At 28.8% G+C, this 243,427-nt stretch overlaps 1 protein-coding gene and 1 pseudogene across 2 annotated transcripts; one reads left to right on the top strand and one right to left on the bottom strand.

Moving 5' to 3' along the window:
* Positions 1-13,282: 13,282 nt before the first annotated feature.
* On the bottom strand, positions 13,283-13,463 carry LOC121121141 (U2 spliceosomal RNA; annotated as a pseudogene).
* Positions 13,464-28,675: 15,212 nt separating this feature from the next.
* LOC121120525 (acetylcholine receptor subunit alpha-like) lies at positions 28,676-242,648 on the top strand. Of its 2 annotated transcripts, none has more exons than XM_071889689.1 (10): positions 28,676-29,554; positions 142,304-142,458; positions 156,913-157,093; positions 160,035-160,150; positions 160,976-161,144; positions 161,552-161,688; positions 170,775-170,921; positions 172,022-172,225; positions 191,230-191,566; positions 241,474-242,648. In XM_071889689.1, the coding sequence occupies exons 1-10, from the start codon at positions 29,279-29,281 to the stop codon at positions 241,717-241,719; spliced, it is 1,968 nt and encodes a 655-aa protein (XP_071745790.1). In that variant the 5' UTR covers positions 28,676-29,278; the 3' UTR covers positions 241,720-242,648. The 2 variants fall into 2 exon arrangements, with proteins under 2 accessions (XP_071745790.1, XP_040571340.1); XM_040715406.2 differs by lacking the exon at positions 28,676-29,554 and adding an exon at positions 105,193-105,390.
* Positions 242,649-243,427: the final 779 nt, after the last annotated feature.

Below are 243,427 nucleotides of genomic sequence, written 5' to 3'. Positions count from 1 at the left end.
CCTCATATGATGATGGCATGATGCTAACTGAACTACGTATCGTCAGCTAACGAGAATAGCTTTCCTATTTGGTAAGTTATCAAGGTTTAAAGTAGGCGACAATTTGATCCCCGCTCTCTGTAGAATAACACTGGGAAACTATTTTGTTCTTTTTCACTCTGATGTCTGGAGAAATTATTGATAGCATATCCCACCTCCTCTCTCCATTTTAAATTTAGAAAGGGATTTATACCCTCTTTCTGCTATCTACACCACCCATATAACTTCCATTAAGTTTTAACATTAAGTATACCTATACCTAACAATTCATTTGAAAAGGTATGTATGTTATTTGATTCATGACATTTCCGCAGAACATTTGGTTATCTTTAAATATTTTATTAGTCTTTCATGATATACTATAATGAACTATTCAGTAACAATCTTAGGTATTCAAAATTTAGAATAGATTAATTATCATAATATATAGTTATGTGAGACATTTATTAGGTTTTGTATCAAAAGAGCTACATTTTTACGAGTTGTATATACATTTTATGGGAGTTTATCGGGTATCCATTAATCGTCTTTTTTGGTTTTCTTTAAAGGACGTATTTCTTTATAATGTGAACTAGGTAGTACCATTGCCATTCATTCGAGATACAATGTGTTGACAACTTATCATATGTTATTGTCTATACTAATACATCATTTTACATTGAATGGTAGCAATTTTGTATATTTTAGCCTAAAATTTAAATTATTTTACTCATTTTTTTATGTGGTGGGTCAACATAAAAACAATGTTGCATAAAAGTAAAGAAAAAAAGGTAAATCCAATTTATTTTGTTATTTTGTTTATATAAAAATTAGGGTAATCAAGAAAAACGTTAATAGTAAGATGATTTTTGAAATGTTTACAATTTTCTGTAAAATATAAAATTTCATTCAAAATAACCTACACAGTTGCCACCAAACGACGAGAAAAATCCTTTACAGCTGCATAGACAACTTCATGACCGATTTGGTTCCATGCTATTCTTCCTTTGACAAAGAGCTTGGAAAATTCCTTGTAAGCAAGTCTTGCATGAACTTGAAGGTATGCCAGAGGGGCTCCATCTTGCTGGAAGGTCAAACTCGTGCTTGAACCAGAGCTTGACATGAGCCTTGACAACATTCTCCAGATAGCTATTGACACATTGCTTTGTCCCTCTTTCCAAATACCTGTCCAGATCATGACAAACGCAGGTTTTTGTGATCTGTACACTCGTCATTGCTGGTATTGCTGTTACCATCCTTTCTCATAACATGGTCATTCTGGAATGTTGAAAACTATATCTACAGTAAAATTCTTCTCGTCCGTGAAAACAAGGGTAGGTAGTGTGCCTAATTTATCTTTTTTGAATAACTCGTGAGCTCAATCCAACCTTTTTTTCATTTTAGCCATAGATAACATACAGTGGTGCTGTTTTTTTTTTGGTTTTTTTTTGTAAAGAAAAACAATTTGGTCCTTCTTCAAAAGCTCCTGATTGGTGGCTTTGTTATGTTGTGGTCCTTGGGCAAGCATGGGGTACACCTCTTGCCATTTCTTCAAATTTTCACAGCCTTGATGATCTTTGTTGTCCTTGTTCATCGCGGGTGACCATTTCGAGGGGCCATTTTGAATCCTCCTTTCTCTTGAAACTTCTTCCAGCCTCTCAAAAGGTAACTGTACTAACTTTAATGAGCTTGGAAACGGCACTGTGGAATTTTCCGCCTTCAATTAACTGTACGATCACTTTTGAATGATTTTTCAGTGAGGTACCTTGATGAGCTAGAGACAAATCTATTTACAATTAAGTTAATTTGTGGACATCCTTTATGCAAGCCAATACTTCATAGACGTATTATAAGCTCTTTATTCAAACTTTTGGGATGAGTTAAGATACCCAAGGATATAATCTATAGTTTTTAACATTTACTTGGCTAACCATTAAAGAATGAGTTTGTAACTTAATATTGGTGAACTTCAACAACAAAATTTTTTTTTTGGGGTACAACGTACTCCAATATTGCATTGTTGCATTAAAACTGTTGAAATGATTTGCAATAAGGCAAGTGTGAGCTGGGTCTAAACTTTAAATAAGCAAATGAAAGGATTTGATTCCTATTGAAAGCATTCCTGTAGTAATTTGAAGATAGAAAACTTTTAAAAAGTTTGATTTTTACGGGTTTTGTAAAAATGTAAATGACTTCATCATAAAAAATCTATAAAATATATTTTATTATTACATTTGTACAATAATTAGATAATATATGTAATCTGCGTGGAATAATTAAACTTTAAAACTTATATTTACCTTCTAAATCCAATTCTTTAATGACGTATGAAAAAAAAAAAGTTGGTGAAATTAAAAAAAAATCAATGCAATTCGTTTAGGCATATGGCTAGAATGAATTTTTTCATCTGGAATCCCAAAACTATGGAAATTTAATGAATACAAACAAATTTTATAGGGGCTTGTTTCGAACCTATTTCTGTTTTTTCCACAAAAATGAAGAAATACAACTCATAGAAACTTGTTATACAATGGAAATGTGTCAACTTGCCCTATTTCCCCTCTCCTAACAATAAATAGATGCATAAACTATTAAGTTTTCCATATGATGAAGACTGTGCACTGTAAAACCTATTTTCTTTTTTGTATATGGTTTAATAAACCATATTAAAATTTGAAGTATTCAAATATATGTATTTAGGGCATAAATTGTATATTACCTGTATATCAAAATCTTAACTATTATTGAATTAGTGATTTATGAAATCTCTTTCTCGATTACAAAACTCATCAAGGATCATTTAAAAACACAGGCATAAAAAAAAAGCTTTAACGCAATATATATTTTTTTGCATATATTGATTGAGCAAACATAATGAGTTAAGTAGTGAGTACTATATGTGTATCTGCATATAACATAGTTTTATTCCATAGTTTGCTTGAATTTGTATTATAGTAACATGACTGCAATATCCGTCCATGTATATAATTTTGTTTCTTAGCACTCATAATATTTACTACAAATCTATAGTATGTCAAAAATCTTTCTAATGTGTTTTGCGTAGTACATTACTTTTTATCAAATAGGTTAAATTTAATGTGTACATGTTTAAATTGCTAATGAGGCTATGACAACGATTTAAAGTTTTTGAATTTCTTCATTTTTTAAAATTGAGTTAAAAAAACAATTCAATAACGCGGTCAATTACTCAGGAAAGTAATACCTTGTCAATCCACCTCAAATATTGCTGTTTTTAAAGGAAAATAAATCGTGCTTGAAATATACTTATATTCTTTTTTCATTTACTTACTTACATCTAACTTGCCAATTTAGTTAACACTTGTCTAAACACGAATGATTTGTTTCAAGGTTGAAAGACAACAAGGTTGTACATTAGGGTGGTTTGTTTTTCGACATTTTTCGAATTTTGATTATCGCTCGTTCATAAAAGTTGGAAGTTGGTAAGGGAATAACCTATAAAAACTTTCACATACCTACAATGTCATCTCTAAGTAGCACATCTAGTTCAAATTTTGACAGAAGCCAAAAGTTCTTAACTTCGTCAATAAAGATTAAAATACATGCCTCCTTATTTTTTATAAATTAATGATGATAGACAGTAATCAAACCTATAAAAAATAATAAAAAGTTTTTTTTCTATAGCTACCCTATAGAACAAAATATAATATTGCTAAATTAAATTTAAAAAAAAAAAATGAAGATGAAAATCGAACTGCTCTATTGTACATCAAGTATATATACCTACAAGTAATTAAATATTTTGTTAATATAATAGAATATTAGTTGTACCTCTCCCATATTTGCCATCAATCACTTTTTTGTTACAGGTTTCAACAAAACAATTAAACATTGAAGTTTGCAAGTGATTAAAATATACAAAATATTTCATTAGATAGAAGTATAAAAATGAATTAAATAAACGATAAAATAATATTTAATATTTTGATTTCGTTACTTGTCAAATGAAGTAAAAAAACAAAACTTTAAGAAACGACCTGTAGGAGCATGTTCACTCAATATGGCCGCTCTCAGCAGCAATCACAGCCTCCACACGGCCGCGGAAAGCCTTGCAGGAGTTGATATTGAACTAAGAACACATAGTTGTCCTCTGGGTAGGTGGCCTTGAGCCATGTCATTATGGTGAACCTCAGCACCTTGTCGTAAGCCTCCTGGCCGATTTTCTCTCCAGCCTGAAAAAAGAAGGAAGGCATTTTCTTGCCGTCGGACGACACGATCCCCAGGACCATTGTTTGGGCGGATGTTTTTTTAAGAACACCCCCTTGACCCAATCTGGTGATCTTTCAAGATAACTGTCGTTCCGACGGTTGTAAACCTGGTCCACAGTGAAAATCTTCTTGTCAGAGAAATTTTTTACGGTAGATCCATTTGTCTTAATCCATGCACGAACTTTTTTGTTCCTCTGCAATCTCCTTTCCTTCAGACTGTCCGTCAACAGGTGGCGTGGGGTCCTTGTGTAAGAGTACAACCCCAAGTCCTCCTTCATGGCCCTCCTGATTGCCCCCTCATTCACGTCAAACTCGTTAGAGAGGCGATTCATGGATTTTGTGGGGTCCCCCCTGATCTTTTTTTTTCAGGTCCCCCAGAAACTCAGAATCCCCTTTCAAGCTGTGTCCCCCACTTCTTTCTTTGCTTGAGAGGTCTTCTCCATCCTTTTTCATCTTGGCCACCTGGAAAATGAGGCTCCTGGAGCAAAATCCACTCCAAACCTCTTGAATTTCTTCATAACCAGATCTCCAAGATATTTTAGTGCAGCGACGGATAATAGGGGGATGAAGGACAACCTTGACGGCAACTCTTTCTTAAAGTATTTGGGTCACTTTCTCCATCTCCCATCGAGATAGTTGACGTGTTATGATATCAAATACCTATAAAATCCGACGCTATGTACAATTATATTACTTTACAATTTCGATTAAATGAATGTATTAAAAACAAACAATATTTTTTTTTTCAATAAGGTGTATTTATTTCATTAGATAGGTAGAAAATGTTAAATATAAGGCTATTGTAAATATTTCATATTATGTTAATATTTGCTTGATCATAATTATTATAAAAATTGTCCAGCTACTACGAAAAGCTATAAAAGACTAATATTAAGACACCCACAAGGGGATATATAAAAAATAAAATTAAACTCTTCAATCAATAAAGAAAATATACTAGGAAATCCTCTACTAGTTTTATATTGACTACGTTAATCAACAATTTTCTTTTTTTAATATGATATATTTTTTCTCCCCTCCTTCTATTCCCCTCTAAAAAGAGGAGCAAGTCCCGCACATTCTCTATACAGGATTAAAGGATAAAATGGTCATGGTATTGTGGGTTATGAAAACAAAAGAGAGAGAAAAAACACTGATCAATTTATTAGCTTAGCTTTGGTTGAATGAGAGCATTCAAGATCTAACAAGTAGATACATACTCTCTGAGACCCATTGGGAGAGGACGGATATTGTTTTTGAAGCAACGCAATATCCCTTAAACTTTATAAATGAGGTATTTTATTTTCAGACACTCATTGTGCCGGGTGTAGAAAAAGTACTGAGGCCTTCCCCTAAGTAGTCATTAAAATACTCATAATTGATCAGGATGATGTTGTACATATAAATTTTATATAATAATATGTTTACTATAAAAATACACATTAATTATGAATCTAGCTACCATCAGCCTGAATGACAGCCCCCAAAATCCCTTAAACCCATTGGCAACGTAGTCCTTTTTCATGATCAGGGGGTTAACGAAAGTTTTCAGGGCCTCAATATTTGGGTGGTTTTCTTCTCAATTTGCCACCAAATAGAGTAATTAATTGGATTCAGATATGGGCTTTGAAAAGGCCAAAGTTTCTTGAATCAGAATTTCATGTTGCTACCCATCCACTCTTGTACAATATTATCAGGATGGGCCGGAGCCCGTCCTGCTAAAATACGTACATGGCATTGTTGGACTTCTTCATGGTCTTGGTGATCTATGGGCCACATTTTCCTATGAAGTTGTTAAATAAATATTTTTTAGCGTATTTCTGTAGAATGGACTGTGAACGATAAATATTTACTAAAAAAATCAATATTTTCTATATTTCTACTTGAATATACGTAAATGATGAAATTAAATATATATATAGCAGTGGCTCAAAAAAAATACTGACCGTCTATGCACTGATACAAATGCTGGTAATCGCGGATATACAGAAACAACAAGGTATCATATAACACTGGTTCATGGTTGCTGGCTGAGTGGGAATGGTAATTCTAAAGATGATATTTTTTATTTACAATTTGAAGCTCGATAAGTTTTAGTAGTTTGAAATTTAGTATCTTTTAATTATCATATTATAAAGCATACTGCTGATTATTACTTTGGCTCAAACTTTTCTAAGTCAGACCATAATTTACCCTACGAAAAGCCTATTTTTATTGTTCAAGTCGATCAACCAATCATTTTTATCATTACATAGTGTGATATTAGATATGTATCGAGCTAGTTTATCTAAGATGTATTATCTTCAGGTTAATATAAAGTATTGGGTGATGTACATATGTATTATTCTAGAATAAAGTTAGTTGTATTATGAGAGCTCTTGTGTTCAATTCAATTTAGGTGATCGGAACATAATATGGCGCAGTCAAATGCGAACTAAAAATACGTGGAACCCTTCAGAAAGAAAGCAAATGCAATTAAGTAATTATTTATTTAAAAGTGACGATCATAAATTGCGTGGAAAAGTATAACGCAAGATATCCACTAGAAACGAATTAGAACTAGAAAACGAAGCATTAAAAGAAGAAGAATCGAGGAAAATGTTGGAACAGATGTCGAACGTCAACAGGAAGATTCAATAATGATATTGGGGGGATATATATATTTTCAATAGAGCTCCAATGGGGTTTATTGCGACAGGTTATGCTTATTACCTACGAGAGGAGGAATCTTTAGAAGAACCATGAAATTGCAGATGCGTTGTCAAGAGCACCCGTATTATTACCAGAAGAGGAGGATGAATTAGATCAAGAAATAGGCCATCATAGAGATAAAATAATCCGATAAGCAGTGCCAAAGATTTCCGATTTTGAAGAGGATGAGAGATTAGTGGAAGAAATTCGTACAGAAATTTGTCGAGACCGAGAATATATTAATTCCATTAATGCAATTGAAACAGCTGTGATAAAATACACAATTGAATCATTTTTGAAAATATGACATGAATTGAGCATAGAAGATGGTCTTATTCTTTATAAGGATAGGCATGTAATTCCAAGAAATAAGTAGTGTGACGTTCTTCAGAGGTTACATTGTGCACATCAAGGAATCGAGAGAACAAAGAGAAGAGCTAGGTAGATGGTATATTGGCCTGGAATGAATAAAGATATTGAAGGAATAGTACAATCATGTAAAAAATGTATTGAGAAGTTAAAAAGTATTGGAGGGGAAAGAATGATTAGAGATCCAATTCCGATGAGATCTTTCGAAAATACATCAGCAGATCTGTTTGAGTATCAAGAGAAACATTAATTGGTGTATGGAGACAGATTATCTGGATACCCTTACGTGGAGGAATTTAAAAGAGTCACGAATCAGGAGAAGTTATAGTGGTGCTGAGGAAAATATTATCAGAAACAGGTATTCCTGTCAAATTAAGGTCTGATCAAGACTTCTTAACTAAGTGGGGTGTAACATGGGGACCATCATCACCTCATTATCCACAAAGTAATGGCCACGTGGATTCTATGGTGAAGGCAATGAAAACCCTTCTTGATAAGGTTGGAGGAAGATTCAAGTCCGACGAGTTTATCCATGGAATCCTAGAATTCAGAAATACGCCGAGACCGGACAGAAAGTCACCTAATGATATTTTATATGGTCGTCAAGTATGATCATGCATACCTATCCATTGGAAATGTTACGTTCCCAAGTCACAGCACAGGGAAGAAGAATATAGAACTAATTTAAAAATGATGCGTAGAAGAGAGAAGGAGAAGATTAGCTATAATAAGAATAGAAGAGATTTACCGGAAATTAGTGTTGGAGAGAGTGAGATCGTTCAAAATTATAGGAATAAACGATGGTCAGATTAGGGAAAAATGATTGCTAAAGGAAATAATAAAACATATTAAGTCAAATTTGATTCAGGACAAAGGTTATGGAGAAATAGACGTTTCCTAAGAATTAAAAAGGCGGAAATGTAATGTGGAAGTGAAGATTAAAATGAAAATGAGCTTGGAGTAAGAAAATCTGGAAGAATTCGAAAGAGTTTTGAAATGAGGCAGGAGATGTTGTGATATTAGATATGTATCGAGCTAGTTTATCTAAGATGTATTATCTGCATGTAAATATAAAGTATTGTGTGATGTACATATGTATTATTCTAGAATAAAGTTAGTTGTATAATGAGGGCTCTTGGGGTCAGTTCATTGTGGGTGATCGGAACATAATACTGATATTGATAAATCAGCTATAGTTTAATACGAACAAGATTCAATTTCTAACAGCTAACATCCCTAAATAATTTTACACGATTGACCATATACTAAAAGCAGAACTTATTGATGGACAACGTGCTCGGGAAAACTATTTTATTGAACTCAATGTGTGTAGGTTCGAGGTTCGGTGGTTCCAAGAGAAGGATATATGCATATACTTCAAAGACAATTCCTAGATATAATAGAGCAATTGTGATATTATAATGTTATACTTAGTCGGTGCAACTAAATCTGACCTCTTAAACGATTTTTTTTTAAAGTTTTTGGATTAACATTGGGATTATTTATTCAATGTAACTGACTTACTGTTGTTAATTATTCCCATAAAAATTAATGACTTTCTCCATACAACACCTCCAAAATTGGATTTGTAAACTTTAAAAAATACACATGGTTTTAGCCCTTTTTCTCTGAGGCAATAGATTTGGAACACTGGAAATCCATATGCAATAAATTTTGGTATTTTCTTTTTAATAATTCATTGATAATATATTTGCAATTGCATCCATGAAGTTATTTTTCGAAAAATTGTCAAACTGCTCAAATTTTGAATTATAAAAATCATTTTATTACATATATTACGTATATGCAAGTTAAATTATATAACTTTGCTAGTCCTTACATGACTATTCTAATATTCAACTGCCCTGAAGAAACACACTCTCGACAACAAGCTTCTTCTCATCTCTATTTATCATGGGTTTTTATAATGCATATTATCATAAAATTAAGAGATAATGCGAAAATAAATATTATCCTTCTCAATGATTGCCAGCCATCCTTTTTATATTGCTTTGAAATATTTTCTTAAACCAAAAAATACATTGAAAAACAACAAAAAAGGAACCTACACAAATTCGCTACAAATAAAAACACAACCTAAAGAATATTAATAATAAAAAAGACTCGACATGCATTTTTCTATCATTTCTTAGATTTCCCGAATCTATCAACTATGATCTTTATTTAGTGATAATGTCTAAATAACCAAAAATGAAAAATCAAATCAAATCTATGGCAGAGTCCCAATCCAAGGAATTTTCCCTTGGAATACGCAAAGAAAATGTCGGTATCTTGTTGTAGATGCTATGATTACCTTCATAATTTTCTAAATCACAATTCATTGTAAGTCTACTTGCTTTAAGTCGCAAACCTCATTTTGCGATGGTCGTTTTTACTTCCCTGTAAAAAGAGTAACAAAAGATCTATTATTCGTGACATCTTAAAACGACTTTTATTAAATCATAAGACGAAGCTCAAGCTATTTGTGATTACTATTAAAATTTTTTAGGACTTCAATAAAATTGGAGAAAAATAATTTTATCTTTCCTGATATGTATTTCGGATGGTAGGAAATTTCTTGCACAATTTTAGATCTCTTCCAATTGTATCAAATTTTATTAACAATGCAAAGATTGTGGGGAATTTTTGGACAATATTCTACATACCTTTGTGGATTGCAGGGCTGAAAAAATTATTCACTATCAATATCAAGAATCTGGAAAATAAACTTTGAATTTAATCAAAGCTACTATACTCTAAGGATTATCTCAAAGATAAAAACAGCCTCGACAGAAGCCATTGATTTTGCTTTATTTAACTTTAAGGCATTAATTGCTGGAAAGCTATAATTTGAGCCAATATACCCTTACGAACTTAGAGCAATTTTTATGCCATCCGCTGCTAGATATACCACCCTTACCTTATAAATCCCCTATGCTGATGACACATCCTGGATTTCGGTGGCAAAAAAAGTGAAATTCTATCAATAGGTGTCACTCCAAAATAAGAAGGTACTAAAGTTAATCCTCAGAAGTTTATTTTGGTTTTAATCATTTTTATATACTAAACAATTAAAGATGTGTTATATTAATGATGTTTCGTTTTATTTTATTATTATGGATGTGCTTCATTTAACAAAATTTTTAAATCAATGACACTTAACTTCCCCCACTAGAATATACTGTTTCCATGAAATAGGCTATTTTGTGTTTTTATTTTTCAACTGGCCTTTTTGATATAAATTTTTGAAAGTTCTTAGAGGAAGCAAAAACTTTAAACTATAATGTTTATTTATGTATGTTTACGTAATTGCTTTATACATATGAAAGGAACGGCGAATAATAATAATACAAATTGTCTATGGCTTAATATATCCAAATATAATCAATTTCAATCACTCAACCTTTATTAATTATTGAATTAGTAAGTGGTTAGTTTTCAATTCACCACCCAGCATTGTAGAGCTCGAAATTTTTTGACAAGTCCTCCACAATGCACATAATGCAGGATTCGATAAATCTGTTTCAATCATGAGATAGAACTGATAAACTATAAACTGAGATAATACAGATCACTGTGCGACACTCTTTTTGTGGGTTGTAGGGCAAATAAATCAAAACGGTGCTATATATGATAGGCAATACGATACCTAACTAAATAAGGGTAGCACCTAATTTACTTCTTGGTTTCTTGAGTGCCATAATATTTGCAATGGAACAAAATTCAGGGAATTTCATTCTTTCGACATTGACAACAGTTTTGTATCTGCTCTCAACTCAATATTCTTATCTAATTGTAAGTATATTGATTATTTAAATATTTAAGCATCTTTAGACAAGGAAACAAGCACCAAGAGCTCCTTAGAGAGTACCAACATAATAAAAAGAATGTATTGAATACATAACTCATTTGTTTTGAGAGTTAAATCATTATCATTAATTTTGTTGTGTCTTATTAATTATCAAGCAGCTGATCAACCATATTGAATATTAGAGTGTTTGTCTTTATGTTTTTTTTAATGGAATCCTTAGTGGAGCTGATTAATTGAGGAAGCCCTTTAATTATTATGGTTTGTTATGATGCTATATTGTGTACTTTTAAGAAAAAAAAATTAAAATAAGTTGCAACTTGTACCAAGAAGATTGTACGAGTAGGATTATAAAGTAAACAACAATAAGGATGAGTAGAGAAGACAAGGGTCTCAAATTTTGAACTTGGTTTAAAAATATTTGATGACATCATCGTAGAACAAAGCTTATGGTACGAATATAATATACACCATTGTATTGTTTGTTAAACTTGATATAAAATATTTTTAATTTATTAAATTAAAAATGTATTAATCTGCCTTTTTTATTGTACATGGTAGTCGCTTTTTTAAAATTATTGATAATTGTGTCGTAAAATTCATTTTAATGATAAAATTAGAATCAGTAATTGTGATTAAAAATTACTGTTTGACGTATAATCTAAATGCGTGAGGTATACAATGTGTAGTGTGGGAGCTTGATAAAATGTTATAATGCGTTAGTCTTACGCCAATTGTGCACTATACCTGTTGAAATTTTTACTTTTTTTTCAAACTTTTTAATATCTGACTATTTCCCATTTTCCAAGATTTATAGAAACTAAATATACCAGTCAGTTGGATTTTGGACAGCAGCTAAGCTTGTTGTATGGGCCTTGAAAATTTAATGTTAGTGGCTGTAAAAAGAGGAAAAAGAAAGGTGATTGATTGTATTCTTTTGACTATAGTTTCGTAATTGCTCATCGTATAGCATTCATATGGGTAATAAATCAAAGCTAATAAATTATGCTTCAACTTGTCCAATCATGTTATTAACTCTCTATTTGCACCAATTGGTAAATTTTAACCCAGATATTAAAAAATACTTATGTGAACAAAGGCAAGATATAATCTCAACACAAGTGCCCCCACATCAACAGAGCTTGAGAAAATATAAAGGGATGAAGATCCAGTAAACTGTGAAGGTTCTTTTTCTTGTGAGAATTCGATGATAACAAAAGGATTCTCACCAAAGTCTGAAACAATAGATCTAAATTTTCCACGATCAGTTCTTGGATTGAAAAGTGTCTGGCTTATTACACCATTGATACTTGGGAAAATAGTGAAACTATAGAGCAGCATGGGAGTTAGTGAAGTCAGTAAAAGTGACCAATTATGTTGCTGAAATAGGTGTTATACTCATGAGTGACTTTGAAACTAGGATTACCACTGACAAAGAACGGAGAAACTGTTTACTGCAAGTTGTAGAATACCACAGAAATAAATATATTAGTTTCAAAAAATCTAATTTAAACCATTAAGAATCAATGTATTTATAGTATGTTATATTGTATTGTTTTTACTATAGAGTTATTAGCTTGTTCAAGGGAAAACTTTATTTTATTCTATTGTATTCTATCTTTGTATGCATATACGTCAATATGATTATAACTCAAGAGAATACTTAAAAATACAAGAAAAATCTAAAATACAAGCATTTTTTAATATCTGGGGAAAATTTACCAATGGGCACAAATAAAGGGTTAATAAGATAATTAAACAAATTGAAGCACAATTTATTGACTTTAATTTGATACACATATCAATGCTATAAGATAAGCCATAGGGATGCTTTTGTCAGAAGAATACAAATAATCACGTTTTTTGCCTATTTTAAGAGCCAACAACAATAAATTTTCAAGACCCAAACGGCAGGCATAATTGCCGTCCAAAATCCAAATGACTGGTATATTTAGTTTCTATAGACCTTGGAAAACAGAAAAAAGTCACATTTAAAAGGTTTATAACTGAATACATATTATGACTTACAAAAAAATATGTCACATCATGTCTGAGTTCCTCCAGTGAAGGCCATACGAGAGGCCGATAAAGATGTAAATTTTAAAATGATTAATATACTTGAATATTTGGATTCTGTTTATTATTTCTGGGGCAGTGGACCACTCCCGGAGGGACTTCAATACGAGGCCGACCGCGACATAACATCCATACTCTCATATAAATAAGTTATAAATATATACCATATAAAAAAACGCATGGCCTCGTATCAAAATTAAGCTAATAAGCACAAATACTACATTTTGATCTATGCTAAAAGGCCGAGAAGTGATAAGATTATTTGCTACATAAATTTGCTTATCTATGTACAAAAACTACATACTCCTACAAATTGCAATATTTATTACTTTATTATGAATTCTTATACTTTTTCAGGACTAGGTACTTTTGTTTAATAGAGAAGAAATTTGCTGATTTTAAGGTATTTTAGATATTTTATATTTTAATAGCCATATTTCTAGACATAATTATATAATATCATTTATTACAGAGCTATTTTAATTATCACACAAAAAATAATTGGAAATTAAGTTTTGAATTTTACTACTCCTTAAAGATTCAATTAAAATATAATGAGCTTATTATAATATACAAATCACCCAGTAACAACATTAGTGTATAATCACACTTAGTAAGAATACACTCATATATCAATACGTTTTTATGACAAATGAATTTATAATTTATAGACTTTCTTAGCCTCCAACTCTCTGCCTAAAAAAATTTTCATCGCAAACTTTATCTATTATTTTCTTTCTAAATTTAAATAGATATATTTTTAGTGAAATATTATTTGACTTAATTTAAAAGATTATGTTGGCGCTTCACATTCAAGCAAGACTTGTTATTGTACATTATTTTAAAATATGTTTGAATACTTATATAAAAAGTATATCATACAATCTAAAATGACTTTTTTATATAGTTATATCAATGATTGCCAAATTTTTGCTCTTTTTTAAGTATGCTCTTATCATGAACGAGATACGATTAAAATCATGGACCCATCACCAAATAATCTCTGTTTCAAGTAAATTTATTTCTTCTTATTAATAATTTTTGTAATAAATTAACTTTTTTTGGCTTAGATATGGTTACAATATATCGTAGCCAAGTGATCGAAATCTATCTATATATATATAATATATTTTTTGCTCCCCCCTCCAAACACTAAAAAAATGCATGAAAGAAATATTAAGAATGATGGTCGTCCAGATAAAATTAATTTAAATTTGAGGAAAAAAAGTTGCATAATATTAACTTTAAAAAATCTATTAGTCATTTGCATAAAAGGAAGATTTATATAAATTCTGAGGATAAGATCAACTTTTTATATATTGATTTTCTAAAAATATTAAGATAAAATATATATACATTTTATACCATCCGTAGACGTTGAATCTATAATTTTACTATTGTGCAGTGTAGAAAAAGTATTAAACTTTTTTATTAAAAATAAAGTAAAAATACAGATTTAATATTAAGACTAAATATGTCAAAAATTTTATTATGGAATTTAATAAATAAATATCTATGTTAGGACATTTTATTAACTATGAAATTTTAAATATATGTACTTAAAATAAAGAACAACATTTTGATTTGATCTTATTAAAGGTTGAGTGTATTTTAAAATATACGTTGACAGAAGAAATATTCTTGGCATATTATCAGTAGATCCGACTTTTCAAGAATAATTAATTAATAATACTTTTTGCAAATGTATATCTAAATATATATTGTGTTCCAATTACAACTTGTATAAGAAGATTGTACAAGTTACGATTTGTATATCTTAAAACACCTTATTTAGTTAAAATATCAGTTATTTTAATTAGCAAATATATTAATTGATGCTATCATTTCCTTTAGAAATATTAAGACTACTTTTTTAAAAGAAAATAAATGTAGGCGTCTGCACTCTATGCACAGGATACATTTCAATAAGTAATTTACACAAATTTAACACTTAATACTCATTAAAATTTATTTTGTAGCCTTCAAAGAAATTTCCATTGAGTGCAATACACATATGCCAATGTTTTTTCCAGTTCTCAAAACATTTTTATTAGCACTTTTTTACATGACCTTAGTTCCTTCCACAAATTTTGTTTTATGGATTGAATAGACTCAAAACAGGTTCCATGGAGTGGCAGTTTAAGTTTGGGGAACATTAAAAAGTCACAAGGAGCTAAATCAGGGGAATGTGGTGATTGATCGATGGTATTTATTGCGTGTTTGGGCTTGAATTCGCTCACAATAGTGGCGCGTTGTCGTAAAATCCACGAATTGTAAGATCCATAAATCTGGGTGTTTTTGACAGATATTCTCACGCAAAAGCTTTATTACGCCAAATAGTAGTCCTTATTGACCGTTTGTCCCTTTAGAACGAATTTATGATGCACCAGACCGCGGATATAAGAAAAAAACGCAGCATGTCTTCTACGATCTCACGGCCCTCCTTGAACGCTTTGTACTACTCATATTCACAGATTTTTGATAAAACTGATTTACCAAAAGCCTTTTCTAACATTTTCAACGCGTTTTGTACAATAATTTCCTTAATTGTATAAATCGTGGATTACTAGTGAGGTAAACTGACTTATCCAGCTGTTGCATGGAAACTAGTTTACAGATCGCGCTCAAAATTGGCATCTTAATGAATGACAGTGCTGCCGACCTACTTTTTTTTAAATCTCTTCAACGTGGGCAATTTAAATTAGCCTTTCCCGGTACTTTTTTTGACAGAATATAGTCAAATATCCCACCCTTAATAGAAGAATTGGCAAAGAAATAATTCACTTTGCAGTATCCTTACCTAAAGGACTGTCAATTTTCTATCTCACTTATTGGTTGTAACTAGTACAAGTTACACTTTTACAAATTGCAACTTGTACACAATATATATACTTATATTGTATATCAACATTAACAATAATATATAATTTGAAACGAAACGTGTTTTTGTCATATTATATGATGACATTTAAAAGATTTGTAGTTATATTTAATTAGCTCTTAACTAGAAGGAAATTCATCTTACAATATTATTTGATAAATAGAGGGTTCAGTTGTAAAGGTCATTTATGACATATAATTTGATAATGGAGCCTTTGTACATATATTGAAACAAAATTACATCATGGTTAAGTTAAATGAAACGTCATAAGTCACATATAAACCGATCGATGATCTCATATGTAGTTATCTATTAATATTATTATTATATAATTCATATCGTGTACAAGAGTGTATTTATTCATAAATAGATACTGTCATTTTCAGTCTTTTCTTTAGTTCCTTTTGGAGGGTGAAAATGATTAGATATTCATATTGCATATGTTAATGAATTAAGACTAACAATTGTAGTGTACTCGTATATTGATATTATGTGCCTTTGTATATAAATAATATTGCTGTATATGTTTTGTAAAATTTGTAAGTTGTATATATAAGCAAATTGTACAAGTTGTAATAAGAAATAATTTATTGTACTTGGGATAAGTATAAAACAATAATTCAATTTTCAGTAGATGGATAATACAATAGTTTGACTTTACGGATGAATATTCTGTGGTATATTAAAGGGTATTTAAACGAATAACGCTTATCCGACTGATATTGAACTTCCACCACGCTTTCTAATAGTGACGCCGAAGAGTATAACTGTTGAAAAGAGTCGTTATATATCGCCTTATGGGACGGTTACTGTTAGAGATCTGTTGTTATAATCTATATCGTCATATCCATCAGTTGTTCCCAGCCGTCGGTACAATTCATCTAATTGATTCACTAACCTTTAATTTCTATTAACCTTGATCTAGACGAATATTTTGGTGCAAAGTGCGGTCTCAAAAAAAACCAGACAGTTATACCGATATTTTTTGCAGACCAAGTTGAACTACAAGACTGGTTAAGATCAAATATGGATATAATTGATTCGGACATTTAAAAATTACAATAGTTTTACACCGGCTCAGAATTTCCAAACCGGTACCCGACACATGTAAATATATTACATGTAATATGTAAACTTAGAATTTGTATGTATTCGCTTCATCGCTCAAAAATTGCTCCCTTTGATATTTTTTGGAAAACTGCTCATTTTGCCCTTTTTTAATGAAAATAGCTCAATTTTCTAAGCTGCTATGAAATAAATATAGAAAGTTTGAGTTTTAGTAAAATTATACAACAGCTTTTGATGAAATTTATCGAGGGAAAATCTACAAGCCGAAACCCTCATTCATTAAGCTCTCTTTTTGGAGATAACATATGCATATAGTGAAATCAGGGTTATTATTACATGATCGGATATGTAAAGTAGCCAGATTTCGACAACAGGCAAGTAGAGGAAGTATACATTTTACGCCAAATTGACTGTTGAATAATTCCCATTGAATCTTCCAACAAATGATAAATACTTTTGCACCAAACCTGCCAAATCCTGATCTTCCATTTATGCAGAAGGATTGCACGGAATATCAGTGGTAGTGATGAGGAGATGCCTCTTTCTAACAAGACTCCTGAAGACAACTTCAATTTTTTTAAAACTACTTATGTGGACGTCTTTAAGTACCAATACTGATCGAAGGCAAAAATTGACGAAAGAAAATCTTTCTAAAATCTGGATTTGTCAATATAATAAAGCAAAATTTATGAATAAGTTATGATAAATATAAAACATCCCTAATTACTTTAAATAAAAACTATATTGTTCTTTAAATAAAAATGGTTTAATTTGATATTTTGGATTCTCATTTTTTAAAAAGCGTTTTTTTGCTCATTTAATCATTTAATTTAAAAGTCAGGTAATAAGTAATTTCAATCGAACAAAATTAAATTATAGAACTTACTAAAAGTTGGTAATTAAATAGCTGATGTTTCAAGATAAATTTTTACAATTTGCAACATGTACACGGCATATACAATAAGAAGAAATGTTTTACTATTTAATACATTTAGAGCACACATATATATATATACATATATTTGTATAAGAAAACTGCGACATTTTGATATATATACCTATAATGAAAATAATAAAATATAATATATTGAAAAAACAAGTTACTTCATATATGAATCCTTAGTGGATATTACCTACAACAAAAGTATATAATATTTTATCTCTGCATTTCATATAAAGGCATAAAACACACAACTGAAACCCTTTTAAAAGTCTTCATTTAGAAAAATGTTTAATGATACAAACGGTAATAAATTAGTCTAGGATTTATACGTATTTAACTGTTAAAAAAATAAAAGAATTATATATATATTTATGACTATTTATAATTTCATCCTTTTATTCTTACATTTTTTCAGGCTTTGATATTATGACTTGTACTATAATGTGTTTTTTGTATGGATATAAAACAGATGTTTTAAACTATATTTACTATCTTAATATATACTTAACTTGTAAAAAACTTTTTTTATGAGCAACTTTTAATGAAAAATATAGATTAATTTTAGGAAGATCCTTCAGGAAAAAAAAAGATTTTCTTAAAAATATATGTAAACACTTGTGCTAAACCCACAGTTCAGTACAAAACGCTGTATACCCTTCCCAGTACGCAGTTTATGGTAAAATGTTTTTTTAATAGAATTAACATAGTTTTTCAATTTTTTTTTAGATATTTTATTCTTTAATAATTTACTTTCGGTACGAACAAATTGTTCTTAAATATACTTATCTTCTCAAAAAAAGTTGATGTAAAATATACACAGTTTATATATGTAATACTATTATTTATGATTTCTTTTGTTTTTTGAAAATTGATGAGCCTTTTATATTTTCCGGTATTAAACAAGACCAACTAGCATCACAATACCACCAGCTGTCGAAAAATATTTGTCTTGGCAAATGAGAAGACATGTATGATTTACTTTCACTCGCATAAACGATTCCTGTAGAAATATACTTGCAGAATACTGCAGACATGTAAATACAAAGGTATATCATCTCCAAATCAAATTTGTTATGCACAACTATTTGTTGGTCGAGGATGTTTAAATGTAATCTTATTATAAAATACAGATTAGTTCAAAGTAACTAAGGAAAAAAAAAGCCAAATAATTATTTAATAGTGTTTACCTAAATATTTAAGAAACATATATTTTTAATACGCAAAATGTTCAATTTTGTAAAAAAGAACAGCCAACGCATTTGCTCTCGTTTTTTATGTAAAAAATATAAACCAAATAAGGAATGATAAAAACCAAATTTAATATCAAAATAATTTATATTTGATTATAAATATACGTACCGAACCTAAGGTAAAAACGTATCAAACCGTAAGAATCGTACAAGACGGAACCGCGGTTGTACCGTTCCAGTCCTAGTAAACACCAAAAAAAACCTTGAAATGTGAAAGTCGTACAATTTGAAAAAAAAATATGGTTAAAACATTCATTTTTCTTTTTTTTTGTTAGTCAAAGGAGCTCATAAGCAGCATAAATAATAGTCCTTCATTTACAAAATATAATTTGATGTTAAGACGTCTGGCTCAGCAGCATTATAAATTTGTTTCAATTCTATTGAACCAAAAATAACTAAAGACTGATATATATTAATAAACATACTTAATTTTTTACCAATTTATATTTGAACTTCTTTATTTACATTTTTAATACAATTTAATTCATTACCACGGAATTAAAAAAAAAATGGTTAAAAAAAATCAAAATCAAATCAATATTTTTGATGAGCATAGACCTCTAAGGAAAAAAATATATATATTTTTTTTAAATATTTATTTTTATTTACGCTTCAATGAGTTACTTCAGACTGAAACCCCCTCTCTCCCCAAAATTAAGAAAGTATTTCTTTTTGAAGAAAAACTCTTAAATAATTTTTTTTGCCTTGAAAATACTTTTTCTCAGGTTTAAATAAAATATAAACCCATCCATTTTTGCAAATAATTTGGCTTATGCTCGTATGTATTACTCAATTCTTTCCTTATTCAAAAGTTGTTTCAAACTTATAAAAAAAAAAATACTCAAAAGTTCAAGTAGGAAATTCTTGGAAATTAGGTTTTATATGATACATTTTATTAAAGATTCGTAATCTGCAAATTATACAGTACTTTTACGTAATAAGATATTAAATGATTTTTGAAAAATTAAGATTTTGTTACTATATGTTTTTAGTTTAACACTTTTATTCGATTAACTTCACTTGTATTTATAATATTTCTTTAAAAATTGACGAATAAACATTATAATTACTTTACTCAAAGTGTTATACAAAATTATCAATAGTACATTTACGAAAATGATGGTCCCAAAACTTAAGGAAGTAATACCTGAGCTGCGAACGATATTTATGTCAAGTAGAAAAATCGTCAGTTGGTGGACCTTCTACGTTAATTCTAAATTAATTTACTCGATTAGTGTGGATTGACAAATTTAAAAAAAAGTTTTACAGGATGTTATATACTTAAAAATACTCCCGTTTCCGAAGGATAGTATGATAAACTTAGAAGTACCAAGGTCAATGCAATATTTTGGATTAAACTCCCAGACGAAATTATTACAATTTTTTTTTCCAAATTTCTAATAAGAATCATAAATGAAAACAAACCATTGATATGAACAGACAACGATTTTTTGGTGGCACTATACCTATACATCCAAAATATTTTGAAAATGGACCTGATGAAGAATAAGCGACTGAAAACATGAGTCAAAAATATAAATTTAGTAAAAAACAAAGACATTACTAGCATGCATTTAGGGTGTTTCTTTTTTTTTTTTGTTAAATGTCCAAGTCGCCGATTCAAAATATGTTCCTTTCCAATTAAAAAGATATAATTGGCAAAGTTTGAGAAAAAATAGAAGTGACTCAACGACCTTAAATTTTTAAAAATTGAAAAAAAAAAATCTTCTTTCTCGATTATCGTGGAAACAGTTGATGATGAATCTTTTTATGTTTTTTAACTTTTTACAGATGACTTCATTTGCTCTAAGAAATATAACTGTTGTTCTGAGAAAAAACATGTACAATGTGAATTACAGTTCAAAATAGTTGAAGATAAAACTAGAACATGCATAACGTGTTGTGCGCAGTGTTTTTATAGTTTCCCATTTTTTACTACAAAACATGATTTTTTTAATGTAATATTATCATTATTTGGAATTTTTAAGGTCTTAGAGTGATAATTAGTTCTTTTTGATTAAAATAATACATTTGTTAAATTGAATGACAAAATGAGCTAAGTTTAGAGGTAGGTAAACGGATCAAAAATATGTTAATATTTCATCAATGATACTTCATAGTGGGCAATTTGAAATTTAAGACACCTATGTAGGAACAATAAATGAGGCTGATTTGACATTCCAAACTGAAGACCAATACCAAAGAAGGAAAAGAGTCTGGTTTTGTAAGAGGAAAATGCATGCAATACGTTCTAGATGTATTAGTTTTCTCTTCAACTATTTTGCATTGTAATCTACATTGGGAAGGTGTTTGTGGCTCTAAATTTAAAAAAAGCAGAAAATATATATGGATTAGCATCATTCACGCCCTATAATAAATCATTGGATTATGCTTTAAATATATAGTTATAAAGGCTATCCAAAGTTCCACTGTAGGTCAGAAATTTCTTTAGAAGTAAAAATATAAATAGAAAAAACATATCGATATGGACAAACTATACCCTTTGGGATCCAAATAAATTAATAAGCTTCTACATATATTTACAGCGAGTGAAAAATTGTTTAAATCAAGAAAACAAGCGAAAAATTACTTGTTGGTTTTATGATAAAATAAGCGTGAAAGTTATTGTTCGGTACACCTGGAGTGACAAAGGAAGACATACATTGCCTAAATATATTACCAAATATAAAATTAACTCTTATAAAAGCAAAACTACAAGTTGGGAAAGACTACATGGATCAAATGAATGACAAGTTATATATACGACCAGCAAAGGCGTTAATAACATTTATTTTAACAACGTAAATGATAATTTTCGCTTTCGAGGAGTATGGAAATTTTAAATCTTTATCATAATGCTTTAAATGTTTAATTGTTTCCATCTATTCGTTCATTTTAACAAGTAATTACGTTTTTAATTAACTTATATATCAGAGAGAGAGTGTTAAGACCTCTATTTTCTTTGTTTCTAATCTTACTATTATTAAACCGTAATTTATTTAAATTGATAATACTCTAAACGAGTGGATTAATTTCTATGACTATAAATAATTTTTTCTAAAATTATATATGAATATAAATATATTTTAATTTACTTAGATTTTTTTTTTAATATTTTTGTAAAGTGACATCTAACATAGGACCTGATTCATGTTTTCCATTTACCTATATGTTGCATTTTTTAAGATGGTTAATGTTACAATGAAATAATTTTCTTTTTTGTTCTTATTTTTTTATTTTGAATAGGGTCGATATTTGAAGCTGGTAGCTGGTTATACTGGTAGACTTGTAGTTAGTAAAAATACTATATAAAAATATGATTGTTAATAAAGTAATATATATAAGGTAACAATGTTAAGATTAAAAAACCAAAAAAAAAACCCGTAAAAGTTAAAAACAATTATAAAGTGTAAACAGTATAGTTATAAATATGTCATATAAAAAAATAATTAAATAGAAATCATTTTATGTCAGCCTCACTTCCCTGATACAAGCATGGAGGTATGGAATTCCGGAGAGTAACCGATAATAAAAATATTACTTGAAAATGTCTTTATTTGATATTTGATGTTTTGAACAGAGAGTCCTTTCATGGAAGAGGTAGATTTGTTTAGTATCCAGGGTGGATGTAATGGGCTGCATTTTTGTTTAAAATTCTGTTGAGTGTATGAATAACTTTAATGGTGCGTCTATGGTATAAAGTGATGAGGATTATTCTTTTGATTTTTCAAGGATAGTTGTCGTTATTTTCTAATCAAGGAAACATCGGCATAAATCTGACTTATACCTGATCCAAGGACTTAATAAAATAGTTTTTGGAAGAATTCTTGATATCAAATCCGTACATTAAGATTGGGAGGACAACCGGGCCATCAAAAAATTTAGGAAAATGATTTTAATTGCGTTCTTAGTGGTTTTGGTCAATTTTATGCAAAAGTTCGGTTAAAAAAAAGAACGTTACCTTTTATAAGTTTATTAACCAAGTCTCTAGGAGAAATACTAATAATGGAGCAAAAAATGCATGAAGTAGCTCGTTTAGTCCGCTCCGGATTTAGCAATTCTGATATTATAAAGACCTTAATATCTGCAGAACCACCGTTTGGAGGGTGAAAGTTAAGTTCAACAATGGCAAAGAGATCATTGATCGTCATAGAAGTGGAAAGTCTATCAAATTAAAGCCAATAAAAAACACTTTTTTGAAAAATCTGAAGATGACGATAACAGACTTGGCGAAGAAGCGGTAGGTGAGCCGTTCCACAGTGCCCAATGTCGTTAAAAAGCTGTTGGCAAGTCTCTGACATATTGAAATACTTTTGCTCATTCAATAGTAAAAACAATTACGATTTTATCGGTGCAAAAAGCTTTATAATGACCTGAAGTATCACCATAACCGAACTTGTACTTCTCGGACTTAAAGACATTTACAGTGGATCCCATGTAATAGACAAAATAGTTGGGTCGTATGTTTTGTAAAAGTAAATCACAACCTCTGTGAAGTGTCCACCACCAAAAATCCGGCATCAGTAATCATGTTTCTTATTGTTTCATCTAAAGATCATAAAATGAAGCCAAATATGGGTCTCTATTGGATACAGATTGGCTAGCAAGGAATTCTTGAGTATTTTGATACAAAAGTGCTTCTCTAGGTTCACACGATCACAAATCAATCAAAGAAAGCAGATTATTGCTTTCAACATGACGGGGCTCCTGTACATATGGCAAAAATTGTGCCGGATTAGATGGCCGATAAAATGAAGTTCTGGCCGTAGAACTTCTGCCCACTGCAGAGTCCCGATCTGATCACCTTGATTACAGCATCTGGTCACGAAGTGAAAGAGAGGAATGTAGACAACAGTATTGAGTTACTAAAGAAATCGGTTGAGAATGAGTGTCGATCGATGTCGAAACATTACGTTGCCAAACTATGCAAAGCGTTCCGGGGTCACGTTGAGCGTGTGATTGAGGCCAAATGTGCTCAAATTCATAAATAGTGCTCTTGAATACATAATAAACAAGTTCTGATTTAATAAAATCTCTAAAAATGGATTTTAAGCCGCTAGGGGTAATGAATTGTTCAACAATAATTATGTTCCGAAACTTTCTGACAACACCCGGTAAAGTTTGTAAAGCTTCTTTCCCATGAACAAAGGTTATGTTTTCTAAAATTCTTTTAATGATTTCCAAGTTCCGATGGGCCTTCCTCATAATACATAGTATATAGTTTTTAATTCTCAGATCACGAGAGATATAAATTTCTTAGTCTAACTAATCATCTACCACTTTAAGACTTTGGTGGATGAACTTTTTTTTTTAGAAAAAGGAAGTAGAACTTATTTACTAGTATTTATCAACATTCTCCATGTAACATTCCAGTTCAGAAATTCAGTGTAAACAGCAGTGTCAGAGTTAAATCTGGGCATATGGTATGTACTGATGAATTCTATATATAAATAAAAGGTAAGACATGAAGATTTCATTAAAGCAAAAGTTAGACTAATCAAATCTGGACCAAACAGGGAAATACTCTATATTTTCTCAAAGTCCAGAAATTAATAAATGTTTTTCCCACTGAATATAGTTAAATTGATACTTTAGACCATTATAAAAATAGCTTGGAGATCCTGTTCTAAACCAATATTTTGGTTGATGGATGATTGGTTTTTAGACCGTGGATTGAATTGCATCAATATAATGTCATCAAATGTTCATTAAAATATCAATCAAGATGAAAGTTTTAAATATCAAAATAACTTTCTCCGGTTCAGATCAGCCTGAAGACCAAATAAGACAATTTTAATAAAAGTAAATTTATTTTGGAACGATAAAAAACCCCTATGGAATTAAAATACAAGTACATACCTATATGTACATCTAGTGAAAGCAACTGATTTAAAATAATAAACTTTTTTCCACTTGAGCTTCTTCACCAAAACTTCAAAAAAATGATGATGATTCCACTTTTCTTGTGCTCAAATTACATTGCTTCCTGAAATCAAGAGATTCTTATTTCCACGGCATATATATATATATCCGATATTTCTTATTATAATAATGTTTATAATGTATTATATTTCAGCTTTCTAACCAATAATATACTATTATAGCTATATAAATACATATTTATAAAAAGGTATGTATTTTTCGAAAGAAACAAAATTGAACTTTTGATACATAAATTTTATGGTCATATATACAAATTTATCCAACCATATATTCCAAAATAATAATTCCGAATGATTATGTTTATGTAAGAAAGATTGAGAGGGGTAAGAGGGAGGTTAAATCTTTTAAAAACGCAAATCTTGACACAAATAATTTTATAAATCACATTTAAAGAAAAACAAAAAATCCAATAATGTATAACGTTGAATATATATGGTGTGTAAATATAAAAAACAATATTTAACTAAAATAAAGAAAATGAGAATGTCCCAATATATTTTTCTATATGTACATTCAACCCAATATTTTATTGACATGTTTGAGTCAATTATAGCCTATTTATTTAAATTTGTGGGATGAGTTAAAATACCCAAAACTTTTAAATATGGTTTTATAATATTTTTTAAATGTTCCTTTAATTAATTAGATAGAGTTGCACTGATTAAGTATAAGTAACATTATAGTATTACATTTACTCTATCGAAACTAGGCATTTTGGTAAAATCCATATATATTAAGTATATTTCTTTCTCTAGGAATCATCTGAGCACAAACGTATACACATTGAATTCGGGAGAATAACTTCTCCCAACTACGTTGTCCATGAGCTATGGGGATTCCATTTGGTTTTAAGATATTATATTGGCCATGATAAAAATTCTAAATTCCAAATAAAACCTATTGTTCTCTCATTCTTTTTTTTTTTTGACCATCCACTTTCAGTTTTTTTTAATGTTCCTTTAATTGGTTAGATGGAGTTGGACTGATTAAGTATAAGTAAACATTCTAAGATTACAATAACTCCGTCAAACCTAGGATTTTTTTTTGTGAAATCCATGTACATACATAAAGTATTATATATTTCAGTTACTTTATGTGTAATTTGCAATGTATCCAAAGAGTTAATATAGTGTTGGATCGGTTCTAGGTGGGATTTCCTAATCAGTCTATTTTTTTATCTGTCCTATCTTTTATTACCATTCCACGATCCCGATAACTTCAATCCTATCTATCTTTTTATTTTCTTCACTCCTAGATGGAATTGAACAATACAAAAAGGAAGAAAATAATGAATGATATCAAGAATGTTTAATAATAGGTTCTAGCCATACACACCCTAATTTAAACATAAGATACTTTGTCTCTTTGAAAGAATTTATGTTAACACTTCAACAACTAAAATGACGTAGTCATAAGTACTAGCTCTAGGCCTGACGAATTTTATTAGGAACCGAATGATAGGACTGCAGTCTCTTTCTTTTCTTAGACTGATCCAGCATTGGATTAATATAAGAATATTTTGTATTCATAGCCCATATACCTACAAGGGTGTCTGAAAAGATTCTGACATCAATGTGAAGATGGTAGCACAAGTAAAAGAAAGCTAATCCTATCTATCCAGCATGTGTTCACAGTTACTTACCAAAGTTTTTAGAATTTTAGGCACGCAGTTGTTATGTAACAGTTGTCAATTTATTCGTTGATGTGAGTGTTTTTGTGTAACATTTTTTGGAATTCTTTATTTTATTTTTCAACATTATCTCTCTTAAATTCTACAAACTTTTTTTAGGGATGCTCCCATTTCTGTAACCCGTCCGTATATAACCTTGCAAGTAGAAGAGTGTAGAGTTACAGGGAGACAAGGTTAAAAAACAAAAATAAAACTCATCATTTTTTTTCACAAAAAAAAACCGCTTCAACTTACTCAAACGACTATTGCATAACAGCTACGCAGCAAAATCTGTGAAACTTTTTGTGAGTAACTGTCAACAGATGATAAGTAGATGTGACTAGCTTTTATTTATGAATGCTGTCTTCTTCATGTTGATGTAGGAAACTTTTAAGACCACCCTAGTATGTGTTATATAGATCATAGTAGCTTTAATATGTATCTATTGAAGGGTTTATAAAAAGGAGAATGAATTAAAAGACGTTAAATTATCGTTTTTGGTTGTTCTGCATGTATATATATGAGACTCTAAACTACAAATAAGAAAAAAAAACAAAGTTATTTGTTCGTTAACTCGCTTATTTTAATTTTAATATATCTTCTATGTTGAAAAATGAAGGTAAAAATGTATTTTGTAGATGATAAGAAAAGCAAATATAATCCTTATTCTATGTATATATTTACCCTTTATATAGCTAAATATAAAATTAAGTTAACAAAAAAAAAAAAAAAACACACAATTTTTTTTAATGGTCAATTACATATAATAATAATAAAAAAATAAGCTTAACTTTAGCTGTTCATTTAACTTTACAAATAGTTTTATCATAAATATAATAATTCAATATTTAGTTTTTACATGAGGAAAATACGGCAAATGATATCCTACCTTTTTTTTGACAAATTATTTAAAATATTAAAAGAATCAAATTAATAGGTTTGTAAACTCTTTCTCTATCTCTCTACACCAGATACAAACTTTCAAAGGGTTAAATTATGAATAACTATTATGTGTGCTTTCTAACAATATGATAAAAGTTATAAGTAAAAAAAAAAAATTAAAAGAAAAATGTTTGTATACATGTGATTTTTTTTCTTATATTTAATTAATAACTTTTTAAATATTACTAAAATATACTTCTGAAGTAGATAATATGCCCTTAAAAATACCATAACTATACCGAGAAATGTAATAAATTTGGTTTTAAGGAGTTACACACTATGTAAATATTTAATGCTAATTTTTGAAGATATTTTAATCAATGTTCATTTATCTAGATATATGAGAGGGAAAGCCTAACTCTATCAAATAAAAATAAATTTTGTTAAAGATTGCATTTTGTCTTATTGTTTATTCTTTTTCCATATTTCTGAGGTTTATTATTATAAACATACACACGTCATTGGTAGGAGTCTTTTTTGAATAATTCGATTTGGAGAAATTCATTTGTTTTTTTCTTTTTCTTAAAAGCGTTTATAGAATATATATGTACTGTTGGAAGTAAAAAATAAGTGAAGCATCATACATAAGGCGTGCGATCGTAAAGAGAAATTTTAGAAGAAGAAGGGAAAAAGCTAGCCCGTTGAGTGTGTGTTTCGGGCCTTGGAAAAAGTGAAAGGAGAGCAGCTTTTGGATGCTTTTTAAAAAAGAAATACTATATGAAACAAAAAAAAAGAAAAGAAAAGAAGGGATGTTGGAAGCCTTCTTTATTGCCTTAGAAGGCCGGCGACCCGCGTCGTTAAAATCTTTCTCTCGTGAATTTTTGTTGGTTTTTTCTCACATCAGCCAAAGTTAACCCCAGTTGAAAATTTGTGTCCCTTTCTGAATCATCTAAATTTTTTTCATCTTTTTTTTTAATAATCAAGTTTTTAGTTTTTCATAATTATTTTTTTGTTAGTATTTGACGAATTATGAGGATTAAAATGAGAAAGAAAAAGTCATAGGGAAATTTTGTCGTTTTTATCATCTCCATTTAATTAGAGTATAGATACATTTTAAAAAGCAACACACTCTCCCTTTTCTCTCAATCATAACATCATGCTCAATCCTACATTTTATTCCATAATACTGTGTTTTCCGCACAAATAGAAAACACCCTGACCCTTCCTCTGCCCATAAAGATATGCCCATTTCATAGTGTCATTAGTTTTTAGTTTTACATATGTGTATAAGCTACAACCAAAGTGATCCACGGCGTTTGCCCTGAGAGGGAGTGTCATGTTTATTAGTGATCCCATAGTGAACAAAAAATTTACATAATACCCATACAAAAATGAAATCCTAAATAATCCATACACAAAATAGTGATAGCACCATGAAACACGTTCATTATTCCCATCGACGTCATCGTCTCCTCCTTCGACCCCGATCCTCTTGGGTCTGCACCTTTTTCCCCTTTATAAGCTTCATCTTACTAGCTTGCATTGCACCACAGCAAGCACGAACTGTTCTCAATGCTGGAAATCCAGATGCGAAAAGACTCTATGATGACTTACTTTCTAATTATAATAAACTCGTTAGACCTGTTATTAATACAACGGACCCTTTACTCGTTCGGATTAAATTGAAATTGTCTCAACTAATTGACGTGGTAAGGACGGCTTTTTAAATTGTACTTTTAGATTATATGCATTAGTTTGGCGTTTGTGTTTTAAACGAAAGAGATTATATAGGATTTTATATTTAATTGTATATGAAAAGGAAAACTACTAATTTATATAATTATTTTTTATCAAATGTTACGTATAAAAACTATTTTATTATATACAAACAGAGTTGAATTAATTTCTGTTTCTAGGCTTTTTATCGTAGTTTTAATCCTTTGATATTGTATTTATTTATATATTTTATACAAATTTGTGAAAAAACAATGCTTTCTATAAATGTATTGCTTGCAAATTAATGAAACAATATAAATGAATAAATGTACTTGGGTTATTCCATTTCTTTCTTTCTTCTCCATATATATATACTTTTTAATCTAACTACTTACCTACCTTCAAAAGTTGTTTAAATTGATACTTCAATGAATCAATTAACTTAATATGAACAAACATTTCAAAAACTACTAACTTTGAAGTGGAAGTGAAATTTAAGAAAAAAAAAAAAAGAAGAGCAACATAAAAAGTTATTAGAAAAAGCCATAATATTTTCTTGTGTTTTTTGAGTAGAAAGGGGATTCATTCCAGGAATGTCATTTTTCTCCTATATGTTGTACTTTTTTTAACACAAATATTTAAGAAATTTCCTAATAAAAATCAGTTTGTAAAGTTTTGTTGATTTTTGCGTAATTTAAGGTCTCACTACAATAAACATATGTATGGTCACAAACCACTAAAAGTTAATTCTATTTATATAGATACATATTGCAACAATAATACATTCTCTGAAGTATGACAAAAAATTTCAAATTTCACAATTCCCAACATTGTCTACTTCTCACTACTTTTAAAATTTGACATTTCAGCTCACTCTGAAGTACTATAATAATTAATTTTGGAAAAAACTCAATGTGTTCATGGCTAAAAAGACAATACCGACTTTGTATTCCAAGGATCAAGTCCGAAGGGTATCCGAAACTAAAAACCAAGATTTTAGATATTTAAAAAAGTTTTTGGTTGAGTAGAAAAGATCAGGGACGGTAGAAAAACTATTTGTTTTGGGCTCAATTATCAACTTTGTCCTTCGCAATAGACAGTTGTTACAGTTTAAACAATAAAATTTGACCTATAAATTTAAATAAAATGGATCCCATTTTTTTTTAACAAATAAATGAAATTTAATACATCAATACCTTGAAAAGTCAATCTATTAAAGAAGATTAATACATATTTACATATTATAGGTCACTCATCAGTATTACGAATAAGATATATTAACTCTTACAAACCTCTTCAGAGCTTGCTTTGGCTAATAAACATGTTATCCGTGAAGTGTGATCTACAAAACAATAAAGACAAAAAAAAAAAAAAAAAAAAAAAAACAGTTACAAGCAATTGTTACATTTTTTTCTTTTGTTCAAAGCGTTACAATATCTCAAACATTTTCTCAATAAAATACCTATATTAAAATTAAATCAACTGATGGTAAAATAATAAATAATTACTATCATACGGGGTGAGGACTCAAAAGTTAGAATCCTCTTCGAGGCCGTCTAGGTCTAGCCTCAGTTATAAAAGTATGACTATTTTGTACTTGGCGCCATTCGAAAATACTGACAAAAAGTTACTATTTGATGTTTTTTTTTGTGCGATCACAAATATCCGAGCAACAAGCAAAATGTTAGAGGGTGTAAGATCTCCTCCATGCACAAGTCGATCTCCGATAAGAAGATCTTCACAGTGGACGTGTTCTGAAGAGGAGAAATGATTTTTTCTTTGGTGAATCAAAAGCTCAGGTTGAGGGAACCTTTCCGATCAAATATTCAGCTCAGGTCATGTTTCTCGGTGTCGTTGTATCCGATAGCAGTTAGATGCCTCTTTACTTCTTCAAGGCCGACGAGAAAGTCGATACAGATGTTACGACAAGGTCCCCTGATACTATGTCTTGCAATGGTTGAAGAGCTCATTCTCCAAGAACAACTATATGTTTACCCAAGACGGTGCTCAATGACACGCGTCAAAGAAAGTTCAACATTTCTGCGGGGAGAACATGGCTGCTTTCTGTCCGTAGACTTTTTCGACTTCGTCATCACCCAACGTGAACCCCTGGTCTTTGCTATTTGATGCTTATTTTAGGGCAAAATGAACAAAACTTCTCATCCAAATGTCGATGCCCTGAAGGCCGTGATCACTTAGGAATAGACCAACTTGCCGTCAGACTTCATCAAGACCAGCTGTGTTTCCATGGGTTGCCGTATTGAAGCCATCATTCAGAATGGAAGGGGACAAATTGAATAAAAAGTGGATAAAATTGTTGAATTTTCAAAATTTACTTCAGAAGTTAGCATTAGAAATGGTACGAAATAAAAATATAAAGAAGTGAAAACAGCTTTTAAAATTTTCTAATTTTTAGTTCTTACCCTGTAAAAGTTAAAGCATTAAAAAATAAAAATAAAAACTGTAATATTGCAGAAATGTAGCAGTTCAAAAAATAATAACAATTCCACCTCCTCAATAAATAGAAAAAACATTAACAAAGATTATGGATTTTCTGCCACAATCATTTGCATTATACTATACAACTCTAATGTAAATTTTGTGATTATAGCTTTTTTTATGTTGGAGAAATAAAATCTGTTGTAACTACCCTAAGTCACTCTTATAATTTCAAAAATGAAGATTTTTTAATCAAAGAAGCAGAAGTGACTGGTTAACATCAAGCAATATCAAATATTTGCAAACAACAAACAAATACGAATTGTATCATTGATTTTCATAATTAACAAAAATAATATAAATACTCATCAGATACAAAAATATGAACAGTGAAGCCATGATTTTAGTGGATACCTTTGCTATCCATTTCAACATTATTTGCTGAGAAGGCTTCAATTAAATAATGTTACCACAGAAAAAAATAATTAAATATGAGAAGATCAATGTTTTCTAAGGATTATTTTTATGTTATAGTTACACATATTAAGGGTTGAAGGGTATTGAAATTGAATTAATAATCAGTGAGAAATTCTTAATTATGAATGCAAATATTTATTTTAATGTTGTAGGTATTATAATCAATTACAATTATCACAAATATTTATTCAAGTGTCTATTAACGTAATAAGGGAAAGGAATAATGAGATGCTTTTATTTAAATAATATATTTATTAGAACATTACTAAATTCGTTGTCAATTATATAATTATGGAAATAAATTTATGCAATGTTTTTAAAAGTAATCCCTAATTGTAGTTCTAAGCAAAGAATGCAAAGTATAAATGAATTATAATGAATGGTGCTTCAGGATAACAACCATTTTTAATGACCACTCCTAAAAATGAGTATTACATAAATGTTCAAAATAAAAGATTGAAAGAATGGATCCGGAATTTTTTATTATTCAACATTTGCTCCCTAATAATATGGATATCTTTATTAATCTATCATATTTCAAAAAAGATGGATAAAATATATATAATTTTTTGGCAAAATTTATATAATTATAACATCTTTTGATTTGATTTTCAAATATAAACTCGGAAAAGAGTTAATGTGATTATCAACATAAAAAAATTACTAAGTTTAAACTTTAATAGTACTTGGTGCACTGATTACAAATCTGCAATTAATTTTTTCGTGCCAAATTTTATTTTCGATTTGAATTTGTTAGTATATTTACCCTTTTTCTGTAGTAGTTAAAAAAATTTTGAATAAAAAATATAGATTTAATCCACATGAAAATGAACTCATTCTCTTTAAAATTATGTTCTAATTTTAAAAATAGGTTTATATTTCATATGGAGTCATTCAATCCTGATAAAATGGATTTAAATATAAAATACTACATATATTTTGACTTTTGTTTGAAAAAATATAACGCCTTGAACTTTCATTTGTGTTTTAAATAAAAAAGCTCATTTCCATTTTAAGTATATAGAGTTTGTTATAATAAAGAGTATTTGCTTCTAAAAGTCAATTTATGCTAAAACATTTAATTCATTTAATATTTTTTTGAAATATAAATTGTATTAACTTGTGTTTTGAGTAATTCTATTACCAAAACAAGACAAAAAAATTAAACCATCAATCCTTTGAACTCGATTGTAAAATATAAGCAACATCCTATGAAAGTTTCGAATTCCCTTTATGCTTTTTTTTTTAAATAAAAGGATTGTCAAACTCATTAGATTTGACTGATGTTTGACAGGATATCTATCGTGGAACAAGTTCAATTTGTTACAAGAAATGAAGGCAGTATGTCTCAAAATTTATAATGAGGGATGCACAGCAAGTTCAAGCGTTTGTATAAATATTTTCAACAGGTTAATTTTCTACTTAAAAAATTCCTTAAGTAACAAAATAGAAAGTTATATTTTTTAGAATGGGGTTGGGAACAGAGAACATTATCTAAGGCCATACACGTATAACAATCATTCTAGATATAACTATGCTTATATGTAAATTGATTTCAATGAAGAGGGAATTCTCATATGTTTTTTTGTGTATTTTTTCTTCAAAAATGGACAAATAAATGACATATTTTTTTTTTCTAAAAAATGTTAGGTACTTTATCAATTCCATTGAAACCTTGATGTATATATCATTATCATTTAGATAAGGAGGGAGGGAAAGATATTATTAATTCATATGTAGATGCATGGCTTCAAATATATTTATTAATGATCTAAGACTTTCGTAAAATGATATATTACTCCCATTATGTAAATTTCCAAATTCGAAAAAATTATTCAATAAAAATATATACTTTTTACTTACTTTATGAGGTAAAACTTGCTAATTTGCCATATAAAATAATCCCAACATGAATGCATCAAATTCTTCCCAAATTATATGCAATGTATGAAAAAGAAAGTTGATATGTTTGATAAACCCAAAGATTGTTGATGTTAATAAAATGCTAAAACATTCTATATTTTGTAAAACACAAATATTTGTTAGGGAATTTTTTTTTTTCATATTGCGCTTCTAATATTTCTTCAGATAAAAAATTAAATTTGTATAAGTATGTATAATGTTTTTGTTATTGAGAATAAATTCTAAACAACTACGATTCCGTCACGAATAAAAATATTTCAACAGCACATATCCATAAATTTTCCTTCCCCCCTCTCTAAATGTCCATTTAAACAGGTGTAATCAAATTTTTTATGTTTTATTTCAAAATGTTCTAAGTAGATAAAAAATATTCTTATGTTATTTGCAATTATATTTATCGTTTTTCTTTCTTCCTATAATTTTCAAGAATTTGAAGTAATTCTATAAAAGTATCTCAAAAAGTGTCTTTAAATATCAAACAAAATAGTTATAGAGTTTCTTTTAGAAAGTGAAAGCAAATAAACGTGTTAATAATTGTTTAATTAATTATCCTCAGTAATTAGGTTATAAAAAAACAATCTTATATTTCATTTATAATTTTTTTGTAATTAAAAAGCGAGCTTGAATTACATATTTAAATATTTGTTTCCATATTATCAGTAAAAACTATAATTTAATTTTTTTTCTGTAGTTTCCTAATGTAACTTTTATTTTCCAGATTTCAGGTAAATAAATAGTGTGTATATCTAAAGTTGTAAATCCTAGGCAATATTTCGGATTCGTGTTATGTTGCTGTTGAGAACAAAATTGTATATTTTTTTTCAAAAGCTGAGACCACCATTATTTAATTCTTAAGGAGAAAACATATAATCAATCATATCTGTCAAGATATAACAAACGATCATGTGAATTTCTTACTGGAGTCTTATAATTTCGTAAATCCTACATGGTAATAAAATAATTTATTGATGTACGTCCTGCTTAGAAAAACAATGATAAAAGCACATATATTTCAAAAAACGGAGACAGATACAGACTTTAGACATATATTAAAAGTTGCTCTGAATTTGGAGCTACAAATGTAATTAACATGTTTAATTCGGATCAAACCCGATTCCTGGGCTCTAAAATGTAAGTTTGGGTTGGATAAAAGTTGATTTTTTCATAAAAAAAGATGTATTCCCCGTGTTTCAATCTTTTTTATGGTACGGATTGTCGTTTCAAAAATGTACCATCAAAAATTAGAATCTAAAAAACGAATTATTGTACAAACAGAACGTTTGTTAAATTTAAATTAAAAAAGGGAATTAGGAAAAGGATGAGCGAGTTAATCTTAGTATGTATCTTCAATCTTCATTATGGTTGAAGAAGGAACAAGACAGGTTAGTAATAGCAATGACAATAAAAAAATCACAGGGTCAAATTGCTTTATATTTACCAAAAATCAGTATTTTCACATGGTCAGATGTTTTCATTATACGTTCCATTTTCAAGAATATCAAACGGGGTTGGAAGTTTGATTATATTTACATCAAATGGACAGAAACAACAAGGAGGTTTTACAATAGAAATTTACCTATTATAAAATTATAGTTTATGGTCTTTAAAATATTAAAAAATCGTTATTGGCTTCGGGATTTTTTATCGTTCCATCACTGATTATAAGTGTTAGACCCAGTAAGAGACAGAAAAGAAATAATGATATATATGTGAGTAATTCTGACTTATGTCCTCGCTTGATACAGATTGGGACTTGTGTTTATTTTATTGTACTACCCTCTCATAACTATTTGTAGCTAATTTAGCCAACGTCAAGACTAGTTAAGTGAAAATGCAGCAATTTTTAAGCATATAAAGATACAATCTACTTGTAGAATTTATAACTTGTCAAAGCAAATTGCAAATAGATTCTACAATGCACTTCTCCAAAACATTATTCATTTTTTCCACTCTTCTTTGTTAACTTTCGATTGATTTAACATTTTTTAACATATCAACAATGTTTACACTATACAATTCTACTCATAAGTCTCGTTGCGGAATACATATTATCATCTCGGAGATATTTTATCAGGAGTATGTATAATAATTAAACACATAAAAGTATTATTCAACTACTTTGAATCTATATTAAGTTTTATATCAAAATATAGATATTGTGTATGATTGAAAGAAAAATATATACATATTTACGAAATTTGACATAACCATACATATATTTCTATATTCTCAGATCCTTACACAAGAATATACACAAGCGATGTTGTATATATAGGTATAAAAATTGTACATACATCTTAAAAATTGAGACATCTTTGTTTAAATAGTAAATAACATGAGGGTATAGTTCTTTTCAGTGTATAAATGTCAAAACATTTATAATTAAAAACCTGCTTATTATAATAATTATTAAAAAGAATATTTTGCTTCATATCCAATTCCATAAATATTTAACTAAGTACTACTCATACATATGAATAGGTTTCTCAGCATTTTTGATTTTGATATTTAAGTATTTTTATACCTTTTCGAGATTTGAGGCAAATTTTGACAATGAAAAAAAGTCAAATGTCTATATCAAAATATGTATTTCTTTTGATATTTTATGTTAGTTTGAAAAATTTCTAATTATTCATTTGAAGAGCTCATTCATCATTTTATAAAAAGAGTATACAGTATTTTGAGGGAAAATTCACTTGAGTAGTTTAAAAATGGTTAAATATATATTTACATAATATATTCGGTCATAAAAAGTTTGTTGTATTGAAGAATTTAATTAGAAATTTAATATTTCAGTTGAGTTTTTACGTTGTTTTCTTAATTAATCTTAATATTTTTTTCGCAATAAAAACTCTTTCAAGTATAAATTTACCCTCATAGCCTAACAACATTTTATAGATGATAAAAAGTTAAAAATTAAAAAAAAAGCAATCATATCTATGCTTATATGAAGATTTCCACTCGAATAACTACAACGTATGCAAATTCTTAATTTGACGTATCTTCAAATATAAAATTTCTTATAATTTTTATATACAGAGTCAGCAATAGTGAACATATATATTTCTATAAAAAAGTAATATTATTAATTTCATAAACCGTATATTTGTAGATAGAACAGCTGATAAAGGAAATTTAATCATGATTTTTAAATAAAAAAATTCGGTTAATTTAAATACGAGTCGAATCCGCACATACTTATTAATTATTTATATTTCAATATGCCTATCTGTTGCACTGACGTGTTAAAGTATACTCATTAACCCAAAGCGACGCCATGTTGAAAGCTCCTTATAATCTAACAAGTTGTTATTAATTTATTTATATTTTCATATTAAAAATGAATTGATAAAACTAATGATTGTTTACAAATATAAGGGTTTTTAAATTTTTATGTGATTCTATGTAAAAATTAAAGTAATTATTTGTTTTATCATTTAATATATATCCTACATATTCATACTCCAGGGAGTAATATCTAACCATCTAACCCAACTTGTTACATCCAAAGTGGTAAAACGTGCTAGTTAGCCTGAATATATTCCCTGTTTAATGAAACACTTCTTTCTTCACAAGATGTCGTTTTTGAGATACACTACAGAGTGTGTACCCAAAACTTGTACTAGCTTCGATTGTATTCTTTTATTTTTAATAACAAGATTTCATTATGGAACCGAACGACAACTGCAACAAAATAAACAATTTGTTTTTTAATTACATGTCTTAAAGTATGAAAATCTCTGATTTTCCATAAAAAGGTCACTTGTGTGCACTCTCCTCCGCGCCGGTGACAATGTCAAGAAGGCATCTCCATCTACACTGCATACAGTATCAAGTAGTCAATTATAGCCCTATACAGTAAAGAAGAACCAAAACTTAAGAAGCAACAATATATCTGACTTTTAGCCTGCATCCATGTGGCCCCTCCAGATTTGACCTCAATTCTATGGACTTTGCTATTAGGGCGACTTGGTGAAAAATCCTGCTATCTGTCATCATTACAGGGTTGTAGGGAATGGATACAAACTTCAAATTCAAGAGCTGTCAATCTGTTCGGCGGCGTGTCGATACTGTTATTAGTTGTAAAGGAATATTGAATAAAAAAATAGCTAAATATACTATTTAAACATATAAAAAATTATTTTTGACTTGTATGTATAGTCTTTATTTGATAAAAATCAGGTTTTTGTAATTTATTCATGTTACTGCAAGTTTTTGGGTCCCCACTTTGCAGATTACGTTACTTTGCCTTTTTCCTCGTGAGATATGCAATTTTTTCTTACCTTTGTAGAATTCTTGATTCACTTAAAATGAGGGAATTCAATGTATAGTTTAGTTGGTATATAGCAAATAATATTATAATATATTCAACGCACCCTAGAGGGCAGAAAAGTTTTGATAGAGATAATATATTTGAACAAATACTAATCACAATTTTGCCATTTAGTTTATAGCTTTGGTTAGATCATGCAGAGTTTCTTTTAATACAGCTTTCATAATGGAGAAATGAAATCAAAACTAAATTACCATGTAGGCTGTACATACGATTAGTCTAGGAGAAAAGGTTTTTATTCGATCTCATATAACTTGGTTCTATATGCATTCATGTTGATAACGTCATAATATCTAAACACTCTTTTAGATTCAGTAATTGAATAGTTACAGATTACACATACTTTACAAAGAATGAATCTATTAAGGGAAAATTCCTTCATTTTTTTATTACATGAGTCTCATAAATTCGCACAAATGTCATATTAAGTGCTTAATGAGATAAATAGGGCGTGGACATGGCGCCAAGACATGTCACACTCAAACTCAGTATGTCGCCTATATATATTATTATGTTATTATTCAATTTTTGTTAGGCGTGTATGTAAGGGTGGAATGCTTTGTACATAAGTCTATGAAGATGTTTATTTAATAGAGGGGGAAATTTTTTCAAAACTATATCTGTATATTTATATATTTGTTTTTCCAACAATATCCTTTTCCTATATATATTATAAGAAAATAAAAATAAAACTTAGCAAAGGTTTCTACATATATAGGGTATATAAAAATATATAAGATCCATTTTCTTCTTTAACTTGTTGCATTAAATAAATATATACATACATATATATCTTCTAAGTATCTATTTATCTATATATAATCAATGATGTCAAACTCTCCCCTCCCTCTTCAACATGCAAGTCCTTAATGATTTACACAAGTCAACAAAAATGTTACATGCTCAAAGACCTTTCAATATCAAACAACGTTGAAAATATATATTTAAGAGCTACAAACAAATTACAGTGATATATTTTTTTCACTTAAAAACAGTTATTTCTTTTATTAATATTAATACCCTTGTAGGTTTGAGTAATTTTTGACTGTAACAAAATAGAAACATGGTTGATGTACTAAACCCTCTCAAATAGTGGTTCTTAAGACTTTTACCTTGCGTAGCACATAAAAAATTATAAAAATCTCAAAGAAACAACATTCTATCATATATTTAATATGTTTGACATATTAATATCCAAGATTTTCGATGATCTTTTTTTATAATATTGATATTTAATAATCTTTTTTTTATGGCACAGTTTTTCGGGTGAACTATTTTTATAACAGGCATCGTGATCTGTTTTGACAGATTTTAAAAGTGTATATATTTCCTATTTTTACAACAAAGTTTTAATTTAGAGGATCGTATTTTCCTCCTATTCAAACCTTCACGCACCACTAAAGGGCGAAGAACGACCTGCAATTTGAGAAATACTGCTTATAAACATTGTTTCCCCCCCCCCACTTTTGGTGTAATTTACCCCATTCGATTGCTTTTTAATTCAGATTAACTCCTTCAATAAAATATCAATCATTGAGTAACTACTTCATCAAAGATAATTTATCTCTTTATATATTGTATATTTTAATTAACTGATTAATTTGAATCATATTTTGCAATAAATCCATAATGAATGTTTAAAGAACGGAATTACATTTACTTTCTACGTGACGTTATATGTGTTGACTTCTAGAGGGTAGGTTAGAGAATGTCTAAGAATTCTGATGTTGAGTAATACAACCATCTTACATATATCAGACAAGTACGTTCTCGTTGATCTACTATTTCTTTTAAAAGCTTCAGGTGGGAGTACTGGCTCAAAATTAAGCATGATTTTCTTTCGATTACTATTGAGCTACAATATAATTGACATACATAGGATTTTATAAATTGTTATACACATTATTTATAGAATATTTTGCCCATATTTACCCCTAAAGGAGGGTTCACACAATTGCTAGTGAGGTAAGTTTCTTCGGGAAGAACCTTCTCCATTTTTTATAAGAATAACAAAAGGATTGACATAAAAATTAACTTAGGGTCGCAATTGTATAAACCCTCCATAAATAGCAAAATTTACCAGTTATGTTTTCTCCTCTCAAACATACTTTAACTTACACTCGTTAATTTTTGGTTTCTTTAATTTTTACAAACAAAAAGTGCATACACTATACCATCTTAATTTACTCTTTAAATATAATTAAATATTAATTTGTGAAATAAGTCTGTTTTACTCATAAAAAGATGAAAAAATCTAGTTTTATATTTGTGAGTAAAAAGAAAAAAAGATTTTGGCCTTCTTTCTGAATTGAATTGTCTCACTTAACACATTTATAAGGTTGACAATATATTTTAAAATGAAAATTAGTATTATTCTCATGTAGATTTGATTTTTTCGCACCTCCAAAGTTAGCTTAAACTATATATATAGAATAAATATACTTAACAAATTAAAATAAAATATTCTGCTGAACCTCACCGCATGAAATGAGTTCAAAGTATAAATTACTACTAACAACATCGAATCAACTATCAACAAACAAAAATCCTTAATTAAGTATAATTTCAATTACTCGAATGAAACAAAAAAAAATGTTAGAGAACTTTTTTACTTTTTAATATATCTAAATAAACTTTTTAATAATCTATGTCCAAGAAAAAAAGATTAATATTTTGATTATAAAGTTTAAAGAGTTAGTTTGCCCTCCTTGAATTTTTTCTTTCATATAAAGAAACAAACAAAATAAAAATATGTAATATACTAAAAGGCCTAGTCTTAAAATCTACATTTATTAAGTATCTAACTCCTTTTATTTATATAGAGAGGGAAAAATAAATATTATTTTTGTTAAAATCTAATATAATTGAATTTTCTAAAAAAATTAGTTATTCATAGATTCCCTTTGAGTCGATGTTGATCTAAGTATATATATATTATGTTCATAAATTCAAATCCTCATGAGTTTACTAAATATATGCTCATAAATTGTATACTATTTTGTTTCTGAAATCAATGTCACCTATTTCAAAATACACAATAACGACTTTATAATGACTAAAAAACATCGTTCTATTTTATACAATAAATATCAAAACTATAGTTGTGACTGGAATTTAATCTATTAACGAACTAAAATATTTATAAAATCGACTACAAATATACACCTAGACAAGTAAATAAAGAATTCTTCTTAAAAGTAAATATACATTAATTGGTTGCAATTTCATAATACCCTTGGATTTCTTTTTTTTGCATTTTCTTTGTTCCATACTTTTTTTTCTCTCCAAAATATCCTCATAAAATTGGTTTTTTCTACGTTTTTCACGTTCGACGTTATGTCTGAGCACCATCTTGGAAATTTTTTCATTTAATACTAAGGATATTTACCTAGCAATACTAGAATATAACTTAACAGCTGAAAAAAATACATTGGAATGGTTGATGATTTAGGAATATTCATATGGGATCACACTGAAATATTTTTTATGATTTGAAGTGTTACCTTCTAGTTTGTATTTTTAATGCAAAATACATACACAATTACTTACTAAGGTGTATATTTACGATCCATAACAACTAATGTAGACAAAGTTATTATCTCCTTTTATTAGAAGACGCTCTTAATATACCATCTTTCGCATATCGGGGCAACGCAAATGACATTATAATGATGAGAAATTCGAGAAAAGCTAGGGATGAAAAAGCAATAACCAACAAAAACACTCAATATTTTTTAATTAGTTATTATTCTAGTATTGGGTATGAATGAGTCTGAGCAATGTTTACTTATTCACAATTTCTTGGATTTCTTATTCGTTTGTTTGCTTATTTGTGGATAAATAAAGCTTAGTATATCTGATCCTTCTTGTTTTTCAAATCTGTATTGACATTTCGGCAACCAGACTTTTTTTTACACACATTTCATATAATTAATACTTGATAAAAATTCCCTTTGCATGAAGTAATTTTTAAATATTTATTCTCTGAGGAGCTCAAATATATATGTTCCAGCAATAATCGAGGATTGAAAACACATAAGGGGCATTAAAAACTATTAATGCTTTCTTCGTTGCTATTTATTTATTATTTTATCCAATTATAATTATGTTATATTAAAAGCTAATAGAGAAAAAAAATTGGTTTTGTTTTACCTCTCTATTTTTTTACTTAGTTCGTAACATTAAAACTTCTTATTTTCTGTTGATAAAAGAAAAATGTCATATTTATATATGTTATATACACTCGTATGTTGATATAGCAAAGTGATTTAAATTGTAAGAAATACAACAATAATGAGTAAATTATTATATGCATTACAAGTCGAGTCATATTAAGTGAAAAAATTGCACATAATAATATAACATGAATTACAACTTAACACGCATGTCAATTGAATCCTTGCAAAAATAATAAAATTTATTATTAATATATGGACTTTCATACATCAAAGGGGAGGTTTTTTGTAAGTACGAGTACGTTGAAACATTCTTTCAATTTGTGGCAAAGTAGGGGGGAGGAAGAGCATTTGGTCTAAAAAAATAGAGGAAGTTTTTCCTTATAATTTAATTTTATATTTTTATTTTCTTAATTAAAATAAATGTGTTTAAAAAGTAGTTTTTATCAACAATAGAATTGTTCTAATTGGTTCATCTATTTAAAATTATGTTATTAAAAAAAGTAAAAGTATATTTATGTCCATTTTTTAGTTTTTCCCTTTGTTTGTACTTTTTATTTTAAAATTTATCAAAAAAATATCATTTTGCATGATATTTATGCGCGGAAGTACGTTCAAGACATGCATTACACTTTAAATTATAAGTTTAAAAAAATCCTTTACTAAAAATACTGCTAAAACAGTAATTATTATCTTATAAATACAGCAATTACCATGTTGTTATGTTTAGGTAGGGATTTGATTTACAGTGCAAATTGTTGAGCATTACTTCATAGGTACATAATTTACTCTATTAAGTCATTTTAATATTGCAAAATTATATTAAAATTAATTTATATTTTAGGTTTATATTATAACTCTTTAGAAAATAAATATTAACTCTACTTGAATTCGGAACATTCAAAATTACACTACAACACACTAGTATAAGCAATTTAGTAATACATATAGGTCATATAACACATACAATCAATCATGTCGTAACTAGGCCCTTGATTATATACTATTTAGGGAGCTCATGCCTAGGATCTACGTCAATATGTCAAAAACATATTGTGTACTGAATGATATAATTGATTTTTTTCAACAAATTCTTGATTTTTCAATGTAATTGGGTAAACTTTTGCTAAAAGAGATACCTTAAAGTTCCATAAAACATTCACATGAAACAACTAAGAGGATTGTCAAAGCAGTTTAATAAATTTTGTCTCCTAAATTTTTTTTTCAATCATTCATTGGCCAAATATTTGTATTTGGAGTATGGGAGCGGGAAAGGTGGATAAAAACACTGTTTATTCTTTACAGAAAGACCATTGCTACCATTAATTTTGACGATCAGGCCAAAATTATTTACGATCTAAAATAATTTAAATGTTCATGTACTTTTTTTTTATTATGCGCAAAATATTTGTTTGTCTCATGTATGTGACAACCTAATTTTTAAGATTTGCTGTGGAGGATTTTTGTAATTTAATTTTTTATCACTTAACCCGGTAACATCGTATGTATTTTATTTTATTAATGACTCCTCGATTTGAATATTTTTACATTTTTTGTTCCAAAATATTATAAATATTTAATCATGGATCATTAAACAGAAAAAATGCAAATTCTTTACCTTATCACAAAAAGTGCTAAAATTACAAATATAATTTTAGAAGTTTTATATGGAAAAAATAAATCATTTTTATGAACATCTGCAAATACAGTCAGTCGTTTATTTTAGATTTTAAAAATTTCAGAATTATAAACTCAAAATTCCAAAACCTTTTTTTTTTAAATATCGATAATCTAGTATAAAAATAATACATTTAAGTGTTAAGTTGGAGTTGTGTTAGTCCTTAATATGGGGCTTAAAATTAGACCCGTACTGTTCAATCTAGTCCCTGTTATCGTTAGTTGAAAAATATTCAAATTTTAGGCCTTCCTCTACATAGTATCCTTTTCACTAATACTATAATAAATTACTTAAATTGACCCACAGGACATGAACCTTGGTTTGTAAATAAGGCATACGAGAGTTGGGTCGTGTTGCGTCAAAATAATTCAACTCTGTGAAAGTTTTCCTCACTAAGTGCATTTTTTAGAAATCAGTGGGGGGACATGACAGTTGACGTTATCTTACACCGCACTAGCGCCCTCAAACAATCTATGCTTATATTTTTCCAGGGTACAGACTGTTACACAACCTTGCAGATGATATAGATATTTTTTTAGTTGGGGCATAACATTTTTTGAATTAGTTTAGTACAACTCTAAGTGTATTTTATATACAAGAAAAGTTAGCCATTTGTTAAATTTATACCTCTAATAAAGTTTTTATTATTCTTATATGTATTGGATCCTCGATGGTTGAGGATTATTGATGACTATGTCATTTAATAATGTCAATTTAAATACAATTACTTTTGTGTTCAATTCGGACATCTCCTTAAGATTTAGGGATGAAAGTCAAATCCTTGTTAACGATACAACCCTAGGTTATGCATTTTTGGTCAGCAGGTGAATTCAATGACTATAATATCTATATATTTTTCTTTTACCATGATATTATGCAAAAGCCACGAAATGAAACCCTTCTTTACAAACAATACATACACCATTTAGGTATAAGTTGTTTTCCTTTTCTTTCAAAATACAAAAACAAACTGTTTTTATGAAATTTATGTTTATATTTTTTATGAATGTATATCTCTAAGTTGATCTTGTTAGAATAATAATACTAATAATAATAACAATAATGTGTGTATGTCTGTATGTACTTTTGTCGTTTGTCCTAAGGGAACTTGCGAAGAAAAATAAAAAAAGTTTTTATTATCTTAAAATTCTTATACACAAATACATATATACAGATTATAAAAATGTTGTAGAAGAAACGACGCTGCTTATAAAGAGAAAAAAATAAATAAAAAATTAAAGAAAGAAAAAAGATTTTTCAAATAAATATATATTTATAAGTTTATATAAAAGACAACAATGAAAAAAATAAATTATATATAATTTCGGGACTTTAATGAATCGTTATTCTTACAATACATTACTTTGACATAAATGTATATTTGTTTTTTAACTACATATATATACAAAGTAGGAATTGGAAGCCATACATACATTATTGTAACTATAGGGTTCCAAAAACTTTTTATTTAATGCTGGTCTTTCCTCTTCAAAGTATTTAATATAGGCAAAGTTTTTCTTTCTCTTGTAAATAATGTGTAGGACCTGGTAAAGCAAGGAATCCAGTGGTGGATTTAATTAGTTATTGGTATTATGAAATAATAAATATATGTATACATGTATAAAAGAGTAGGGTATTTTTCGTTACATTAGCATTTTAAAAGTCAGCCATCTTGGAGGAAGTACTAACACACAATTTTTTTGAAATATAAATCCTTGCTTTTTATCCACAATTTAGTCTTAACCATTTTGATAGGCATGAGATGAAGTTTTATTGGTATTTTAATCAAATTTCTCCGTTTTGTTTCATAACTACAATAGCATCATCACCTATAAATCCAACATGGGGTCGCTTTTGATTTATTATCTGTGATTTTCGTAAAAATGTTTTCTATCTATCCAAAAATGAATATTTGTTAGAATTACCTAAATATATAAGTTTCACGATCTGAAAATTTAAGCTAAGTATGTTTTAAAAAAATAAAATAATAATCTTATGGGTTCAACTCCTTTTAGATACAATGTATACAATTTAAAGTGGAGTATTGTTAACAATACTCTACTTTAAATTGTATTTGTATGATAATACATGTTAAATTTGTAGAGTAATCAATTATATAATTTAAAAAAAACTAGTATCTTATTTATTCAATTTCTAATTCTTCTTGTTTATTATTGAGACGCTAGTCATAAATATACATTTGGTTATTTTTGTTTTTTTAGATTATGAAATCTTGTTTTAGGGCGTTTTTCTATTAAAATAAAATATGTATACAACTTCCACAGATTGATCCAACTTTTGAGCGATTAGAAATCCACGTGAATTGATAATTTTAATAATCTGTTAATGTACCGGGTGTCCGGAAAGTCCTGACTGATTTCTAACTTCCAACTTCATTCAGATCTACAAGGACTAAAAGTAGAGATACAGAGATATGTTTTTTATAAAAAAACTTCGCTTGGTTACAATCTATAATATGTTATTAACAATTTGACCTTTAGCTTCCATAACAGCCACAACACGGGGACGGAAGGAGGAGCAGGTGTTCTTGATGTAGGTGGGGTCCATCTTGGCCCAGGCCTTGGTGATACTGGCATTGAGGGCTTTGGTACTGCTGTGGCGTTTTTTGCAAGCCTGCCTCTCAATGTGCGCCCAGATGCTGAAATCCAAGGGGGTCAGGTCCGGAGAGGAGGGGGGGGGCCAGAAGTCCTTCGGCCAGAATTCCACATTCTCCTTCAACCACTTCTAGGTGTTCTTGGCTGTGTGTGCGGGTGCCTCATCCTGCTGGAAACACACCCTCTTGCCAGGATACTCCTTCCTGATCCATGGGACCACCTTGGTCTTGAGCACCTTGATGTAGTCCTCCGAGGTGAGCCTGTAGCCCTCTCGGAAGAAGACTGGAGGCATGGCTTTACCATCTGAGCCAACAACTCCAAGCATCATGATGCTGGCTGGGTGCTTGGTTATGGACACATATTCCTCAGATCCCACATAACCATTAAGACTAATGTAGCGATCATTTTTGCGGTTGAAGACTGGATCCACTGTAAAAGTTTTCTCATCGGAAAAAAAGAGAATTCTGTTCCCATTACTTTTCATGTTGTTCAAAACCTTCTTGCATCGGATGTATCTGGCCACCATATTGGCCATGGAAAACATGGGACGGGTGGTGCGGACCAAGGACTTGCCCCCAATATCCTTGACAATGTTGAAAGCAGTAGTCTTACCCATGTTGTTCTTCTTGGCAATTGTTCTGATGCTCAGAAGAGGGTTTATCTTGATCTGGGCCCTGATTTTATTCTTAGTGACCTTGGTGGCCTTTAAGACAGGTCTCCTACTTCGAGGATTGTCTTCAAGGCCTTCCCCCTTGTTTATCCTCCTCTTGATCCTGCCAATGGTGCTAGCGGACATGCTGGTGGCCTCAGAGATCTCCTTGTGGCTGATTCCTGCACGAAGCAGAGGAGCTACTTCATGTCTTTTAGCCTCCATGTCAAAAACAATTATGAATTTCGAACTGTTATTGAAACAGAAATTGTTAATCTGAAAACGGTTTTTAACTTTTATTAACGCAACATTTACGTAAAAAGTCTCTGAAACCTCAAAAAAGCCATTGAAGGTACCGGTCAAGACTTTCGGGACACACGGTATACTTCGTATGTGACTATTCAATCCAGAAAAAAAGAGCATTTATGTATGTCAAAACACTATTTTTTTATATTTATTTGGGGATTAGTGACACCTTTGTGTTTCATCAGTTTTAAAGCAAAAATAACTTAGAAGTAATTGATATTTCATTAAAGCAAAATAGTATATGCTAATGTTGTCTTGTTCCTTATTTAGCACCGAAGAATGGAGTCCCTTCTAGTTCAGTCTCGATCTGTTACAGTTCAGTCCTCTTTATCAGTCCTAAGACTGATCAAGTTCGATCTGTTAGGACGTCACTCATCTTTATTTCTTTTTTAAAAATCTGTTCTATTATTGCCAGCCCGAAGGATCGGTTTTAAGTCTGGACTGGGCCGAATGAATAAGGCCTAATACCCCTCTAGTATAAATTTCTAATTGTTGGGTAGGAACATGTATTTTTGAAAATATTTTAGAGGTAAAAATCACTCTAGGATAAAAGCTAAAATTTTTAATATTCTATGAAACCTTATCCTCCCTCCCCGAAAAATAAAATGTAATTCAATTATTTATTAAGATATTTATTATAATTGGATATACCATAGAGTAATCCGATTAATTTTCATGGTTTGATTTCGCTCATTCTATCAAAAAAAAAAAAAAAAAAAAAATCCATTTATCTATCTAATTTCCTTGCAATTTATTGCATATTTGAATGAATGAGGGTACATAACTTGGCTATGTAGACCATGGAAGAATATTATGTACAAAAGTTTCTCTTTTGATATATACCTATACATGTGTGAATGTAAATAAATCAAGACTGGGCGGGAGCAATGCAATGGGTGGACTAATACAAAATAATTGTTAAATGATCAATTTTTTATAATAAAGGTTTTCTGGAAGTTCATGAATTCTAATCATTACAAAGGAACTGTAGTAAATTAAATTTTCAATGGAGTCACAAATTGTATTATAAAGTTAAAGAGGCATGATTGTTGATTTAGTTATTAAAAATTATTGACAAATTTTGATAATTAAATAAAATCGCATGATCTAATAGCCTTAAAAATGTAATACACTTACCTGGCTAGGAGATCAACCACCGAGATTAGGTATAAAGGACCTTCCCTTGCAGATTGGTAGGTTTGATCTCAGCCATTATTCCAAAATGACAATAACTGAATAGCTTTGTTAGTGGAGATCTGCATAAGCGCTTATCTCCTCAATTATAAAAATAAAAGATTTGAGTCTTTTATACGTTAATAAATTGTTATTTTTTACATCTTCAAAAATGGGTTACTTCAATAATGATACATAATTCTACATAATATTTTGTATACATAAACTTTCGAAAAAAATAAATAAATAATATCTATGTACTTTCATTTCTTAGCTGGAATTTTTATATACGAAACTGTTACTTATATTTTGATGCTTATATATATATGGTAAGAGGGCCAATAATACTAATTTCTTAATTTTTTGATGTATGGATGTACAAACATCATATCATTTTTGAATTGCTCAATATTGAACTTCTCCCTCAATCAATGAGAAAATGATTTATGTTTCAAAACTTTTTAAATGGTTTTTAATCCCCCTAAATGCTGTTAAAATAAATCGATTGCCTTTTTTTATACATGCTAAAAAATAGGTATTTATAAAAAAAGATTTATATCTGAAGAAGAAAGAAAAAAAAACAATAAGATAATTTATTTTTATTTTTAAATTAAAAAGTTCATTTGCTATTTGATTTTTACAGCAGATTTACAAATTGATCAGAAGATGAATGAATAACTTTAATCTTTAAAATATATATATTCATAAAATCTATACCTTTCTTCTCCATCGACATTATTACAAAAATGTGTATAAGTGTCTATATATACATTTAAAGGTAAATGCACCTGTGGAACTAGTTCTTCCTTTTCTACTTAGTTATATGCCTAGAGATGTTGTGTTGTGAAGCGTCATTTTCTACTGGAAATAGGTGGAAACCACCTACTTAGTCTCTTTCAAATATGCATTTGTTATTTTCTCCTTTTCAACTATACATAGATTTAGCATTCATTTTTCTACGGTATTATATAAAGATATCGTTTTATATATGCATAGAATTTATAATATAGTATTACTCACAAAATAAATAGAAACGTTACTAAAATTCATAAAAATAGACTATAAAATTTGAGTAAGCACATTTTATTTTACGACAATTCTAGATTATAGTTTCATACGTATATGCAGCATTTGCAATGAGAGTTAGAAGTATTTATGTTGGTTAGCCAATAGTAAACGTTGAAAGCTGCTTGAGAAGGTACTTTCCACAAGACTGTTCCATATTTTAATCATTATGAAATTTTTACAGAATAATTATGAAAATTTCATAAATCTATGTTCGAAGTTATAAGTTTTGAAATCTTAAAACCTTTTTTTTTCTAAAATTTATTTTGTGGGGAATATAATTTCTTTGTAGAGCTATCTTACACAATTAAGAGTTAGAATATCTACACAAAATAACCTTAAGAGTTATATACGGATTTTTTTAAAGAAATAACCTAAATGTACCGAGTGGTCCATTAAAATATGAACACTTATAATTTTAAACTTTAACAAGATATAATATTTTAATGAACAATATAAGTTCAACAAAATTAATACTATAAATAGATGTGTTTCTTAGCCCTCTTAATCATTACTGTAGCTGCCCTTGGCGGCAATTATAGTATCCAGGTGGCTGGCTAACAGTGGCTTTGAGGGCCTCGGTGTTTAAATGACGAACACTGCAGTCCTTCCCCTCACAATATATACTCAGGTTCAAATGTCATTTTCTCGAGTTGTGCGTAAGCTAGAGAGCTCAAATTTGTTTGCTTTTGTAACTAGTTGCTTATGCTTTAATATATTTAAGTATGAATTCATGTTAATCAATCAACCTTCATTAAATATTGAATTAGTAAGTGGTCAGATTTCAATGGACCACCTGCTATGAAAATAATATCAGGGGAAATATTTTTCCTCCTAAATATATAACATCCTATAAAGGACTTGATCGCTAGTACTTTGACACACCTTACGAATATGAGTGTTTCTCAACAAAATCTTGAATCTGTGAATTATCTAAAAAGATGAGATATCAGGATAAACTGAATTTTTATTAATCTCAAGAAAGAATATTCTTTATGAACATAACTGAAAGACAATTTAAATAAGTGGAGTCGTAATAACTATTGCAAAATATGGCCCTTCTTCCAAACTGATAATTATCACACTTCCGTTATTTTTCGAGTAATTAAATGAGCCTATTTAATTCCATTTTTTTTAGTTGTTGATATTATTTAACGTTTAAAACATTGACATAAACAAAAGCGGTAGTTTTACAAAAGAAAGAAAAATAGTATTTTTCCTACGACCGTTTTCACCATGATAGCCTTCCATTCTTGCTAATCTTAATACATTTTATTTTTCCATTACTGAGAAAAAATAGTAACATTTTATAAACTTTGGCTTAGTATTAATTCAAAAAAATTTGTAGTTTTAATAGTAAGAAAACATGGTCACTTTTAATGACCTTCACAGTAATATATATATATATATATAATTGTCCTTTAAGTACCTTTAAAAAGATATCGAGATTAAACAAGGGCAGACACGACATTACTTTTGTTGCACCGTCATGTTGAATCAATGCATAATCAAATTAGCGCCTATTCATAAGTTAACTATTATAATAAATATATAAGTCCGATGATTATTAGGCATTAGTTAAATTACAAAACGATTCACCTTTATAGTACATACAATTATCAGATCTTCATACGCAGAAATAAAGAAACCACCTACTACCAAATAATATGAATGAAGAAGGACCATGAAAAAGGAGTCATCCATCAACTAGTTAATTGACATAAAACCTTTGTTATAATGTGAAAATGAAAAGGAGTGGACGAGCCAAATCGGTTCTTAAGGGGTAAAAAAAGAAGTTTTTTTCTCTTCCTTTTATTTCTTTATTTTCCAAACATCTCTTCTCTTTGTATATGAGTACTTAGTAGCATTTTTAGGATCATTGCACCAGTAAATAATAATAGAGTCATGTCTTCAGATGAAGGGAAGTTCCTACTCCCTCTATTAGGTATGTATAGACGGTAGGATATGTACATACAATATATAAGTATTGTATAATGTTCGTAGCTTCAATACATACAATCATGAAGACGAAAGATCACCGCGTTGGACAAACATAAGCAAAGGGATAGATAAACATAAAAGAGAAAGGTTGCGTGGTTTGTTATTGTAATACATAAATAGACGTGTGTTCATATTTCTAGAATTACTTATGTACATATATATTAAACAACCGCTCCTTAAAAAAAGATACATAACTATGAATGCTGAAGAATTTTGCCAAACGGTATGTATGAATATACCTCAAGAGATGGAGATATACAACGATTGGCAGCAGGAACGAACCTTCTGCTTATACATACATACCTTAAATACCTTAATTCTATTGTAACTACTTCTTTTACCGGGTGGTCCATTAAAATCTGAACACTTACTAATTCGATAATTAATAAAGTTTGAGTCATTGAAATTAATTCATATTAAAGCATAAACATTTAGTTACAAAACAAAACAATTTTGAGTTCTCTAGCTTACGTACAAGTTGAGGAAATTACACTTGAACGTTATCGACGAATTTCCATTCGTGCACTCCAACCAGTTGGGCTTCTCCAGGACCACCGACTACGCCGTCAGCAGGTCTGAAACGTTGGAGAGGAGGAAGGGCTCTGTCAAAAAGGGCAAACTGGACTCGGAAAGTTAAAGAAAAGGGATCAAGCCAACCCCCTCATGTCCATGAGGGCCCTGCAAGAGATCTCGGGGGTTTGCACCAAACTTTCGAGATAGCTATAAAGAATGAGGGGTAAGAGCCTTGTGAGGGGGGAGAGACAACTTTTTGCACCAACAGTAAAATAATCCCATCTCCTCCGTTGCAAGAATCTTTTGAGCTCTTTTGAACTGTTTTTTTTGGCACTTTTGGCCCCCTACAGCGCTGATACCAACCTTTTGTGTGTATATCGAGGGAAGACCTGCAGTGTCCGTCATCTAAAAACACCAAGGCCCCCAAAGCCACTGTAAGCCAGAACTGGGACGCCATCCCAGTAGACTACAGAGCTACCAGGCCTTCCGCCACAACTTGGAAGCCATGGTTGTCGCTAAGGGCTCTTAAACTAATGATTAAGAGAGCCCAGACACACATCTATTTATAGTATTTATTTTTGAAATTCTATTGCCCATTAATAAATTATATCTTATTGAAGTTTAAAATACACAGTGTTTACATTTTAACGGGCCACTCGGTCTATACTTAATTACAATTTGTCCTATTTCAAATTAGACTATGTATAATAATGTTTTTTCACACACCTACTAAATGATTTTATTTGAGGAATAATAATTATTTACATGTTACTATCATTCCACAAAATTCAAATCTTTATTATATATTAACAAATAATATAATATTCATATTTAAAATAAAAAAGACTTTATTCGATAATGTTAAAAGTTCTTAGCATCTCAAAGATTAAGAAGCATTCTTGGATAAATGGGGACAAAATAATTTTTTCACCAAAAAAACATTGTTTTCCCTACCAATGGAAAATTTTAAAGGTTTCTTAGAAAAATCCTTGCTAGAAAAGACTTGAGAATAAATGTTGTTATATGAATTGCAAGCTATTTCTAAGCCAGCGATTCCCTATTAAAAATATAAAATATTCTGAAAATAGATTTATAGGCATATAACTGTTAAAGGAAATTTTATAGCTCATTGCGTTGTTGCCTCATTGTTCTGAGTCCATAATTTGGTTTATGAAAAGAGGATCAGAGTCAGTTTTAAGAGGATGGGACTAAATATATCTTAGTTTTTTAAAAAAGGATTAGAATATTGCTTTATTTTAGAACAGACATTTATGTAAAAATATTTAAAATATTGATAAAACTCATTCCATAGAAATAAATACAAAAATCTAAAGCCTTAAAACTGTAAAAAGAGGAAATTTCCTGCCAAATATAAAAGTTTTATTGAAAACTATTGGGAAGATTTGTTCTAAAAATAATAAATAGTGTTGTTGTTGGTTTTTTAATTCTAAGATTAGACATCATGTAGTGATAGAAGATATAAACGGACCAATCAGTAATGCATTTTTTCGATTTTCGTAAAAAGTGCAATCGACATCATTTAAGCATTTTGAAGATCAGCATTGATTTTAATAAGCAATTTGCATGTTCAATTCTTTATCTTTATTATGTAAATCTTATATTTTTGCTCAATAAAGGGCATATGGTTTTATGCATGCCTCACAAATAAATTGTGATCAAATTTTCTTTGTAAGGAGGGAGTTACACTAAAAAAACCATGTTACTTTTAAAAATATTTACATATCTTTGCAGCTTTTTGTACACATAATTTATGCTATACACACACATTCCATGCCATTTATATACAGTACTTACAGTAGGAAATAACTCATCGTTCTATCGGATTAAGAGCAGGGAAACTATTTGTATGTGGTACACTATCATACGTCAGTCTTATTATACAGATACTTAATAATAAGAAAATGAGATTTTTATATTCTATTAGGTACATATTATCTAACAAATATAACTTCCTTGAAGGAGGGATATTTTCTATAAGCTAATAAAAATGGTTCTTGTACATACGTGATGTCACTCATCTCAAGGTCAATGCGTGACGTAATGTAACTCTTCATACTTTAAAACCCAGCCAAAAAACTGTGATTTTTATATGCTTTTCGTTGCTATCGTGATTGCTCAGATAAACATATGCATGTAATCAGCCTTCATAGTTAGACAAATTTTATAATTGACTATAGGAAGTTGATAATTACGGCCAAAAAAGTATGTATTATTCATCATAATTACATATTAAGGTTAAATATTAAGCTATGCTAATTCATTGTCATATGCCTCCTATAACTCTTTATGTCCTTAAGGAGAATAAGTTACCCTTATAATGAGGTCATTAGATATTGTAATGTCTTTAACCCTTTTATTAATTGCCTTCATTTAAAGGGTCAAAATTGTTTGGTGATGACAATCACTTATTTTTTGTTGTTGCTTTATATAATATACTGTTTATATATTATATATATGTACATATACCCATAAAGGACCCCCTCCCTAACTTTAAAAAGTATAATAAACAACACATAACTGCCTTGAAGCTATTTTTAAAAGAAAATTTACTTTTGTAAATATTCTCTTTATAAATTATGTCATAATAAAAAGAAAGTTTGGTAATTTATATAAATTATTTATAAAATATTCAAGGGAGGAATTTCATTTACAAATATATAAAGTATAAATTATTTTATAATTTTTCAAGTTCTTGAAGTAGCTAATCCCAGTATATATTTCTAATTGTACATCATCTCTCTCTCTTTCTCAAGCTGTAAAAACTCATCATCTTGTTTTTCTAAGCTTCCCCATAGTTTTCCTACCATTTATAAATTCTTATCTTATTGAAAAAAAAAAAAAAATTCAGTAATGATATAATGAGGGTGAAAATATGAGAAAAATCCTTTAAGGGAAATTTTGTTGAAGGAGATTTTTTGTGTATGTATAATTTATATTTTCTTAGTATAAAGTATGGCATAATATTGTATTTTTCTATATGTAAAAAGGTTTGGATAAATCAGTTTAAGCCCCCTTCAGAAAAAATATACTGCACATATAAAATTCAATAGAGTGCTTTAATAATAGTAATAGTAGTCTTACTTTGCTTTAAAAGTATCCTACAAGGGGACATACTTGTACAACACATTTCCACGTGAAAATAGGTGGGCAGGCAAGGTACTCATCAAATATAATATCAAAAATAAAGTTGTAGATATTAACATCTGTAGGTAAAATTTAAAAAAAAGGTAGAAACTATATCTCTATGTGTATGTATACAAACGCAAAAGTATATTTCAAGGTCAAAATAACTATTTGATAAACATTCTACATTATGAGATAATTTGATAATTAATATATGTATATTTCTATCTGAAAATGTATTAATTTTCAGATTTCTATTAAAAAATCGTTAAAAGACATGTTTTTTAAAGGTACACGTATGTATTTACTTATATTATCTCAATTGTTATTTAAATTTGGTGAAATATAAAAAAAAGTAAATAACTTAAATATATAGTATAGAGCAACGTAGCTCAGTCGACGTTGAGATCAGGAGAAATTATTCTCTTAAACTAAATGGCGGTACACGGTCGTTCCTAAAGAAGGAAATATGTATGGGTTGACTCTATAACTTCATTTTTTTACAATGCACTGTAATAAGGCTGTTGTCCTAGTATTATTCTAGTGGCGAGATTCTACAGTTTCTTGGAAATATGTTTAGTTGCTACCATGTGTTGAAGTAGTTATGTCGTCGAAAATAAATATTGGCAAAAATTGTTTTGACAGAATATGCTATGAAATTAAACTCATTGCAATTTGGATCGTAAGTTTTTATTGGAACAATTTATGAGAATCAAATATTAGTATCAATTTTAAATTTACAAAAATGATTTTTTCAATTTCTTTGCAAAATCGACAATAACTAATTAATTTTTGTATTTTTTGAAGGAAACAATTTCCCTTATAACATATGTTAACGAAAAGTTATTTAAAAAGAAAAAAAATTCACCATTTTTTAAATTACCGAAGTTCAAATGTATTCAGTATATGGTCAATGGGGAACGTTACCTATCTTATATGTTGGTCAAAATATTATAAAACAATACTTACTAAAATAAAACTTCTTTTGACCAATTAAAATTACATGAAAAAAATTTAGATATTCCCCAAATAACCAAAAAAAAAATAAATACTTTTTTGTAAAATGTTGATTTATATACTAATCCTCTTTATTAGTGTTCTATACGTTGATATACTAAAAACATAGATTATACTTGCAATCCTAAAAATATATCATCTATTAAATTTATAATTGTTCACCAGCTGGACAAAATGACATAGTTGGCTAAATATATTTTGAGCCTTCTGTTTCGTATTAGATAAAAGGTTGGGTGACACTATGAAGATTGCTATTTGAAAAAAAGCATAAATTTTATATGGCGACTGTAATAATTCCCCAAGTTCCTATGTGAATTGATATAAGGATTAATGAAACTTTTATTAACTCATTTTGGCACTAGATTTAATGGCCAGAAACGTTAATTTTTTTTATTTGATGAGAGGCCATATTTTTTAACAAAGAAAAAAAAATATTTTTCTTCTTATTTTTAATATTTCCCATCTCTCTCTAAAGCTTATGCAATTAAAAACCTAGTAAAAAGGGCTGCATATGTACTTCTGTCTATTCATGTTTACTTTGCAAAACAAATCTATTTTATGTATTTATTCGTTATGTAATATCACTTTTGGCAGACTAGATATAATGTGTTTTTATACAACCAAAAAAACTGTACCTTACTTTTTTCCTAATTATTTATCAAAAATGAAGTAGTTCTCTCAATTTCCGATAAGGAAACCATTTGTCTTTTTTAAATTCATATTTTCTCATCATTTTATACTCGTACAATATAATTGTAATTAACCTTATAAAATATATATATACATTCATCAGCACTCTTTAAAAAACAATACCAACATAAAAATACAACATATTATAAGGTAAAAACTAATTTCAATTATAAAATGTTCTATTTTTTTACGAAATACATCTTTGCCAAAATAAATAATACATATTTAAAAATAGATAGAATAAAATTGGCAATTTCTGTTTTTTTCTTATGCATCCTTTGCTAAAAAACTTCATATACCCTTAATTTGGATAGACCACAAAAATAATAATAATAAAAACAGGTCATTTATGTATATATTTTTGCATAGAAAAAGTGCAATAATTATACTAATGGTATTTAGAACTTGCGAAATATATACAAATGTATGTATAAGATAACTTTTTCCCATAATAATAGGTTGAAGAAAAAGTAATTTCGTACTTTTGACCTTTTTTTAAACTAAGTATATCTTGCTCATTATTGGTCACATCTGATCGTACGACAAAGTGTTGTAAAGGTGTGAGTGTGTACTACAAACACTTTGGAACAGTATTGTACTTTACTGTTTCAATCGTGAATTATCAAGCGTCGAGTACGGAGGTCTCAAAGGAAAAAAATCGCCGTATTTTACAATATAATTACCTGAAAGGGAAAACTCTTCGCAAACAACCAAGAAATTTGCTATGTATACATTGCCTGTCGTCGAAAATGTCGATACAACATTGAAAATATCGAGCTATATCATGTTATCAGTCTTAGTATCCTTCAAGAGCTAGTCATCGATCATAAAAACATTTTGAACCAATTGTAGAAGTCTGGATACACAAAGAAACTTGAATAGAGATGAATTGGTTATCATCAAGACAATGCCAAGGCGCATACATCTTTCATGACGCGCCTGAAGCTCTGCGAGTTCAGATGGGAAGTTCTTTTGCAGTTCAGACCTGGCAAAAGTGACTACTACTTGTTCTGGTCTAAATTGGTTGTCCGAGTTTTTTTTGCCAATATTGACAAGGGCTTCAACGAGAAGTGTGTAATGAATTTAAATTCTCGTTGGCGACAAGTTATTAAACAGAATGGGGCATACATAGCTTTAATCAGATGATTATAATACTTCCTATGAATATTTGAACTATTAATTAATCTTATCAAAATCTAGAAATGGTTGGAAACAAGTTTTTGTATAAATCTTGTTTGAAGTTAGTTTTTCATAAAATAAAACAAAGCTTCAAATTTTTTTATATACTTATATGTATATTAATTAAAAATTACTTAATAAAAACTTTTTTTCTTTTATTAATAAATCTAATATTTTACATAGGATGCCAATTTTTTTTCTTTAATTATAAGACACAAATATATTTATATTTTTAATGTTTGAGTCATGTCTTGCTTTTATTAAAAGCTAAACCCAAGTTACTCATTTGTTTTAGTGTGTACTTAATATCTTATTATTTAGATAATAATTTTTATTAGTTTTATACTCTCTATTATAACAACACGGGAATTATTTTACCTAAATATACCTCGATAAATAGAACTCACAGGTGAATATAAAGTTTGGATAATTAAATAACTACCCAAAATAGTTAGAATAAAATTTTTTTTATCAAACTCTAACTTTTTGTGTATTTAAAAAAAAATCAATTGTCAAAATAAACAAACTCTCTCAATCAATCAACATTTTCGTATATTTACAAAAAAAAAGGAAGTTCTTTAAACGAGGCTCCACTGTATGTAGGTAGATCAAAGAGCCTCAATGAATGCTAAATAAAGAGGAGTGTCTATCTATTAAGATTCATACTCTCCCATAGTTATATAAAAAACTTTAGATCCATCATTTCTTGCTTTAAATTTAACACTATGAAGAATCATATATCTACCCATAAAGTAATTGATGGTGGATATGTTTCAGCCATGGTTTTAACAAATGGAAGGCTTTGGGGACTAACCCTTTCTATCCTCTTATCTCATAGTATGATCATTTTAAAATCCCTCAAAATGACAAAATATTGATATTCTATTAAATAAAAGCTTTTTCCCTAATAATCAAGGTATTCGCTTGTAGATATAGACTCTTTGAGAGTTTTTTCTTGTTTTTTAAAGGCAATTTTGTATTTATTATATATACCCTATCAAATTAGAAAATAGTTTTAACTTACAATATTAAAATAAAAATTAACTTTGATAACGTCTTCAAAAATTATCATTAAAAAATATGTATACATATCCCGAGCATAAAAATTAATCATTTTTTACAAAGAAGTAGCACATTAAAAATCGTCAACTAATATATATCAAATGATAAAATCATTTGCAAATATTATGTATGTTAATATTTGGCTAAAAAAACAATGAAGAAATACTAAATATATATACATGTAAATATATACAAATAACGTAGGTTTATAAGATATATACTACCATAAAATAGAACAAAGGTCACAAAAACTTAAGAGATTTTATGGTTACAGGTATCAATTCCCAATTTACAGAAAAAAAGTATTTGCGATTCAACAGTACTAATTAGCACACGGGCAACATAAGGTGTGTGCAAATACTAAAATGTCATCAAAAAAACATATGCGTACGTCATTTGGATAATAATTGAATTTAAGTCCATCTTTTTGCAGAATTTATGAGTAAATTAACATACAAATTACTTATATATTTTTTAAATAAAGTATCGCAATGGATAAAATATTTATTTAGGCACATATATAAGATGTCTGTATACTGTATGTGTATTTGACTCTCCGTTATTAAATGTAGTTAATAAAATGGGTAACATGTTTCCCCAAAAGTAAAACAAATTGTATTACACGATACAAAGTTGATATAGATTCAAAATTATAATAATTAATTTTGTATAATATTTTCTTTGCTGTTTTATTCCTTTAAAATCTTTTAAACATCAATTAAAATGCCAAAATTATTTGTAAATTGATTGTAATAGTATTAAATTGGGGCCTTATCAAAATATTATTATCATAGATGAAACAATTAAATTCCATTTTTAAAATTAAAATTTATAAGAAATATTCATAGATCTTAAGTTATTTGGTGTACAAAAATAAATGCTCCTCTATTTTGATGAAGTTCTATATGATTAATAAAATATCAGTCTATATTACTTTTGTAGCAACGTGTACACCTTATATAAAAAAGGAAGAAAAGAAAAACCAATAAAAAATACAAAGCAAACAGTTTAATTTAAATCACCAAACCTTGATTAAAAGTAGCAAAATATTTCTTAGGTAATACTTTATTACTAAAACAATAAAATTTGACATATATTCTGCCTATATCTTTCAGGAGCATATTAAAACGTTCTATCTATAAATGCTGTTTAAACAGAATAAAATCCCAGTTCACTATTGAAGAATTGAAGATATTGTTACTTGATTCTTAAATCAATCAAATATATAATTCACTTATAGTATGTTGTTGAGTAATTGAGGATTTGAAACCCATGTAAAACCTACTTGCAATAATAAAAAATACTATTCTACACATCACTAAACTTTATTAAATCCATTTTGTTTAATGGGTATTAAATGTATACAAAAAAACAAACAAAAAACAGAATGTTTATATTTACGCCATTAGACTCTATAATAAATATATAATCTTTTGCCCTTTATCTATTAAATAGAGGGGAATCAATTCATTCCTGGTAGAAAAAACCAATCAACTGATCTTTAAATATAAAAATATTTGTCTGTCTTTTTAAAAAAGCGATCAAATATATATTTTTTCATTCTTCAAAAAACTCGTTAAATGATATTTTAAAAAAGGTTATTTTTAGCACATGCCAGGTAGATGTGCTGAATTGTTACGCCGGCATTGCAGTACAGACTCTAAAATTACTAAAGCATATAAAAACATTGCTGTATTTATTAATTAAAGATAATAATAATATTTTTTTAATTTTTGGCTTCAATTGATTTTGAATTTAATTGCCTTATTCATCATTGATTTTTTTATTTTTCCATAAAGTTTTGCAAATAATTTCTATAAACAGATTGTTTTTAAAAAGACAACATAGATGAATATATATATATATATATATTTCAACGTATCTCAGTAAGCCAAAAGCCAAACTTGTTGGAGGAGAAAAATTCAATAAACTTTAATATTTGTTTTTGAAGTTATAATTTTATTTTAGTTATGATCTTAAAAATAAAAAACAAACTACAAGTTATATTTAACAAAAAAAAATTAATTAAAGATAATATTCTATCGTTACTGTTTTTAAATCTGTGATTATTCAATCTGTGAAATTAGTGTTTTTGTAGTTGCAACCAGGAGAGTGTTTTTATTTTTAAAAGTGTTAACATTATTCTTTAATTATTGAAGAGGGAATATTTGAGTATGCATATAGTTCGTGTATTTATAAACGACTGTTAGTAATACTGATCTATTTATTTGAGACTGAGGAGTGTAAGGCCTTATTTGAATCAGACTAGAATTAAGATCGTCATCGAAGTAATTAAGTCTATGTCCTTGCTAAATAAAGGAATGCAATTTGCGTTTATTTTTTGTTCCTCTCATAGCTGCCCGCAGATAATTTAATAGAATGTCATCACAGCTAATCTACTCTTTTCTCAAACATACTTCAAATTATTAGGGATATTATGCTAATTTAATATTCAATTTATTTTAAAATACCGGCTCGTAATATTATACACAACTATAAAATACCACAAACATATTTTAGTATCAAATAAATGATTCCAAAACCATTTTGGAGCTTTTTTATTTAGATAAATAGATTTTGAATATTTTCTTTAGTCACTAATCTTTACAATAACATTAACCTTTTTTTGAAATTATTAAATTTTTTTTGTGGGTATTTGACGATTAGAAATTGTTAATTTCTTTTCCATATAAGTTTGTTCATTTTTATGAAATTGGTATAAAAAGGTTTTTTTTGAAGCAATGTTTATGGAATGAGATTTTAATTTATTTTGTAGGTTAGAAACACTTCAAATCTAATTACCCTTGGAGTAGTACTTCCTTCTATATATATATATATAAAGAATCATTCTGCATTTTTTTTTTGAGATATTTGCAGGTAGTTATTACTGGAAAAAATAACTATTTCTCAATTGTCATTTTTACTACGTTTCACAAGGGAGTAACTTCTATGCTTTTTTTCCCCTCACCATTTCAGAAATGAAACTATGTTAAAAAGGATCAAAAAAAGATTTACAATCCAATCTTGAGAATTTTAATAAGTATTTGTGTATTAGTAGAATAATCATACCTCATTCCTTCTCTCTTGCAACTTACATACTTACTTATAAGTAAATGATCCAACATACTCGTATATTTATATTTTGTGTTCCTTTTTCGTAAGGTGGAATATCTACACCATTAATAACAATCATAGAAATGATATGAAAAATATTTTTTTCCTATATATGTTTAGAATATTCCCATGGTGAATAAGTTAAATCTTATATCATGAAAAATATGTTATGTTATTATTTATTAAAAAAAGGTTGTTGAATGCTCCACAGTAAAAAAAAAAAACAAAGCTACAAAAATAATATACCTATGTATAATGTATCTTAGCAGTAGGTTTGGCAATTATCTTAGGCGTCATAATATGAAAAATTGTATTTTGATTGAACAAACAATATAAGTTTTACTGACAAAAATAACAACAAACAAAAAAATAACATGTGTCTTCTTGTGGTTTTTATTATATAGCTTGTATGACGAACATAATATCCTTTAATCGAAGCAACCAATTATGATTGAAGAGCTAATCGATACATACAAACACAAAAGAAAGTCTAAATCAGCCAGAAATATATCTGTAGGTACATATAATTTAGACTAATACATAACCTTCCATTTTAAAGGAATGGAACCGAACACTGTGAAGAAAAGTAAAAATACGTCCATATATATGTATCTCTAATAGGGAAAATCAATGTCAATCAATGATGTATTTATTTGCAGTTTCCCTGTATTATCCCAAATAATGTTCTTCTGTTATTTACAACATCTATCAATTGAACTTGAGTTACAATACATTTTATTAACTTACTTGCAAATTACAAAGTACGTATTAGACCCCATAAATAATTCAAAACAAGATGCACAATATGTTTGATTGATAAACCAAATATTAATCCATATAAAATGAAGAATTTTTGAATCATACCAGCATGTTTAAGAGAGTTTAAAAGGCCTAAATGTAATCATTTTTTTGTCTAAATATCATATTTTTTATATTAAAATGATCTGTACTACGCTAAAAAGGACCTAATAGTCTCTCACACATTGCAAAAGACAGTTTTTGATTACCTTCAGTATAAATGTATTCGTACAGGAGGAAAAAATACTACCCTAAAAACAGGACAATCAAGTTCACATACATACAAAAAAACAGTTTATACACGAAGTATGAGTAATGAGAATATTCCAACACATTATGTTAAATAATGTATTTATTTTTTTAAACTCAAGCCTGATGCATTGAGTAAACGATGTTTTTTTAAATACATAAATTATAACATAGCCTAATCATGCAATTTTAGATATATGGAATAAAGACAATATTTTTCCTTTTACCATATGAGTAAATTTTTCTTTCATGTATACAATAATAAATAAGATTAAAATATGTGCTAAATATACGGTGTTTAACATTTATAAAATATAAAGTATACAAATGTCAACAAAGATTGGTCTGTTTCATATTTTTTTTTACAAATTTTAATCTTAAATATCTTTTCTGACAATTTTTTTAAGTAAAAACTCATTAGCTACCACAAAAATCGTTAAATGTGTTTACTCCTATATAATTTTTAGCGAAAAATGTATCTAAATATAAATTATGCATGAAGAACTGTAAGTGTATGTAAGATTGGAATTTTTTTTTTTTCGTATTGTTGGCTTTATTTTTATGCTCTGTAAGAAGTGTTACAATCATCGGATTTAAGTCAAGTATGGCCCGTCGTGTTTGATAGCTTGTTGCAACCGAGAATCCAACTTCATAACGCCCTACTCGTAGAAGCCCTTGCCCCTATCGGCAAAAGCTTGGACAACCCTTTTTTACAGTATTCTATTTAGGCCAAAAAATTTCCCCCTAAGCGCGTTGTCCATAGATAGGAACAGATGGAAGTAACTTGATGATAGCTCTAGACTGCAGCGTGGATGTATAAGAACTTCCATCCGAGGTCATGGAGCTTCTGGCTCATCATCAAAGATGTGTCCTGATAAAACACGATTCTTCTAGTACTCAAAATTCTTTTTGTATCCTTCCTTTTGCAAATAGTTCAAAATGGTTTCATGAACGATATTGAGTCCGTGAGCGATGCTACAACTGGTAACGTTACGGTCTATATTCATATTTTCCATGACTTTATTGACATTTTCGACTTCAGGCCTGCCAGTGCTTGGTGCAGCATTCGCCTCCACTACACCAGAGCTATTGTTATGCTACACCAACCAAAACAGAATCATTTCCGTATATATCGCAAATTTGCTTGGTAGCTTTCGACGCAATTTTCCCTTTTAGGTAGTAAAAATGTAAAATTTAAAATATTCATTTTACACCTCCATATTCAATGCACAATAAGTTACGTCTGAACTAGCCAATTGCGATATTTTCAAATAAGTGTTTGTAGTATACATTCCCACCTTTACAATTCCGTATCGTATGATCCGATGTGACTAATAATCAACAATTTATTTGTAGTTAAAAAAGAGAAGGAAATACGAAATTACTTTTCCCCCAACCTATGAAGGACTAGGACTCAAATGGGGAAAAATAACGTAGATACATTTCCATGCATCTATGTAGAACTCCATGGTCCAATAAACATATGTATATATTCGTTATACCACCTGATGGAGTATTTATTAAATCAACCTTCCTTTCGTTTTTTAATACACTTTAAAGAGTAAAAGTTTTGATTTTTTTGTTTTGTGTTCAAAATAATATATTAACCTGTTTCTCTACGGTCTGCACACTTGTTTTTTTTTTTCATTTTCCTCATCGCTTTTTTTAAACACTACAATTTATGTACAAACATAGTTCTGTGCATACTTTAGAAAAACTTAAACTTATCATGTTCCCATTGAACGAATTGATGAAAGATCAATCATTCAAACACATACTCGTAGTTATGAACATATCTAAAAAATGCCTCATCTCTCTAAAATATATTTATAATATACACCTTAAATCCATTCAATCATATAGCCTCATACAAAAATTAACGTTACTTCAATCATGGTCGAATACAATGGCTACAAAAAATATCATCACATGAATTTTGCAATAGTATATTATATATGTTGTTGTTTAAATGATAGTCGTTCTGCGTGCACACTTGTTTAGCGATGACTGGGAGTATGTATGTACAATCATGCCTTGAGTCAAGGACGTTCAATTATCGTATATTTCATATATATATATATATTGTTTGACGTAGTAATATACATATATTATTTAAAATGATTACAAAAATTGAGCTGATTACGTAATCATATAAATGTGAAAATGAATTCTTGTTAGTACTTTATATATGTATATAATTAAACGATATAAATGAATATTTCTTTATATAAACATAGTTGAGGTTGACTAAGTATGAAGTGTAACGATACTACACTCCATAAATATATATTCCAAGATCTACAAAAGTATTAATTTTGTTTCAAATATAAACAAAAATATCATTTTTTTTTAAAAAAAAAGAGTATTTGACATAAATTGTACATAGATACCTATATATTATTCAAAATAAGTAAAACACATAATGCAAATCATGTATAGTTGTGTAGGTGGAATACTTTGATCTTTCATGTTAATTTATTACATCTCTTCACCAAATATCCTTGGATGTGGTTGTTGCAAATAAAAAAAAAAAAAAATTTGCAAATATATTTCATGATAAAACTACTTTTGTGTATATTATAGTTTTTATGTTATGTAGTAAATAAAACTATGTACTATTCATAATATGTCAGAAGCAATAACCCTTTTTGACTATATCTGTCAAATCGTATATATAAAAGAGCAAGAAAGGGTGACATCTCATTTACATGTAACTAAATTCAATGACAAAGTCATTAAAAATGATTCCTCACATGTAAAAATAAAACGAAAAATAAAATATATAACGTGTTATACATAAGGTGTCATGAACAAAGATTTATTTTCAACACTTTTGATGTTGTAGTATCTATCTAACAGCCTATTTTAAGTAAATTATTTATTTTCGAGGCTGACTTGAGGGTAAGTAGTAATACAGTTTGTGTAGCGTATGTAAGTATGTTACAACCCACCTTGTCTTGAAGCAATGAAATAGTCTTGTTGACTCATTCAAAACCATGTTACGTAACGTTTCACGAGTTGTACTATTGTTGTTGTCTTTTTAGTACCTCAAAAATTACAGAAGTATTCAATATACTATTGTACAGATAATTCCTTGGCCTTAAGTTATATAATAGGTACACATAGGTAGAAGAACTACCTACAAAGGAAGTTCATTGCGTTTCCTCCTTCATCAAGGTCTTTATCAAAAAGTGCATTCCTTTTTTTAATGATACATGTTCAATCCATTAGCAAAACTACTTTTATGTTTGTACATTGCATTGGAATATAAAGGTCTTATTTTTATGCCTAAAAAATCCTTTTCCTTCTTCATTTAATTTGAATTGGGCTAAGTACATTTTGAGTAGTTATGTTCTGAAATAAAACATTCACTTTCAATAAATACAGGGTGTCCACGATAAATTGGAACTACTTTAAACTTCATCCAGATCCATATTGTGGATATTCGGAGTTAAATCATCCTAATATAAACGGTTGCGTGAACGATACACTATAAATTCCACCACAATTGTTTTGACAACAAACAATAGTCATTATGGAACAAGCAAGGAGAGACACCATCCTCGAAATGGCTCGCACCTCTGCTATCTACAAGTTTCTTAACTACCCCAAGACCACGGTATACCGGGTCTTCAATGCCTGGGAGGTTGAGGGGAAGGTCTGCCTCAAGGCCCAGAACATGAGAAGTGACCGAATCCGTACTCCCCGCTTCCTGGAAGGCCTGCGGAAGTCCATCAAGGCTTCACCGGGGACTTCCTTGTCCAGGTTGGGTTGTCCGTGGAGTGAGCAAGCAGCTGGTCTTAAAGGATCTCGGGTACAGGTCATACCGAATGGCCAAACAACACATTCTCACAGCATCCATGAAGGCCACTAGGCTCACCAACGGTAAGCATCTCCTCAATGACCTGAAGAGCCATGGAGGAAGAATCATCTTTTTCTCCGACGAGAAGAACTGGACTGTCGACAGAAGCTACAACGTTCAGAATGACAGGTGGCTTGCCAAGGAGAGAGAGGAGGTCCCTGCGGTCTTTACCACAAAGTTCTCGGGCTCCATTACGAGGGATTGGAATGCTGTTGATTACGCGGAAGTCATCAGGGCATGCAAATCCTTTAGGGGCAGGATGGAGAAGATTGTGGCTGCTGAGGGAGGACATGTTGAATAAATTTATTGTTTAATGTAATGTCTAACTTTTTCATATTAACAATTACACTCCTAACTCCATTTTTATCAAGCAGGTTGAATTTTAAGATAGTTACAATTTATCTTGAACACCCTGTATGTATATAAAAATTCATGCACAAAAATGTCCCAATTAAATTATTTTGTAAAAAATGTGAGTAAGCAAAAAGAAAAACGCGCACTTGGGTCAAAAAGTACTCCCAAGATTATTGGATTGAATGCTTGTTGTGTGATTACAACCTTACTAAAATGTTGTATTTGGAACTCAGAGGTTACCATTACGAAAGGTGGGAAAGTTCCTTCTATTCCAAGTCTAAGTTGAGTTTCATGGCATTGCTGAAAAGTCCAAGTCCTTTTTCATTTATTTATTTTATATTGTCGATCTCATTAACTGAAATATACACAGGCTCCGTCTAAAATAACAAAAACTTTCCGAAAATTACTAAAATGGTTATATTTCCAAAACAATTCAAATCAAATTTGCAAAATGTAATTCATGAATACAGCCAAGGAGATTTACATTCTCAATTAATATTTAATAACCTTTTCCCGTAACAACCAATTCCAGCCTGGTGCAGAACTTTGGCAGCAATTATTTACAAAGCTCAGGCCCAGGTTGGCTAAAGCAAAAAAGGATGGCGTTGTTCAGTTTGTTCTTCGTTGTGTTTGCAACTCCCGAAAGATTTCCCTTGAAGTCCCCAAAGATACCAAAGTTCAGGGGGAACAGACGGTGCTTTGGGAGATGCCAAGAGGTTTCTTCTTCAGCCTGTGGAGGAGGATTTTGGCCTGGCTCACACGCTTTACTCTTTCCAAAGGCTTCAAACCTTGACGAGTTGTTCTCTTGTAGGCATTAAGGTTTAAGTCTTGCTCCTCCAAGCAGTGCATGGTCTTTTGGCTGCTGTCCAATTCACAAGCAAGGCAAATGATGTTCACTTTGCTCTTCTGTCTTGAAGGGTGCCTTAAAATACCTCAACTAATTCTTTTGACCATACTGGACATGATTTGGGCCTTGTGGAAGCTTTTGATGTGCCTCCTATGGTCATTTTGTACACTGGATGGTGATTTTTCCACGCACGAATAACTCCACCATTTCTGTTCTGTGTTGTTCCATGTTGTTGGTTATGTCACTCTTATTTCTTGGATCACCTTACTTATTTTTTGTTTAAAGTTTCTATAGACAATTGTATAAAATAAGTAATTAGGCTTAAATTTCAAATATAAAAAATACTACAAAGGCTTGTCATGCAAAAAAAATTGTTCTATTTTTGAAAGGATGAGTATGTACAAGTCCTTTAATATTTGCATCAAGTATACTTCAAGTCCTTAGAAAACAAAATATCATAAAGAGTATTTTACATCCATTAAAAATTACCTTCGGGTTCAAGTCATGTTGAATATTGTAACTTTTGAGTTTTATTGGAGACGCGAGTCTTTGATTCTGCGATCAAATTGAGGTACAAGTCTTTAAAATATGCACTCGAGTCCAAGTCCTCACCTCTCTCCATTACCTTGGAGTTGATCAAATATCCCGAGACTGGCTTGTAACATGTTTAGACCCCAAGTTGAAGCTGTTATCAAGCTTAGTTGAAGATATAGGTATAATAAGTTTTTTATTTTAAATTGATCAACTCTACTGTCTTTCAAATTTCGTTGTGGTAGATATACCTATGAAAATAAAAGTTAGATTATCAAACCTGAGATGTTTACATACGCACAGTGTATTTAATATTTTGAAAGAGATCAACTATCTATTCCTTTGATACAAAATGTTTTATTAGTTTTGATATTACATAGAGATGAATCAACTTTAATATGAGTTGCCCTTTAGTCTTTAAGGCCATTTGTTGAAATATTACGTAATGGGCGGTGTTGTTATTTATTATCATTATGATTATAGGAGTCATATATGGAGGCATTTTTTACTTATCATGTTTTATTTAGTTAATGTAAACTATGATTTTATATTTGACGTGTCAATGTTTAAATTGAAGTATTATGAGAAAATATTTTATATACGTTTTTTGTATATTTTGTTCCTTTAAAAAGATAAAATGGATGTTGTCACATCATTTAAATATGAAAAAAAATATTTACATAATATTTACAATTTTCCCTGTCCAAGTTGTTGATAGTATTATTGTGTTTTTGAGATCTATGCTTCTCATTAGCCTTCCCAACACCTGGTCTCCAAATTGTACCTTGATATACGTACCTAATTAGATGTTTTTACTTACATGTATATAATATAATAAATAGATATCCTTAGGAATAACTTGATCCATTAAAAGCCTTTAATGTACCGATGTATGAAAATGCCCTTATAGTGTTTGTTTAATCTTTTTTCTTCACAACTACAATAACTCCTTGCCAAAAAATTATATTATATGAGAATGAAAAATACATGCCAAAAAATGGGTTTAAGTATATCTACATATATGAATATGTACATGGGCAATAAATCTTGGTAATCATTCAAAAATATATACATACAATAATAAAAACGATCATGATAAAGTCAAAAAATACTTTATACAGGGTGTCTAATTTTGATTTATTTTATTCAACCAAATCACCTCCAGTCTCAAATTTTAGTCTTTATACGAGCCAAAAAGTGCAAAAAGCCTTCCCCATAGTGTCCATTAGCAAATTCTGGAATTCCTTCATGATTCAACTGATAAGTTTGGGTTTGGTGTTGCAGGGGGGTTGGTTGATTTGTTGTTCGATGGTGCTAATCACAAAAAAATCCATCAGATTCAGATCTGGCGAGTTTGGAGGGCAATAGTCCAGGGAGATGAAATTGTCAAAATTGTCTTTGAGCCATTTGATACTTTTTTTTCTAGCTGAGTTCTGCTGCCACATGTAAGGCCTCTTATTGGAAACCACGGGGATCCACAGCTTCACTTTGGTATCTAACACGTAAAAAGTAGGCATCAGTGTTGAGATACCACTTCGTAGTTAACCATGCCAATGCTCAGTCCGTAGTGCTGTTGCGTTGAAATGATATTAAGAAGCATCAAATTCCCTCCTTACCTTGCGAATGAGCGTCTCACAGAGTTCGAGCAATTGTTACGTTGTCGCTCCCAGTGCGGATTCCAAGAATATATATATATTTTCATAAAACTGTGAAATTTAAAACTTGAAACTACTTTTGAACCAATACGGCTCAAATTATCTCTCTCTCCCTATTTTTTTGGACCATATCTGACTAACATTTCGAAAACAAAGAACCAGTCTAGTAAACTTCCATAATACATGCAGTAACCAACTTTTAAGGAATTAAAATATTTTTTGGGTCGATCTATATACTTAATGTAATCAGATTAATAATTGACGAAAAAGTTTTTGTAATTCCTAAAGACATTCATTAGAGACTGGTTGTAATTCAATTTTCTCTTTTATTTCATAACTACTGTACTTTGAAAATATATCCTTTAGTTGCTCAAAAAAGGGAAAGGACCTAAATAAGTACTCGTTTCCTGTATAGAGTAGTTTTGTCCGATAAACCGGTACTATAGTGGGATCGGGTTACTGACGCATTCAAAATGGTACTATACTAAACTGATATTGAAACCGGTAATTACTGTTCCACTATGCGATAAAAAATCGGTATGACATGAAAAAAATCCTAAAACTTTCTGACATCTCCCCCTCACTCCATCAGAAACAAAAAATTTTCGTATCGATTTTTTATTTATTAAAAAGTTCTTATATTTTTGGGAGATAGTCCTTTTCAATTTCTTTCGCATAGCTCTCTTAAGCCATTAAAGCAATATTTCTAGATTTTTAACCATGTATTTCTTACAAACTAAAATTCAAACAACATATTTTCAGTGATTTGCAAGTTAATAATATAATATTAAACACATGCCGGAAAAAACCAAGCATGAATGTGTTTTTTGCTTGCAATTGTAATATAACCATATACAACAAAATATTCTCATTTCAAAATGCTTAATGTGGGCCCGGTAAAAATATTTGAATTTAAACATATTATATATGATGGGTTTTTATTATAGGTAGAATATTTTTATCATATTGGTAAGGTAATATTTTTTACTTGGGGGTCTGATGCACCCTACGGTACAGTGTACAATATATGAAAATATTGATATCACGAAAAGACTAGTATAGAAAATTCCTTATATAAGTTTATAGAATACATACCTGCTATGTGTTTTTCAAGCATAATTAACAAAGATGTCTGCCACATATCTATGTATATGTATTATACTACTATATTATTATTATGTACAATATAGATAAAAGCAGCGGACATTAAGTAGTAGGATGTATGACATTATCCCTCCATCATATAGTTTCATTCATACCGAGTGGTCCTATGAAAAGGGAACAATTTGAATTTTAAACTTCAACAAGATATAATTTACTAATTAAGAATAGCATTTCAACAAAATTAGCACAATAAATAGATGTGTATATAAGCTCTATTAATTAGTAATGTACCCGCCATTAGCAGCAATGATTAATTCCAGGCGGTGGCGAAAGGCCTATTTTATGGCGTCCCAGTGCTGAGTGACAGTGGTTTTGAGGGCCTCGGTGTTTGAATGATGGACAATGCAGACATTCCCCTTGACATGTACACAAAATGTGTTGTTGAGGGGGTTGGCATCAGGGCTGTAAGAGGCCTAAAAGTGTTATAAAGGAATTCACAAGAACGCAACCGACTCATTTTAAAGAGTCTTGCATTAGTTTCTTTCATTTTTGATATCAAAAGTGGTCTCTACACCATCAGAAGGCTCTTTCCACCTTTGATACATCTCTGGATAGTCTGGTGTGAAACCCCAAAATCTCTTGTAGAATCACTCGTAGACTTGAGGGTAATGACCTGGGCTGTTTTCTTTTACGCCTCTGGGTCCAAGTTAGCCTTTTTGAGAGAGCCATCTTCCTTTCCAACGTTTAAAACTCGCTGACGACGTAGACCGTGGTCTTGGAGAAGCCCAACTGCTTGGAGTTCGTAAATAGAAATTCGTCGATAACGTTCAAGTTTCATCATTTTCTCGATTTGTACGTAAACTAAAGAGATCAGGTTTGTTATGTTTCGTAACTAATTGTTTATGCTTTAATTAATCGAAATATGAATTAATTTCAATAAATCACCCTTAATTAATTATTGAATTAGTAAGTGCTCAGATTTCTACAGACCAGCCGGTACCTATTTTATGCAGCTTAATAATTCATATGTATGTAGTACCATGACCTCCCTTGGGGACTCAAATGTTATTATACAGAAATAAATATTTCTACCTAAAACACGTTATCTCGTCTAAAAATATGTTATAGATAGCTACTACATTACAATAAAGTTTGAACAAAATTTCATTGCATACTATCTAGTAAATTTTGATTGTTAACAATTTCTAAAGTATTAAATAGATTGTTTAATTGATAGAACCATGCTTTATTTGAAAATTTTAGTATTTATTTGTACATATTTTAATAAAAGTAAACCCAAAATGTAATTGATGATTAGGCAATCCAAGGTTTATTTTTCCTTATTCATTATTATTGATACAAGATACAGAATTAGATACAAGAATGTCTTACATTTTTTTCTCGTAAATGGGATATAATAAGTCGAATTCCTGAATATATCTGATTGCTTTGTTAAAGAGATTCCTCATGGACCAATTAATATTGATTAAAAATGAATATTTACTTTATGTTTAATGTATTCAAGATCGGATAATTATTTATCTTTGTATGACACCTTGTAATGTAACATCTGGCTGACTCTTCTAAATTAAAAAAGTTCAAAATTTACACGCCTAGATATATCTAGATATTTTTAATTTTGCCATAATTTTATGGGGTTCAAGTGGTTTGAAACCAAAATAGCTAGAAATGATTATTGTGGCTTCAGTACAAATACAAGAACACACAAAAGATTTATTTCTATATTGGTGATTATATTATTTCTTACTTAGTATATTGTTAATTGATGACAAAATGTGATCATTTGATTCGTAAAATTGACACCAAAAGGTGACCTCTTAGCAATCTTCATTATAAGATTTATTCACTATTTCAAAACTTTTTAGGTATCAAAATTTTCAGATATAATAGATTAGGTGAAGATAATATGTTTAAAGAAGTATTTTTTTCAGACAAATCATAATCATTTTATCAATTACGACATAAACTTTTTTGTTAGGAGATGGGACTTTTTGTGACAAAAGTATATGTTAAATAATTTGTTTCGAAAAAAATTTCAAAACTCTTTAAGAAAGGCAAAATGTAATATTTTGTCTATAAAATATATTTTACATATAGTAAACAAATATTAGATTGGACAGATTATTATATTGATAAAAGCCATACTAATAGGAGCAATAAAAAAATCAACTTAACATTCTGTTCAAGTAAACCTGAGTGAAAACTCCATTTTCATAATTTGAACTGGATATGACTGTTTAATGCATGCAGTTATAAGATAAATTATAAGTTTTATAATATAAGTTATAAATTTCTTAAACAGTAAAGATTTGCTTATTTGCTAAAAACCCTAAAAAATTTAGAAATATTTCGACTCGAAATACGATTGTACATAACGATTAATTGTTCATTTTTGTCCCTTTTAAACGTTTTTTGTGTATGGTTTGCTCCTCCTACAAGAATTGTGATTTTCAAACTATTTGATTTATTTGATTCCTTTCAATTGACATTTAAGCTTAATATATCTTAATGGAATTTTTAATATTTTTTTAAAATACAGAGTCGTTCAAAATGTATGTATCGGTTGGGGGAGGGAGGCGGTTGGCCATTTTTTTGATAAATCGTTACACATATTGAGATACGTAGTGGAAGCGAAGGGGTTAGGTGTCAAATTCTTTATTTTTCCATTATTTACTTTTTAAAGAGCCTTGTTAAATCCTTTCAAGCCACTATTTTGTACATATTATCTCCCCTTGAAAAGGCTCAATAATACTAAAAAACCACTGCGTTAGATATTGCAGACCATATCATATCCATAAAAGGAAATAAGTAACTATATTTTTAACTAAACTTTGCAATAAAATATTTAAAGAATTTAATGATATACTCATCAATTTCGGAAATTATTCATTTTACTGGATACTCTTAAATATTTACTCTATTTTTCATATTTAAAAATTGATTCACCGTTTAAAAAACCTACAAAAACCCGTACACGTAGTAAAAATGCCCAAACGATGATGCCTAACCTTTTTTAATGCAGTGTTGCAAAAAAAAAAATGGATGATTTTTTTTTTTTTTTTTTTTTTTGCTCTCATTAAAGTTATTATCTCATACAAGAACTATATATTATCATTTGAAGAATTATCAATGATGGAAGATGCCTTGTATGCCATTTCCGTACTTTTCTTAAAATGGATACATAATTGTATTAGTAAAAATAAATTTACCTACGTACATAATATGTCTGCTTGTCAAACCTACTGCATCTTTTACAAAAATAATAATGAAGGAACAGGAAGGACATTTTTTTTAGGAAGAACAATTTATCTTCTGATGGAACGTTGATTTGGAGGAGGGGGATTGAATACAAAAACAAAAATACAAGATATGAATCAAAGTACTTTTTTTTGTGGGATATAAAATATAGATGCATATTAGTGTGAGAACTTTGTTGATATCTTTCTCGCATTTTTTAAAGGAAAAGACTTCCTAAATTTGAAAACACTATGTAAATAAAAGTTTGTCAAACTATTTTATATGTACAATTTATATGAAAAACTTTGTGAAAATTGAAAGACAAATACCTACATTTTTTAACAAGTGTATTTTAAATAAATCTAAGGTACAATGTACGATAGCCGATAGGGTACATCGAATGATCTATGATTTCAATTTTTAATAGATTTTCTTAGTTGTTCTCTCAAAAGCGATATTTGGTAATAAAAATATGTATTCAAAAAATCAACAAAGTCAGAGGTGGACCTAAGTGGCCACCGAGCACATACATATATATGTACTCGGGCCCATGTCATAAAAATCATTCACTTTGCATTCATCCTTAAAGCTGGTCATGTTGTGTATTCTTGCATATTAAAATTATATTTGTGTTATTCACATCAAGAGCTATAATTTCAAAAAATAAGGAAGTTAAGAACAATTTGTTCATCCCTAGAACTAAAAAGACCTTTAGGAAAGAAACAACCTGCCAAATAAAATAATAATGAATTTAAGAATGTATAGCTTAAATATGATCACACAATCTGCATCAAAAAATGATTAGGAATAGTACATATTTGTAGAAAGGGAGGAAAAAAACTCTAATATTTATCTACGAAAATCCTATCCCTAAAATTTAAGCTAATCAAAAGATGTTCAATGCACAAATATAAAATTTTATTCCTATTCAAGGTGATCAAGCAAATGACATAAACTTCAACCAAGCCTACTCAATGGGTGCATCGACAGCAAATAGATGACATATATTTATAAATATTAATTGTAATATATGTAGATTCCAATCGCTTTCGATACGTGACATCATTGGTAAATACAAATTACGTATTTTTAAGAATAATGCAGGTTTCATCTATGTTTAATTTGTATTGTTTCACTCAACTTTTCCTAGAAAAAAAATATGCAAATTTAGAAACAGCTGAAAGAGAAAATATAGTGTAACTTTCAAGTTATATTATTGGGACAACGTTGTGTTAGTAAGCTAAAGCAATAGGTCAAAAATTGTACTTTATGTCACGTATATGGCAAGTCTTGGAAGCGATTGGACAACCTATTGATAAAACACCTTGTTGATTCTAAAACTGTATACTTTTTTTCCTCGGCTTGAATAACGATTTGAGTGAATTATTAATACGTTAATCATAGATATTGGTATCTAATATAATTTTCTTTATGTTGATGGCTTGATCTTGTGTTAGAAAGAGAAAGAAAAGAGAGAAGACAAAAGAAGAAAAGTGAGTGAGAGAGAGAGAGAGGCAGGAGGAGGGAGGGGGGAGGAGAAGATGGTAGAAAGACTATTATGTTCATAAATTTATTAATTTATTGTATATCCTATATATAATAAAAAATATATTATAAATTTGGAGCACGTTTCAATCACAATGGGAAAAGTTTGAAGTATCATTTTCTGTTTCTTTCTCATTTTTATGAATTATACTACATGTGTATATCTATAGTGCACTTATGCACTAATTAAACGCCCCAGACTTGATTTATAACTTTTATGGAAGAGTTATTTGTTAAATATGAATTTATCTTTAATATTATAAAAAAAAAAAACACAACTCTTTTTAAGATATGATTTTCGGCCTTCATTTGATTGTTAAGAATATGGATATTATTCTTTTTCACTTATAAACAAAAGAAAAAATCTTACAAAATCACATATGTTTTTTTTCTTTGCCTATTTAATTTTTTGTCCCACAATCGATCAAAACAAAGTCTTCAATCAAAACTGTATGAAGCTTGAATTAAAATCTTGAGGGATTTACAATGGTGAAAAAATATATAAATATAATCTATGTTAGCTTTTGTTATATATTGTACTATTTATATAAAAAAACCAAAAAAACAAGGCCTGGTGAGCCGTAGAGTTTGCAAGTTTCTATATAAAGCAATAAATATGTTGTTGTTTTTGTAATATTGTCAAGGTTAATTGATTCGTATTTAATGACGTAGCATTGATGAATGTTCCCAGTATTACATATGTACAGATTGCAACAGGGAAATTTTCCGCGTAATTATTTATTTTATTGCAATAATTAAGATTTCAGGTGACATCTCAGAGCAATACTCTAATACATGTGTTGTTTTTCTTCCGCATTGTTTTAACTTGATCAAAATCGGATAAAAAATAAGTGAACAGGAATAAAAAAGGCAAAGTGTTTCAGATCTTCTCGACGCAGATGTTGATTCGAAAAGAATTTCACACGTTGTCGGCGTGACCATGAGGACAGTCTAGAACGTCAGGGTTACCACGGAAAATGGGAAATGAGTCAAAAGGAAGTGGATGAAATGGATTGAATTTAGATAAAACGTTTATCAAGTTCCTGGAAGCCAAGATCAAGAATGATTCAACAGTATCAATACACGGCTTATCTGAGAAGTTCAACTTAGACAAGATCACCGTCGGGAGGGCAGTTCATGATGACTTAGACCTTAAAAGCTTTATCAGAACTACAAGACATTTCCTTGCCGAAGGGATAAAGGCCTTAAGGCTTGAGAGAAGACATCACAAGAAATGTGCAGGAGCTCAAGGTCAGCATCAAGAAGCAATGGACCAACATGCCCGCCGATTATATTGTGACAACCTGCACAAAGTTCCAACTTCGTGCAAGGCTGTGATAGAGGCTGGAGGCAGCCATATTGAATAATTCTTGCCAAGATTGATTGCTAAAAGTTTTTTAAATAACATTTTTCATTATAATTTTACAAAAAGTTATTGGGGTTTTGGTTTTGCTTCTTGATCGCGCAAAAATTTCCCTGTTGCACTCGGTATGTTGACGTGTATATATTTCGAGGTGTTAAGCACGAGAATTTAGAATGTGATCATAATTCTGCATTTTTATTATAAAAGTAGAAATGGAATATATATACATATATATCTCAGTTGGGGGACACGTCGCCAAATGCTCACCTGTAGTTACGGCACAGTCTTTGTGTATCAAGACCGAATGAAAAACGTGATTCGATAAAAGTTTAGATGCTTTTACTCCCACAACATGGGTCTTGATTTAAAAAAAAAATTATATATACATTTTTTAATTGTTGAAACTTAATTCTGGTATCTCAATATTTGAATTTAATTCGTTAGAGAGTGCTAATTTATTGGTAGATAGCTTTAATATAGATAATATTAAACAAATATAATTTGTTCTAGTGTCTGAAACATTCTTGTTTGATAAAAAAATGTGGTGAAAACAAATAAATATGTAAATCAAAAATTTTTAAGATTCCGTACCTTCTGAGAAAACATGAAAATCTGTAAATATGTAATACCATTATTTTATGCTTAAAAATTTTATAGTTTTGAAATTAATATGATGAAAAATTATGCTTTTCATAATAGGCGAGACATATTTAAGAATGTTCTTCTGATATAAATGTAGAGCTTCTTTTAAATTTAATTGATCGGGTTTTCTCTCAAATCTCTGCATACCTCAAAAAGGGGATTTTTCATACTACAGTTCGAGTACCGTTGAATGAGAAAATACAAAATTTATGATTTTACTCATTGGAATTGAAGGCTGGTAATGGCTATTCCCGAATAAGTTGAAAATTGAATGAATGACGTCATTTGTAATTAATAACAACTAATCTCCACTTGTACTTTTTATTAACCCAAAACACTACGGAGAGTCCTGATTTGCATACAACGAGACAAATAATATTTATTTTCGGCTTTCGTCTCTCTTTTTTTTTAAACATCTCAACAACATACACCATGTACAAGTAGACATCCGGTAATTACTGAATAAAAAACCCTACTACAATGGGTATTTAATATTGAATCATCTATTATTTCAACTTCCTCCTATCCAAATATGTTGTTCATTGTTCCAAACGGGTTACGAGATCACTAAGGAATTATATTTAAAAAAAAAAAAATTAAAACATTTAAGGTAGAGCTAATATTGCTTTCAGTACATGTACACATTACAAACTATTTAACTCATAAAGACAATTATAACATGAATCAAAGTGCATATTATATATGCATCATATATTGAGTTCCTCTGTTTTGAGTTGCTAATGACGACTTTTAATAGAATTTATTTTTTTAATTATTGGAATACAATAGGAACTTTAGCTTCAAAGAATATATCAGGGTATTTTTTCGTTGAAGATACATACATATATAAATACTATAATTCTGAGCTCGACTTTTCTCTTTTTGATTTTGTTAATATGAACCATAGCTTACATATAGATCAAAGTAAAAAAAAAAATTAAATAGAAAAATCAAGTAAAAGAGACATAAAACTATGCTTTTGATATAAGTAGATCATATAATCCATGCATATGTACATATATATATATAAAGATTCTTGTAATATTATATTGTTGGGGAAAAAGTATTTTTTTATTTTTTACTTTATTTTAATGCTTTATAATAAGTTTTACAATCATCCAATTTAAGTCAAGTATGCCCCATTGTGTTTGATAACATTTTGTCAACGACAATTCAACTTCATAATGCCCTTTTCGTAGAAGTCCTTGTTCCCATTGGCAAAAAACTTGAGCAACTAATTTTTAAATGTCTCTATTGTAGCCAAATGCTTACCCCCAAGCGCGTTAGTCATACTCAGGAATATGTATTAGTCACTTAGTTACAGGTCCGGACTGCAGTTTAGATGCAAAGGAACTCTTCATCTGATCTCTTAGAGCTTCCGGTGCGCCATCAAAGATGTGAGCTGCCTGACATTTCTGGATGAAATACGATTCCTCTCTTATTCGAATTTTATTTAGTATCCTGCCTTCTCCAAATGATTCAGAATGGTTTTGTGATCAATGTTCAGCTCCTGGACGATGCTGCTAATAATAACAAATGGAATATCTCGATTTTTCCAATGATTGCATCTATATTTTCGACGACAGGCCTGTCAGTGCACGGTTCAGTTCCACTACACCAGAACGAAATTGCACAAACAACAGTAGTGCAACACGAACCTAAAGAATATTGCCCCCGTATACATTACACATTTTCCTGGTCGTTGTTGGCTTTTTTTCTTTTCAGTTATTAAAATATAGGGAATGTCTTCCTTTGACATCTCCATACTCGATCCACGATAAGTCACGACTGTACCTACCAAGTCCAATACTGTCCGAAAAATGTTTGAAGTATACACTCTTGCCTTTACAATGCATTATCGTATGATCCGATGTGATCAATAATGAACAATATATTCTAAGATAAAAGAAATGGCGGGAAATACGAAATTACCTTTTCCCTAACCTATTATTTATAAGAAATTACCTAAAATATTAGAAAAAAAATATATACCAATAAGAATATAGTGAAAATTCAATTTTCAAAAGAATGAAGTACCTATTCTAATTTTTCTCATGTATGGCGTTCAAACTATTATTATTATTATTTTATTATTACTTCAACCAAAATGTTATTGGAAAAACCATTAAGGAAACGAGAGCATTTAAAATAAATATATGTTATATATATATATGTAACTAGTAAATAGTTTCTTCAAATAACCAAATAAATAACAAAAACTTCAACACATCTTTATAGTGATAAATAAATTTGTCAAAATATATTATTATTTTTTGAAAAAAAAAAATACTTATAACATTTAGTACAATTTACAAGGAGTGGGGGATTTTATATTAAATATAAATATTTAATAAGCTTAAATGTATATTTATTAATATTAATAAAATGAGGCCTTGTCCTTGGAATGGAAAATAAAAAAAGGCTTTGACATTTGAAGGAGTGTTTATACTTATTAGTGTTAGATTTGAATAAATATTATCGAGTTTGAGTTTTTGAGCATTTAGTCATGTCGAGTTAGAGAAAAGGCAGCAGCCAAAGAAAAATGTTTATTCATTGAAGTAAACAAATATAAGCTCAACAATTAAGTATGTTTAACTAACTCAATAACAAGGTTAACAATTATTAATCAAATAATGTAGATAATTTTAAGAAATATTTATTTGCAGAAAAGGGAATTAAAGTTGTAGCTATACAAATCAAACTTCAAATCATAAACTTGATTAATTTTGGTTATCATATTCATATAGTTATGAACATGTCAGCTACAAAAATTCCAATGGCCAGGTGGTCCATTGAAATCTGAACACTTACTTATTAAATAACCAATGAAAGTTGAGTGATTGAAATTAATTCATATTTTGATATACTAAAACATTAACAATTATTACAAAAAAACAAAACTTGAGGTTTCTAGCCTACGTACAGGAGGAGAAAATTACACTCGAACGTGATATTGAATTTCAATTCACGCACTACAAGCAGTTGAACGTCTCCAGGACCAACGTCTACGCAAGTCCGAAATGTTGGAAAGGAAGGAAGGCTCTGTCAAAAAGGACAAACTGGACCCGGAGGAGTTAAAGAAAACAGCCCATGCCAATCCCCTCATGTGTATGAGGGACCATGCAAGAGATCTTGTGGTTTCACACACACCAGACTGTCCACAGAGAATAAAAAAAGTGGTGGTAAAAATCTTGTGTGGGTGGAGAAGCCAATTTTGACACTAGCAAGGAAAGAAACCCATCTCCTCCTACGTTGCAAGGCTCTTTTGAATGAGCCTTTTGAGTTCTATTGAACTATTTTTTGACACTTTTGCCCCCCCCCCCTGCTGCCAGCACCACGACTTCATATTTTGGGTGTATATCGATGGGAAGGCCTGCAGTGTCCGTCATCCAAACACCAAGGTCCTCAAAGCCACGTCCAGCCAGCAATGGGACGCCATGACAGATGAATACTTATGCAGAGGCTGCTAGGCCTTTTAACTCTCACTGGAAGCCATAATTGCTGTGAAGGGCTTCAACATTAATGATAAAGAGATTTGAGACACACGTCTATTTATAGTATCCATTTTGTTCAAATTCTATTCTTAATAAATAAGTTATATCTTGTGTTGTGACCTTAATGAACCACTCGCTATCAAAAAATTATGAATAAATATTGGTTTTTGTAAACAACCCTTACTTATAAGAAATACGTACTCGTAGGTTGAAAATAATTTTTATGTTCATACGTTTGTTATATGTCATAACCATTTTTGAGTCACTTTTATGCACAAGTAGTGGTGATATGAAGTGAATAGAATGAAATATTAATTATTTTAAGCTCATTATTATGAGTCTTTAGTCATATATATATATATATGTGTACGTAACGGGTAATTCAGTTATAATTAAAAATATGAAAAGGAGATAAATCAATTTTATTTTTCTTAGTTATCTGTCCTTCTTTAGGGGATCAAGAAAAATAAAAATTTTGTCTCTCTAAAAGTCCAAATATAATCTACGGCCTTTTATGAGTCAACTTTCTTGAATAAATTACTTTTGTAAAACAGCCACAATGTCCTCTCAATTGACTTCATTCTATTGTAAATATTTCGAGAAGACTGGGCATTGTAATGATAATTATATCGAAACACCAATAACGGCTGTAAAGAGAGGATTAATTTAAATATTTTTGTAATAAAAATTGTAGATCAGTAATGTTACATTTTCTTATGAGATTGAAGTTTTCAAAAGTTTTTTAATATGTAATTTTGATTTTTTTTTTTTTTTTGAATAGGCCATTCATAAATTTATTCATATTTTTCAAACTGTTATTCTTTTATAAAAGTAAACATTCTTATGGAAATTAAAAAATAATTTAATTCTACCAATATTATGCAGTTTACAAATTTATATTTTATTTTGAAATTTACGTTCATGAGGATTTCTAAAAGTAGCACATCTCTAAATTGAGATGAACTGTGATGGGAACCATTTTTTAGAAAATTCATTTTGAAATTTGACAAATATTGCTTAGGATTACATTTTGTTTTTGTAAGTTAAAAAATAAAAATTGTAGACAGACTATATTTAATTGAAATATTAATTTGGTAAATGACAACAAACGTTGTCCTTATGAAGAAAATATTTTGTCATATTCCTATTTCTTCATGGTTGAGATTATAGTTGATCTCAATTCGGAGAACAAAAGTAGTGATTAGTAATGACTATAAATGTGAAACTTGTCCAAATCTTCATGAGTGTGAATTAAAAAAGAACTTATAAGTTGGTAACTTGCATGATGTTAGTCTCTAATTAATTATTACTCCTCGCTTTAAAAGCATCAAATGCGTTAACAAGCAAGAATCACTAAATATATAAGTATATATTTACATATGTATATAGAGATCTCTGTCAGGAGGTACTAGTGATAAAAGTTGTTTGTATAATGGGCATGTTAAAAAAAACTGAGAATCATCATGGTAACCCGGACAATTTGAAGAATGTTTTGGAGGAGATCAGCGTCAATCAGCTGCGATAAGAGAGGAGGGGGAGAAGGAAATATATAAGCACATAGGAAAGAATTACTCCGATGGTGATCCCCAATTCTACTATGAGCCATCAAGGATTTATAATAATAACTCTGCACCAAATCATCAAGGTTACTCTCCATCTTTTATTAACACACACGAATTTTCAATCCGGTTTTGAATATTATTCAATCTATTTAGGGAAGGAAGTTTACTATTATGTATATTAAAGAAACGGGCCAGCTAAAAAATACACAGGATTTACATTACTATGTATAACTTATCTCAAAGTTAAGGTTTTACATTTTTCATCTACACTCCCGAGGATTTCTACAATTTTTATATGTCTAGTGATTACTGATTGATATTTGTCCTTTTTTCTTCTGTATTGTCAACTAGATGGCGCACTAAACGAAGGAAAGTAACATAATAAACATACGAGTCTGAATAATTAAGCACACAGTTGCTCTCCCATCTGCTATGCTATGTTATTTTGATAAACTAAGGAGAGTTGTTATTATATTATATGCATATATATATAGAAAAGGAGAAGCAATCTACGTGTAACATTGTAAACAACGTCACATATTGATTATTTCTCTAAAATAAAAATGCATATGTCAATTGCTCGAGTCTTTAACCCCATGGTCATCATAATTATCTCTCTATCCTTATTACCTACATAAATGAATGCCAGGACTACATATGTAACCAACCTCTTACTTACTAACGATGACTAACGCCAATAGACTCAAGGATTTTTATTCTTTTTGGTCATATTCCTACTCATACATAGGAAAACCTGTTTGTAGTGCCTCCCCTTAGTTAGTTAAAAGAAGCATACTTCCTTTGACCTGATTATACTAGCACTTTTTTTTTATTTTTTACAAAGATGAGTTTTTATTAAATGTAGATATATTTATTTTAATATTGCATATATCATTTACAAATTATTATGTTATATAAATTACTCTGCGTATAAAGATCTTTTTTTTTTGGTGGTGGTATAAAAAAAGATATATTTTTTTTATCTATTTGTGTTACAAAGTAGGTGATAAAAATGGCTACCATTCTTTTTTCCATTGTGGGAAAATCTTTTTTCCTCTTTCTTTTGTTTATGGACACCATCATTTCTTTACATTTCTTATACCATATAAGATAAGATGAGACTTTCATTTAATATGATGTATAGAAACTGTTGATTGAGCTACACATTTTATAATAGATATAATTGGGTTATTCATATAATTTATATGTTATGAGGTTTTGTTCCCTTAAAAATGCATGTATGATATTTACTATCCGTAGAAAGATAATGTCATCTTTTATCATACCGCGTCACTTGTAAGTAGTTAACTTTAGAAGAGTTCTTGTCTTATTAACATCTTTTCCCCCACACAAGACGTCACTATTAATGATGCCACCGACTACGTCATTTATCATTTTTCATCATGACGTATACAACTTTATGTTTCTTTTGCTGAACACACCTTGTCCATTCAGTTTAAAGATTGAATTCATGGAGGCTGTTTGGTTAGTTATAAAATAACATTCACTTATATTAAATGCCCCTACCGGGAAAAAGAGTTATTGCTAAGCCAACATATTTGGGAAAATATTGAGCATGTGAATTCGTCACTTGCTTTATAGCTTTAGTAAATAAAAAATAGCCAGCCCTTAAAGACAGTAATTTTCAACAAAAAATCTCCTTCGAATTCTGTAGAAAGTTTTCATTGACGACACAGATTACATAATAAACTAAAAGTGAGACAATAGTGGAAGTTGTTAATATTGTAGTAATAAAACAAAATTATCCATTTAATTAACAAATCCTTAGAAAAAACTTTTGAATTGTTTTTTGAAACAGACATGCTAAAAAAAAATCTTTATTTGAATACTTCATATTCAAATATTATTTAGTAAAAATCCATATGAAAAAGTGCCCTTTGGCACAACTTAAGTCTTTGAATAAAAAGACTTCAATGTGTTCTCTCTTCGGCTGTTACGACCGTTGAGTCTTTGTGAATTAAAGCAGCTGACTTAACGTAATTACGAATGTGAAATTATATTTTTACATATTTACTTGTCTGACGTAAGCTTAAAATACAAAAACTTCGCACAGCTGTTATATGTTTTTGTTTGATATTCTATTTATTTTTGAAAACTGGGATTGCGAGTATTGAAGCACTCAACATTTTAATGTAGATAGTTTTAAGTAAACGGTAAAATTTTTTGTTTGTCCTTTAATTAAATTAATAATTAATTAATTATGCCAATATTACCATACTAGAGACCAAAACAAGACAATTGGAGGAATCGAGACAAAGTAATGACGAAGAGAAAATGATCTTAATTATTCTTCAGAAAAGAAAAATGGCAATCTAGTTGCTTTGGTCTTAGTCTTGACAAATAGAAAAGGGGTCTAAAGCCAAGCAAGTTCAGGGCTTGTAAAATCCTTAGACTAACGTTGCTGGTTTATGCTCTTTTAATTCGGGAAACTATAATATTATACTACCTACCTGACGGGCAACCTAAAAATATACTTAATACCTTGGCTGGCTGAAGATGAGAGGTACTGCCCTTGTGTTTTTATGTGTACAGCCCGGCACCATCTCGCTCACAATACTGTGACATCAGACACAATGCCTGAATATTTATACAGATATAAATAAATATTTTACTTTATCTCTGAGATGAAGAGATTGTTCCATCAACAACAGCCGGCATTTTCTAATTTGCTAGAATAATAATATTTTTATACTTTTCTTTGTTAATAAAGTTCCAAATTTGTTAATAAGGTTACATGTGATTGCTTGCAATAAAACAAAAATGTGCAAGCTTGGTTCATTTTGGACTACCTGAGTGTCTACCCGTACACAAAGGATTTTAAATTTTTGCAAGCCTTTCAGACACATACTTGATTCTTCCAAAGTTAACCAATCTAGAGAACCACATACCACTAGTATTTATTAAATAAATTAATTGTGTATTACAATTCCAAGATTGTAGACATAAGAACAAAAACATCGGGTGAAAACATTCCATAACAAACTTAATAAATGAATAAGCAAACACTAATTCCATGCAGAATACTCAAAGTTATAAATAGTATATAGGTATTAAATTATGAGGTACTTAAATGATTCAAAGTTATGGTTCTACCTAATTATGTCTCTTTGTGTGGTTAGAATTTATAATATAGCTGGACAATTTACTCATGAACCAATGTGTACCTTGAATCATTATACAGCATGAAATGCACTCATATTTTGTCAATTATTGTTTAATTCCAATAATTCATGACTTTTGGATGTAACTTCCATTGAAAAAAGAAAAAAAAAGACGACTATTTATTAACTTGTATCTACTTTAATCAAAAATTCCTTGAGAAAAGGAAAAAAAGGATTTATAAATGTCTATAAAAATAAAAACTGTTCCTGGATAAACAAAGGTATGTTTAATGAAAATGATTCATGTACGGCGAAGATACCGCTTTAATATCAAATACCCATCAGTGTAATACATTTATAAAAACACATATTTAAGCATCCATCATTGGGAGAACAATCTCTATGCAAAGGGTATTTCTATTTCTCCTTCTTATATAATTCTTTTTAAAAAACTGCATTGTGATTCATCGAATGTTCTAGCCCACGCAATTTGTGTTTAATAAAAAAATATATGGCTATCCCCTCAAAAAAAGGTTGTTGACTCATCAAGAAGGATAGCACTCACAGATAGGTAGAAAAACCTTTTTAAAAAAACGATATGATATTATGTATTTTCAAAAAAAGGGTACATATACATAACAAGATGAGGTTACGTAAGACGATGAGAGCAACAGGAGGACAGGGGATGTATATCTTCAGGTATAAAGTGCCAAGGTAATCTGCTGGAAATATACTAATATGAATATAATATACAATGAAGAATTTTTGGGTTGTATACATTAAATATAAAGCTGTATAATATAAAGTATATGGAGACTCGATTTAATTTTACATATAAGTTAAAATATCGTTTGAATGAGGGTTACAAATATGGGCTCATCCATGTTTGTATCAACATATACCACCTCCACAAAATTGAATTTAAGATTAGGAATTTTATATGATATATTATAAATCATTGGGATACATTTTTAACAATTACCCTTTCAGATATAATAACGAGGTGTATCTATTAAAGTATTATGAGTGATAACGAAAGGGTAAATGGGTATGCATTCGAAAGGAACATGAACAAACTAGTTATTATCCGCAAGATGGTGTGGCAGTATGTAGTTGCGGGGACAATATAATAAAATTAGATAGGGGATTAGTTTTTAATATTTTTTTGCACCCCAAATACAATTATGTATACTTTTGTATATACATACATATTGGTAGTTAAAGCAGATTTAAATATATTTGTATACAGTCACTGAGTGAAACAAAATCAAAAGTAGATATTTATATTATTAGTGTCTATTAACATTTTTTGTTGGTCATAAAAACCTGAAGTTTACATCCATAAAAGCATAGAACCTATGATTTATATGATATTGACGCATTCTTTAAACAATTCTTCTTCTTCAAAAAAGGTGATATTCACCAATTTGAGAAACAAAGGGTGTATAAAGTCTACCAATTTGAAAGGTTCACTTTTCTTAACCTTTCCACTATGATAAAAAAATTAAATACTGTATTTATTCAACGTATTATATTTACACATTGTCCTTGTTTTCACAAAAAATATGTCAAAATATTGGAATGATATTATTTACATTTATTTAAGAACATATTTTATTCTTGATGTATTTTTTTGTGTTCCGTCAGTTGGTCTAAAGAAGATAAACCATAAAAAATATTATTGAAAATATCTTATATTAATTGGTTTTACGAACATTCATGGTTAATCCATTACATCAAACTCATTCATCAATACAAAACGCAATAGTAGTACAGGGGTTAACAACAGAATTGCATAACACAATGTTATATATAAAATATGTTTTCACCTTTGGCTTGAAAATAAGAAGAAAAAAAGACAAAATCAATTGGTAGTAGAGAGCCACTTCTTTCTTTCTTTGGAATTATTCTTGAATAATTAAAATAATTAACTATATCGATGAGTTCTATTAATATCTTAAGTAAATCAAGGGTCAATCACTTAACCTCATGTAGGGGGATGTGTATTTTTTATGGTTAATAATGAAATGGCAAAACCTAATTGAGTTTGTAGAATATTACTCCATTTTTATTTCAGCAATATCAGAAAATCTATGTGAATTCACGTGCTATAATTAATATGACTTCCGTCAAGACAATATTTTTGACCTGAAATAAAAATATTTTTGATTACAAAAACTTGCGTAGATTAAGTATTTCAATGTGGGTGTGATACAGATATTACCCTTAATTTTTTTCTCCTAGTCAATTACAAAAAAAAAAAAAAAGTAAAGTTTAGATCAAACATTTTATCTATTAAAGTTAGGAGTAATCCTTTTTGGCGAAGGATGTACATTAAACGTAAATCTTTAAAATATCATTAAGAAAGAGAGGACCGAAGGGTTGAATGATGATTAAAGGATTGATAATATCTACTTTATTATTAATTAATTAATTTTTTCCACAAAATTTTATTTTTTTGATTTATTTATTTAAAAAAATCCAAAAAACAAGCCCACCCCCTCCCAAGAAAAAAATATAAATATATAATCTTGTGTATACCCCTAATAGGAAATGGTATTTTTTAATTATTATTTAAAATATTAAAAAATCGCCATCGGGAATGTTTACTAGAATTTAAATGGATATTTAAAAAAAATCGTTCTATCACTATTAATTATAGCAAATTTGACATTACCTTCTTAACAATGTAGCTAGGTATTGACTAAAATATTGGTAAACCGATTAAATATATTGGTTTTTAGTATTTTTTGATTTATCAGTAATCTACCGCAATTGTTCATTATTACAATATTTTATTTCCCTGAACACACATTCAAATTTTTTCTATAAAAAACAAAAAAAACATAATTTTTCTTATTAATTGATTTTCAACTCACAATTATTCTACCCCCTCCCCCTTATCAGTGTCATAAACGTTGATTTGTCGAATTTGTAATTACTGTTAGTAGGCTGTGAATATTTTTTTTTCAAAAAGCTAACAGATGAGAAGATTTTAAAAATTACTAACTTGTTCAAAAAAATTTTGCTACTTCATTTTTATGTAAGGCTTGATATTGTACCCGACAAGACATGTGTGGTAGAAAAATCACCAGTCGACAAGGAAGTAAATAATAAATTATTATGTTGTTCGAATAAACCAACACTTATTTATTTATTATTAAATAAATAGGATGTTATGACTTTTTGCTTCGATGATATTATATTTTAACAGCTGATGATCTAAAATATAAACATGATTTAAAATATTTATACAATTTACCGTCTAAAATAGAAAAAATAGCAAATTTTATCACTCAACCTAATAATATTACATATATTCAAAATAAAGGTATGTATGAATGCACAAATATGAGGGTTTTTTGGCAAATCAGATTTTGGTAAATACTATTAATAAATATTAAAAAGTTAAAGAGTTTGCAGAAAAAGCTTCCATTATAGGCGGTCAGACTATACTTATAATTATATTTACTTTCTCTTTTTTAAAGAATATAAGTTTGTTGACATGATATTCACTTTTGGTTTAGAGAATAAACGTTCATAGTAGTCAAATACAAACCATTGAACATAAATAAATATATGATATATATTATAAACCTATATTTAAATATAATATGTATTTTATTTTAAAAGTGTGAAGTGGGAAAGACTTCCAATATTCTTAGGGATGAAGCCAATTTCTTAATATTTTTATTATTATTTTATACTTTATCTAAATTTATCGGAAATCTATTCAAAACAAATTCATTAGAAAATGGTTGTATCGATATATATTTTCTAAAAAGCCGGATATTTTTTTTACTACACATAAATATGTTTAAGTAATGTAAGTACAAAAAATAATATTAAAAAAAGTTGGGCAATGCGTAAAAGTCTTTTTTAAATTTTTGTACTGAAGTACTTTTAACAAAATTGTACATATATATATAACAAAATAAAACAAATGTACATACACTTACATGAGTAATGTTTGGATCTGCCTTGAAGAATACTTATCTTGTATCAAATGTTAGTGTCAAAGAATGGTAACTTAATGTCGTGTGTTTTGTTCCATATATTGAACAAAATGAAGAGAAAATTCATCTTCGAAGGTAAAATATTTAGCCTGATATCATAGACTAGCCTTCATCAAAAAAGTTCTTTTGGTAGTCTTGGACTAATAGAAATAAAGAAACGCTCTATTATGACTTCAGAAATCTTAGTAGATTGATTGGGAGTCGATGTATATAGGAGAAGTATATGGTTATGATATCCATGGCCAACTAGATTATGAGCCGACAGACCTTATCCAACTATTTCAAATTAAGGATAGCTTATGTAGTGGTATAGGTGCTACATGTTTGTAACTACTTGAGAATGCTTTATTGAGTACGAAATTTATTGAGCCTCTTGTTCAAAACCCAAGAGTATTAGGGATAATTGGGGAACAGACCCAAAAGGGATGGATATGGGTACGTGATATAAAATTGGAAGAGTTAGAAAATGAGGATCTCATTTTCATAAATGTATGCGTATTTTTAAAAAAAGACGTTGTTGATTTATCCCTAAAAACCTTTCAATTAATTTTTCCATATTGTAAAAATTATGTTTAAAGAGAAAATCAGAACAATATAACTCCATCTACCTCATTTGGTTTGATGCTTATCAATAAATGCAGGAAGATGTATATGAATACTAAAAAAGAAAATTAAATTTTAAAAAGTATTCAAAGCCCCCAGATTTCCCATTATACCACGTGGGTAAACTATGGGCTCGTTACAAAATTCGTTACCTTCAAATAAATGGGTGAAAAAATGGTATAATTACTATTTTCTATGAATGGATCTTGCTAATGTATGAAAATATTTTAGATTTGTAAATATTTTTATCTCAGAATTTTAACACTTATGTGGTATTTAAAGGCTTATACGTTTTCTTCTAAAGAATAATTATTTTGCAATTACTTTTGTGTGTTTAATTTGTGGAGAATAATCTGTCCAAATTCGTGGCCATGAAAAAAAAAGAAGAAAAACTGTCGTAATTAAATTAGCTTAAACATTTCAAACATGATGTTATACGTCTAAGCAATATACGTATATTCATCCTAAAGTTTGAGTGTAACTTTATAAGAGCCATTTAAGCATGAATAATGCTTCTATAAATAGGAAAAAAAATGTTCCATTCTAACTTGTTGAATTGTTCATCAAAGTTACATAAAATTATAATATAATACTACCCAGTGAGAAGTTAAAATAACTATACGCAAGAATTCGTAATGATTGGATGAAATTCCTTCAAGTTAAGTATGTAGCAACCCTCATTGGTCCTATGTCTACCTGCTTCCCTCTCTCTTTCCTTCTAAGATTTCAAGGAAGCTTGATCTTTTTGTATCATTGTAAATATTTTATACCTACCTAAATATGTACCTCTCAAACCATCAAAGTATTTATTTTTTTTGTAGCGAATTAATCTGTCAAAATGTCTTCTTCCTATACTTATAAAAAATTCTTTTACCTTAATTAACATGTTAAGAATATCTTTTTAACTGTTTCGCATATTGCATTATTTTGTATGATAGTAATATTGTACATGGTATTCATAAATACTGTTCATATTCAGTAAAGTATATCGTATATGTATTATTTGTATCAATTATGCTGTGAGATGATTTTTATACATATTTTGCTTGATATCTTTCCTTTACAATTTATCCAATCATACGCTTAGTGGATTTTCTCTTCATATACCTTGAATATTTTTCTTATGCCTACATATTATACATACCTTGAAGTAGAAGAAGTACACATATGATACAAATATATGTATGCTTATAAGCAAGTAAGCAATTTGGTTACTTTATGAAGTATATCTCTCTCAAAGTTTTAATGCTTTTTATTAACAATTCCATTGTTTAATAGATTTTCGGGTAGATATAAATTAATTTTCAACGCCTACACATTTTACCCCAAAATCTTTGCTCTACAGGCTAATTATATTCTCTTGTTAACTTTAAAATTGCTTTACAAACTAGTTTTTGTGAGATGAAAAGTGGATGGTGTTTAAAAAACATAACTATGAAGGCTCTGTTATTTTCTTTCAAATCTTTATGCAAGTACATCCCTGGACTATTTAGCTATTCCAAAATTAAGCTTTATTTGCCGTTCGTATATTTACATATGATATGCTAAGTAGTGTTGTGTTAGTCTCAATTTCTTTCGTGCGGTCCAGTCATCAGATTGGACCCTATCGACGTTTTCAACTATTTGTCCTTGAGTTTTTGCTAGTGAATCAAGCTAAATAAGAAATATTCATATGCATTAAGAGTATTGTACGTATTTTACAATGAAAATATTCCTGTTTTCAGGATAATGCAATAAAATATCGACTTATTTAAAATTACTTAATGATATATTTTAAATAAATATAAAACGAGAAACACATGCAATGACGTCACAAAGATCGCTTTGACATTCTTTAAGGAGCAAAAAGTGATATTGGACTAAATTGGACCAGACTGTGGTTCTAGATAAAGAAAAACACACTAGCTATAAGCATGAGTAGACAAAATTAAGACTTTTTTCCATTGAATTTTATACCTGCGAATTATAACAATAGATGTTTGAGGAAGAAATATTGAAAGTTGTAGACTATAATGAATAGACTATTCTAAATTCAATAAACTATTATCAAACAATGCATGTTATTTATAGAAGGAGACATTCCCCACTCCTCTTATATCCCATTTTTGCATTTTCATTGTTGGAGTATAGAAAAATATGAATGCATTCTTTGAAACCTAAAAAATTAATTCCAGAATTTGTGTATAAATGCAAAATTATTAAAGTACTATCTAAAATAATTTGTATTGAGGAAGTATATGATAAATTATAAATTTACAAAGAAGATGACGTAAAAATACGATACACAGAAGAAATCAAAAAAGGCACTTTCTGTAGAGTGAATAAAACTTCAGGAATGCTTTATAAAATTTGTCATCACGTCAGTTACAAACATTTTTCTAAATTTGTTTGTAAAACTTAACGGTGCTTATATTTTTTTTCTTGCTCTTCAGTGAATGTTTTTACCATTAGATAATAAAACAGTTGCAAATAATCACGACATAGAGCAGCTATCAATTAATTTTGGGTATTTTTTCTTTTTTAAGAAATGCAATAATATTAAAGATACTCAAATTTGCTTCTTTTGAGAATTTTCTTTCAGAAATAATGGATAACTTGTATAACATTTTTAAAAGAAAGGATAATGGAAATAAATGTAGAATCCCTTCAAATCATGACACTATGAATATTCTAAAAAAATATGAAGATTAGGGGAAACAAGCCTTAACATTAATGTTATTACTTGAGGATTTCCATTATGCTTGGTCGTACTTTTCATTTTTTCGAAAATCAAAAACCTGTGCTGTTTTTTTTTTTATTATATTTTTTCACGTAAATTTCAAAAATGTAATTTTCAAAACAATAGGATAGCCCTAAACTACATCAATTTCTCTTTAAAAATAAGAGAAAATGCAGTTATTTTGATATTGATCTGGCTTTCTTTATGTAATTTATAGATATTCATATTTAGGGAATGTATATTTATTTTTCTTGATTTAAAGAGTTCAAATATGAATAAATTTTAATTTGACTTAACATTAAGTTAATAAGTTTATGATTTGATGATATTTGGTGTAGATATGAAAATCATGATTGAGTCAATTGGTAGTTTAAGTTAACTTTTAAATATTTTATAGATCCATACCCAAAACCTATTTCAACATTTTTCCATATGCTTTATATTAGTTAACACAAATAATAATGGATTCATGAATTAATTTAATAAAACTTTAACGATAATCATTGACAATAATAAGATTACCAGAACGCAGGAGAAGTACACTAATTAACAAGAATCGGCCATGATCTGTGTAGGCTTGAACAAGTATGTTCATGTTTTGACGCGGAAGTTTTGGCAATTTTTTGTTTTGGTTTCTTCAACATGTTATGTGTATGTTTCATTCTTTGATCTTCCCTGTACCTGTTGCATCAAAGTTCGAAAAAGAAGTCACCCACTATCTTCTTTATGTATCTAGGAGGCGCTCCAACGCACAAATGATTTTGACTTTCAGTACCACTTTTGAACGTCTGAAAATTCGTTTCCTGAAATATCTGAATGACCTCTGCACCAATTGAGATATATGTTTATTCACATTTTCCGATGTTTAATATTTCTTTACACTTCTTAACTGTATCCCTTTTTGTAAACGGATTTATAATAGCAGCAATTTTTGTTACGTTTTTTGAAGGCTTGTCTTGGTTAAGAACACCACTGATTGTGAGATGGCGATGATTTCTGCTTGGGAGACCGATGCTTCGTTATTTAGTGATGCTAATGATTGATTAATTGACATCTAATCTCAAGTGAAAGCCTATTCCGTACCTGTGTTGCCTTCTCATCTTTGTATCCGTTTATATATATATATGTATCAGGGTGTTTAACTTGACACTTGTCAACTCAGATACGATTGCTGGTTATAAAGTAACCCACTTTATTCAATTCAGCTTGATCAAGTATTATAGAAAAGGAAACGATGCTCACGACACCTTGGAAGATCACCGACGCCATCCCAGATGCCATGGAGAAAATGCCTTGTTCTCTATCTGGACTTTGTTGCTGGTACTTATATGTAGAGGTTGAGGGGAGTGATACCCAACACTACTACTATTCTTGTTGTTGGTGTTGATCGGAGTGTAAGAATCATGCCCAAAACTGTTTTTCTCTGAATGGTGGTTAATTTATTATTCTACCTTCCTTTGCAATAACGGTGTGCCCCATACAATACACCCATAGGTGATAATGTGTCTGATTATGGCTTCGTAGAGCCAAATAACTTTATTTTAGATTAGACCTCACTTTTACCCTACGACTGCCTTTACCATATTCCATATACAGGAAAACTTCACAGTTTTTTCTTCCAGGTGTTGCTGGTCTCAAAAGTAGCCTCTCTACTCTCACAAGATTCTTTCCTAACACTTTTTTGATAGCTCTGGTGTAAAACCCCAAGATAGCTTGCATTGGCCTTCATGGACTTGAGGTGATTGGCTTGGCCTATTTTCTTTAACTCCTCCGGGTCCAGTTTGGCCTTTTCACATACCCCTTCTTCCTCTCCAACGTTTCGGACTTGTTGACTACTAATTGCTTATGCTTTAATATATCGAAGCATAAATTAATTTCAATAATTCAACCTTCATTAATTTATTATTGAACCAGTAAGTGTTCGGATTTTAATGCACCACCTGGTATATATGCATTATGTATAAAATATAACCTTCATAAGTGCGAGTTAGAGTATTTTTTATTTCCAATGCTGTTATAATTTTTCTTTAATTGTTGATGAGAGAACCTCTAAATATAAAGTAGTCATTAGTATATGTACTCATGAAAGAGAGAAATTAATACTGATGATTTATTGGGAGTGCATGTAGGACTCAGATTAGAAATTACTCAGATATTGACTTGGGAGTAAGTTCTGTCTATACCATTTAGTCAGTGTAAATCAGATTTGTGATTTTATCCTTCCTGTCATAGCTGCTCGCAGCTAATCCGACAAAAATTCTTGACAGCAAAGCTCCTCTTTTTCATATTGTCACGATTACCCATGTTAATTTTCGGTTTCTTTTATTGTTACAAATTGGTTGATCATATTGTATCAAACTCTTATTACTTACATATATTCAGGGGTGTCCGCAGGATTATATATATATATATATATTTTTTTTTTTTTTTTTGGGGGGCTTGGTTTTGAAACTTTTAGAGATTAAATTTTGGATAAAAAATTGAAACATTAATAGGTATTAAAAAAAAGTTTTTGGTAAAAAAATTTCAATTTTTTTGGATAAAAATTTCAAATATTAAATTTTTTGGAAAAAAAAAAAATTCAAAAATTAAATTTTTGTAATAAAAAATTTACAGCAATTCACAAAACTTCGACAAATCCATACCTATTGACGAAAAATAAAAAATTTAATTATTCAGACAAAATTAAATTTGTTGAAAAAATTTCAAAAATTATATTAAAAAAAAAGAAACTCAAAAATCTACAGCAATTGACATAGTATTAAATTTTTTTTAAACAAATTTCAGATATCAAATTATTCGAAAAAATTTCAAAAATCCATAGCTACTCACAAAAAGCTAAATTTTTGGAAAAAAGCTTCAAAAGTTAAATTTCAAATATAACATATTTTGGATTTGTTTTTCAATGAGGAAAAAAATTGTGAAAATATGCCTTGTGAATTTAGTGGTATTCATTTTTTTTTTTGGGTAGAATATATTTGCCAATTTTAATTGAGTTTTGTTTTTTCAACGTCAATTTTTATTCATTTTTATCATAAGTTATTTTAAATGTAAAATAAATTGGTCATATTGGAAATATGATGCTAATATGATAACTTTAATTGCATCTGAAAATATATATATTTTTTGAAATATTGGGGAACGGATATAGTCCAAAAACAATATTTTATTAAAAAATGAAGCAATATCAAAATTAGGTCATATTGATCAACATTTAGAGGTTTTGTATAGGCATTAAAGTTTTAAAATTTCAGCAGCTTTACCTAAATATAATCAATATAAGTCTATATATATATAAATAATTATATTAGATAAATAAACAATCTTTCAAAAGTGGTCGTACTTTTCGCCTAAAATACTTATTTCTACTAAAAAAATAATAACTAAAGTATTTCTGTACAGCGCAAACTTTTTTGTGTTTTATGTATAAGATAAGATACAAACTTTTCTTGTGAGCGTTTTTAGGAACCAGCCTAATGATCCATATATAAAAAGTATAAGCACTCATTCTGATAACTTTTTCTCTTTTTGCTAAATGCTTAAATTTCATGCTCATGACTAAGTATATACATAAAATAATTTTTTGTTAAAATATTACATTACTATCATAAAATATTCCTTGTTTAATTAAACAGATTATATTAGTAAATATAATCAATTTTATACTTTTAATCTAAAAATTTATTGATTTGAACTAAATATTACATATTTTATGTAGATTTATAAATATATGTAGGTTTTTTAAAATAATTTTTGGTTTGTTTAATAAATAAACACATATTACTTATAAAATCGGCTTGTGTAAGGAATAATGAGTCATATACCGCTCCAATCATTATGGAGTAGTCAAAGCAATAAAGGGGGGAGAGGAGGGAGAACCTGTATTAATCCATTAAATTTAATCCTTATATATGAAGAACAACATATGTCATACTCATAACTTTAACGTATTAAAGGTTGAGAAAAACCTATTTACACAGTAGATGGGGCTGTATACTTATGCTGCGCGTGTGTGTATAGAGAAGGCAGGAGAAGGAAGAAAATGGCGACTATTACCGGTTTTTAGCAATTATATAAGCAACTTTGTTTACCGGATGATCACATGGAGTACATTTTTAGCTATTTCCATGAAAATTACAACTATTTGAGACATAAGATCATTAAATTTGCAATATTAACTCTCAAAAAAGTATATATTTTAACTTTTTTTACATTAAAAAACATATTTCAAGAGTAGGTATCAAGGCTCTACGGAGTTAGTATTTTTTTTTATATAAGTCACAAAAGAGCGTGCAAATTTACATTTTACATAATATGTGTATGCTAAAAAGAAAAATAAGGATTGGCTGATTGGCAGTACTGGCGTTTCAAATATACTAGAGCAAGCATACATTAACAGAAAACTCACTAAAGATTGATTCCCATAAACTTAATACTTAATATGGATACAGCCCGTACATAAAACAATTCATTGTACTACGACACAAACCCTACGGTAAAGAATTTCCATTAATCATTAAACGCGTGAGGAAGGTCTCGTATAAAGTCCCCTTGTTTATTCTCGACACAACGTACTTGCAACTTCCCTTTGAAAAAAAGCGACCTCTAGGATGTAGGATAGTCATTTTTATATAATTAAATTGTTTTATTAACAGCATTTAAACAAAGTTACATCCTCTAAATAATAACTTTTCATTGGATATCATCCCTTCAACGTTAATTTTGATTGCAGATGCTCTTGAAATGACTACACGGAATTCGCAATGTATAAAAATATACACACACTCAAGAAGAAGATATCTTTACATAAAAGTTTTTGATTACAAAATAAAAAACTAGTTTTATACTTTGTGACTATTTTTGCTTATATTTTTAAATTGTAACACTTTTTCGCAAGATTTTACTTTTTAAATACTGCATATGTTAAGAAGTAAACTTATTGAAGATCTATTTTATAAATTCATGCCCTTGTGTACATACATATATAAATAGCTTTTTTAGATAAAGGGCCTATATGAGTCATCTGCAAAAAAAAAGAGCCCCGACGAGATAGGGAGATATTATTCCAAATTAAATTTTACTATTAATAAAGTAAATTACGGTATTAAAACTTTTTTTCTAAGCTAATAATATTGTTTTTTATTTAGCAAATTATACGTTTATATGTATATTTGTAAACCACGTATTATATCATATATATATATATATATATATACATATATTAGAGACAAATATTTAAATTTTGATAAGAGGGAAAAATGTTTTACTGAAAAAACAGATTTGGATTTAAAAAAATATGACATCATATTTTTCAGTAGCTAAATCTAGTTATATGATCAAGTCATAACACTTATCGTAAAAAAGTTGACTCACTCTGAACATTTTCATCTCTAGCAAAGGAGTAAAGAAGAAGAACTTGTTTTTCTTTTTCATTAAAAAAAATTATTTTTCTATCCTTCCTACTTTAAAGAAATTTGCAATCTTCTAGAAGCCTCTATGGTCATAAATACGTGCTGGATACGATCCCTTAATAGGTTATCATGTGTGTATGTATGACTCAAAGCCTTTTTGACGAAGATAGATAAAAATATACACGTTTAAATAATATTTAAAAAATACTCTTATTTGATTGGCTGTAATTAAAAACTCATTTTTTTCGATGAAGTGCTTACAATTATTGGACTATAGTCTATACTTCATTTCCCTTTCAATATATGCTGTGTACAAGTTGCAATATCTATACGTAGAAACGCTTATAACCTGACTGTACAATGTACATGTTACAATTTGTACGTCTCAAACCTAATTACTTACTTTATTAACCCATCAGTAATTTTAATTACTAGTGATTAATTGGTACCATCATTTCTATTGAAATTACATATTTATGATATATTAGCAAAAGTACCCGGCTTTGCCCAGGATTATTAGGTATCTACGAACAGATAAACTTTGCTATAATAATATGGAAAATAACTCTTCATCAAGTCTACATTATTACTGTTCCTTCTTCATGAGTACATTCACAAATAGCTACTCAATACTTAGATGTTCTCTCCTCAAGAGTGAAATAATAACAATAACAGCTTGAAATGAAAAAATAATGATGAGCCAGAGAGTACTTTAGTCTCTTGAGTGCGCTCTAGCAGAGCTATCACTACACACGCTCCTTGCTAAACACTGGTTAAACTCTAAAGTAGAAACTTCTTTTCTGTTTTTTAATTTGAGCTTAAGTTACATATGCACGCTCTTAAAAATGAGTCGTCAACTCAAATTTTATTGTACAGAGTTTTATAAAATATGAGTTGTTCCCAACACCTATGAAATTCCATTCATCTTTACATAACGTTCTTTTAAAATGTTTTATTGTATGATATTTATATCATACAAATTCTTGCCCAATCCTTAAGATATAAATAGTAATTTTTATAATACACAAATGAAAATTGTTCTTTGATTCAATTGAATGAATCCGGGCAATACATAAATACATATGAAGTCTACTATATATGTATAAAAAGATAATCTATTTCTAAGTGATGTGAATAGCTGACAATGATTGATTCAAATTTGCTTTTTCCACCATCACCACTACTGTTACTAGATAGACGTAAATACAGGGTCCTCTCCACATCAAGAGATTGTTTCATAGAAAAAAAAACTGGTTTTTAGTATTTTTCTATATATTTATAGATACAGACTATATAAGTATTGGGTTGGAGAAAAAGTAATTTCGTATTTCTTCCCTTTTTTGACGAAGTATATCTTGTTCATTATTGGTCACATCGGATCATAAAATAAAATGTTATAAAGGTGTGAGTGAGTAATAAAAACACTTTTTTGACAGTATTGCGCTTGGTTGGTTAAGTCGTGAATTATCTTGCGTCAAGTATGGAGGTCTCAAACGAAAAAAATCGTTATATTTTACATTTTTATTACCTGCAATGTAAAAGCGCTTTGTGCGGTGCTTGTCGTCAAAAATGTCGTTAAATAATTGAAATTATCGAGAAAGACCGTCATGTTAGCCGTTGCAGTATCCCTCAGGAGCTGCACATTGATCACAAAACCATTTTGAACGATTTGTAGAAGGCTGGATATAAAAATGAACTTAAATAGGAGAGGAATCGAGTTTTATGACAACAACGCCTGGTAGCACATATCTTTGCTGGCGCGCCAGAAGCTCTGGGAGCTCGGATGGGAAGTTCTTATGTATCCACCTTACAATCTGGACCTGGCAAAAAGCGACTAAGACCTGTTTTTTTCTACGGCTAACGCAATTGTGGGTACAAATTTGGCATTTGAAAATTGTTCATCCGAGTTTTTTGCCAATAGGGACAATGGCTTCTATGAAAAGGGCTTTATAAAGTTGTATTCTTGTTAGCAGTAAGCTATTAAATAGAACATGGCATACTTGGCTTAAATAGGATGAATCTAATAAAGCATTGATATAAAGCCAAAAATACGAAATTACTTTTTCACCAACCTACTATATATATATATATATGTACACAACTGGCTACTCCACAACATATATAAGTCTAATCATTGTGACCCGAAATGCTCCTTAAGCAGGTTAAAATAAGTAATAACTTGTGATGGAATGTACAGTCCTCTCTTTACGCTCTATGGACAAATATTTAAAAATAAGAACTGGAATGAGCCTAACATGTTTTAAATTAGGCTGATACAAAAAAACATATAGAAGAGTTTTTGTTGTAGTTTTTTTTTTTTTTAATAAACATTGATATATATGTTACGTAATAGCAAATTCATCAACACGAACAGAATTATAAACAAAAATAAAGAGTTTTTCTACCGCTTATACAATTATTCTTGCTTGTCTAGGGACGGGGGGGTTTGAAGAGAAAAAACAAACTCAAGTGAATAGGAAATGAAAAACTGTAGTTACGTTTTCTCTCTTTTTTGTCCATTTTTTAATAAGTCGTCGTGGTGTTAACGTTTCTCTCTCTGAAAGAAAAATTCTCGCTTATCTTTGTTGTAAATAAATAAAATAATTAAAATTTATATATATGCATTTAAATATAATAAGAATATTTTCCTGCACTAATACTTTTTAAAATGTAAAAGATTCTCTTCTTTACAGCCTTAATTCATTTTCTCCCCCCAAATCATATAACAGGCATCTGACATGAACAAAAGTCTTCACTCGGTAATGTTATATGTATTGCCTTCTCCTTGCACTCTTACACAAATCCTATCTTTAGTCATTCATAACCAGTAAAGAAAAGCTTGTGGATAATGGGTATGGTAAAAAAGGAAAAAAAAAAAGAAACTGGAAATCAAAATGAATATTAACAATTTGATGGAATGTCTGGTGGAGATGAGCTACAATGAGCCATAACAAGAGAAGAGAAGGACAAAGAAATAAACAAGGACATTGACAAGAATTTCTTCCATATCAATCCCCAATTATACTTTGAGTCCCAAAAGGACTTTTAATTATAACTTTGCAATTAATCCTCAGGGTTACATTCCGTCTTTTATGAGCACAGACGAATGTTTAATAAGGTTTTGAATATTATTGAATCTGTTTAGAAAAGGATCACTTCTACTCAAAAATTAAATAATAATGACAACTGTGAAGGAAAATAAAATTAATACTTCATATTACCAATTAAAAAAAAAACGGACCAACTAAAAAATTCACAGCATTATAAATATAAATCACCAACTAAAAAGGAGATGTGTGTAAAGAAAAAACTAATTATAACGATTAGAAAACAAACAATGGTTGATGCGTGTGCTCTTTCTTCTTTTTTGTTCATTATTTAATACATTTTTGATTTGCATTATAATTACAAAGTTTCCCTGTGGTATTGTAATTTCAAACGTTAAGGGTCTCCTCTTTCCATATTATAACTATTTATCCCCTTTCATTCCAAAATCATCAATCATCATATAACAGGAAATTAATTTTAACGAATGTCTTAATTTAGTGATACCATACATATCAAAAATCCCATCCTTAATTATAACACATACATGCATCGAGGTAGGACTATTCCCAAATGAATATGGAATACAAGTCATTTTATGTTCGTTCCTCAAGGACATAAGAAAATTAGCTGAATGTAAATAGAATATTTATTAATAATTTGATTTAATCTTTTCGATTTTTTTATTCACATCAATTGACCTTAAGTAAGTGAAAATTATTTCTTCAGATTTTATTTTAGTGTTGTGTCCACTGAAACAATTATCCACTCGTTTTGACACAACTTGAATGGATTCCATTTTGACTGAACTCACAGGCTGTGTAGATTTTAAAATTTAAAATAACTCAAGTACACTTCATATTTTTATTGAGTAGTGTTGATTTTCATGAATAAACCACATCAAATGTTTTGAATTTCCTGTTGTTGTCTCCAAAAATAAATTACTACAATTATTTGAAAAACATATGTTTTTGAGAAATTTTATATTCTTATTTTCGTGTAAAATTTTTTCATCCTGACTATAACAAAAATCTGGTGAAAAGAAAAAGTTCCTTAATTCGGAGGGGATACAATCCCTCTAGTGGACCCCCTGTGAAAGCTCCTAATGTCATACCTCACCTTAAGTTATTTTCTATTTAATCTATTTTTTAGGCCGAAATAAAATCTATAGATTTTTTAGGCCGAAATAAAATCTATAGATTTTTTAAGAAGAAGAATTATAATTTATGTTCTAACAACCTTATGGATTCCAACGAATAAGCGTAGTAGTTATTATGAAATTAGAGTAAATATGGTCAAGCAAGATCAGTCGTTAAAAGATGCAACTTATTTGATGTATAAAAAATATTATAGTGATGCGACTTTCTGCGATTTCATAACCTTTATAGCCATCAGGAAACAACTTCTTGAACCCTTTTTTTGTAAATACTTATTTTCCGCCTATTAAAAAGGTTATCTTCCAATAAAACGATAAAAGAATCAAGATTCAACATATAATTTTCAAAATTCAAGTTGAAACAACATTATTTTATTTTTGACAAATCAATAGTCCCTAAAATATATTCTTATGTATTAATTATTAAAAAATATATTCTTTTTATACTTTTAAATATCTTATTCATGCAGAAAAATCTCTTAAATTTTGAATCTCTTTAAATGCCTGCTTATAAAATCCATGAATGAACCTCACCTCTTTTTTGCATATTTAAATTCAAATACCAAATATTACAGGGAAATACACTGGTATTCCTAGAAGGACTGAAAACTACCAACTATGTAAAAAGTAATGTGTATATGTATTTTAAATAACCTGGAACATTGTGGAAAATGTATATATACGTATATTATGTGTATATAAAATAGAAATATATACAGTATTCGCAAATTACAACCGTTCTATTTTTAGAATGATTTGATATGAACACAGGTAGAAAAAAAAGATTATACATAATATCTACACTGGAGTAATACACCGGGAAGAGTGAGTGAGTGAGTAAGCAAGACTGGAATGAAAGAAGCATGATGAGGGCATAGATGTGTACAATTGAATAATATATTAAACAAAATGATAAGCCAGCAAAAGTATATATCTGCAGGTAACGCAACCTCTTTCTTATATTTTATTATTGTTTGTCAAATAATTATTATTGACAAACACTCATAAGATAAAAATTTATATTAGAGATCCATGGGTCCCTAAATGTTAGCCTCAAGTGTTGTTTCGGTCCTTAATTAGAACCAAAGACCAGGGTGCAGTCCAGTATGGCCCCATCCAATCCAGTTAAATCCCAATTGTCAGTCCTTAAAGAAGGTAAAATCGATCCCTTATGACGTCATTGAGGGTGTTCATCCTATTTCTTAGTTATTCTTTTATATAATAAAATAAGTTATATAAGTAAGTGGAAGTATAATATGTTCGTATTATATTGTATTATAATAAAAATAAGAATCTTTTTTTTTTGCAAAATATGTCCAATGATCATAGTATCTTATATGAAGAAGGGGTATTTGGATTAATACACCCCAAACAATTTCATGAAAAGTTCAAACGACCGACAGTTAAGGACCGCCCCTAAGACTGGACTGGACCAAAAATAAGGACTAACACAACACTATTAACCTCTAATCTGACACAGTCTACAACCTGAAGGAAGTGTCCAATTTGGGCGCAAAAAATATACTCTCATAGAAGAATCTTTGTCATATATATTATCCAGTAACGCTATCATCAATATGTTGCAGGCTATTAAGACTCTACGAATTTTATTATAATAAAACTAGTCAGTACCGATTTTTAGTTCTCAGAGAAAATTTACTAGAATAGGGATGACGTCATTGGGACCCCAAATACAGGAGTATAACGATGGAGAATAATTGCAAAACTTAAATATATTAAATAAGGAATAAAAGGAAACGACAAATTGAAATTACTATATTTATTAATTTATTCAAACAATTGCACCCAATGGCATCACCAGAAAGAGAAGGAGTTATTTAACAAATTTCCTGTGTTTACTCTACGATTTTCTTGTTGCTTACCTTTGCTCTTATAATATTGGGTGCTACCTCATTTCAATTAAAATATAAACTGTATTTTTAAGTCAGCTGTCGGTTTTTATCCTTCTTTCCCCCATACCAATATTCTGTTCTTGTTGAGTAGCGATACGATTTCAAACAATTATTTAAAAATAATTCCAAAGTTGGGAATAATTGGCTTACTACAAACTGATTTTGACCTTTTTTTTAAAAGTGAAGGTTGCGAGTAAAAATATTAACATCTACTTAATTTATGATAAATATTTTGATTAACTCTTAATTAACAAATAGTTCATGATAGATATTATACGTTTGACTGAATAAATTCAATTGGTAAACTCACGTAATAGGTACTTAAATCTAATATTTGTGATAATTAAACTATGTAGAGGGCGTTTTAAAATATAGTATGTTTTTCAAGAACGGATAATAGAAACAGAACAGGATCAATCCCAATTTAAGGAGTGCTAAAACCCTAATATTGGTTTTAAAAAGTCATCACGTTATTCAAGCACCAGTAGGAAAATTTACTGTGTAATAATTTTTAAATTACCCTTGTCCCTCATTCGTGTTCTGAACCGTTGTTTTGTTGAACTCCAATTAATTCTTGTCCAATTGTTTAAAAAACCTCATTTTTTATATAGTAAAAATAGTACCAATGTTGGATGAATTTACTTAAAAGAAATTGTGTGAATAAATTGCCTTTTTGATAATTATATTTATCGATCTAACTATATATATGCACAAAATAGTTTCCCTAGAATATGAACAACTTTCATGTAACTTTTTGTCAGCTGTTAATGAACATTTTAACTCTTCTCATTTATGTGTGAATCAATTCAAACTCAAGTTATCCCTTGTTAAGTTACGAACTCTTCCTTACAATTAAAGGATAAATTATTGTATTGCGTTTCATTTGTGACAAAGCCACTGGTCCCTTCATCCATCGGAGTGGCGAAACAAAGACCTCTTCATTGATACATTGTACACAGTAATGGCCCATCCGACACTTATCTTCTCCGCTAGGAGCGTTGAGTTTGTTATACTATAACTAATAAATAATTACACAATCTCCACCTTTATAATTGAAGTAATAAGGTGGATTCTATGAATGGAAGAAAAAATTGCATACGTCATGAAGAAATATGATGAAGTATCTTCATCTGTAGTATCATAAAAAACAACTTCCTGCGGGGAAAGGTATATTTCCTGTAGACAAAGTATATTTTAATGCTAATGTACATGTATTGCTACTTGTTTTAGGACTTTGCATAGTCCTACAGTTAAGAAGACTGGCTAACTACTACCAATTGATTTGGGGTCTTCTGTTTTCTATTTTTTTTTCGTAAGAAAGGTTGCGAGAGTCAATAATGATCAAATTGTGTCAAAGTAAATTATTTTCTATTGAGAAAATAAAATTTTAATAACATTTATTGAGTATTTTATGTGTTTGGGACTTTTTATAAATCTTACGATGCCATTAATCTAATTGTAAAAAGAAAAGGAAAAAAAGAAGCACATTTAGCAGAGAAATAGAAAAAAGAGAAAAATCACATTATACTCAGGTACTTATAATGTCCAAGACATTGATTCAATAATAACAAATATAATGAACGTCAGGCTCAGAGAATGAGTGAAATTTATGAGTCAAGATAAATAAGAACAAGAAGAAGAAAGGGCGAGTTTCTTCAATGTTCATACACTCTCTCCCTATGCCCATTTATCCTTAAATTGCTGAAGGGGAGCTACAGATAGTAACCTGTGAAAGTATGTGGGAGAGATGAGTCAGAGAAGACTTGTTTATAGGCATATATATATATTTAGGGTTGTAAATCTGAAGTATTTTTTGAATGACGCAGAGTAACACTGATGATTGGTTACGTACTCATAAGTAAATATAAGATGGCCTTGGATCCGGGTTCGGTATGAGTCTTAAAAATTGATACAGGGATTTTCAGAATCTTCAAATGCTTATCATATTCCTTAATAAAGATAGAACTTGTTTTGGATCAGATTCCGATGTACTCGGGTACGTCATAATTAAATTTATGTTATCCGTTATCTGAACAGGCTTTGTATACTGGAACATTTACGGATCTGACAAAAGATTCGTGGGATGTTTCGGATCTTAAAAATTGCTACTTAATGGTTTGACAGCTTTTTTGATTATTTGTTTAATACCATACTGTACCATTGTTACTTTATGTATCATTCTATTGATATATACAAATCAGGTGTTGATTTTATAAACATGAATGGAGGTATAATACTTACACATGCATAATAAAGGTCTAAAATATAAAAATATACAAAGCAAATATAATGGATACACAAATAGAAATTTGTATTTGGGTATGCACATAAATAATATACCTATATATAATATGTGGGTATATATGCTTGATGTTCAAATACCTCTTTGTTAAAGGAAAGGCAGCCTTCAATCTCTTAAGTAAATATATAATCCATCAGAAATTTTAAATTAAAATTAGCATTTTTTTGAAGAAGTAAAAATATTGACTTAGAATTATGTAAATGGATTTGATGAAAAGGTCGAAACCAATTTGAAAATCGCCAAAATGGGAAGGACGTTCTATTTTTCAGTAAAAACCCTGCAATTTTAGCGATCTTTAAAATATATACGAAACTTTTCATTTGATTAATGCAAGTGTTTGGCTTATATTTGAAAAATATATTGCGGTCTAATACCGTTATAATTTATTTTGGACAATATAATTTGGTTCTTTAAAGAAGTGCAGTTTAGATTTTATGAATTTTATGAAACTCCAGGACGATATGGACAGAATATAAAACGAAAACATGCTTGGGCAAATAAGTACAGTTGGTACCCTACATATAGCAATGGAAATTAAAAGAATAACAGTTATTGGCCCTCCATTTAGAAAAACTGTGCACAGAGCCTGAAATAAGACTTTGTTTGAAACCAGTGTCACGCCATTTTGTAAAACCATACTGTTTGAACCTCAGACATCCCTATTCCAATTTACAACTGTTATTGCTTATACACACGTAGAGATCGTAAAAAAAATGATTCACTTTATTAGCTACAGACATAATTCCCCATTTGTATAAGAGTCTGTGCTTAGAATGCATTCGTTGTAGACTCTTTAAAGTATTGTGAGTTCCTGTGTACGAGGTTAGTTAGATGAGAGTTGCATTACTGCATCACATCACTCGAAACAATTTTTTTCTATATTACAGTAAACTTTTTTGCAAACTGTACATACATGTTATTCAAATAATTCCTTACGCGTGAGCCATGTATAAAAACATATTTACCGGGTTGGTGAAAAAATATTTACACTTTAAATCTAGAATTTTATCAGGATGTATTTCAGCAACCTTTTATAATAAGGTATGTCTAGAAAATAAAAATAACTAATATGATGTTTGGGCTAACTTTATCATCGATGTAGTCCCGTTGGCAGCAATGATGGCTTCCAGGTGACCATGGAAGCCCTTGACCCTTTGCAAATGTAGTGCTTAGACATGACATCCCAGTGCTAATTGACGTTGTCCTTGTGGTTGTTGATATTTGGTTGAGGGACAATGCACACAAAAATTAAAGTCTAATGTCTTGGCATCTGGTTAGTAAAGGGCACATTTTCTTTGGCCAGAAAGGCAAGTTGTCCTCCAAACACTTCTGGGACTTTTTGGACATGCATGCAGGTGCACCATACTGTTGGAACACCACGTTTATGTTTGGGTAGTTGGGCCTTTGAGCCTGTAGCCGACCGGAAGGCGGGTGAGGGGAATGGTCTTGCCATCTGGGGCCATAAAGCCTAGGGACATGACAGATGCAGGTTTCGTAGTGAGAGTCCAGAAGGACTCATCAACTACCCCAAAGGATAAATACCACGGGGCCCGCTGTCCAAAAGTGCGAGTACCGAAATTCGTTGGTAATGTTCCGATGGCATTTTCTCGGCTTCTAATTTTTTTTTAAATTAAATTTATATTTTATTTTTAGTATTTGTCTGGAACAATTTTACTACATTAACAAAAACCTTGATTTATGTAGCAAAAACGAAGTGTAATGGTTTTTTCGACACATCCGATACTTTTAGAGACAAATGTGTGTTAAAAACACGATTCATCCATCTAGTTACATATTCGCTAACTATTTCTCCCACATATATGAAATATATTTTATAAAAAAACTTACGTCACCTGAAACTATTATTTACGGTATTTGTTACTTTTAGAAACTTGTAGCGTCTTGGAAACAGTATCATAATCATAGTTCTTAATGCAAGGACATGAAATTGAGTGGGCATATATATGTAGGTGTCTGGCTGGATTAAACGAAATACTGTACTTAATATTGCTACTGTTTTTATCCTTATTATTTGTTTTTCAAGACATGAGTCAATCACGGAAGTCCTCTCTTCATCATTTTTCTCCTCTATAGATACATATTTACAATTAATATTGCAAGATATTTCAATTATAGTATTATCTTTCTTCTGTATGTCAAAACATGCCCAAAAAATATATCTTAAGCAATATTTAATTTGGCAATAAATATCTTTGGATCATACCTAATCATCTTAAATACTTTTAACCAAAAATACAAAATAATTGGATCTCCATATATAACTCTGTTAATGCAGGTACATTATAACCAGTTCAACGTATGGAGAGCAACAAAAAGAAGGAAGCTAATTTTAATCTTTACAACACACATCTGATCCCTGCGACGTCACTAAATAGTGCTGGAGTCTATCATATATACTTTGAACTTTTTTTATACATACATATCAATGTAGTAGAGGAATATAACATCCTTGCAAGAAGGCAAAACAAAAAAAAAAAAAAACTCTAAAAATTAGTTTTGTCCAGTACTTTAAATATAGACATGGCATCTACATTTGCTTTTGACGTCATGAACTATATCCTCGAACCACTTGATAGTCTTCATATTTTCATGATACATACATATGAGGTGCGTCAACAAAAAACAAGTCTTGAACTAAAATTAATAATAGGAGAAAATCTCAAATATAATTTGACTTCATAAATATATACTGCCAAATATTCTATAGACATATTTGAGTCAATGATAGGCTTTATATTCCCATTTTTGGGATAAGTAAAGATATTCAAGAATTTAAACTAAAATTTAGAGCCTTTGTTTGTTTTAAGAGACTTATATATGCCCTTTCAAAAACAATCTATAAATTTCTCATTCTTTGAATTTAGACAACTTTAAGAGCCCTTTCAGCTGGCCTAAATGGTTAATATGAATACTTTTTTGATATTTACTTCTTTTAGTTTGTTAACGAATACATTCAATGAAATCCACGCTCAATTTTGAGAAAAAAATAATGTTTCTTAATTTTTTTTACGGGCCACATGCAGGATGGGAATATAAATGAAGAACAGCCATAGACCTCAATATCTTGGCAACCCTCATATCTATTTTTATGAAATTGTTCCCATCAAACTAAGATGACAAAAATGTATAAGAAAAAGTACAAAATCCTTGAGATGTGCTTCGAATGCGAACGTCACGCGGCTATTATTGTATATCTCCTATGTGTGATGAATCTTGGAAAGATAATCCATTTAACGTGAGCATATCCCTGTTGACTCCTTACAGCTTCCATTCTTAAGGCAGTGCCCACATGGACACATAGTTCTTCATAAAGGTATGTGTCAGGTTCAGGGCCAGATTGGAGGCGGGGGTTGCAGATTGAGGGGGGTTAGTTTAAGCAATTGACTTCACGAGGGACCCCTAAATATTAGAGCAAATGATTTGTGAATTTTGAATTAATTTTTAAAAATAAATTGAAAATACATTATCCTTATCTTTTCCGGATTTAAAATCCCTGCCCTCTAAATATTTATATGGAATCGCGCTTAAGTATTTTACCGCAATGCATACATTATGACATAAAAAGTGTACTATTATATAATATAAAAACCACATACTAAACATTTTGATAAGGCTTTTTAGATATACGAATCAATATATGTATATATTATGTACATTCATATACAATATATTTGCTATAGTATTGAAAAACACTATTAGCATAATACATAGAAAGAAAAGAGCTTCTGGTTACTAGAAAATGAGAGAAAAACATTTTTTTATATCTCTAGTAATAACAAACACTTCATATATCGGGATATTGTTAATAATATTTATATAATATAACACACTATCAATTTGACTTAGGAAAAAAATCATTAAACAAACTTGCGAAAAGGAATATTATATAAATGATCAAACTTTACTTAATTGGTTATATAACCAACCAGGAAATGGTTATAGGTTTATATATACATTTAATATACTTATAAAATACCATTTAATTGTATTTGTAAATTCATACGCATACATATGTAGTTTTTTTCTAAATATTTTAGTTTCCCCTATGAAAGTAAAAAGTTGTAATTTTCTTTTTACTCTATAAACATTTTTAAAACATTTTTTTTGTGTGTTAATTTTTTTCATATCAAGTCAATAATTATTACTTTGGATATTATACATACTTATTTTACTGTAAGTTTCCTTATTATTTTTATTTAATATTGAATGTTATGGGTGTAGTTGTAAATAAGGTCAATTTACAAAAATACATTTGACAAACTATCAATAAATATGTTTTTATGAAACGTTGTAAACATGTTTTATGGTCACAATTTAGTCCATATTGTTACATTGTGTGAATTTTCCCCTGATAATGATTTGATATGTTTAGGAACTGTGGTAGTGTAGACTTAAATAAAACTTATATAATAAAAAATATTATACAAAAAATATAGTTTTTGTAAATAATTTCTTCCAAAAATACAATTTAAATTAAAAAGTCATACAAAAATCTTATGAAAATGCCTTCCCAAAAATTTAGTTTTTATAAAAAGGTTATCAAAATAATGTAGTTAAAAAAAAAAGTCCTCTAATTTTATATTTTTTGTGAAAAAAAAAACCAAAAAATCTTTTCAAGATATATATTGATAAAATGTTATTTAAATTTTTTTATAAAATTATGTCCAAAATTACTAAAGTTTAAAAATTATGATAAAAATTACAGAATTATATTAACCACTAGCATATGATGTAGGTATTTCACAAAATTAATGCATTTTTAAAGATTTTAGTTTCTATATTTTTTGTAAAAAAAAAATTTTAAAATTAGACGTATAGAGAAATAGGGATGGAAATATATACAAAATTGGAAAGAATTGGTTTTTATATAACCGTAAAATATGTGGTACAAATAATATTAATTGATAATTTTTTTTAAATAAAAATAAATGTATCTATAGATATTATGTTATTACATAAATGCATTTATATGTTAGAAAGTTATTTAGTATTTTATCAAATTTTAGCCTTTATTTTTTAATAGATGTTTAATCATCTATTTTAGTAAGGTATAGAATTTATTAAACCCTACTTTCTTATAATCACTCATTCTTTTTAAATTTCAAAATATATAAATCATTAATGGACAGTTGCAAATTGACGTGTTTCTAGACAGAGATACTTGTACTAAAACAGCTTGAAATTTAATACAACATAGGTCTGCGATTGTTTAAATTTATATGGAAGTTATACCGGTTAGTAACTTGTACAGAAGTTATTTTTAAATATGACACGTTAAATGTAATAGTTGTTCCGTTGTGGCAACAATTTAAAAAAAAAAGTCTAAACTAAAAGTCACGATAATTAAACAAAATCATATTTTTTGTCATGAATAAGGATACTTTTTATGTTATTGAATGATTAAATTTCAGTATTTTATTGCAGTAATTTTATATTATATATTACTTATCAACATTATATGAATGTATGAAGGAGTATATAGAATAAATTCACTCTCATTAACCTCTCAAAAGTCATATATATAATTATAAAAAAGAACAAATAATACGTAGACCATTATACAAATGAGCTCATTATACTGGACGGTGTATTATCTCAAATTGCTCCTTAAAAAATTACTATTACAAATCCATATCCGTTTTTGTCGAACAATTGATTTTTTTTCACAACAATCAGTTGTATATTATACAATTGTAATTTAAAGTTTCTGACATTAGCTTTTTTGGTATTGGGTTAAAGGACCTCTTTTAACCGTTCCCAGTCCCCTTTACATTAGACAATAGTGAAAAACAAAACAAAAAATAGATTTTAAACAATTTGTTGCACTTTTGAAGTATTATTTGTATGGTTTCTACAAACATATGCATCAAATCCTGTCACATATTGACATACAATTAAATAATCATAATAGTTAAATAAGAAAAAAAATAATAATGTGTTTTTATCCCATAAACGGCTCTTTTTGATAACTAAAATTTAACAAGCATTGATTTGTCATAAGTAAGACCTATTGCATCAAAAAATATCTATTAGGTGAATTTTTTGTGTAGACTTAATTTCAATCTATCAGCTTCAAATTTGGCAGGAAGTGTTTAATATGTATATTAAGAAATAATTCCTGAAAAGTTGAGTATTGAATTTCATTTTTACAATACCTTTTTGTAAATATCCTTGTGGATTTTCAGGAAGGGTTTTTAACACATTTCAAAAATTAAATATCATTGATTTGTTTGATAAATGCTACATAAATCTGCTAACCGATGACTTACGTATTTGAATTTCCTAAAAAACTTTATTTAATCAATGTTACTTTTGTCCTCGTATTATATTTATAGAAAATCTGTCTCCTTAAAAATTATACATACATGTAGTTAGGTACAAGTGTACATAGAAAAACAAGACGATACACTTGTGACACCCTGATCTGTGTGTGGCAGTTTTATAATTATTTCAAGAAATTTGTCAATCATGTCTACGTCACAACGATTATTATAAATCATTACTGATTTTGTATCATAATTTCCATTATTTTAACTTACTTATAGTCAATGTAAATAAATATTTAAATAGATGAAGTCGTTCTCCTTATCGTTTTCATTCTAATACTTTCCTAATTACGTCATATGTATCACGACTTCATGTCCGTGTTTTTTTGCAAATATGTTATACATTATAAATAAATTCATGCCTTTATTTAAACATATGTAAGTACATGAATCATTTTTTTATAGATATCAAAGGGTGAATAATTTTTTATATTTTTATAAATGATTTTTATCTGAAAATGCTTTGTATATATTTACAAATGGAGATAGAGATTAATGGCGGTATATTTATATATATGAATTAATTTTACATTGCTTAATATATCTATGGAAACTATACATATGAAGGCTCCGACTTTGAGCTTCATAAATAATAAAAATATCCTTAATTGTGTCATGAAAATAAAACTTTGTCAAATATATATTTTTCTTTTATGTTCTAAGTATGAGAGGTTTTATGAATAAAAAACCTCCTTTATACTTATATAAGCATATTGATTATAGATGGATCCGAATAATACTCGTATGAGGAACACCAATGAAAAAAGTAACCTCATAATACCCCCCCCCCCCAAAAAAAAAAAAAAAAAAAAAAAAAGAAGATCCCTCTTTGTGGTTGGGTATAATTTAATAACAAAATATTCGAATATTTATTTATTAACGGATATCGTTTTTATAAAGGTATTTATAATATATATCACTATTTCACAGATAATTTTGAGCATGTATCGTTTTCATGAGTACTTAACTAAAAATGATGAAAGGGCAGAATAAGTAGTTCATAGTTTTTTATGACGTATTTTTGAAAAATTACCATATGTTCGAATGATTGCGTCACATGTAAGTATATTCAGTTTGCTTTCCGTACACTCACTCAGCATTTTCAGATCAAAATCGTTTATAAAAAAAATAATCCTATGATATATATAAAAAGGATGATGCATATACTTACATATATTTAAAGAAATACATAACTCTTTGTTTAGAGTGTCATCCGTAAATAAAATAGTATAATAAAATAAATTTTATGAACTTAATATTTATTTTTCTCAGTGATGAGTAAGACACCCAGAATCCTTTTATCATCATTAGCATGGTTTTATTTTTTTGTGGAATAAAACAATCAAAAGGTTTTAATAATGATAAAAGAAAACTACTATTGGTAAAAAGCCAGTTCTACTTCGGACGAAATTGAACCTTTTATGTCTACTTAATTTTAAAAAACACCCACAAAAACTACACTTAATGATGATACAAGGATTGACTTATTTGTTTGATAAAATGATACTTTTTTCTAATGTATATATATAAATAAGACTTTGGACATTTTGCAAATCCATCAAAAAATTATTTGATCTTTAAAAAAAAGAGAATTTGATTTATTTTTCGTTATTCTGAAAAGTATACATTAAATAGTTTTTGAATAAAAAAATTTATAAAATTACATTTTAATCATCATAAGATTTTATAAACCCTATTATATGCTAGCTTTGTAACGAGGATTAAGTTGGCTCCTATGATAGTTATAAAAAAAGATTTAGGAAAAAAAAATTAAATATATATAAAAATAATCATAGGATTGTTCAAATGATTTAATGTTACCCGTCAGTCCATTTTATGAAATTACATACTACTTAACATAAAAATATATAATAGTTTTACATAGTTTTTCCAAGAAAAAAGTACAACAGGGTGTCTGAATATAATATTTTACAAAAAAGAAAAAGAAAATCATTTTTTCTTGGTAAAAACTACAAAATTAAATTGGTAAATCTGATAAAGTTGAAAATATGCACAGCTCTTTATAGTTACGGTTGAATTTTTTGCTAATATGTCTACTATATTCAACTCTATGAATAAAACAGATAGACATGATTAATAAATTATTCTGCTCTGATTCCAATCCTTTTCATCACTGACGTAGGATTTTTATGTTTGTGTGTGTGCGGGGGTAGGGGGGTTAGGAAGGAACAACTAATTTTAAAATAAATAAAAATACATTTATTAATTTTTATCTTGATAACCTTGCAGAGCCTTATACTATCCAAAGTAGAGCCCCAGTTGGGAGTTGCTGCCTTCAATAATAAACTCTAAGCTTCTTCCTTATGATGAGATATCATTAGAATAGATAATGATCCAAAAAGCATTGAAAGAGTCATGATCCTATTCCTACTCCATGGATGATGATGATTAAATAATATCAAAGGTGTATTGTGTTAGTCCATATTTAGTACTGAAGAATGTAGTCCCGTCCAGTTCAAGTATGGACAGTTCGAAGAACTGACAGTGTTAAAGACCAGTCTCAAGGACTGATAGGATTAGACCAAATATATAAGGACTGGCACAATACACCTTTGATATTATTTAATCATAATCCATGGAGTAGAAATGGGTTTCTTCCCCCTTTTTTTCTAATGATGTCTTTTTTTCTCATTGCATCCATTCAATTTAAAATTTAATGGTGTCTATAATATCAAGATAAAAAGATCAACTATGATGTATTAGAAAGATTTATTAAATTTTTTATGTATATAGATATATATATAATAAATAGCAAAAAATAAAACCAACCGACATTCCAATTTTTGATTTATAGTGGATAATTTATTTTTGGCACTTGATAAAAAAAAATGTACATAGATATATTTTTTATATAAAAATAGTCATTTTACATTAGTACTTACTTTGTATGTATAAATGAATTCTATACAAATCATATCTTGAGATATATAAATGAAGAATCATAATAAAGAAAGCGGGGAAAAATTGTGAAAGATATGGCCAAAGAAAGAGAAAGCATCCATATTAAAAAGGATTTATATAATAATAATAGTCTTAAGTTCATCAGAGTTTTTGTTTGCCAATTTTATAAAAAGTTTTCCTTTCTACAACTCTTTTTTTAAATCGTAAAATACACACTTTAACAAAAAACTTTTAAATTTTTTCTACAACATTTTTTTCATATCTGGATATTATCAATTTTATTATTATCTATTTAGGGTTGTTTTCTTTATTTTTCTATTAAGTCTTTATTTTTTTCATACTTATTTTTACATACTGCGTATGAATTTAAACACAATGTATTTATAATTTAATTATTAAAAGTTGTAACCTCAAATATAGGAGAAAGAAATTTTTTTAACTCAACAAAAGCGAACATTTTGTTATTTCTGTATGTTTTCAATATATGGAATATGAAGTAAAAACTATTTGCTACTTTTTACTGTTTGTGCATACAATAAAGGTACATACATAAATATCTACAAGCAATGCTCTCCTTCTTCTGACATTATTATTTTAGTATAAAAAGATTAATGAATAGATTAGAGATATATTCTCATAGTCTATTTGTAAACAAAATGATTAATAGAATAACTACGAGTACATACACTTCGGTATGATGTTGATAATAAATATATAAACGTTGTTTTATTGTTACAGCTGAAACTTGTTTGTATGTTGGCATCATCTATTTAGATACGTAATGAAAGAGAAGGCACAGGGGGAGAGGGGTCTGTAGAAAGGAGTGTCTCCATGATGTCCAAAGTAGTAGTCATGTTAAATAATCCGTCGGAAAAGAATAAATAGAAAATCGTAATTTTTCAAGTTTTGTTGAACGATAATTAATCAAATCCATATCTAAAAACAAACAATTTTTTCAAGTGAGTTTTTTTTATGGGAACATGATATTTGGATGACATTTTTTACCAAAGTCTTTTTTGTAATTTTTTAAAATTTCATATGTTCGGACTGAATAGAATAAATTTAGTGCCTAGTCCAATGTCCTAATTTTTAATTTGGAAGATTTTCTTTATTTTAAAAAACATGACACGATGGAAAATTATTTAAATAATATTCAAATTATATACAAGAACAAAGATGACTAATACTAAAAATGTAAACTTTACTTTTCAAACGCAAAAATAAAAACTAACCCAACAAACATTTACTTGCCACAGAGTGAGCTAGTCTGTTTACACCGCATTTTACAGCTATATAGCAGGGTTATTTAGCTATAATTTTATTCCGATTTGAATTTTTAAATTCAGTTAGCATTCAATTGTGAGAATATAGTTAGTATTTTTGTACACAGTGATTTAGAGCAAGTAAATGTGAATTAAATAGCTTTACTGTAGTTTTCTATATTCTAGCGTTGATCATATATATGTTTTTTAGGGAAATCCATGAGTTTAATTCTTCTGACAATGCGCCTGTTACGGTTTTATAACGTCCCTTAAAGTTTTTAAGTACTTGTTTTAGAAAGGGAAACTATTTAATATAAATAAGTAGAAAACATAGTATCACAAAGAGCCTTTAAATTTGGTGATCCCTAAGGAAAGATAAGTATCAGATAGCAGCATCAAATATCATATATCACCGCTCATATCTCCTTAACTAACTTTTTCTTATGTACATCATGTCGAGTGGTCCATTAAAATCTCAACATTTGAATTTTAAACTTCTACAAGATATAATTAATTAATTAATAATACAATTTCAATAAATTGTGCAAAATCCTGAGATCCCTGGTATGGGTACTTATGAACTTGAAGGGATTGGCCTAATCTGTTTTTCTTTAAATCCTCTGGGTCTAGTTGGGCCTTTTTGAAAGAACCCTTCTTCCTATACAACGCTTGGGACTTGTTGACAGTTTAGACTTTAGTACTGGAGACATCCAAATGCTTGGAGTGAGCGAATGGAAATTTGTCTATAACGTTCAAGTGTCATTTTCTCGACTGGTACGTAAGCTGGAGAGCTCAAATTTGTCTAAATACGGATAATTTTCATTCACTCAACTGTAATTAATTATGGAATTAGTAAGTTTTCAGATTTCAATGGACCACCCGGTATATATAAATATGAGTACATCTTCAACATTGAGCACCTCTCTCTGCATTTCACGACCTTGAGATTGGCGACTCTTACATAGAGTCTTTCGGTAAAATAGAGTAAATTTGTGTGTCTAAGAATGAGTTTGTATTTGATATATGTAAGTAAATATTAGATATGCAAATGATATTATCATAAGAGGAAAATAATTTCACCGATTTGTTTCGCTTCTTTTTCTGTTTAATGTAAAAAACAAACCAAAAAAAAACATTATCAAATGAAAATTTATTTATTCATTGAACCTAGTGGTTGATTAGGTCTATCTACAACTTTAAGTACCTACATTTTGTTGCTAAGAGGAGGAGCAAATATTATTGCAATGCAGGGAGAGACAGTTTCCTTTAATCTGTATATTTATATAAATTAAAATATAGATTAACTATTTGGAGCTTTATATATTTCCTCCCATTTTTAAAGTCCTTAACAACATTGTTTGAAAGTATATACATGAGCTATTTAAATACACTCCATTTATTTAAGGACTAGAATTTTGACTTCCCTCCTTTCTGTTCAGAAATAATAAAAAAAAAAAAACAAATGTTTCAAGTGTAATTTAAATAAAATTTTCTTCACCATTGAATTTTACAGACATTTCATATTCAAGCATATATATATAAAATTTACAAGCACATTACACTTATCAAAGATAAGAGAAAAAAAACTAAACAAATAAAAAACTCTTTTATAAGTATTTATAACTCCTCAACCGCTTTTTCAATATCTTTGCAAAAAAAGTAATCTTATCCGTTATTAAGCACAATGCATAATGGTGGCAAAGAATGTTTACAAGTAGCATGTAATGATACACACAGCTTCTCTAAGAACATACACGCATGTAGATATATAAGTAACACTAAATGTCTATAAAATATTATGAATGAGAATAGAAGAAAGTTAAAAACTGTTGATTTAATCATAACAGTTTTGTTTTGTTTTTGTAAAAAAATAAAACCACAAATATGTTGATGGCATGCAAAAATTTACATTTGTATTTTAATCTAATATAGTTTATGATCATTTTTTAAATATATAGTAAATGTATGTAATTGATTTAGGCACAATTGTTGTTTAAAAATGTTGATTTTAATTATTCATAAAATACCAATAATTTATTTATGTTAGTATTTGATAGTTTTTTAATTTCATTTTAAAAAGAGTGGTACATATATGTATTTATGTACATTGTATTAATATATAAGCATAATTTTCTAGAACACGCATTTATGTATATACAAAGAAATGAAGCAAATGCTTTCACTCGTAAAACAGGGGGAAAAGGAAAGCCCTTTTGAGAATGAGTCCAAACCATGTACTCTCTTGAAATGTAACTTTCCAAAAGATTAATTTATAAATAAAGGAAATTCTTGTCATTATTTGAATTTAATCATTGTTGAAACGTTGCATATTTAAGGTCCCGACCATTTTGTTCATTTTATTTTAAGCCATTAGCTATGGTCAATTTGGCTGATATACATATATATACACTATACATACGCCTCAATATAAAAATAGATTAAAAACGTATACATGTACTAGTGGAGAGATCAGTTAATTGATGGACTTCAATTTTCCAACATGGCTCAATGATTTAAACTCCAACACTTTCGTAGAAAAACCAATTATTAATTTTGCTTTATCAACGGCTCTTTAAGGATGGCGAATTCACCCAATTATGAGATATGATACATATTTTAAATTTATGCTATATAAGTAATTTTTTAATGTTGAGTAACTTTTTTTTTTGCAATTAAACCCAAAGGCTTACATCTTTAAACACATTTTATTTTTTGAATGTTTAATTATTTTTGCTTATTTAAAAGCTAAATAGAGTTATCTGTTTACTGAAGGATTTGTGCTTCAACTCAAAGAAAAGCTTAGAGGAAAGTTGATAGATATTACTTGGACAACTTTAGACATGTAAACAATTAAAAGAAAAATTATTATATTATTCTAATTGGTTACGTTTAAAAAGGAGTAACTGAGTTTTATTTGTGAGAGGGTTGTATATTATAAAGGAAATATATATCAGAAAATAAATCCCTTTTTTTTCCAATTATTAAAATTGATATTACAGCTTAAATATAATTAACAATGATATTAAATTTGTGGCAAAATTTGCTAAAAACCACATCTCAATAACAGCTCTACAATCTCATTAATATGTCATAAGTGAGTTTTTGATTCAATTACACCTACCCCAAAGAGAGATCATTGATCAAATAAGTTTGGCTATACGAAAATAAAATTTAATATTATTAATCTATGTAATTCCAGTTTTTCTTATACACCTATAATTTTTGGGTTGAATCATCAAGTTATTTTAAAGAATATATATTGTATATGCATATATATATCTTCAATTGCCAATTTCTACCATTCTTAGGTTTGATAAAACAGTATTTAAATGTGCTAAAATTATGAATTCCTTCATTTCATATCATTTTGAAAATGATAGATTGAAAGTTGCTACACTATCATAAATTTAAAAGGCAGGAGCGACGATTTATATGTGATTCATTCCATGTCAAATCAGCCAAGGTTTTAGACCAAGTATGTCAGATTTTCTTCATTTATATATATATTTTACTCCTTATTAAAAAAAAACTCCCCTGCCCGAAATTGAAGTCATTAGGATGAGGTGTTCCCAAGTTATTGATATTTTTCTTAATGCCCCATTTTCCAAATTTAGATTGGTTCTCATAAGGAACCGAAAACTAAATTAAGTAAAAATAGTGCCATTTGTGAACATATTTTGTTTTAAAAAAAAAAAAAAAAAACATACATTACATATATGGGGACATATCTTTCAAAAATTACTATTTATATTTCAGTGACCGCACTCTCCTCTCCTGTTCATATCTAAATACAACCCTAATTTGTATTTAACAAATTTATTTTTTATATACTCAAAACTAACAATATGGAAAGTTTGGTTTGTTGGAAATGTCTATTAAATGCAATATTAACAATTTTAGATCAGGTTAAAATCTACTCAAAATTTTCACTTCAAGAAAAAAAAAAGGAAATAATTTCTGCAAGAGATTTTTGAAAAAAAATTATCCGTTTCAGAATAAATTTGTTTTAAATTATATATTTAAGTTGTAACATATGATAAAAGTTGTTTGTCATAACACTAAAGTCACAAACATTCAAACTTTGCACCAAATAAATTATGTACATTTAAAAAAAAAAAAAAAAAAAAAATAGGGGTGTTTTGAGTTATAGAAAATACTGAAAGAATAATATCAAAAAATTGAAAACGTTATTAATTTTTCATACCTTGAACAGAAATGACTGGTTCTTTCCGGTTCGACTTAGCTGATTTTACAGTTCATACGCATGTTGATATAAAAAAAAAGATGGAACAAGTTAAAGCCTCAATTTCTTTGCAACCCTGAGATATGTTTTTTATAAAAGTGGGCCGTTCAGATTTAACTGACAAAACGGTAGGTGAAAAAATATAAAATTCTTGAGATATACTCCAAATAAGAATGCTGTGCGACCATTATTGCGTGCCTTTGTGCCAGGGACACATATAAGGTTGCAAAAACAAAAAACAAGAACTCCAAAAATAATGATGCTGGAGACCTTAAATTGATTTTAACAAACCAAGTGTTATTTAACCATTTTATATTGGTGATGTTGGTCTAAATCAAGTCATCAAATTTTTCCAGAAAACCCAACATTTTTAAGACCTTTATGTTTTACACTAGGAAAATATGGTCTCCTAGCTCAATGGATCTGAACACCTGGGATTACTCTGTGTGGGGTTCTTGGAGAGAGATTCCAATGAACTTTCACATAACACAGTTTAATTCTTTGTGGGTGTCCATTCTTTAGGCAGCGGCCAAAACGGAAATCCAAAATTTAATCTATTCTTTCTTAGAAGAAATAGAATTTTTTCCTAAAAATAATCAATATATACTGAAAAAGAACACATCGTAAAAAATCACTATTTTAGATATATAAACAATCTTTAATGTTTCATATAAAGGGGAATCAGCCTAGAAAATATCGGGGTTGAGGCTCAGGTGGGCTACAAGGATTTGGGTTTCGGGCTAGCTTGTTGGCTAAAATATTATAATCTACACAATACATACTCATGATTTTGTTTTGTTTCAAAAATTAAATATTTTTGCTCCTCTGGAAAATTTGGTAGAATTACCTTTTTTTCACAAAAAAAAATCCTTCAATTGTTTTTTTCCCAAAATGTCTTATTAAATTTTGTTTTCATACGAAAAAATATTGCAGTACAAAAAAATTTCTTCATTTGGAGTGAGAGCAATTCAAAAATAAAATTAGGTGACCGATTAGTTGTATAAGAATTACGTTGCTTTATAAATAAATGTCGGGCCTGGGCTTTTCGAGATTGGAAAAATGAAGTTCAGGGCTAGACCGAATCAACTTCTAGTTCTGTATAGTTTTCACAATATGATTATTTTTTATTAAAAATGAATAAGTAAGCATTGGTGTACTACGTATAGGCTGCCCTTTTGTTTTCTTTACGTATAACATATATAAAAGTGTTTTTCAAAGTCTAAAAATGTATGTCTCTCCAATATTTCGAAGAAAGAAAAGAAAAGAATCACTCCATTATATTAATACAAATGTTGATGTAAAAGTTATATAATTATTTTTTTATTCAGTACATACTCTAGTTACTCTCTACCCATTACTTTGTTATTATGCCTGTGCATAATTTGACGACATAAAATTAATATGTGTGTATCAAAACAAATTATTTGATACATGGTTGTGTCAACCATTGTTTTTGCTTTTTGTACAAATTGTACCAAAATATTATAATGGTCCTAACAAAATAAATAAACAAGTCTGGATAATGTAAAAAAAAAGACCCAGATTTAAAAGTGAGAGAGGAACAACATCTGGACACATTTATTATGATAGAACTTTTTGGTTGGTAGGACCATGTATGTTTGTATATATTTCAATAAGTCAGTTTGATTTTGAGCAATATTTATTTACCTGTGAGGCGAGGCTTAAAATATCTTATGACAAGGGTTCAAATGGAACGACAATATATTGTTAAAATACTAATAATATTATAACCGATTTTTTATTACATTACAAAAAAGGATTATTTTTGTATATGGCAAAATGAGTACAAGATTCTGAATTTTACTAGCAGATGCTTGTAACTCCATATACTTTTACAAAAACTGTATAGTTTAGTTGGTATTTGGATCAACGTTGCTATACAAAATAACTGAAAATCATGGATTTATGAAACATATACCTGGTGTTCCAACGAAATCTAACCACTTACTAATACAATAATTAATGAAGGTTGATTGATTGAAAGTAATTCATATTCTAATATGTTAAACATAAACAATTTGTAACTAAACAAAGCAAACCTGAGCTCTCTTGCTTTGATACAAGTCGAGAAAATTACACTTAACTGTGATCAACGAATTTCCATTCTCGCATTCAAAGTAGTTGGGCGTCTGGAGGCCCATAGTCTTCTATGTGAGCAAGTCCAAAACGTTAAACCGGGCGAAGGGCTATGTCAAAAAGACCAAATTGGACCCGGAGGAGGTTAAAGAAAACAGCCCAGGCCAATTTTCCCATGTCAATGAGGCCCAAATCAAGAAATCTCGGGATTTTAAACCAGATTGTCCATAGAGCAATCAAAGAAGTGGGTGGAAAGATCCATGTTAGGGTGGAGAGACCAATTTTGACACCAGCAATAAATGAAACCTATATCCTCCGTTGGCAGACCCTTTTGAATGAGTCTTTTGAACTTTTTTTTTGGACACTTTTGTTCTTCCTAAAGCTCTGATGCAAATCCGCACAACTACATATTTTGGGTGCATCTCAAGAGGTAGGCCTACAATGTCTGTCATCCAAACACCAAGGACCTCAAAGCCATTGCCAGCCAGTACTATGCCGCAATGACAGAGTACTACATCTGCAGCGGTTACCAGAATTTCCAACGCCTGGAAGTCATCATTACTGCTAAGGACGGCTATATTAATGATTAAGAGTGCTCAAACACACATCTATTCATAATATTAATTTTGTTGAAATTCTATTGATAATTAAAAATTTATATCTTAATGAACTTTAATATTCAATGTGTGTACCACTCGATATTTGGTCAAAATGGCGATTATTGCTTGAATATTTTTACATAAAGTAATTATAAATAATTCATTACTTGTATACAAGAATTAATTATTAACACACAATTATTTTAAAGGGAGGTTATTTGCTTGGGTACTTTTGAAACAAATATTGATATGATTTTAAAGTTTGAAACTTAACTATTCACTATATATATTTGCCTTTTTTGTATCTAATTCATACTATATTATAGTTCATTGATCCATCTTCTTCGTCCAAATAGTCATATTACAATTTACAAGTAAGCTAATGGACTTATATGTATGAATATTATTCATAACACTATGTAACAAAATTCCGGGTTTGAAGATCCACGGCCTTAAGTTCACATTTATTATAGTTATTTAAGCCTTACAACACTAAAATGATCTAAAAAAATTCAATTGCCATAGATTTGACCTTTAAAGGCTTTTTTAATAAATCACATTTTTAGAGAATAATTTCGATTCAGAGCCATATTTCAAAATGAACGAACTAGATGGACATAAATTAAATGTAATACTAATTAATAAAAGCATTCCAGGCATAAAAAAATAAAATAATTATTAAACTATCTAATATTTCAACAAAGTTGGTCTAATCATACAAAGACCCAGAATCAAAATAAAAGCTAATACTTCTTCATATTTTTTTCATTGCTTTATATTATAGGCAAAACTAAAAATTAACCTATTTTTACAACTTAATAATTTGCACTAAAAAATTAAGTATAGTTTAATCAATTATTTGACTAATTGTAAGTAGTAATTAGTATTAAGAAAAATTAAGAAATGAAATATTAATATGTCGCTGAGATTACTTACATCTAATATATAAATACTAATAAAATTCATTGAACATATTCAAATTCAGGTTAATCCTTCTACCTCTAAAATATTAATTAGTTATTACAATTAGTCAAATAATTGACTCAACTATATTTAATTTCATAAGATTTTCACGCAGCTTTACATTGTTCATTTTTTAAATATTCTATAGGAAAATTGAAAAAATCAATGAAAATTCAACTTTTTTTTTTGACAATAAATCTTTTATAATATTAATGTAAGGTTTATTCCTAAGTTTTAGCTATAATGTAAATCCACTGAAATAAAATAGTTCTCGTGGATGAAAAACACACAAACACAAACAAATCAAAACTAATAAAAGAAAAATCCCCTTGGAAAAAAATAAGGAAATTATATAACTGTGTAATAGTTGAAGTTAAAAAAAATAAAATTGCCTGTTGTTTATTTAATTCAAACTCACTAAAGGTTATCTTTACTATTTTAGTAGAAGGAAAACATTTTTATATCGTATCAGGGAGATCAATCCTTGGAGTTGAATTTTAGACCCAAAATAAAGTGCTTCATTGGTCCCCTCAAAACCAGATGAGTTTGTGTGAAGAGGGATTTTTTCATCAATATAGTTTCATTTCTCTGAATCGAAATTATATTTAAAAAAACGTGATTTTTAAAATAAGGCATTAAAAGACAAGTTTACTGAGATTAAGAACTTTAATTGTCATTTCCATTAACAGTTTGAATCAGAGCTGTGGAGTCGGAAAATTTGTACCAACTCCGTCTACAAAAATTATTATAATTTATGTAAATAAAAGTTATTTATAATCTAAGGCTTATATTGAGTACTTTTAAAGTAATTTCTAAATGGTTATAAATTATCGGTATTAAGTACTATTAATCACAAATTTCCAATGTGCTCTATAGTATATACACACACAATTTCCAAACACTGCTAAAGTCTAAATTATTATATTGGGTAGAGCATAGTCACTAGCCATGCTAGTTCATTAATTAGACATGTGAATAGTCAATGTTATCACAGAAAAGTGTAACATTGTAGTGAGATGCTGTGTGTATTGTGGCTCCTGGTTAACGAGTACATAAATAATTTTCCAAAACTTATGAATGTATTAGGAATAGACAATTTTTGTTCGATTTCATTTCTTATTTATTTAGCTAAATATATTAAATTCCAAATATTTTCTTTATACATTACACAATTATTTACTACAAATAGCTTATGACTACCTATGGGTATAAATTAAATTAAATCTACATTTAAAGTATATAGACTAAAAGGACTCAAGAGTACTTATATTTGTAAAAAAAAATTATAAAATATACTAATGTGTGTTGGTCGGGCATTTTAGATACCGACTCCGCATCTCTGATTTGAGAAGTCGAGGGAATATGTTGTTGCATAATGTAATTTTATAAGAGTCCAACTTATCAATATCCAAGGGTTAATTAAAAAATTTTAGTCAATGAGAAAAAAAAAACTCATTTAACGAGATTTTTATTTTAAATTTTGGCATCCCACGTAATTCCGGGAAGAAATAGTTCGAATAAATAAATTCTTTGAAATTCCTATATTCCTTTTATATTTTAAGAAGAAAATATAAATTATAAGCTAGTCGTAAAGGATCTGAAACTAATCCATGTTTTCTTACTTTAAATATGAAGTTTTGATTAACTACTCATTTGTTGGTTTGTTATATATATTTCGTTAAGCATTATTTTTTGTCGATACACATAATTAGAATCTTCAATATATATTCAACTTTTCATTTAATGAATCATGTAGAGGTAACTTATATACTTATTCAATAAATAAATAAATGCAAGATTTTCAGGAAAATATTATAATTTATTCTTGGTATAGAACCTCCGGAGATTTCTAGAGAGAACCCCTAGTACTCGTATATACAAAGGGAAATCAGTATCTTTTTTATTTCTCTTTTTAGAGGAAAAGTTGAGAGATATAGAGTAAGTGTAATTGTATCATAATTCAAAATAAAACGCTTAATCATTATGTATAGCTTTTTGCTTTAATTTGAGATGATACATTTTGGATATGTGTACAAAATACAATGTTTTTCAAGGATGTTGGTGTATGTATACTTAATTTAAAATGCCATGAAGTCAATTAAATATTTTTGCTCCAAATTTTGTTTAAAAAAACAAACAAAGGAATTATTGATGCGAACGAGTTATTTTTCTGTGACAATCAGTCGTGTTTCTATTTTAAGTGATTATGAATACTATATATGTTATATATATATATATGTATGTATGAAAAGACATACTTTGTTGATACATGGCTATAGCTTTATGCTGATTATGCATATAAATGTATATTGAATAATAATAAATGCATATCAAGTATATATTTGCTGCAAAATGACATGTAAGCAACTTGGATAAAACAATAATGAACAGTATACTTATGGTCCTTCTTTATCAACTCACACGCAAAAAAAAAACACATAAATATATCGGTTCTGGGTAAATCCTCCCGTGCTTATAGAATACAAAATAACCACTATGTATAGTAAGGAGGGACTGGTCCCAGCAGATTTTATATTTTGACGGATAATAGTACTGTGTATGAACCTAGGAAGAAATAAATTTTGGAAAGAAATCTATAAAAATGACTGAAAAAGTTTTTTACGTATTTTATAATATATATTTATTGTAGATATAGATTTACGTAGATCAATATATATAAAATAAAATAGAGACAAAATTGTTGCTTGTAAGTTGTTTACGCGGTGGGACGGCAACAAAAATAGGTATTGAATTAATATATTTAACGAGAGTGTAAAAATTTGCCTTAATTTTGTATTTTTTGTCTTTACTACGCGCATTGAAATCTTTGGTAGTTATATTTATTTAATCAGAAAGGTGCTGCTTGAGGAACTTGGTCATACTGAAAGCTTGGATTCTGTCTTCTCCGAAGGTCTTGGCCATTTTTTGTCTGGGGTAAAGTATTGTTTGTTCTAGGGGGCCTGAAGATTGTGCTTCTTGAGGTAAGCCAAGAGAAGCTTGATGCACTTGACTATGGAAGCTTCCCTCTTACCGTCAAGGTCGACTATCTCATTGGAGAGCTTCATCGTTTTGTTCAAACTCGAGGCATTTTGAGCGAGAGTTATATACAGGGTGTCCACGATAAATTGGATCTATCTTAAAATTCAATCTGCTTGATAAAAATGGAATTTGGAGTGTATTTGTTAATATGAAAAAGTTAGACATGATATTAAACAATAAATTTATTCAACATGTCCTCCCTCAGCAGCCACAATCTTCTCTATACTGCCCCTAAAGGATTTGCATGCCCGGATGACTTCGGCGGAATCGACAACATTCCACTCCCTCGTAATGGAGCCATTCAGGGCCGCAATGCTCTTGTGGCTGACCTTGTACACCTCCTCCCTTTCCAACTTCCCCTACCAGTAGTGATCACACGGATTGAGGTCGGGTGAGTTGGAGGCCAGGTGTTGCGATCCCAGAAAGTGATGTTGAGGGAGATGAAGAGGTTAGTAGTCCTCATGGCGATGTGTGCGGGCGCTGAGTCTTGTTGGAACATGAACTCCTCCCTGCCGGCGTATCCTTCATGCAGGGGATGACAAACTCCTCCATGACTTCGCAGTACCTTATCGCGTTAACACTTTCCTTAGGATTGAAGAAGAAAGGAGGCATCACCTCCCCAGTGCTGCAGATGACACCCAGGGTCATCACGGAGGTTGGAACTTTGTGGTGAAGATCCCAGGGACCTCTTCTCTCTCCTTGGCCAGCCACCTGTCATTCTGGACGTTGTAGTTTCTGTCGACAGTCCAGTTTTTCTCGTTGGAGAAGAAGATGATTCTTCCTCCATGGCTCTTCAGGTCATTCAGGAGACACTTAAAGTAGGTGAGCCTGGTGGCCTTTGTGGATACCGTGAGGATGTGTTGTCTGGCCATTCGGTACGATCTGTACCCGAGGTTCTCATTCACAGCCTTGGAGACCAGCTGCTTGCACACTCCACGATTCTTGGCCAACCTGGACAAGGAAGTCCCCAGCGAAGCGTTGATGGACTTCCGGAGGCCTTCAAGGAAGCGGGGAGTGCGGATTCGGTCACTTCTTATTTTGTGAGCCTTGCGGGAGACCTTCCCCTCAATCTCCCAGGCATTGAAGACCCGGTATACAGTGGTCTTGGGGTAATTAAGAAACTTGTAGATAGCTTAGGCGCGATCCAATTCGAGGATGGCGTCTCTCCTTGCTTGTTGCATGATGACTATTGTTTGTGTCAAAACAATTGTGGTGGAAGTTATAGTGTATTGTTCACACAACCTTTTATATTAGTATGATTTAACTCCGAATATCCACATTATGGATCTGGATGAAGTTTAAAGAAGTTCCAATTTATCGTGGTCATTCTGTATACTATTTGTACTATTGTCGGCAGTACAGAAGAGATATGATCACTTCGCCGAGAGGAAGCTTTTAGAACTTTTTTGCACAAATATATTATTAATATCAAAACTATGGTTCGATAATATTCATACAGTTGTTAGAAAAGTTATTATTTACTAGGTTAACAAGAAAAGTTCTTGACCTGGCACAGAAATTATGCAGCTGGGTGCAAAGGTCATACGTTGTATGACTATTTTCAACTGGTGTGCTCTTACATTTTGTTTACAAGAACTGTTTGAATAAAAAAAAAGGTATTTTTTGTTGAAATTGATAAAATTGAATATGATACACTCATATTTTTTTTTGTTTTGGATGGATTAATCCATAAGGAAATTCATCCAAAGTTTACAGGGACTTTGTTCCTTTAATATCAACTGTTAAAAAGAGGGTAGCTGCACTCCCCTCGAAGATGACCCACGTGAAGAACGTAAAAATACTTTGTTTCGCCCATATGTATATTTATAGTTACATAAATGAATATATATAAATATCGACATCATTAAATAATGTCAAAATTTGTTTGGATACGCTATGAACTTCACTTTGACTTACTACATAAAAGCTATTTAAACTGAAATTGTTAAAAAAAATGAGCTGTGAAGAATTGATATTCTTTTTTTTTTATAAATACATTATACACAAATAAATTTGTCAAAAGAAGACATCTTTGATTAGCAATAAATGATATGTTAAGAAAAATTAAAGTCTCTAATGTACAGAAAATGATTGATGATAAGATAGGTTTAAACAAAAACATTAACAATGTATCATACAACTAGATATAAGTCAAAACCCCTTCCCCCCGCCACTTTGTGATATAAATTAACTGATATCTACATTCTATATAGAATTTAAAATTTAACATTCCCTTTCATAACTTTTTCTTGTATACGTCCCTAGATGGAGGTTTTTTTTTGTTTTTGCAAATGAATTCATAAACATATCTCTGATAAGAGTCAAAGTCGCATTTTAAGTGGGTTAATTATGTTAAATAATCGTGTAACGCTTTATAATATCTCTTTAAGTATTTTTGAAGTACTTAATTATCTATATAGCGAATTGTAGATATTATGAAGAGAGCCTCGGATTTCTCTACTCAAATACATGCGATAAGAAATGCCTCTTCCCTACTAAATTGTAGTAAAAACAGCATCAATAAATTAAATGAAGAGCAAATAAAAAAGGCAAGTCAGTTTTATTTTTATAAATAATGAACAATTCTCCCATAATAACAAGAAACAACTATACAAAGATTAAGGAAATCAAGAGCAGCATGTGGGAGCAATGATCATGTGGATGCGTCATCCTCCCTTCATATGTTGCTAAGCTGGCATTTAGAAGTAATATATATATATTTATTATTATTATCATAGCATCAGTTTGAAAAGTTGTTAGATTAAATCATTAAATAAAATTAGGAATTAGTTCCAGATGATTCAGAATTGAAGACCTTGTAAAAATGAAAAATAAATATTATTTAATCATGCTCCTTGAATGATTGAAAGATCAAATGTTAGTAGACAAAATAATTGAATGTGATGATTTTATCATTGAATCATATATAGCACAATGATATAATTCACACAATTATCTATATATCCACAACACATTAACAATCTCCATGGTTGGATATACTAATCTGTTTAGATATGCTGATTAGTTTTAATTACTGTAAAGAATGTTAATCTATTGAACTAAATGAGAATAGTATGAGAGTTGGGAAGAATGACATCATAGGCCAACTATCATTTACATCACTAATCTGAATGTTTATGCTAAATTTTCTTGTCATTTGTGAATTTTTCTACTTGTCTTGTCCCTTATCATTGTTTTGAATATTGGTTGAACGCAACTTTGTTTTTGATAAGCTCTGAACAACTTATTTAAGACAGTTTATTGCTCCTTTTGGGGGAAAAGGTAAAGCAACATGTTTGTCCAAAAGCATCAACATCAATAACGTGTATAAGTTTGCCTGCACGCCATGCTCTCTCTATCTCAAAATTGGAATTTTGAATAACAAAGAAATAACTTCGTTAAGTGAAGCGACACGAAAACACTATATTACTGGAGTAGGAGGAGAGGGCTAGGAGTAGATTCGTGTGCTGAAGATGAGTCCGGAGAAGATTCATCTCATGATGTACAAGTACTGTCCCTACGATGTGATATCGTCCACCCTGTTTTCTCAGTCCGTGGATCGACTCCGAGTCCCTCTTTTCCCTGCCCTCCCCTGATGGAAATAATATATTCTTCGCTTCGCAAAGTTATTTCCATAGTATTTAAAGGTTACGATAATTGAATTTCAACTTTTCAAAGTCGTTGTCTCCAATTATGGGATAGAAAGACGTATAGATATGACGTATTGGGAAACTAATATTTTTCTTTAGTCCTATTAGTGTTCTGCTCATTGATTTGCTGTAAACCCCGATTACAAAATAGGTAATCGTACAATAATTGAAAGAATGATGTAGTTGGTTAGATATCATAAGCATATGTAATTTCGGATCTGTTTCCTTTCAAATTTTGTAGAAAAGGCAGTCAGATATAATGAAATTTACTGTGCTACCCTAATTAAAACATCCAACGCAGCATTGAATTCAGCAATCGATTTTTATATTACTCCTTCTTATTATTAATGTTTTGAACATTGATTGATTGAGTGGAAATTAAATATTGTTATGGTTTGGTCAATAGACCGTTATTACTTCACGTCAGAATGAATAGACAATGCCATCAGTATGGAGGGTTTTATTTTTGTTATAAAATTAAGTAAATACCCTCCAGTCTGAAGTTGCTGTCTGCTCATTTGTGACGTCTATGAAAACATCACAAAAGGATGTGAGTCTTGTATACTTGGTTGTTTGTTTGTAAAGTTATGCTATCTGCTCCATCTTACGGTTATTAATGTTTGTTTTTTTTAAGTTTGTTCAAGTCCTACTCCCTACTATTAAATGAACAATAGCCATGAATTGACTAACTACCAACTGATTTTAGGCCAATTTTCTTTTTGAAGGGAAGGTTGAAAGCCATGTTAAACGAAGTATATTTAAAGACTACTTTATGCAATGGAAATTCAGACTATTTTCAAGTTCATAGATATTCGGGTTTATGTAAATACTCAGGAGTCTTCCTTTATTAAAAGTTTAAAGCTTCCATGAATACTCGTAGTATATTTTTCTTTTCCTTTGGCTGAATATATATACCTCCCAATCAAATATAAATAGATATGGATTTAATCTATGTATGTTATACTAACATTGAAACTTTTATAATTGAGTTTGTGTTTTTCGTATTTGCAGAGAGAAAGAAAGAAAAGGGTAAATAAGCTTACTTTTAAATTTAAAGAAAAAGTACATTGGTAAGAGAGATCTTTACTTCCAGTGTATGTATGTATGTCTTTATATAGAAAAATGTAGTTAACCAGCTAAAGTGCCATTCTAAATCCCATGATTAAAATAAATTTAATTAAGTTTCATTATATATTAAAGCCCTCCCCCATTAATATGGTGATTAAATTTATATTTCCCTACCAAAATTTGCATAAGTATTAAGGTACATTTTTATATATTTGTGACTAAAAATGTGAAACAAAAAATTACTTTGAGGGAAATCACATGAACATACAGGGTCATCCAAATGATTTTTGTTTGGAATGGAGTTTGGCATACAAAATTTGAGGACATTTTGTATTCAAAATAGTGGTTGGACGCTTAAATTTAGCGGAATACGTCATTAGAGGCTCATTTTTATAATGATTAATGGAAATGTAAGGATTGTTTTCAATGCTAACTTAGTATAGTGCAAATTTAAATGTGATAGTCGTACAGTACCACAAAAATACCAGTAAACCATATGATATTTGTTGACACTAATCATACTTATATTATTCATAATTGATCTATTAACAATGTTGTACAGTGATGTAGTTGGTGGTGCATCTTAAAAATTTAGGATGAAGACCTACATTGTACTTTGTAAAAATAAATAGTAATATATATTTTCATTGTTTGAACGATCTTACCTATTGTCAGTGCCAACATGAAACAAATGAATTCAATGATTACTTTAAACAAATCTATCCAAATTAGTGTACACTGTATCGTGACTTAATATCTCTTCATCGGTTACTGTATTGTGTCTAAGGTTAACAACATAAGAGCGTCTGTAATCCGAAGAAATAATACTGTGCTATAGAACTACGCTCTATATATTCCTAGATTTTGTTAGATCGGATTTGATATGAAAAAAGGATCTACAGATTCGTAATCAGTTTCTCAAGTACTAGTTATATTACATATAGAGTTGAAATTATTTTAAAAATTAAGATTTTGTTCCCTTATGTAATATGTTATCTGTACTTATGGAAGGAACATTAATTGTAAGAAAATAAATGAATTATGACTAACATAGTTGTCAAATGAACAATGAAATTATATAAAATATTTTATAAAAATCATTAGAGTGATAATAACACCATCAACATCAAAGAATACATAATTTAATTTAAGCGTAACAGAGTAAAATAATAATATAAAAATATGTCCGTAGTGACTTTGCGTAGATTTTCAACGTAAAAACTTTATTTGAAAAAAATATATACTCATTTCAATTTTTTTTTTGTAAAAAGGTGAAATAAAATTTGGTGAACAATTATGAAAGTGAAAATTATATCAAAATAAACCTTAGCTACAATGAAAACACAATGAGTAATGACATAAATAATATTTAATTCGGAAAAATGAAAACAACGTATCCTCGCATAATAATGAATCCTCGTTTTTGACGGAACAAAGATTATAAAAACATACGGAACACGTTTACAATTTTTAAAGTAATGCTAAAAAGATATAATGCAAAATTGATCATTTTAAATTATTTTGTAATGGGTATATCTATGTTTATAGATTGTGATAACTAATAGGTTATAATGCAATAAATAAGGTAATTTTTTTTTGTTCCTGATACCCGCAAGATACCCATACTATCGGGTGGCCCATTGAAATCTGAAAGCTTACTAATTCAACAATTAAAGAAGGTTGAATGATTTAAATGATTTTATATTTCGATCTATTAAAGCATAAACAATTAGTTACAAAAATAAATAAATTTGAGCTCTCTACCTTACGTACAAGTAGAGAAAATTACACTTGAACGTGATTGACGAATTTCCATTTGCTAACTCGAAATAGTTAAGCGTCTCCATGAGTACTTTCTTCGCCGTCAGCAAGTCCAAAACGTTGGAGAAGAAGAAGAGCTCTGTCAAAAAGGCCAAACTAGACCTAAAGGAGTTAAAAACCAGAAAAGGCCAATCCTATGCAAGAGATCTCCGGGTTTTATACCACACTGTCTAGAAGGCTATAAAAAATGTGTATGGAAACAGCTTTGTGAGGGTGGATAGACCACTTTGACACCAGCAATCAAAGACACCCATCTGCTCCGTTACAATAATCTTTTGAATAAGTTTTGAATGAGTCTTTTTAGTTCTTTTTTGATACTTTTAGTAATCCTACAGCTCTGATGCCAGTCCACTCAACTACACCTTTGATTGCAAGTAGTTGAGAAAAGATAAACATGCCTTTTAACCAAACACTGAGGCCCTCAAAGCTACCGTTAGCTAAGACTTGGATTCTATGACAGAGATCTACCTCCTTAGCGGGTGCCAGGAATACCCCCACTGCCTGGAAGCTATTATTGCCGATACGGGCGGCAACATTAATGATAAAAAGAGCTCAGACACACATTTATTTATATTATAATTTTTTTGAAATACTATTGTTAATAAATAAAATATGTCTTGTTGAACTTTAAAATTAATAGTGTTCAGAGTTTAATGAATCACTCGGCATATATATATTTTTAATCTTTTACAAGACAGTTATTTTTGGCTGGGCTTTTTTGTAACTGGTTGGTTTTGTATATAGCATAAAGGCCGTAAATAGTGTATAAACTTTAGTTCAGAAGCACTTCAAATAGGTTAGAAGTGGAGGAACCAAAAATATTCACTATATTATTTTAAAATGTCGAAATCCTTTTTATTACTTCCTTCTGGGTCTTAACATCACTGCTCTGGTGTTACATAAATTGAGACCTATCACTTCAGTGACCCAATAATTTCAACCTTACAAGTTGACAAGCATGCCTTTGAGCTGAATAATTTTAAAGAAGATTCACAATCTTGTTTTAAATAAAATCCAGATTGTAATGAAACATTTAGATTAAAAAAAAATAAAAAAATGAAAGGGTAATGTAAATAATTACATTCTTATCTAATCTAAAATAGGTATTTCATAGACGACAATTCCAAATAATAGTTATTTGCAAATGGTGTGGGGTAAGATATTTCAACTCGAAGTAAAAAATATACAGAGGAATTAATAATTGTACACACAAAATAAGATCCATATTTTTTCAAACAAAAAATAAAAAAATTATAGTAATCTTTGCAAAAAAATAGTCATTAACAACCCCTTAAGGAAAATGATCACTGTTCATTTTTCTGTAAATTCTCTAAGGCTTTTTTCTTTATTTATATATATTAATACTTATTATCAATGTATTATTACTCTCTCATATTTATAAAATACCTTTAGAAATAAAGACGATAACTTTTTTCAAACTATTTTTACTATCTTTGGAACATAATTTATTAGAGACTTAGAGAAATAAACTCATAAACAATCACATTACATAAATAATGAAACTATTTTTCGCGAACATATGAGTCAAGTACTATATGTTTTTGCAATATAGGCATGTTGTATTCATATAAAATATGTGAAAGGAACATAAATAAGTCGATTAAAATTATGGATTTATATATCTATTATGTCTTAATGAAAAAAAAATTATAAGTGTCTTAAATCTATATATTAAATGCGAATGCCTGTGTGTGTGCCCAGGAATCCCAATCAAGCCAATTTATTAATTTTGCTAAAAGTTTTCATGTAGATTTGTAAGGCTCAGGAAATCTTTCTGGTAACAATTTTTTTGGCCTTTAAGTGCATGACATCCTTAAAATACCATTTTTCTAAAAATTAATTTTTTGAAGAACATACGACTACATTATATTAAAAAAAAGAAAAAAAAAAAAAAGACTATAAATTTTAAAAGTGATTCTTGTTGCATGTTGGTACTTATCTTTGCACACTTTTTTAAAGGATATTTTAAAGTTTAGAACAGAAAAAAAGAAGAAATAATAAGACAATTGTTTGTTGATAATCATATTACAGTTTAGCAAACACCTGTTCCACTTTCATATTTTTCTTCTCTAACCTTATGTCTCCTTTCTAAAAAAGTGTAAAGACACATACCAAAACATGCAGGGAGAATAATTATTAAAAGTTTACGGTCTTTCTATTTGCTTTATATGAAACAAAAGAGTTCCCATTTAATTTTAATTTCTAAATGTGCCGGGAAACGCCGGGCAAGCCTACTCTAGTATATTATGGTTTATGAAACAACATTAGTGGAAGAGTTACCACAGCTATCGTGCGTGTACACACAATTGATGCTGGGTTGTAATAATATAGACGGATATTGGGAGAAGAGTTGCTCTCACAATGACTTCATTAAATCAACTAAGAAGAGTTAATGTATAGTTTAAACGCATATGTGTACACGCACGACTATCATGAATGGTGAAACAGTTGATTTCTAATTTTATAACCTCCAAACTCTATTATTCTTTATAATTCACCCTTTTTAAAAACCTTTTTATTTTAAAAAAGGTATGTTGTAGAATAAATTTCTTGTGTGTGTGGGGGGGAAATGCTTCATAATTTTAAAAAATTTAATTTACCATGATATATTTACTCCTATAAGAAGATACATTATAAATCCCGAAACCACTTCATTTTGAAACGGAGAGTTATTGAAATTTGAAGATTATATTATGCCAAGTTCTTAATAATTCTGTCTATTTTAGCATGCATGCCAAGTATTATAAATGTGGTAATCTACCTTAAGAATCCGTTAGGAATTTAATTTTTTTAAATTTTTTCGAATTTAGGTTTCTTTCCACCTCTCATAGTATATAGGTTGAGTGTTTTCAAATAAATTTTTTATTCCGAATAAAGTTCTAATTTTTTGTATTATAAATATGTAGGATATATTTTGAAGAAATTTCCAATACTTTTTAATTTTATAAAGTTTAAAACAGGGTTATAGATACGCTTCAAATTATTGATTTATAAATATCTAATAAAATTCGGTCTAACTTTTTTAGTATTTCAAAATGGAGATCCAATAAAAAATTGGTGTCTTTACGTTTATTCAAAAATGTGAATTATCAAAAAAATATTTATCGTCGTTATTCATTAAACAATATATAAGTGATTTACAGAACCAGGAAGAAATAATTCTTTTAGGAACTAAACACCTTTGAATCAAATGTTCTTATTGTTTTATTACAAGTTTTTTTTATTACATATTGATATACTTTCAATTGAACATTTTTTTTTTTACATAAAATGAAGTTGAGTTATTTTAATTGAATTCAAAATAATTTTTATTAATTAAAAATATATTTACTCTATTTTCCCCAATTTCATTTCATAATTTGTAAATATTTTAGTATCTTATAATTTAGCCTTTACTTCAATATTGCAATATGGTCTCATTGGATCCTTTTTTAAAGATATTATTTTCATATTTATTTATTGCATGTTTTTGTCAAATTATACATATACATAAATGAACTTATAGGATTTTATAAATTGTGTCATATGACAATATTCTTATTGAGGAAATATCTAATAAAATAATCCATACCATTTTATTTAAAAAAAAAATGTAGTATGTGAAAATTGGCCTTACTTAGGTATTTATTTTATAAAAACATGCACTGTATATTTTATTTTATGATTATGTTTATTATAGCACTAAGGAATGGTATTTTCAAGCAATGAAAATGAGAAATCTTACATATTCTCTTTATATTTTTTACTTTGTATTATTTATTACTTATAGCTATTTTCAATAGGTATTACCATTTCTTTATCTTTTACATGTAATCTACCCTGAAATCATATAAATAATATTATCAACACAATATCTATCTCAAACAGAGCTAGGAAATGGGATTCCAGTTGCAATTTAGTGGAATGAAGCTATGGCTTGAGACTAAAAGTAAAAATATTAAGGCTTATGTAAGACTATAGACTACTCATGAAACCTATATTGTAAGCTAAAATAGAAACAATCTTGACCAAACATTATATAGATACAGTCCAAAATTTCATTGATATATTTCAGTCAATTGTAACATGTGAATCTATTAAAATTTCTAGGATGAGTTGATAATTCATAACCTTTTTTTGATTAATGAAGTGTATTGGATTTTAATCAAATCTATCAATTCCTTGATAGATTTCCTTGAAAAATCATTCTTGTTTACTTTTGTGTGACGAGTCACAATTATATCCTCTATTTTAAATTATAATTATTATTATTTAAGTGTAATTTATTTTTTATATAGTCGATGATAACTGAACCAGAGCTTGGGAGTCACAATTAAGTCTAATTAAACTGTGACTCGCAGTAAAAAGACTTGATTCAGAGTTAAGTTAAGAATAGGACACAAACATTCTTTATTTCATATTGTAGGCACTATTATTTATCGCCAATATGTTTATTGTATTACTAAATTTTGATACTGGTATATTCACTATATCAAAGCTGGAGGCTTCTTCTCACAGCTCGTACTTAAATAAGCGACTTTAGACTCGAAGTTAAACGACTTACAACCCCAGCTTAAAGACTCTTTCTATAATTTCATGTTAATACAGATAATGAATAAATAAGAGCTGTGGACTCCTTCTCACGACTTTAACTTAAGTAAAAATTTAGAATCTATTGAAAATATGCACAGCTCTTTGTAAGATTGAATTTTGATACTGATCAGGACTAAACCAGATTTGAGGAATTCTTTTTTGGGACTTAAGAGAGACTTTAGACTCTACAAGAAGACTCACAACTCTGGTTGGCATATAGACCTAATCAAGACTTTACTTGTGAACAGTTCATATTGAAGAAAGGGACTTTAACTTTGTGCCTCTACATTATTTAAAAGATACATAAGTATAACTCCAAGCTTTTTGCTATATGAAATAGGAATAAAAATGAGATATTCTTTATACATAGGAAAAATTGGGTCACGTAGCACTTTCCTCTTCCTTCTTTATACTTATCATACATACTTACACATAATCTCTTAGTTCTTGTGTGTTGATCTACTACAATCTAAGGTCTATTAATATATTTAGAGTAATAATAAAGGAGTAATATGTATTTGTCAGAAATGAATCTAATGATGGAAAATCCATCAAAATAAATATTTTTTCTTTCTTTCCAACTCTCATGTTTAAGGAACGTACATATAACATACATTTAAACTTCCAATCGATTTGTTTGCGCTCAATTTTATTATTTTGAGTTATTTATTTTGGTGGAGTTTACTCATGTCTTTAGAGTAAAAAGTAGAACAAATATTTATGTAAAGATAGATTATTATATTGTTGTACATAAGGAAAATCCACTTTTTGGTCATAAATTTTCGGGTTTTTCATAATAGAAGTATGAGGTAATGTACTTATGTACTTAAGACACATGTATGTACAATATACATACACTCATGTTAGAAAAACTTGTTTACTTATATAATGTTTTAGAGTCAATGACAAAAGTGTATAACTTGACATACAAAAAAAAGTATACTAAAAAAACATACATAAATTTATACTATTTCTTGAGAATTTAACAAGCCTTGTGCAATATTTTAATACAAAGTAATTTTTTTCCATTTCAGAATTTGAAAAATCAAATCATGACTACAAATCTATGGGTTGAACAATATTGGTTTGATTATAAATTAAAGTGGGATCCAGAAGAATATGGAGGAGTTCGACAACTTCACGTTCCGTCCGATCACATTTGGAGACCAGATATTGTGTTATACAATAAGTAAGTTTACTCCAAATGGTGTATCCTTGTTTGTAGAGTACTTTATTAGTTAATATATAAACTGCAATACTACAAAAAGTCCGGATAATAAGTTCTGCATTTATACTAAATTGTTTTAGACTATCAGTGATACAAAACAACGTTTATTTATCTTCGTATGTAAATGGTAGATTTTATAGCTAAATAATCTTGAAATAAAGAACCAAAATTTAGGGAAATCTGGAATAAATGAAGGCGCTGTCATGTTTAGCAGGGTAATATAAACATGTGGGGATTTTACACAATGTAACTTATAGAAGCAGATTTTAATAGATTAAAATCAGTTACTTCTCATAACTTCTAATTTAATTATAGCACGACTGCTATCTTATTATTATTATTTGCATCTATTAATATAACATATTAATTAAATATTTATGCTTAAAAAACCATGTGCTCTTGAATTATATTATTGCAGTGTAAATATCAATTAAATTTTTTTTTCATTAGAAAAATAAAAATTACATCATTAAAATTACCAGTTCTAGAATAAAAGTTTAAGAAAGTTCAGACAAAATAAGGATTTCACTCTTACAAACAAAAACACGTTTTTAATACCATATCTTATTCATTTTGAAAAGGAGAATTATTGAAGTTTGATGATAACACAGTTAAAAGATGAACGAAGTAAATTGTATTCGGGGGTCGGTTTTAAAATTTTACAAATTGTAAGGTATTCACTTCAAATAGATGTTGAAATTCCCTTTTAACTTTGTCAAACTGATATGGGAAGTCTATTGACTCCTCCAAGCCTCATTTTAGTCTTTTAAATAAAATTTTGTTGATATTTCGTTCAAAGATATTTTTTTTAGCAAGTAATATTTATTTATTGTTTAAAAATTGACGTCAAAATAGGTCAATTTGATATTTTTTTGAAAATAATATTAAAATAAATTTTTTTTAGCTATGACTTGAACTGTTTTTCCAATCATTACATAATGAATATTTTAAATTTTCTGACTACCATCCATTTTTCTCTAGTCTCAGTTCTCATAGTTCTCATGTCTACAGCTCTGATTATATACATGTACCTATTTAGTTCTATATGAATTACATATAAGAAATTAAATGTTATTATTTTATATACATAATGCAGCCCTTTCAGAATGTAATCTGATGTACAGGGTGTCCACGATAAATTGGAACTACTTTAAACTTCATCCAGATCCATAATGTGGATATTTTGGGTTAAATCATACTAATATAAAAGGTTGTGTGAACAATACACTATAACTTCCACCACAATTGTTTGACAACAAACAATAGTCATCATGGAACAATCAAGGAGAGACACCATCCTCGAATTGGCTCGCGCGGGACACAAGCCCTCTGCTATCTACACGCTTCTTAACTACCCCAAGACCACGGTGTAATGGGTCTTCAATGCCTGGGAGGTTGAGGGGAAGGTCTGCCGCAAGGCCAACAACACGAGAAGTGACCCAATCTGCACTCCCCGCTTCCTTGAAGGCCTCCGGAAGTCCATCAAGGCTTCGCTGGGGACTTCCTTGTCCAGGTTGGCCAAGAACCGTGGATGTGCAAGCAGCTGGTCTCCAAGGCTGTGAATGAGAACATCGGGTACAGATCGTACCGAATGGCCAAACAACACATCCTCACGGTATCCACAAAGGCCACCAGGCTCACCTACTTTAAGTGTCTCCTGAATGACCTGAAGAGCCATGGAGGAAGAATCATCTTCTTCTCCGACGAGAAGAACTGGACTGTCGACAGAAACTACAACGTCCAGAATGACAGGTGGCTTGCCAAGGAGAGAGAAGAGGTCCCTGGGATCTTCACCACAAAGTTCCAACCTCCGTGATACCCCTGGGTGTCATCTGCAGCACCGGGGAGGTGATGCCTCCTTTCTTCTTCAATCCTAAGGAAAGTGTTAACGCGATAAGGTACTGCGAAGTCATGGAGGAGTTTGTCATCCCCTGGATGAAGGATACGCCGGCAGGGAGGGAGTTCATGTTCCAACAAGACTCAGCGCCCGCACACATCGCCATGAGGACTACTAACCTCTTCAACTCCCTCGACATCACTTTCTGGGATCGCAACACCTGGCCCTCCAACTCACCCGACCTCAATCCGTGTGATCACTACTGGTAGGGGAAGTTGGAAAGGGAGGTGTACAAGGTCAGCCACAAGAGCATTGCGGCCCTGAATGGCTCCATTACGAGGGAGTGGAATGCTGTCGATTCCGCAGAAGTCATCAGGGCATGCAAATCCTTTAGGGGCAGGATGGAGAAGATGGTGGCTGCTGAGGGAGGACATGTTGAATAAATTTATTGTTTAATATCTTGTCTAACTTTTTCATTTTAACAAATACACTCCAAATTCCATTTTTTCAAGCAGGTTGAATTTTAAGATAGTTCCAATTTATCGTGGACACCCTGTACACATTAGAAGAAAGAAAAATAAATAATCAGTGAAAATAATGATTAATACTTCGACAGATGTATCCTTAAATAGTTTTTCCTTTACAGATAAACAGTTGAAAAAAGGGAGCGCCCGTCGGAGATGCCATTGTAAAATAGTCAGAAAATACATATTTCAATAAACAAATAGAGATTGCATTTCTTAGAATGAAAATTAAAATGAAATGAAAACATTAAAATCAAAACAAATACATTGTCATATGAATATTTAATGCAAATTACAAACGATTTTAATGAGAGAGAAAAAATATAGAAATGATGTTTGTTAGATTTATATTCATGATTAATGAATCATTGTTTAATCCTTAATGAGAGCTGCAGTAGTTTGCTTTATACCTAACTATTAATTCTAAGTATCTGCAGAGAATAGAAACACAAGTATCAGAACCTTAAAAATACACAAAATTGTTATTTAAATATTATATCAGGCGTTAAAATGAACTCATATGTAAATATGTTATGCACAGCTTGCATTTTGTATAAGCAAATTGTAAAAATCGAATATTTCATTACAATATTGATCATTTTAATCACCAGCTATTGATTGATACTATAATTTCATTTTTATATATTTATAAGTAATATAACAGTGGTTCGTACTTCATTATGTGCCACATAATACTTGTATTCTAGTAATTTTTATTAAAATATTCAAAAATTACAAAATTAATATATTGATCGTGCACGAAATATTAAATTATTGAATTATTCTTTCTCAAGTATTGTAAATCTTACATATAAAATAATTCATCTAAATTTTTGGTCGAAACATTAATTTCCTAATTATTGTTAATGAACAAATTTTGTAGTTACTAAAGTCTTAAGTAATTTTACAATGGGGTATATGCGTTGATTACTTATTAATATTTATTTACGTACCCGATATACCTTGCTTAGAATTATTTTTTATTTGCTGTTTTTATCAATGAATTTTACTAATTCCTGGAATGGAACTACGTTTAGTCACTCACTCTCTTGTAGAGGAAGCTTATTTTTTGTAATCAAAATTAAATGTTAAAGGCTAATTGAGTTTGAACAATAGTAATTCCTTCTTATATCATCAGATAATCTATGTGAAGTCACGTACTAAAATTAATATATTTTCTACAGAGACAACATTTTTGAACTGAAAAAAAAAAAGTTTATGATAAAAAAAACTTGTTTGGAGTAAGTAGTAAAACATGGGAGTGCTTCAGATGGTAGCTTTAACATTTTTTTTACAAGTCATAAGAAAAAAATACCAAAAATTAAGTTTTGCTTGAACATTGTGTATGTTAAAGTTAGGATTCATCTTTTTGGCAAAGGATGTAAAATGTATATGGATAGAGTGCGACAGGGAAATTTTCCGTGATCAAGAAGCATAACCAAAACCTTAATAACTTTTTATTAGAAAAGTATAATGAAAAATGTTATTAAAAAAACATTTAGCAAGCAATCTTGGCAAAAATTATTCTCCAGCCTCTATTATAGCCTCTATAGGAGGTTGAAACTTGGTGCAGGTTGCCACAGAATAATCAGTGGACATGTTGGGTCATTGCTTCTTGATTCTGCCTTGAGCTCCTGCACCTTTCTGGGTGATGTCTTCCCAACCTTGCTCTCTGAGACACTTCACACACTGAAGTCGAAGGAATTGATATCAGGACTAGAAGAAGGCCATAAGGCCTTGTCCCAGAATACAGCCAAGTGATCTTTCCAGAAGTTATGTGCCTTCAAGACCGTATAGCTGGGGGCACCGTTTGGGGTCCACACATAGTTGTTCTCAGGATAGTTAGCCTTCAGCCAGGGCAAGATTATCCACCTCAGAAACTTATAGTAGGTCTCAGCCCTGATTTTCTCATTGGGCTTGAAGAAGACGGTATCTATTTTCTTCCCATCAGAGGTCACGACTCTCAAGCACATTTTTTGGGCTGGATGTTTTTTCCTGAAGTTGCCCTGGACTTCCTCAGGTGATGCTGCTATAAATCTTTTGTTTCTGCACTTCAAATCCTGGTCGAATGTGAAGATCTTCTTATTTGAGAAGATCTTGACAGTCAACGGATGACTCTTCAAGTAATTAAGGACTTCTTTGCATCTTTCAAGCATTAAGGCCTTCATCTTGTCGGTGAGGAGATGTCATAGAGTCCTGAAAAAGCTCTGAAGGCCAACGGTTTCATGAACTGCCCTCCTGAAGGTTATCTCGTTCACCTTGAACTTGTTAGCCTAGTGGCACATTGATATTGTTAGATCTTTCTTGATCTTGGCCTCCAGGGACTTGGTAATTGTTTCATCTCGCTTTAAACCATTTCCTCCACCTTCTGCCTTCCTTTTGAGTCATTTTCCATTTTCTTTGACCAGACTGATGTTCAGGACTGTCCTCATGGCCACAACGACAATGTCTGAAATTCTTTGGCCACACCGATGTTCAGGACTGTCCTCATGGCCACAACGTCAATGTCTGAAATTCTTTTTCATCCATGTTGAGAAGATCCAAACCACCTTGCTTTTTTTATTCCTTTTCACTCTTTTTTCGTCCAATTTTGATCAAATCAAAACTATGTGTAAGAAAATCAACACATGTATCGGAATATTTTTTGGGATGTCACCTGAATCCTTAATTAGCATAACAAAATTAATGACGCAGGAAAATTTCCAGGTCGCAACCATGTTATTTAGGTATAACGTAAATAATTAAAACAGGGAGAACAAGGATCAAACGCATGAATGATGATTAATTGAATAATATTATTAATATTATAGTAGACAGTATTGTGTACGTGACATTTTTATTAATTTATTGAATATCATTAATTAATTTTGCGGAAAAATCCTCGTTCTACTTATTTTATTCGGTGATCGGTTGAGAACTTTTTTATTTATGGTGTTGGGTATAATTACCCATTGGTTTGAGATAATTCTCAGTGTGTCAGATTGACTCATTGCTCTTATACTTAGAGGAGACTACAATAGCGAAGAGTCTCATAGTAATTCAATATTGTAGATAAAAAAAGGACTCCTCCTCTTGCAGGTCTAAACAAAACAATTGTGAGTTATATAGACTCAATTGACTTTTAAATTTTAAACAAATTTTATTTCTAATTTTATAAGGGGGACTTTTACCCAATTTTTTTGTGTATATTTTTCCTTATTATTTTATAAAAATATTATTTTTAATTTTTAACATATAACATACAATATTTTTTAATATTACAGTAAAATCCTTAGGCAAAAATTTCGTACTTATAGGTTTTTTTAATCTTTTGCTTAATAATTTTCATGTTTTCAAAAACATCATTTCCATCCAAAGTTATGAATATTCCTAGCACTTTCCTCCTAGGGTTAACACTTATACTGTTCAAATTAGAATAATCATTAAAATCAGCCATTACTGTGGATTTTTATGATTAATTCTTAATCCAGATTTTGTGAGGTTGTCCTCTAAAATATGTAATTTCTGCTAAAAAGAGGTCTGAATATCTTTTTGCCTTTCTGAATAAATCATATTAATGTTATCAGCAAATGCTTCAATTTTATTTTCCATCTCTCCCACTTTATACCATTTATATTTTGATGCATTGATTTCCTCTAATAATATATTTAAGGCAATAATAAATAGACCTAAGGAGATGGGATTTCCTTGACGGCATCCTCAATTCACATTAAAAGTATACTCTTCTCTTTTATAAAATATAATACTGTCACAAAGACTTACTGCCACCATTCCTATAAACTTATTTCCCAGCCTGTGCGTCTTTAAATCTTTTTTCTGAGTATCTATTCGTGATATATAATGTCGAATGCCTTCATACAATCGATAAAAACCGTTCCAAAACTCTTCTAACAATGGAGAAAAAAGTATATTATATTTCCATCCCATCCGTCCAGGAGATTTTTTTATTTTTATTATATGACCTAGTAAATTCACTAATTTCTTCAATACCAATTTTCTCTTCTGATAGTTCCTTAAAAGACCCCTTTATCTATGCTACATCAAATATATCATCATTTTTAACCTCACCAGCAAAGTTTGCTGAGTTGAAAGTACATTTTAAACATGACTTTTTATTATAATCCATGCCATCTCTGTACCTATATATTTCTTGATAATATTTAGTAACATTTTGGTCACCTTTCTTGGACTTGTCTTTACTCATCTAAGTGCATCCTGAAGTACTCTCACATCTTTCCTGGGTATTCTACTTTGTTCAATTTGTTTTATCCTATCGAGAATTACCTGTTCTTTTGGAACACAATTGAGCGGAGACCTAATTAAATGCTCTTGAGAATAAGTTAAAAGTTTTTTTTGTAATTCTTCATTTGTATTTGTAACTCTACTACGTTTATCTCTTGCCTTTATTTGGAGTGGGGTATCATGCCTCCTTTTCTTTTCCTCGCTCAATCTAACACCTAATTTAAAACACTGTCTTCTAGACGTTTTTAGAATTAATTTAAATGCATGTGACAGAGATATTATCTATTTATGCTTAAACATACTCCCCACATCTAATAAAAAAGGAATGGTTTGGAGTCTTATAAAACTTTATGGCTACATCCTCCAGGTTTCTTTTACTTTAAATATTTTTAATTCTTTGTTAGTATTCTTATAATTTAAAGTATCCCTTTCCTGATCTAAAGCAAGATTAAAATCTCCCAAAAGATACACTTTCAAAACAAAATAATAATGTTGCAATTATTTATTAGCTATGTATTCTTGCCAGGAGATGATGATTTGTTATGGTCACAAGACTATTTTGCCTATTATTTAATATATAGAATTATTTTACAAACTTTAATATTAAATATTTCATTAAGTATTCCAAAAATGGTATTCAAAAAGTAAAATGACTTTTCCAATTTCTTTGCAACGTACATTGGATATGCTGATTTTTTTAATTTTTGTATGTTAGTACACTCGCTTCGAACATATATTTAATGTTTCATGTTTTTTGTTGAGTTTGTTTGTGAGAGGCATAACGGGTTGAAATATTTTGTATGTTTGGTGATATTTACTTTCTCCTTTGGGTCTTTCTTCTTGGACGATTGGGCTTTGGTTTCGATATCATAACTAGTTTGGTCCTCAGCCATTTTTGACGTGCCTCAGGGAATGTGTTCTTCAATATGACATTTGTGTCCTGCATTTTCTATGTCATTGCTAACACCAAGCCGTTCGAACCTTTGCCTTGCGATTGATGTAAGGTCCTTTTCTTCACGACCAATACAAACAGTCGAAACTTGCTTCACCAATTTTGTTAGGAATGACTTCTAAGGCAATGAATTATTTGTATACTTATTTGCTTATTATAACAATAGCGTACATCGGCACCAGCTTGCAGATATTATTTATTTTAAATTTGCTTATGCTCCTATATTATAAAATAATTACAAACCACACTTGAATAAAAAAATGATGAGTGTTGGCGATGTAGGGGGGGGGATTATATGTAATGCAGCTTTTTTTAATGGAAATTATAGAGTCAAATTATATTAAGAATGACTATCACATAGTCATCATCAAATTTTTTGTTAATATTCTAATATTTAGACATTTAAAAAAACAATAATTTGTATTACAAAGAGTAAATTACTAGAATATTCAATGGAAATTTTTGGAATTTATGAATCTATGCTAAAGTTTTCTAAGGGTAGGATAATTTTTTCCAAATTAAATATCTTTGGGAGGTAAAGTTTTTGCACCTTTTGAGTTTTAATTTAAGACATCTTTTCATCAAGATTTTTTTCGACTAAACTCGATCCCCCCCTCCTGGTGATGGTAAAATGACCAACCAACTGGTAAAAGTTCATCTTTGAAATTAAGTTATCATAATAATAGATATATTTATGTTATATCCTATTTTGTCGAGGTTTTGTAATATTTTTTAAAATGTTGCGAACGTTTTAAAGTTAGTTTACTTAAACTCAAATTCCTACTAGAGCAGCACCTTATTTTTATATATATTTTTGACATTAATAATTATATATATATATGGTTTTTATATGACGCCACCATTGCTGATGTTAGCCATTTTGGGGCCTAAAAAACAAAGTTTTTTAATGATAAAAACATTTTTTCCATTAATATCGAAGAAAATAGGAACTTTTGAATATCAAATTGGGACTAATAAATAAATGACTTTCAACCAAGATCAAAGAATTTTCTTCGTTTATGACGTCAGTCAAAAAGCTCTCTTAATTTTATTCTTTATATGGATCTTATTAGAAGAACATCCAAAACTTGATAAAAAAAATTGCCAAATTTATATTTATTTCCATATTATTAAGTTTAAAATTATTTTTTAAGAATACAGTATATCCAAAAATTGATGGTGGTATCGAGGAAGGAAGAAAAAAATTTAGCAAAGTTCCGAAACTGGTGATTTCAAAATCTTTGACCAAAAAGAGGCAATCCACAAGGAAAATTGCAGCAAGATTTACTTCAAAGAGCTTCCCAATATCCAAGTCGTCTATCCTCAACTACCTGAGGTTTTCTTTGAATGCTTTGCCATACAAACCTTCTATGCACCCCAAACTTTCAGTAAACCAAATAAAGGTCCACCTTCAATTCAGTCGTGAGCAAAAACACTGGACTGCAGATGACTGGAAATGTATCCCCTTCAGTGATGAAAGTCCATTTGAGCTATTTAATGTCCCATATCCCCAAACAGATCTGGTTTGGGGAAGAAATAAGGGAGATGTGGAACCCACTCCAACTGTGAAATTTCCTTTGAAAATTCAGGTTTGGGCAGTTATCAGCCACCAGACAATGTCAGATCTTCACCTGATTCCACGAAACCAAACTGTTACGGCCTAGTACTTCATAACAGAGATCATCATCTAGTCTCTGATGTCATCTTTGTCTCGTAGAAACTGGACCTCCTTTGATGATGAAAATGTTGTCTGACACATCAAGAACCATTTTCAAGCAGGATGGTATCCCTGCTCGCCACTCTAAAAAGGCACAAAAGTGGTGTTCAGACAAATTGGATTACAGCCAACAGTCCTGATTTGTCTCCCATTGAAAATTTATATGGTAATAACAATTGATAAAAAAATTCCATCATTCAAAAGAAAAAATGATGTGTTACGTTTTCTTGAATACATTACCCACAAAATGTGTCAAATCATACCAAAATTCAGTAAATGAAGATCATATATGGAAGCTAATATTTTTTTCAATTACTTTACATTATAGCTATAACTGAATAATTAAACCTAATATAACATCTTCAAAAGATTTGTTGTGAAAAAAACAACGAGTTTGTTTGATTTTTTCTGTTTAACTTCTAATTTTCTTATAGACTATTTAATGAATAAGCAAAGTTTAATTCTTCAATGCAACTTATTTAATTACTTATAGTTTTTCACATCCCCCCCCCCTCTGGTGTATAATTATTATAATAAAAGTTTAATTATATATTATGTATATAATATATTCCTATTTTCTTTGAATAAAATCTTATAAAAAATATATTTGGCAGAGTAACATGTATTAAAAAAACTTTATAAACATAGAAATATACAAGACCATACCCATTTAAATAATAATTCATATTTTTTTTCTTAAAATATTATTATTATTTCAAGAGATTATTTTTTTCCAAATCAAATATTATAATTTCTTCAGTAGATTAGTTAAATACATAATTTATTTGCATACACTTATATTATTATTTCAATAAAGTCTTAAGAAGAGACTAAGATATCTTTCTTCATGTATTCATCAAATATGTAACTAAAATTTCCATAATCCTTCATGAATCTTGGTTATCATAAAAAGACTAGACATGAAATTAAGATAATTTATTATGTATGAATGTTCTTTAATGATACATTTGTATCCCTGGTCAATTTCTCTTCTTCATATTAAGAAAACCTTCAAATGTGTAAGAGGCTTCTTTTTCTAATCGGATTATCATAATGAATAAGATATCATGTGTATGGAAAAAAAGTGTACTACGTCCAGTAGTATTTAATAATTGTGGAATATGAACCTTTATTGTTTTCAAGATATGAATGAATGACAATTTATGCAACGGATATTTTATTATTTACAGTGGTTCTAAAACTTAACTTTTCACATTCATTTTTTTTCAAAATAACTAAAACTAAATGAAAAAAAAAAAAAAAAAAATATCAAGATCTTTATATACCAGAACTATGACCAAACTGAATAATATGCAATAGCCGAGGCTTAATCTATTTAAGAAGTTCCTCCATGTAGCAGGATCTGGTGTAAGTACCATAGTTTTGAGACATACTGAAAGAGATATGCCATTGTTTGTTAATTATGGAAGATCATTAAATATAGTGAATTAATCATTGTTAAATAAAATTTTTATTTGTAACCTAAATTTTTGCATTAATACCACCGAATAATAAATATCATATAAATAATTGGGTAAAAAAAATATAACTGTGGTCCCCTTTTGCAAAAGCAGAACCTTGAGTTTGTAATGCAACGCATTACAGGTTTGAAGACTTTCCATTTTGGAAGTAAGTCTTCAGTATTTCCCAATTTTCTTCGAGCGTAAACTTAACTATTTCGTAAACCTGAGACCTTTTACAAAACATTAGACGCAATGAGAATGTTACTACATCTGTCAAACGTCAAAAAAGTCGTAGTTCAAAATGCAACCGCTAGATGGGTCACCCGTTATAATACAAATTAACAAAAAGACGAAAAATCTGATACATTATTTTTGTAGTACGTTTCAGACTAATTATGAATCTGCAAGGAGTTTTCTCATATCACTTATAGTTCTGAAAAAGTTAGTTTATCCAATATGTAAATCGTCGACTGGGAAGTAAATTCATTTCCAGTAAAAATTTTATGTTAATTTTCATATATGGGATTTTTCTTTCTTGTAGGTTCATCTTATTCTGAGAAAAGAAACAAAGTAAAATTTGAAAATACACTTTTGGTAGGGTTTTATTTGAGGATGAGTTAACATTTGGTAGACTTTTTTATATTTTTATAAGAGGAAGTTAGTATTAAAATTATAACGTTTCTAATAAATGTTATGTGTGTTAAAACCAATATTATGTTAGGGGTTCAATTTGGATAAATGTTGCTTCTCAGGGGCTTCCGTAGGAAGAGGGATGGAGGGGTTGTCCCCCCCCAAAAAAAAAAAAAAAATTATACGATTTATGATTCCGACAAGAAAATATAATATTTATGTTTTTTTTTTATTAATGTGTTATATGAAATCAAATTAAATTTTTCAATTTGGATTTTTTAATTTTTTCTACGAAAATTTTAACATTTTAAGTTCAATTTAAGAAATTTTTATTTGTCATTTTTTTTGTGAACAGCTCTGAATTTTTGAATTTTTTTCGAATAAAATTAATTTTGTAAGAAGAGCTATGGCTTTTGGAATTTTTTGCAAAAAGTGTAATATTTCAAATTTTACATTTGAAATTTAATTTTGTAATTTGTTTGTGAATAACTATGGATTTTTGAAATTTTTCTACAAAAAATTAAATTTTTTGTTAATTATTGTACATATATTGTTATTTTCCAAAAAATTACAAAAACCAAGCCCTCCTCCTCACTTAATACTGCAGACACTTCTGTTCTTTGAAATTAATTTCTCCAAGTTTATATTATAATTATTTTACTATTTTATTATTTAGCATAAATTGGATTTTTATCTGGGTGTGTGTGGGGGGGGGAAGGGGTATAGGGATAAGGGGCAAACCAATGAATGTATTTTGTTGAAATTTTTGAGGTAGTTCCTCAAGGCTCCAGATCATATTATGAAAATTCTTGCTCTTAGAGGATTTACAATCCACGACTCACCTGTGTGAAATCTAAGGGAGTGTATACGATCTGCTAACCATTTCCAAACATGGTCAGTTCCAGAATGTTCAGACAGAGACATCTCCACGATTATTATAAAGGTTTAGAAAAGAAAAAAAAGGAACAGAGAATTAACAAAGGATTTTTGATTATAACATGACAGTTGAGCTTTTTTTTTCTTCTCTGAACCTTATAATCTCCTTTAAAAATAGGTGTGCTAAGGTACATAACAATATGCAGCTAGAATAAGTTATAAAATTTTACAGTCTTTAGTTTTTGTTTTATACTTAGTAGACGAATTCAGAATTAATTTCAATTTTTTACTACCCCAGGCAACACCAGGCAAAATCTACTCGAGTATAAATTAATATTCAGTTTAAAAATATAAAGTATGTTATACTAAAAGTTCTTATTTATATAAAAAACAGTTTTGTATGAAATTTTTAACAAACATTATATTCAATTATTTAGATAACTATATCTCTTCAATAATATAATCAATGTGATATATCTGTTCATTCATAATTATTAGAGATTTATTATACGGAAAATTGTTCTCCAGAAAAATTGACTGTGGAAAAATTTGTAGCGGGAAAATTGCCAGTAATTTACTGAAAATTCAAGTTTGGATAATATTTCGATACTTAAATATTGATTAATTAGTTTTGAATGTATCTGACATTACATTTGCTATTGTAGTGAATTTGAAAACACAAAAGCTTTTACCAAAAAGTTTTGTTTCTTTGTTAAATATCTACTCAAAGAAAAAACATTATGTAATGTATGTTTGACTACAATTTGTATATAATCTAATATTTTTCTTAGGATTACATTTTAAAAAGTTATGATTGATTACATTAAAATATATTTTTAAAATTCCAAAGAATAATAAAATATTTTCATTTTTATTGTTATATTAGCAATGTAGGAAATAGAGTAAAAATTAACTTAAAGTTGAATAAAATAAGGATTTTATAATAAACCCCTGTATTTATACACAAATACAATAAATTCAAATATTTTATTGATAATTTTAACAGTGATATGAACCGATTCCTTATCAACTATAAGTTTATAATAATACTAGCAAGGGGTTACTCGGCGTTGCTTGGGTCAAGGAGGGAGCGGAAAATCCCATTGCCAAAGGCTAATGCTATTTTTTTATTGTTTAGGCACTTTTGATTTGGGGCATAAAATAAAGGTATAAAAAAGGAGTTCCTCACTAATTCAGTGCACAAACCTATCTAGATTTTTTTCGTAGCTGCAAAACCAAGAAAGTAATGGATAATTATGTTGTCAAAAAAAAAAAAAAAACATCGATAATTGGTTAATTTTTGGAAATACTCTAAAAGTTATGTAATAAAATGTTGCAGAAATTGAAAATGCTATCTATTTTTTATTATTAAAGTTTATAATAACATGTCTAAAATGCAACAATCTCTGGCATTTCTTCTTAAAAATTAAAAATTTACGTTTCATGAAGAAAAAGAAAAAAAAATCGAAAAATCATCAAGAAAACGACAGATTTTCTAGAAAAAAACTTACTTTTTATGTGTCAAATCTCCGGACAAATTTCTACAAATTTAATTATATCTACAAATCCTTTATTTATCTACAAATCTAAGATTTTGTTGATAATCTATATTTTTTTCCCCTGAAAAAAAAAAACATAAATAAAGTGTACTTTGCACCGATTTACTATATTGCCCAAAAACTTAAATTTAGAAGGATTCCTAATTTTTATAGTGTTTTTTTGAGACACCAGTCATTTTTTGATGAATAACTGAATTCCTTAATTAGTCTTTTTGACCTTTAACAAAAAAACAGTTTTTGTGTTTCGGTTATAGAAAATATCCTCCTTATATGAACCCTTGTCCCGAAGATAAACACCTCCGTTTTAGCCTGGGCAGGCTCGAAATAAGCACCCATGCAAAGTTTCAGCCTCCCAGACCCAACGGTGTTGGCAACTATAAAAGACACACACACATTTTGAAAAATTTATATTTTTAAGATTAATTTACAAATGTTGAAAGAATGTTAGTATTCTTGCTAAATCCTAGAGACAATTAAATACACATAACAGGTATATGTAATAATACATTTTCTATAATTAAATAACAACCAATTTTTAGTTCAATATTTCATACTCAGAGTATTTGATCCTTCTCTTTCAATTAAATGACTCATGATTTATTTTATTTTATCCAGTGCTGATGGCAATTTCGAAGTAACATTGGCAACAAAAGCTACCTTATGGTTCAACGGCCTTGTGGAGTGGAAACCCCCTGCCATTTACAAGTCTTCCTGTGAAATTGATGTCGAATATTTTCCATTCGATGAACAAACTTGCGTCATGAAATTTGGATCCTGGACGTACGATGGTTTTCAGGTTTGAGTCTATCAATTTTTTTTTTCTGCTGTTGTTGTATATTTTAAAGGGGTCAAGGTGTTGTTGAATGACTCATTATGATTAACTCATAATGTGGGGGGATTGATGTATCTTCAAACCCTATTATTATATTTATTCTAACGCATGAATTATTTCTTTTTCATTAAATATTTATTACTTTATTACATAAGGTTTGAATGATTGTACTCTGATAAATATATAATTAATTATTTTTTAACTAATCTGGGACTCAATTTATTTCATATTCCGTTGTATAATTAACCTTGAAACTTGAAATTAAATGATTTATTTCGGACGGAAATTATGAGATTAGACTCATGACACAAGTAAGAGTCTATTTTACAGGGGAATCAACTGGCAACCATCAGCTATTTACATATCCCCTTGTGCTATAGACATTGAATACTTTCCTCGTGATAGTCAATCCTGCTTTTTAAAAATGGGGTCCTGGGCTTATGATAGAGTTCAGGTATTGGGCCCATCTTTGCATTCCCAATAATTGTAACACATTGTGTCATTTAGTCCTCTATAGTTTAGCATATTTTTTCCCCTCTAAATTTTAGATACGTATCCCATTAACTTGATCATTTATCGTAGGTAATTTTATTTTTGGACAGAGCAAAAAATGAAAAATACTCATTAATTCCTTCAACGTTGTAATTAAAAACAAAAAACTGATTCTGTGAAAGAACTAATCATGGATATTAATGAATATATGATTATGCCTATGATAGAAAACTTTTTATTCGAGCAAGGGGTTCTTGATTTTCTGTACCTTTATTCTGAAAACAATAGAAATTACTTATACATTGATTAATACATTGATATTGTTGTCACAAAAAACAGAAAAATTATTGGGAGGGCCAATGAAATCTAAACACTTACTAATTCATATTTCGATATGTTAAAGCATAAGCAATTAATTAAAAAACAAAAAAAATCGTACCTTTCTAGTTTACATACAGGATGAAAGACTCAGTCAAAAAGGCCAAAATGGAACCTGTGGGTTTAAAACAAACAGTCCGGGTCAATCCCCTCAAGTCCATGAGGGCACATGCAAGAGATCTCGAGGTTTCCCACCAGACTATCTAGAGAACTATCAAAAAAGTGAAAAGAGCCACTTTTTTTTTTACACTTTTGGTCCCCCATACATTCACCTTTTGTGTGCTTGTCGAGGGGAAGTTCTGAAGTTTCCTTAATCCAAACACTGAAGTCCTCAAATACACTGTCATCCAGCACTGGGATGCCATGCCAGTGGATTACCTTTGTTTTGGGTGCCAGGCTTCTGGAAGCAATCATTGCTGCTAAGACCGACTACATTATTTATTTAGAGAGCTCAGACACTCATCTATTTATATAATTAATTTTGATGAACTTCTATTGTTTAGTAATAAATAATACCTGGTTGAAGTTTGAAACTTAGTGTTTACATTTTATTGGACCACTCCGTACTTACCTACATATGCAATGTAATATTCATATAATTAATGAAGCTAAATCTTGTTAATGTTGACTTCACATTACAAATGATTATTTTAGTGTTGTCTTGACTCTAACAGTTATTGATCTGGTCCGAATCTACTTTAAATGGTGAATTTTCAGCTCAACTCAAATGGAAAATCTATTTTCAACGTCAACTTCATATTTTATAAATTTTTATCTCCAAGCCACGTTGAATATTTAGAGTTTTGTGATGTGGTCCCTTAGTGTTTTTCTAATTAATCACATTTTATACTGATGTTCTTCTTATTTTTAAGGAGACAGACTCCAGATATGTCGCCGTTTTGTATCAAATTGCACGAGCTCTCAGTTAATAAAGTGTAATATCTCATTTGTACTCATAAAACAAAAAAAAATATTCGCCGCATTAGTACAAGGAATATAGGTAAATAATAAACCAAGTACTCAGGGAAATTATTACAGTGAATATAAATTAATAAATGGGCAGTGGATATGCTTAACGAAGTAGATTATTAACAACTCGACTCAATCTACTCAATTCATAACTAGTTCATGTAATAAAAAAAATATCTTCGACTCTATGATGCCTTCATTATTATATTTGGTACATAAAATTTTATATCCACGATTTGAATAGTTTGGTGTAGTGTTTCTCAAAAACTTTACGAAATCATTAAACAAATTTATTATTTATGATTTCCTAGTGTTGTAATAATCAAAAAATTGTTCAGAAACATATTTTTGTTTTTTTGAAAAATTACAAATCCAATTTTAACTAAAAAATATCATTTATTTTTTAGCACCAGATAAAATAGTAAAAAAATTCACAATTTTTACAATTCAAAATAATAGACTAACAAAACATTCTAAAATATTGATTTAATTTAATAATCAATGAATCAAAATTTCTTTGATCAATTTTCAAAAAAGAAAATAATATTTTTGTTTTCATAAATTGACAAAAACTTTAATTTAAAAAAAAAAACACACTTATGATGAATAAATGACTGAAATAAGTTCAGCTGTTTTAAGAAAAATGTAGACCCCAGTAGATTTTTTTTACCATAGTAGGTTTCATAAAGTGATTAATTCATCATAGCATAATTTTATTTTTAGAAGTATGTAATTGACTTTCCAATTATGTAAATGGGCTGTTTTCTTTTTTAATGCATGATAAATACACATAAATGTTTTTTGAATTAACTTATTAGTCGTACGTTTTCTATGGCCCAATTTTATTTCTTTTTGAAGCATGATCTAGGGCCATCAAAGAACAAAAAAAGTGGTGCAATTATCATTTTTTTCCTCCTATTAGTCTTAAGTTTATCTTAACATTTGAAGATTAGTATCCGTCCCCTCAGTGCTATCAAGACACCTTACTTAGACTTCTCATATATTGAACATTAACTCATTCTTCCAAGAAGAACACAAAATATTAATCATATACCACTTATTTCAGGTTGATCTCCGACACATGTGTGAAGTAGATGGAACAAACGTAGTTCCATTAGGGATTGACTTATCAGAATTTTATATGTCAGTTGAATGGGACATTCTTGAGGTGCCTGCAGTTAGGTAAGGAAATATTTTCTATGGCTCAACCTATCGAAGGAATATTCTGCACATGAAAAGTGTATTTATAGTTTTCCCCTTTTTTTTTTGTCAACCAAGGCTATTTTTTATTGGAATAATTAGTAAATGAAAGGGGTAATATGACATGAGCAAATTAAAAAAGAAAACAATAAGGTTCCACCAGATATGGAATATGTATAAAAACTACTTAAAAGCAAAGTAATGCTTGGGTGTGTTAAGAAACTACTATCTAGTATGGCTACAGGGTTGACCGCCAAATCTCTTCCTAAAATCGAACTAAGTTATGTATCGTAATTTGTTTCTAAGTTTTGGTAGATTTAGCATTTTTTTATGTTTATGTTACCTTGACTTTTCAACTTATTCCAGAAATTCACTCTTACTATCACCATATAATAATCATTGTAGTAGTTTTGATCAAAATCGATCTGTAACTTTTGCTGTAATCCTGGTGACTCACAACCATAAAATAAAACAATTGTTTGTTGGTGGAGGTAATTATTATACTAATCCCATGCCCATTGAATTATAAAAAGCTTGTAATAAATGTCTTAAGCTATCAAAATACCTTTACTTATTAATCTGTATTTTCATGACATAAAATAAATATATCCAACGATTTAAAGAAATATTTTAAATCTTTAAGAACTTTCATTAGACTATTGTTTAACTCAAATCCCTTTGACTTAATAACTTTGAAAATTGCCTTAGTTGTTTAAAAAGAAAAAAAATGAATAATAATTTTCCATGTATAGAATAGTCCTTACCCTATCAATGCACAAATAATGAACTTATGTTTTCATTTTTCAGAAATGAAAAATTTTATACTTGTTGTGATGAACCTTACTTGGATATCACCTTCAACATAACTATGAGAAGAAAAACACTGTTTTATACAGTGAATCTAATTATCCCTTGTATGGGTATATCCTTTCTTACTGTTCTAACATTTTACTTACCTTCAGACAGCGGTGAAAAGGTGGGTTCAAAAATATTATTCCTAATAATCATTTAATATGTCGAAACTATTTATATTCAATAATTATGGATACTTTGAATGCAGTTTTGTTCACTTAAAAATATGAGGCATTCACCACCAAATATTTTTTTATCCTTCTCTAAGAAAATTGATACTATAACGTATTTAAGGGTTTTTTAAATATGACTCATAAAAAATGCATAAATAATTTTAAATTAAATACTGTTTAAGGCATTAAATAAATTCATTGAAGATCCCTTAAATAATTTTGAGCATCAAAAAAGAAATGAAATAAAAAATCAATAAACTTTTTACAGAGGCTGTTATTAGTATAGGAAAATAGAAATAAAGATAATTAAATACTTTAGAGAGCCTTCCACTCCACTAATTCTTTTTTTCTCCTACAGGTGACGCTATCCATCTCTATATTGACTAGTTTATATGTGTTCTTTCTTCTTGTCGTCGAAATTATTCCTCCAACGTCATTAGTTGTACCACTACTAGGAAAATATCTTATATTTGCTATGATATTAGTGTCCATTAGGTAAGTTTCCTTCAAATATACCAACATAATATCTAAAATTATAGCAGAATGTTAATTGAATTTTAGTAATTTTTATGATCTGCTTTTGTGTAAGATGTTTTTTCCCTCTCATTGGAGTGTTATGAACGTTGATCTGCCGAACATAAATTGTATTTGATCTAGCTATAGAAAAGATCAGGCTAATTCTTGAGAAATTTTGTATTTTTAGTTATTGTTTCATAAAATATATAATCTTGAGATAACAACATTTTCTGGTTCATTATGCTCTAATTAAGAAATTTGTCGCCTGTTTTTTATATTCAAATTCTAGGTAAGACTAAAGTTTTTATAAAATATTACTATAAATAACTGACTTTTACGTGCATTTTTTTAATAGAAATACTTCTCCGATGATTTTTTTTTAGTAATATTGCTTACATTTGAAATCAGAATGAAATACAAACCTTAACTGCCTTGGCAAAAACAAAAGACGCAAACTTATTGTGTTAAGACGGGTCTGTTATGCATGTAATTCCAATTTATTACTATCAAATTTGATAATACATTATTCCAACTACACAATTCTACTATTCAAAATAAATAGGTTATGTGAGTTAAACGATTCTTATTGGGAGGAGAAAATAACCCATTTTTTAATTTTTTGTGATTCCAAAATTTTATTCAGCATTACATTTTCACTATTACAGACAAGGCAGGTTTCAAATCACGTAATCTCTTCATTTTGAAATGGCAATGGTTGAGGTTTAAAGATTGTGATATTCATAGTTCTTAGGAATGATTTCCTTAAGGACCGTTTCAACATTATACACACGCATAATAGATGTGGTATCCAGCCCTTATTCATCGCTTTAACTTTCTATTTATTGAGTGCAGTTCTGAAATTGATAATTGAATCATCTATTTATGCATTCTTCTTTGTAAAATTAACTCCTGATACAATAGTAAAATTCTGGAGTAAAACTATAACTGTAAATCTGCATTAACTAATAACTCAATTTTATATAATGGCGCTAGGTAATTTTGCCTTTAACTATTTTGCCTCAGAAGATTTTGCTTTAAACCATTTCGTATTAGTGTACTTTGCCTTATAGCCATTTTGCCTCAAAGATATTTTACCTTAATATATAGTGAATAAATTAAATTTATAGGTCCTTTTTGTTACTTTTGGTTAAAATTGATGTTCTTTTGGAATTTTTTAATCAAAATATACGTATATAATGTAAATTACTATGAAACGCATTAAATAGTTGTTTTTTGTTGGAAAAATGAAGGAATCAAGCCAGAAAGTTTTAATATATACTCCAGCAAAAATTTCTCTATTCACTGAATTCAAACCAGAGACTAAGTAGGTAATCAAAATAGTATAATTAGATAAATAAACAAGGCAATAATTCGAATAGAAGAATTTCTAATCACTTTTGTGTTAGTAATTATCATTTAAAATTATGGATGATTCATATTAGAAAAGTACTAATGGGTTGACGAACAATCATATTATGAGTCAAGAGCACAACTGCATCATTATTCCATCAGAAAACAAACATTTAACACTAGAACGACGGATGGTAAATGACGGTGGATATCAAAAATGATACCTATTTATTTTTTAGTATTTGTCAAGATGATAAGTTGTACAAGTGATGATGTATCTTGGACTTCCTTCAAAATGCTTTCTTATCAAAAACGGGTAGAATTCTCTGGCAATTATCTTTGCCAATCTTAATTGACTCTCTTAATAAGTTGGTTGATTTATTCTTCTTAGAAGGCGGAAATTGAGTCACTTGATTGTATACTGACATTTTTAAAATGTTAAATATACAAATTAGTTGTCAATATAACAGCAAAAGTACTAATTGTATTCAACCAAATTTCTCACCGACAGGCTTGTCATAAACATCAGAATAGTAACTGAAGAAGTTGATTCAGGAGGTTGAACATCTTGTTCCAATTTGAAATCATCACTTTCAGAATTGGAGTACGATGTAGACACAAGATAATGTCTTACTTCTTCAATGGATAATTTTTTCTTGGCCATCTTTGCACAATAAGAGACGAATCAGACTTGCTTGCTCAGCAAGATCTATGCTTTTATTTGAATAAGGAAAGTACAAAATTTCTTTCAAAAAGTTGTTTATTCATGTTTGACCTTGTTTTTTATATACAATTGTTGGACAAAAACATTATTTAAAATGATTGGATATCAAATATGATACCAACGTCTGTCTAGGAGGTTTTTACTATATCAATAATAATAATAATATAATTTTAATTTACAATCTTGTTTCTTTTGTTTAATAATATGAATTAGAAGAATTCAAGAAATTTTGAGCAAATATTGTTAAGAAGATTCTCACAATATTTCATTGAATTCCTATACAAAATGATACCCTTGTCGTTTAGTGTTATGAATTTGATAAAAATACACATCCATATTATGATTTCAAAAAGTCAAAGGGAAAATGAAGGTCAATCAAAAATAAACAATAACGACGTATAAACCACATTTATTTATACATTTAGGAAAAATATCTTTGAGGAAATTGGCTATACATAACGCATAATAGTTCAAAGCAAAATTACCAGGCACCTTATATAATAACTATAATATTTGGGACAAAACTACAAGACTTATCAACTTATATAATAAAAATTTGCTTCAAAATATCAACATCCAAGTATTACTAGATTTTTAATAATGCATTTAGTGTTTAAAGAGTCTTTCTAAATACCTACAGGATTGACATTTTTTGCATCACTCTAACGGTTCCAAAGGGTATTACCTGGAAATAATAGGTTTATAAAATTATTTTGGCAGCTTCTGCTCGATATGATGCCTTCTTTTTGAAATTCTAATGATAATTCTTGGACTATTACCGCAGAATAAATCTTTCGTCAACATCTTTTAGGGATGGAAATATTTTAACCAAAGCTAAAAAAATGAATTGTTAGAGTTTTAAATCCAAAATATTTTTGAATGTACAGGTTTTGTTGTTTTTGGCAACCTTAATCGTATTTTTTTATTTTCTAAAGCTGTTTGCATTATTCTTTCATTCTTGCAGTGAGAAGATTAAAGTATAAAGTGTAACTATGAGCGTATGTGCTCATGAATGACAAAAAATAACACAGACAATGTGTTGGGTACTAATAAGTGGAAGTCCTCGTTCGAGTCAAAGTAGAATGAAGGATATGAAACGAAGTAATGTCCGAGCCTGATATTACGAAGAAGTGTTTTCAGCCCAACTTTGTAAGCACTCTACAAAAAAAAAAATCCATCCAAATTCTTTCCCCCTCCCTTTTTGTCGTGATCATTAATGCCTTTTTATACTCAAAGGAATAGTTATTTAACATTTTTATATTGAAAAGTACAGTTTTTAGGTCAAATAAAGGTTTAAATATCACAGACAAGGGAAATTTCCTCTAAAGTTTTATATTGGCGTGTGCACTACAGTGTCCAATTTTTTAAAGTGGCATATTAACTCAATTTTCTGTTGTATTTTGATGAAAAAGTTATGTTTGTAAAGTTTCAGCCTTCAAAGAGCGTTATTGACCTCTATAGTCATTTGAAAATTACTTTTTCAAACGAAATTATCGATTTGTAAACGGATTCAGAAGTTTAATTTATAAAGTTATGAACTGTGAAATTCATAAGTTTCATTCTCAAAGTTATGTTATTGAATTTCAAAAGTGTAATTAAAACTACTTTTATCAAGTGATCCATCAGAATATATTACTTATTTGTTCGAATTAACAGGTAACCGGATATTTTTAAATTATTTCTAGAGTGCTTAAAAGGTGCTCTTGTAACTGAAAAGTAGTGCTGAAATGGCAGTAAAGCTGTTCTTTGCAAAACATTATTCAAATTATCAGGATTATCTTGTTCATTTTTTTACATACACAAAAAAGCTCATAATTTACAGCCCTATTATTATGTATATTCGAAAAAAAATAATGATCCATTTATAGAACTTTAATCGGTCAAGTACATACATATTATATTCTTCCTTTAACATCCTCAAATATTGTATCAATACTTATGTAAATATGGAGCGTTTTATTTAAAGTTATAAATGTGTTTGTAGAAATTGTAACCAAATATTAATAATTCAAGAGGAATTTAAAAGCACTTTAAGAGATAAGAAAATAAATTGAAGTTTAAATACAAACAAAAGAACGTTTATTTGTATTCATTGTATATATTTAGCCATTTATTGTTTTTTAATAAGGTTTTATGAACTTTTTAATTTTGTACGAGAGTAATTTTTGACACCTTTGTTTCTGAATTGGGATTTTCTGCACCCCTAATTTTCATAAATATATTTTAATGATGGAAACAATATTAAAATGCTCTTGAAACATATTTGAGAATAAATTCAACTTTGCAGTTGCAAAAATGTATTTTCTAGAAAATATTTGCAAAATTTTCAATTTTTAATCAAGGTTTTGGTGAATTTGATTAATTTGTTCTCTTTTCATTCGTTCTTTGGCTTAAAACTAATTGAAGTTTCATATGATTTTTTTTCAAAAATGAAATGATAATATTACAGAAATAATAATCACATATTATATCTTGTTGATACCCAAATTTAACTTTTTTATGATTAATTAGCGTAATTTTGAGTCTATGTCAACTGTGTACTGCGAAATAAAATTTGCTTAATATTTTGCTTAATGCTCCCCCAAAGTTCAATAAATATGTCTAAAAAAATGTTTACTAACAGTGGGTTAGATTATAATTAATTGATGTCAGGCAGTATTCTTTTTACGCCCTCTAATAACAATATTGTCCATACTTATGGTAGTCAAATAATATGTAACCCAACTCATATTAATTTTTTTCGTTATTTATTTTCTTATATAACTCATTTTGGATAAATGTGGACAGTCAACACAAAATCAAGCTACAATGATTTTTTCATTTGCTTTCTACGACAAAATATCGTCAATACATATAAACAAATTATTCCCATGAAACCTTTGTGTGCGTCGTAAATTGTACAAAAGTAACCAAAATTGATCGTAATAATAAAAAGTGAGAAATTGATAGATTTTGTTTGAAAAAAGCCAAACATTAGTCTTTTATATCAAATAAAGATTCTAAACCATAGTTAAAATTTTACTGTTTCTTAGCTTATCCCACAAGTTTGAATAATAAGGCCTTGAGTGACTCAAATATGTGTATGAAAATTGGGTTTTATGTGTAAATGAAGTAAAATATAATAAATTGTAATTTGCTCCTTTTTTTTGTTCAAGATTGTTTTTATTTTGACGCATCAGATATATATATATAAATATATTAATCCTACTTAATTATTTATATAAATGTTATATTGATTCTACAACAAGTGGATTTTTAAAGGGAAAAAAGAAACATAATTATGGACCTTTATTGTTATATAAATTTTGTAATAGGTTCATTTTTATTATCACAAAAAGAGTAATATGTACCAATCAAGGCTCTTATAAATTATTTGACCCCATTTTCTGAGAAAGGAATAAGATTTAAAGATAAAGGAATGCATTTACATAAAAAGAAGATACTTATTTTTATATTCCTTTAAAGAGAAAATGTTATAGCTATAATGATGTCATATAGTTATGACCGTCGCTTATTTATATATGTATGGAATGATATAGAATAATATAACTGTAATAATACATTTGAAAATATGATACAAATAGGAATAATAATACCCTACGCAAAACTTTGTCAAATATCGAAAAAAAGGAAAAAAAAGGTGCATAAGTATTTGATATATTGCGTTTCTTTGCTAAACATTCCTTATTCTTCTAAATACGCCATAATATATATATATCAAACCCGTCTTCAGTAAAAAGTTATTAAACCCTAGATAATAAATCAATTTACATTATATTTCAGCCATTTATTTTTCTACAACTAAGCCTTTCCTTATTAGTGTTAAATATCCTCTATAGAAAAAAAACAAAAAACGACAACACTATTCCAATAATGAAAAGCACAAAATACCTCGATAATACTTCCCCAAATTTATGCAATTGATCAAAAAATATAGATTTTTGTTTAGGACTTTTTTAAGAGTGCAAGGATTTTTCAAAAAAAAAAAAAAATTTTTCTTTATAAAAATACCAACCCTAACTAAACTGTGAGACAAAATATGAGCCTATCATAGAAAAAAAAAATTCAAGGTAATATAGTTTTAGTTCATCGATATGCTTGTGACCTATTCCCTTTGATTTACTTTAATTAGTGCTATGTGCTAATTGGTTGAACTCGTGTTTGTTCCCTTTAAATTGTGAAGATTTGTTCAGTATTAATTCAGGAATTGTCATTAGGCTGTACCTAAATCAAAAAGCTCAAAATAACCTTCAATCATCTTAAAACAGCTTTTTTATGTACAGGGTTTAGATTTTGAAAATCTGTAAAATATCGTGGGAAGAATGATTTTTTATGTTGTTCCTTCAAATTATCGAGATACAAGTTTGTTATAAAATTAAGCATCGTATAGTAACTCTTTCAACATTGCTCTAATTTGTCTCAAGTTAGGAGTATTTTTGTACTAAAGAGATTGCAAGTAAATAAATATACTCGTTTCGTACTTAGGAAATAAGTTTTGATTTATTTCTTCATTTTTAGCAACTCAAATATTGCTTTCTGATAACAACGTCTCTAATATACCATTATCATATATATAATTACAGATTTTTGTATGTCAAATAAAAAAACACTAATATAACTATTTATCATCTTGGACTACAAAAACTTCAAATAAAAAATAAGGAGGATAAAATTGTAATTAAATACTACTGCAAGTCTTGGTAACCACCTTCTATATTCAGACGGCAATAATTACATATCCTAAATCTGATAACAGATTTGTGTTGATCTGTTAAATCACTTTTTAATAATATTTAGTAAGCTTTTAGGTACAATTTTATATATCGAAAGTTGTATTGTTTTAAATTTTAAATTTTTGTTAAAGAGTTTTGATTTATTGTGGTATATGTACATTTATATAAAATATACATGTTTACTGTGTTTAAGGAATTAATGTTGGAAAAAAGGGTGTGCAATACATATCTATCCTTTTTAAAACTTTTTGGAACGTATGCAGAAATAATGTAAAATATAAATTTACAAATGTTTTTTTTTTCATATTTGCATGTCTTTATTAATTTTAGCTTCACAATACCCGTTCATGTCTCTCTATACTATAGGAAATAAAAAAAACCTAAGGAGTTTAAATACAGGGTGAGGAATAAAAAATTAAAAGCCCTTTCTACTTCAACATATTTTTATTTTGTCCCATTTTTAAGGCAAATTTTTGAAGAAAAAGTTGGCAATTCAAAAAATTTCTACAGTTCTTATTCATTATATCCCCCTTAATTCTGAATAATGGCTTTAATACAGGAGCGAACTGAAGCACACCTTGATTTGATGAAGTCCGAGACTTGTTGCTCCACTCCTCCCTGATCATGGTCTTCAGGGCATCGACAGTTGGGGGAAAAGTCTTGTTCGTCTTACCCTCCAATACGCACATAACAGTGAAGTCTAGGGGGTTCACGTCGGGTGAGGACAAAAGCCAGAAGTCTGCCAGTCAGAAGGTAGTCATGTTCTTCTTGTAGAATTGCTACACCTTCTTGGACGTGTGTGCCGAGGCGGCGCCGTCTTGGGTAAACTCATAGTTGTCCTTGGTGGACGTGTTCTTCAATCATGTCAATATATGGTACCTGAGGACCTTGTAATACTTTTTCGTTGGCCTTGAAGTGATCTAGGGAGGCATCTTGCTGCCCTCAGACACCACGAAGCCGAGGATTCATTGATTCATCTCTGAATCGATCATTTCTCTCGTTCCGAACAGTGTTTACAGTGAAGATCTTTTTGTGCGAGATCGACTTGTGATAGGATGATATCACACAGACTCTGCAGTTTTGCTTGTTGCTGGAATATTTTTGCACGCAAAAATAAAAGAAAACCATCAAATTGATTTTTTTTGTCAGTTCGTCGAATTACGCCAAGAAAAAAATTGTCAAACTTTAAGAATTGAGTCTGGTATGTCTCGAAGAAGATTCTAAATTTTGTGTCCTCACCCTGTATAGCTACATACAAAAAATATACTGGCCTATTTAATTAAATTACATTTATGAACTCAACATTTAGTCCAATAGAACAATTTATCTAAAATAAATAACACATTATTTAGCTATTAATTTATTAAGAGGTATACATATAAACATACAAAAAAAGAAAGCAGCTACGTAAAAGAAACGACTTTTCATTTATTTTTTTTCAACTTATTTCTTTTATGTTTATAAATTTATTCATAAACTTTAATGGACATATTTTTATGGACACATATATATATATTTAATAAATGATATTTTTCTTCATAATCTACCAAAAAGTTGCTACACTTGCAATCATTCATAGAGATATAAAAAAGGTGGAAATCCCTGTGACCGTAAAAACCATCCCTGGAAAAATGTCATAAAAAATATGGTAACTCTCATAACTATACATATATTTGTCAAAATTGTATATGATCTTTATATAAAACTTAAACCAGGTAGTGTTACCCATCAGGTCCAGTCCTTGTTATTTGTTTGTGAAAAACGTGCCAAGTTTGTAAGTACCCTTTAGAATATACCATTTCACTAGTATTTACTTTGTCCATTGTATTACTTTATTTAAACTTTTTATTAAGGGAAATTAAACCCCCCAAATGGACTTTTAGTTACCTGTTATCCAGTATTTTAATAACGGTTATTTTGTGGGTAAGATATGTTCACAGCCTAGATAATTTTTGTAGGTAAAGATCAACAATCAAACTATTTAGAAAACTCAAAAGAAAAGTATAAAAAATTAAGTTCAATTGTCGATGTTTTGGGAGTACCATTGTGTTCAAAATTTAAATATTTTTGTAAATCCGCTACATATAACTACATAGACGCCTCCTGGTACTGACATTGCTACATATTTAAACGTATATTATGAAAATATTTGCTTAATTTTACGTATGCTTAAAAAGCTTATAAAAATAGATATATTATGTTGGTGTTGACTATCAATTTTTTTTTCATTACAATTTGGGCTATTTCTTTTTTTCAAGTATATGTGTAACTGTAGTGGTGCTCAACGTTCACTTCCGATCCCCTCAAACACACAAAATGGCTCCTTGGGTAAAGCGGGTTTTCATTCATATACTTCCCAGACTACTCATCATGAGGAGACCTCAATTCCAGCCGGATAAACATACGTAAGTATTGTCTCATCAAGACTAAAAGTGCATTTTTTGGCATGTTATCCATATAAAAATGTAATTATTAGATAGAAAATAATGTTTTTTAAATGTGCAGAAACATATTATATCGTAAGGTCGTTTACACTAATGAAAAAAAAAACACAACATTTTTGGATAAACACCCCACTTAAAAAGTATACTATTACTATATATCTATTAATTTTATCTTTTAAGAAACAATTTCGTAAGAAAAATGAGATAACTATAACATAGTTTGCAATTTGCATAAATTTTATATAATAGTAATTCAATTCTAGCCTTTTTGCCGAATAAATTCTGCTGAGAAGAACCATAAATATTAAATTAGGATTGAAACTTAGGTTATACTATTTTGATACACATATACGTATGTTTCTCCGATTTAATGTGTTTAAATAATAAATCACCTGGCATAAACCGAAATTAGTAAATGTCAATGTTCTGCTCAACAAAATTTGAAATTTTCCCCTACTTGGATACCATTTAAGCTGTAATTAATATCAGAGTTTGAACCATTAATGTAAATAATTTTTCAGTACCAAACATCTATATTTTAATAATGTTTTTTTCTATATTTTGAGATATAAAGTTTATTTATCGATTGATAATAAAGATAGAGTTAAGTAAAAAGTTTTAATACTGTTACATATTTATATGACTTATGTTTGATATTCCAAAACAATTGATACTAGGTCTTTATAATTTTTTTAAATTAATTAAACATTGTTTAATTAGTTATTTGAAATAGAAACTAAACAGCAGTTTATTTATCAAATGAAAACATCCTAATCGTGAAATGAATCAAAATTTAACATTCAATTATTTTAATTCTGGCAAATAGATAGACATTCACATCTTTCAAATTCAGATTAACATGAATAGAAATCTTTATCCCTTAATATTTATATATACAATATTATCAAATTTATTTGTTTTTTTTTTCCAACAAAATGTGCATTCGACGAAATTCCGGGTTTTGTAAAAAGGGTATTTCAGAAGTTTTTTTAAGAAGCAATACGTACATATTTTTTGTTTATACTATAACATTAAAGGTCGATATTTTCGTTTCTTTACAGATGTGATTCCAGATCCCTTCGAAAGGTTATGATGCGTACATGTATAGGTGCTGAAACCTCTACGAGTATATTCGATAATGCTTTTTCTCCAAACGATAAGCGAAATGAAGTATATCGAGACCATTTTCCAGAGCCTTTTCCGGAGGATATTCCGGGTATACCTCAACATCGACCATCGTCCGCCATTAATGAATTTTCGCCACGGTAAGAACATTCTATTATATAATTGTTCTGAATTTTTTTTTGATGTATAATTGTTTATGTCTTTATTACATTACTTTTTATATGTATGTAATAAAGTTGACTTGGTTATAAATAAATAACAACAGAGTTTTCATAATTATCCAAATATTATCTTAGAAACAAAAAGGGTAGACAAGTTATAAAATGCTCTTTTTTTGGGGTACAGAAAAAATACATTATAACATCTTCAAACGATTAATTTGTATATAAAATTAAACATTGGAGCGCTATAATTTTGTTTATCCATGATATTTGTAATTCCATTTTCCAGAATTATTTCCCCTTTTCCCATATTTCTATTTCTATTGTTAGAGAAAAAATTCTAATAATAACAACAACATCATTATGGGGAAGCATTTCCACACCACATACATGTACAGGGTGGACCTTAAATACTGTAAAATGAAAAGTCGAATATAACTTTTTTTTTAATATTATTAGTAACCTACATTTTACATGAATACTACTAAATATCATAGCGATAGATAACAAATAAATTATTAAAAAGGGTCGCCTATTGTAGCTTTGAGTCTTTTAGTCAAGGCGTCACATTATGCATGGGCCACTTCCTGGGGAATATGGCCCCTTTCCTAATTAGAGAGGCTTTCAGTAGATCCAAATTAAGATGCAGACTTTCTCTTGCAAAATGGACCAGATTTCAAAATCCATTGGATTCAATTTCAGACTTTATATAGGCATAATATTGTTCCTTATTTCTTGTATAAAGGTATAAATATCTTAACTGAAGTGGGAACTGCACATGGCTCAAGACTTTTTACTAAAATGGTACCCACATACTCAATGATGTTAATTTTGCCCCCCTAGGATACAACCTTACCAGAACAGCTGAACGCCATCTATGTTGACTCTAGTTTTTGTATCCATTTCATCTTGCAGGCTGAATTAGACCTTTTAGTTACCAAAATCGGATCATTTTGTGAGGTTGAATGGAGCCTCAATTGAAAAAAAACTTTAGCATCTCTAAAACAGTATTATGAGGTGTGTAAGATTTTAACAAACTAATGCATAGTTTTTATTTGAGGAATGATTGATGAATATTTTAAGGAAATATTGTTGACAATTGATCAATAATTTATCATGAAGTTTTTTACGATGATATCTCTAAATTTATCTATGAGTTATATATGTTTAATTTTTTACAGTATGTAGGGCCCACCCAGTAAATAAAAAAAGGGTTTCAGAAATATATTTTGTATACGATACCATATTTTTTTGTATAAATACTCGTATTTCTCTATCCCTCTTTCATATAAATAATCGTTTAATTGAAAATGGGTTGACATCTATTGATAAAAGGATGTAAGGGGCAAAGATACAGAAAAAAAAAGATTTATATATTTCTGTATTTTTCATAAAAAGCAAAACCAAGTAAACTATTGACCAAAAATCAATTTCTATTAGATAAAATTTCTAAAAAATATGTTAGCTTACAATAAATATAAGTCATCTTACACACTTATTTTATATACCGTATTCACTCATTTAATGCAGTGTTTAGTGCTCATTTTTGCCTTAAATGTGACAATAAATCAACTATTTAATTCTTATTTAAATGGTATTTTATCATGATGAATCCAAAAGTTACAATATTAAAAATTGAGGAGATTTGTGTGGCTGAGTAAAAATTCGTATAGCACTCAACTTAAAGGGAATAATTGAGAACTATAGTCAATTATGTTTGTAAAATATTCAAAAATACATATAATTCCTATTTAAAAGACGTTATAAAGAAGCAAATTCAAAATCTAATATTGAGTTATAAATACATTTAATGTTTATTATATAATTGTAAGTTTGTATCAAGTTAAGATAGATTATTTCAACATTTGAGAACAAAATAAAAAACAAACAATCAAATTAATTAAAAAATTGATCTAAAAAAATTACCCAAAAATATATTCGTCGAATGAAATTTGCCAAAAGACAATTTGTCAATTACTTATATTGCCGAATGACCATATGGACATTTGGTCAAAAATTGATATTTAATATATTAATATTTGTGATTGTATTTTTTATTTCATTTAAAATGAGCCAAGGTATTGTTCATATGTTATATAAGGTAAATTTATTACTCTTCTTGGACAGAAAAATATTTTTGTTAATTATACTCATTATATAAACACAACTTAAAGACTTGCTTCATATTATATTTGTTTTTTAATCCAGGAGTATTTTCCAAAAGGAAGAATCCATCATGTATAAAAATAATAAGTTGATAAGGGAAAAGAGATTAATACTTCTTCCTTTCGAATTGCTGCTGTTTTTCTATATTACTTTTAGTACTACAGCAGTAGAAATTCGAACTACATTCGAACCACATATGATGTTTAGGTATATAATTATCATATAACTTAAAAAATATATTTTTAGCAAAATAATAATAATAATTAATGTACATATATTACATAAATATCTTAAAAACATTACTTATTATCATACTATCATATGAAATTGAATGGAAATATACAATCGTATAAATCTATATAATAAATATAATTTTTCAATATTATATATACATATTTTTCTGCCAAGGAGGAGTAATAAATTGACCTTATATAACATATGAATAATACTTTTTATAATTTTAAATTGAACAAATAGTAATAGAATATCGTTAATTTGCAATATTGGGCACTGATTGTACCTGTCTATATATATTTTTACGGAGAATCAGACTTGACTTAAATTTAGTTATTATGTCATTAATGGTAGTTGTACTAAGAAACGGAATATTGGATACGTACTCAATCCAATTCTGAGGTCTGAATTCTGAAAGGCAAAGAAGTTAGTATTTTGATTAGCTTTTGATTAGTTATATTTAGTAAACTAAAGCAATGTTTGGCAAGTATTATAAATCATTGAAAAGTTATCATACTACAAATAAACTTGAAAAAGATTGGATTGACTTTTTAAATTTACCATTTTAAGATTGCACAATTAAAAAAACTAATACAAAAGTGAGAAGTACACTAATTGAATTGGGAAGTAATTGTATGATTTATAAAAATAATGACTATGTTTATATGGTATTTTTGTATATTTATTATATTTTACTATTAATGGTTCTGTTCGGGGTTGGGGAGGATTAAAAATTAAATTCTATAATTTTGAATTTGGCCAAAATTAAAAATATGAATTTGGTACAAAAAGTTTTGCTTGCAGTATCATTTGAATAAGTACTTTTTCTGTAATTTCTTTGGCAGTAACATGTATTATTCAATGTTTATTTAATATTATCTTTCCTAACATTAGTAATATCCCCTAATGTGTGATAAATAAATTAATACGAATATGAAGGGGCTTTATCTTGATTTGAAAACACTAAATCCTAGCTATATCTTTGTTATTTTCTACCCAGCCAGCCAGATACTCCTTCAATTAATTCAAACATAATTGTAAATTGTTCTAATACAAACTAACCGAATAATTCAATCGCTTAAGGTCATATATTTTTGGATTTAGGGATTTTGATGTAATTGGAAGATTGATCATATATAACCAAAAGAAATTCAGAAATGTATTAATTGATTTCTTAGACAAAGGAATTGGAGCATTATTAAATAAAGTTTGAAAGATTCTTCCTCGTGATGTTATACACACTTGAAACTATCATAGAATTTCAACTTTTGTGTGATACTATTTTTCTCATGGACATTGGAATTTGAATATAAATAAAATGGAAGCAATAGATCATTCAGAATCATGCCAAATCTTTATGATTTTATGAAAGTGTTCGTATTAAGCAATTTACTTTGTAATTATAGGTACAGCTTCTTTGAAAAGAAAAGTATGGGCTAAATAATTTAGAATTCATTTTACTACCTGTTGGTCTATTGAAATCTAAACAGGACTAATTTAATTATTAATTAAGGACGAGTGTTTGAAATTAATTCATATTGCGATATATTTAAGCATGAAAAATTAGTTACAAAACAAACTTGAGTACAAGTAAAGAAAATGACACTTGAACATGATTGACGAATTTCCATTCATGCACTCCAAGCAATAGGGCGTCTCCAGGACTAGAATCTACACAGTAAGCAAGTCCAAAACGTTGGAGAGGAAGTTGGGCTCTTTTAAAAATCCCAATCTGGACCCGGAGGATTTAAAGAAAACATCAAAAACTCTCAAAAAAGTGGTTTGGAAAGAGTCTTTGCCTTACAGAAGAAAATGTTTCTTCTCATCATCTTTACATAATATAACTCTTCACATTTTGAGTGGGTATATCCTTCTTTTATCTCCTTGGTAGATGATGAAGAAAGCCTTCATTTGATTTTAAACTCTCAGTGCTGAAAGAATTTGTTTCAACAAATATAACTGATGTTTTGTCTGTTACCTCATGGAATTCTCTAAAAAAGGTTCAAAATATAATGTTTTCTTTCTTATCATGTATCAAGCAAATTCATCTTTCATACCAGCCTGGTACAAAAGGTATATTATGTTTTTATTATTCATAGTTTTTCGATTATGCCCTGATAGCAAACATGCTGTCGAAATTGAGTTTGGCTAATCACAAAAATCAAGCAATTACCTTTTTATTTTCAATAGTGATTATTAAAGTATGATAATAATTATACGAAGTGTCTTCTAAATGATATTTAAAGGCTTTCTTCAATAAAATCACATTGAGCTATATCGAAGGTGTGTAATCAATCTTGTTTACTCATTAAATTTCTACATAATATTTTGGTTTATTGCCAACGATTCTTATGACCATTACAATAATATCTTATTTCATTTTTCTATTGGTATGAAGTACTTTTAAAATTTGTACCCTTATTCATGGGATGTAAATAAATAATGGCGCGCCAAAAATTGTAAGCATACTTTTTATTATCATTATTTTTTTGACATACATTTTTTATCTTATTACATTTTATATAAGATTAGTCAGAGAATATGACTACAATTTGTGAGACCTATCAGTAGAAGATAATGGCTTTCGAAATAAATTTGTTAAAATAAAGTGGGTTCCATTGATTATATCATAATACAACTGTGTCACATGTCAAAACAAATTTACTTTGCATGAATTGGGGACACATGTCCGTTCAAACTACATATAACCTGTATTAAGCTATCTGAAAGAACAATTTGCCTCTTCAGATGGTCGGACAAGTGTTAACGTAAAGCACTGAGTTTAGTTGATCATATTCCATTATTGCACATTGAAATGTTTCTAAGTTTGTTAAAAAAATTGAATCTGAAGTTTAGTTCCTTAAAAATAAATTTATGGATCGCCATCAAAATGATGAATACTTTCATTTTGACTCAAAGTAATATATGGTTTGTATACACATTTCTACGTACTTGCTGTGAATATCATTTGATTAAATCATAAAAATCAAAAGTGAAATTTCCATTTTTGGTTGATATTTTTTTTTGTAAAAAAATGATATAACAAAATACTAAGCTAGTCATTCTTATCGCATTTTAAAATATATTTTTTAAAATATTATTTTTTGAGATAATTTTATCTTCTAGGTCTATTTTAAATTTATTTTAAAGAATCATACATGACAAAAAGATTGTTGAAAATTTGATATTCAGATATGTTTTATTTTTACATATGTTATAGGATTTTGAATATTTGTTATAAAAGTTCAGCTAATTAAATTTTGCTTATTTAAAAAAAATACTATGATATCTTTTATGTCAGGAAGTCTGTTAATTAAATACCTCTGAATCATTTTGATAAAACATTATTTAATGTAAACAATTTCATGTATATTTTAAAATTTGTTTTGATTTAATAAGGAAGGGAGAGAAAATATATTATAATGTATTTAAAATAATTTATTGGTTTTAGAATGGAAAAAATTGTAATTATGATTTATTCTATATTTGGAGTTTACATTTTCCTTTTTAAAGAGGTTAATAACTCATTTGATGAAAAAAAAGAAAAACAAATTAATATATATATGTGTATATTGTATAAAGCTGTTAAAGTTCTAAATGAGTTGTATTTATTACAAAAAATATTATAATACACATTTATGAAAATTACATTAATCAATCTTCAGCACTGTTGTCATTTTGCACACTACGAAGTTAAATATATTTTTTTAATAACTTAAATACATTTGCATTTCAAAAATATATTTATAATATTTACTTATAAATAAATTCATCATGGGAGTCAAAAGTCTAGTTGGTCTATTTGAATTAGGATGAAGATTAGCTGATCTTTTTTCATCAAAAGGGACGAACACTTTTTTTTAATTATTTTTTTTGGGCAAAAAATATCAAATTTTTTTTTTTACAAAAGTAGCATTAATTTTTTAATACTGTCTTTCTAATTGTAGGACGTTCCTTCTCATTTATCAATTTATTTAGCCAAATGAGTCGTAATACTAGTTGTAAAACAAATTATTAGCACTATACAAATTATTGCCTTTTTATTCATTAGATTTTATTGTTACATAACAACATATTTGTTAAAATAAATACATATCGGAAATAAGGTTTTTTATGATTATGGCTTAGAAAAAGTTTGAAACTTTGATAATAATAATTTAAGCTTATGGCTACTTTTTATAAAAAAGGAAATGCTCATTGAAAATCCCTTAAGATTATATTTCAACTTTCAAAAAGATGAATAAAAGTATAACAGTTATTAATTTAAAAAAATATATGAGGAATGCCCTATATGGGAAATAAAGACCTTATTAATTCTTTAGAAGTCAATACTAATAAAAAAAAATTGAACTGATAGCCGTTGTCTTTCCTTCAACCTTCCTTTTTTAACAGAGGAAACATTGTAGTAGTACAAAATACCTATGTATATTCCCAGTACCAAAGATATTTTTTCCTCATTTATCTGAAGAGCAAAAAAAAGTATACAAACAGGCTTATTTCCTGGAAAAGATGGATAACTTTATATTTTCCTCACTTCTTCTTAAAAATTGAATTTATTTTATAAGCTTTTTCATATTGAAAACTATTTAAAGAAATTACTTTATGTCTCCGATCAATGCAAACATCATTTATCAACTTTATGCCCTGTTTAGGTACCTATATATATATACGTATATAAAGAAACATCGACGTCTTCTCATGCATTGAATTTATGAGAAATATAATGTGAGGATCCTTAAATCTTTCAAAAATATTTTTTAAATAAAGTTTAAAAAGTATAAAATAGGATTGAAAAATAAACCTAGAAATAAATTTTTGAGATAATTTTAAAATTTATCTTTTAAAAATACTAGCCATTATTTATAAATTTGCAATATCTTTGATTCGTATAACAAATCATATAAAGTATTTAAGAGTATATATGCCAAATATTTCATTTATGGCTTGTAAATATGATGCAATATCACTTATATCAACTATAGGTTATTACTAGGATTTGCAAATTAACAAGAAATGAAAAAACTGCTTGTCTTTGACCGTGTTTACAATATTAAAATTTAATGCCATAATGTACAAATTAATTAATTCAGTACCAATGGTGGTTACCTCAAAAACAGTCGATTAAATAATATCATCTGAAATTTAGGAAGTATAATTTTATATCTTAGATAATTAATTCATAATATACTCGTATTTCTATTCTAAAGTACTGCATCATTTAAAAAAAAATTAATGATAAAATAATTAAACAAACTTAATTTTAAATTATCTTGAATTTTCCACTCCGAAATTATGAAAATTATATTTGGTATTCCTAGTTTTACAATTAATGCTTAAAAAACTACAATATAGATATGATTTAGAAAAATTAGCTTAAAAAAACAAAAAACAATTTGAAAATAGTTTTTGCTAAATATTTTATGAATCTTCATGTGATAATTGAGTTATTGAATTGTATATTAATCTTACAAATACTTATATGTTTTAAATAATTCATTACTATACATTAACTGCGAAAAAGTTACTCTTACCAAGGATGGAACGTAAAATCTCACTGACAATGGTGAATGTTGTTTCTCTTTAATATTTAGAAGTAAACTTTTATCGACCGTTTTCTTCAGTGAGATTTTTCGGTCCATTTTATCAACTCCAAATTTTTAAAACAACTTTACTTACGTTAAAACAAATATCCATTTTATTTTTGGGCTAATGTTTTAAGTCGGGTTACCACATCTATCGTGGGTGTACCTGTTCAAATTTTAACTTTTTTTCAAACCTATTATTATTTAACTTTTTCCCGTTTTACAAGATCTTTAGAAACCAAATAATTTAGTCATTTGGATTATGGACCGCAGTTACGCCTGTCACATGGTCCTTTAAAATTTATTGTTGGTGGCTCAAAATAAGGCTTAAAAAACGTTATAGTCTGTATTCTTGTGACTATAGCTTCGAAATGGCTTATCGTATAAAGGTGCTATTAATCCTTTATTTGTGTCCATGGGTAAATTTTACCCCACTTATAAATATGCTTGTTTTTTATAATTTTTCCATTCCCCCTCCCCCCTTATCTTTTTAAGTATTCTCCTAAGTTATTATTATCTTGACGTATATATATACAATAAAAGAATACAATATAATAAAATACAAAAAATACTTTTTTCCCTTGAATAAAGCTAATAACCCAATACTAAAAATATAATTGTTATAAGTCTAGTCTCAGGTGCTCCACAGTACGAGGAAGGGAAATTGCTCGGTGTTCTTTTCATAACAAGTTACACCGGACTTCAACAATGTAACCCTACATTGGACCTATTAGAAAGATGGAACCTGAAAAACAATATTGTTGATCTAGGATTTGACACAAAAGCAAGCAATAATTGCATCAATAACGGTGTAGCAAAACTTATTGAAGACAAACTTTGGCAAAAAGTTTTCTACTTCGCTTGTAGACATCATATATCAGAGGTGATAATTCGACCATTATGGAAGGCTGTTTTTGGCAAGAGTCAGGGTCCAGAAAATACAATGTTTGCTAAATTTAAGGAAGTTTGGTCCATGTTAGATAAGGACAATACAAAAATTTTAGCCAATGTTGAAAATGATTTGGACCTCATGAAGAAATCGAATAATGCCATAAACAATTTTTTGGAGAAGACATCATCAAGGGTAGACTTCAGATAAGGAGTGGACCTGTGCCTGATTATTCTCAGTAAGAAACTTAATCAAAGTATTCATTCGACCAGCAATTCATCAAGACTACCAAGAATACATATGCTATGAAAATGTTAATGTTTTTAAATAAACTGAAATACGAAAAGGGCACCATCATTATATAAGATATAATATATACAAAGCACTGGATAACAGCAAAATCTGTCGCTGATGCTTTTATTCACGAGATGCAATTGATTAAAAACATGCTTCAATATTATCATATTGATAATTAACTCGGAACATCCGTTCTGAAGAAAATGATAAATCACGGATGGTATATGACTCAGGAATTAGTACCATACACCTAATTCAGTTCACATGAAAGCATGACAACACCTATAAAACAAAGACTGGCAATCAAAAAACCAAAAAGCTGGAGTTTTATTTAAAGAGAAAGCCATTTTTTCAAGTCATCAGTCCAGCTACATCTCTCACATATTTGGTAAACCTTCGTCACATTTCCTTTTTGACGCTCTCAGATTGAAAAGTGACTGGCTTATTACATTAGCTGATACCTGGGGAAAAAATGGAAACTATAGAGTAGTATGGGGGTCTGTGAAGTCAGTAAAAGTGGCCAATGATGTTGCTGAAAAAGGCGTTAAACTCATGAGTTACCTTGTAACTAGGATTCCAACCAACCAAGAGGACAAAAACTGCATACTGCAAGTTGTGGAATACCACAGAAATAAATATAATACTTTCAAGAAATCTTAGTTACAGAATCAAAAAACAATGTATTTATAGTGTGTTATATTGTATTGTTTTTTAATATAGAGTTATTAGCTTTGACAAGGACAAAATGTCTTTTTTTGTATTTTATTCTGTTTTTGTATACATGTACAGATAATAATAACTTGGGAGAATACCTAAAAAGATAAGGGGGAAATTGAAAAATGATAAAAAACAAGCTTTTTTTAATATCTGGGACAAAATTTACCCATGTCTAAAATTAAGGCTAAATAAAATCTTTATTTAAATTTAAGCAGAGTTTATTGGCTTTGATTTGATATCCATATTAATGCTACACGATAAGCCATTGTGAAGCTATAGTTAAAAGAATACAAACAATCACTTTTTTTAGCCTTTTTTAGATACACCAACAATACATTTTCAAAGCCTATACGGCAGGCATTACCGAGGTCCAAAATCCAAATGACTTGTATATTTGATTTCTATAGATCTTGGAGAACGGAAAAAAGTGAAATATTAAAAGGTTTGAGAAAAAAAAGTTAAAATTTGAACAGGTGTACACGTCTAAGTGAATAGGCATATATATATATATATATAAAGGATATTTTTGTTATAGCAATTCTTCTTACTATATTATTTATATATATTTATTCCTACATATACTTAGACATGTACACACACGATATATGTTGTACCTCCCTTAATCCAGTTCACTAATTATGTTAATTATTTCATGTTAATTTTGGAGGGTAAAGTGTATCCAATAACATTAAAGTGGCTGAAAAAAAGAGGTTCCTTTCAAAATGTTAATGACTCCCAGGTCGAGTCAGTTCGTATCTTGCAGTATATTTTTATTTATAGAAAACAAATACACTACCTTAAATTCCCCCCTCCCATGGTTATTTTATATTCAAACTTATCAGCAGCCATGCGAATGACCATACTTTCCATATTTATTGCTTTCGACAAATACTATTTTTGTATTATTATTTTTACAGGGTTGATCTAATCTAGTAGTATACATTTTACTATTTTCAATGATAAAATTTAGAAGAGAGGGTTTATGAGGACATTTATTTAAAAAGATTATCTGAAAATAATGCTTGACACAACTTTTATTCAATATGTGAGCCTTCAGCTCTAAGAATTGCCACAATTTGTGGTATAAATCCCTTGCAGACATGACTATGTAATCAGACTGGAGCTTAGTCCACTCCTTTATAGACTGGACACTTCTGTGAGGAGTAGCACACACCCTTTCCCCAGGCCCTTTCCTATGGACATGCCTAGATAGAGTAGTCCAAGAGCTTAGCGTCGGGGGAGTGTGGCTACATGTTGAAGCTCCAAAAGTCTGGAAAGTTGTCTCTCAGGAAGATCTGGATCCTAGTAGGGCTATGACAAGAAAGAGAAAACAAAGTTGTCCCGTCTGGCCCAAGGTAGTTCGTTGTAAGTATCTGCATTGAGCCACTCGTTTCTCTCCACAAAATGGGAGGGCAGACTTCGTTTCACAACTTTCAAGATCATGGCGGCTAGGAATAAGTCCCTGGAACGATAAACAGTGGTACGGCAGCACCTGAGCTCCTTGGATACCACCATGGTGGATATGCCGCGTGAGAGAAGCTTCAAAATTTAACTCCTTTATTGCTTCATTTTACTCGTTCTCGTTTGTTTTGTTTTTAATTGAGTCGAATCTAAACATAAGAAATCTTCAGTCACAAAATCTATGTTTCACCGAGATTGAAGAAAATCGACGAATAAGTTTCCGATTTATTAAAACTTAAATTAAGTTTAAAACTACATAAAATCAGTCTTATATTGTTAACTCTTTTTAACAATATTAATAGTCTCCCAAGATTTGGATAAAAACATAATTTCCCAAATTATTATTTATAATTATCAAAGAATTACTTTTTTTTTCAACCAAAAAATACGTATTAAAATAATACTTTTTCTATTGTTTTATCGTATTAGTCCCCTAAATTTGCAAATATTGAAGATAACGTAGTTAGAAGCGATTTATCTTTGATAAAAACACGGAGTTCCTTATGTGATTATTGATTTTTGATAATTTGATGTAGGTATAAGGGAAACTCTACAACATTTTACTCATCATTATCTCCGTTGAAAAAAATATCTGGAAATAAATGAAATAAAATTGGTGCCCATAAATCAGATTGTGTGTGTGTATTTTTTTTCATTTATGTACATTACTATAACCATATACATATATGTAAGTATAAAAATCAATAGCTGCGTCAAAAATATAAAGGTATTTATATAATTGTTATATACCTTATTTAAAAAATGTTTAAATATATCTATCAAAAAAGATTTTGTATTATATTTAAGAATAAATTCTATTTTTTTGAACAGTTTTTTTATTTACCATTTATCTCTTCTTTGTAAGAAATATGTATGTACATTCATAAAATATCTAAGGATTAAGTTACATCTCTCTCAACGAAATCTCATTTTTATACATGCATATTTATACGTACATAATATGTAAATATAACGTATACATTATCCTTACTAAAGAGGCATTCCTTTTTACTTTTCCATATATGCAGTGGTAGTGAAAAAATCATTATTATATCTCTTATTCAAATAAATGCTAATTCCGTTTAATAGTGACATTATAAGATATTGAGTTTTAAGCCTTATTTCTTTGTTTGTTGGGCCACTCTAATTGCGCAGATTGTATGATATATATATGTAAGGAATTTTATTCAAATTTATTCGTACTTTATCTGCTAAAAATATAATGCAAAAATAAAGGAACTAAAATTGGGATATTTTCTGATCATTCTTGGTTGATGATAAGAAAGAGTTGTCATTGGCGGCAGTTCGGCATAATTAAGCAAGTGTAAATTCAAAGTTTAATGTCAATTCTGCTCGGGAAAGAGATAATAAATCAATGTAGAGATATTCCAATTGAAAATCAGGGGTATAACACATTGCAACTGTTGGTAAATTTCTACATCCAGCCTTTTGTAAAAATAGGAAAATGAAAAATCATAATGTATAAATTTACCTAGACTCGCCAACGTGTGAACAACTTTTGGGTTAAACTACATCCAATTTGGAAAATGCTTAACTACGTATACCAGTCATTTTAGACTTAAAATATTTTTCCATTAATTTAGCTCTGACATGTTACCCACTGTAGAAAAAGTAATGAGACCTTCTAAAAATACAGTTTTGAATAAGTATTGTTCAGATTATTTTTGAATAGCTAAGCTCCTAAGTTTTGATTGGTGTACATCTTGTCAACAAAAATTCTGTATATGTCGCGATGGAGGCAAGAAGAGCCAGTATAGGCAATCTAATCAACATCGGGAGGATCATATTGACCATCATGAACGCCTTAAACGTCAGCAAGGCACATTCTGTCTGTTCAGAAACTGTTTACCTAATGGGACAACCTTAAGAACAAACCCAAGAGGTGAATGCCCACCAAAGTGAAGCTGGAAGACATCATGGAGGTCTTTAAAGTCAACCCAACGATGAAGATGTTGGAGTACAACAAGAAGAAGATGGTTCATTTGCTCAACTGTGAGCAATGCAGTCCAAAATACTGGAGAAATGTTTTTGAGAAGAATTGAGAGGCCACTCCTTTCCCAAAGTAAAGAAGAACTCCGTTTTCATTGATGTCATTAACAATGTTTACTTTTAAATATTATTTAAATTATATTATTTCGTCATTTGATTTCAACATGCATGGAACATAACTGTTTTTTCAATTAAAGCTAATGGCTTATTGTTAGTATAGAGCACATATTTTATTAAATATATTTTTTTTCTGTGGCCTAAAGCTATAATAACATAAGCCATAAATTGATTCCACGGGCAAAGAAAGCAAATTCTTAGCGACCTGTAATAACCATTGTTTTTCAGAGAATACATTCTAACTTTTATTGGCTTTTAGTGTTGTCTTTGTAAAGCCGTTGTTTCTTCCACATTTCATATGTAATAGTTAATTAAAGGTTGTACCAAATTTTTCATACACTTACGTTAATGGAAAAAACTTCTTACCGGAATAAGGAAAGAATCTAATCATTTCAGATGTGTAAACTCCTCATGTTTAAGGGTCATTTATTTTTATTGCTTCTCAACATGTAAAATTCTTATATTTATATTAATGACAACTATGAAAAGTTTTTATGTTCCTACTTCATTTCTTTCGGAATAAGAATAGCCTTGAAAGAAAAACAACAAAAATTGAATTTGAGATTTCTCATAAGTTTACTAACACAACACTATAAAAAAAGTATTTCAATTCCATATCAATTCTGATTGTATTTAATATGCTGATCACAAATTTAAATTTATATTTGTTTACAAAATATCGAATCAATTTTCCATATAATCTAAATTTTTGTAATTCTAACTCTTTTTTTAAATTCGAGCCAAATTGATTTATAATTTCATACAAATGTGATTGCATTTCATATGAGTGATTCAATCAGAGTAAATATTTTTTGTCTGGTGGACTCAATATTTAAATAAGAAATTAAAATTTTTATTTCAAACCAGCATAAAATTTTAAAGCTAATTAACTTATTTTCTTTTGAATTTATATTTTTGTTTAAAAATTCAATTAAAATAAAATGGTTAAAATATGTTTTAAAAAATTCATAGAAAATGTACAAAAATCAATTAAATGAAAAAAACACTAATTACATGTATATATTTGATCAGCTTCTTTATTTGTGTTTGAACCTAACATATTTTACAAACTTTGTTAGATATCATAATCATAGCGTTAAATATTTTTTAACAATTTTGTTTCTAAAGTAATTTTCTAAAAAAACAAAAAGAGATTGAAGTGTAAATAAAAAGTTTTAAAAATTTAGCCCATTTTGTAATATTTTTTTTTTTCAAAAAAAATCATATTTTTATATTTTATCATATTTTTGTGCTAATGATAATGAACATGTCTTGGTGGACCATAATGAAATTAGTAAACCCCCAATAAAATATATTTTTATCAACTTTAAAAGTTTTTGAAACAAACAAACAATGTTTAAAAAATATATAGTAATCGATATTTTTTACTGATTATGATTTACTACCATGCGATAATATTATTTTTTTTTCTGTTAATCTTTTCTTCAAAAAGATTCAAAATCCGGGGGTAATTAGTCAATGCTTTCATATTTCAATATTATTATGGTTTAACTTCAGTTGACTATAAGTAAATCGGAAACAATGACCTGATAATAAATTATAGGAAGAATACTAGAAAATTGACAGTTCATAATAAAATAAGTACGATTTTTTTATATTAGCGCCATATTAAATTTTGTTGTAAAAAAATGGAAATACTGATTTATTATTTAATCAATTGAGTTAAATAAATAGAAAAAAGGAAATATAACATTTGTAAAAGGATTTAAAGAAGTTAAGACTTAGTTATTGTACAGTTAAATATAATATATGACCCCCTTTTTTATGGTCGTAAATCAATTTAAGAAAGCAATTTTCAAAATTAGAGAGTTATTAAAGTACATTTTAAATCCATTAAAAAGTTAATTATGATTAACTGTTTAAAAATGTTTTAACATAATTTTGTAAATTTGATTTTGAACATTTTTTTATCTTTTAAATTAAAAAAAAAGAGTCTTGAACTCATGTGTGTTGGTTTGATACTCCATTGCTCCTATACAGGGAAGTATACAATATTTACATGGATTTCAGAACATATTATGGGGCAAAAATGTAAAATCAATCGATAGGTCAGAAATATAAAATCAATTTATAGGTCAGAAATGTAAAAACAATATATTAGTTTAAAAGTTTACATGTGTTATATAACAACCCATAAAGTCATTTTTTTAAAAATAGTCTTTGAAATAGTAAGCTTTTATCTAAGTTGTTAATTATGAGTGTAATTATCTGTAAATTGCATAAGTTTACGATAATTACTAAAAAGTTAAGACAAATGCTCGTAACGATTTTCTTTAGAAGGTTTTAAATCACAAATGGGACAAAGATTATATGTGCATTGTGTAGTTCCATTTAATCTACTGGAGTAGGAACAAATGTTTTGACAACATAATCTTATTGTATTCAAAATATTCATCTTTACTTTATCGAAGAAAATTACAATATGATTTATCTGCTTTGTAAATAAAACATAATAACTGAACAAATGAATCAATTATGGGATTTGATAATATGTAGAAAATTGTTCCAATTATTTTTTTTTAAGAAGCAAGATATGTTGGGTTAAAACGTTTTTTATATTGGCGTTCCTTGTAAACAATGTAGTCTCGGTTACAAATGGAAAACGAAAAGTAGGGAGGGACCCCACGTTCTTATTATATAAATAAAAAAATGAATTTAGTTAATTATAAGAGTATATCTATTCTCCTTCAAGTGTAAATATATATAATTTAAATAATTTATATTAATGGCCTTTTGAGGCATTGGAAATGTGGCATTAAAGTTGTTAGATATCAATGATTTGATTTTGCTTGAAGATAATTGAGTAAAAAAGTTTTTTTTTTTTGTTGCTATATACTTTTTGAAGGTTGTAGTTATCGATATAGCAAATCATATTTACATACTTTGAAATTTTGGACTTTGATAACTTGTCCAAAAAAACAAGTTGCGGGGTATCATCTTGGCAGCTTCAGCCGCTATGTCTCTCTTACCATGGAAATTCCTAAATCAGGATGCGAGTCATGGAATTTTGGAGGGGAATAAATGTCGTACCTTCCATCAACTTCATGGAATCATCGAAGTATTTAAAAAGGGTTTTAAGAAATTTTAACAAATATTTATCATAATTGTTAATTTGCATGTTTACGGTTTTTTTTTTAAAGATTGATATTTAGAATATTTGTTGAAATTCTACACCGGAGTATTAAGTATAAACTATAATGTTTATTTACGTATTTTTTTACGCAATTGCTCCGGTTTATTTATATATGTATGCTCTATATAATATATAAGCCAAATAAAGAATGTTGAAGAAAAAAACAAGCCCTCTATATTTGTTTTTAATGGGTCCTCTATATGATCAAATTTGTTAAATTATTATATCAATTCCTATTTTTTCATTAGAATAAAAATGAATTAACTATAGAGCTCTTTTAAATTGTAAACTCTGAATACTATACATACACTTATCACGTTTAGTATTTCTAAACATTAAAAAAAAAACATTAAAAATTTACTAGGACATAAAAGGAAATTAAATGGAAAATAATTAAATTTTTTATTCTAAATAATATTTTTTTAAACTGACACACATCTATGAATAAATAATTTCATAAATTCAAATGCACTTCAAGATTAATACCATTCGATTTAAATAAGAATAATAATCCTTTTGTAAAATGCATATAAAATGACAATGTTTCTTTATTACACATTTATGTGTGTATGTAAATCTATTTAATCCTTCGTTATTTGTTAGATATGTCAATCCATAATTTATTCTTTTTGTATCAATAAGAAACTCCATATATATGTAAGTTGCATTATAACTATAGATTACACAAGAGAAGGATAAACTATGATATAATATACCAACTTACTCAACAAATTATTGTATCAATGTGTAAATTGAAATATGATTTTTAAGAGCTGTTTCAATTTTTTAATTATTTAATCAGAATTCAGTTAAAAAAATTTTTTTATGGTTGTAAATCAATTTAGGAAAGCGGTTTTAAATATTAGAGAGTTATTATAGTACATTTGAAATGCATTTAGTCATTAATAAGGATAAATTGATTACAACTATTTTATTATAATTTGTAAATTAGATTGTATACAGTTTATCAATATGTTGAATGCGAATATATGTTTGTATGTGTGCCCCATGAATTGATTTTACTAAATGTTTTCATTTAGCTTCTTACAGCTCCTTAAACAGTTCTGGTAAAAGTTTTTTTTACGTTTAAAAACATGGTTGCCTTAAAACAGCATTTTTCTAAAAATAATTTTTTGACCAAAAAGCAAATATATCATGTAAAATAAAAACCGTAAAACTCTAACAATGAATCTTACTGCATGTTGATATGTGTTTAAGCAAACTTTTTAAAAAGGATTAGACTCTTCAAAATGAAGAAGAAATAATAAGCCAAAGGATTTTTGACCAAAGTATGACCATTAAGCGATAACACTTCTATGGCTCTTCTTCTCTAAACCTTATAATATTCTTTTTTAAAATATGCCATGATCCATATCAACATATAGCGAGAATAACTTTTTGAATTTTATGGTCTTTTATTTTGTCTAATAAGACACAGAAGAAATCTAAATTATTTTTAATTTCTTAATGTCCCATGCAACACCGGCTGAAAATCCTCTAGTTCAATAATAAGTGGCTCCTGGAGAAGTAAATATACTCAATGTAAATGTAGCTTATGTCACTTTTATTAGAACGAAAGATTATTGGCTACTTTCAACCTTTTAAAAGTTCAAAGCTCATTTGAAATTAGCTTAGTAAAAGTCCCATGGTACCAGAATCATCAAAGAAGGAAGTAATGCCTCCCATATCTTTAAAACCAATGTTTCGGCCAGCATTATGACCATTGGTAGCAACAACAGTGGAAGCCTCCTAACTTCTTTGAGCCAATATATAGGGTGGGTGCGGATAGGCACTGCCAATTCCTGTCTCACCAAATAATGCCTTGAATGTAAGCTGAGGTCAATGGTGTCATGTTCCTGTTCCAACAAGTCTTTGCCCCCTCTCACAGAGCCTGCAAGATCCTTAACTTGTTGAAAGAAGAGAAAGTGTATTTTTGGGATCACCAAAACTGCCTATGAAAGTTTTATAAATTATGCAAATAGATATTTTATACATAAGTGTGTACAATGCTTATTTATTTAAAAAACCCTAATTCATCTTATTAATAGAATATCAAATGAGATACATTATATTTTACCATTACAAATAGTCGAAGTATAAATAGAACGAAATAATATTTTTGTTGTTGTTGAATATTGATATTTATAATTATTTAATAAAAATTATATAAGTTTTTATTCATAATAAATATTTAACCGTTAATCTGTTTATTCATTATAGATACAATTCTACTTTATTTATAAAGTATTTAATAACATTTTAAATGGGTTATTTGTTTAATATATTCTTGCAATATGTATAAGTGATAAATAAATATTTTCATGTAACTATTATTATTTTAATTACTATATTTCAGACTTCCACAAGATAATGGCATGTTCTTTTCAAGTGGCTGCCAAGTCCACGGTACCTCTGTCATCATGGACGAAGATGAAGAGGACGAATTCAATCCCATTGATGTAAGATCCATCAGTGCAGACGATGATGATCTTGGAGGTCTATCCTCTCCCTTAGGAAATAATAATCACCTTCATTCGTCCTCCACGGGTCCTCCATTAATATCTCCGCCTCCATACGAAAGAGAGGTCAATAACCCATTTGACCATTCTAATTGTTCGAAAAATCTTCATAAATCATGTGCTTGTGTTAATTTCATTGCGGAGCATACAAGGGCTAAAGAAGAAGCTACCAAAGTAAGACACTGGTTTTTTTTTCTTCTTTAAGTTTAATTTTTAAATAGTATAATAAAAAATATTAATAAATAATAAAATAAAGTCAAATACAACGTTACTTCTTTACAAGAGACTCTGTACATAGTTTAGGCAAGAAAATTTATTTTATCAATACTTTAGAATAAGTATGATGCATTGCACTAAATGGTCCCTAAAAGATAGGAGATTACTCATATTGTAAGTATTTACTAAAAGTAATAACTTATTGTGAAGAGTCTCAAAATTTAGTCCATAAAAAGTATCTTTTTTTTTAACACGCATGTTGCAATTTATGGCAATGAAAGTATATTAGTATCAATAAGCAATATTTTATGGCCATAAAAACATAGTTTTAATCAACATTCTATTAAACCATAAATGATTATTATGAAACATAGAAGGAAAAAAAAAAGCCTAAATATTGTAATATTCAATGGAGTGTCTCTAACAGTGACTTGTTCGACATCTGGCAAAACCCAGTTGGTATTTTTTTTTGGTATTTTCAATAAATGAAGATATTTTCAAATCGAAAGATAACCATTGAAGATGAACAGTTTCATGAATAACATTTGAAGATAAAAGTGTAATTTTGCAACGCCTTCAGATTTTTTTAATTTTGTGAAGCCTGAAGAGTGTTGTTTAGGACGTAAGAAGTTGTATTCTGAGGAGAAAGTCATGATAAAAAGTATCCTAGAATGACCAAGGGCGTCTGTTGGATTATATATATATTTTTTTTTTTTTTGAGGGGGGAGGATTGGTTTTTTGAATATTAAAAAAAAAAATCCAAAAATCCAAAGCTAAAAAAAAAATTAAATTTTTCGAATAAATAAAAGTAAAATTTAAATATTAAATTTTTTCAAAAAGAAATTCAAATATCTAAAGCTATTATAAAAATTAAAATAAATTGGGAAAAAAATCAAATATTAAATTTTTTGGCAAAAAATTCGATAACCCATAGCTATTTCCAAAAATATATAAGTTTTTGGAATAAATTTCAAAAATCCATAGCTGTTTACAAAAAATTTCATTTGTTGAAAAAAAAATTGAAGAATTTATTTATTTTGAAATTTGAGGAAGTGCTACAACCCCTCCAGCCTACCCCCTGCGAACGCCGCTGATGTCATATTGTTATTTCTTTTTAAGGAACCTAAAAATATACAATTTTTATCAATAAGAAATAATATATTTATTGGAACTTTTCACAGTTTTCTTTTTCCTCTCTTCAAAGGACAAGTCTTTAAAAGCAGAATATTGAAAACTACTATTTCATACATGTGTGTATACATTATTTTCATCTAAGATGTTGGAACAAATTATACATTTTTATCAAAAATAGGAAATTTCTTATAGATGGTTATTTTAAAAAAGAAAAGAAAAGTCGAAAAAAATCGATTTTCTCTTATCCAAATAAAATCGTTCCTTGATGATATTGCTAAATATTTGACGGTTATTGCTAGCCCATAAGATTTGATATGGGAATTAACATATACTGGTTCTTTTATATGCTAAGCACATTACATACATCAACAAATACATATTATTTTTGTAAATATCTCGAGAGCAATTATGCCTAAGTCAACATAAACAAAATTCCGCTATATATTATTTAAACTCTGTTGGTGATGTATGCAGCAAATTTATTAGCTCGAGTGTTAATTTGAGAATTCCGATAAATGTTAAAAATATGTCTTGCTTCCTTGTGATCTGAGATTTAAGAGGCATTACAAGGAAGGCCAATGGAAACTTAGGAATTATTAAAAGAAGTTTCAAAACTGTGAACCTTTGATTATGGTAAAACTTTTGTACTCTCAATTTTAATGCACGGATATGAGATCTCAAATCCCTCCAAAATTACATGATTAAGTCCTTAGTAAAGGTGCAAGCCAGGTTTGTGTCGTTTTTTCATTCATTGGGAGATAACGAGAACTGTGAATGCAAAATCAAATTACTTGGTGTCTTCACTTTGTATCATAGACTTAGGAATAAAATTGCGCTCCTGAATAATTTTTTTACAAAAAGAAAAACCTATTTCCTACAGCCAGGATACTAATTAAAGAATACCTTGTCCACGAAACGAGACTCTCCGCTCACAACACTATCTACCTTCCAAAAAGAAATATTTACATTTTTAAGCATAGTTTTTTATTACAGATCGACTAATCCTTGAATGACCATACTTTTATACTTTCTCCAGGCAAGTGAGATTGACCTCAAGCGATTTTTTTTTGTTATGCTTATATTGATACATTATTTATATATATATTATTTTTTTTGCACTGTCATGTTATTTAAAAAAAGTTATATTCGTATCTTAAACGCATCACTTTTTATATGAATAATAATTTTTATATCTTACAAGCACTAAATATAAGTCGACTTTTATAGGCTTTGATTACACTTCTCTCAGAGACTTGTGGCCTTCAGAAAAAGGCCATGCATTTTTTATTATTTTTGACTATTTTTAAGGTTAAAAGCTGTTTTAAGCCCTCGGTGTGAAAGATAGGGATAAATTATGTTAGTACATTTTAAAGCCGAAATTATAAAACCATTTTTAAAATGTCTACATTATCTTTATAACTCGAGTTATCTTTGTTTAAAGTGAAAGATATTTGCATTTTATTTAGAGGATCATAGCTTCAAAACACATAAGTTTAAAAGTATCTCATTAGATAGGTGAATGTATACATTTTAATTTTAAAAAAAGAGTCGCCCCAAAAATGCTCTATATTGTTGTAATTTGAGGTAATTTTACGACAATATTTCAAGGATAAAACTCATTTTTGAATTAATATCTTAATAAAAGTATAGAAATATTTGTATTCCCCCGCTATAAGAGACAAAGAGAGAGAAGAAGAAGAGATAGAACCAAAGAGGGAGAAAAATAAAAAGATTTGCTCCAAGGACTCTTTTAAATGTCTGTTTTTTTGGAATCCCTCACTCACTACGGGTATGCAACGGGTCATCTTTAGTCTATGGAGCTTGAAATAATTTATTTATAGAATTTGAAACATGAAAATTAATGTTATAACACATTGTATAAAATATCTTTTCTTTTTCTCCCTCTTTTCTTCTTTTGCCCTCAAGGGATCAAACTCTATTAAATTCAGCATATGTTGCTCTTGTGTATTAAAAAAAGTATGATTTTTTTTGGATAGTTTTATTGCTGCTGGTCGAAATAAATGAATAAAGTATCAGTAATCTTTTTATACATGAGTTGTATTATAGAATCATTCAGTAGATTAAAAAAGAGACAAAATTAGGAGAAAAGAGAATATAAGATATACATTTGAATATTTTCTAAGTAGAACACAACTTTATCAAAATAATACACATATTTCCTATCCATCTCCTGGCCTGGAATGAGTAATGAAATATAATTTATGATAGAAAAATGTGAGCCGTGCCAAAGCCAAATAGCAAGCCAATGCAAAGAGACCTTATAGTCGGGTTCAAAACCTTAAGTGATTTTTGAATCGATGTCAGCGGACTTATTTACGTTGAATGGAAAATCTTATCTTGTATGTGTCGATGCTCTATCAGGTTATACCATCGTGGTGGAGTGGAGGAGTACCAGAAGGATCCCAATGAATACCAAGTAATTGGTATTCTTAAGATGGTTCAGAGATTTTGAATATCCAAAGAACTTAAGATCAAATCAATGCACTGCGTATGCATATAATAAATTTCAAGAGAATTTGAATAAAAATGGAATTGTTTGGTCAACTTCAAACCCACACTACCCCAAAACAATGGTATGTATGAGTCCGCCGTTAAGAATAAGAACATATTTAAAGTGTGTTCTCAATCCATCAACTCTATAAAATTTCTTGATGGTTTATTAGAATACAGGAATTGGCCTTGTCGATGTGGACTTTCAGCCAATCAAGTTGTTTAGTGCCAAAATATAATATCCCACATCCCAAAATATGAGTCTACTAAGAAAGAACCGTTAATGAGTTGAGTTATTACGAAGAAAGAGAGGGAAGGTGAATCATTATTATGATCAATAGATTTACCCATACTTAAGGTTGGGAAAAAAGGACGTACTCAAAATAGTGTATCAATGAGGTGGGATACCATTGGAAAAATAATCATCCTTAATAGTAGGAGCTACCAGATTCAGGTCTATAATGTAGATATATATAGGAGAAATATGAATTTTGTACACCTATTTCATGAAGTGGGATGAAGGGGATTGTTGTACATTGACATATGTAATACGTGTAAATAAACATATTAAATTTATCCACATTTAAATCCCATTCAAGATAATCTTATGTATAAGTATTTCAAGTTACTTTTGTTATTTATGTAGAATGTACAGTTGATAATGATAAGAAGATGTCGTTGCAAATTAACATATAATATAATTGAATATCATTATACATTACCAGTTTTTATATACTCGTTTTCATTTAAAAAAAATATCATCAGTACTTCCATACATTTTTGAACGAAAATATAAAAAAAAATATCGCTGAGGGAAATTAGTATGCACTTACAAAGGCGTCAGTAGGATCGAAACTCCGATACCATTATTGCTATACTAAATATCAATTCGCCTTGGAAATATTTTATCTTAACTTTTTGTAGATAAAAACTCTAGATACACCGCGTGGAGGATTAAAATCGGCAAATTTGCATTTTATACGTCAACAAACTATTATTAATTAATAAACAGTTGTATCTCCACAAAATTAATACTATAAATAGATGTGTAACTGAGCTCTCTTAATAATTAATGTAGCCAGTCTTAGTGGTAATGATGAATTCAAGGTGGCGGGAGAAGGCCTGGCACCCACTGCAGATGTATTCTTCTGTCGTTGGCTAACAGTGGCATTAAGGGCATATGTATTTGGATAATGAAAACTACAGGTCTTCCCCTCAACATACGCTGAAAGGTGTAGTTGAGGGGGTTGGTATCATGCCTGTAGGGGAACAACAGTGCAAAAAAAACGAGTTCAAAATCTTTTGAACTAATTTATCGTAGCCATGAAATGGAGGAGATGGGTTTCTTTCATTGCCGGTGTCATAAGTGGCCTTTCCGACCTCACAAGGTTGTTTTTTTAAACTATTTTCTTCATGTTCGACCTTAATATTAAACAATATACGTATACAACTATTTCTTAAGTTGTTATCAAAATATGGAGACATTGTGTAAATGGTATAGCATATATAAATATAACACATTATAGTTTAGTAAAAAAAAAGATAAGGGTGTAAGAAAAAAATACCTCAAGTTTTCTTTTTTTAACTTTTGGTATAATTATTAGGTAGATAAGTAAAAAGAAAAAAACGCTTAGCAAAATATAAAAAAAGTTTACCCCTTGCTTTTTTTATTTAGTTTGAATTTTACAGAAGCAAAAAAAAAAGTATTAATGAATGCAAAAAATTCTTTCGTTATAATAAAACATCTTTAAATGAAGGTTTACCAACATATATTATTTTGTTTGTCCAACATAAATTGTACAAATATACTAATATAATGTTAACTGCAAATTCTCTTGATTATAAACACATATAATATGTATTTCTGTTATTGAATATATTCCTTTATTATAGACCTTTCTTTTAATTAAAAAGTGTTGTACGATTAAAATTCATTATTCCATTCAAATCGACTCTGTGTAACAGCTACATTGTCGCTCGCTTTTCTCTTTTTGCTTTCTTTTCCTTCTTTTTTTACTCTTTCCACCATAGAAAAACAGAGGAATCTGCTTTTGTGCTTTATACGGACTTTTTTCCCTCCAAATATTTATTTCGAATATTTAATTTACCACTTGCCTATTTATTTACATTGCCTTACTTTTAATATATGTATAATGTATTTAATTAAACATTATAAATAATAAACTTTTTCAAAATAAACCTTTTTTTGCATTGATGGACTTTCCTTCTCCACAAAGATTTAATTAAAGCTATATATAGAATAATTTTTTTTTAAATAAATAACATAGCGGATTTAACAGAAATTGACTTTTAAAACATTCACAACAACAGGTTTGTCCTTAAGAACTTTTATTTAAATCACTTTTTTTTGTAAAATTACGATACAGAGTCATATATTGAAATGAAATAAGAAAATGGATGAAAATTAAAAGTATGAAGCTTGAATAGAAATATTCCAATTTTTGGAATATACATTAAATTTTTTTTTAATTAACCTTAAATACAATTCCTACAAAATGTGTCTATACATACAAAAATCCCGTTAAATAAAGAGCTTCACCGTGTGCTCCATTGAAATGGGAGCACTTACTAAATCAATAAAACATAAAAGTAGAGTGATTGGAATTAATTCATTTTTCGATATATCAAAAAACAAACAATTAGTTACAAACAAACCAAATTTGACCTATGTAGGTCAAGTAAAAGTTGAGAAAATGACACTTGAATGTGATTTATAAATATTCATTCGCGTAGTCCAAGCAGTTGACCGTATCCAGAACCACTGCTTACGCTATCTGCAAGGCCGAAAAGTTGGAAAGGAACAAAAGCTATTTCAAAAGAGGCAGACTAGACTTGGAGGAGTTAAAGTAAGCAGACCAGGACTATTCCCTCAACTCCATATGGTACCATGCAAGAGATCTCAGGGTTTCACAACAGACTGTCAAAAGAGCTATAAATAAAGTTAGTGTAAAAAATCATAAATGAGTCTTTTGAGTTCTTTTGAATTCTTTATTGACTTTTTGGCCATCCTACAGCCCTGATGCCCATCCCCTCGAATACACCTTCGGGGTGCATGTCGAGAAGGAAGCTTGTAGTGTCCGTCATTCAAGCACCGAAACACTCATAGCCAGCACTAGTACACTATGACATAGGACTTCTTCTACCGCCTGAAAGCCTATATATGTGACTATTTCGTATATTTGAAATATATATGTATACTTGTACTGTTCGGTATAACGATTTTTTTTTGACAGAAACACTCACATCAGCTCACTCAAACAACTGTTATTTAACAATTGTGCGTCCAAAATGGCTAAAACTTTGGTGAGTAACTGTCAACAGATGCTAGATAGATGTGATTAGCTTTTATTTACAATTGCTGCCGTCACGTTAAGGTCAGAAGCCTTTCATACCATGTCCTTACATAATCAGCGCAACTCAATCTTGCTAATTAAAGGAAAATAAAATAAAATTCTAAAGGAAAAAAATTTGTAAGGTTACGCCATCGGTGGTAAATATTTTTATGATGAAATGTAATTCCAAGAACCGGTCTATATAGTAGACTATAAAATAATATAGTATTGTTTTTAAATGCCTCCGTTACCCTATATTACTATAGTACCGATATACCGAACAGCACTATCCTAAATAAAAGGGCAGAATTTAAATATATATATTTTTTATTTATTTTCTCTCTGCTCAAAGCTCTTCCAAACTATTGATTTTTGATTTTATTATGATACGATATAATCAAATATTAATATTTGCAATATTTTTTCTTTTGATATACCTACGTATATGCATTCATATTATATCTATCCTGATTCTCCCACCTGTTTTTATTTTTTTTCATAAGACTATGTATGTACGTATAAAAAATGTAAAAAATGCATAATATACTGGAAACAATTGATAGAAAATGTGTCATACATATGTGTGTATGCAAGAAAGGCAAAATATTAATTGTATATATAATAAAGTTTGCATGTTTGTCTTTTATGGGTGCCCACATCGTTGGGCCTAGGAGGTTTCCACTTTGTATGGATTCTTCTTTTGAATCTGGTCAGCCTAAGATGGGGGAGTCATGTAAGGGGGATTATTCTATACGCAAACACATAAATTGTTTTGGAGCTCAAGGAGACGAAATATAGGGCTAGATTTCTGATGGAATATTGGATTCATAGATCAAATAAAGTTGTTAAAATTTGTCTGGAGGGAGATGTTCATTTATATTTGAATATTTGACAAGTAAAAATTGATGTTTTACTAAAATATGTGTTATTTTCTGAATATTTTTTTTGATTTTAAAGAAGAAATGCCATAAAATGATGCATTATGGACATAAATTTATATACTGTAAAAATAAAATCTATGTTTTTTTTTTTAATTAACAGAATATATATTGCAAAAAATATGCATTAAATGCATATTTTTTCCAATATTTGCAAAAATGAACCATTTATTGAGGCTTAGTTGTTCGAGGACATTATTTTTCATAACTTTTTTGTTTCCGAATGTAAAAAAAAATCTTTGTAGGTTTGTGTTCAAGTTTAAAATAGCCAATAAATGCTATTAACTACTTTTTTTTACAAAATTCATCAAAATAGGTTTGAGAAATTGATATTTCTATGACAAAAAAAAAATATGGGCTTCTTTTGGTATTTTATTTGAAGTTTATAACGCTGGTTGACAGTAGGGAAATATGATAATTAAATAAAGAATTATATTCGCAATATGCATAACATACTAGTAGTTATGTAAAAAATATAAATATATACAGGGTTCGGAAGTAAACGTGTACTGAATTACTGATTTTAGAAAAATCTAAATAATTTAGAAATTTTTATTACAAAACTTTGAGACACGAGCATTGTGAGCATGTTCACTCAATATGGCTCCCTCAGCAGCAATCACAGCCTCCACATGACGGGGAAAGCCCTGCAGGAGTTGATGATGAACTTCTTTGACAAGTTGTTCCACTCCTTCACAATAGCAGCCTTCACAGAGTCCATATTCGGTTGAGATATACGGTTAGTGTCCTTTTCCGAAGTTCCCTACACAGCAAAGTCCAACAGGTTTAAATCCGGCGAAGATGATGGCCACATGTCCTTGTTCCAAAAATCAGCCATGTTGTTGGCTCAGAACTTCTGGTATTTGGCCGATGTGTGAGAGGGTACACCATCTTTGGTCCACACATGCACGTCCTCTGAGTAGGTGGCATTGAGCCATGGCAGTATGGTGAACCTCAGCACTTTGTAGTAGGCCTCCTGATTGTCCCCTAGTCCACATCAAACTCGTTAGAGAGGCGATTCATGGATTTTGTGAGATCCTCCTTGATCTTCTTCTTGAGATCCCCCAGAAACTCAGAATCCTTTTTCAAGTTGTGTCTCCCATTTCCTTCTTTCCTTGAGAGGTATTTTCCATCCTTTTTTATATATGGAGCACTTCACAATGTCCATAATCTCTGCCACCACAATTTTGAAATCCAAAAGGTCTGAGATCCTATGCCTTTTTGTTTCTTGCTCACTCATGATGAAAGATTTGATAAATGTTTATCATTGTTTACTTATGCAAAAAGGACAGGAGATTCGGAATATGCAAGGAAAAAACACAAACCATTTCTATTTTAATTACATAATTAGCATTCATTAACAGTCCATGTTTTGCTTCCGAACCCTGTAGAGTAGATTTTTTTTGTTAAATATAAATTTTACATTTCTGTGTGAGGGATTTATATGCATAATACATTTACAGGAAAGAAGATTGACAAAAATCTTGATTATGGTAGAAATAAAATATGGAAAATGTTAACGTTTGTGTGTGTGTGTTTTTGAAGATAAAATATTGATGATTTTTATATACATAGCATTTGTATTATCGTATGTATGTATGTATTTCTGATAGATTCATTTCAATCTATTCTTTGTAGTTTTTGTAAAAGCAAGATGATCTAACAAGTTGCCTTCAATTGAAAGATATATCCCTAGAGTATGAATATGTTCATAATCCCCTTAAAGGATATTTTTTAACTCTCACTTGTTTATTCTTCAAATCCTCTATGTGCATACTTTCTAAATTTTTATTCAACACCCTTGTATAAAAAAGACATATTTTATAAGATTTTTCTACAGTACTGTATGTGATTTGATTCAAAAATTTCAACTTTATACAATACTTGCAATGGCCTTCATTTTAAAACTATTGCATGTTTTTTATGAAAGAAACAGATATTTCTTAAGGTAAACTTTTTCAGATTAATTTATAGTTGAAAAATCAAGGAAAATTTCGTGAACCAAATAAGAAGTTGTGAATAAAGACACCAATTATTAATTTATTTTGGGGTCATTACTTTTTTTGTCTAAAACTATTATTTTCTTTTCTTTTTCACTGTTTAAAAAAAATCATTATCTAACACCTATATTTGACTTGACAACCTTGCATAAAAGAAAAAAACTCAAAATCAGTTTGTAATTCTCCAATTCTTCCCAATTCTTGATTAATTGCTTAGTAATTCTTAGGAATAGTTCACTGCCCTCTTTTTTGGAATAAACAATATATTCTCTCTGCAGTAGTTTTTTTTCAAAGGATTCTTTCTGATTTCTCCTCTTCACCAGACTGTTCGAAATTAATAAAGTACTTTGTTCTACATATTTCTAAATATAAACAGGCTAAGAATTCATTGTTTGACAATGAAGTTTATGATGAAAACTAAACTAGAGAACAGCATTTTTTCTTTGTTTTTGTATTTGTGTAAATTCAAGCTAATGTATATAAATAGTATTGCTTAGATGTAGAAAATAACAGAGCCCATTCTAGTTAGATATTTAGGAATTCTGAGGTATGAAGACGACTTTTAATCATTTTTTAACCAATCATATTTCCTTTGATTGTTGAAAATTAATTATTTCGATTATTTCCTTTCATTCCGTTGAATTTAACTGTCAGTGTTCACCCTACATTATTACAAAATTTGAATAGAAAACTGACCATTTTAGTTGTTAAAGGAATTATTTGATTCAATTCTTTAAAAAATGAGAATTTTACAATTATAGGCAAAGCTTGTATTCAATTTAATGTTCAATAACCGATTGACAAGCAAATTAATATGAATTCATTCGTATTTTCCTCCGAACATATCTCGAATTATAAAACATATTATTTATGTATTATATACATATTATATAAAAAAATAAATTTTCCCTTGGCCAAAGAAAGGTATCTGAGCATAACAAAATTCAAAAAGCTGTTATAATTTCTGTCAATATTTTAATTTTCTCTTTAAATAAGCACGTTCTAGTTCACAGTCAAACAAGAACTAATTTGATTTTAATCAATCAAAGTTAAAACACTGATAAAGAGAATAATAATTAGACAAGTCAATAGCTGAGAATAAAATACAACGTATATTATTGTGTATGTTGGATAAGGTTGTTCCAAGGTCAACTATAATCCATTACTCACATTTTTAATTCTTACCAAAATAATATCAACAGAATGTACTAAAATAAGTAAGAGTATAAATTAATAAAATGAATTAGTAATTTTCACTGAAGAATAAATAAAAAAAAAACCTTTGAATAAGAGATCTATGTATATATGTATTTGAATAAAGGGACTTCTAATGTCCCCGATATAACCCTTTTAAACAAAATTTGTCCTTTTCTTATTCAACTATTGAAACAAATAATTTTAGCTATTATCAATGTGATGTGTGGCCCTCCGATGGGTTATTAGGAATAATTTGTTGATAGAAATTACGATTATTTACTCAATTTCGATAAAAATTATTCAAGGTTGCTTTTGTGATGACAGACCACATATAGTTTACTTAAATAAATAAGTAATTCATTTTTATATTTATATTAATTTATGTACACGAATACGACTATGTAAAGATGATCACAGTTTTTTTAGTCTTTATATGATATACCATATGAAACCATATGAAAAAAATGGTTTTGTGTTTATATGTACATCAAAGCAAGAATATATAAATTAATTTTATTTCATTCATGAAAAGCTGTATTATATAAAAAGGATATAATAATTTATATAGACACGTATATATCTTTGAGAGTAAGTTCTTAATTTGATGATAAAATATTTAAAAAACAAAAATACATTGGACATTTGATCAAGATTTATTTATTTCTCGTTGAATGTAGTCTGTCACTTTGAGAATGCTCTGGTTAATATATTATCCACAATTGCGCTTAATTTATATATATATATATTAGGGTGATCCTGATACCCAAAATTTCTTCATACAAGCTTCACTTTTTTTTGTGTATTTTTATGGATTTTCGATATGAATGCCTCAATTCTCCCATAAAAAGCTGGCAAGCTTTAATGATGTGTGCAGTGAGGAGCATTGCAGCCACACGCTTGAGAGTACCCATAAGGATTTTCCCACTATTGTGTGAGGTGGTGCAGACGTTCCTCTCCAACTCCTACAGAGAAATCGAAGAAAATCAGGTCTGGGGAGTAGTGAATATATGTTTAAAAAGAAGAAACTAATATTTTTTATTAAATTGAAAACAACCATGGAAGTAAATGTTCACATTTTTTAATACTTTCATCCACTTTTTTTTACATAAAGGGATTACTTTTTGAAAAAAATGAATATGAAATATTTTACGAATAACGATCCACGTAGTAAGAGTTCTTCACTTATTTACTCTCATATACTCTTTGAACCTTACGTGGTGCAATTGGTAGGTAGTGAAAATCAAAAAAAGAAGTCATTTTGAAACTCCTCATATCGAGACAAACAGTGTTTAATTAGTTTTTGTTTTTAACAAATCAGCCAGACTTTTATGCTTATCTCTCAGCCAAAGTGTTTTATTTGGGGGGTACTCATGATGAAAAGTAATGTGGAATGAATTAAAAAATATACGTAAAAACCAAAAAAAAAAAAAAAACACCACTAGTCGTAAATTTGCCTTCATAAAAAAGAAGAATCTACATAATAAATTCTTCATTCTCATGAATTCCTATAAAGTTGATAGGAATAGTCGATTTTTTACTTTGAAAAAGGCTGTTTTTAGAACTTTTCTGCATTTCATCTTTCATTTAAAAAAAATGGAACATAACAATATTATAAAAGTTTTGTTTATTAAATATAAATAATTTTTTCGTGCAAATATTTATACCAATAGTGTAAAATATTTATTACAAACTTATTAACAATACTTAATATCTCCTATGGATTCTTTTATATGTTTGTCAGTACGAAAGTTCTACCTAACATAAATCTATAAATTTAATATAACATCAATATTTATAAAATAATTCTACTCTTTATAGAGTCTTTGCTGAACATAATATTCATAAACTGATAATTGAACCTTTATCTGGAAGATAAAGGTTCAATTTTGCTTATCTAGATATAAATGTATTATATTTATAAGCTATTGAAGAGTTTTAAACTCCTTACTTGATTTAAATATGTAAATTACTAAAATCAAATATTTGATATTTTTTCTTTAAGTGCATAAATATATTTTTTTTATTGCATAGTTATAATTTAATTAAAATGAGCTTTAATTCAAGTCATTTATTTCTAATCTATAATAATGTATCATTTACATAATACAACAATATCTTGAACTGTCCAGATAATTAACACAGTTATATTTATAAACTGGAATGATTCTATTGGAGTTGTTATATTGGAGAGTGTCTAAAACTTTTATGCTGTAAAAGTTTCATGGCTCAAACTTATAGATACACCCCCGAATACATAAGCTTTAGTTCAGTTGACAAGACGCTCGAGAGAAATTATTCTCTCTAACTTACTGTTCTTAGGTTTGATTGACGGTCGCAACTTGAAAAGTATATATACAATTTGTGAATTCTCATTAAAGACCATTCTTGGGTAAGATGGAGTAATTGTAATAAAATAATGATCAGTTATTCTTAATTAATATAACTCAATAGGATCAATTATATAAAATTGAAAAATAAAAAAGTTATTTGACTGTAATATAAAATTTATTAAGAAATTGTGTTTTGTAAGGTCCAAAGTTGTATGTTAAGAAGGCTTACGTTTCTGTGGAACCCACTTTGATAATCACTGTCTTAGATTGTCATACCAGATTTAGATTTGTCATTTTGGCAAATAAAGGGTAGATTTGATTTAAAGAAACACCTCTTCTTAATTATTAAGTACATGTAACATTGTTATTATTTATACAAGCAAATTGTTATAGTCGTAAACAAGACATCTATAATTTGTAATATTAATTTTTCATTAGGCGTTTTAATTGCCAAATATTAATTTATGTAAAATTATTTATAATTTATTTTGTTCATATTAAATTTATGAAATTTGTACCGAACGGATTATTCAAAATACTACTACAATAAATTTTTATTTGAAAAGGTAATAATATTTTCCATTTTAAATTTAAACCTCGGCAGGGAATTTATATATATAGAAATAATCCAAAGGTAAAATAATATTAAACTATGTGTATATATTTTACACACTTACTTATTTATATTTAAGGATTGCATAAAAAAGGGGCCATGATCAACTCTGTAAATTAAGTGCAAGAATATTGCATTGACATTTTCGAACACCTGTAGAACTAAAAAATTGGCATCTTTTTCGTCTATTATCTATGTGGATATATTCACATATATTTATATGATATTTTTGTGAGAGCAACGCAACTCCCGATATTATTTATAAATATGTATATACAGGGAGCAGGGATCAAATTGTCGCCAAAATATTTTTCTGCAAAAAACAACACAAAATATACATTTTTTAACTTTTTTATTGAGAATCAAAACTATGACAAGCATATAGGTATACAGTAGCCATTCATTCGATATAATCACCGTTTTCATCAATAACAGCCGCAATACGGCCTCTGAACCAGCCGCAGGCTCTTCTGACCATCTCATTGTCCATGTTGCCAAATACCTCCTTGATGGAGTCCATCAGCCTGGCCTTGGTGCTATGGGGATGTCTGTTGGTATGTCTCTCGACATACCCCAGACAAAATAGACCAAAGGATTAAGGTCGGGAGAGTTAGGGAGGCCACAAATCCTTGGTTACGACGTCATAACAATTCTCGGTTAACCACTGCATGGAGATTTTGGACACATAGCAGGGTGCTGAGTCCTGTTCCCACACCCAGGGCCTGTCTCCGGCCACCCCTTGGATCCAGGGCAGAACCACCTTCTCCATAACATCCAGGTAGACCTCTGTATTGACCTTTAGACCCGTTTCAAACATGTGGGGAGGCATAACATGACCTTCACTGCTGACCATTCTTTTCATCAGATAAAAACCACGGCATCCCGGGCTGCTTTGGGTGCTTGAGCTTGTTGAGCAATTTTGTTGACTTCATCTGTTGTCCTTTGCCTTCTGGGTCAAGATCTGGCCCACCTGCATCTTGTAGCTCCTGCACCTTAAATCCTCAGATACATAGTCCCTTATTGCTTTCTCATGGCAGCCCAGATCCCTCGCCATGGCCTTCATGGACCTGGTAAGGTCATCCTCAACCATCTTTTTCACCTTGTCGACAAATTCGGTGTCCCTGACCTTCCTGTCGGCACCCTCTTCCTTGGGTGCCCTCTTTATGGTGGCATTAACATCCCAGGTGTCCTCTAGCTTCTTACGGATACGCTGAACAGTCCGTAAATTCACTCCTAAGGTTGAAGCAATCGTTGAATTGGAGATTTCACCTCCATTATTAACCAATGCCATGACTACGGCGGACCTCGAAAGCTCCTCGTTCCACTTATAGCTCTTTATCTCCTCCTATGATGACGGCATGATGCTAACTGAACTACGTATCGTCAGCTGACGAGAATAGCTTTCCTATATGGTAACCGGTTTTTTATTTGATAATGTCGTTTTCAAGTTATCAAGGTTTAAAGTAGGCGACAATTTGATCCCCAATCCCTGTATATACACTAATACGTCAACTTTGTGCACACACACACTTGATGTGGTAACCTGCCTCAAGGCATTTCTTATAGAATGACCCATATACTAGGGTGGTCCCTAATGTTTTCTACCTAACAAAGATAAAATACATTTTTTTTCATTTTTTTATCGTAACTCTACACATTTTTCCTAGCGATACTCTCATCTCTATAACAAAATAGTACTTGGCTATTTTGTATGCAACACAATTTTTCAGGAGACACTTTTTGTTTTGGGCTCAATTACTTCGTGTTGGATTCACTTAGACCTGTCAGATTTGAACCTTTATATGCCTTCCATTGTTTGAATTGAATTTAAGGTTACACTTGTAAAAACAAATATTTATTTACAGCTCAAACCTCGATTTTGTGCATCATCTCACTCAAACAACGGATACATAAGAACTGTGCGTCCAAAGTGGCTGAAACTTTGATAAGTAACTGTCAACATATACTAAATAGATGTGAATAGATTTTATTTACGAGTACTGCCATATTCAAGTTGACTCTTAAAACTTTTTAGAACACCCTTGTATACATATATGTAATCATCATTCCTCAATAAGTTGAGTCCCACATAATAACTCATTCATATTATATATATATATATATACCTACATATACAATTTATTCTATTCAATAGCTTTTCAATCAGGTTTATTTATGGCCAATAAAATACAAAATACTGTGTTTCTACCCCCCCCCCTTTCCAAAAATAATGAAAGGTAAAATAAAGAAAGAAAATTTGTTTGCATTGTATAATTTCCTATTTCCCACAATTTATATTTATAAATATCGATAAAAGTAAAAATAAACCATAATCGTAATCATATTAAATAAGGTAATCATTCTTTATAAAAAAAAATTAAATTTTTTTACTATAATAGTATACTCAGAAGTCTCCATACATAATAAATATTAATAAAATGCAAATAAAAATAGCATTTGAATAAATGTAGATATATTTACTTTATATGAAAAAAATAAACACATGGAATGAAATGATTGCAGATATGTGTCATGTTATGAAAATAAATTGTCATGATAGTGAATATTTACATGCATAAATGCATATATAAAACCATGCAGATGAATCTATGATGTATAAATTATATTATCTCTATTTGTCTCATAACAAACGATTCATCAACACATTCATCTATAATATACTCCTTTATAATATTTGATAAATAACATGCTATATATTCATGTATTCAACCCTTGGATGCACAACTGGGTCATAAATGACTCCAATATAATGTTTTCTTTAAACATCTTTCTAATGAATAAATATATAAAAAATATTCAAATATCGACTTTTTACTAGCATTTTTGACATAGTGATGAAACTCTACCGAATTGAAAGAAAGAATTTTGTTACTTTGTATAGACCACCCTAAAACCACTGACCATATCTTATGACAATTAAATAAAATTTTATCTTAAACCAGAGGGTAAAAGTCCTTTTGCATCCAGGGAACATCATTGTTTCATGAATACAATATTGACAACTGCACTTGTTTTTAAATCAAATGTTTTTTATTTAATTTGATAGTTTAGATGTCAAACTAATGTAATAATTTATAAAAATTCATCAAAACCCAGTTTTGAATATTTTGTACGCAAATAAATATTCTCATTTTTCCAAATTTGAAAAACAAACAAACTTGATTTTTTAATCAAATATATTTTTTTTATATATATCAAGACATTTTTGTTCTAAATATTCTTTTTTTTATAATGTAATCATCAAAGTTTATTCTTAATTGAATCCTTTGGGCACTAATATCCCTCTTGGTGTAAAGTTAATTATATTTGTCAATGAATTACTAGAGAAAATAATAATAAATGATTGGTTGCTTATACCAAACCATGGTAAAATTGTATGCAACTGTATTATCAATAATGATTTTGTCAAATATAATATTAAATATAACTAGTTGAATATAAAAAAAAAATTATTTAAGGTTTATTAAGGATAAAAAATTCCTTTAACACCCAAAGGAACAAGTGTCCCATAATTTTCTCGTCAAACGTGGTGATCTATAATTTTATTATGAAACTATTTAATATTATTATCAAAATTTATTATAAATACCTTCAGATACTTTATGGGTTTATGAGGGATAAACAATCAATTTAATATATAGCTGGGTAAAGATGATTTTATCTCAATAACTTAAAATATTTTCGTTTTTTTTGCTACTCGACTATACAATTATATTTGCTTTGTATATGAATATTTCCATTTATATTCTTATCTATCATAAAAAACCCGAAAAAATCAAGTTATTATTTTGTCGTAGATAAAAACAAAAAGCTACTGCTAATACAGAATGATGAATAGTTCTATCATTTTCTTAAATTTGTATAGTTGTTTTTAATATCTTATATGTGACAAATATTTACCAAAAAAAAGTACTAGTAAAAAATTAATCATTATTAACCCAGATATCGAAAAAATGTTTGATTCGCTCCCTTGTGAATCTAAAAGTTAGAGTATTGTTTTTACAATATCAATAGTTTTGTACCAGATCTAGTACCAAAATTAGTTTCTATATTTCGATACTTCTTCTAAAATATAATACAAAAATGTCGTTAAGTGCACTTTAAATGCACTTACATTTGCTTTTCCAGGTTTTATGTTTGAAAAAGGGACTAGTTCAGAAAGTTGATATCATTTAAAAAAAAAAAAATCGTTTTTGCATTTTTAAATATAGGACAATGTTATAGCTCATAAATTTTGGGGGATTACTACATTTAAAAGAAGATTTTTTTAAAACGTATTGATGCTGAAAGAACTGATTCTACTATCAATGTAGTATAATGCTGTTTTAAGTACGATAGTGCCCTGGTAACATTAAACAACTCGTGTACAGAACAACACAAATTTAAAGTCATATAATAAAGTATAATTTACATATATAAATACTAAACTCTCCGTTACTTCCCTTCAAACCTTAACACAATAATTTTTAAATGTTTAAGAATTTCAGTCACAATGAAACTTTAAAAGAATTGTCTCATTATTTTGATTAATTTTTAGCTGGTTTAGATATATAAAAGATATTTATGTAGATGTTGACATAGCACATTGAAATTTAACATATTGTGAAATTTTAGAGATCCTTATTTTTAATTATATATAACCTATATTTCTTCTATATGTGAACCGTTTATTAAAATTAAAAGTCGAGTACAAGCTTATATTCAAAATAAAAGTGGAAAATATAATGAGATACAATGTTCTTTTGTTAAAATTTAATTGTGACCCTCATTGCTGAAAAAAAAGTGCTTCCCTTGGGATGTTTAACTGCCCAAAAATGTATTTAAGAGAAAATAAACTTTTTTAATAATTTGTAGCCATTATACTATATGCATGAGTTAACAAATTGAATATTTTTTTACGTGTAAGTTTATATTAAAAAACAAAAAGTAGAAAAGAAGTTCACATTTATTAGAATATAAAAGATAGATTATATTTTAAATTAATTAAATCAAGACTTGATCTAAACAGAATATGACATCTTTCTTTAAATTTTCATGGTTGGGAAGATATTTAATAAGGGTACATTAGAAATATTATTTGAAACCTTGATAATAAATTCCAGAATTTGTAAATAACACTAAACGTAATTGAATAATTGAATTTACTAATAATTTAAGTCACTTTTTGATATGAATATTTCTAAAACTTAACTTTTTGTACACAGCATTGACTCACATAAGCAAAATTGATGTAATTTTTCGAGATTGATCTTAGTCTTGAAGCAGAAAGTCAGTCCTGTGTTGTGCAAATGCTAACCCAAAATGGAAAGTAACACTCTCCAGAAATAAAACTGATAAAAATAAGTTCCTTTTTTTTCTTTTGACTGATTGTTTGTTTCTGTTTGCTTGCACGACTATCAACATGAAAATTACCTTGATAAAAATAAATAAATAAAGAATGGTTTTGTGGCCTTCATAGACCTTATTTGAAAATTGATTTAATGATTTAGTATTCATTTTCACCTGGAAAGAACTAAAGAAAAAGAAATTGCACTGAATATAAATTATATACATTTTTCAAGACTCTAAAAAATATTTAACTATTAGTGTATCTATTTCTGAATTGAAAAAAGTCCATTGTATGTAAAAATGAAAGACAAAAAATTGAGTTTCTTTAAAAACCCAATAAATTCTTCATTTTGGATCACCATGACAAAATATGTTGTCATTTAGTGAAAACTTACAACTTCAGGATATATGAAAAAAGTTGAAAAAATTATAATTTTAAAAGTTATATAGGATATGTTAAATGATGTATTGTGGTATATTTATTATGCTAAACTATTGCTCTCTGATGACAACAAAAACCTATTTTTGTTGTTAAATAGGTCATTTTTATGTTTTTTGATGTCAAAGCAAGACAAAACACATAACTTTATTCCATAAGCAACAATTTGTTGATATGTGTAATGAATTCAGTTATTTATTTATCCAAAATTGTCAAAAACCATAGTTGAACATGTATTTGCTTATATAATGTCCATTATTTTGAAAAGTTGTAAAAGTTGTGTTTCTTTTAAACAAGGTAATACCATATAAGTATGAATATATACAAAGAACTAATTTGATGAAGTAGGAAGGACGGACGTGTAATTTATCCTTGTATATATGTATTCTGTAGTAATATGATGAATATAAGAATCATTATCGTTGTATTGAGATAGACATATGTATATAGTATGCATGTATTTACAATTATCATATGGAGAAAGAGTTGTTTGTTCTATAATGTCTTAAATTGCACACACGTTTTTCTATTATAATGATGTTTTCTTTCTTTGATGATCTTCATCATAAAAAGAAAGAGAGAACAAGCCAGAAGGGGGGAGGAGAGTGTATTCATTTTGTAGTCACAACTCTATCATTATTATTATTATTTTCTTTCCCTCCTGTTTTCCCAATTTTATTTATTCATATCTCATTTAACCCTTTTGCATTAAGGGTGCTTCAACTTTTTTAGTAGTAAATACAGACAGTTAATAATTTTGCAAAAAAATCCATAATAAAGATATACGTTTATGTATGCCATTCGATATTTCTACACCACCACGAGCGCATTTAGAGAAGTCTGAACACAATTTTCCACCACCTTTTCAAATAAATTGACCGATGTTGCAGTAATTTTGCATTGGATATATTTTCTGAGCTCTTCTAACGTTGCCTTCTTATGGTTGTAGACCCACTACTTCACGTGACCTTAATGAAAATAACTTAAAGGCGTTAAGTCGCATGATTGAGGTAGCCAATGAACTGGTCATTTTGTCCAAATATCGCCGTCACCAAATTCGTTTGGTAATAAATCAACTGTAACGTTTGGTTTACGACAAATGACACAGTCTTGTTGAAACCATTTGTTTTCCAAGACGTACCTTATTATTGAGTCTAAAAAAACCAGTTATCATGGTGTGATAGCGATTTACATTTACATTAACGCGGCGATTATTATCGTCAATGAAATATATGGCCCAATGATGCCTCGAGTATGAAGTCCACACCAAACAATATTGATTTGGGATGCAACAATGTGCCGTGAAACAAATGAAGATTTCTTCCTTAGCAATAACGCATATTTTGCATATTATCAAAGCCATTGAGCCAAAAATGAGCTTGATCAATGATGATGATCTTGTTATGAAAATCGGCATTAACATTGCAACAGTTATTTTGATTATATATTGGAATGATTTCTAATCGCTGATGAAGTGTATATCGCTTCATGATTAAATGTATATTAATGAAGCTTTTATATATCTAAGGGGAAAAAAATCTGGTGATGTTTATTCCCTTTCGAAAAAAAAATTAAAACGTCAATAATAAAAAATCTTTTACATAAAAATGCACAATTTTGTTGTCAACTATCAATTTGTATGCTGCTTTCTACCCTTTTAAGTGTTCTGAATGTTGATTGGTTGAATTCAAGTTATCTGATGTTAAGCTCTGAAAAATACTTATAATTTTAGAGTATTATTAATAGTAATAATAATTTTGGAGTTTCATACCTTTTTTTCCCTCAGAAAAGATAACAAAAAAGAATCTATTGTAATCTCAAAATGTATATTATGGCCAACAAGATGCATTAATATTTCAGTCAATTCTGTTGGATTGGAGGAACATTGATTCGTAATATTTAAATTTGTATTTGTTATGTATGTAAATTTTGATCCTGTTTCTTTTTTTTTAATTTGCCGGCCTGCAATTTAAAAAAAAAAAAAACAACCAGGATCTTTACTTTAATTAACTGTTGATGGCTTCAATTTGTTATTTCAAACGGTCAACGGTAGGAGAATGATTAAATTTCTCTGTATTATGATTATATCGATTTTAAAAACACATAAAAGGGGTTATGTCTTAATTTGAATAAATTGTTGATGACAATATATTGTTATTTGAAACTTTATCCGGTTTGAAAACGATAATATTTATGCTATATTATCATTATGTTAGTCAAAAATATTTTTTTAGGACCGATTTGAGAGAAAAATAAGATCATTTCCAAACACAAATAAGTATGTATATTTGATTGCAACTCTTTTGAAACATGCATTTAAAAAAAATGACTTCAAATATTTAATAAAATTTTTTATGCTTGATGAATCATCAATTTCTTGAAGTGCTGATTTTTTTGAATATTGTATTTTCTTATAATATTTTTTGTGTTGCCAGAATACTAATATTATTAAGTTTTTTGTGAATTAAATTTCTTTTTAAGGGTTTCTTTTTACGAGTATAAGATAATATATACATTGTATAACGGTACAAATGATGTTGCGTAAGCATGAACATTAAATTACTTTTATGTATACATAGTAGCAAATTAATGAGTACTTCTTGAATATCAATTAAAATAGTTATACAGTAATTCTTAATTATTCCCTTGTGAAAAATATGTTTTTCCTTTTTGTAAGGCAACAGTTTTTCTTCCAGTCTTGTGAATTTTGATATATCTCATAATATAATGGGTTCAAAATATTTTTTTAATAAATTACTTGTGTTTTGGAAAAAACAAATATTAGTAGTAATGAAAATCTTGAGTAGGAGGGGCATGTCAAAAAAAAAATCAACATGGTTACCATGACAATTTGAAGAATATTTTGGAGGAAATCAGGTAAAATCAGCTGTGCCAAGGGAGGAGGAGGAGAAACAAATAAACAAAGAAACAAACAATTACTCTGGTGATGATTCCCATTCAACTATGAGCCCAATAAGGATTTAGAATTATAACACTGCAAGAAACCGTAAAGGTAACGCTTCGTCTTTTATGTTCAGACACAAATATTCAATCAGTTTTTGAATTTAATTGAACCAATTTCTGAAACGGAGTTCACTACTAAGGAATGAAATAGAAATGACAATTGCAAAGGATATGAAAATTCATTCTTCAGATTACCATTTAAAAAACAAAACAAAAAAAACCCAGGGTAGCTTACAAATTCACAAGATTTAGATCACTATATATTAGATATTATAATCTGACCAATATATTTATATTAGATGGTTAATGCTGATAAAGACTTTTTTCCTATAGATAATAGACAATTTTTTTGGAAAAAAATAAGATATGCTACAAAAAAATCTTAATACACCAGTTTCTGAACTAAATTTTTTTATGAATAAGTAATACTGTGTTTTTCTTTTTTGTAATAATGCTTAAAATCAATACAAAAAATATTATTCTTCTTTTTGTAAATATTTTTGAAAGTCATTTTTACTAATGGTTTATTTTTGAGACAAAATGTGAGGACTTAAATTCACAAAAATTTGATTAAAAAAAGGAATTATTGAAAGCTTGTGTGACCTAGTTAAATATTGCATAGTTACTACATCCAAATAATTTGACCTATTAGGTACAAAAATTCCCTGTTATTCCAAATATATGAGTTTATGGGATAACAAAAGTGAGTTATTTTATTAAAAAAATTGCAAAAGGAAATATATTTTGGAACACATCAATCTGTGTCGTGCTGTTCATTGAAATAAATTTATCTGTTCTTCTCACAAAATCTCTTATTCTTAGAAAATTATTTTGTAGATCAAAATATAGAGTGTTTTTACATGATGTTATCATTCTTATTGTGAAGCATAAAGTAACTCAATTTTTTGTAGAAATATTTTTTTTCCCTATACATTCAACATATTTTTGTTTATATTTTTAAAGCAATTAGAGTAAGTTTCCTTCATATTTGCTTTAAAATTAGTCAATTGTATTTAATAAATATCATGAACTACTTATATCTCCAACATGGCATAATTTTTGGCTCGTCATGAAATGTGTAACGTCAGTGAAAGTGTAATATGTGAAAGGTAAAACCATGGACTTTTGGATAAAAAAAATAGGGATAACTTTTGCAAGAACGAAAATGAGTTCCACATTGAAACTTTATCAGTGGCTTCTTTATTGATATAGCTTTCTATTTTCAAAGGATTTCTTTGGCTGGTACAATGGTCACCAGGCTAGGTCTTAAGGTGTCGCAGCAATACTTCATGTAGGCATTTTACATGGATTTCAACTTCTACTTTCGGTTTGGGGCATCACTTGCTCTCTTCTCGACTACGCACTAAATGGTACAGTCGAGGCGGGAAAAGTCTGGGGAGGAGGGTGGCCAAATTGAACAATTATGCTTGAACAGTTATCTTAAAACATAGTCAAGCTTGTTATTATTGCATTTTATATTTAAATCTACGTTATTTAAATCAAGGGCGATAATTTGATACAAAACATTAATAAGTTTAATAAAAAAATAAGAAAATCTAAGATTGATATATTATGGCCACCCCGAACCACCTTTGATTTCGTTGATCTTTTGAATAAATTCTTCTATTACCTAGTGTCTTACATGAGTTTTCTGGGGGAAATAATAAGAAAGAAAAAAGGTAGTTTAAATCACCCTAATATACATGCTACGTAATTTGTAATAATAATTAAAACTAAGCATTGGGAAAATAAATATTCTTTATATATGACTTAAAATAAATTTTATTATTGTGCCAAAGATACTCATAGATGTTTTGAGTATTTATGATATTATATTATATGCCAACCATTACACATTCTCTATGAGTAGAGAAAAAACCTCTAAACAATTTTTCTCACAACTTTAGATTTATTATTATTCTCATTTTATAATCAATGTATAATATTTTAAATTAAATTATTATGTATATCTATAATTATAACTATATCTATTTTTTATTATCCATTCAATCTACCTCTTCATATCATTTTTATTATTATTAATTTTCTTTGGAGAAGGATACAAAACACTGATGTTGAAACATTCACGAAACATCTTTATACTATATATAAACATGTACATTTCTACTCTTTTTCATTTAAAGAACACTTGAGATATGATATGTCCTAAGCATGTGTATGTTGTTATTTAAATGTTATGAACAAAAGTTTTAAAATGATCTTATAAGAATAAGTTTAAGGATTAAAGGTAGGCTCACTGATGGAAGAAAACTGCTTATTTTCCTCTTCTCTATTTATTATATGTTGCAAATTAGAGAAATGAAAAGGAATTCTTCTCGGCAATTAGGAATCAATGTGCTATTCTATGTTAAGTGTGTACTATAAATCTGCCACCCATGTCTAATAATTGGACAATGTTTAGCGGACATCTTCAGCTTACTTCAAAAATAGAAATAGTATGTGGTAGTTTTTGGACACGTGTTACTGGCACTAGAATTTATAGTAAAGTCACCTCCCTTCAAAACTTTGAGTTGTTATTTCTCTTATCTTTCTTCCTAAATTGAAATTTTTGATTTCAATTTGTTCTAAAATGACTTAAGTTTCAAATTTTTTTTTCAAAAGTCATGATTTAAACACTTATTGTTGTTTTTTATTTTATCTAAAACTTTGCCACATTATTGAATTATATATCTATATATGAGGGAGAAATGAAAATGAGACTAAATGGCGAACATTTAGAAATCAGATGCTGGTTTTTGAAAAGTTGTTTATTTATACTGAGAAAAAAATGACAACTATATGCTAGCTTTTTAATACTGATAATTTACTGTCGAGCATACAAAATAATAGTACAACAAATAGTGTACTAATGAATAAATAACGTAACCATATATCTTTAAAGCGCCGTGTGAACATGCTAGATGATACTCAAAATTACGCAACTCTCTACTAGGTCGTCAAAAAGGTTTACTAGGTATAATATAACAGTATAAATATTGAGTTTTATCTATTGGTTATTTGTGGATGCTTCTGACCTCTTATCTTGCTAAAAATTAAAATATATTTATTTAAAAAATTTAAGTAACCTGAAAAGTTTTATCTTTATATAAAGGAGGACATTTACAAATATACACAGACATACACTTTTGTCAATTTCATAACAAGGATGTATAATATAATTACATTATGCATGCATATACAAATAAAGATATAGTACTTTTGGTAGTGTATTTGTATGTATTCATATATATGTTGTATAGAAGTTGCAATTTTGTACAAGTTGTAACTTTTATAAGAAAATTGTAAAAGTTGTAAAAACAAAAATTTACAGAACTTTGGATGAGGATAATCGAATAACTGAATATTCTTTGGATGATTGATCTTTTAACGGTGTATTTTTTTTTATTTGAATAGAAATTCTTAGACTATAAACATTCTGTACCACATTATTAAGTTCAAATGCCTACAGTGATATTATCCATATATGCATAATAACCATGACATTTTAATGGTTCAAAATGTAATGATGGCAAACATGTATAGTTGTTAATTAGGATGACCCATATTTTAATTAAGTAAGACGTTTGAAGACAAATAAATTGAAAATTATACAATCGACTTACACAAGCGGCAGCTCGTACATACATAATTGTACACAATATGTATAAAATATCCATATAATTTAACTCATATAAAAAATAATCATAAAAATAGTGACATTTTCTGTGTCTATTATTTTATGTTAACTTTATCTAATTAAGATAGTTTATGATGGAACATTATTTTTTTATAGTTTTTTAGTAAAAGTTAGTTAAATCTGAACACTTAATAATGAAAGAAGGTTCAGTAATTGCAATTAAATCACATTTCGATATATTAAAGCATGAATAATTAGTTACCAAACAAAACAAATCTGAACTTTCTAGCTAAGTATAAGTTGAGAAAATGACATCTGAACGTGACAGACGAATTCGCCAAATATATGTAGTTGGGCGTCTCCAGGACCAACGTCTACGCCGTCAGCAAGTCTGAAACGTTGGAGAGGAAGAATGTATCCGTCAAAAAGCCAAACAGATTCCAGAGAAGTAACAGAAAACAGTTCAGGCCGATTTCCTCATGTACATGTGGGCCCAAGTAAAAGATCTTGGGGTTTCATATCAGACTGTCCAGACAACTCTAAAAAAAGTGGGTGGAACGACCTTTGTTGAAGTAAAACGGGCACTTTTGACACCAACAATTAAAGAAACATATCTCCTTCGTTGCAACACTCTTTTGAATGAGTCTTTTGAGTTCTTTTTAACTTTTTGAATACACTTTTGCGCCCACCCTACAGCCTTGATGCCATCCCCTCAACTACCCCATTTGGTTGCATGTCTAGATGAGGTTTACGGCGTCCGTCATCCAAACACAGAGGCCCTCAAAGTCACAGTCATCCAGCATTGGGACGCAGCACGTGCCATGCCTTCCAGCACTGCCTTGAAGCCATCATTGCCGCTTAGGGCAGGTATATTCATGACTAAAAGAGCTCAGATATATATTTATTTATAGAACTAATTCTTTGTTCAAACACTATTGTTAAATAATACATTGCATCATGTTGAAGTTTAAAATTAAAATTATTCATTTTTAATGGACCACTCGATGTACTTGTGATCACTAGTTTTGGAAACATCATATTTTGTTTACCTGTTACTTCAAAATCTACAAGATAGTATAACCAAAACCAAAAAGCAGCTGAAATAGAGCATCTGTCTTATTCAAGTTTTGATTATTTACTTTTGAGATCTAATGTCAGATTTTTATATTATTTTTTCTACAGCATGTAGATTAATAGATTGGTAGTTTTTGTTTTTTTTCATTTTAAAGTCTATAAATAATCCCAAAAATTATATAAAAAAATAATTTTAAAAATAGTCAAAAAGTCTGATATAATACAAAAACAGCAATAGTTATTTACAAATTCGTTTTTATAAGTAATTTGTAAAATTTTTAATTAAGAAACTTTAGATTATGATTTTGTGTTGAACTTTGTAGTTTTTGTGTTTCTTTAAAAATATAAGAAATTTGTATTTCTTTGATTTTGTTGAAAGAAATAACTACTATTTTCAAAAATTAAATTGAAAAAATATTACATTTTGTTGAATTATGTAGACAAAAATGCTAAAATATTTGAAAAAAATGTATAAATTCTTTTACATATAGGATAGAATTCATATGGAATTTAATTCATTTTTTAATTATCTTTGTGTGTACAAATTATGTGATGAATAACAGAAGTATTCAAAAGTTACAATAAACTTAGGTTCAACTTTTTTCTTTCAATCAGTAAAGTATCTAAATAAAGAAGTGTTCCTTTTCTTTATATTTACTAATAAATCAAAACACTTAATATAATGCACAAAGTTTGGAATGTGTTATTTCAAAGTTCAATTGAATTGTATAAATCATATGTAGGTTTTCAAACTTTTGACTGAGTGTACTAGGATCTTCAAGTACCATTTTTATGATGAAACTAACATTTTTTTTTAATATTTCTTTAATTGGTGAGATGGAGTTGCACTGATTAACACTTGTATAATGTTTAATTTTATACACATACCTTGCCTTATGGGTCAACATGACCTGCTTTTAAATATTTACTATAAATCACCGTAATTTACTTAAGTTTAATATAAAAGATATTTTATTAGATGAATTAACAATAAAATAATTAATTTTGATTTAAATATTTTTATTTCTATATAAACAATTTATATAAAAAACAGATGAACCTCTAAGCGGCATAAAGTTTTACCTATATATTTTTAATTTGTTTATAAACAGTATTAAAACAGACCAATTGAAAATATACAAAAAAGCTTTGAGCAGCTTTAAAATGTTGAACCAAGTATATTTAACTTAGTTTTAGCTTTAGAGATTTATTATTTATATTTTGTACAAGAAGAACTTGTTTTCCTGTCTGTTTTTTAGGGATAAAATGGAAATAATTGAATAATCAATAAGTCTTTTATCGTTATTGTAACCTTTAAAAAAATTTCAAGACAATTTTCATCTGATAGGATTGTATTAATCTCACAACAAGATCGATAAACACCTACCAATGTCATTGACCCAATATAAGCTTGTAGATTAATTTTATCAAGGGTTATCCAATTCTCGCCTTATCTTCAAAAATCTTCGAAATTCGTCATTGTCAATATGATTCATTCATTATTTAGAGTGACGAATATGCAAAATGTTGAAACAATATCCTTTGAATGAGCCAAGGCATATATTGTACGCTTAGAAGTAATTGTTTTGAGTATAATTCTTACACTTATTCCTATTTTTAGACAATGAGGATCATTCAATTTTTACAACTTTTTGACAAGTAAGTATCAAATTTATCGGAAAAAAATGTCTTATTCATCTGAAGATGAAGTAAGTCTATAGGTACTATCTTCATCAAAATCATCTTCTACTGGTATATCCTCTTCAAACTCATGATCTTGCAATTTTTCTTCATCAAGGATCTTTTTGGAGGCAATTTTGGGATCAATTACTTTTGGACAAATGAATAATAGATTCGATCTGTAATTTCAATAGCTACTAATTCATGTACTGATTCATGTAATTAATCATCATAAAAAACATGTTCACATAAATTATTTTTATTATTTTGTAATAATGTAGCTCTAAAAAATGTGTAAGAATTTTTTTTGTAATTGCATCCTGAAGTACTTTTGGGTACGTGTACAATGTACATAAATGTTGAGTTTCAAATATCTTTGTTGCTCTAAATTTAATGATTTTAAAAGTAGAATACCCCTGCTCTCTATCCATAATGATCATATTTGGTGTTTAAAAGAATATATATCAGTATTCCTTTGTATTTCCCTACTTTTGTATATTATTTTCTAAAATTTTTGATGATATAATTTATAACAACAGGGTGCAAAAATGACCCATAAGACAATATTTCAGAAAAAATGAAATAACGATTTTTTTACTACTTTTTCTAGTCGTGATGTCTATTGAGAAAAAGTCCAAATATTTCCTCTCTGAAAAATATCAATAAAAGGTATTTTTTATATGTTAAATTTGAATACAATGTCATTTTGACTGGTAAACGAAACAAAAATTAAGTATACGTAAACATTTTAGTATTACATTTAGTCCATCTCACCTAAAAATCTTCTTTGAAGTCAAAATACAATAAGTATATTTCCTTCTTTAAGAATTACGTTGGCGCAGACCTATGCACATTGATTTCAAGAGAATACTTTCTTTTAAGTGTGTTGTCCGTTGAGTTACATCGTTCTATCTAATTTTTTCCTTTTATGACGTTCATATTACAGTATGAAAGCCACTGACCTAAATGATATTATTTTTCATAGTTAACTCGAAATTAATCCTAAAAATCTTATTTGAGATTATATACGTATAAGATAAAAATTGTTTTAATTATTTGTGGAATAGCTGCTAGAAATAAGTTTTGAATAATATATACCCTGTTCAAAGTCTAATTTGGAACAACTGTTGCTGCTCTCTTTGTTAATCACTTATAATAATTTCTATAAAGTAAGTTAAAGTATATTATATTAATTATTAGATCTGGATGATATACCAATACTTTCTTAAATTAGCAAAGTTATCCTTAATTATTCAAGGCTAGTAATATTATATAAATGAAAAATTCACTCTTATTCCCCTTTTTCTATGATCAAATAAAGGTTATTCATCATAATGGAACAGTTATCAAATAAAAAGGAAACTTAATTAAAAAATATTTTAATTAATGTTTACAAAAACTATTATACTTTTTTTTGTTCTTTTAATGTTATCAGAATAATCATGCTTAAGAAAATAATTTAACTCCTTAAAAAATTCATAAATGGTTTAATTTAATCCTTTATTTGTCTTTTCGTCATTTTTTTTAGAAATAGAAAGTTAGCCTTTATTATGTCAAAAAAAAAGAAAAAAAAACGAAGAAGAAGAATGGGGTGACTCGTCCACATTTAATTTTTAAAGGGTTGTTCAGGTAAATCATTACTAGCTTTAACTGATTCTTGATGAATCAGAGAAGGAAGTGGAGGTATAAAATTTTATTTACCTTTTCTATCAATAAAAAAGAAAATAAAAGCATTCAATTTGTCCGCCATTTTTCCAACCATTCGCTCATACAAGGCCCAGAGTATTTTCAGGCCTAAACCACGTCACAAGAGGAGACTTTGTTCCAGTACTTGATGATGGAGGCCTTCAAGGATTCGATGCTGTTGTGTGAATTGGGAAATATATTCCACTCTAAATCATCTTAAAAGAAGTAATGCATGGGATTCATATCGGGGGTGTTAAACCCTCAGGTCTGGGGATCCCAAAATGGCACTTTCTTTTCTTTCAACAATTTTTGTGTGTTGCAGAGGTTCGCTTAGTCTTATTAAAACAGGAACTCAACCCCAATAGCTTCAGCTTTCATGCAAGTATCATTTAGTTGGACAAGAGTTCACAGTTCCTTTCGGCACTCCCCCCGCTGTTTTGGCTCAAAGAAGATGAGAGGCATGACACTGCCGTTGCTCCCATTAGAAGCAAGGGTAGTGATTCTGATAGGAAACTTGGTTTTAAAGACGTGGGGGACGTTATTTCTCCTTGTTACCAACCATTTGCCGTTTGGAATGTTGTGAGATCTGTCAACAGTCAATTGTTTCTCATCCAAATAAAATATGATTGTTGCGATGAGACTTCAAATCTTTTAGCAATTTTTTTCTGTGGGCAGCCATGGTAGCTTTCATTTTGTCTGGAAGATGAGTCATTTGTATAGCAGGTAACACTTCATCGTCTAGTCAGTATTATGGTAATCGAAACTTTTGCATGGCTAACTTGAGGCTTTTTGTTAAGCACGTTAATCAGATTCTTAGGAGATGCTTTCATGTACTGCGTCAGAGCTACAATAAATCTGAGAAAATGCATTTTTTATCACTCTGGGACTTGTTTGATTGTCTATTATTTACCCTTTCCTCCAACCAACAGTTGTAGACGTTGTAAATTGTGCTCCTTCGATGCCCTAGAATCTTTATTATGTGCATATGTGCCGCAAAAACCAATTCGATGATGGGGTTTCTCCGGGTCTTCCCATCGTAAATACTTGTTTTGTATTAAAAGTTGTGAAACCAACTTAAAGATAACGTTCAACCTCTCCCTATAAAATTGAAATAATAAGTTAAATAATTTTCATATTGTTCAGAATGTAGTTTAAAATGGTCTTGATATACCTGAAAGACCCTACATAGCATTTCTTAAAACATTTGATAGCAATAGAGTAGCTCTTTTATCATAATTAGCTAAAATATTAATTCAAAATTCCCCAACACTCTTCAATTATTTTATATTTTGTATTTATTTAATCATACGATTAAGCAATATAAATATCAGTTTCATAATATCTTATACACACTATCTTCTTTATTTGCTTATGGTTATTTTATCCAGCCAAAAAAAAAATCAATGGAATCATTGGATAAATTACATATTAGTTTATGTATCAATAAAAATCTTTATATCATCCATAAAAACATTTTTTGTGTCAACTCGTACATTGGTAGACAATGAGTAATTAATATACTGTGCCAAAGATGGTTTTATGATTAACTTTTGCGTATATGCATATATATAATAAAAACATATGTTCTTTTTAAATTGTGGAATAAAAAGATATTATGTTAGCATCAATGTCAAATGAAATTACTCATAACCTATTTAACAGATAAGTTAAAATTATTTTGTGGACTTTTTTGATGTTTTCGTTGGTTGCAGAGTTTGAAAAATACTTATACTGCCAAGCCTTGACCTTAACAGTACTTTTTAAAATCAAAAAACAATGTTTTATAAACACAAGAAATTATATTATATCTATTTTTTTAACAGTAACGAAAATTACTTCACTCGGATGCTATATATATAACCAATTGTCTCGCAGCTGACAAACTTGTACACGTATCGTTTGAAGTCAGTGATAGTCCACGAACTTTTCAGCCGACTTAATATGTGCTCAAAAAAGTCACTGATATTATAAATTTTTACAACAATCATTCTCTTTCAAACCCACATTACAACCGGCACGTACTACATCATCTCAAATTAGGTTCCATTTCTTCTCAAGGATACCCATGAGAGCATCCTTATTTCTCGAAGGATCCCTCTCCAATATTTCTTGAACGGAAAAGTCGAGGAGATTTATATCGGGGGAAGAGGGAATCCACATAGACTTGTCACAAAAATGCTCGATTTATTTCACATCAGTTTTGAACTGAGAAAGTACCATGTGCTGGAGCTGAACCTTGAGAGAAACAAACTTTTTGACGTAAAATTGCTGTTTTAATCAAGGGCTTCACTTTTGTCTTCAAAAAGTTTCAATAAACTTTTTAATTAATTTATACCAAATCAAGAATCCGGAATATAGGTGATTTTGTCCCATTAGAAGCCCAACAGTCTAAACCATGCTGGCTCTGGTTATTGCACTTTTTAGGAAGTTTTTTAGCTGGAATCAATGCTGTCATATGTCTTTGCCAAGACATTGCCACTTTACTTGTTGAATTTCCGACTTACAATAAAACTACTTTTCGTCATAACAAATCATGATGACATTCTTATGTATTGTTGAGCAAAACTTTGCTTCTATCCTTTCTCTTTGTAATGGTACACTTTGACCAAAAATGACAATTCTGAATTTGGTAAAGTTTATTTATTTTATCATATATATATATATTTATTACAAATTCAGCCTTTATAAAGTTTTTATTTATTAATTTTTATCCTTTCACAATAACCAAATATAAATAAACAATTCGAGAGATGCTCATTTTAGCATTTATTTTGCACATTGGATAAAAAAATTGCAGTTTTTTTTAGTTGATTTAACTGTTCGATTTTTAAATTATATCCTTCAGTGTATATTACATTGCTGACGACGTATTATAAATTTGATATTATATATTGTATAGAAAGTTTTATTTATTAATTACATTATTGAGAAGTAAATATACAATATAAATATTTTGTTTATCCTATCAAATAAATGTACATATTTGTAATATTCATTTGTATTAGAACTAACCATTTATTTTCATAGATCATCAATTACACCATGCTACAGCATTTTTGCGCGCTGGCTGAACCCCACATTATTATTGCTATTTAAGCCGTAGAACACGAGAATGACCATAAAGACTTTCAACCTCTACTGGTTTGGCCTGTAAACCCGTTTTTATATCAAGTTTTTAAGGTATAGCTACAATTCAGTTCCATATTTCGACCCTTAAATATTTATACCCATAAAACTTTATTTTTTAAAAGGCTTCAAAAGTCAAACGTTTAGAGGTTGAAAGTTTCAATGGGCATTTTTGTGTTCTGTTGCTTAAATAATGCTAAAAATTATTGGTTTCAGCCTGCTGACATTCCAAGACCTTCATTTTGTTGGATATTGTTATAAGTCCGTCATTATCTTAACTTATGTGATCGATATCACTTTGTTCATAGAGTTTCTTTTTAATTTCAATTACTTGAGCATGTTAGTACATAAATTACTACAGATTTATAGATCTTTTTCTGGAAATAAGCCAAAAAATATTAAAGTAGTAAGAATCCTACATTGTATTCACAAAAAATATATCACCAAAAATGTGATTAAATTAAGAACCAATCAAATAAGAAAAATTAATTTGATATTTCACTTACAAAAAAAATTACTATTAACTATCTCATCTATTTATGTGTTCACTCTTGCTTGGAAAGTTTGTCTATTGCATGTATCAATATTCATTACATCACTTTTCCTAAATTATTCGGCAACGAGCCAATTATGTTATTTTCCCAATTAACTTAATTGTTACAGTTAACCAAATCAATATAGTGTGCATTAGTAAGAACGAACAGGAAACAAATTCAACATATGACAAGAAAATATCCCAAATATACAGGAAAAATATCCATTTTCCATCAGAATTTTTTTTTAATGAATAAGTAAGAATCCAAAAATAGTGAGTAAATTAAGAGAACCATCACATCATTTGGCTCTTTTTTCTTTCTCTTTTTGAAGAAGAGATTGACATATGTAATTAAAATATCGTTTTATTGATGTATAAGCAAAAAAATATTCAGGGATGACTTAGGACAATTTTTCTCGGTAAATTTTTCATTCTAAATCCCAGCCAAAGACATGTTAGAGTTTTTTTTTAAAGATAAAGCCAAGATTAGCCAAAATTCTACAAACTACAAAACATAACAAAGATCTAATTGCAATTTGTAATTATTGCTTTATAATTTCATGTTATAGATTCCTGAGTGACACTGTTATGTATTATTGATAAACTTTATAATATTATGAATGAAAAAATCTATCTAAATTCCTGTCAAATATCCATAGGGTGGTCATTGACAACAAAATAATGTTTTTAACTAAAAGCCTACGCATAAATACTTGGATATTTTTATTTATGTTTATTTTTGATATTAAGTAAATAAAGAACATTTTTATAAGGTAATTATGCAATGCACCTTTGAATTCATTAAATTGATAGTTTCAATTTCCATCTTATTTTTTCAGTAAGCAATTTAAACCTCTCTTCTATGCAGAGTAAATAACGCAATCGGGGAAAAATTATGTTTTCACAAGAAAAATTAAATAATATTATTGGCCTTATATTTGGAGGATATTAATGGTTTTTTTCATGTTAATATTTACCTAATGGTATCTTATTCAATCTATAATTTTTCCTCTTCGGTTAAGGTATAAGACTTTTATCAACTTATTTATAAAATATATTTACATTACGGATATGTAGTAAGTTTTTAATATTACATAAATATAAAAGTATATTTTATGAACGAAAACTCAATTGTATTTAAAGTAAATTTCATATTTATATAATTATAGGTAATTAAAGAATAATTGACAAAAGTTGAATGATTACTAAACAACATTTAAACCATTTTCCTTTACTTTTTTGGAAATTTTATTTTCCTTTCGTGTCCTTAAACTAGCTTTTGATCCCAAAAGTTTAAAAAAAGAAAATAAAATAAAGTAAAACTTGATCATAATTATGATAAAAATCGTCAAAAAGCCAAATTAATATGAAAATATGATGAGTATAATTTAATGTTACATTTTTTTACTTCACATTTTTTATGTAAGTATATATGCTTATTTTTTAGTTGTGGTTCTGTTATTACTTTTAAAATGTGATATTTTTGAATAAGTCCTAGTCACAGGGGCTACACCTGCCATCAATAAAATAAAACCTTTTTGTACTTTATATAAACATGAACTGTCAACTTTAGAAATACTCTAGAGACAAAATGTAAAATGTCTCTAACTTTTGATGGAAGTTTTTTTTTTTTTGCTTTTGTAATGGCAAAACTTAAAAATGTTTGTTATTGCTTTTTCTGATTTTTTTTGTTGGTTTTTCAAGATTTTATTTTTGAAAAACCAGCATATAAATAAATTAATGATTGGTTCCCTTTTCTCCTCGAAATAAATGAGCAATAACAACGGAGTCATTGGTAGATTCAAGTATACATGATAAATTATAAACAGGAAACATAAATTATAATATATAATAATCTACAAAAAAAAATTTGTGAGGTTTTAAAAATTTGAAGAGTCTAAAAATTATTTTTTATAATTTAATTTACTTTTAGTCACAATTTACAGAAACTACTTAAGCATAATTGATATATTCACAATTTGTGTTTTTATAACACATGTTTTGCTTCAAATTTATTAATATGTACATTAACCTGATTAGCTCTTTCTTAGATCTAATATATGGTAGGACCTCTATCAAACTTTTCTTATATGTACCATGTACATAAATAGTCGCTCACATATGTACGTAGAGTGGAAATTAACGATGGGGAAATAAGATTAATGAGTAATATATTATTATTCACTATTATTTATTATTTTTTCACTTTTTTCATTTATCATTTATATTCATAAAGTTATATAAAAATACCAAGGGAAAAGAAGAAGACTTCTTTTTCCCTAACTAACCAACAGAAAAGAATATAAAAAATAAATGCTTAATGTTTTTATGTTTCTTTGTTTATTTTTGATGGTATATATGTATATATAGATATATACAAAAAATTTCTGAGTTTTTTTTTTCATTCTCAAACCCTTCATTTAAATTTATGTTTTACAATTTGTTTTTCTACCTTTAAGGAGGAATAAATACATGTCTATATATACCCACATAAAAACCTACCTATGTGTGTACCATATATGATTAAGTAAGACAAATTAGTCTCTTGGTTGTTGTTGTTGTTAAGATAAACTTTTTTTTCAAGTGCCTTTTTATGCACATAGGAGAGAGCTTTAGTTAAAAAATTTTAATGGTCGTAATTTGAAATCAAGAGAAGGAAATCTTTCAAATTTACATCAGTATTTACTTAATATATGTAGGAGGAAGTGTTCATATACAAATAAGCTGATACGCTTCTATTTTCTAGCAAGTTTATACAAGTTGTGTTCCTTCTTTTTCATTTATTCGCAAAATATTTTAGTAATATATAAACTACGGCTCCTTGATGCTGATTACTACTTTTCCTTCTCAGAAGTAATTTTAAATCTACATTGACTTGAAATTTCTTTGCATTTATTCATTTCTTTCTTAAATTTAAGTCTTTGCTGACAGTCATCAATCAGCTCTATTATTTATTTTTAACGTAAAAGTTAAATATTTTTTTATGTATACTAAATCTACATACATACATACATATATTGGCTCTTGGGCTAGTTCATACACACTAGTGGGAGCAAATTAATATATATTCAGCCAGACAAAGCAAATCAATTTTTTTTCCTCCTTCATCTATTTTAAATTGTTGTTTTATTTCTATTGTGTTAAGCTTCATATGTATATAATTTATTGATGTCCGATATAAAAGTTACATTTAATATTACATTAGAAGTTAAAACTCAAGTTGTTGAAATAACAGATAATATTATTATTTTTTGAATATGTATTAACTTGTAGCAATGTTGAATTAACTTGCCTCATCCATGAAGTATATTGTTTTAAAAGTATTAATGAAATTGAAACTGATATTAAATTACCATTCACTATCGTATAATATTGCTACAAGAACTTGCAGATAGTTTTTCACCCTACAAAAAAGAGTTTGGTCGCCAATGTACTTTCTACAAGTTAACTAATATGCAAAAACATAGTTATATTTTGGTAAATTTTAGACATTGATAATTTCACACTTTTTTTTTTCATCCTTCATTAAATTATCTCGAACAGAACCTTTTTATAAAAACTAGGAAAATCTAGTTTTAAGTATACTTGCTAAATACCAATCTAACAAGTGGTCCATTGAAATCTAAACACTTAACAATTAAGGAAAGTTGAGGGATTAGAATCTATTTATATTTCAAAATATTTAAGCATAAACTACTTCTTATAGTGTCTAAAATATTCCTCATTTTTTTATAACAATGACAAAAATTATTTTTTATTACATACGTACAACTTTGTTAATAAAAAGTACCTTAAAAATTTATATTCTTTGAGTTACTGAATATTTGTTGATTGAAAAAAAATATTTTTAATTTTTATAATTATCAAAGTTTATTTATAGCATATAATATGTGACTCTCTGTAAACCAAAAAAAACTAACTTTGGCCATAAAGGTTATTTTTCGATAAACAAACAAAAAAAAAAAACATCTCAACTCAAGGAAACATTTGTTCACTAGTGTTGTGCTTGCTTGAATTTGTGTTGATAATCCATATATATGTTTCTCTTATGTTTATTCATGTTAATGGATGAACATATTCAAGAAATATAAAAACATAATGTAGCAACCATAATATAAACTGTTTAGATTGTATTCAATATTATAATTTTTTTACAAATGTATAAATGTATTTTTATATTTATTTTATGATAATACAAACATATGTATTTCAAGAAATATCAATATCAAATTAATTGCAGTCATATAAAGAGAAATACATTTAAATGTACCCATTGTATAATACCTAAATGTTGCTAGAACAAAAAAATTTAGAAAAAGAAGATTGTTATTGATATCACTAATTAATTAAAAAATACTTTTTGTGGAAAAAGCGTAATAGAAAAGCATTTGATAAAAAAAAAAAACTTTATATATAAATATAACTTTTTTCTTTTTTTACTTAAGACATGAATTTTGTATCAATCTATTATTATAAATTACGTTGAATTATTAATATGATATTGCCATATTATTGTTAAAAACGTGTCAATTCTATTAAATGCCATTATATTCTTGAAAAAACAAAGTTATATTACTTGACACAAATACAATATAAAATGATTTTTAAGAAAATTAAGTCTATATTACATTTGTCTTTCTTGACAAATTTTCGTCAATTATATATAAAAATTATAATTATGAATCCTTTAAATATACTACAAATTGAACTTAAATTAGCAAACTTCATTATCTTAAAAAAATAATTGGTTATAAAGTTAAAAAGGTTATATCGGACCAAACTAATTCTCAAAAATAAAATGAAGCTTCTGAACTATAGATAAATGATTGAACATCTCTAATCATCCCAGAAATTTGGAATACAAGGTTCATCATTTCCGTTTAATATATTTATGAAATATTGTACTGTACATACGCTGTTCATATAATTTAGGATACATAAGTATATCAGGCATTTCTACTAAATTTTTGTTCAAGATTGTTTTTGAGTTATTTCTCAAAAATATATGTTAATTTGTCTTCAATTCACATTACCTTAATTACTATTGGGATTACCGGGTAGTCGATGGAAATCTTAACATTTACTAACTCAATAATTAATTAAGGTTTTTTGATTGAAATTAATTCATATTTTGATGTATTAAAGCATAAACAACATGCTACAAAACAAAACATACCTACGCTCTTGTGATTGCGTACTGTTTGAAAAAATGACACTTGAACGTGAATGACGAATTTTCATTTTATCACTCCAGTACCATCCAATAATTTGTAAATCTTAACGCTCGCTGTCAGCAAGTCCAAAACGTTGGAGACATAAAAGCTCACTTTCAAAAAGGGCAAATTGGACCCAGATGAGTTAAAGAAAACAGCATAGGCTAATCCCCTCAAGTAAAGGAGGTTACATGCAAGAGATCTCAGGGTTTCAAAACAGATTGTCTAGAAATCTATACAAAAAAGTAGTTGGAAAGAGCCCTGTGAGGGTGGAGAGGTTACTTTTGGCAACAGCAATAAAAAAAACCATCTCCTCCGTTAGAAAACTCTTTTGAATTCTTTTTTTTACACTTTCGGTCCCTCTACAGCACTGATAACAAAAAGCCTGCAGTGTCCGTCATCCAAACACCAAGGCCCTTAAAGCCATTGTCAGTCAGCACTATAAATCCATGTGGGTAGGTACATCCACAGCGAGTGCCAACTATAATCCATCATTGCTGCTTAGGGAAGGTACAATAATTCTCAGCCACACATCTAATTTTAGTACTATTTTTTTTTTTGAAATTCTATTGTTAATTAATAAATTATAGCTTGTTATTGCAGTTTAAAATTTAAAGTGTTGAGATTTTAATGAACTACTATGTATAGTGTTATTTTGACTTATTTTTCCTTTATATGTAAATGACAAACTTTTTTTTATCTTTTTGTCTTTTCAAAGTTTTTTCCAAAAATTCAGTCAATAGAACAACATAATACAATGTTTTGTAAGTAAAACATATAAATATTTTGAAAAACTGTAGGCTATGAATCCCAAAGACGATATATTACCTTATTTAAGTTAAACTTGGATGTACCATTATAATTTGGAAATAATAGTGAGATGCAAAATATTGAGAAAATAAGAAATAGAGTTCGTTTCGTATTATGGATTTTCCCTTTTGGACTTTTCAGGCTATTTAGAAGTATTCTATTAAAATAGCTGAAATTTTGATAAATAATTGATCTTTAAATAACGTCACTCGGCCATATCGGAGGTTCACATAATCAATTTCTTTATGAATTATACTATAGCTTTTATACCAAGAAAGATTAGTTTAATTCTTAGATGTAAGATTAAGTTTCTTGAAGATTTATTTAGATATTTGTCCATTTTGTCATTTAACAATATCAATAGCTATTTCTGTCTTCAATATGTCATAGTTTTTTATGTTATCTCTGACTTCATCTTACGATATATACATTCAAGATGTCACAATTTACCATATATATTTCCTAATCTTAGCAACGATAAACATAATTTTTAATTACTTTTTTGTATGAGATAAAAACCAAAGATCATGTACACTTTGACAAACATAAAAAAATTGTGTATACTTTTTATATAAAAATTGGAAAAAAGTGGAGTCTTCACTATGTTTTCTTCCTCCCTTACTAAAAAGGAAGTTTTCTACCCTTTCTATCCTTTATAAAAAGAAGGAAAAATAGCACATTTATACAAGGTAGTAGACAAAACTGAACGTGCTGTGCATAAGAATTTCAATACTAGAAATATTATACATTATACAGAGTATATTGCACAGTTAAAAACAACAGCAAACTAAAGTAAAAGTATTGGTTATTGCATATTAATATTATTGAAGTTTTCTTTTTTTGTAACAAATGGTAGAATCCCTAAAATGTACCAGATACATAAATTTACAGACTTTTTTCATTGCCAGCAATACATTGTCAATATTAAGTGCCCCTCATGTGGTTAGTTAACTCAAAATCAATACTGAACAAAAATCAAGGAAAGGATTATCTTTAATTTATTTTCTTACATCATCAATATGTACACTCCAACATTTCATTGACATATTTCGGTCAATAATAGGTTTTGTATTCAAATTCATGCTATTAGTTGAGATACCCAAGAATGCTCACCATAGTTTAAAAACTTCAATTGATTTATAATATATAATTTGATCCCTAAATGATATTTTGAATAAAATATATACATTTTTAATTTGTTCATTGAAAAGATATCTTCTCCCTACGGTATGTGCAATTGGAAACCCCTTATGTGTTGACCGACTACATAGTTACAAAAAATTCATTCAAATATAATTTATGCTTAGGTAGCATAGTAGTAAAGTAGGTAACTGTTCAGAGCTTAACAAGAGGTTCTTCTTGTTTAAACAATCTATGTTCAGAATACTAATAAGTGATAATAATGAACAATATGAACAGCTGACAAAAAATACAGTGTATCAGCAAAGGAACATTTTTTTCAGTATGTAGTAGATCAGGATTGAATGAAGTTCATTTTACTTTCTTCATAATTGTTTAAAATTCTGTACCGATAATGATAATTATTATAACTTGTAATATAGTATAAAGAATAACAAAAATATAAGTTTACCGTCTACTTATGTATAAATAAGAATATTAATATGATTAGTTACCTCGATTTAGTCACGTTGAGAGATACTGCGTTGGAAGTAATTTTGGGATACCTCCACAACTATATTTTTGAGAGATGCAGAGAGTTTCAACCATAAAGTTGTGCACATTATTGAAAAGCTGTTATGATTATCTTTTAAACGACATATTAGAAACAAATATATCTCACTTTTGGACAAAAAGAAAACAGAAAGGTTTGAGATTGCAACTTTGAAGCAGCTTGTAGTCAACCGCTTAATCATCTACCGTGTTTTAAAGCACCTGTATAGAAAATCTGGTATCAAAGATTGTCCTCAAAGCGGTAGATCAGTCAAGCAAAGTACCAAAGCTTCCCAACACTTTATTAAGGCCAACACGGACATGTCCATGGCCAAATTCGCTAAAAAGAGGTCCCTAAACTGATCTTTGTGTCAAAAGAGGTCAAAAGTGATAATGAGAAGTAAAAGAAGTTTATGGAAAGGTTATTCCTAATTTGAAAGTATCAGTATCTCCGTATGTGGTATTGTAGAAGTATCCGTAATAACATCACACATCATGACCTCCAAGTTCCCGAATACCTAATGTTCCTGTATATTTGAGTGTCGTTTGAAAAGTCCGTGCAAAGTCCAAAAGATGGTACTACTGCCACGTATCAAGGTTAAGTTTAGTTAATAATATCTCATAGAAGAATAAACAAGAATTTTCAGCCAGATTGGTCTATTTATTTTTGTTTGCCATTTGTATTAATCGAGGAAGTGGAGTGATTTTCAAAAAATGGACAAAATAGAATTTTTGGGTGTTGATTAAAAATTACTTTTTGAAAGGCAAAATGCTTCAGAAGGCTAAAAAAAAGCTTGATAAACGTTATAGGGACTTTGAACCTTCGATTAAAACAGTGGTTTCAAAAATTTAAGAGTGTCAATATGGGCACAAGTGACGCTGAACGTTCTGGAGACCCTCTTAAGGTGAACACTCCAGAAATCATTTATAAAATCCATGATAAGGTGGATGGATGACAGGAGAGTGAAGGTGTGTGACATTTCTGAATCTGTGGGCATTTCGAATGAACGGGTACATAAAATTGTGCATCAACATTTGGACATGAAAAAGCTATACAAAAATAGATTCCGTGATTGCTCACGCGTGACCAAAAACGAAACTTTATGAAGTGTTGCAAAAACCGTGTGCAACTGTTCCAGAAGAATCCACAGGGCTTAAGCGTTTTTTTGTCACTGAGGATGAAACATAAATACATCACTACACTCTTGATATCAAACAATTATCTAAACAATGGTTTATCAGGGGGAAATCTGCGAAAAAAAGGTAAAGCCCGTTCTTCAATTCAAACGAATGCCAAACAAAAAGAAATCGACCAATCTGCCTGAAAGTTGTTGTGTGTTCTTGCTAGAAATGCTACTAACTAAAAATAACCTCAACACGTGCCAGTAGTGCCATTTATTGTTCTTTGTATGGACTTTTCAAACAATCCTCGAATCACTATTTCTTTGATATATACCTTATTTGAGTGCATTTGACTCCAGTTAGATTAAAATAAAGTACTGTGAGAATGGTGGTATAAGATATATGTTTTGTAATTGTATTTTATTTTATTTTATTTGTCGAAAAAAATATGGGTAGCCATCGGAAATCATTATATCATAACTATTTTTCCTTACAGATTGAAAAAATATATTGACAATGTTTCAGGTATTTCTTTTAATTTAAAATACGTCGATCACTGTTGGTCAAAGAAAATTGATATCCCTCAAAATCCATATAAATATAAAAAGGACATAAGACAATAATAAAGTTCTTTAATATATACTCCAATAATTAGGGAGAAATAATAATAAAAATTAAGAAACTTATTCATGGTCATATTTAAAACCAAATTGTACATTTGAAAAAATCAAATTAGTAAGCATGGGATTTAATATATAAGATAAACTAATATTTGTTTAGTGCTTGAGATTTTTTTGAAAGTTTAATCTTGTATGAATTTGTATTGATTTTGTTCGTCAATATATCAGTTTGAACTTTTTTAAAGTAAAAAAAAGAAAATAATATAGTATTACAAAAGGTTAGAATTTATTAAATAATATAATATTTTATTCATTTAAACAAGAAAAAAACCCTTGAATGTACTAAATAGGTCCTTCATGATTTGAAAATCCGTAAAATATTGAAAAAAAAAATCATTTTGTTCCTCCAAAATATTCAAGTTGAATCGAGATCCATAAATTTTATTAAATTAAGAATTTAAACAACAATTTTTGTAGTCCAAAATGATAAATCTGTATAACATATTTCTAATTTTCCATAGATGAACACTGCATTTACATTTGATAATAATATTTTAAACACTAAGCTTAAAAAAATTAGAATCAAGTAGGAAATATAAAGACACATAATAAAAATATTTGCATGTAATACGTGGTACCAAAAGAGTATATTACATTTACTTGCAATATATTAAACACTAAAATGTGTATAACTTGAGCCAAATTAGGGCAATATTGTTCAATCATTGTTAAAAGATTTACTTTTAATCTACAATACTTTATTCAATAAAAATCCTGTATCTTTATTTGACTCGATATTATTATAGAAACAAAAAAAAAATCCAATTTTCAAAGAGGATCAATTAAAAAGCTTTCATGAAAGACAATTTTTTAAAATTTAATGATTATTTTATTGTTCAGCAGGATAAATGCAAAATATCCTCTGATTTCAAGCTCATAAGTTTTGTCATTCCAATACACTCCAAATATATGGTTGATTTTATCTACTTGTACACATATTATTATTTTCAATATTTCAAAATTAAAATTAAAACGAGAGGTTTTTTAAGGACATATATGTAAAAAAATTATCTAAAAATAGTGTGTAGCACACCTTTTACTCAATACGTGAGACCTCAACTAACACAATTACCTCAATACGAGGTATAAATCCCTTGCTTACCTTGACTATTTAGTTGGACTCGAGCCTGGCCCACTCCTTCTTCATGTAAGCCTCTAGGGACTGGACACTCCTCTGAGGACTAGCAAACACCCTCTCTTTCAGAAAAGCCTAGACAGAGTAGGAGAGGAGGGCGGCCATATTTTGATATCCCATAAGTCCGGAAAGTTGTTTTTTAGGCACGGAGCTCCGTCTGGAATATAAACAAACTTGTCCCTGAACTTTTCTTTGGCCCAAAGTTGTACATTCTTATCCAGAAGTTCAATGTAAGTATCTGCGTTGATCTGCTCCTTTCTCTCCACAAAAGTAGCATGGTAGACCCACAACGGCTTAACCCATGGATCCAGCTGGATAAGTTGAAACATTGTGTGTTTAGTTGTGATGTAGCAGGAGTGCCAATGACATCAAAGTGGATTTTTTTTTTTTACAGAATTTTGCCTGAATTTTTGTTTTATAATTGTTTGGAGTTGATCAGAGCTCAAGAAGAGCTCCTTTATAATTCATCTAATCAACGTTTAGAGCATTGATGAGCAGAAAAAATTCCAGAGCTGATATCAATATATTTAAATTTAAAATGTACTTGAGGTAACAACACTGCGTGGCATTGAAAAAAATTTAGAATCTTCTTTTCTCTTTCCAACCGTTACAGCTTCATCTGTTTTGAGACAAGATGTCTTGTTGTCCTCCTCTGTGATTTTGTTAAAACTTGGTCGAGACTGGTTTGATCTTAATTTGTTTTTGTGGATCGATATTTTGGTCCATACAAAAACTCAGAGCGCGTACCGATATTTTATTTGCTAATAAAATGTGTACAAATCTTTTCTTCCCTTTTCTTTGAAAAATAAAAATGATGCTCAAGACCGATCTTGTTTTGTGGATCGAATTATGACACAAGACTAGTCCAGGTAAAAGCTGACCCAAATTAATTAAAATTTTGACAATTTGAGACTGGTCCAGGATTTAAAGACGGAAACTAACAATACCTGTATGTAGTAAATACATATAGTTATTTTTACACTTACAGTAGTATTCACCTATCTACATATGCACTGAACATTATAGACATTTCATTTAATTTTACTTTTTTTTAAAATTAGGGTTGTAAATGAGTTTATTGCTCATAGCCCTTTTTTATGGTCATAAATATATTTATGGCCATATGAATGTATATAAGAAATTTGGAATGTCATTGAAGTCAAAGTCATTCAAACGTAATTCAGTTTTCATTTTTATATTTTAAAGTTCGAGTAATGTCTTTTGTATATATAAATATAATATATAAATGATGTACATTGTACATCAACTTAACTTTTATCTTCTTCTCTTAAAAAGGTTTAAAGTTATGGATAAGATCATTCAAGTATTTTCTCTGACTTTCAAAGCTATTTCTTGTTTGAAGGAATTACATTTTATTCATATATATATATATATATAGTTTGCATGAATGTTTCATCAAAAAAGACAAAAAACTATTTGATCTCGTAGACATTTTGTAGTCTTCTGTTACTTTCCTGGTGTGTTTCAAGTACTAATTTAAAAAGACTGCGTATTTGTCTTTTTCTTTTTTTCCTTCTTTTTAAACCGAAATCCCCTATTTCATATCTAATTTTTATGCCTCAAATGAGTTACTATCAATCATGCATTGTTTTTGTAGATGGATTTGTTACTATTGGTAATATAAATACACTTTTTGTTTTGGGATTCGAAGGCAAAGTACGGAGTGCTAAAAGAACTTTAATCTATTATAATGTCTGAATTAACTATGTAATATTTAATAAAATTGGAAGACAGATTTATGTAATTCTTATTCATGTTAAAGATACACATTTGCATGGATTAGGCGAATATGATATTTGATCCGTCTATTTATTAAAAAAAAACACATAATTTTTTGATGACACAAGGAGTTGAATCCCACTCATTAAATGTTTACAACTCTAAAAATGAATTTGCATAATTCATAATATAGGTATACCGATCAATCCACGCCGAAACAATCATAGGAGTAAGCAATATGTCTCATGTGCGGAGAGGAAATAAAATATAAGTCATTTTTTATAAAGAAAAAAAAATACCATTTTAGTATTTTGTTTAAAAAATTTGTCATATAATTTAATTTTTTTATAAAAAAAGACTTTTCAATCACACTCAGAATATGTTTTTACAACTATTCAACATGTATATTCATTCTCTACCTACCTTTACAAAAATCTCTTGTTTTGAGGTATTTCAATATAAAAACATATCTTTTCAATTTAGAAATGTTTAATAACAAAAAGTTAACTAATTCAATATTAAACAAGTGACCAATCAGTTGAATTCCCAAGGTTATTTTTTGTCAAAGTGAAGCTAAGTATTTTTTATTTAACCAACAAAATAACTTTTATTTTCTGCCTTGCACATCCAGATCCATAAAATAGGACTTAAAAGTTTGTTTTGTAAATTAGTGCAAGCTATTTTTGAGGGGTTATATATCGAAAAAATTTAACATAGTGACATAAAAATTGATAAAATAACTGATATTGATCTCTTAAATTTTTCTAACTTTAAACGCTCATATTTTTGGAACTAATAAATTAATTGATTTCAAATTCATTGTATTTCCTAAACCTAAGTAGTATTTACATCTTCTGGAAAAGTGAGCCATTTTGAGGCATGTGGTTATATTTTTTTTAATTCTTGGAAGTTATTGGCCTGTATCTTTTTTAGTTCGTCCACGACGTTCCTATTAATGAGACATAAAATAAAATTGAAAATTGATTTGTCTGTGTGATATTGAATCTTTTTTTGTGATATAAATTTTTTTTAGCCATTATTTTTAAAAACAACCAGTAGACCTTTTAAGTAGTCTTGTATAGTAGCTGTAAAAACAGCTAACAATAAATTTATAAGAGTTATTGATTAAATATATATTACCTTACTGCTTGTTTCAAAAATATATATTACTCAAAATAGCCTTGCAAATTTAAGATTTTTTCTTCAAAAAAATTGTTAAATAAAATTCCATATATTGACTGAATGTGGGTTAAATTAAATTATGTCATTTGACTATACCAACAAAGCAAATCGGTAAATCCAACTTGTATGATAATATTACTATATGTCACATAAAGTTAATGCATTCGGGTCATTATCAAACCAAGATTTGGAATTTCAACGATCTTTATTAAGGAAAAGTCATCATTATAGTAAGACATAGTATCAATTTAGGCCTTGAGTATTGTCTTAAATGTTGCGGAGATTTGGATTCATTTGATTTCATTATATCTGTATAAGGACTAATTATGTTATGAAATGAAATGTAGTGGTGTTTCTTTATAAGATGGAAGCTTTGAATCAGTTTTGGATTATGATCACTTCCCTGACACGGATGTTGCTTTTAATCAAAGGAATTTGGTAGATCTAAAATTAGGTTATAGTATAACCAAAATAGAAAAAGGGCTCTAGATTTAAAAAAATTAAGTTTTAGAATATTAGCTGAAATTCTATACTTATTATTAATACTTATTTACATATTTCCTCAGTCTTATATAGATAATATATTCATTATACTCCTTGATTAATCGATTAATCTATCTTATATATTTTAATTTTCTTTTTCTTAATTTTGATCATATATTTTAAATAAAAAACTTCATTTAAATTAGATAATTAATAATCAATTAATATACTCAACTTATTATTTAATCGTGACTTATTGAGTGAATTGCTTCTCATTAACTTATTCAAATCAAGTATTGTCTTAGAGCTCTATCATGCACCATTAGGTTATAATTACTTTCAGGAATACCTTGTACGGTAGATGGAGTGTGCTTATAGGTTTCTTTTGGCATTTTCCTTATTGGACATAAATGAATTTGCATATGTAATTAATTATTAATATAACTTCATTACTTTTGTATTTAGCTTTTAGTCGATAATCATATCGCTAATCCAAATTTAATGATTTGTTACCTAATATTGGATAAAAATTTCTTAATATTTTGTAATTAAGTATTACTTAATTTTGCAATAATTTTATTTATAACAATTGCTGGGATAAGTTTCAAGATAGAAAGAGAAAGAGGCACGTGCGGGCAAACTTATACAGTGTAACCCTTTATACAACCTAAATATTCTAATATATTCGGCAACGAAAAAATTATGAGATTTACAAGAAAAGTTTCAAAAGAAACTTAAATACTACAATGTAAAAAGTTATTTTAAAAAAATAATATAGGGATTTTTTTTTCCCTATATTTATGATTTTCAAGTGGTTGTTAGCGTAACTACTTCAAAAATTATGATATAATTTCTTAAATAAGCCATATTCAATAAAGCTAGTGAGTTACAAGAAATGTATAATGTATGCTAAACAAATTAGGGTTGCAAGAATGAGATACATATTCTTATCATGGAATCGTTAATACTTAATTTTGTTTGGTGAACGTTAATTCAGGAAATATAGACGATTATAATTAAGTTACAAGGTTCATTTAAAAAAAAAACCTTGTATACTTATTTTTCTCTTTATTAGACCAAGAATTGTTCAATTAGGAAATTAAGCCTATTCATTTCCAAGATACATTTCTTTTAAATTAATTAATTAATTATCATTTTGATATATGATCTTCAATCTTAGATTTATTGTGTTTAGACTGATGGAGAAAAATAGACTAAGAATATAATTTGATTAGACTAATTATTTGTTTGCTTTACTTCCAGGTAAAAGAAGACTGGAAATATGTTGCCATGGTACTGGACAGACTATTTCTATGGATTTTTACCTTGGCCGTCCTTGTAGGAACGGCTGGAATCATTCTTCAAGCACCGAGTCTCTATGATGATCGTATACCTATTGATAGAGAGATATCAGACATTGCCTCTGGCTTTGATGCTGGAGTGCGGAAAAAGGAATCAAAAGGAAAATTTAGATCCATACAGAATTGTTATCCAGATCAAGACAAATAGTGGAGTGTTTTTTAATGTATAATATATCATGTCAATATTAAATCTTAGTGCAAAGTATATATCGATCTACATACTACAAAAAAAACATAAATAAATGATGTATTAAAAACATTTTTTTATGGAATAACACTGCCAATCCATTTAAATACATTATATATAGAGTGTATATAAAAAAATAGGCAGACGATTTCAAAAAGACACAAACTTTTTTCTACAAAACTTCTTCCAATAATAGCGCAAAATATATTATGGACTATAACATTTATTGTATTCAAGAAATACTAGTAATCAATAATTATTTTTTTTGCATGATTGTAAAAAAAAAATGTTAATTTTGTATCTCATATTTGTAAATTAATATTAATCAAAACACGCCAGCGAGGAAGTCAGGAAAAGGATAGCCCTTTCAATTTTCATATAGAAGGGCTATATAGTTCAAAGAAAAATATTTATATATATGTATACCTAAAAGGACAATTATTAAAGTTGATTCAAAAACTTTATATCAAGCATATAAAAACTTTATATTAAAAGAAATAATATCAAAGGGGTTTTCATATATTCCTTACAGATAAGTTCCATTTAGAACTCATTCGCGTTACTCCGTGATTTGTTTTTTAAATAACGCCTTTTCTTTAACAAAAAAAAAAACAAGAAATATTATTTATTAATTACATTATTTCTTAAGTAAAATTATAAAAAGTAAAAAAAAATTATAAACTGATGCATCGAAAGTGTTGGCATTGCATGATTTAAAAGAAGAAAAAAATCTTAAAAAATAATTAATTGAATGATGAAATGAATTATAAATTATATATATCTAGATATCTAATTATATATTTAAAAAATGTGCCAATAAAAATATTATTTTATATTCTTAAAATATATAATACTTAATAAACTTTCATTCTTTTAATACAATGAAGAAACTTTTATGAAGATTGTATTATTTGTAAAGACAACCAAATCATCTCAAAACCTAAACTGTTTAATTGGTGAATTAAAATTTTGATAATAGATAATAATGAGTCATTTATATTATATATATTTATAAATTTTTGTAACTGTGTAAGTCATATATTATTACGTAAGTATGAACAGGGTTGATCTTATCTAGTGGTACAAATATTATAATTTACAATCCGGAATGACATTTGTGCAAAATCACAGAGGAGGACAACAAGATATCTTGTCTATGAAGAGAGCAAGCTAAAATGGTTGGAATTTGCTAAAAAGATTCTTTAATTTTCTCAAGACTAACAAAAATTCAAAGTTATGCTTTTTTCATATAAAAAAATGTCAGCGTTGTTGCCACTTTGAATAACCAGAACAGCCGCTACATCACATCCATAAAATGTCTCAAATCAGTGAGATATGTTTCAAGAACAAAAATTACATTGCCTACCCTCCTCTTTTTGTGCAGAAGAAAGAGTGGCTTAAAGCAGATGATTACATCGAACTTCTGGATAAGAATGGTCTACCTTGGGCCCAAAAAATGTACAGGGACAACTTTGTTTTCATTCAAGTCAGAGTTCCCTATCATGGCGCCGCTAAGACCCAACCCTTCCTCAGAGGCAACTGTCTGGACTTTTGGGACCTCAACATATGACCGCCCTCCTCTCCAAACGCAACCCCCTTGGACTACTCTTTGCAGACGCGTTTGTTGGAGAGGGTGAGTGCTATACCTAAATGGTGTGTCCAATCTCTG

The sequence above is a fragment of the Lepeophtheirus salmonis genome, chromosome 6, assembly GCF_016086655.4.
Source record: "Lepeophtheirus salmonis chromosome 6, UVic_Lsal_1.4, whole genome shotgun sequence".
Classification (NCBI taxonomy): Eukaryota; Metazoa; Arthropoda; class Copepoda; order Siphonostomatoida; family Caligidae; genus Lepeophtheirus; species Lepeophtheirus salmonis.
The sequence above is the reverse complement of the archived record's forward strand: the minus strand, read 5'-3'. Positions and strand labels throughout refer to the sequence as shown.

Excerpts from the sequence above, each read along its gene's own strand:
- LOC121120525 (XM_071889689.1), top strand. The coding sequence starts at position 29,279 with ATGAAACACGTTCATTATTCCCATCGACGTCATCGTCTCCTCCTTCGA. Across the intron at positions 160,151-160,975 it reads CTTGAGGTGCCTGCAGTTAG|AAATGAAAAATTTTATACTT; the intron begins GTAAGGAAATAT and ends TTCATTTTTCAG. Across the intron at positions 191,567-241,473 it reads CTAAAGAAGAAGCTACCAAA|GTAAAAGAAGACTGGAAATA; the intron begins GTAAGACACTGG and ends CTTTACTTCCAG.